The sequence below is a fragment of the Notothenia rossii genome (genome assembly GCF_949606895.1).
Source record: "Notothenia rossii genome assembly, chromosome: 10".
Lineage (NCBI taxonomy): Eukaryota > Metazoa > Chordata > Actinopteri > Perciformes > Nototheniidae > Notothenia > Notothenia rossii.
In genome coordinates, this window is record NC_136908.1 from 56,263,339 (window position 1) to 56,551,696 (window position 288,358).

Here is a 288,358-nt window from a genome sequence, read left to right on the forward strand (position 1 = left end):
CACACAATGGCGACGTCAGAGTTCCCGTTAGCAAGCAAATCTAAATCTCTTCGGTCAAAATAATTTCCCTTTAGCGCAATACCGTTTCAGTTGCGCCACTTATGTGACAGACTATAACAGTATGTGACAGACAAGAGTAGTCAATTCTGTTGTTTAACAGTTAATGTGGAGAAAGAGATGTGCTGTATGGGTTGATTGTGCGTTGATCTGTTGCTAATGCCTCGGGGTTCCGGTGGGCATGTAAACAAATGCATAATGCTGCGCTATACTTTGTGGCCTCACCCAGTTGCATAGCGACACTTATTGTTTAGGTCACGCCGTCTTTTAATAAGCAGGTAGTCATATCATTAGCTAAAACTAGCTGGATCTGATCGATATGGACATAAATGCGAGTGAAGTCTAATCTGACGGGAGAGAGGGATCAGCTGCTGCTGACGAGTCGACACTCAGCTCTGCATGATCACATGCAGCGGTGAACGGAACAAAACACACACTTAAGGTTAGAATATCACTCGTAGCTATTTTAATTACCTCTCAAACTACCTAAACTAGTTATAGATATGTTTAGTTTTACTGTCGGGTCACTCATTCCTGGATCCGCAAGCTGCATGATACTGGCATAATAGATTGCCCGATCGGGCAACCAGCAGGTGAGGCTTCATTGCCCGAGCTAAATACTAGATGGCCCCGGGCCATCGGGCAGTCCTTAATGTCGAGCCCTGAATAGTAAAGTAAATACAAATAAATAAAAGCATTTTACACAAGGAGTGACATCTTTAGCAGAGCAGGGTCGGTTCACAATATTCATGTTTTAATGTTCAACTGATGAGCCTGTTAAAAAAGTAATACACATCCACCAAATCAAAAGAAACATTATTTAACGTAAAGGTCCCATGACATGCTTTTCCGGTTATTACTCATCTCCTTATTATTATTACGCGCTAGTGGAGCCTCGCAGATGGGGGTGCTGCAGCCCCCTCAGCACCCCCCCTTCCAGCGTCCATGCTCAGGCTGAGTTCAGGCTGAGTTTCGCGATGTCTCGCTGTCTCGCAGACCCCACGCAGCATTCAGGAAACGACACCAGTAATATAGCTCACTGTCCCCTCCTCACAGCAGCGAGCCCCGCAACGCTGCTTACTATTGGATAACACGTCTTTCTGGACATCAAGTCTTTACTTGTGGTCTATTGAAATCAATAGCACTTTTGTAGAATTCACATTGACAGAGAAATTGCATCGTCTCTGAACCTGTCTGCCTTTGCAGTTCCAGAATATTGTGACTACGGTGGCACCAATAAGAATGCATTACCTCAGTAAATGCTGCATAATTGCATTGCAAGACATCTTCAAACGGATCTTCTTCTCTTGGTTTAAGTTTGAGGCATTCTGTTTTAGTAAACTGCACACATTCTCTTTCCTCTTTGATTTTTCCACCCACATCAAGGATGTTTCCTACACCCACACGCCTCCACAGCCGCTTCTACTTACTCCTCCAGCCAGCCAACAATTCCCATCACATGTCATGTCAGTTTCGAGCCTTATTGAAGAGCTCCAACATATATCAAGAATGCAGTCCAAGTTTGACAACCACCTGATGTTTTTCCAGCTTATGAAGTGTCCTTCAATGCGCACTAGACAAAGAACATGTGAACACCTGGGGATGTTGTGTATTTCTGGATATCTCAAGAAAGAAACTGGATGCAGGAGCATATTATTTTGGGTGTTTGCTTGCAGGGAAGGCATCATACATCAAATACAATTTGTCTGTATAGTCACAGATGTTTCATAACCTTACATCAATCGCTTATTGAATCTGTTCTTTGGCCAGTTGGGTCTTCATGGTCTGGTGTCACCACGTTCTTGGTAATCCAGCTAACAAACCTTTTTCCAAAGCACTGCCAAGGCCCTAAAGGCGACTTACTCTTGCACTACCTCAGCATGAAAATCAAATTTGGGCTCATACAAGTACCCTTAGACTCTGACAACGTGTTATAATGTGAGATATAATAACCTGATATGGAGCCTGATGTACTGTACTTCTTTTCATTCATTCATCATCCTCTTAGCCTCCTGGCTCCTTTCCTTTCCAATATTTCCCTGCTTCCCATTGTTATCGTATGAGCTTTAATGTAAGAGGCAACTCCCTCCTGATTCATTTTGGCCAATTAAGTAAGCCTGGAGCTACCACTCCTCTCACTTACACATTTATCAATCCAATTAGCTGCACCTGTAGCACACAGTGTCTAGCTTCTTCTGGCGCTTATGCAAACATCCAGTTGTGTCTGGATGCCTACCTCTGCCTTGTCCTCGTCCTCCCTGCGGCACATTGCTGCTGCTGTTAAGTGCTGTTTGCTGTGATCTGTCATCTAGTGTAAAGCGGGTTGGTCAATCTCCAAGGGGAAGAGCTTTCAGCCTCAATGTAAACCTGCTGTGATCTTTTCCAATGCAACACAGTATGTTTATTCTGCTTCATAAAGGTGTGGAAATTAAAATGTTTGCAACAACCATTCCACTCACAGTGGTTTGAATACAAAAAAGTCCCTTTGTACTGTATATACATTGATAGGTGGCAGACCAACATTAAAGGGGCCTTAGTCTTTTTCGGGTTCATATTTGTATTTTGTGCCTCTAGTTTGACATGTTTACATGATTTAATGTTCAAATTCAATTAGTATGAGAACTTTATTGTTCTCATAGTGCCTATTCTGCAGCACTTCCTTTCACCCTCTGTCTCAAACCAGAGCCCACTCTGCTCTGATTGGTTATCTGGCCGGATCTGTTTTGATTGGTCAACCGCTTAGATATGTCCCGCCTCCAAGCCTATCATGTACAATTTGTTTGAGCAGTAGCTAGCTAATAGAAGCATGAGTGCTACATAGTGATGTCACTATGTGTTGAAAACAAAGGATCCAATCAAAGAGGGGAGTTTGTGGGTGAGAAACCCCCTCTGACTGCAGGAAATGACCCCAAAAACGTAATAGGGCCCCTTTAATGTGCTCCTAGCCATCGTTGTAAGAAAAAAAACATTCCAACCCTCACTGATGAAAATAAGGTTTCAAACTGTTTCTGTAAAGTTAAGTTCAATATTAATTTTGAAATAACAAGCTACTGTAGACCCCCATGTTGTAAGAGGACAGATGCCTTATAAACACAAAAGCTGGTGCTTATTTAATGTCTTAAATAAACATTCTAACATGTTTTATTTAACCAAAAATGCATTGGATTGTATCCTTAAAGTTACTCTGAGGAACTCTGAGTCATTTTGTTGGTCCCTATAGAGAAAAGCCGTAGTGTTTCTGAGCACCAGACCCCCTTAGGAAACCTCATATTTTACTGACAGCCTGTCTCGCTCAGTCTTGGCTTTGATTCTCTCGTGCTCCCAGCCCTTCACTCAACGTTGCCAGCTTTACACCTTGGTAATATGTGCCCCTAAAACAACTCCCTCTGTAGGCTGTCAGCCTCCAGACTATCCTTCTTCACACCCAGGAGCTATCCACAGTGTGACAGGCATGCACACAGCAAAACTAACACACAGACATACATAGACACAGGTCTGGTACACAGGTATGGTGTCAGGTATACATCTGCCGATGGGTGCTCACGCACGCACGCACGCACGCACGCACGCAAACACACACACACACACACACACACACACACACACACACACACACACACACACACACACACACACACACACACATAAAACCCATGCAGACACACTCATAACGCCAAGTGAGGTGGAAGAAGAATCTTATCAGATGTCCGCCTACAGATTGAGAAATGCTGCAGTCTCACCGAGGACACAGACACACATTCAGACTTGTCATTTTAACTGTGATAACTAGCTGAAGCTTGCATCTGATGGTGAAATGTGGATGACACTCTTCACCCCAAGTCCTGTGCATCAGTATATAAACAAAAAAGTCAGTTGAAGTAAGTGACAGTGTTACATTATAGTTAACCAAGACAAAATCCTACCTTAAGAATCAGTATTGGATTGCATCAACTACTAAAAAATATACTTATTGTGTGATATACACAACACTCTTGTATTTAAGTGATATTAATCTGATTTTATCTCTGAATTATTCAACAGGAATTCCTCTGTGTTGAAAAAGCTCACTCTCTATTGGCATTTAAAATTAAATATTGAGCGCCACACTTTTATTGATAACAAGACATTTCTAATTCAGCCAAATCGTGCAATGCAACGGGGGTTATTATTGCATTTATGTCCTGCATGCACAGGTTGTGTTTTGAGTAGGCCTATTATCCATCTTGGATCAAATTTCATAAAAAAAAATAATTCTACAATTGAGAAATCCATTCTACATAAGCTTAATGTGGGCTAATAGAATAAAGATTGGACTGATTCACTCTCACATATCTGGATCTGTAATCGTAATGCTAGTTTTGTTTTGACGATTTGATATAAAACGCCTCAGTCAAGGCTGTTTCCTCGAGCTGCTAGCTTAACATGTTAGCTGGTTGCTGTTTGCTAGCTTGTTGTTAGCTGACAATATTATAAACCGATACGATGTATCATTTGTGAAAGTGAGATGGACAAGAACGATTGTTTGGTTTGTGTTGTGGCTAGCTTCCATGCTAGTTAGCTTGAATTTTTTTTGCTAGGTGTTGTTAGCTAACGGTGACAGCTGGTGGTATTCGAGATAGAGGTTCTTTGTAAAGTTGAGCTAGATTAGGAAGATCGTTTTCTGGCTCAATCAGGATGTTAGTAAACTGAACATGTTGATAGTTGGTCGTTACTTGCTAGCATGGTTATGTTAAAGGTTATTATGAAAGGTTATGGGCCATACTTACCTTTTGATCGAGCCAACAAGCTGTTTTAAGTCTTTATGGGAAGCTAGCTAACAGATGTGAAATGTCTTCCTGTTTTACAAACGTCTTTGGTGAAAGATAACATGTAGGCTACAGGAGAGAAATTAATGGCATGATTAATGAGAGAGTGGCAATAAGCAACATTCAGCACAGAGCTTTAGGAGTTTGTTCAGTCCAGTTTAATACGTGACTCAACTCCACACTCAATTTAACCAATTTCGCAGAGACTATTCCCACACTTAAATGTGCCCATTTAAACGCTCCATGTAAACATTGAGCTATTTCAAACTGCATATCCTCCCATCGCCATTCATAAGGTCCTTACAGTTTTGACAGAATTGTAGATGGACACAAAATGATTGTCAATAATCTAGGCATGACAGCGGCACCAAGAAACATCACAGCTCCTGCAAGATCATCTCTCATGCTATGAAGACTCCTGATAGCGGCCATTAATCATTCCAGTAATTACCAGGCAGAAAATAAACAATGGGGGTGTACAGATTCTTTTCACTCGTATTTTTCTTTCTGCCATTAAGCTAATCTCCTGTCAGTCCTTTGAATATCACATGCACAGCTTCTTGCTTCTCTTTGCTTTAACTATAATCCCCACTCCTGTATCACTCGCTTAATATCACCATCTTCCATTGTCACTGTCTTGGCAGTGAATTGTGTTTGTCTTTTGGGAGACATTGGCAGGTAATTTAGGAGAAAACAGTCCTTCAGTTCTATGGACTGATATGCCAACAGCGATGCATGCCACCTTCTTTAATTACTTCACGTCCAGATGTAGAGACTTTGTTGTTTATTTGTGTGTGAGTTATGTGTGTTCATATCTGCCGAATTGTGTTGCAGTTGGTTATTTTTCATAGGAATGGGTCTTTTCTCTCCAGAGCTTGCTGGCCAGCTTTGTGCCCGAGCAGTATAAACCCATTTGGGGGGTATTATGTACTGAGCGAGAAAAAGGTGCTGTGAATGGGTAGAGTAGATTATGGAGCGATTCCCTTGAGCTCTCCTCCACCTCTTCATATTACACAGCTAGTACACACACGGGCTCCATGGCATTGCTTGTCCCTTGGATCAAACCAGATTTTTTTTATTATTCAGTCCTCTTAGAGTCGGCCAATTCATGGGTGCACTAAACGGTTCGTCTCGTGAACTGGTTAGGAACAAAACAAGAACACGATAGGGCTTGTCAAGGTCACAATTGAATGGAGATTAGAAGAACTCTAAAACATCTAATCGTTACCACATAGATGTAAATAAATACCCACCAAACTGCCACTTCCTGCAGACTTTTATCTCCCAAGTTTCCTGTATATTGCTATTCTAGCCGCCTGAGATTTTTAGATAGCGCATCCATATCCGCGGATCTCTTTCGGGTTATTTTGTATTTAGCCTTCTAGTGGCTGGTCTCGCATGGCGGCACAAGCCTCTTGCTCAACGCCCGCGCCAGGAATCCATAAAGCCACCCGAGGATTCAGGCCTGTCAATTTGTGTTTTCTTTTTTTTGTATCCTTTCTCACAAGAATACTGATTCCTGCCCTTCATGCTTCTCCCTTTATTGCTCAGTCATGGGGTTGAGATGAAAAGACAGAAAGTAGAATGTTCAAAAAGACTGGGCCGAGCCAAGGAGAAGTCTGCCGTTTGGGGTAGAGTTTGCCCAAAAGAGAGGTTCTTGGGTTCAGCAGCAAATATGAAAGGGTGCGATGGAGGAGGCCAGGAGGGGGAGGTGCGGGGGGGGGGGTCGAGTAGATACTGAAGTGAGGATATTGAAATGCTGGAGAGGAAAGCTGGAAGCAACAGCATGGCAACAGTCTGAAGGGAAGGGTATGTTTGAGAGGAAAGAGTTGAGATAGACGCGGGGCATCTGGGTTAAAAAATATATATATATTTGGAAAGGGAGCGAAGGAATGGCTGAGCGCAGTGGTTAGGAAAGTTTAGAAAAGTTGTTGACGATTGGAGATGAAGGCAGAGGAAAGGCTAGAGCAGGGTTATGACTGGAGGAGAGATTAGACCGCTGCCTGCCTGTCTGGAATTGATCTAATACACAGCAAGGTGGCTGTTCTTGATCGAATATGGGTGATGAGATAGCAGATTGCCAAACAGCCCCAAAGAATGATGGAAAAAAATTCTTCCCTTACTCCACATGTAAATCTTTAGCATTGTATTCGACTATGATCTAATTAAAAAAGTTCTTAACCCATTTAGAAATCAATCATGTTTTCAAAGAGGGATTGGTTTCACTGAGACATGGTCTTATTACGGCGAAACAATGCACGTCAGTTAAGCTTCTGTATGAGGCGCGGCTCCCCTTCTATAAATGGCCCCTTTTACAGGCTTTACACCGAGCGTGGAGGATTTAAACCAATGGGAAATGTACAAACAATAGCTTTGATTATAGCGCTGCTTCATGCTCACCTCCTATTCCCAGACTTCCATTTCCAAGCATCTCATAGCTTCCAAAAAAAGCCCCATATGGGAATATTTCAGATTCCCACAGAAACATATTCATTACCATGCAAATTAGTTTGAGAGTCGTTGACTTAAAGCATTTGCCATACTTCATTTCAGAGTCTGTAAATGCAATTAATTGGACCTCGTTCACAAGAAAAGAGAACGGCCTGCAGATAATTGTCATTGTCGGGATCCTATTAAAAAGTTTCTCCCCCCAGTAAAAACATAGCTTTGCGAGGGGAACGGTATCCGCTGCGTCGCTGCAACACAGGGCCCCATAATGGGATAATAAAACCCCTTTCATCTGCCGTGAATGAAGCGATACTCACAACAAAGCGACACCAAACGATTTCCGACATGATTTCTGAGAGCACCCCATTCAATTACTGTTCTTGAACAATCTATGCAAATGGTATACCTGCAGCGCCCAGCTGTGACGGAGGGAAATCCTACTTAGCGGGGATTGGGGGAGGAGACATTTCAAAATGAAGAAAGAAACATAAAAAGACAGATGCAATTGGAGGACTACAGAAGGAGGGTCGCTGCAGACACTTTGAAGAGCTTGTTTGAAGGTAAATAAGGAGGCTCCGTGTTTAAATCCTGGCCAACCAGTCTATCGCTATGACGATAATCGATGATACAGCAGGGTCGGGGTAAGATACCGGTGACAGACAAACAGCCTCGAGCAAATCCAGGCCGAGTCATTGGATGATGTTGTGTGTGATCAAGCTCAGCAGATATTTGCCATGGAGAGGAAACAGAAATATTTGCTGTGATTATTTATTTGTTAAAGTACGAGTTGGTAAGTTGATTTATTCAGGACATAACCTGCATTTATCATTATCTTTTAGTTAGTATTGAGTCATACTGACACAGAGAATTATTCCCAAACTATTTATTACCTCGTTATTTTGGTTTTACTGTACATTGTGTCTCTTTGCTCTCAGCGACACTGTTTCCAGCTGCCTTTTTCACCAGAAACGTTCTCACGATTACATTTTTAAGGTTTTTTCTGAGAAGTTGGTTAAAAGCTAAAAGCAAATAAAAGAGAGGTCTTGCCAGGTACACCAGTCCAAGTGAATGCTAATACCACTGGAGGCCAGGTTCAACCTTTTTTGAATATATCTGTTTTCTTGGCAAGAGCTAAATGTAAGCATCAAGCCGCTCTAATGGCTCTCTGTGACATATGAACCAACAAGACTGGAAACTTGGTAGCTGGTGTGGTAAAAACAAAAGCTGCCTATATTACGGATCTTGTACGGATTAAAAAATGTACATGAAATGTTTTTATTGGAAGCTTCAGAGGTGGTGAGTATTGATATGTTTGGACAAAGCCAGGCTAGCCTTAGCCAAGCTAACAGTCCACTTGCTAAAGAAAAATATATCACAGATACTGTACACTAAAACGCGATTATGGTAAAAGTATCTAGATCCTTTACTTAATAAAAAGTGCTTGTACTTGTAAAAATACTCAATTACAAGTAAAAGTACTGCTTTGAGAATGATACATATAGGTAAAAGTGTTAAAGTTTGATCAGTGAAAGGAGTAAAAGTATTGGTGAAAAGAAAATAATAAAAAATATATAATTTTGACAACCCACTCATTTATTTTGGTGGACCAAAATATAATGTTGGACAGTTTAATCGACATCAAAGCATCATATTAAAAAAAATCTTGAAAAGTGTTTATAAATATTAATTTTACTGTAACTCTTTTCACCCTCTGTCTGAAACCAGAGCCCAGTCTGCTCTGTTAGCTGTCCACCTCTATTGTGATTGGTCAACCGTTTAGGGATGTGTCTGTAACGTGCCGCCTATTAGCATATCACGTATAATATGTTGGGGGGGACTGTTTGGGAGAGAAACTTTGGGATTTTAGCCTTTGAAGACCATTTACATGCATACAAAACCTTTGTAACAAAAAGCATTATAGGGCCTCTTTAATGTTGACACATTGCCAAAAGAACACTACAATAGCAGGGCGAAACCCTGCTTTCTTTTTGATATTTGTTGTATGTGACAAAATGGGAATTACAAATCTGACCAAGTGCCATTATTCCCCGTCAGTATTTAATTTGTCTTTTGCCTGGTGCCAAGCGGGAAGGCAAGCAAATGCACCTGTTATCCATTTGTTAAATGACAGCAGAGAGATGGGTGGGGGGAACAGGTGGGTCACTCTGTTCCCACCACTACCCAGGATCAACCGTCACCCCTGCTACTGGAAGGCATATTATCCCTACGCTACGTATCCATTAGTCAAATGGCTCTGCTGAAATGTTAATTCGCACACGGTCACGAGGGGCTCACAAGATGTGGTCAACTCGACGATGGAGCAACGGAGGGTCAGGACATTTATCTGAAGCATGTAATCATCACTGTCAGCATCATCATCTGCAATGTTAACAATTGATTTTCTTTCTCCTACATGTCGGAGAAGATACATGCACATTACTCACGTGCACATGCATTGACAGTGTGGGATCATTCCCTGTGGGAGCTCAGGTAATCAGGAGGTGCTGCGAAGGAATGTACTTTGATTGTAGTCACACATCTCCATTAGTGCAGGGGACAATCACTAGAGTATCATTACACCATCTCATAGCTGGAATATCTGTCAAGGCTTTGTGGGTGACGGGCAGCTGTCAAAAACACTAGAAGGAAGAATGGGGAAATCATTTTCCACTTCCACGTTAATAACCGTCCGATTTTCACGCAGATTAAATAAAAACATTACATTTTTCACCCATTGAATCACAATGTTGATTGAAAAGTAACACTATGGCACCACGGTTATACATTGCACAAAAGTGACTTTGTTTTTCGCACATAAAGTATACAGGAAATTGCATTTGAGAGGAGGATGATGTGTCATACTGTAGAGACACGAGAGGAATCAATGTTTTAATGTGTTCTCATCTCGCACGTCAGCACACAGATAGATTTGTTTTTCTTGCAAATAGGCATGATATTGACATCCACATGGCATGAGAGACTTCAGAAATGATTCATTATTTTGAAAATTGAGATACATATTAACTTCTTCCTTGCACTCTTACTGACCTACAAGTAAAAAGTATTTTCCAACACATATAATAGGCATATAATATCATGCTATATTTCCTATTTGGCCCACTTTGAGTGAATGCAGCATACACATCGACATGCTGGTATTGTCATTGTGAACATGTTAGCGTGCTAATGTTAGCACAGTTTCTAACAACTCATTAGTCTGCTACAGTGGCTATAGGCCCACAGTCTAGTGGAATACACATGCATTGTTAATGGAGTGCAATGCTGGGTATTGTCTTACTTAACTCGCGTATTCTTTACTTCTTATTTTCACTCTCTCCATTTAAACCAGAAGTGGCAGTTAGTTGTCAAAGAAGCCGAAGACATGCAGTATTTATTTCTATTCCAAAGATTTTTATGCCGCATTGATATCATTTTCATTGCAACTCCAAATTAGACAATATTGTCGTCGCTGAAGGCCAAAATGAGAAATGTTACTATTGTGCCGACGCGTATACAGCACAGTAATTAACTCGCTGACTTGGGACGCTGTTCAGCTCCAGCATTAAGTCTGGGATCTCTTTCTTCCTTCCCCTCCGTGGTCTCGCAGATATTCAGAAAGCTGAAAAGGCTTCTCCTCTCTTCCTCTTGATCCATGACAGCCAAAGAGAGCCTGCTATGGCCCAAATAAGAACACTCTGTTCGCTTAAACCACTGAGTGGCAAGATAAGTTCAAAGCCCTCGTCGGTGGCCCAATAAAGAGGAAGTAGCTTGTGTCTGGACGGATCAAAGGGAAGGCGCGCAGAGAGAAGGTCAGGTCTCAGACGCTTCCACACTGAGAAGCTCACTGCTACACAAGCCCCCCACAACGTTTTCTGGTACTGACTCAACGGCTGCTGCTAGGTTGATTCTTATTTTACAAGTTTGGAGTCTGTTTTTGCACAAAAAGAAATACAAATCCAGCAGGGAGTCTGCTCCAAACTGCCTCTATTTTACAGATCAAATGGTAGAGAAAAGCTTCCTGTTCTGACCTATTTAGGTGGAAGAGGTTTTCAGACCAGTAAGTCAAAGTAGAAATAGTTAAAGGTCACCCATTATACAGTTTTTCATCAATATGTTATAGGTCTCAGATATATACAAAACATGTCTCTGAAGTGTTTGGCTCCAAACACCAAACAGATCATTGCAGCATCCCATAATCCCCTCTGTTTCAGCCCTGTTTCAAAAGTGCTGATTCTCTGTCTGTTACTTTAGATGAAAATAAGGAGCCCCTCCCCACGCCTCTCTGAGAGATATTTGGTTACAAAGAACACAATGGTGCTCTAGGAGGAGATTCAGGTGATAAGGGGGGGGGGGGGGGCGGGGGGTTACCTTGGTTGGTGATTGGCTAATTGTAACACAAGCCAAAAAATCGTTATGAAATCATAAAGTGGCCAAAATCTGATCAGCTCATTTTCAGGCAGGTTTTTATATAAATGGATCAGGACAAAAAGTGAGCTAATCTTTTTTCTTGAAGCTTCCAGAATCTCTTTACACAGAGGGGACACATGTTGATGTATAAAAGACATGAACAAGTGGATTTTGCATAATACTGTAGGTGACCTTTAATTGTTAAAGGGGCCCTATTATTCTCATTACTTGTTCATAATTATATGTTGTGCCTCTACTGTGATGACTGCCTGAGTAGATTTCCTTATTACTTTCCACCATTGTTTAGGACCTCATGGATTCACCTTGTTGGAAGAGGCCTGCTGCTGATAGGCATTTCTCTTTTTAATTAGAAGGTCTATGAGACAAATATGTTTTCTAAATCCTGTGATTAAGGCATTTTAAGTGATCAATTACTAGGACCCAGCTTGTTAGGCTCACAGTGGCCGATATATGATATGAACTTCTGAGACTGCGTTCTTATAAGGAGCTACTCAATATAAGAAAACATATGAACTGTGGCTTGCTTATTAAGCTTAACTAAGTGTTGTATCTGCTGAGTTAGCATGTTTCCTGCTTTGGTACCATAACGTTAATTCTTCCACCTCCTCCCTTTTGTCCTATAAAAGTTTAACTGGCTTGTAAACCACGTGCAAAATCAATTAGACATCTTGTTGACTCCTGCCCACAATCACTTACAGAGCAGCAGCAGCGGGCTTTTTAATGGAAGAGACGTGGAAAGGTTGACAGTGGTGATAATTAATTGTTATTAGAAACAGCGTGTAAACACTGAAATATATAACGTTCTAATGCACAAGCCTTTGTTGGCTTCAAACTGAAGTGGTGTTGAATGACACGTGTTTCTTGATAATGGACATACTCAAGTTGCATAAAAGCATTTCAATGGGAAACATTAAGGGAGCAAAAATCCTTAATGACCAAAGCCTGTTTCTTCTTTCTTGATTTGTTCTAAACTTAGATGCAGCGGTAGATTTTCAAACATTAATTGAGCTACTTTGTTCACTGTTTTAGATATGTTGAAGTTGTTATTATTCGAGTTCAACAGGTGGCTTTGGTCTAAATTCCTTTCAAATTGAGCCTCTAGAATTCGCATGAAATCCAGGTCTCGGCTTCAGTTAAAGATTTGACGTCTGGATCACAGCAAGCAGTAGAAGTAAAGTATAGATAAGAGGTTAAGACTTGAATGGATCTGACAAAGTTTGTATTTTTGGTCTGAGTTAAATATTCATGCTATTTCATTTTGATGTTAGGATCTGGAAATTAGTTAAATGTATCCTCTTTAAACGAGGTGGGGTATCTCTTCAAAGGACCAAGTAAAACAAAAGAACATCACCCCTTCATTGCTTGTTTACAGGTATTTTTCCATGCAGTATTTTTGTAGTTCAAGCTAAAGATGATCTAAGCTTGCTGCAAAAACTAAGGCTTGTATCTCTTCCTAAGAACATGTTGATACGTTGTTTTTTTTAGCTGTTGGGCTAGGCAGCGGTGTGTCATTATATAACTTCAAATCCTCATCTACATTTTAAAACATCATTTAAACTGCGGAGATATTTCACAAATCCATCTGAAGCCAGACTTCGGAGCTAAGCAGAAATGATGTTGAGCGTCAATAGAACCGGAGCCACAATGTCTATTCACATTGAAAGAGAATAAGATAATAGTTCACTATGGTTCTGCGCCAAAACAGTCAGCCAATATCCTTTTGTTCAACTTTGAAGCCTGTGAAGAGGGGGGCAACATCCTCCAAAATAGCAATATCCTAGTCAGCCGTGTGTGTTTCATTCTGTTTGTACTTTTAGAAAATGTTACGTAAAAGTGAAGGAGGGGGGGATAACATATGTAGGATGCAGCTTGCGCATTATTTTAGACCTGCTTTCATTAGAGTGAGAGGAACTCTGAAAGGTAATGCAGCCTATGTGTGCGTAATTGCATAATTTGCATTAAATGTGTGTGTAGGTGTTTCTGCTGGTGCCATTGTGCCTGTGCCAAGGAGGCTTTGGCCTGGACAAACAGTCACTGACACAACACCATGCAGGAGGCAGCATGCCAGTGCTCTCCCACCAGGGCTGTAATTGACTGTCTACATTGAGTCCATTGCTTTAAAGATCAGTGTTGCAGCAAGAGACTGTAGAGGAGAGATGGCACAGGCGCAGGGAGTGGAGGCACAGAGGATTTTAGGGAGGAAATGTCCACTTTTTTTACATTTTTACCATTAAAAGACACCGATTAGAGCAGATTTAGAGGTTTACAAGGGCTGCTGGATCCACACGCCGCAATTAACTATTTAACTACACCCAGAGTGGTTAACAGTCCGCTTTACAAGAGCTCCAGTCTAATGCACATTACTGCAGCAAAGCTAAGCAGGGATAACTCACAGTCTCTATAAAGGAAGAACATGACTATCTTCATTAGTTCAACTTTCTCGGGTTTGGAAATTGAATTTTTCTTGCTTATTTATTGCAGGAAGATGACAAGATGTTTAGACGAGAGCTTAAGGTTTAGTATGCAAGGCGGTCGGTTCTCAGGTGGATGCACAGAAGCCTCCAGAGTCTCACCGCCAGCAGACAGCTAGCTCCAGTTTGACAATAGCAGCCAGAGCCCTCTGTGGCGCTGTCTGTGGTGCTGAGGGCCAAGAACTGGTGCTGAGGTTCTGGACCTGGCGCTGTCCATGGTACTAGTTCTGCATGGTGACGTCACTGGCGCTGTCCAAGGTACCAATGCTACGCTGTTCTGTCCACGGAGCTGTGGGTAAAACTGAGGCACTGTGAGGGAACAGTTTATGTTTGTACTTGCACTATTTTAACAGTTTTATTGTGTTGCACTGTTGGAGGAGCCTGTGACCTAAGATGTTCATTGTAATAACTACACTGTATCTATGTACAAATGACTATAAAAGCCTTGAATCTTGAATGTATTAAGGTCCACTGACCTATAAGAATAACAGTAGGATAGTGTTAGAATATCCATTAGAAGATAATATCCTGCACTTCAAATATATCTAACTTAAAGGGGACCTATCATGCTAAATGCACTCTTGTACGTCTTTTATACATGAATATGTGTCCTCGGTGTGTCAGGGAACTCACCAAGTGTCAGAAAACACAACCCTCTCTCTTTTCCTCTATGCCCAAATCTCTAAAAACGGGGCTGCAATGGATCTGATACAGACTGATCCAGATTTGAATTATTTTCTACGTCACAAAAGTGGTGCTCCGCTTAGTGGTCAATTCTCCACCTATCAGGGGAATGAGAGGTTGGGCCACGGCCGACCATTGCCGCTAGAAAGCGCTGGAGACGCTGTAGTACAAATGCCAGGCCTGTAAGTGGCGCTGTAGTTGTGCCACAAAAGCAGCGAAGAAGACTTCCCGCGCATGGTTGCCATGGTTGCCCTTCTGTTTATTCTCCGCTGTGGCTCTTTTTCTCCCTCCCCGAGGCAAGCGTTTGAGCCTCCTGCTTTAAAACAAATCAATAATGACTCTATATAATCAAATGTGCAGCGACTTGGTCATTATGGGAAAAATAACACCTTCATGCCGATCTAGATCCCTCCGCTTCGCGCCGGGCTCCTGATCAGCCTGTCGGTGTTCTTTTCCCCATAATGACCGCGTCGCTGCACATTATCCCGCTTATTACATGGCCACATTCTCAACAAAGTAACGTTATGACTCCCAATATTAATTTAAATGCTTTTATGGATTTAGAAAATGTTTTTATTGATTTAAAAAATAGTTGTATGTATTGATTTAAATTAAGATGCATCCGCTAAGAAAAATAGTCCGTTGTTACCGTTTGAACTAACGTAGCAACGGCAGGAACTGCTTCGATACCGTTTTTGAGGAGCTTTTTTATTACAGATTTGAAAACATTGTTGCTTGCTTTAAAAGCACAATTCATTTTGTCAAACCTTGGAAAGTATACCTGCCCTAATGCCAAAGTAACTGGCAACTGAATATGTGTCACCGTTTGTTGTCTATGTCTGGACCGCTGCGTAAAAAGGAGGGTTTCTGCCCTGTTACTTCTCTTCTTACTTCTATAAGAATAAAACACGGAGGACGGAGATCTCTTTTTCTCCCCCTCTTCTGAGAGCCCAGCAGCTGATCTCAGAGCACGCTCCCCTCTCCTGCAGGGGGGCGTGGTCAGCTGCAGCTCACAGAGTCAGCCCCATGCAAAAACAGCGCTGGAAAGAGCAAATCGAGCTAAATGAGTCATGGCTAAAATGCAGGATCTGTTTGGCATTTTGAAAAAAAAACTATATTTATATACTTTATATAGGTATGGCCCTACAATATATTGTTCAAATATAGCATGACATGTCCCCTTTAAATGGGAAATATTAGGTACAATTTTTGTTTTTTGGGTGTTGTAGCACATACACAAAAGAGTGTCTACTGTACGATACCCCCCCTTCCCCAATGTGAGTATCTCCACCGGCGGTTCAACACTACTTTTGTAATTTTTCTCACAAGCCGATCAGAACAGACTGGACTGGGCGTGGATTGGTGTTAAAAGGAAGCATTTAAGACACAGGGGAAAGACCGACAGACCTTATGAGATATTGTGTTCTTGAATATAAAAGGATGTTAACATGTTTGAGTAGATGCAGAAAACTCAAGTGTGAACCTAAACATTAGCATATAATGTACCCTGAAAACTGTAAAAAATACTTTTTTTTTTTGACAATTTGGGGCTACGATGAATCATATTTTATAACATCACATATTGCATAAGATGTTAAATAGCTGATACTTTTATCAAAAGTACTAAAATTCCATATAGATATTACATGCCAATGGGAGCAATTTGGGGGTTCAGTATCTTCCCAAGGACACTCAACATGTTGACTGCAGGGACTAGGGTTCAAACCCCCTGACACTCTGATTGGTATATGTCTAATATTGCTCCAAAGTAGGTTTCTTTAAAAAAAATCTTAAACAAGGAAAGCAATAAGATAATAAATACATATAATCCCATCGAAAGTATAAAAAAGCATGTCAAAAAAGTTACCTTTTTATATTTTCCTCACTCTTTACAGAGTAGGTTTTAAATATTCCTTCAAATAATGTGCATATATTTTTTTCAAAGCTTGTGCTGTTCATGGCAGCTTTTAACAATTCAGTCACACATGACATATGGAATTGATTTCCTTTTAAATTGTCGATGTGTGTAAAAATAAGTGCACTAGTGATATATTATTGCTACAGGATAAAAAGAAAATCACTTAAACATTATGTGAATGACGTGGCTCTTATTGAAGGCTGAGTGGTTAAATATCACTCAGCCACTCTCAATTCAAAAATCTAACTCCAAAAGAAAAACCACATTAAACCGTGATTCACGCTGTTTTTTTTTAATTATATAACACGTTTTTTTAGACAGGATATATTCCAGCACCTGAAGTTGCTCATTGCTGACGTAATATCGATTATCTGAGTGTTTCACTTTGAAAAAAATTCTCTTGGTCGCACAGTGCGCACTTTTCCTCCCACAGCCTTTCTCTACCCATCCACTCTCCTTCCTCCGTCCCCTCCTGCAAGCATGCTGTGATCCTCAGCTACTTGGTTACCAAAACCGAGAGCTTAAAGGACTTTCCCCCCTCTTTGTTTGTCTACCATCCATCCAGACGTTTACTGAGCGGATTTTACAGGACCACTCGGTTTTCTGGGGGGCTATGCTGCTGGGCTGGTGAGTCTGGAGAGAATCGATGAAACCATACCACAGGTAAAGGAGGTTTTTACGACGATGCGGTACAGCTGATCGAACACTTTGAGCGGTGACTCAACGCTCCGAGCTTCTTTTTTACCGAGTTAAAGGAGATACTGACGCTAACTTTGGGACAACTAACTCGAGTTTCTGCACGAATTGAAATAAAAAACCGCAATTATTTCCGACTCATGAGGAGGATGAGACCTTTTTTCTTTTGCGCAAGGAGCAAATCAGCGCTTTTCTGCCACTTGCTCCGTCTTGACATGTCTTTTTGTGGGATTACACGCGGACCAATGAGCATTGTGAGAGGCCGAACTGGATTGTGAGATTACCACCTTTTGCCTTTTTTTTTAAAATTTATTATCATTATCCGTCTCTTCGAAGAGGAAGTGCACCGTTTATTCAATGGCTTCAGTGTCCAGGTCGGCGAGGCGCAAAGATGCCGGTCACTGGCCGAAAATGTCGTCAACTTTCTGGGCAGTGGTGCTTCTGACCGCGCTGCTGCTCATCTACTGCGGTAAGTCCCGGTGGCGCTCAGTGTTGGACCACACGTATCGGACATTTGGGTGAATGTCGCTGGTGCGCAGCAAGGGAGGGGGTTGGGGCACCACATTAATGGCAATGGTATCGATCTCACTAGTGGTATTGTTTTTCTGTTTCTAGGCAGTTATTATTGGAAACACACACCAACTCATGTATTCCCTTCCCTTCAACCCGCGTGCTCTCACTCATGCAAAAAGACAGGAAAGGAAGGGAAGAGGGGGGGGCGATTAGATAAGAAGGAAATGGGCATTACGGAAACACTTTTTTTTTGGACAAAAGTTGAGCTCTGGTGTCTCAAAGGCTTAATTAAGGCTCCCTTTATTTATCTATGTATCTCTCTCTCTCTCTCTCTCTCTCACAAACACACACACACACACACACACACACACACACACACACACACACACACACACACACACACACACACACACACACACACACACACACACACACGTACACACACACACACACACACACACACACACACACACACACACACACACACACACACACACACACACACACACACACACACACACACACAGACACACACACACACACAGTCCTTAGGGGTGTGTTACTGTCAGACTCACTTACCGAGGTGACACACTCATGCATCTGTCATATTGTCTCTGCACTGAACACTGGTTGCAGGACATAAAGAATCCACACAAATATAAAAAAAAAACAGACTTTAAATAAATCTGACAAAGCTCTTCGACTTCGACAAATCTTATACTTCAGGCGGCAATTGCCTGAGGATAAACACATATATGGAAGCACATACATGGTCACACAATCTTTCTGAGGTCTACTTCTCTGGCTGTGACGATGTCTTTTCATTTTTCCGTTCCCTAGCACCCTCACACCTTCTCGCTTCCTATCTCTGACTCACTTTTGAGGCGATATCCAGCTGGCACACTGTCCACGCTCTCCAGTCTGCTACGTGTGAATAAAACAGGCTATGTACAAATTCCATTTGTATATATATATATAAAAAACCTGAGGTATTTCATTAGTCGCTGAGGTAATGATTAATATATTTTTCGAGTACATTAACTATGCTGGTGATTATAGAAATTAATATATTACTTATGTTTACTCCTACAACGAGGAGGATATTGAGTTTGCTTTGTAATCAAACAGGCGCCAGTGTTAATAGAGTGAACGCTTCTCTATATGGGGGGGCTCTTTCTTCCTTTACGGTGCCTTTGGCCCTGTTGATTGATCTTCTGCTTGTGTCCAATCAATGGAGCTTGGATGTTTGTTTCAGTCAGCAGTCTTTGAGCCCCCCCACCAAGGACCTCCACCACCTCACCCTTTCTGGGAGTTAATGATCTGAGCAGTAGTGATTCTTTGATTTCCTGTTGTTCACTCTTTCATAAACTCTTGAACCCGTACTGCTCACAATTCTTGGATCGCTTTATTTTTGAAATGCTATCTTTGTGAGGCTTTAATCTGAGGTATCACATGTGTAGAAAAATAGTTCAATCCATATCTTTATTTTGTTTCTACAGTATCTGAGGGCCGTTGCTTCTCTGTCTTATAGCTCTCCCCTTTTAAATGTGTCTTGTCTCAGATTGTGGTCTTCCCGCAGACAGTCCTCTGTACTTTCAGCTCTGATGATTTCAATGCTTTATGTTTGAGCTTTCTTCTCACCCATTTCCATTTCTGTTTGGCCTTGGCCCCTCAGATTTTATATATTTATCTCACCCTCTCCTCTACTTGTGTCCTTGGATGTCCCAGCAGGGGGTTCGGTCCACTTACCCTTAGTTGTTATGCTACAAACCTCCCTATTTTACTCTCATTCATGTATTTGTTGTAATCATTTGGTATCTTGATCGTCATTTCATGATCAGGTCCCTCATGCATTCTCCCTTTCTCTTTGTTGCACATGTTCTTTCATTATCTTCCTCTTTATCCCGTTTTTATTAACGCCCTATTATTATTGGGTCTGTTTCCTGGTAAAGAGTTAAGATGACTACTGCACTAGGGCTGCACGATATTGGAAAAAACTGACATTGCGATTATTTTTCCCCCTCATATTGCGATATGAAAACATACAGGAATTGAAGAAAAGACCGTTTTTTTTTCCCGCAAACCATCCTTTCTTAAACTTTAATGCTATACAATTGGTATTTTTGTTAACTATATTCAACCGGATGAAGGATTTGAGTCACTGACGTCTGGATCTTAAGTTATCAGAGCAACAAGCTGAGCTAGCTCGGTCAGATTTTGATATATTCCAGTTCTCTGATCTCTCTGCAGTTCACGTTTTGGTTGTTATCCCACCTCTTCTCGTACCGTTTGTTTTCCAAATCCAAGAAATTATGCAAGATCATCCAATTTTGTATATGTTTTCACACTTTATTGAACTTCCAAATAATATGTTTAGCTTTTAATTAGAATATTTTTGGATATTTACTTACAGTACATGCTTTACTCTCCAAAGTCTCTATATTTTGGGATACTACTGTCTGCTGCTACTGATTTATCTGCCAGTCATGTTGTTTTTTAAATCAATTTGTGATAATCAGTGAAAGCTGCCAATGGATTTCAGTGAAACATCTTCTTCGGCTCATCAAATGTCTTGGTGTTGACAGTCTACACCCCAAAGATGTTCAATACTATAATTGACAAGGAAAAGGAAAGTCAGCCAATTTTCTAATTTTACCAGCTGGAACCTTTAAATGTGTCATCCTTGTTTTTGAATCATTTGAAAACAGGCGCATAATAACTTATTTATAAAGACTTATTGATTTATTTGAAGACAAATCACCATTAATTGACTGTTTTCTCACACAATTTCATTACAGTTTGACATGTTTTCATACATTTTGTTTTATTTTTTGGCCATCAATACATGTTTTGTTCAATATTTATATTTATAATGGAGACAACCCAATTTAAATTGGCTGTAAAATAGCATTCACTTTTGCACCTACAATATTTACACATACATAGGTTGGAACATGCTTCAAACATGTACTACAGTGTTGCTTTTATGCAAAACGTAATTGACATTTTTACCCATGTGGTAATTATATTATGGGATTGTTATATGAGCGTTTTAATAGTCGTGATGTAAAGTGCAGAAAAACAGATACTGTACGATTTGCAACCATCCCCATGCATGGTGTGTACTGTATAACTGTTGTTTGTACCAAGGGCAATTTTTGCTTTGCTGTGCTGCTGTGTTGTGCAGTCAAAAGAGGAGGGGGGCGGGGGGGTCTGTGATTATGGCTATGACTCATATGGTGCCTGTCACCTAGAATCAACATCCAACTTCACACGATCTGCCGTCCTCACTCAGGCCCTTCTCAGAGAGGAGAGATTTAAGAGGCGAGGGAGAGAGAGAGAGGGAGAGGGAGAGGGAGAGGGGGAGGGAGATGTGGTGGAGTGAGGGAGGGATATAAGTGGTGGCATTGAAAGAGGTGAGAGCAGGAGGTGGCTTGATATGCTCGCTAATGCCTTGATAACAAAAGGGAGAGAAGAAAGGAAGGGGAAAAGGCAGGAGGAGGGTGACTAATGAAAAGGAGATTTTGAAGGAGAGGAAAGAAAAGAGAAGAGTGAAGAAGAAAGTGGTAAAAGAAAGCGACTGCTATCATAGAGATGAATTAACCACTCATATTGTGTTGTAATCACAGTATGCCTCAGTAACCTGTGATTACATTATAAAATGAAAATAAAAAGCATTGTGTTCTGTGCACTAGCTCCCTCCTCTGGACGCTCTCAGGCATGCATTTGTTTTCCATTAGGTATTCATGAGGCTGTAGGCCCCGTCATGTGAGCTCGGGGAGGGGGGAGGGGGGGGCAGGGGAAAGCTAAGAGGATAGCTAATCAGTATGCTAATCTAAGCTCGGGATTGCTAAGTAATGTAGCCGTGGCTGTGGTCCTTGTCTGAACTGCAGACGGAGAGAAAGAGGGGGAGATGTTGACGAGCAGTAGAGAGAATAAGGTGGAGAGGTCATGCAAGATTCCTGTGTTAAAGCAACGCTCGGTGCAAAGTGTGGCAATAAATAAGCAATTCATTCCAATCCAATGTGTGCAAAAACACACATAGATGCACAGACAGATAGAAGCACTGGAGGGCAAACACACACATCAGAGATATTAGTGAATATCACATCAAAGCAGGAACATGAGTCACACGCATCGGCTTCAAAGCAGTTATTCAGGGTCATGATGATGCACATACGTGAACGTCGCCCAGATTTTAAGGATGCAAAAAGGTCACACACGTGGATGAGCACACATTCCTCTGCTGTCAGTGAGCAAAGCTCTCTCTTGCTGCTTGAAGCCCCCCCCCCAACTCCCACTCTGTCTCTCAGTGTGGTCTCCTGTGTTTGTTTATGACTCGCTGTTGTTCTGCGGCTCAATCGATGGATTGTTGGCTGTTGACTGAACCGTAGCTCGGGGGCATCCATGGAGAAAAGATGGTGTGGTGGATGACGCGGCCAGGCATCTCACCTACACACATAATCACACTTACAGTAAGGCACAGAAACACAATCAGAGACGTCTGACTCACCAGGCAAGGACTCGGCTGACTCGGAAAAAACACAACACTTGTAGGTACCTTCAAGCCCTTTTAAGAAATGTAATGTACAAATTCCTGTGTCGCCTAGAAGACTGACAATTATTTTATCTCGATTTGAATTAACCCTGTGAAGAGTTCTACTCGGTTCTCTTCCATGATTTGGAGACATTGGCGCAACATATGAAGGTAGATATGGTGCAAAATGCGAGAGCGTGTAAAACCTGATGTGAGCACTTGCAAAAAATAAGTTTGTGTGCATACATTTACACTTGTATAAAATATCCACCTAACTGTGAACCAAATGTACACTTGTATAAAATATCCACGTAACTGTGAACCAAATTTGAAGTCACAGAAGAAAAAAAAAAGTTTTGTAACTTCTAGGAAAAAAATGAATTTAGTGATGAAATGTTCACTTGCAGAAAAATACATATTTTTTAAATATATTTTCCATTACAACTGCAACTTGGTTATTACAACCTCTCTAATCAGTCATTACAACTTGACGAATCTGCTCTGTGGCAGTATAAATCGACGAATCTGTGGTCTTGACTTTTGCTACACTTTTTGCGATAAATGTGTCGCAATTAATTTTCACCTGTAGATCAGCTGTAGATGTGAGGGGAGGGAGGGGGGTTGGAGCGAAGGGGCGGAGCTATCAGAACGAGGAGACTCGGGGGACTGGAGACTGCGGGGCGAACGGTTCGTGTCGCTCGCTACCAGTCCGCTGACATGGCGCGTCAATCAACGGTAAGTTTTGCCTATTACTTGCCCAGTATTACTTTGAATATTATTATTGTGATTGAGTATTAAATCCGCTTTGAAGACCACCGTTTTATATCGTGCAGTTTAGCGGCAAAATAACGTCAGTCAGCCAGCTAACGCTAGCTTTGTTGAGTTTATGCTAGCTAAACAAGTAGTTGTTGTAGTCTACAGCAGTAATTAATATATTACACCTACTGCTTTGGCACTAACGGTTGATAACCGTTTATGAAAATAAACCCAATTGAACTGTACTGAAATAATGACAAGTTTTATAATTGTCTTGGGCTCCTGCTGTGTTTGTAAAGCTTTTGTAAATTATCCATGCTATTGTCTATTTAGCTAACGTCAAAGTAGTGTATGTGAAATCAACCTCACAATAAGATGTGTATATATTACAATTATTAATGTCATATTTCAAGATGATTAGTTAGATATTACAATATGGTTGGTTGAGCTGGAGTTCATTATTGAGCTTACACGTTGTCACAGTCATCTGAAGAACAAACCCAAACCTTGTTTTTTTTATGAATTGCATTACCAAATTGATATCAAATAAACAGTAAGCATTGGTAACACAACTTCCAAAGTTACAGTAAAATAAAAAGGACCCTGACTCGGACAATACACAATCGAACATGTTCAACAGAAGAGAATCAGTTATATTGTTTGTACACATGGTACTTTCCATATATCTGTTTGTTTAAGGTGTCCAGGTGATGCAGACAGGCTGGACCAGAGAGTGAGAGACAGAACTGGACTCCTCACAGCAGTGAACTTAAGCTCAGGTACAGACTCTTTTTTCATACTGTACAAGGAATCAAGCAAGATATTGGTTTAAATAAATGAAGTATTGACTTTAATACACTGATATACATTCCATTAAACAATACTAGATCATCTACACATCAGTTAAGTTGAGGGTTTTTTCCATGCAAAAAGTTACATTTAGATATTTACAAGCAATATGATTTTGTCAGCTTTCTAATTTAATGTATTGAAGGCAAAGCTATTTAACGCATAGTGAGAACTGCTACTATTTATCTCTCAATATTGTCTGTAAAAAACTTGGTAAAAGTTATTCTTTCAGTGAGACAACAGAGCAAGCTTCTACAGTTGCACTACGTTTTGTAACAGTTAAATATTATTTTGATAATAACATATATTTCAATGTTGATGAATTTCTTACTGTTCATTCATTAAATGATTATAATTATATCAACAGCCCCTAAACACACAAACACACCTCTTTCATAAATAACACACTTGTTCTGCAATAATATGTTTTATGTTTCCTGTCATTTTTGTTAGGAAAGGACATGCCTGAAAGAAATGACATTTTCTCCTTCTCTGAGGGTCAAGAAGAACATCGAAGAGGAACATTAAAAGCTGATGTTATGAGATTTTAAGACCAGTACACTAAGAAACTACTTGTATTGTAAAAACAAAGATCTGCACACCGAATATTTTTGTAGTCTATCAGGACCATCATTTGTTTGTGACGCTGCCTGCACCTCAGAGAAGGGGTGGTTATAGTCAGGCTTATAAAGTGTGGCGAAAAACATAGTCAGCTGATGGGATGCAGCTATTTCCACATCTACACTCCATCAGCTGATTATTTCTATTTGCCTCGCTTTATGAGCTTCACATCACTTGTGCCTTGTACCGCTGAGTTTGCAATGTCAGAAATAAATTGGGCCAATCTTCAGTCAGATGTGAATGCGTAATCTAACATTTTCAGTAAGAATAATGGACAAAAGGAGTGCAAATACAAATACAATTTATTGAAATGTGAACCAAAAGTTAATCAAATGTTTTTAATAAAAAGCACATATGGACAGAAGGTGTAAACCTATTAAATGTATAAGTAAACACATTTAGTCAAATAAAGTGACAGACTAGGCCTGTGCAGTTGGTATCAGCTTTGCCCAGCATGGGCTCCTCCATCAGGGCTGGTCCTCCTCGCTGATGAAAGACCCTCAGTCCTCTCCAAACCAACAGACAGGACGTCCATCACACGGAGGTTTCTCCCTGAAGTCTCTGCAGCTCTCTGGACACCACGCTGTCTCAATCCGTCCACACTGAATATGAGAGGGGGAAAATGAAAATAATAAATGCTTTAGACATTAAGAAATATAAAGTTGACTATTGAGTTGCTCAGTTTTTTTAGATTGTCAATACTATTACTCTATAACTAATATCCCAGGTTAAGAGGCACATTCAAATAAAGATTGTTCTTTCAATAAATGTTGTCTGGTACTTAGTTTTAATGATACAGTCTGGTTATTATGCTGTTTGGAGGAGGCCTCACAGGTAAGAGCACTAACTAGCTACCATCACATGTACCTTAGCTTGACTTAAATGTATTAAACGTATAGTTAAGTGATGGCAAAATATAAATAACTAATGTCATGGAAACATTAATATTTGCTTGATTCCAGAGTTGAATTTAGCACAATTGCATACAAACGTCAAGGGATTTTAAGATTCTGAAGTCTTCGTTCAAAATAGACAATAGCATGGATCATTTACAAAGGCTTTAAAAACACAGCAGGAGCCCAAGAGAATTATAAAACTTGTCATTATTTCAGTACAGTTCAATTGGTTTTATTTTCATAAACGGTTATGAACCGTTAGTGCCAAAGCAGTAGGCTATAATATGTTAATTACTGCTGTAGACGACAACCACTACTTGTTTAGCTAGCATAAACTCAACAAAGCTAGCGTTAGCTGGCTAACTGACGTTATTTTTCCCCTAAACTGCACGATATAAAACGGTGGTCTTTAAAGCGAATTTAATCCTCAATCACAATAATAATATTCAAAGTAATACTGGGCAAGTAATAGGCAAAACTTACCGTTGATTGACGCGCCATGTCAGCGGACTGGTAGCGACATGAACCGTTCGCCCCGCAGTCTCCAGTCACCCGAGCCTCGTCGTTCTGATAGCTCCGCCCCTTCGCTCCAACACCCCTCCCTCCCCCACATCTACAGCTGATCTACAGGTGAAAATTACTTTTGCGACAGATTTATCGCAAGAAGTGTAGCAAAAGTCAAGACCACAGATTCGTCGATCTATACTGCCACAGAGCAGATTCGTCAAGTTGTAATGACTGATTAGAGAGGTTGTAATAACCAAGTTGCAGTTGTAATGGAAAATATATTTGAAAAATATGTATTTTTCTGCAAGTGAACATTTCATCACTAAGTTCATTTTTTCCTACAAGCTATAAAACCTTTTTTTCTTCTGTGACTTAAAAGTTGGTTCCCAGTTACGTGGATATTTTATACAAGTGTAAATTTGGTTCACAGTTACGTGGATATTTTATACAAGTGTAAATGTATGCACACAAGCTCAGATTTTTGTTACTGGGTAATGAGCCTGCCACAGATGGAAAGCGTCAAGTTGGGTAACTCAAGGAAGGAATATTAAGACATTTTTTTACTCTTGGTATGAAATATGAAGCAGCAATGGGATCTTTTTCAGAGTGTGCCGGGGCCCTTTGACATTACATTGGAGGTGCGGTTTGGTGTGTTTTTCTACGCATGCTGCACTCATGTGGCGACCCAAAGCTGCTTTGTCTGGAAATGAGTACAATTTGGATTTAAGGGAATGCTTGTTGATGGGGATCTGCAGGCATATGGTTGCCGCTCTTGGCACCTTCTGTGAGGCATTGGGCATCCATCATCCAGTAAGTTTTAAAATGTGTTGATGTTTGCACACTTTGGACCGGGGAAAGGCAATTACATAAAACCTGGGACCCCTTTTCTTTCTTTTACAGTGACATAGTGTTAAAGTAGATTGCTTCCTTTCCGAGCAGCATTCCCCACTTTTTTTGTTTACAGCGAACATCTGTTATGCTGCATAAAGAGTTGGCTGTTTCACCTTGAATTCCAGCAAACTTCATGCAGCAATGTGACTCGGTAGATGCAATGCCTGTCTGTCAGTGTGCTTTGGATCCAGACGGAGATAGCTTAATTATGCATAGGTTTTCCGTAAAGGGTTTTTAGAAGAATTAGACCTGCTCAAAGGTTGACACTTACTGACTTTGGCACCTTTCTTTTAGCATAGTCCCCTGTGTATTATTGTTGATTTGGTTTAGTCCACAACAGGCTTCAATTCCCAGGACCACTGTTATATTGAAGATAAACAGCTACCCTGCATTCCCTAGAAACAATGAGATTTACATCGCAACATAGAAGTCAAACGGAATTATTTCTGAAATGACATTGCAGAAAACAGTTCAATGTTCTCTGCAGCATCTCACTGGATCGATGAATGCTGGCCTTTTAGTTGACAAGCCTAATACACACACACACACACACACACACACACACACACACACACACACACACACACACACACACACACACACACACACACACACACACACACACACACACACACACACACACACACACACACACACACACACACACACACACACACACACTTATGAATGCAGTTATGCAATCAATTACCGCCGTGGCGCTTTTCCTTTCGATATAAAACCACTTTATATATATGTTTGTGTGTGAGCCTGCCTCTCATTGAAGCTATTGATTGTAGGTAGGAAAAACGTCCTTATAAAAAAAATAAAAAATGTATTGCCGTTTAATGTGGCAAAGAACTTGCTTTCCTTCTACAAAGAGATAGAGCGAGTCTAGTAAGCACTTTGCTGTCGCCACTGTAAATCCTACAAGTCAGCATCATGGCTGCGTTTTGCAGTTTTGTTATCACAGCTTCATCTGTATTGGAACGGCACGCAGCCTGCTCCTCCACAGCTGCTCCACTGTCGCAGAGCCGCTAACAGTTGGTGCACTTGTTTACACTGGGATGTAGTAAAAGTTGCATTAGAAGACACTTCTTTGTCTCAATTCATCCTCTCCTCTGTTGTTTTTCTTTCTCTGTTTGTGTTCCTGTGTTGCCAGTTTCCTCTACCTTCACCTTGTTGAAAAAAGAAAAGAAAAAAACATGGCATAATAGCATGCTAATAAGCAGTGGCATTTACCTAATGTGAGAGTTTCGAGTTTGCAGTTAGGCGCTATCGCCGTGTCCGCCTCCATGGCTAATTGCACCTTAAATGCTCCGTGTCCTATCGTGAATTAATTGGGTGTCAATGTGACTTTAATTACCATTAAAACGGCAAGTATAATATTTACATATCATCTTGTTAGTGGTGTATGACTGCAGGGCTCAACAGGTCACCGTCAAAGAAAAACATTGTTTGTGTGAAACGATTCAGGTGTTCCTTATTAAAACGAAAAAGTCCGTATTTAAGATTCAGTAGCCTCATTCGGAGTCTTTGACAAAGAAAAAGTGATTAATGCTACGTCCTTGAGACCGGTGCTGTAAATTATGTGCGACGGCTTAATTGGGTCGCAGTCCGGACAGAGTCCTGCGGTGTGCTCCTGCCTCAAGAGGATTCACGGATGTGCACTTGTGCATGTTTTGCTTGGGGCCAGTAAGTCCATTCAGAGAGAGATGCTAAAACTACTCCCCCTTTATTACTGCAAAAAGCAATTGCTCGGAAGAAAATGCCAGAATGGTGCTTTGAATTCCTGGAGGGGCCCATCACTGAGACGCGGCCCAAGGAGCTGAGACAGCTAGCATCTGGAGCAAAGACACAGCGGTAAAGTGGAGAGAGAGAGAGAGAGAGAGAGGAGGGGAGGAGTTGGATGGAAGAGTAGGAGAAGACAGACAGAGTGCACAAGGGAGGCAGAGGAATGGTGAGCGCGAGACAGAGCTAAGAGTTGACGAGGGAACAGTGGAAAGCTTGGGAGAGGGGGGAGGGGGAGAAGGGGGCAGGCATTGATACAAAAGACAGACGGACGGGAACACTCATACGGTTGGCCAATTGACAGCCGGTCGGGGAATAAAGTCGGTTAACAGAATGAAGCAGTCGGCAGACAGACTCACCGAGAGGCTCTCAGAAGCAGAAACAAATATTACATTAGAAGAGACAGAGGCCATTTGTCACAGTGGGAGGCCTGAGAGGTAGTTAATGCCGAATATAGAGAGCAGTGCCCTTGTTGATACATGTCGCCACAAAGAGGAAATTGTGCTGGAGTCAACTCTGTTCACTCGTCTGGTGTCCTTCAATGACTTAACAAGATAACGCTGGAGTAAAGTTTCCCTTGCACAACTCTGGAGAACTCGTGACGGTTCCTTGAGGGCTTCCCATTCTCTGTTCTGCCTTCTTTTATCCCCTTTTCTCTTCCTTCCTGTCAGCCGCACCACCTCCACATCAAAGCCCGGTGACATGCATGCTGACAGCCACGATTCAATGTTAATGTTTGTGGAAGATAAATCTGCCGGACATTTATGGCTTAAATGACAGCTGAACTCTGCTTGCACCCCTTTGTCAGAACGGTTGAGATTCTGAAATCGTTTCGAGAATGGTCACCTGGTCAGCCAGTCAGTCAGTCAGTCATCTGGTTGGTCAGTCAGTCATTCAGTCAGTCAGTCAGTCAGTCACCTGGTCAGTCAGTCAGTCAGTCAGTCAGTCAGTCAGTCAGTCAGTCAGTCACCTGGTCAGTCAGTCAGTCAGTCAGTCAGTCAGTCAGTCAGTCAGTCAGTCAGTCAGTCAGTCAGTCACCTGGTCAGTCAGTCAGTCAGTCAGTCAGTCAGTCAGTCATTCACCTGGTCAGTCAGTCAGTCACCTGGCCAGTCAGTCAGTCAGTCAGTCAGTCAGTCACCTGGTCAGTCAGTCAGTCAGTCAGTCAGTCAGTCAGTCAGTCAGTCAGTCAGTCACCTGTTCAGTCATTCAGTCAGTCACCTGGTCAGTCAGTCAGTCACCTGGTCAGTCAGTCAGTCAGTCAGTCAGTCAGTCAGTCAGTCAGTCAGTCAGTCAGTCAGTCAGTCAGTCACCTGGCCAGTCATTCAGTCAGTCAGTCACCTGGTCAGTCAGTCAGTCACCTGGTCAGTCAGTCAGTCAGTCAGTCAGTCAGTCAGTCAGTCAGTCACCTGGCCAGTCAGTCAGTCAGTCAGTCACCTGGTCAGTCAGTCAGTCAGTCACCTGGTCAGTCAGTCATTCAGTCAGTCAGTCAGTCAGTCAGTCAGTCAGTCAGTCAGTCAGTCATTCAGTCAGTCAGTCATCTGGTCAGTCAGTCAGTCAGTCAGTCAGTCAGTCACCTGGTCAGTCAGTCAGTCAGTCAGTCACCTGGGGCCTCATTTATAACGCCGTGCGTAGGATTGACGTGGGAAGGTTGCTCACGTAGTAGAAATCCAAAAAATAGGTCCATACATTTTCCCCCACTTTCCGATTCACCAAACATTGCGTACCGGTGAGGAGAGTGCGTATGGCGCTTCCTACGCCGGTTTCCCTTTATAAATCACAACCGACTCAAAATGCGGTGCAGCTTTTGCGGGCGTCACGTAACGCCCATATTTGCCTATAAATAGTCAAAGAAACGCCCTTTCATTCATTCATTTTGACTGACTGCATGGAGAAGATCGCAGGAAATGACGACAGAACAGCTAAAAAAAACATCTCACACCGTGTCAGATTTAGGTTATTTTGGGGAGGTCGAGATAAATCATATTGTTTGGTGGATGCAGTTTGAACCAGAGTAGGAGCATGGAGGTCGGATCGTCACCAAAATAAATAAATAAGTGGTCCGAAAAAGGTTAATGACAAAAAAAATACACATAGCCTTCCCCAGGCAGTAAAAAAAAAAAAAAAAAAGGTAAAATGGACTGTACTTATATAGCGCTTTATCCAGTCTTTAAGACCCCTCAAAACGCTTTACATACTACATGTCATTCCCCCATTCACACCCATTCATACAGAGCAGTGTACCTTACTCTAGGACCTAACATTCACACACATTCACACACCGTTGGCCATGCCATCGGGAGCAACTCAGGGTTAAGTATCTTGCTCAAGGAGACATCGACATGTTGACTGCACGGGCTGGGATCGAACCCACAACCTTCTGGTTGAAAGACAACCACACTCCCTCACAGCCACAGTCGCAGTGTGTTTGTACCGGGGACGGGAGACCCCCCCTTGATGAGAAACTGGAAGAAATGATCGGGGGATCCCTCCGGAGTGGAGTCATGACGACTGGATCTGAATTATGTTTTTGTATTTGGTGGTTTGTGTCCCAGCTGTCGATCAGCTGTTCGCAGCGTCTCCACTGCAGCCTGTGCATCTCAACCCCCCCTCCGCAGTAACTCTATATCCACCAGTTAAAGGAAATACAACTAATCTGTTGTGTTATATTAGCTGTACAATTTACCACATATGGTGCTCTTAGTTTCCATACCTCCTGTGTTTTAAGAGCGACTTATCAAGTCTTGGCCAACGGCATAAAACACGATTAAACATGATAGTATATAAAACCATGCTCGTATCCACAACCTATAGAAATACAAAACGGCGTCAGTTTAGATATAATTATGTCCTCCTACTTACCGCATCATTTATGAGAAAACATTTCATAACATTAACACAACATATTCGAGGTGGTTTTAAATAACATATCCGTATTTATTTATTTCTCCCAGTTATGTTTTTGTGTGCACTGAGGAGTCTCAAACAGGCGTTTGTTAAATCATTTTAAGATTGGCTTTTATCAATGTTTGAAAATGAATTCTTCATATATGATAAATGAGAGGGAACATTTTATTTATGGTATTATTTCCACATATTTCTCTCCATTCTTCCTTCTGGCGAAGGTGTCGCAGTTTCTCGTCTCTCCCATTTTTGACTCGTCGCCTGGTCAGTCAGTCAGTCAGTCAGTCAGTCAGTCAGTCAGTCAGTCAGTCAGTCAGTCAGTCAGTCATTCAGTCACCTGGTCAGTCAGTCAGTCAGTCACCTGGTCAGTCAGTCAGTCAGTCACCTGGTCAGTCAGTCAGTCAGTCAGTCAGTCAGTCAGTCATTCAGTCACCTGGTCAGTCAGTCAGTCAGTCAGTCAGTCAGTCAGTCAGTCAGTCAGTCAGTCATCTGGTCAGTCAGTCAGTCAGTCAGTCAGTCAGTCACCTGGTCAATCAATCAGAGTCACCCGGTCAGTCAGTCAGTCACCTGGTCAGTCAGTCAGTCACCTGGTCAGTCAGTCAGTCAGTCAGTGAGTCAGTCAGTCAGTCAGTCAGTCACCTGGTCAGTCAGTCACCTTGTCAGTTAGTCAGTCACCTGGTCAGTCAGTCAGTCAGTCACCTGGTCAGTCAGTCAGTCAGTCAGTCAGTCACCTGGTTAGTCAGTCACCTGGTTAGTCAGTCACCTGGTCAGTCAGTCACCTGGTCAGTCAGTCAGTCACCTGGTCAGTCAGTCAGTCAGTCAGTCAGTCAATCAGTCAGTCAGTCAGTCAGTCAGTCACCTGGTCAGTCAGTCAGTATGCTTCTGGCTCTGTGCCACCATGTGCATTACCTTGCTCTCGATGTGAAACACTCTTCATTAAATAATAGCTGGAGCCGAATGTTCATAATAACAAAAGCATCTATTTCCCCCTTTCTTTCCTTTCCTTCTTTCCTCCCTGCTGCTGACACTATCTGTGATTGAGATGTAAACGATCATGTGCCCTCGTTCATCTTGCACTGTTGCTGCTCCCTACAACCATTTTGGGATGCAGAAACGATGAACTGATTTGAGGCTGCTGCTGCTGTTGTGGAGAGCAACACGAATATATTGTAAAGATTAGATTTGAGACCATGCACAGCCCAGAGGATGAGGATGAGGAAGGTGTCCACTGTGACTGCAACGACACACAATGGATCCCAGAAGCAACATATGTCAGTCAGTCAAACTTAGCACTGAACACATAAAGCATATTACAATTCAGTTAAATAACTAACATGTCTGATTATAAAACCTCACCATTTACCTAACATTCAGCCGTAACGATGACTTATTACAGTTACAATCTCTTCACTTTCCCAGCTTTGTGAACATAGCTGAGGTTTAATCCTCATAGTATCTTGCCAACACAGCACTTTCCCATCTCTTTGTTGTTGTATATGTTACGACATACAATTCATGTCATCACTGCTTTTAGCTTCAGTGAGTAGTATGTACTCCTACCAGGAAAGACTCTACCTCAAGTTCGACACAGACAAAAGCTCTCAACCTTTCCCGCCCACCCTGGTTTTAAGTATTACTGGATGGAAGCAAACATCGCTGCTTACTAACCCAAGTGCTATGTGAGCAGCTTTAGCTCACTTTCAGCAGTCCAGGCAGCCCCGCTACAAAACTCACACTGTTCTTCTTGACCTGACATAACTCGTCTGCTGGTGATACAAGTTTCTTGTACACACTCGCTGTCCTTGACACTTCCTCGCACATTCCAAACGGCTGCCTGCATGCCAGAGAATGACAAAGAATAGAAAAGATACAGCTTGGGGGATTGGGGGCCTGTCAGACTCTTTCATGTGCCGGCATCCGACAGTAGCTCAGTGCCTGTTGCCCTTTTTCAGGCAGGCGGAGTTGGACGAGACTCCCTGCTTTACATTTGGAGTGTATGTTTGTGTTTATGATTGTATTTTTTATTGCTGCTATCACGACTTAACTCACATCCATTGGTATTGTAATGAAACTAGGGGTTATCCACATATTGCAGTAGCTTGCTGGTTGTTCAGCTACATTGATTCAATAAGTGACATTGCCTTTTATGTGCATTTGTTTTGTGTCGCAACCTTTATGTAAGTTGTATTTAAAAAAGAGGAATAATTTTTTATATTTGACCAATTTTCTTTTTTGTAATCGAATCTCCTTTGAGTAGCCACGCCCTCTTTTTCTTTTAATGTGTCAGTTATTTTATTATTATTATATTTAGTTTTGTTGTGTACCTAAAACCTATTAAAAAGCAGGCATTTTACAAGTCAACTCAATTAAGGGGCATTTTTAGTTGGCATGTTACTTTTTTTTAGGATATTTTGGAAACATTCCGTATCAGATTTGATCAGACATTCACATTTTTTATCTATTTAACTAAATAGTTGTAATTACTTATTCTAATTAGGTAACAACAATAGATAGCTTGGGTGTACCTCAACTTCTTACAGTGTGAGTAAATGTGTAGCTCGCCATGTCATTTATTCAAAGTAGCTGCCCCAACACTTTTTTTAAATAACCCCCCCATCAGTGTACAACAAACACCAAAGATGTTTCAGTAGGACAGTGAATGTAGGTCAATGTTAGCTATATATATTTAAAGGTCTGGTTGGTAGTGAGGCAACATTAAACACACTTCTCATCACAATAACCGGTTTTGGTCTGTGGTCTGTGGTGTTAATGGGGCTGAAGATGATCCCTGTCTTCTCTCTTTCACTTTACCCTTCAGACACAGTCATAGAGAGAGCAGAACAGCATGCAGAAGCAGCGAGAAGAGTGTTAGAAGCACTCAGAAGGTTAGCATAGCTGCGAGAGACACAGTATGAAATGTTGCCTCACAGTCCTCCAGCTTCTCCTCTACATGCACGGAGAACTGGAGATTATTTATATTACTCCCTTGCTATCTGTCTCTCGCTCACCCATTTTCCCCCCGAGCCCCTTGGCAGGGATAAACCCCTCCATTGTGGCAGTGACAGCAGAACATGCGTGTTCCGCCTGCCTCTGCACGGTTGAAGCGCTCATTATGACTCCTCAGCAGGGAGCCTATAAGCAACAATACATATGATGTGCATGTGGCACAATCAGTACAATCCATGCAAATGCAGTCTGTTATGAATGATACTGTTTTGGAATATATAACTGACAATGTAGCTGGCAAACCCCATATGTCATGTGCAGACCTGCAATTACACAACACCCGTGTTAGGAGCGCTACATTACAAAAAAAGGTCTGTCCTCGAGGAAAAAAAATCTTAGTTGACTAACAACTATATGATTTAGTCAACCTATCGATTTCATAACCAACAATCGTGGTAAAGCACCTCTTTGAAGGGGCTCCATGCTCATTTTAGGATCATATTTGTATGTAGGGTCTCTCCTGTGACATGTTTTCATGCTTTAATGTTCAAAAAGCTCTTTTTTTTTTTCTCATACTGCCTGTGCTGCAGCACCTCTTTTCACCCTCTGTCTGAAACCAGAGCCCAGTCTGCTCTGATTGGTTAGCTGGCGGGCTCTGTTGTGATTGGTCAACCGCTTAGAGATGTCCCGCCTCTTAGGCTAGCCAATAGAAGCGAGAGTGTTACATAGTGATGTCAACATGTTACGAAAGTAAACAAAAAGGATTCCAATGGATGCGTTTCAGGTAGTTTGTGGGAGAGAAACATCTGGAGGGATCTTTGGGATTGTAGCCTTTGCAGACCATTTACATGCACAACAACAAATTGTAACACACTACAGGAAAGGGAAAAGCATAATAGGGCCCCTCTAAATGTTGCGCTCACTAAAGATGTGATTATAAGTTTATGCAAAAAGTGATTCAAATCAAAAGTAAAAAAAATAGCTAAAGTGACCAATTAAACATCTAACTGACTATGTGTTTGTGCTTTACAAAGTTTGTCTTTATTATGTTGATTACACATTTAAAATTGTATCCATTGAAATGTTTGGCTGTTGCAAGTAAGTACTATATCAGGAGGCTGTGTTGCACTGGTGAGGCGCTATAGAGTAATATTCATAATTTCTGTGAATTGGTTCTGTCAAGATGGAAGATTTTCTCTCCAGAACAACGCATAAATACTTTTCCAGCACCTATTTTTTTATTAATAACTGTAACATCAATGATGAGGTATTTCAACAGATTTTGCATCCCGTCTCAAACTAATAAACCAACATATTTCTTCTAACCTTCTTCACATTGTGAGTATTCCCAACGCATAGATCCTAACATAAACCAAATTGTGCATCGTGGACGCTGGGCTGTATTGAATTGTGTACGTAATATTGGTGGGGGTGATTTCATTGTGATACAAAATGATCTGTTATCGCGGGAAGATGCATGTGTCACCAGCTCCCCAATTAAATCTGAAGCTCTGGGTAGCGAGCGTTGGCTGATGAATCAATCCTACACACTCTCAAAAATGTAATTACTTCATTTGTCAACGTCTGTGTGGAGGGGGTGGGGTGGGGGGGGGGACCACGTCGAGCTCCTTCTACCCAAAGCTTACGGATGGAGAGAACGCTTCTCCATTTTGCCCTCATCTTTCCTTGTGAGGTCCATCCGGTACATCTTAATCACTGCTATAATCATCAGAAGTTATCATTTCATCAATCCCCTTTGGCCCGTGGAGGACATTACAAGCGAGTTTCACATAGAGGTAGATATTATCCCTGTTCCCACACACACAAATGAGTGTAGCGCTTTACCGTAAGGGCATACATTATTCAACAACATCAATTAAAGGTGTATCACATAAGGAATTCGCAATTGTTTTAATGTATACGTGAGTCGGGGTGGTTGACATATGTTGTTGTTATGGGTGCTGTCGCGTTCAGATGACAGGCTTTTTTTTTTGTTTTTTTTTGTGTATTCTAATTCCATCTTGCACGGAGAGGACAGATGTTAGTGAGCTAATTAACAACTCCTTGGGCGACGTCGAATGTCTTCGCGTGCCGAGGATGCAGGAGGGGAGGGAGATGCTTTGTTGGATCATACACAGTCAGCATCTGAAAACACAAGCACATAGTGTGTGTGTGTGCGTGCATGCGTGCGTGCGTGCGTGTGTGCAAACTGTAGCATTCGATCTCTCCCCACACACCAACACAGTTTAATCCCCAGCTCTTTTTGGAGTGACACATGAGTGCAAGTGAAACCAAAGTGAGAGATACAAGGCGGGGAGGAGGTGGGGTGACTCGTTTTTCCATATCCTGTTGACACACTGTGTCATCACCAGCCATCAGCTGTTGATATTTCATGCCAGACGAGATAGAGGCAACATAAATATTGCTTAGATACATCTGCAAATACTGAATATTTCAATGTTTTTGCAACATAGCAGTGATTTTTATGTATTATGTCTACATTTTACATTTGTTTATCATTTATCTATGTTTTCAAGAAAGAGGCGCTTTCACATCAAGTACTTTTCCCCGAAATTAGTTCCGGAACTATCTAGTAAATCGCGTTCATACCGGAATAAATTCCCTGAGGGAGGATTACACAAATGAAGCTGCTGACGTCACTTCTTCTTCTGCTGCTTTGGGTTTACTGGCAGGCCGCAAACAACTTCACGGCGTATACTGCTACCCGAAGTCCCCGGCCGGAAGTCCCCGGAGTTAGGGACTGGCTTCAGTAGAAGCTGCTGGGACTCAGCTTCTACTGAGGCCTTCCGAGTAAATCGCAAAAACGCCGACACTTCCTCATTTACACCGCTCCCACGTTTTCTTTTGTGTCTAGCAATAAGTTAGTCTCTCTCCGTTGGTGCGCTGGGCTAAAGCTAATGCTAATGCCAGCAAATACAACAAAACGTTTCAGAGTTTTACGGGGCGTGGTTTGCAATTCGCCCAGCCAATCAGAAATTGGAACCTTTTTCCCCCCAGGAAAGTCCCTGCTCACTAGCAGGGACTAAAAAGGGGTGAAAAGGTTCGCAAAAAAAAGTTCTAGTTACAGATATTTTTGGTGTGAACGCAAAATCCCAGAAACTATCGGAACTATTCCTGGGACAAGTACTCCTGTGTGAAAGCGTCTAATGGCTCTCTAAAGAGGCACATTATGCTCAGTTTATCTGTCATTGGGAGTGCTACTCGGATTGTAAAATGGATGTTATGTGTTTTTTGTGGCTTTCAAAAGAGTTTCTGTAGACAGAGAATTGACCCCATCATGATGATATCTCAGCTTGCATCTGAAGATTACTTTTATTTAGTTATGCCAACGCTCCCCTTTCAACCTTTAAGAAATGCAGAGAAGCAGGAAAGGTAACTGCAATTTTGTGATACATTTTTAATATGAAAAATATTGGTTATAGTTGCTTTAAAGACGTGTATTGAGCAGAAAGAACACTTTGCAATTGAGGTGAATATTGGGTTATTTAATTCCAGCTTTTTTTTGAAGATTTACCACTACTGGGAACAAAAAATCATCAACTGTCTTTTTTATTATGTCTACTGCAAGCATTTTTATGGAAAGTCAAGACTACATTGCTGGGCTTCGTCTTATTGCTATATTGTTTCTTTAATAATTGTTTTATTATATCTTTATGAAAGTAATTTAGAAGTCTCTCTACTGTTATTGGCTTAAAGTTGATCTTACATTTCACAAATAACAAGAGCAGTAATGCATTCAACCCAAGCTTGTATGTGTTTCCCCTAGTTTATCCTGTCGCCAAACAAAATGTCTCTGTGTAGTTAATACCGATGGGGTCATACAGTACTACTCATCTGGGCACGCACGTACATCGCCTCTCAAAATGTTAAACCTTTTTCGCCCTCTCTTTCTGTGCTGATGACCTGACTCTCAGCGCCCTGTGGGTGGACTCTGGTTGACTCAGCTGTGAGTGTCTGATCAGAGGGCCGACTGCCCGCTCACCCTCACCGGGAACTGGGGCTGACCGAGACATTTACAAGACTTCCATACGTTCAAGGCAAAACAAGTTGATTTATATAACACTTTTCAACACAAGGCAATTCAAAGTGCTTCACAAAAAAAATGAAAGAGATTAAGAGCATAAAACACATTAGAAGCATTAAAAAGCAAAGATATATGAATAAAAAGTTGCCGTGTAAGATGTGAATAGTTCAATTAAAAGCAGCGGCAAAAAGAAAAGTCTTCAGCCGGGATTTAAAAGTAATCAGAGTTGCAGCGGACCTGCAAGTTTCTGGTAGTTTGTTCCAGATATTTGGCAATACCCCTGACCAAATCCTCACATCCCTCGACCCCTAGTCTTCCTGTGGATTATAGTTCTTTTGACACTTTTCTAAGCTTTTTATATTTCTTTCATCCTTCTCTTTCATCCATGTTGCATCCCCAGACAACACCTTTTCCCCTGTTTTACTGTTATCCGAACAAATCTTTGACCTTTAAACCATTTTTCTTTTCAATTCCCAGAATTAGGATATTTAAACCTGTTTTAAGACTTCCCTCGTGAATCTTTGGCCTTAAAAAACGATCCGGTTGCATTTTAGCCACCCACTTGCGCTCTCTTTTCAGTGCATACACACACATTCTTGTGAGGACATAGCGTCATAATTACATTCATATCCTGAAGGCCCCCTTTAACCTGATCCCAATCCCCTTTTTCAACCCAACTGCAGTTTTAATCTCACAAGAAAAGCTAAAGCTGAAGACACACACACACACACACACACACACACACACACACACACACACACACACACACACACACACACACACACACACACACACACACACACACAAACACACACACACACGCACACGCACACGCACACACGCACACGCACATGCACACGCACACACACACATAGCTCCCCTCCACACACACTCATCTTTACAGTATGCAAATGTATAAGATAGTAGCAGGAGGGTACATAATGAATCCTCTTCATACTAATGCAGGGAGATGAATGGCCAGGAGGGTGGCAATAGAATTTCTCGATTTCATGACCTTCGTTCTTTTGTTGCATTGTCTTTCTCGGTGGCGAGGACACCTCCTCATCCACCGGAAATGAGGGAAAAGGAGTATGTTGAGAGAGGAAAGGAAGTAAATGAAACGTTATATCTGAAATGTGAGGTTCTCTGGCGCCAATCTTAACCGTGTAGATATAGAAGGCGTTGACACCTTTGAAAAATCTGCGATTTAACCCGTGGGCATGAAGCGTGAAAGAAGTGTTGTTAAGGTCTGCTGGCGGAGCATTGAAATGAATTATCAGACGGTACGACACACCTTTTATACACACACGCACAAATGCCTTGGACTCCATCTTTGAATCGTCCCATGTAGACACACACACACACACACTTCCTCCACCCTCCACCTCCAGCCACAGGAAGGGGCTCTAAGTTCCCATCTCCTGGGAACCACCCAGGGAGATTAACGTAAAAGTATTTCTCTCTCCATGGAGGTTCACTTCTGTAGTGCTGCTAATCTAATGCACACATTATTCAGAGGGGCCCTGCATCTATTAATGGAGAGCATGGACAGATTTATCGCCCAGGTTTAACTGTATGGCAAAATAGCGCATTAAGCAGATCATATCACAGCGCATATGAAATGATTATGCAGGCGAGCAGGTAGAAAAAAAGAAAGCGGCTGAGGGGACCCGCTTAATTAAATGCAAGGTCCACTGTTATACATCACTGGTTTTCTTTTGCACAGGCCACTTAATGTAAACTGTGAGGAAGGGAGCTGTTTTTCCTCTTTTTGCTTCTCTTTTAATAGTAAAGAGCTGATCTGCAGTGTGTTATCCCTCCCCCGCCCTCCCCCCTTATTCTTCTTCTCTGCTGTGTCATCTCTAGAAGCTGCTGTGCTTAAATTAAGCCTTACATTTCCTCCAGAAAGAAAGAAAGGGCCAAATGGCTTCCTCTGTGGCTCGTGTGTAATATTCTCCGCGCAACAAGACACTTGAAGTTCATTAAGACACCAGAAATCTGTTCAAACTGACTCAATAGGAGTAGTAAAAAGTGGTGCAGGAATGAGTCCTCAAACCAGGAAATGACTCAGCATTTTATAAATCCAAGACACTGGATGTCTCGTCAATGTTTTTTTGAACGTACTTGTGGTTAAATGGCTGGAATGGGGTATTTGGATAACTCAAGTTTAAAGACGACATTTAATGCTCATTTTCAGGTTCATATTTGTATTTGATGTCTCTACTGTGACAGTATTACATGCTTTAAAGATGCCCTATCATGCGAAATGCACTTTTGACGTTATTTATACATACATATGTGTGCCCGGTGTGTCGGGGAACTCACAAAGTGTCAGAAAATAAAACCATCTCTCTTTTCCTCTGTACCCAAATCTCTAAAAACGGGGGTACAACGAAGCAGATGCGTCCGATATGACGTAATATCGGAAATGTGGGCTGGCTTTACTGTACACCCACGGCCCAATCAGAAATGTCGCTATCAGAAATAATGCCCGACTGTTTTGGACGTAATATGGTCTTTGTTTACATTAGAAAGCATCTAACACTCAGAGCTAACCTGTACTGGAGAGATGTGTAAAAAGGCAGGAAGGAAATAAAAAAAGGAACTCACTTTGTGGTAAACCCGCAAGAGAAAAAGCCTTTGAGCTCCATACTGTTTCAGAAATAATCCTTGAAGTGGTTTGGAACATGATATGGTGTTTCATCACGGCAGCATTTAGCTGCATCTGAGCAGAGCCGACAGCCTGCTCGTCACAGAACTCACAGTGTGCCTGCATGCTCAAAAGGGGGCGGGGCCAGCGGAGAATCAGCCATTCTCTAACAGGCCTGAAATAGAGGGATATGAGGGATGTCTAAAATGCATGATCTGTTTGGTATTGTGAGCATAACACATCATAGACATGTTTGTTATATATTTTTATATATCTGAGATCCATAATATATGCCTAAAAATAGCATGATAGGAGATCTTTAATGTTCAAACTAGGGCTGCTCGATTATGGCAAAAATCATAATCTTGATTATTTGGGTCAATAATTGTAATTGCGATTATTAAATGCGATTATTCATTGACTTTGAAGACATCCATTTATTGGAGAAAAAAAAAATGTGAACAGTATGTTTTTAACAGTTGATTAAATAATAATAATAAAAAAAAAATAAAAAAGTAATAATAATAATAAAAAAATTATCGTTTTATTTCGATTACGTTGTTTTCGTAATCGTTGCCAGCCATAATCGCGATTAAATTACGATTAATTGAGCAGCCATAGTTCAAACAGTGCTTTATTTTGTCCACCGGTCGACCTTTGCATGAGGACACACACTCCGCCCACCCCCTGTTACACTGCATCCCCTCTGCTTGCTAAGCCACAGCAGTTGGTGTCACTAGCGTTGTACCATGCTTCTCTGTGAGGCGTGCTGTAGAAGCCGTCCCCTCCAGGCATGCAAAATGCATCTCCTGTTTTGGGGAAGAAGGATTTGAACATGATGCAGCAGATGCCTTTTAAATAAGCCATAGGTTTCTTCTCAGTTCTTTTATCAGTGTAAGCACACAAACCCTGTGATAATTCAGGCAGAATTGAATGCTCACTCTATTTTCCCGTCCTGCGCCTCTGAGCTCCCGGAGCTTCTTTATCGAATAGCTCTGGATGTTGTTAAGAGGAAAAGTGGAAAGGGACCACCGGTGCTGTGAAAATGGAATGGAGGCTCCGGGGTGAAGCAGTCAACGTATTGGTATCTGATAGTGTGTGTTTACTAAAGGTGATGGAGTATATATATTATTGCTTTGTGTCTGGTTCCTTGAGAGTTCCCGTCTCCCTGTTTAATTTAGAAATGTGATGTGAGGGCCAACTCAATCTTGGTTTGATGAGATCTTAATAATAATAATAAAGCTTTATTTATATAGAACTTTTCACATGCTCAAAGTGCTTTACAAACTGACACATCACAAGTTAAAGGTGGGGTAGGTAATTTTGGAGAAACCAGCTCGAGTGCGCTAGAATTTGAAAATACACAACCGAAAAAAATCTGCCACTTCCTTACAGAGCCCCTCCTCCAACACACACCAACACACACATGACCAATGAGGGCACGAGATAAGTTTGTGCACAGATGGAAGGCTGACAGGCAGGTAGGCCATCCAGTTACTTTAGCCGGGGCGGCTAAAATGATTGGTCGTGCTTTTTACAGCGCCACGGCTTCCACAGATTAATTTGTTTATTGATTTTTTGTTAAAGCACTTAAGATATCCATTGCTATCGGGATGTTAAGAGCATTCCATGGAATTCCATTCCATAACAACAAGTGTATCTCAAGCCGGTTTCTCAAACTTACCTACCCCACCTTTAAACGTAAACAACAAGACATTCCCCTCAGATTATTTGTTAAGAACTTTACAGGTACATGCAGAACAAGGTTAATAGACACAAGGAGGTAAAAGGTATGAAAATAAAAAAATATACAACTAAGTAAATAATGATTTCTCTCCGACAGATAAGACACAAGACAACAGAATCGATGCGACAGATGTCATCAATGAAAGAAGCTTTAATCATTTTTAGGTACAACCCCGAAAATGCCTCATGTTATTTCATTGCTTATAATAAGGCTAAAAAGTCAAGTTTTAGCATTATGTTTATCTCTACTTTTAATTTTAATAATGGCTATTAGTGTCCACTTGAAAACAGTTGGTTGCTTTCACACTGGACTCAAGGACGACGCACCTGACTATTGTAATTTCAAAGTGCTCCCGAAAGCTGTTGTATTTTTTATATTAGTTACATTTGAGCCAAAACATTTTTACTGGTTGCATCATTAAAGAAAATAATGAAAGGGAAACCTGATCTGAAGTAGACTACCCAGCTGTGAGGATCTCTTTGAGCCAGCGGGACACCGTGTGCGTCTGCCGCTGCGCTCGTGCCAGGACACACACACACACACACACACACACACACACACACACACACACACACACACACACACACACACACACACACACACACACACACACACACACACACACACACACACACACACACACACACACACACACACACACACACACACACACACACACACACACACACACACACACATAAACACACACACACAGTTCGGCAGACAGACCGACCTTCTCTTGTAGAAAGAAGCACAAAGGAAAACATTTCAAGGCCTGTTACGCTTTGTTCCCTTTAAAGAACCCACACACTTGTGCACACATAACATACAGTCACATGGAGCACGCCTCATTGTGTTAAATAAGAACACGTAAGGGCCCCCTTGAGAGAGTGTAGGTGGAATATATACAGTATAGGAGCATGTCCAAAGCCCAAGGCACAGTAAGTCACTGCACTCTTAGACAGCATGCATGCAAAATGCTTTTCTTCAACACAGTGGGAGTGAAGGGTTACGAAGAAAAAGCATATTCTTGAATACCGCCCAAGATAGTGTGTTGCCATGGGAATAAACTGCCTGACTATGGGAAATAAAAGCTGTATTTTATAGGTGCTGCCCCCAAGGCCTTTAAGTAAAAGGGAATAATAACAACACTATGGTGGCTATTGGAGATCACTTATATTTACATGTTTTATTGTGATTATTTTTTACTCCCTTATCTCTCCTTCTCATATACATTCCTATCCAAGAGTTTCTTCTTTATTTCCTCTTCCTTTTTCTCCGTGTGCATCTCCCTCCTATTAGCAGCAGCAGAGCTATAGGAGCTTTATGCTACTGCACGGATTATGGCCCCAAACAACTCTTTGGTCAATTGTGTCCAGTCATGCAGTCACAATGGCCGTCCGACACATCAGTTGGTGTCACAGGCAGCAATTTTGATGTGATTTAAATGGAAAGTAAAAGTGTACAGAGGCCAATTACTGCCATGTTTTTTTGTCTGACTTAAGAACTTCGGGTCTATTCCACTTGTCTAGTCTTTCTCTATTTATCCCTTCATGCAGGAAGAAAGGGGAGGGAGGGGGAGTGATGGCGAGAAAGATGAGATAAGTAGAGGAGGGAGGCACATGTGGACAATAGGGAAGGAAAGCAAAGATGGCAGTAGATTAAAGAAAGAGTCCTGAGGAGCAGAGGAAAGAAGAATAAAGTAAACTCATGACAGACCAATACAGTAAAGGGTGGCTTTTTTTGTTTTTATAACAATATACGGAGAATATAAATGCCGATCGGGGCCATTTCAGCCCTGTGTGAGCATCATGAGTCTTTGCACAACAATGTCAGCAGGACACCAAACACAATGGTTGTTTTGCAGCGTTTTCACAAATGCACCATATGTACACACTCTGGTTGACTCAGAATCTCATATGTTATGGTTGTCATGCACAGCTATCTGTATACTATCTTAACTCGGATAATACCAGTACTGGACGTCACAAAAAATTCTGCAATTTATACTCTCTTGCTTCTCAATGGAATTTCGCTTTCAATATTTTCCTTTTTAACAATCAGGATAATACAATACCATGACCTACACTTAAGACAGAACATAATTAAACCCACAGAACAAAAACAGACCAACAAATAAACACTTTACCATTCATTTAAAACGTTTGATGCCATTTGTGATCAGTCCCAGAGAAACCCATCAAGACTTCCTCTTAACACATATAATAGTAACCATAATAAGATTAGAGGGGGCTTCATCCATTCATTTCTGCAATAGTGGGAAGTATTCAGCATACAAAGCAATTCCAAGAACTGAAATAATGTAATGATAAAACATGATTACACCACCTTTAAAGAAACAAGGTTTAAACCTGGTCCAAAAAAAGGCTGTGTGATTGTTAACGGTTCAAGTAGAAAACCATAGAGGAAAAAGAACAGGTAGTTATTGTAGCCATATTGCATTATTGCTGATGTAGACTATAGGGCGGGAGAGGGTGAGGCGGGAAAAGGGCAGGGGAGGACATTAAATAAGAAAAGGATTCATTTTATGGTTTTTGCCTTGAGAGTGTCCTTGTGCTTTGCATATTTATGACTGTGAGGGTACAGGTAGAAAATCAGAGGCAGGATTTAGAATAATTCCCAATTGACTCCGCTGGCTGTAAAATTGCAATAATCCAGAATCATTTGATATTGAAAGGCATATTAAGTCACATGGGGGATGGTAGCCTGCCTTTTTTTCCTCCCGGACGATCTGAAAGACTGGGTCTGCATGATTAATCGAAATGGCATCAACGTCGCAATATGGACTGGTAAAATGTGCAAATCACAATAAGCGCAATAATTGGAAAATTGTATATGACAGAGTTAATACAAAATCATGTGTGGTACAGATCATCTTAAAATAATCACACTATGATCCTTTTAATCTATTTTTCAATGATAATGGGAATACAATAAAAAAATGGTGATATTTTGTAAAGTCAGTCAAAAATATTAATTCTTCCTTGTTTTTACCATAGAACTGTGCACTTTAAAGCATTGTTGAAAAGCGTCAAGGCAGCAGGATGTATAGAAGTCTATGAGCATGATATCAGTTGGTTTTATTGCTTATAGGATCAAATTGAGTCTTGCTTTGGTTTTAAGTGGACACAAGAGAAACTCTGACACTATACTTGATGTGGACGAACGGACAGCTTGTCTAATGTTCAGACTTCTGGGGTAGTGAGATATGGCCTCTGTCAGTTCTGGGCATCTCCTCCTCTGATGCCAGCCAGATTAGTTTTGTGCTGATTTGAATGGCAGTGATTTGAGATGTGGCGGTGCGGGTTAGTGGGATCGATGGACATCACGTCCAGTTCTTTAATCTCTGATCTCAGCTTATTGGAGATGTCCCCAAAATGGGAGCTTGGGGACGAGACGGATGAGACAGACTTTTGGTGACCTTGCTGGCCTTATAAGTCCCATCAGCCCTGACAAAGAAGTAGTCGTGTTGGTTATCAGCAAGTTGGTGTTACAGAACGATCTAAGCTAGGGTGGAAGGATACGACGTGGAAGTGAATTCCGTCGTTAACCAGTGCTTCCATTTAACAGTGCTTTCTGTATACCTCGACATAATCAACATCTCCTTAGTTTTTTTGGCATTGCCATCTTGTTTTTTTGACATGAACAAATGCTTAATATTCTTTATAGCGACCAAATGTTTCCTGACAAGCCTGACAACCACGTGGAAGAGACCTGTCAATCGCAAGGTTGCATTCGGTTTTATTGTTCTATTGTACTCTAAATAGGTCTATCATTAACTAAATTAACATCATGCTGTATGAAAGAAGACTTGAAACAAGCGATTAGGACCATGAACTCACCAGGACCATTTGTATTCAGGTACAAATGTTCTCGTAGACTTCTATACAAATGGATCTCTTTTAGAACTCTTAAGAAATCATCAATCATGTTGGCTTCACTTTTCAGACTAGGGGTTGTTACCTAAAAGAAAATAGGGGGACAAAAGAATGAAAGGAGGAGGAATTAGGAGACGGATCCTTTAAGTGATTGTCAACAACCTCACACCACGAGCTGCTGTTAGTGAGGTTGCATCATCTTGCCGATGGGTGTTGCAGACCAAAACAAAAATGACGCATCACTATTTTTTTCCCTTATGTTTCCCATGATACCTATTTTGCCCTTTTTCAGTTGGCTTGCACTCTACATCCCCCCATGTCCACTCCTCTTATCCGCAGCCATCTCCACTTCTGTCTCGTTGAGATTTATAAATGTTACGAACCTCTGGCTGTAATGTCGGGGTCGACTGTGGTCTTGTGTTTATGTGCACCTTTAGCTTCCTGGGGTCGCAGTTGGCTGAGCTGAATCCATAAATCTGACCCTCTGTGGGAGGCTGCTCTTACACTTCTCTTCAGATTTTTCACTCAGAGGATCCCAGCAAGGAAGGACAGCCATTACTCTCTGGTTTTGTGTTAGTCATTCTTTGGAAAATGTAGAAATAGCTTTCATTTGAATATAGTTATAATGAGCTAACTCAACAGCAGGAGAATGTGTCTTGGATTTCAGAAGACTTTTACAACATGGACATCCTTGTCTCTAAAATAACTCGAAAGAGCAAAGAGGGATAGTCCAGTCCAGGGCTCAATTTTGTCTGGAGTCCACCTTATTACAGTTTAAATCGTGTTAACTGTGTGTGTATAATGAAAGCAGTTCAAAGCAGATAATCTCAAACCCAGAGTTGTCATAAATTATCCGCACAAAGATTAAATTCCCATAGGAAACCTCCTTAAATGGGTTGTAGTTTGACATTACTGGGTCATACCACTAATACAGACCACGGGGGTCTTCATTGCCTCTATTATTGTTTCATAAATGTCACTGTAATTCAAAGAATTCTATTTTACTTTGGTGTCAAAAGCTGTTTGTCGGTGACCAAAATAGATGGTATTAAAATGACGCAAACTTGTCCTGTAGGCTCATGTTTTACTGCTTATTCAAACCCTGGCAAAAAATGAAATGATATATCTATATTTCGTGCTAAAATCAAGTAATAAGACTTGTGTTATTGTGTTCGACTTGAGAGGAAACAAGGCTAAATCACTTGCCAAAAGTCCTTCAATTGGCATTTAAAAGAGAGTAAAAACCACTTGGCTAATTTCTGTCACATCAACATCATTCCCCCGGCCTCATCAAAACCTTCTTCAAACTAAGTCCCTCAGCAGGAACCTGTCAAGCAAATCACTGAGGAGTACAAAGTGCATTGAAGAATCTCTTCCCTAGTACAGATCAATTTCCTTTGTGATCAGCCAAGCTCGGTGGGATAAAAGTGTTTGGAAACGTTTTAAAGTCAAAGCTGCTTCCCTCTCCGTCTCCCCAGTCAGCCACTTTGAAGGCTTAAGGTTTTTTATTTCTCCCTTTTTTCCCTCTCTTTTGTTGACAACACAGAGGGTGTTGGCTTCTCGTTTTGTAAGCACAGCAGGAAGCAGCAAGAGACCACCATTATACAGTCATTGTATCAGACGCTAGAATTGAATATATTTTCATTGTCAAACAGTCAGAAAGAACGAACATTACACATACATAAAACGGTCAGTCTAAGTGGCAGATACAGTGTAAAATCAAATGAATAGGCATGTCGATAAACACAGCTGATACATGGATAACAAAGTACAGAAATCTGAAAGAATATGACGTGGGCTACGACACTTTATAATCTTATTCCCGGTCTTTGGTTTTATTGATCGTTACCAACATTCTTTTTCTAAAACTCCATGAAGCTCCCCCAGATATTTTCAAACACTGCCAGCTTTCCTTTAATAATGTATGTTAGTTTTTCTAAAGCAACACATGTCGACAGATCCTTAATGTATTTATTCATACTTGGTTTGTTCACATTTTTCCATTCTATCGCCCTCTTAGCTTGTAAAAGACACAAGTCGATACTGTAAGTGCACGCTCACTCTTCTTAGAGTCTTTTGGATGAATACAGAAAGAAACCTTTACTAGGATTCATCATTTGTTTACAAGGCTGAGGTCCTAAATCAAAGCGCTGAATCCATCCTCAATCTCAATCTCAATCTTTATTTATTTATATAGCACATTTAACACAACCTCAGTTTACCAAAGTGCTGTACAGGGACTAAATACAATATGAAATAACACAATGGGAGTAAAATAATAAAACAATAATTCAAAACATGATAAAAAGCACAATAACTTGAAACATATAAAAACACATACAAATGTAAAAATGTTATGTTCAGTTCAACTAGTATTAAAAGAGTTTTTAGCTGAGATTTAAAAAGTTCATAGACAGATATGTATCCATCCTGAAATATTATCCTATAGAGTATAGAGGGGAGAAGCTGGATTGTGGCATAACATTGGGGTTTAGGATTTAAACCTGCATGGGTGGTGGCAGTGTGTGAAAGCGCCAGGCTGTGGTGTTAGGCACCGGTCCTGCCAAGCGATGCCCCGCCACATAAACAGGATTTCCCCCTTGGCCGGCGCAGCGAGCCCCGTGGCCCTTTGAAGTGACAGAGTCCCCTGGGAGAGGCTCTGGATCTGATCCCTGCACACACGCACACACCACACACACACACACACACACACACACACACACACACACACACACACACACACACACACACACACACACACACACACACACACACACACACACACACACACACACACACATATTCACATGTTCACATTCACACAGGAACATCCACAAAACAAATCTCGCCCAAGCAAGCTCCCCAATAAATCTGATGTGTCCAGTAATAACACACACATACACACACACACGCACGCACGCACGCACGCACGCACGCACGCACGCACGCACGCACGCACGCAGGCAGGCAGGCAGGCAGGCAGGCAGGCAGGCAGGCAGGCAGGCAGGCACGCACGCACGCACGCACGCACGCACGCACGCACACACACACACACACACACACACACACACACACACACACACACACACACACACACACACACACAAATCTCTTTAGCCAGTGCTGATAAAGGGCGAACAGGAAGCTCCCAGAGTGCACCTGGCTCTGTGTTGATAAAGGAGCAGGTCGCGGCTCCCAGCATGCATTGGGCTAAGGAAATAAGGATGAGGTTGACTGACTGAGGGGGAGGGTGATGATGGTAAACTTTATAAAAACAGCTTATAATTTTGTTCCTTTTTCATAGCACTACTCCTCCATTACATGTAATACTCATGACCCGATAGAAATAGCCGCATCTTTTTACAGTTTAATTGGTATTAGAGATAAAAAAAAACATAATTTCTCAATTTAAGTGGTATAGAGTCAGATAGTTTTGTTATTAAGTTCCCAAGTTTTTTTGGAAATATCATGAAATGCACCACAAGAAAAGAAAACATAGAGGTCTATGACATTTTCTTTTTTGAGTTAACCCAAGTATTGGCACAGGAATAGCATATAGCTTTGCAAATGAACCATGCATGTTCTATGGTAACCTTTTAACATTTATAAACTATCAAAGTGCGACAGCGAAGCGATTGGACTGCATTCCCTTTTTATTTCAAAAATAATAAGTAAAACATTTTAGTGGACATTTGTACAACCCTGTATACACCCTGACCTTTAACCTCTGTGAAGTACGAAGGTTTGATGGATGTCATTTAATGAATACAGAAAGCACTTCAATTCCATTTCAATTACAATTGTAATTAAAATGTTTTGTTGTATGTGATAGTCCTTATTATGGCGAACCGCAGACAAATCTGAAAGTGTTCAAAACTCAAATGAAAGCCCGCATAAACTGTCCTTTCAGCTGCGATGTTACTACTTTAATTAATTGGCCCTCCTAATCAAGTGTTTTCCAAAATGATTTAAATACTTTTCGGCCTGTGAATTTGCAAATTGACAATTATAATTATTGGATTTCGCCCAGACGGGAGAAAGCTAATGATTTGAGCTCATTTTATTGGGATTAATTTAATTTCTATTTTGAAGATTGTGTGTGCTAATTGATTGGCTTTAATCTATCTAAATGTGGGAGTCACTTTGCCCGTGGCAGCTTGGATTATGTCAGGCTGCCGGGGCTTCGAATGGTTTATTAGTCAGCACACTTCCTCCCAATGTGTCGTATCGCTCATCTGCCCACAAATTGATAAGTGTTTGTTGTAGGCGGTAGACTCTGAGATTGATTACACTGGTTGAAAAGATTGAGAGAGAGTGGATGACAGAGACATAAATAAATAACAGTGCTCTGTGGGAAATACAATTGGAAAGTGCAAGTGTTAATCACACAGATAAGGGAAAAGAAAGAAATCATGAGAGAATCAATGAAAAGAAAGAGGCTATCAAAAGCTTTCAACTCCAGATTTGAAAAGGGACTTCATCAAAATTGCTATTCTCAAACTCCCCCCAGTCGCCACCTTTCCTCGTGTTGACTGTAGCGCGCTCCATCAGCCAGGGGCCTTGGGAGTAGCGATGGTAATTGAGTTGCCGATTATCGATTAGCTCGTGGCAGCTCTCCTTCATTCCATCTGTCACCATTAGCTCTGTGAGTGAGGGGACGCGGGGAGTATGAAGGGGATATATGCGGGGGTGGATGTTGAGATCCAGCATGTCAGTCGAATGAAAAGATATCGGAAGATACTGTTATTTATTTTCTATTTGGGGTTGTCAAAAAATGATTGGCTTTGGTTGGAGAGACTGAACCTTAAGTTTTAACTTTCTAAAGAAGGCCCTCCATGGAATTATTAATATGTTTTATCCCTCCCCTTGATTAAAAAAGTAAAGACAAAACACCTTCCCTTGGAGATATATACATCATATAGATATATAACAAGATTTAAAGATTAAATATACAAAAATAATAATAATAGCTTTCTGTTTTGATGCCAACAAAAGGACAGTAGCCTATGCCTCTAATAATAATAACGATACGCACATTTTTATTTTGCTGCAGCCATCTTGCTTCTTGAGAGAGAGGAGCAAAGTTCAACCAAACCCTTAAACCCAAAGTAATTTTTTTCCTGTATGATATTAGAGATAATGCAATTCTAATACATTTGACAGTGGCTTCACACTTAGTGGTTGGTTGCCTGTAGAATATGTCATAATGGTCTTATTAACTTCTAGTTAATTGTGATGAGCTGTCAGGTAAATGAAAGCCATCTTTTTAAATAGCTCTGCCATTTGATCTACTTTATATAAAAGGCATCTCCCAAGGGAATCAAATAAACTTTGCATGTGGGGTTGAAAAAGAATATCAGGCTACCTTTACTTCAAAAATAAATACACTCGTCATTTGTATACAATACAAAAATAAGGCTGCACAATTGGTCCGTTGGCACTGTTTGAATGTTGCCATTTTTGCCCAAAAAACCTACTTTATGAATGTTTTTTATGCTGCTTTTTTCGTTATCTCCGCGACCTGACTTTCCTCTCCTCTCTACTGCCACTCGACAGCCTGCCTCTATCTCCCCCTGCCTTGACAGGTGATTGAGAGGCATGATGCGGAGGGGGGCGGGGGAGCAATAAACCCAAAGATGAATCAGGGACCAGGCAGTGAAACCCACATCTCTGGGTCTCTCTTCTCCTCCAGGAGCAGGGGGGTGTGGTGATGAGGTCGGCAGTGTAGTAGCGAGAACTGCTGAGGACTCACAAATCTTCGCACCTGCTTTTTCTTTTTTTAAGGCTTTCCGCCGTTAAACGCATGTAAATAGTCCTGTTTTGTAAGCAGTCCAGATGACAGGCGGCAGATGTTTACCCCAGGGCATGGTAAATCATAGGTTAGTTACTTACATTACCCCCCCCCGCCTCCCCCCTCTAGTCCCTTGGAGGAATAACCTGACAGTCTTAGAGGCAAGCTTGGAGCACGGCTAATAAATAACATTTGGTTACTGCTCTTCAACGGCCCTGCAAGGAAACTGTAAAGGTGTGTAGTACACTGCTTAAGATATAAATGTGACAGATATCATTTCCTCTTGGCTTCCAACAAATGTCAAATATGTGAATCTAACAGCCCTGTCTTCTATAAAATGTATTTATATAGAGCATTGGTTTTGTAATCACAATGCCTTTGTGTTTTGGAAGATTGCTTAAAATGCAGTATAACAAGTCATAGATGGGTTGTTAAACCCAGTTGCAAAAAGTAAATGAACAAATTTGATAAATTGTATCACATGACAAGATAAATAATATATTAAGAAAACAGTCAAGTATTACCAAAAATGTAAACTCAGCGGATTACATTTAACAGTGTTTTTTTATTTCAGACAAAATTGATGGAGATGCTTTTGTAAAAAAAAAAGAAGCATTTAGCGAAATAGCAGTCTGACATAAAATCAGACGAGAAATGAGAAGGACAAAACTGTTAAAGTAAACTAAAATAACCTCAAATTACCTACATGAAATTCTGAAATTGTGAAAAGAAGGTTAGGTCAAATACAAATAGATGGTCACATACAGTATGAAGACAAAACATTTATTTTACGTAAACAAAGACAAATGACAAAAATACCAAAGTGGACCAAAGTAAATAGAACATGGGTTTGGACTTTGCGGTGTGTTCGAGTGCGTGTATTATGTTTAATGGAATAGTCGATGTTAAGGGCTGAGAGAAAGAAATACATCCATATTTATTGAGTTTAAAAAGTGAATTATTTCACAACGTCTTGCTAAGAATAGCTCTTTATAGTTTGGATGTTTTTCTTGTCATCGTGGATTTTTTAATATTGAACCAAGACCGCAATCTATCCCTAAACAAAAACATAATAACATGATTTTCTTGAGTTGTGACTAGTATAAATTAAAGACACATGCTGATATATGAGTATATAACTGTCAATCTTAGAAGTTGGTGTATAAACACTTTATTATACAACACCTGTGTTTCTTCCTGTTTGACTGGAGACCTTTAAAGCAGTCCATGTTTCTCTTCTCATGTAAGAGCTTTCCGCTCAATAGGTGGTAGCACATGACGCCAACACAGACCGGCCGTGTGTGTGTGTGTGTGTGTGTGTGTGTGTGTGTGTGTGTGTGTGTGTGTGTGTGTGTGTGTGTGTGTGTGTGTGTGTGTGTGTGTGTGTGTGTGTGTGTGTGTGTGTGTGTGTGTGTGTGTGGCAGCCAAGCAGGCAGTCAGGCATCATGCTGCCACTGTATCAAACAACAGCAGTGGATGCCAGCCACACTTCCGCCCCTCACATGAAAGGAGGCAGGATGGAAATGGTTGTGGTTGGGGGGGGGGGAGGAAATGGGAGGTTAGGGGGTTTGTTTGGGGAGGGATGGATGGGGCGGATGGATGGTCGAGCGGCCCCGTGGAGACAGCCAGGCCCCCAACTTCCCTCCACAGATGGAGCCCAACGCTATCCAGCACCAGCCAAGTAGTCCACCATGTGTGTGTGTGGCAAACAGGCATGTGTCGAGATTTCTAAGCTGTTTGGGCTAATACGTGTTTATGAGAATATGAATATTGGATTTTCATCACCTCAAAACGCTTATGTGTGTGTGTGTGTGTGTGTGTGTGTGTGTGTGTGTGTGTGTGTGTGTGTGTGTGTGTGTGTGTGTGTGTGTGTGTGTGTGTGTGTGTGTGTGTGTGTGTGTGTGTGTGTGTGTGTGTGTGTGTGTGTGTGTGTGTGTGTGTGTGTGTGCGTGTGTAAGTGCATGCAGAGATACAGGGAGGGGTTGTTTGTACAGTACAGCAGGAAATGGTTGGTTAGAATGCAAATGCTCTTTCTACAGAGAAAACCCAGGCCTCAGCTCATTTTTATGCATTTCTTTTACGCCTACTGCGCTCAAATCAATCAATAAATAAAGCAAACGTTGGGGGGAAAGAGGGTGAAAAAAAGGAAGAAAGCACACTTTTTTGGGCATAAAATTGTCGGTGGATAAATATGTAAATGTTGCCTTGATGCTGCGAAACATCGCCATTGCCCTCCAAGCATTCTGAGCCACTTTAGATGCAAACAGTGATCAGAGTCAGAGGCTTGCTTGATAGCATTCCTTTGGAGGAAGCTTTCATGACATGAACTCTCTTTTTACTTCTCTCCCTTTTAGTTAATCAACCTCTTCCTCTCTCGTAGTCTTCCTCTCTTTCTCAATCTGTTCCTTTCATGCATACACCCCAGCACGTGCACTCCGCTCTGCATCAGCCAAACGGCTCGCTGCACCCGCACTGCGAGGGGGACCCAAGTTCCCATCAGCAAAAACACATCCGTTTGCTATCCTGGATCCAAAATGGTGGAACGAGCTCCCCGTTGACATCAGGACAGCAGAAAGCTCACACATCTTCCGGCGCAGACTGAAATCTCATCTCTTTCGACTGCACTTCGCGCAATAAAAGAAAAAAACTTAATAAAAAAACAAAAAACACAAAATAATAACATACTAACAAAGCACCTACATTCTAACAAAGCACCTACATACTCCCCCCACCCCCCCCCCCCCCGCCCACACACACACACGCTCCCCCCTGCCTGAAACGCCTCCATTGGACCCCTTTGTTTTCTTCTGTAACAGAGTGACATAACTATGTAACTATCACGCTCCTATTTAGCGCTCCAGCACATTGTACGTGAAAGACTAAGGAGTGGGACATCTCCAACTGGTTGACCAATCACAACAGAGCCGGCAAGTTAACCAATCAGAGCAGACTGGGCTCTGGTTTCAGACAGAGGGTGAAAAGAGGTGCTGCAGCACAGGCAGTATGAGAAAAATAAATAGCTTTTTGAACATTAAAGCGTGTAAACATTTCAGGTAAAGGCACAACATACAATTATTAAACCTTAAATGATCAAAAATGTGTCCCCTTTCATGGATTGCCCCCCGTAGTCAAAGTAAGACTAGACATTTGTGCCCTTGGCGGCTACAAAAGGAGATGATTATCAGGGATTGAGGTGATGAGTTTGCGTGTGTGTGTCCATAAATACCCTATATGTGTGTGTGTGTGTGTGTGTGTGTGTGTGTGTGTGTGTGTGTGTGTGTGTGTGTGTGTGTGTGTGTGTGTGTGTGTGTGGGTGTGGGTGTGTGTGTGTGTGTGTAGGAGAGATGTGATGATGAATATGTTAGCTGCCTTTGACTCATGCAAGATGCAACCTTGTGTGTCGCTGCGCCTGTACATCTGGGCGGGATCTACAAATTCTCCTGTGTGATAATTCTCTCCTTTTTTTTCTCTATCTCTCTCTCACACACACACACACACACACACACACACACACACACACACACACACACACACACACACACACACACACACACACACACACACACACACACACACACACACACACAGACATACAGGTTGCAGGGGGAGGCAGGCCAGCAAGCAAACATGTGGCACTTGCCAGCACCCCGCGAAAACTAATCTCATATCTACTTTTGCTGCCGGGAGATTGTTTGCGCGACGGCCCTAAGGAGAGCCGAGGAGGCAGAGAGGGGATAAAATCAAATCTAGCTCTTGTCACTGACTCAATTCTATAAGTGATCTGTGTGTGTGTGCACGCGTTAAAGCGGGTTGGGAATAAACATGCATATGTGTGCCATCATTCCAACATTACTCCAGAGAAAATTAGGTTTACGGTTTTGTTGCCAAAGTTGCGGGAGATTGTGAATGCGGCTGCCGCTCCAAATGAGTGTCATCCATTCTCCACTCTAGCTCTATTTGCCCTTCCCCTATAAAGAGCCTCTGGAGCCTAGAATATGTGAGCCCCTCAATATATATACAGTGCAGGTGGTGCCATACCCTCTGTGCCGAGGAATAAGAGATGAAGATGGAGCCCTCGCATCTCTATAGCCGGGGATAATGGGATTCCAGGCCATATTTTCATGGTGTAAAGAGACAAAGCCTGGTTGGAGTCAGGGTTGATCCTCTGTCTCTCTACTGCTGTCAGAGGCAGTTTCAGCCCTCGAGAGGCCAGAGCACGGTACTCGATCTCACAGTGTTTGTCTGGATTCTCATACCCCTTCACTCTTTTTTGTCTCTTGTCCATCTGTTTTTAGAGCCTCTCGGTCATAGCTTTCTCTAAAGTCGGGTCACTCCGGTTCCCTCAATGTGCTCGCTATATGCTTCCACTCTTACATAGCATATAAACATCTCTATTTATTTTAGAAACAACATACAAATATGGTTGAATTGGTAAAAAGCCCAAATATTAGTCTTCTAGTCAAAAGGCCATCTATTCAATTATTGATTATGAACACGTCACAAGCAAGTTTCAAGAACGTTTTTTGTATATTTGAGCTGAAGAATTGAAATGAAGAAGTCAATAAGATTTTTTTATTTTTTTTTTGCATTTTGGGAAAATATTTGGTAACAAGGAATAAATAACAAGAGTTAGAGATACAACTAAAATACATAAAATAAACGTATACAAATCAGAGAAATAGAGACAAAAATGAAAAATAATTAACAATAACTTACAGGATATAGTTTACAAATGACAGATACAATATTAATACTGATAAAAACATTACCGCAGGGTCATTTGTGATGTTCTGTGTTCTATATCTCGCCCATTTTTCAATGTTCCCGCTACATTTCAATGCTGTCAGGCAATTAATAGAAACCAAAAGGTCCCTGGGTCAGTAAAAATATATATTTTCAAGGATCCAAAGCACGGTGGCATTGCTCACAGAAAAGAGATTTACAGTAAATGGGCACTCTGTAAACAGGTTAACAGAAAATTGAACTGGGGAAAAGAGGACCAGGGGAACATAGATATGTTCCCCTGTAGGACGGAATAAGAACCATAAACACGTATTGGTGCTCTTCTTGCCGTCTGATATTGAGCTCAATGTGTGTGCCTTCATCCCCGAACACTCCCAGACTGCTAAACTGAAGGCTGAGCGTCTACAGGGAAGGCTGCAGAGCGGTGGTATGGATCCAGTAGTGTGTGTGGATCCAGTAATGTGTGTGGATCCAATAGTGTGTGTCCATCAGCCTCCTGTGTTGACAGACACACCGCGTTAGTGTCTGACTCAAGCTTTGCTGCAAAATTGTGAATCATGTCACCCTTCATGTCACTCCATTCGCTTGGTCCTCATGCTTCAAAACACCAAAATCAGTTCTTCCACTGACCCCTTTGCTCTGGTTCCATTTTGCATTTCTTTTTTCTCTACATGCCCTCATATAATAATCACATTTCTTTTCAATTGCCTTTTTTCTCTCCTGGATTTTTGCAGGCATGCCAGGGTGACTCAAGGTTACAGTAAATCGAGAAAGGAGACTGCTCTCATCTTCAGTTTTTTTCTTTCTAGCTTGCCAGACAATGCTCCTACCAAATATTATCATTATCTACTCTATTTTCCCAATTGAATTTTGTTTTGGCCAGAGAGGCCGCAGCCTCGTCTGCGTTAAAGCTATTGCTGCTTTTCAATTTCCGTCGTATTGCTTTTCATCCCGGAGCAGGTATACACGGAGGCCATTGTGCATCATTTATTCAGAAAGGGCTTAAAGCTATATAGTAATATATACGAAGCGTGCCGTAAATGACCCACCAGGCATAAAATATACAATGCATGTCTGACATATTTCCGTTAATGTCAGATTCCACCTGTCGTAATTCAAAATCCCCATTATGCATGTACTTTGAAGCAGGTGTCAACTAAATCAGTTTGCAGGTAAAGTCCTGCCTATATGGGCCTATACACAATAAGGATTGGCTATTTAAAGGAATAGTTTGAGAGATTTAGAAATATGCTTGTAGAAATAAAGAGTAAGACAACAACTTAAGGTACGTTTAGCACGACGACTGAAACAATACCAGCTAGCCTGGCAATGTCTAAAAGAAACAAAATATGCCTACCTGCACGTTTAAAGCTTAACAGTGAACAGGTTAACACAGCAAGAGCACTAACCACTGAAGACTAGGCTTAAGAGTTCCCTTTTTGATGAAGCTTATAGTTAGGGCTGGCCCAGGTTTACCTTGAACCCTCCCCTAGTTCTGCTGCTATAGGCTTAGACTGTCAGATAACTCTCACCTCCCCTCTTTTAGTTCTCTTTCTCTGTTTTCACTCATGTTCCTTAAATGCAGTTCTACCCGGGGCATTATTTCTGTAGTTTTTGAGGTTGCATCTGGAGTCGCTGCTTCGCCTGTGGTCCTGCCTGAGATTTTTTACCTTTTTTAATCTGTAAACACAGCATGTATGTATGTCCATCACTCCTTGAAGAGGAATCCCTGCTCTCTTGCTCTTTCTCAGATGTCCTTCATTTTTTCTCCCGTTAAAGGTGGGGTCGGTAATTTTGGAGAAACCAGCTCGAGTGCGCTAGAATTTGAAAATACACAACCGGAAAAGATATGCCACTTCCTTACAGAGCCCCTCCTCCAACACACATAAACTTGGACATGACCAATGAGGGCACGAGATAAGTTTGTGCACAGATGGAAGGCTGACAGGCAGGTAGGCCATCCAGTTACTTTAGCCAGGCCGGCTAAAATGTTTGTTCGTGCTTTTTACAGCGCCACGGCTTCCACAGATGAAATTTTTTATGTATTTATTGTCAAAGCATTTCATATATTCGTTGCTATCGGAATGTTAAGAGCATTCCATGGAATATAACAAAAAGTGTTTCTGAAATAAATGACATACCCCACCTTTAAGTGTGGCTTTTTTGGGAGTCTTTCCTTCCCCAATATAGCCCCCTAAAAAAAGTGTGTGATATGTGGGCTGTATAAATACAATTGAATGGATCATCAGGCCACTGGTAGAGACAACAGGAAGTCACTGCACCCTGCCAAAAAGTAGTAAAAACGATACATTTTTGTACAAGATTTTTAAAAACTATACACCGTACAAGTTCATTAGTGAGCTTCAGTGGAGCTGGCAGATGGATCGTGCAATGTTTGGACAATGCACATGGCCAAATTGAATTATTGTTTCATGTCCTGAACCTTTTGTATTGCTTTCATCTGGGCCAAAAGCCCTGATGTCACCTGGATCAGTGTCTCACCTCCTCTCCTGCTTTCTCTCTGCCTCATTTCCATATATATATTTTCCTTCCTGCCTTGTGGGCACGATCTTTGCTGTGTTCACCTGTTTGCTCTCCGAGGAGCTCTTCTGTAAACTATGAGCTCAAACAGAAGGGCAAACATTCTTCGTGAAAGCTTTTCCTTTTGTATTCCACCTCCCAAAGCTCTGTGATCTGTTCCCATGTGTGCCGGTACAAGATACTGACCATGTCTAACACCAGGCATGAGTTTCCATACAGAGAACTTTGGCATGGAAATGTAGACTCGGGTCAATGGGTGCCTTTTCTATCAATTCAGAACAGAATAGAAACTGTGGTTCATTTTTCTGTTGATAGCATATTGATTTTTAATTACTCCGGAACAGATTGACTACGACATCCTTATTACAAAAGTTGATCAATATTTAAATGATGGAGTCAGCTTTCTTCCTGAATTGCTGAAATTGAGCGGGAGCTGAAGCCATATTTAGTGAGGTGTTTGACATTGATGTAAGAAAAAAGTTTTTAAAAAACGTAATAAGATGGTTATGTAAAGCAATTTAGGGTGACACTGATGAGAAAACAGTGTCATCTAAAGTGATACAAATGGCGTAATTACTGATTCCTCAACCAACACTTTAAGAGAGCGTTCTATCTTTTTTCAACGAGTTCAGGATGTAATTCATTAAAACTGATTTGAATAATAATCATAATAATATGAATAATATGAATAATACATTTGATATGCAAAGCACCTTTCATTACTAAAAGGGCATACAATAAAAACAAAAGTTTAATAAAAGGCTTTTATGTATTATTTTATCTCAAGTTATTTGAGTACATTTTTTGTCCTTTGGTATTATTACCCACAATGCTCCCTGGAGACAATGGAAACATTAGGTAGACTTGTGTTTTGATGTTGATGAAGCTTTCTTGTTAAATATTTAAATTTCATTTTTGTTGCTTTTTATTTTCCTTGAGCCCACGAATATTGCAAATAAGGGCAGTGGGAATGTGCTGCACAGCAGGAGGTAACTTCCTTATTAGCTATCAGTTTAGAGCCTTATTAAATCAGTGTGGGAATGTAATGATTATCTGTAAAAAGTTTGCTTATTTGCAAAACAGTATGCAAAATACTTGCATTACCTAAACGCAGCAATAGCATTTAGAGAAAGACAATTTAACTTAATGTATGGTAAGCTCACAGACATGAAGCACACATTTTTAGATTCAGATATCCACTTTCAGGGGATTCGTCATCTCCTCTTTCCATTGCTAATAATCGTCCATTAATCCGCTTAGGAAACATAGAAAAAAAGACAGTGTTAAAGTAATACGTTAAAGTCAGACGTTGTTGTTTTACAGTGAGTAATTTGTTTTCTTTTTATATTCTTTACTTGATGTATCAATATTCTTGACACCAATGCCATGGATTGACAAAGCAGTTGCTTCAACACTTTATTGAATTCTTGCGCTGGTGGAAACTGATGAAAAGCAAATGACAAATGTACATGTAAGTACACCTATTACAGCCTATAATGCCAATTATCCTCTGCGTTAGTGTATTGGAGTCAGGGATGATGGAGGAATGAAGATCACGTAAACGGGGAGGAAGCTCCTGGGTGGGTGTTTGTTTTTCTGTGACCACAGGAAATGTAAGAAGCTTAGCGAGAGACTCGGGAGAATGAGTCTATCTAGCCTATGCCAGCTCAATATATTGCATTTCCTATAATAACACCTAATTAAATGCGTGCCCTGTGTGAGTGCAGATAATAATGAATAGTGTAATACGTTTGTTGCTTAAGTCGGTGTGAGTGATACGGCTTCCAATTAAAAGGAGGAGACCGTTTGAGCGTTTACAATGTTTAGATTGAAATGTGTGGGCATGTCATCTGGATTAAATTACTATAAGGACATTCTCCATTTGAGACATATCGTATTAGAAAAAAAATCCTCCATGGTTAAACAAAAAGAATGAAACTATACCATGTGGCGCATGGGTTGTCCGTTGATGTTCGGATCAGGGTTCAAACCCCACTGCAGTCAGCATGTCGTTGTGTCCCTGGGCAAGACACTTCACCCCAAATTGCTCCTGTGGGGATTGCCCACAGTATTTAGTCTGTAAGTCGCTTTAGATAAAAGCATCTAACAAGTAACATGTAATGTAATGTGTTCTGTTTTTCTTTAAAGGTCACCTATTATGCAAAATCCACTTTTCCACATCTTTTCTACATAAACACGTGTCCCCTTCTGTGTAAAGAGATTCTGAAAGTGCTCACTTTTTGTCCTGATCCATTTATATAAAAACCTGTCTGAAAATGAGCTGATCAGATTTTGGCCACTTTATGATGTCATAACGATTTTTTGGCATCCCCCCTTACCCCCTGAATCTCCTCCTAGAGCACCATTGTGTTCTTTTTAACCAAATATCTCTCAGAGGGGCGTGGCTCCTTATTTTCATCTAAAGTAACAGACAGAGAATCAACACTTTTGAAACAGGGCTGAAACAGAGGGGATTATGGGATGCTACAATGCATGATCTGTTTGGTATATCAAGCCAAACACTGCAGAGACATGTTTGTATATACGTATATCTGAGACCGATAATATATTGATGAAAAACAGTATAATAGGGGACCTTTAAGCATAGGTGTCATTTACACTGGCGAGGCTGGGGATATGTCCAAACCGACCCCTACACACTCTCCCTATTACATTCCGTTCCAAACCAACAAGTACACTTGCATATTTGTCTATAGGTATACCATACCTGTAATTCTATTTTTAGATTTCTGTCTGCACTCTGTGTGATACTAGACATGTTCACTGAAAAAACAGACATATTTACAATGCGGAAAATAACCTGACATCCCAGTTAACAAATATTTCCTTGAATGTCATGACAGATGTCTGCGTTGACGGGTTTTTGATGGCTTACTTCCTGGCAGTGACTTTGTTTCTTTCTTGTGTGTCAGGAGATTGACAGTTAGCAAAAAGAAAAATTATGCTATTTGAATAAAATACTGATTAAGCAGAATGTCTTACAAAGCCTAATTGGTGCTATAGTGATGGATTACTTCACTCCGTGGTTTTTTACTGCTGTGTTGTTTGATAGTGAGTTGTGCGAAATGCCTTTCCAGAAGTATTGATCCATGTTTTTCTCTGAGTATTCATTGTAGCTGTGTGCTGATTCTTCTGGAGATGATTTAAAGGTGAACGGAACAATTACATTGTTTGTGTCATTTAAATATAATGTAAGCAATCTTTTAAAGATTTTATTTTTTATTTATTTTTTATTTTATGGAAACCAAATAGGCTACAAAAAGTTCCACAGCAATGTTTGTTTTGATTTCATCAATCGTAAATACATTTCAAAATAAAGGCCAATGCATCAAAGAAACACACATATTGGCTATATAGTAACCATGTATAAAGATTATAACTTGTTTCCACTGCCCCCTAGTGGCCAAAAAAAAGCAGTTGTATGTTTCAGTACTGTGATTGTCCATTCAACTAAATATGTGATACATATATTTCTTTTTCAGTATTATTAGGTTTATACACTGAACAAAAATATAAACGCAACACTTTTGTTTTTGCTCCCATTTTTCATGAGATGAACTCAAAGATCTAAAAAAAAATCGACATACACAAAATAACAATTTCTCTCATATTGTTCACAAATCTGAAAAAATCTGTGATAGTGAGCACTTCTCCTTTGCCGAGATAATCCATCCCACCTCACAGGTTTGGCATATCAAGATGCTGATTAGACAGCATGATTATTGCACAGGTGTGCCTTAGGCTGGCCACAATAAAAGGCCACTCTGAAACGTGCAGTTTTGCTTTATTGTGGGGGTTCTGGGGGGGTCCGAAAACCAGTCAGTATCTGGTGTGAGGGTTAGGATTAGGGTTAGGGTTAGGTTTGGGTTAGGTTTGGGTTAGGTTAGGTAAAAGCCACCAGATCTCCCCATGTCGTCCGACGACTTCATGGTTATACAGAGATCCAAGGAGAGGCACTCACACTAGATGACGTGTCGGCACATGCCCTAGCTCCGGCATCATGACTGAGTCATAAATATGAAAGGTGTGAAGTGGATAAAGGAATTAAGCTTGAAGAACAGAGACGAGGAGGCTAGCTGTGGTTACGGCGGACACCCCCCCCCCCACCAAAATGTCCACCTCCGTTTTAACCCGTTAACGGCTCGTCAGACCCCGAAGGACTTGAGCGGAGGAAGGTTCAGGAGTGGAGAGAAAAGAATGAAAGAGTGATCATAGAGGGTATGTGGCTAGTTAAATACATTTTTAAAAAAAGGGGAAAATTAAATGAAAGGTAAACTAATGGTTAAGCTGTATGGTTTGAAATTGAGAGTCCAATAGCCCTCTTTGGAGATGTATTAAAGGGAAACTAAATGAAAGGACTCCTAGTACCAGTAACCTATCCCCACAGTTCAAATAGGATCTCATTAAACTGGGGGAATCGGGTCTAAAAGGCATCAGTCGTGCCAGAACACCGCTCAATCCGGGTGCAATTAAATACTAGAAAGAATGAGAAGTATGGACATGGCACTTATGTTTAGGCATTTGACTCCAACTGGTTAAGTTTAGGGGTCAGATTAAAAGGTAAGGCAATAGGCCTGCTGATGCATACTAAAAGGATGAGAAGCATGGACATTGCACTTATGTTTAGGCATCAGACCCCAATTGGTTAAGTTTAGGGGTCAGATTAAAAGCTAAGGCAATAGGCCTGCTGATGCTTATTGAAAGGAATGAGAAGCATGGACATAGTATTTGTGTTTAGGCACCTAACCCCAACTGGTTAAGTTTAGGGATTATATTAAAGGTCAGGTAATAAGCCTATTAATGTCCCTAGGGTTAGGGTTAGGGTTAGGGTAATGTTGTGAATGGAGTGACCCATGGTGGTGGTGGGGTTATGGTATGGGCAGGCGTATGTTATGGACGATGAACACAGGCCACTCGATTCACAACATTACCCTAACCCTAATCCTAACCCTCACACCAGATACTGACTGGTTTCGGACCCCCCCCAGACCCCCCCAATAAAGCAAAACTGCATGTTTCAGAGTGGCCTTTTATTGTGGCCAGCCTAAGGCACACCTGTGCAATAATCATGCTGTCTAATCAGCATCTTGATATGCCACACCTGTGAGGTGGGATGGATTATCTCGGCAAAGGAGAAGTGCTCACTATCACAGATTTTTCCCGATTTGTGAACAATATTTGAGAGAAATGGTTATTTTGTGTATATAGAAAATGTTTTAGATCTTTGAGTTCATCTCATGAAAAATGGGAGCAAAAACAAAAGTGTTGCATTTATATTTTTGTTCAGTGTAAGTTGAGTTAGAAAATAATGAAGACCATATCGAGGAAGTTATCGAAACTCATAAGATGTTTGAGTTTTAGTGGGGTAAAATAAAAAAAAAGGGGAGGCTGAGCTAATGCCTGATCAGAATTCTACCAGAGATAAAGTTAAATTATGCTGTGATAAAACACCATCCTGTTCTAAACCACATGAAGGATTATTTCTGAAACAGTATGGAGCTCAAATGCTTTTTCTCTTGCGGGTTTATCACAAGGTGAGCTCCTTTTTTTATTTCCTGCTTTTTAAACACATGTGTTCTCCAGTACAGGTTAGCTCTGAGTGTTAGCGAGGCTTGCTAATGTAAACAAAGACGAGATTACCTCCAAAACACGTCAGGCATTGATTCTGATAGCAACTTTCTGAGTGTCCGCCGCCAATTTGACGTCATATCGGCAGCAAATCTGTATCCGCTCGTTGTACCCCCGTTTTTAAAAGATTTGGGTACGGAGGAAAAGAGAAAGGGTTTTATTTTCTGACGCTGTGTGAGTTCTCCAATGCACCGGGGACACATATTTATGTATAAAAGACATCAAAAAGTGCATTTTGCATGGTCCCCTTTAAAGAAAGTGCAAATATAAATGTGTCATTGTGTAATACCCGTCTTTTAGAATCCTGTTGGATTGTTGCGAACTGACTTTTCCAGAGCTGCTGTTAAACTTTGATTCTTCCCTGAGTAATTCATGGATGATGAAATGTTTATTCAATTATATTGTTATTAGCTTCTCAAAGGACTTTATTTAGAGGCGACCTCATCCAGGAGGCAGCCATTGTTTTATGACAGACAGCAGCAGTGCGTGCATCTGCCCAAACAATAATGGCTCCACCTGTCAGAAGCCATGAGAGAAACCAAACCGGTGGCTGCCACCTCAACTTCTATCTCTGATTAAAGTCGAGGAACCTTTGAGTCTGACACCCTGCTGGACATTAGCCGTATGTTCCAGCTTTTCCTTCTGATTAAGGCCTCCTTCAGATTTATCGGCCATGGGAAATAATGGGAAACACAGCGAATGTAGAAGTTTTAGGCCCATTACTCATGGCTTTTATTGGCATGGGCTCTGTCTGGCATACAGCCAGTGACCTGCACAGAGGACAAAGCAAGTAACGCCTCTCCTGGCTCCTGGCAAGGAAAAAGCAGTGGTGAGGGGGTGGCAGTACGGAGGGGGAGAAAGTGAGAGAAGAGACATGGCAGCAGTGTAGGTGGGTGGTGTGAGGATAGAGGACGAGGAAATGGTTTAATAATTTACGAAATAAAAAAAATCCACAGTGGCTCAAAACGCATCACAAATTTTTTTTGCTATCCCTTGTAATATAGAAAGAGGGGTATAAAGAAATGCAAGCAAACATCTAACAGGGATTTATAACGGTGTCTAGACAGAGTAGTGGGTCCCCAAGGAAGCATTGCAAAAAATGAGCCCCTGTGTACTTTGTGATAAAACTAAAGTTCAGAGAGAAAACTCTGAACACTAAAAGACAAATATTTATAATTGAAACGGCCACACTATTGTACATGCTTAATTGTTCTGGGTCTTGGAGACATAATGGCTCTTTAATATCTGCGAAAAACGCATTTAACAATGTTTATTTTCCATAGCTTAGTACCTCTTGACTTATACAATTTGGAACTGAACCAAATTGTCACAATCTAGCACAGTATACTGTACATGTATTGGTTTGTTGAAGACTTTTTGGCAATCAAAAAGACTATACAATTCCTTTTACGTATAATAACTTCTTACAGTTATTTCTACGTTTTTTTATAACATTCAGCAAGTGTCCAAGCTTGGTTTGCAGCAGAAAAAATAGTTTTGAGTACTGTTCTTCATTTTCTTCTTTTAATAAAGTTAAAAAAATAAAGATAAATAAGAACGTTGCATATGAAATTCCATTTTATCATGACTACAAAGTGTGTAAACACATATTCATCTTCTGTTGCTTTGAAGAAAACTTTCCATAGTTGAAAAAATTCTCCTAAATTATGCCATCAATATTAATGGAAGATGCAATTGATTTGGAAAATCTGAAAAGTAGAATCATTTATTTTTGGAGCTTTACCAATTAAGACTATTGTTGGTTTTCTGTCTCTTTTAAGTCCCTTGTATTGCTGTGATTTTCTTTACAAAAGGAAACAATTGCATGATTTTCAATGATTTATATTTATATGCATGCACTCAACAACTATGTCGAATGGTTGAGGGCTTATAGGCTGATTTAAATAATTGAAATAAATCCTTATGCATAACATCTGGAAACATATGCCTGCCTTTTAGCATTTATTTTACTCTCAAGCACAACAAATGGAATGGAATAAGTATGTAATTGCGTGCTTAATCGTTGCTGAACATGCATAGATATTTGACCCGTTAAAACAAAAGAACAACTCCAGCAACATTCCTTGTGTTTCTTCTCCATGATTCAAAGGTTTATTGTCTTATTATATACGCAATTATATACCAAGCCGGGGGTGCACTGCTATGTGCACGTTGTTCCGTGCCAAGTGAAAACACACTACAGCTGACATGAGAGTGAACCAAATGTTTATCCACACAATTCTGATTTATAAATAACTTCACAGAAAAGCATAATCACCTTCGGGTGTTGAAGCTGCAAAGGCGTTATCTTCGCTTGTTCTAAATATTTCCCTCACAGTTACACAAATGACTTTTGCCATGTTAAATGGTGTTAAAAAGTGATGTATTGCTTGGTCTCCCCATACACTGTCACTTAAAGGGGCCCTATTTTGCTAATGTTAATGCTTTAATGTTCAAAAAGGTCTTTATTTTTGCTCATACTGCCTGTTCTGCAGCACCTCTTTTCACCCTCTGTCTGGAACCATAGCGCAGTCCGCTCTGATTGGTTAGATGAACAGCAGTGTTTTCATTGGTCAACCGCTTACAGCTGTCCCACCCCTTAGCCTATCACGTACAATGTGTGGAGCGCTAGCCAATAGAAGCAAGATGTGATGTCACTATATCACAGAAGTTGACAAAGGAGTCAAAGGGGGAGTTTTCAGACCATTTAAAGGCACACCAAATATTTAACACACTACAGGAAAGGGAAAACCCCAAAAAGCATAAGGGCCCTTTTTAAATAAAGGCACTTGAAAAAAAAGTAACTCCCAAAAACTGTATATTTGGTCTGTGTGATTTGAAACTTTCTGAGAGGATCCAATTGCATTAGGTGATATGTCAGAAGTGCACAAACATGGCAACCTTGTGAGTAGTTGTAATTGGTTCCACTGGCATAACAGCAAAGTGTAACAATCCTGTCACAGTGTTTTCAACTGTTTGCTCATTAGGCTTAATGCGAGTTATATTTAGTTCGCTCTTCTTGTAACTATAAAAGTATCACACACACCACACAGTCACAAGCACACATACAGTCTGCCCACCTTAAATCTCGCAGAGGGCAAGTCTCTGTTAATTGCTTTCCTTGCAATTGATGGATGGATCACAGTGTCGGAGAGAAGAGGGTGGGAGGTGTCAGGAAGAGAAAAAAAAACATGAATGCAAACATGATAGAAACACACATCCAAAACACAACACACACACAGTCTGGCATGCGTGTCAGCCAGCAGAGACGGTTATCAGCTAATTAGCGCGAGTAGCTGCAGGGGCCCAACCTTATTGACACTGCAATGACAGTTTTCTGGTTTGAGTGGCACCCTCAGCAAGTCCAGCCATATCATTCTGATTTAATTACAAACACACAGGGATAAAAACCTAACCCAAGGAGGAAAACGCTGAGCCGCCATACAGTATGTGTGGAAACGGACCTTCCAAATGACTCGCTTGACTTGCTGCATGAATGGATATCTCACATCATAGCGTGAAAATATACAAAACAATGGCTGTGTTGGCGCTCAGCGGGAGGGGGGGGGGGATTACACAAGCTATTGTTTTGCCGCTCAAAATTGGTCTTCCTCCAGTGCTTCTGCTTTCAGGATCAAGCTCTCCTTTTTTTTTTATATCACACCGAGAACAGAGCAGAAGAGGCTTTTAGAGAAATTGCAATCCGTATCAATTCTTTATGCTTCTAATATGATGAAATGTTGGGCTACATCTGTAATGCGTTTCAGGGGGCTGTTGAATATTCTTAAAAATTAGCCTGCAGGCTGGGCTACCCAAAGAGTTTTTTTGCGTGTTTCAATAACCAGGGGACTATGCTAATATGGGATGAGATGCTGGGTAATCCATGTAAAATCAACACTTTTTTAAGGATTTCTAGAAGGTGCATTCCCGGAAATCAATCTTTTTGATCCACTTTTATGGTGGCTGACAGGGTCAAACGCGTAACAACGGCCCAAAACACTTCTGATGTCATTGCAGACTGCTATAAGCTAGCTCGCTAATGTATAGTTTACCTAGTCATTTTTTAAATATACTGACAAACACTTAAAATTATGAAACAAACCAATCTGCGAGGGTGACAGTTGGCCCACTTTGAAAACCCTGATTGTCAACAAACTCATGTCCCAGCATTGTGTATCACTTTTGAATGTCCCTGTTTCCGTTGTGTTTTGAGCTTCTTGCAGTATTTTTGTATTTCAGCATTATGCTGCACTTTTAGTAAACCCTGCACATGTTTCATGAAGTTGGTGAATATGTTTTTACATTTTCATTGTTTTTCAAGGTGCAGTGCATTTCCCTTAATGTAAGTGTTTTCTGGCCGTTGTAGCACGTTTGCACGGTTCGGCTACCGTACACTTTTGATATAACAGGGGCTACATTTGAACATTAAACACTCAAACATGACTTGATGATCACCTGCAGCCCACAGTGTGCCATTTGTTTTATCAGTGGAAACATCATTTCATAGCAGCAGCACTATCTGTAGCTGGAGGAGATTATTTGGGGGAGTTGTGACGTAACCTGGAGCTAAGCAGAGATAAAAATAAAAAAACAGCCGATCTCTCTATAGCACACAGGGAAATGTAGGAAAGAGAAGTGTGCCGGCATTCCTGCAACTGTTTTGATCTTCAAAATCTGATGGGAAAAGGTTGGGGGGTGGGGGGCAGGTAGTAAAGATCATGCGCAGATCAGTTTGATTTAATTTGCCTTCAAAGAAAAGTCAGGGGGGAATTGCCATCCACAGTGATTTGGAAGCAAAAAATGTTGAAGACGCACATGAAGAAGAGCAGGGATTATCCAGGGGAGGCATGACACAGGCAGCTCTCGTGCGTAAAGAGCAAGGGGTTGCATTGGAGTTATTCAAGAGAGAAAGAGAGAGGAGGGGGGCGACAGAGAGAGAGAGAGAGAGAGAGAGGGAGAGAGAGAGAGAGAGAGAGAGAGAGAGAGAGAGAGAGAGAGAGGGAAAGTGACGGAACAACGGAGCAATATAGTGGAGAACCGGGAGAGAGAGAGAGGGAGGGAAAACGAGAGAGAGGGAGAGAGAGGCTGCAAGGCGACTCGGCTGCCAGTATTTGCCTCTGCCTCCCCATCAGTGGGAGAGATGTGCGTAACATGCAGCGGAGAGCGGTGATTATCATCTGCGCGCCGCATCGCCGTGGACCGCCGTGCGCACTCGAAGACGGAGACGCACCGAGGGGCGCAGCCCGCTCTCCCCAACCTGCCGCGCGCTAAACGCCCGCAGAGAGCCGACGGGAGACTGCTACTTGAAGGAAAGAGAAGTGGTGTGAGGGAACATGTCAGCCCTTCAGACGCTGATTGGGGGTTAATCGCTCTCCTGTTTTGGAGCCACTCTGACGCACCGAGAGCGCGTACTTGTCTTTCTATACGGAATCTCATATCTTTATCACATCCAAACTGGACTATCAAGTGAGGATTTTGCATTAAGGGAAGGAATTTCTGAATTCCATGGCCAACAGAATATGAGTCAGCGCATGTCTGTGAGCTGAGGTGGAGTGTGTCTCTTTCCGCTGCTCGGCTGTGTCGCTCCGCCACAAACCTTCCTACGCCAGGATGCAGCTGCTCCGAGTTGCGTGGGCACTGACCGGAGCAGCGATCTGCTGCTTTCTCCTTCTCCTTCTCCACTCCCGCCTGCTCAAAGAAGGTAATCACTCAAAACTCCGCTAAATCACATGTTACTTTTGCACTATTTGAATGCGCCATCGCCTTCCCTTATAGTTCTTTTTAAGTTTTTCGCTACAATAATTCCAATGCGGAGTTTCCGTGGCTTCGGCTCAATCGTAGGAAAATGTCGACTTTTTCTTGTATAATAAACATCCAATCCAGACAACACTAATTTACATAAGCCACATATGCAATTGTGATTTCCCTTATCAACAAGTAATTTGCCACAAGCTGATCGATTGAGCAAACATTGACGAATCGATCACCCTCAGCAAGACATCAATTCAAGCTGTGCAGAAAATAAAAATCAGTAGATTGTTCAGTGTTTGTATAGAATACTGATGTGCTGTAAACGTTTTCAATAGATGGCACTAGAGTCTAGCTTTAGGGTAACATTGAGGTCAAGTGCTTCTAAGGTTCAATGTATTGTGTTTTCTTGCACCATATACGCACGTTTTAATCGCGATCATGCTTCATAAATTACAGTGATGCTCATGCTTCAGTACACTGTGTGTCGCAATCGAGGCTTTGCTCTATGGTTTGCGGACATGGCTGCGTTGTGGCAGGTGGTTCAGCTGTTATTTGGGAGGTTATTCATTGAGTTGCATTTGCTGACATTCTATAAACCCAATCTGCTCTGTTGTTTCAGTGTGTACATCACTAATTCCAGATGCAATTTAGCATAATCAATATACATCATACCTGTCCACTGGGAGATTTTCCCACAGAGGATGAGCACACTTATTCTCAAACTCCTTATGAAAGTCAAACGGTGTAACCCAGGGAATTTCTGTACTGTGTGAATCTCGCATAAAAAACAGCACTTAATATTCCCTTTGTACATGTATACCCCAGGGCGAGCAGAGTCTGCTTGGCACTTAGGAACTGTCATGGTTTCTCTTTGTGCCGGTTTGTCGAGAAGCGTGGCTTGGAATGGCCTGCCATCCCCTCTCCCTGCCTCCGGCTCTGGGCAAATATTCAGGTCAAGCAGTGGCAAACACTTTCTCCTCACCGGGGTGAGTCCATGACTACTGCAGGGTAGGAGAATGTCCAGCAATACTGAAAAGGGGAGAAGAAAAACAACTTGTCCGTCAGCCAGAATGAGAGACAAAGGGGAGTTCAGGATTTTGCACTGGCACATGTCCCAAAGCCTTCCTTTGGTGTTTTAATTTACTGTGGCATGCTAGCCTCTTCCACAGAGGTCAAAGAGAGGATTGTGCGGCCACCTCACAATACGAAAATAAGTGCTGCTCATGGCTGTGTTAATGCGAGGGACTCATTAGATTCAGGCCATCAGCATTGTCAACTGGCAAGGCAATATTTTTGACCTTCACTCGCCGCGTTGTTTGTCTGTATCATGTTGTGCTTTTACACCAAAGTGTTTTTTTTCCCCCTAAGCCTGCATTTTCTTTGGTTTCAAACTGGAAACCGAATAGCTGTTACCTTTTGTGGGGGGTGGGGCTGCGATTAAAGTTCATTATGGTTCAAATTGAGATGGAGTCAAAGAGAGAGAGAAAGCCCACAAAGCAGGGTTGAAGAATAAGCTCACTTTAGGCTACAAGAGCGACCAAGGTCAAAGCCAGCTGTGAGTGCTAATAACACAAACTGATAAAATGAATTCAAAGGACCGCATTAGTGACAATCTTTTGGGGGATGAGAATAATGAAAGGCATGCACGAGGGGCCTTAAAAAAGAACAGAAACCCTTTGAATCTTTGCTCACATATGCTTTCATTAAAACATCAGGGTTGTGCTACACAAGCCTCTCCAATGGGAGTCACATACAGAACAAAAGGCAAATAAATCATGTATTTTTAGATTATGCTCTCATCTGCATGTGTGTTTACATGCATGCGTTATTCCTGGTGGTGTTATCTGAAAGTAGCTTGATATTCTTTTATCCTTATATCATTATCATACTAGCTAGTAGCACTTCCAGGATGGTGATTTTGGCTCCCAAAGAAACAAACAGTCACCCCTATGCCACTAGCCCAACACAGCGGCGAGTGTATTTTTGGGTGTTGTGCACCTCATTGTGTCAGGCATCCTTGCATAATGTGACTTGCGCAATGAGAAATGAGGATGCCGAGAGGGCGGATTGGGATTGGAAACGTATTAAAACATTATGCATAGGGAATGTGGATGAATTTTGTGCCATCAATTTCTCATACTGTCCACTTCAATAATTCAGGCAATGGAGCAAATCCCATTTTGCTCTTCATTGGCCGAGATATTTGTCACATGGCAATAAAGAGTCTTGACAGGTTCATGGAATAGTCTTTTGGTTTCTGGTGGATCCAGATGGCACAGGATGATGTGAAATAATGAGTGTTGTTCGGCGAAATGAGGTAAGGTTGTCACAATGTTATTGTAACATAATTTCTAGCATTATCTTGAGGCACCCTGTAGGTAACAATTAAAGTTATGGAGAGCAGCTTAAAAAAAAACAACCTGAAGAACATTCAGCTAAGAGAAAATCAGTATCAGCCGAGATTAGTTTAAATTGTCCAAATATGAATACCTTTCAATGAATGCCATGATTTGTTTATACCTGCCTCTGTATGTTGGTCATACAATAGAATGATCTTGGCTTTAACCATTGAACATACCAGGTTCTGAAAAAAGCATACTTTAAAAGACAGAAGATACAATTGAATTCAAAGTACATTACGAGTAAGTCACTTTTTAGACATGTGCTGTAATGAAGATGCTCACTGATAAATCCCTCTGCTAAACTACCTTTTAACTGTGGCCATTTAGCTTGTAGACACCATCGCTGTTTCATACTTCAACGAGAAACATATTGCCTCACACGTCTCTGTGGCAATGACAAGTGGAATTGCAGTGCCGTCCTATCATGTTTCTTCTTTATTCATTCACAAAGCCTTGTGTCTGCACACCCCAATGGCCTCTTAATGTCTTCTACCTCCCCACCGCCAGTCTGCCTGACAACTGCCGTTATTGATCCTCAGGTAAAACCGCAGGGTGAGCCGTAATGGGCCGAAGTGACAGAGATATGTGTATTCATACACGGCACTTGACATCAAGCGACCCAAAATCAGTTTTCATTCACCACAGAGAGAAGGGCTAGCCAGGGAATCCTCTTTTTATTCATATTTATTTGTTAAGAATATGGGTTAGAATGGCATTCTGTGGCGTGACAGCTCTGCTCATGGCAGCCTCGGGCAGATTTGGGTCAACAAGTGGCAATCATAGGTGTTGAAAGGGAAGCCTTGTACATTCTTAAGAGTTTAGGAAGCAATGCACGACTGAGGAGCTTCTGTCTGTCAATATTGCTTGGGTAGCCTTAACTGCTTTCCTTAAAGATGCCCTACTAACATTTCTGGGGTTTCCCCTTTCTTGTAGTGTATTATATAGGTTTTTGTTGATGTAAATTGTTTGTAAAGGCTAAAATCCCAAAGTTCCCTGCCTGAAACGCCTCCATTGGACTTCTTGTTAACTTCAATATGAAACACTTGCGCTTCTATTGGCTTGCACTCCAACGTCATAGGCTATGGGGCGGGACATCTCTAAGCCGTTGACCAACCACAACAGAGCCAGCCATCTAACCAATCAGAGCAGACTGGGCTCTGGTTTCAGACAGAGGGCGAAAAGAGGTGCTGCAGCACAGGCAGTATGAGAAAAAGAAAGACCATTTTGAACATTACAGCTGGTAAACATGTCACAGTTGAGACACAACATGTACATTTGAACCTGAAATGAGCATCATAGGACCCTTAAGAAAAATGGTTGGACAAACTAAAAAAAGGAACTTCTATAATCAATAGAATGTTGTCAGGTGGCCTCTCCCTCACATGTAGATGTATCAAGCCTTTCTACAGGAATGGAAAGAGTTGGACAACATATACTGTTTGCTTTCTCTGAATCGCCAAGCTGTGAACAGACGCAAGCACTGCGACACAACTGTTGTTTACCCTGACAGTTCTTTAATATTTTTCTCTTTATGCTACACTATTTTGTTTTCAGTGTTTTTTTTCTTATTGCACAGATTTCAGCCTTTGCTATCCAATTTCCTTGTGCCATCTGTGAGTGTTTCAATTTTTTTTCTCGTCGGAATATTGTGTTTGTTCTAAAGGAGCAGAATGCTGAGTACACTTCAGGCGCAGTCGTTAAAAGGCGTAGTAGCATCACCTGCATCTTAAAGATGTAGATTGGTTTAATTACAGTCAAGGCCAGAGTGAGCTGCAGCATAGGCTCAGTCTTAATAGGACTCAGAGAGGCATAGTCTTCAAGTATACCTTCCTTTTTCATGCATATTAATGTAGAGAAAGTAGGTGTTTTAGGGAATTTAGCCCCAAAGATTGTGAGCATGTTTTTAATGCTGCAGTAATACTCTTTTGGCATACAGAAGTGTCACGATCACCTTGCTTAACTTTACAAATCCTCAGCGAAGTGAAATCTCTCTCAGCAATAGCACCAGGTAGGGGTTCATCCGCGTGTAATCTGCTGTAAACTGATTTCTATTGGGCACAATTTATCTTTAATGGTCAGTATCAACCGTAATCCATGAGGGCAATACTCATTAATCAATTGTGTAATTGATTCATTACTTAAAGGGTTTGTTAATTAATTCACTTCGATTAATCAATCACAGTTGCAGCAGAAACCTGTGGTGGTTTTACAAGGTAATCCAACTCCAAACGACCCCCTCGAGTCCTTCGTCTGGGGGCACTTTTCATCTGTGTGTGTGTGTGTGTTATTCCCAATACTCACTCATTGCACTGTTTTCACAGTTCCTATTGATTATGGGACAGTAAAAAAGTGTGCACTCTTGCACCCAGTTTTCCTAAAGTCCTATTGATTGCTTTTTGGCAGTGTTGTGGGACAATAAAAAAAGGCAGTGCTTAGATTTAGACCCTAATGAAAAGCTGGCTGTGAGGACCCTCTCTAGGTTCTAGCTTTTTACTGGAGAGACCGTTGGAAATAGGGATGTCAGAAAGACATCGACCTAGCACACTTCATTCCTGCCCTTTCACCCATGAAGTGCCGCCTAAAACTCTCCCGAGGCCCTACCATGCTCCAAGACACAGAATTGAAGCTGCTCTGTTAAACCTTGAATCAGCAGGGACATGCGATTGCTTCGTCTCCCATCCTCAGGGCGCATTAATGTAATACAGATGCTGCGGATAAAATGTGAAACACACGCAGTACATTTGTGGCACAGATCAGCAAGCCTGTGCAGATTGCTAGATTTCCTTGATGTGTGGGGAACGCATTAAGGATTGAGGGATTTTAAAAACTGCAGCTGTATCTTTAATTAAACGAGGTAGCCAGGGAATGTGTTCTGGTCACTGCGATAGAGCTTTATAAATGAGTCATTTGAGTGTATGTACACGCACGGGATTGGATGGAGGAGGAGGAGTCTTTGGCACATGCACAGGACAAGAAAAAGGAGGTGGTTTGAGAGGTTAGAGACTAGTGAGGCCATTTGTCTATGGGATGTCAGCTGGTGGGAGAAAGATCCTCTCAGATCAGCGTTTTCCTCCTCCGAGGAGGGCAGATTCCTCAAGGCTTATTCTTGCAACACCGGCAACATGTCCATCATGACCATCCCTCAAAGAGATCGTTCCTCCCCTTCGGATGATCTAACCAAAGCTTGCAGCGTATTCATCAAGATATACAAGCTCAAATAGTGCTGATTTAAGGGATCTGAGCCTCTGTCCGTTCTTTTCATAAACTAACCCTCTAGGCTATTGATTCCGTGTCCCACCGGGGGGCTCGAGTGTGATACATCTACACGTTCTTGAGGAAATGATGGGTGAGAAGTGTGCTTACCCTTCCGCAGTTTCAATTTGCGATTTCCCTGCAGTGTCAAAGGTGGCGATGAGGTCATCCCTCAGATCAATGACAGTCTCTGTTCATCTGGCTAATCAATAGCTACTTAAGAAGTGTGATCTTCTTTGTGCGTGAGATCACAGTCATTCAAACTGATCCAGAATGTTTTTTTCAGTCTTCACAAAAGCTCAGCGCTGGCAGCCATTGTGACACAAACGTGGTGACTATGATAACTGGCTCGGTCATGCTTTATGGATCCGATGCGTTCGGAGCGTTTTCCATTTCCATTTGATAGAAATGAAGGTATAATCTCACATTAGGGTTGGCCAAAGTGCATTAACTTTTGGTGTCAAAGTGGCGGCATATTACCGATGCCATGCTGCTCCACTGAAACAAACTGCATGTTACTCTTTAGAAAACTAATGGAGGCTTTATCGATTCGAACAAGGCCAGCCACTTGCTTTGTCTCGGCTGTCAGATTGTGTCTAAAGCAATTTCATAAAGATCATTATTTTCTTTCTCTGGATGTCTCGCAGCTAAACCAAGATCCTCTTTCGCTCGTTGCCGGCCTTTTTTTTGCACTGCTTACGGCGGTGACTCTTATGGCCCAATTGAAAATGAATTAGAATAGAATGACACATAATGAAAATCACTAAAAAACATTGGCACGTCACATCCCCTTAGCTTGTTGCACCCTTGAATAGATTGCTTGTGGGTTTCCAATTCATTGTTCTCCATCTCCCGCTGCGAGAGAAAAATGGGTTTAGCTCACTGTAAAGGACACGCCATAACATTATGGGTCATAACGAGCGGTGCCACTCATTTATCTTCTAATGCCATTATGGCGTGCGCAGGGAAGAGGTGCTGACATGGATGTTAGTCATGCAACACAGCGAGGTAACTCGACCCGTTCCTGCACTTATGGCGATCTTCGTCAACATAATTGACACGTCACGGTGTCGAATTGTAATCCAACAGGTTTTCTCGAATAACATTATTCAAATGATTGCATGTTTTATCTCCTGTTTCATGAAGTTGTGGAGTAGTTTGAATGAAGAGTATGTGATGGGTGGAATTTAAAACACAGAGGTGGAACGTCTTGGATTGATCGATGGGTCATGTAGTTCACGTGCTAAGACAAACTGAGTTTACATTATTAAAGTTTCATGCTAAGAAAATCACTTTTGAGTTATGTTCCATCAAGAAAAACTAAGTCTTCATTTTTGCAGTGGTTATACCTCATAAATGCATCTGTTTTAGAATATCTCCTTCGGTTAATATCCCTTAGTTTTTACAGTTACTTTGTTGCTACACATAGTTTTTATGCTTTTGTTTACAGCCCTGTCGATACATGGGGGGGGGGGTAGAGAAACAGCCGGCGAATCTGCTTCATCATAATCATTACGCTCCATTCCACATGGGGGAGAGGGACTTCATTATTATACCTGCAGGGACTGTTAAAACCAAACTCATGAATACAGAAAGCTTTCTTCTTCCGTGATGTGTTGTTTCTTTACAGTGCTAACGCTAGGGGATTTTTAAAGCTACAGTCTACACTTAAAAGTAATGCATATGGTAAACAAACAGTGTACTCAATAATTGACAAGTTATGCAAAATTCAGTGCTACGGGTGCTAAAGGACCCGTCTGTTAAAGCTCATATATATAAGGGGGCAGGTGGGTCACTGCTTTTTCAACATAGTGTTTCATCATGAGGTAATGCACTATTTGGTATGCATTGATGTGATGTGACACATCATTTCCCTTTCATAACATTGACTCAGCTAGCCTCTTTGGCTCTCACGTCGGACCCCCTACTCCATATTTCAGAGGTTATTATCACCAAGAAATTCACAGTTCGGGCATGAATCAGACGTACCCTAGATAGCATTCCAGAGCACAGTGTGAAACACACACAAAAAAAAAAGGTGGAGGAAAATCACATTTTAATAATGATATGTATTCAGCAAATGAAATATGCCAGGCTTGCACATTTGCCTTGCTGAACAGACAATAAATTATAGCTTGTGCACCGCCACATAAGCCCAAGGATAATACCACATCCAATGAGTTGAACGGAAATGGGGCTTGTGGGACGCAGGAAACAGAATGCCCTTTGCTTAAATCAAACAGCAGTGGAAGGATACATTGACATGTAGGTCCTGTTGGTGAATGGGCCTCGGAGCTCATCTGGACGACAACATTGGCATGTAAACACGCAGCCTCACTCTTTGTGCAGATAAACACAACGGACGCTAAATCCTGCAAGTTAACATGCAGAGTGACAAACGCAAATGCAGACTTATGCTCACATACACATTGTCGAATATACAACGGAGCTTGACAGACTGTCCCGTGTTTGCTTTAGTACATTGCTAACGCAAATTCCTGTAGCTCCAAGTCTAATTTATCAAACACATTGCGTGAGTGTGTGGCGTCGTGTGTGTGTGTGTGTGTGTGTGTGTGTGTGTGTGTGTGTGTGTGTGTGTGTGTGTGTGTGTGTGTGTGTGTGTGTGTGTGTGTGTGTGTGTGTGTGTGTGTGTGTGTGTGTGCGTGTGTGTGTGCGTGTGTGTGTGTGTGTGTGTGTGTGTGTGTGTGTGTGTGTGTGTGTGTGTGTGTGTGTGTGTGTGTGTTTGAAGTTTCATCATACATTCAGAACACAGTCTTTCTCAGAGATAGTGAATAAAAGCTACGAGCAAGAGTAGACAGGCACATTGGCAGACTTGTGGACATTTGCATACACTGCCACAATGGGACACACACACAACACACACACACACAGAGTGTGACAGGTTCTTATGGGAACCAAGAGATGATGAAATATTGCTGCAGAGGCCGCACACATGCAGTCCACACTTACACTTAAACAACATACACACACATTGACGGATCACTCAAGCAATCTTGTCAAAGATGGAGATATGTGTGGTCGGGAAAAATTGTCTTCTACATGTCAGCAGCTTGATAACCTGACACATAACAAGCATACACACACCAAAACGTTAGCGTCATCTGTCATTTGGTTGGCACACATTGACAGATACAGTACACTCGAGTTATCATATCAGGACTTGACATAATTGTCGTATACACACAGATGCACAGCCCCATTGGACCCTCAGGCAGACAAAAAGGCATTACTGACACAGTGCTGGCCAGTGACATTTCACCCTTAATAGTGTCTGATAGGTAAACAGAGCATAGCCACCCACCTGCCTTTTGGCCCAGGTGAAACCACTTGAGCAAATTGCCTCCTTAATTGATGGACTTGAACTGGTTGCTGTGTGCTAGCTCGTGTGTGTGTGTGTGTGTGTGTGTGTGTGTGTGTGTGTGTGTGTGTGTGTGTGTGTGTGTGTGTGTGTGTGTGTGTGTGTGTGTGTGTGTGTGTGTGTGTGTGTGTGTGTGTGTGTGTGTGTGTGTGTGTGTGTGTGTGTGCGCGCTGAGGTTTCTGCCGGGGCCTGTGGCTGAGGGAGCAGTAATGGTGGAAAGAGAAATCCGTCAGCTGGTAATGAAATAATTGGCACACAGGGTTATACATGCGGGCTCCCGTGCACACCATCGCACTATTGCACATAAATACACACACATAGGTAGACTTCTCGTCGCTTGTGCGCACTCATGAGAACACAAATGCATGCAGCACCATCTCCTCTGGTTGGAGCTAAAAATAAACAGTGGTATTTTCAACAGGGGTCGGAGAAAATCAAATATTTAAAGAGGACATACAGTATTATGCTCATTTTCAGGTTCATATGTGTATTTTATCCCTAATTGTTACATGTTTACATGCTTTAATATTTGAAAAGTTCTTTATTTTTCTCATAGTGCCTTTGCTGAACCCCTTTTTTTCCCCCTCTGTCTGAAACCAGAGCCCAGTCTGCTCTGATTGGTTAGCTGACTGGTTCTGTCTTCAATGGGGTACCGCTTAGAGATTTCCCGCCCCTTAGCCTATCACGTGCAATGTGTTGGAGCACTAGCCAATAGAAGCGTGAGTGTTGCAAAGTGATGTCACTTTGTTACGGAAGTGAACAAAGGAGTCCAATGGAGGCCGTTCATGCAGGGAGGCGGGGGGGGGGGGGGAAAAGACAGCAAGCCAATTCTAAGACCATATCTAGTATATATATTTCCGTACGCCTCATATCATATACGGTGTATTTATATACTGAGAGGAATACAAATTGCATGAAAGAAAGAGTAAAAGTAGAATGATGACAGAGAAACAAGGCGAGAGAGAATGAGACAGAGAGAGAGAACGAAAGTCACAGTTTGTTGCCGATGGGTTGATTCTTGAAATACATTCTTTTTTAGAGAAGGGTTACCATGGTAACCCAGGTAATGTCAGACACAGATTGGTTTTGCTAGTAACCAGCACAAAGAGACAGAGAAAATCATCAGTTTTTCTCCATGTTACTTTTTAATTCAACCCTATTTGGAGTACTTCATTGGAGGGATAAGAACTCAGATAATTACTGCTAAAGAAGTCAATGTACTGGCTGTTGCTGAGAGTTAATTGGTACTTTAGATGCTTATCGCTGTCATTACTTTGAGAATGACATTGAGGAGGTCATAGGGTGTGTCTATTTGCAATGTTAATGTGCTCGGTGTCAACATTTCTGCCAACCAAGAGTCAAACTCGGTGCCCCCCAAATGTCACGATGAGACGTCTGACTCTAGGCTGGCTGTGGTTACTGAAAATAGATTTGATATTCAAACACTGGTGGTGGCCACACTGCGATATAAAGAAACATTACAATTAATATCCAGCATTATTGGAATAACGTCAACATCTAAATTCATAAATATGCAACAAACTAACATTCGGAAAACAAGCTAATTATTGAAAAATAAATAGTATTTTAGTGCACAGTGCATACATTAACAGATTGCAGCATCTCCTTGTTTCTAAAATTATACGAAAATGTGTAAACTTACATAAATACAACATTTAAATAAAGAATGTTTGTGTAGTTTGTGTCCTGCTGTGTTGGCTTGGTGAATACTAAAATAATCAGCTTTGTGAGCAAAGGCTTTGGCCAACCTATTAATTTAAAAATAATTATATATTATAGTTCTGGATCATGACTGCTAATGCATTCATGTAGAATTTACATTTTAATGATTTTGTTGATTGCGGTTAATTACACAATCATCATTTGTCGTTAAATTGTTGTTGAATCCCTCCAATAGGTAGAAAAAAGCAATATAATTATATTATTGGAGTATAACATTCATACATTTTCACCTTCAATGCTTTTATTGTTGTCCATTCTTTGCCTTTTTCTTTTAAATAACAACCTCTTAGAAATAAACATAATGTAATTGGCATTCCACATCAATTATTTTTTACGCAATAAATCCCTGTTAAACATAACATCCATTGTTATCCGGACTGTTGAATGTGCTTAGCTCCAATTAGGAGTAGGAACATTTCCACCGGGGTCAAAGGTGAAATGTGTTAATGATGCATGATGGTGAATGTCTGGTTCCTGCATTTCCATCAGTCTCTGCCTCATTTATTGAAAACATTATTAGAGAAAAGTCAAGCAAAGTAACATGCAAATTAAAATGTAGAGGTTTTACCTGGAATTGTCCATTTTTAGAACCATATGAAGCGTTATTTTTGATGCATTTGGGATGTTTTAAGTTGTATTTTTCATTAATCTCTGTTCCTTAACACTGATTAAGTTTTTTATTGTTCAATAACCTACCCTTTTTCTTCAATTCCAATATATACACAGTGTCTTTAATGAATTCTCATTCAAGCTGATGTCACATGTTGCTGTGCGTGTGGATGCTGCGGTCTGGACTCGAGAGCTGGTCGCATTTACTCAACATCCCCAAAATAGCTCCATAATGGTGCTTGCGCGAGTACATGTGTCTTGTAGTGTAGCCCTCTGGAATTGAGAGGAGATAGAGGAGTGTGTGTTTGTGTGTGTGTGTAATAAGTGTAGTAGATGCAGATGTCGGGATGCTGCGCCAGTGAAAGCCTCCGTAGGGGGCTTCATACGGTTGTGTAATGTCTGTGCAAGTGTGTGTGTGTCTGTGCAGGCAGGTGTTCCTCCATGATTCCTTGTGCGCCTATATTATGCAGTTGTGAACACACTCCAGTAAATGCGTGCCATCCTGTTGTGTGTGTGTGTGTGTGTGTGTGTGTGTGTGTGTGTGTGTGTGTGTGTGTGTGTGTGTGTGTGTGTGTGTGTGTGTGTGTGTGTGTGTGTGTGTGTGTGTGTGTGTGTGTGTGTGTGTGTGTGTGTGTGTGTGCATGCAACCAGCCAATAATTAGCACATACAGCAGAGGGAGGAAGAAGAGAGAGAAAAACAAAGAAAAAGGAACGAAAACAAAAAAATAATAAGAGCAGCAAGTGTAGCTTAGTCGTTGTCTCCCCCCCCACGCACGCGCGCACACACACACACACACACACACACACACACACACACACACACACACACACACACACACACACACACACACACACACACACACACACACACACACACACACACACACACACACACACACACACACCCTCTGGTTACCAGGCAAATCCAGATAAGGATGTTTCCACTCTTATTCTGCTAACAGGGCTCTGCATTGGCTCTGACAGAGCCTGAATACCAATTACACTGCCCTGGCACCTCCTCTGCTGGAGATAGAGACAGACATAGGGGTTGTGGGAGCAAGGGTGGGGGCGGGGGGTGGGGGGGGGGGCAGAGAGGGACAGCGGGTGAGATAAATTCAAGGAAAGAGAGGGACAGAGAGGATTTAGCTGACTGTATAGAATGACGACAAGTGGGAGTGGGTAAAAATAGGAGAAAGGACAAAAACGTCGCAGAATAAGAGACTGTGTTTATCTTTTGACAGAATGTGTGAAAAACAGGGAGCGTGAGGAGCAGTAAACAACTGGCACTTAACTCCCTCAGCACTCCCTCTGTCCACAACATTTCATTCTCGAAAGTGAGCCCAACAAGGTGCCCCCCCCCCCCTCCTCTACTCTCCTTTACTGTCCAGGAGCCTTTTTCCAATGAGGTTGAGGTACACCAACAGCTGGAAGTAATAGCGAAGGCCTGCCTCTGGTGTTGGAGCTGATGAATAATGTATCCTTCATGCCGCGCCGCAGTGAGCGCATCGTCTCCTTTAAAGCACGTCGACAGTCTGCGCTCCAGCTCTTGCCCCTGGCTTTATTACTAATGCACACACATGTGGACATAGACACGTTTGAATCCACACGTCAAGGGAGAACTTCCTCTCCATACTCGCTCACGTCTTCTTATTCCCACTTTCCTTCTCTTTTGTTATGCGGAATGATGTCGCCATAGTGCTGTTTCCCGTGTAGGAGCCGAGTGTTTCACAGAAAGCTTGGCACAATTGCGCTTGTAATGAACTCGCAAAAAAAAGAACTGGACCTTGATATGCTCTAGTCCTCCTAACTCCCTGGTGCTCTAACATTGTGTCGCTACTTGCTGTGATGTACAATGCCTTCCTCTATCTCCTTTTACCTCTCCAACCTCCTCCTCTCGCGCCGGCATTTCTTTTATTGCAGGAGTCAATTTAAGCTTTGTGACTGGCACAAAGACTTTTGAAAAGCAGCCTCTGTGCCGAGCCATCAGCTCCCGCTCATCCAGTTATTGTGGGATGAAGTGTTTACGGTGCACATCGTTCTCTGCTGCATTGGAAGTGATTGTCCTCCTCCCATGTTCTCAACTGTGCATTTTAAACGTAGCTGTTTTCTTCAATTGAATTGCTGTATTTTTCTGCACTTGTGCTTTATGTCGACATGTGGGATTAAGTCGAGCTCTTCTCTGTTCAGTTAAATGCTTTCACCATCATACTGTACTCTTTGTACTTCTTATAGAGCCCTATGGAGTTCCACTATCATATGGGGCTGTAGAGAATTGCATGATGGGTAATTTATTGTGTTTGATCAATTGCACAAACCTAACTATATTATAACATGTCATTGATGTGTGTAGTGAATAATAGCCTTTATTATTGCAGGTTCGCCTTATTATTTAGGATGACTTTATTTAAGATTATTTGATTGTTATTTTTTTACTAAGAAGGTGTAATGTCTAATTTTGGTGACAAATGTAACTTTAGAAGCCATTAGGATTGAATAAATCAGATCATTTGTCACAAACACAACTGACATTTCTTAACCTTTATTCCCATGTCAGTGTCATTTACATTTATACGATTTAAATCAGTTGCTTAGCACAATGCTGGCACATGTTCTTGGGAACAAATTGACCAGTGTGCTTTGGAAGCAATGTTAGCGGCTAATGTTAGCATTATTGTGTGACTTTGGATGAACATATAGAGACAACTTTACTTGGTTTAAGGGTCCTTTTTATTCTTTGTTGGGTTTTCCCCTTCCTGTGTTATATACACGCCTCCATTGGACTTCTTTGATTACTTCCGTCAAATATATCACTATAGAGGTTTCTCAATACTCTAATTTCCCCTCCTCAGTCCTCCGCTCGCATCTCCTGAGGGCGGCACTAAATCTCGAGGATAGGAGTCGAGGATAGGAGTCGAGGAGGGAAAATTAGAGTATTGAGAAACCTCTTATGTAACACTTACGCTTCTTTTGGCTAGAGCTCCAACACATTGTAAGTGACAGGCTAATTGGCGGGACATCTCTAAGCGGTTGAAAAATCACTACAGAGCCGGCCAGCTAAGTAGACTTTATAAAATCCCAGTTTAAAGTCTAACTAATTCCTTACAAAGTAGCAGACTGGGCTCTGGTTTCAGACATAGGGTGAAAAGAGGCGCTGCAGCACAGGCAGTATGATACAAATAAAGAGCTTTTTGAACATTAAAGCATGTAAACATGGACGCACAAAATACAAATATGAACCTGAACATTAGAATAATAGTGCCTCTTTAAGACAAGTATTTTTACTCTTGCTTGCACTTCTTCTAGCAGAAGTCATTTGCATTGCTGCCATGTTTGATCAGCAGTCCTCAAACATATAGGGGATTTTTGAAAGTCAAATTTGAGTTCCTCTGAAGTTTGTTAGAGGTGGGTCACATCAGCTGCCTCTAATACATTTGCATAAACTAAATAAAATAATTTCACAGTGACTCACATGCATGTGAAATGAAATTGAGCATTTTTCCACATACCTGCAAGAGTAGAATTAGCTCAACCATAGATGTTGCAGTGATTTGTATTGGTTGCCTCAGTATATCTAGATGCATTACACTAACATCAAGCATGGTGGAAGTGCCATATGTTTTACCAATACTCAAGCTTGTAAAACAACATTGTATGTTTGTGACCCAACCAGCTCAGTTAGGGGATATTTACCAGTAACTGCATCACTTTTGCTCCCCAGAAAATCACTTCTGTACGCAACAAAAACTTCTCTTTAGAAGGAAATTATATCCCGGAGGTTTCAGCGTGGTGTCCCTGCCAATCTGCACCTCTTTCCTGCAGGGAATATTCCAAACTATTTCCGTATTTTTCTGTACGTCTCTTCTTCTTTCTCCTGGCTTTCCTGAACCTGAGGCGCGAGATTGCGATATCTCTGCTACCACAGGGTGGGCAGTAAGGTGTGTTATCGCTGTTGACACACTTTAAGGGGCACCACACATGCACAAGTGAAACACATACACAGGTACTGCATTGCACTGATAAAACAGATTGTGACACTTTCCTCCTCTATGTACCTCATGGGCACGGAGAAACAAACAACACGCCCTGAAAATGACAGAAATGCCATTTTATGTTATGTCCCACAGCTCTTTCTCTTTTTGCTCAAATATACGGTTTCCTATGCCATTGCACATTTTGTTTCTGTTTTGCTGTGTGCATTATTTGTATCATACCAGTTGCCAAGTTATCTCCTCCTTTATCATTAACTCCCAAACTAGCTAATAAATCTCTGTGCCTATCGCGCTTGCTCCAGCGTCCTAATGCATATTCATAACACCGGTGCCTAAATATTCATGAGAAAATGTCTGGCCAAACAGCTTTCCGAGCCAGAATAGTGAAATATAAGACACACTTTGCCTTTTTATGTGCTTGTTCGCTGCAGTTTGAGGAGATTGGTGGTAAAGTTTTGGAGGAGATGATGTATTTGCGTGTCTGAAGGAGCATTATGGGTGTGAATTTTCCCTCCGACCATGCAGACGACCTCACGGTAGTTCCTACTTATTTTTTTGGAAAGGAGCTGGAAGTTTATTGTGAAAAATGAGCTGAGTAACAACTTTTGATAGGGCTTATTTTGCAGAGATGGCGCGCATACATCATGGTTTCGACAATAAATGACATGCAAAAAAAGAGATGCATCTATATTGCTTTTCCACAACCAAAAACAAAACCTAATATATATTATCAGTTGAAATCAAGTGGCCCTTATTTTGTATTGAATAGTGTTGCTTTCAGTTACATCTACTTTGGAGATGATGTGTTCTGTTAAAACCCTTGTTTATCTGCAAACTAAAAAAGGACATCTTTATTTTTACCAATCAAAATGAATGCAACGTCTTAGAGATGTCATCAGATAAACAAAAGACAATGAAAGAACTTCATTTTTATTTTAAACACCTTATGTATTCTCTGGATGTATACCACGTTAGCAGATAGATGGCAGACATGTTTAGGTTTGCATACACAGGAAGACGTTGTGTAATCAGATTATTGGCAGGGTACAATACATGAGTTCACTGGGTGCAAAATGTGCCATCTACTTTATGTTGTTAACAAAAACGGAGCATTTTCTGTTTTATTAGATCATATTTTTGCATTTTTTAAACTGTTGTTTACGGTCATGTGTTTCATTTTCCGTCTGTAGACTACTGCATGAATAAGCTTAATCAAAGGCAGGTTCATCTTCTTTTTTTTTTAATACTGAAGGACACATTTTTAAATTAAATAACTTTTTCTTTTCTTTTCTACGGTTACATTGTTCAATTGTCTTACATAAACTTACACATACGTCTTATTAGGGCCCCTAGCAACAAGCCTATTACATTGCCTAAAGTAAAAGTTTCTCTTGTATTTATTTGCATTGCATTTGATATTGATCTTGCCCAAATAATCACATTACATTATATATACGTTATAATGCTCAGATCACGTTACTGATTCCATTGTTTTACAGGGCATAAGTAATTGCAAAGGAACACGTTTTTTAAATAATAATCCTCCCAGTCCTGATCACAGCACACAGACATTTAAATGTAATATCCACAATGACATTTAGACCTTACTTAAAGCAATACCCCACTTCCTGACCTTTATCTTCCCATCTTTAACATTACGAGTAATAATCGGGACAGGAGTTAGAGAGCACTTCCTGTGTTGTCAAGGGAGCCAATTACAGTACCAGCAATTCAGATTGGCCGCGGAGCGCTGTAGTCCTGAAAACATCAAAGAGCACATTACTAATGGTCCTCTAAACTTATACTTCAACTCTTCCTCTTGGTAACAAGGAAGAGGACATCCTGGATATTGATATATATATATATATATACATATTGCAAACCGGATGATTTAAGTTTAGCTGAACACAGTGACAGTGCTTATAAGATTGGGGTAACTGCTAAGTAACCAATTATATGTCATGCAAAATAAATAAATGCCTTTAGGGAATTTATTGTATTTATAGCGTCTTCACTACCATGATTAATAGGCTGTGTACTTTGTGTATTTCTTGCACTTGTGTTATACTTCAGCATCCAACAAAAGGTTTATTAATATAATACACAATCATTTATATTTGTTAATGATTTATTGAGTGTAATTAAAGGAACAATTTCAATAAGTTAACAGGTCAGGGTGGACTTTTAAAGCCCCAAGCGTACGTTGGTTCAGAATGGACTTTTAATGGCATGTCTTTCAGTTATAATACTGATTATAACAGATGCATAATCATAGATCTTATAGAAGCAGACGAAGTAGATGTACTTAGTTGTACATAAGAACAATTTTGTCGGAAAAAACAACATTCAAAACAAATGATTATCCAAAGCAAAATATTCTTTGGTGGTGATCTTTAAAAGTTGATTTGGATCTACTGTAAAATGTATCGTCACCTGACTAAAAGTGATCTAAACTCGTATTTCCAAGAACGTATAGTTTTCAAGCAAAAACTACATTATCATTTTTTATAAAACACGAATGCATCCAAACTCTGAGCTAATTATTTTCTTCCATTATAATTAATGTCAAATAAAAAATGTATACGGAATTTTATTTTATAGTCCATCTCAGCACAAATGGAGCTTTCTCCAAAATTAAGTAAAATAATAATGTTGGATGACTATGAGAAATGACAGCTTGTCCATGTGTCTGCTCATCGTTCCTCACTCCATCCAACCCACCATAGCGGGCATCGTATGGACACCAAATGTTCTTTTGTGGAACATTTAAAAAATGTGGAAACGCTGAGTAACAAATATATTTTTTCCTCTCTTTGGCATCTCTGGCAATCGTGACTATGGGTTATCCAACAAGCCACAATCCGTTGCAGTCACTGACAAGTAGCTCTGAGGGATGGTAGCATGCACAAGTGTGTGTGAGTGAGTGTGTGAACTGGAATGAAGACCCACCTTAACAATGGTCCCACTTGAGATGTGTGCTTCATGATCTGCATTGTTGTCTCATTGTCAATCAGTCAGCTGTCAGCCCCATTGTTGCGATGATTAGGAAAAAAAATGCAAAGTCTCATCTCTATTCAGCTCGTTTGGAGGGTCACAGGGAGGTAGAGGATTAAGGGCTGATGAATATGACTGAGTAGCTTTTGTCATCGCAAAGACACACACAGTCATATTTGACAGCTTTTCTGTCATTTCCTTCTCTTTCTCTTACTCACTTTATCACACTTTCCCCTCTTTCTCTTGATTGCCTTGCCTCTTGGTATTTATCCTGCGTGACCGCCCAGACACAATTTGCAATCTTCAACTGAAGTATGACTGACAGCTGCACGATTTCTCACCGTTATGCCGCCTTTGATTGGCGCCCCGACTCTGGTAACAGTATAGGGTGAACGGTTGAGATGCTGATTCATCTTCTTTTTTTTTGTTAGAAGTTTTTGCGTGAATCAGCTAGAGGCATCTGGTAATGTCTGATAAACTCCGCCCCCTTTAGTTTGCATTTATAAACCTGCTCACTTTACCATTCTCACTTGCAACGTGTGCAGTTTAAAAATGATAACAGTGGCAGATGTAACACTCTAAATTCTCAGTAACTTTCTTAACAATGTGTTAGATAAAGGTTAAAACAAGTAGCCTTCTCATTTCTAGCCAAAAGATGAGATGAGATGAGTAAATGAATCCAGAAAACTACTGTTTCTATCTAGGCTATAGCTAGCTAGCTAATTTAGCTCAAATTAGCTTCACAAGTTGGTTAAATGTGCTTTCTTTGCCTTTTTGTTTCCCACATCATTTTTAACGCTATAATCTTTTTAAATATGTACTTGAATGAGACTGCTAAAGATGGTTTGTCTCTGGAAGTAAAATCTTCACGACTTCATGTATGAACATTAACCGGTGTTTGGCAAACAAAGCTAACTCTGTCTTTGCTAACGTTAGCTGGTGTTGCTGCAGTTTGGACATCTCCAAATGTACTAAATAGCTTGAAGGTTGCTAATGTTATCCTAGTGCTGGGACCAGCCAGGATGATGTGCTATTCATGAAAATGTTTTTTAGTGTAACTTAATAACTAGTGTTTCTATATTAAGATGTGCTCCTTGGCTTTGGAAGTAACGTTAGCTTACACTCTAGGCAGTCTCTCTAACCATTTCCATTTATTTTACTACGCACAGATGTTACACAGTCTATTCAAAAACATTTCAAAATAGCAGACCCTTCTAATTTTGTTATGCTTCAACCTCCGTTTCATTGCTTATGCCCACTGCTGGAAATATTCAGCTGAAAAGCAGCCAAAAGCTGAGAGCCATCAGCGAGAGTGGAGGTTCTGATGGGTCCTGTCTCTCTGTTTTCATCTCCTGTATCCCAAACTATGCTTACAGACTATTTTTCCGCTGGGACACAAAAAAGTCACTTTCAGCCTGGTCTGGCTGCCAAATTTCCTGCAACTCACGGCACATTCTGTCCATTACAGAGACTGCTTTAGACGTGGGTTCTGGCAGCATTGCCTCGTCTGTTTTTTGGTGACCAGTGACCTGCTAGACTATTTTTATCGTGTTACTTTGAGCCAGTAGTTATTTTCTTTAAAAAATGGCTGGCCACTCTTTTATTCATTGTGTTGTTGCGTTATACTGTAGACCTCCACTACCTCTGTCCCTAAGACTGCAATATAGCAGTACATTAGAAATGCCCCTTGCATCAACATTTCCCGCTAGAGCTGTTTTCTCCTTTGTGGCCAAGAAGTAGGGGGTTGCCTCTTCATATATTGACTCCCAGCCTCTAAAATATGTAACGCTTAAGAACCGTTATCATCTCCCTCTGTCTGCTTGGGTCACCATCCTCAGCAAACTCGATGTTCACATACAGCCTTGTGCATTGAAAAGACATTAAAGGGGGAACACTTCTTAGATCTATTGACGCAAAGATGAACTTTGAGCATTTGTGAAAGCTTTCAAGACTTGTTGCCTTTGTTGGTTGGGAACTGAGATTGCTTTGTGAGAGGCAGAATAAGGTTGGAAATTCATGCCATAGTTGTAATTTTGAATAACAGTCCCCTATGTGCATAGGTTTTTGCTGGGAGGGTGTGTATTTTTGGAGCAACGAACATATGTTTTCGGAAAACAGACTTTCGTAAAAAATTGCATTTCGGTCCAATTGGACATTTTAAGGACTATTGGGCTTAGTCATCTCTAGCTATATGCAAAACTAACTGAATAATACTGCTGCAGTTTTTCCGCATTCACCATGCCACAATAATGATTTGGTTTCAACAGTAAATTGGTTGAATACAAAAACATGCTTTTGTACTCGCTCACAAAGGCAGCAAGAACATACAAACAAGGCTTTGTTGGTTGCTGTTTGGTTGATATGAACTCCCTTTTTAGGATCCGAGTGTTTTCTCACAACATCAATAATAGCAGGAAGAGATTGATTGGTACAATTGTAGCACATTTCTCTAACCTCTCTGATATCACAGCGAGAGTGTAAAGCAGGAGCTGCCAGCAGGGAGACACTCGTTCCGGGATGAAGAGTTCATTTTGAAATGATGGGATTTGAGGATTGGCAATAAGACGATCTCTAAATCCTATAAAAGAGTGCTTTATTGCTAAAGATAACTGTAACTACATCCCAACCCAAACCATGCTCAGTGATCTTATTATATGCAGTGTGCAATGTTCTCCTTTTGGCTTATAAAACAAAATGGATCATGCCCTGAAATAGGCATTGACACGTATTTAAGCTGCGTGTTACCTTGAAGGAGTAACCCGTCATTTCACTGAGGGGCATGACAGTTTGGTACCTGTGCTTTTCCATTTTATACAAGTTGGTAATGCATGGTGTTCATTTATTTAGATTTTTTCACTTTGGAGATAACATTAAAGGTCCCCTATTATACCGTTTTTCATCAATATATTATAGTTCTCAGATATCTACAAAACATGTCTCTGAAGTGTTTGGCTCGAAATAGAGCCAAACACAGATCGTGCATTGTAGCATGAAGAAAAAGAACACAATCGTGCTCTAGGAGGAGATTCAGGTGATAAGGGGGGGTGGGGTTACCTTGGTTGCTGATTGGCTAATGGTTACACAAGCCAAAACATTGTTATGACATCATAAAGTGGCCAAAATGTGATCAGCTCATTTTCAGATAGGTTTTTATATAAATGGATCAGGACAAAAAGTGAGCGAATATTTTTTCCCGGTACTTTCAAAATCTCTTTACACAGAGGAGACACATGTTGATGTATAAAAGACATGAAAAAGTGGATTTTGAAGAATAGGTGCCCTTTAAGAACAATATGTAGAGCAGAAAGACAGACATATCTGAAGACGTAGGATCGGGAGAGGCAGACAGACGGCGGTGTGTGTGTGTGTGTGTGTGTGTGTGTGTGTGTGTGTGTGTGTGTGTGTGTGTGTGTGTGTGTGTGTGTGTGTGTGTGTGTGTGTGTGTGTGTGTGTGTGTGTGTGTGTGTGTGTGTGCGTGCGCGCGCGTGTGTGTGTGTGTGTGAGTGTGTGTCTTCATGCCTCAGCTGAGTCTCGGCAGAGCAGCAGCACAGAGGCCAAGTTAAATGGGATGGGGAGATTAAAGGCAGTGCCGGGGCCCGCAGCCTCTGTATTCAATCACCGCTCTCACACACACCTCCGCCTGCATGCTGATGGAGCTGCAGTGAAAGGAGCCATGCACCCTGCCACTCCCATACTCAAGTGCACAGAGTACACACTTGTAGCGGGCGTGATATCACATTTGTACCGGACGATTATCAAAAAGTATCAGATTATACTCAGCGTCATGTAAATAGTATTCAATACACATCTTTAACCTTGTTTAAAGGTGTTCCTGTTGCAGATGCGTGTGGTGTAACAACACACTTTCATTATTATTCAGTGTTGAATATCACCTGTTGATTATTAGACTAGATACGTTAGGCATATAGGATTCAAGGTTTTATTTGATTTTAAATTGGTTGATTATATCTACTAAGTAATCATTTTTCGCCAAGAATTTCTTGCAAAAGATGAATTTTTAACGAAACGGCAGATTGGTAATCATGAAAAGACCTTTAATCGCATTTTCTGATGTTTTTATTCCAGCATTAATTTCTCTTAAAAGTGGGTTTATTGCTACTTAAATATGGAATGGAGCCACTTTGGCTTGATATTTCAGTGGTATATGGAACTGGAGCTTGCTCATTGATATTTCATTGTAACATCAAGGCAATTTTCTGCACTCAATACTGCTTTGATAGCGTCCCTACTTTTCTAATTAGGGTTCCTTGTAGAGTTACCGTATACAGATTTTGCACAGACATTTTTTTTCAACAAAAGAATAATTTGCCTCATAGCTAAACTGTAAATTAGATTTATAACTTGAAAGGTGATTTGCATAATCCGCTACAGTATGTCCAGGTTTATTACTGCAATTATGGTAAAGCGGGTCTGCATATGAATAAATAAATAAAAGATGTGATCAGTAAACTGTTTTGAGTATCACAATAATAATGTAACCTGATTACTTTCTGTTCTTTTTGGTTACCCCATTAACCCCCCAATTTCATAATTTATGAATTTTCAAATGTTTGTGTCAAGTGCATTTGAGTACCTTTCGAAAGAGCTCTATAAATAAAATGTTACATTATTTATTCACTTATTTCTATTTTGGGATTGATGAAAAAACTTCCAACAGAAGTCAACCAACGATAGAATAAATCGTAAAACTTTTAACTTAAAACTTTTTTAAATTAAATAAGAAAATAGGTTAAAAAAAAACCTGAATAAATACATTTCTATTAAAAGCCAAATTAAAAAGGTCTTAAGTTGGCCCTTAAAAGTATTTACAGTTATTTTGATAATCCACATAATGTTTGTTTTAATTGTGTAACCTAAATGTACTTTATTCCATTTTATACTTACTCTGACACAAAAGTTCCCCACATACTCTCAGGGTGTTTCTCAATGTCGAGTAAAGCTGCTCCAGAGCCACTATTTCAAGCATACTACGTCATCGAGTGCCGCCGTTACTACTGTTCCAATGTCCAGCATACTTGGAATTCCACCGAGGCCGGCGTACTTCGTAGCGAGAAATTTCGAGGCTGCACATGTGTAGACTCCACGGTCTTAAAATCCCCACAATGCTTTGCGCACAGACCAATTTCAAAATCTTTGGCGGAAATCGGGCTCCATTTAAGGCGGGGCCTCGCATATGACGCACACCTGTTAGCCTGTTCCACAATTCTTCACAATTCTTCGTTTTCCGAGGCTAGGAAGGATTCTTGCCTCGCTTCTGAAGCAAGTGACTCGGAGGACATGTGCTACCAAGCAAGCGTCCTCGACATTGAGAAACACCCTCAGTCTTATTCAAAAACATCAACCCCAATTGTCAATGGAGCAGTTAATAGACAGGCAAGATAATTGACTAATATATTTGATTTTATATATTTATTTTGTCTTCGACCCTAAGATTAACATCTACATAGAACCAGCGAGCCCTGATCAGGATCCTCACACTGTCTGACACACATTCCCTTTTTCCCTCCGGGTTCAAAAAGAGAAAGATTGTTGGCGTTCACACATTCATCCAGGGGCTCTTTGTCTGGGAAATCATAGAAACATTTAAAGGACTTCATTGCCCTGTTTTGATGCATCCTCTGGGGAGAACATTGTGCATAATTGCAGCAAATTAAGCAGCACTGGTGTATGCACAAAAGCTTTCCTGCGTTACCAAGGGTTACATGGGTCATTTGTTTTCCCTTTGCTCCTGCCGTTTTAATTGATGATCATTCATTCTTTTCAAACCAACACCCTGTTATTAAGCCGAGTTCATTATTCTAAAACACTAACGCTGGAGGAAAGAGGGCGTCTCATGGGAAAACACCATTCTTTACAAGGTCACAGTTGGAAAAAAGGCCCTAGGTTTATTATAAAAACCCTATTAAGTTACATGGGGACTTGGTTAAATGTATTTGATTCATGAGTCAATGCAATAGAAACAAAACATGCATTAGGTTGATGAAAATGTGTCTAAAAGCCTCTGAATGTATTCTGAATGCACTTGAACAAAAGTATGGGCTTATAATTGGCCCTCAGTAAGATGGCGAGGTTGCCAGGTTTTTGTTTTCAAGACATTGCTAAAAATCTCAGAAAGCATTAAAGAAAGGACCATTGCATATTTTAAAGTCCAAAGAACTCACATGTCTTGTTTTTTTCCCAAAAGTCTAGAAAATGTCAAAAAAAACAAAGATTTTAAAAAGGTTATGAAACAGAAAAACATTGTATTTGAAAAACGTAACTAATTGTTCATTTTTAACAATCACTGTGTCTTTTTTTATCCATTTGTACATCATTGCTTTGAGCTAAAAGCTAACATCAGCTTGCTAATGTTTAGCAAGTAAAACATTACAAGATGTTTAATTGATATGGAAACTAATGCATTTCCATACCAATTAAAATGAAAGCTCTGTATCATTTACTTACAGTATGGTCTTTTGCTTTAAATGGCCTGTTGAGAACATGTTAGGATCCCAGTATGTATTTTTATAAATCATGTAGGAGTTAGAAGAAGTTTTGGTTGCATGGCAACATTCACTAATGTGCATATTTATTATGCTGTCAGTGTACTTTCATTTCTTTTATAAGTGCGAGGGTTTATTCCGTAGTGTGTGTATGTGCTTCTGTGTGGTTGCTGCTTGCCCAAGCATTTTTACGAAAAAAAGGGGCAGAAAAGAAAAATCAAATCACTTTTTTTTTCAGTGGCTCCACAAAGCAAGCGAAGAACTCTTGCTTTACCCAAAATAGACCAGTCAGACCACAGTTCTCTCTTTGCCTTCCTAGTCATGAGACAGCGCTCCCAATGAGAATCCAGAACTTTTCTCTCTGACTCATGGCTGCATAGGCAGGGTATTAATAATTTCCAGGCTGGCTTTATGATGAATTTTTGGTCACTCAATCAGTGTTGGACGGGGGAAATGGAGGTATAGTGTAAAGGAGGATAATTCAAAGGCATTTGAATCTGGTTCAACACCATCTCAAGGTTCAAGGCTTTTATTTGTCCTACGTACATAGCTACAGTGTAGTTATGTCGATGAAAATCTTTGGTCTGCTCAATGCAAGATAATGGAAGATTCTTATTTATATTTATCCATTGTATGGGCCTTAATTAAACTGTAAAATTACAATCACAGACTCATATATATGCAGTCAATATGAAGCTAGAACCACTTGCTGGGAAAACCACTAACCTTGCTTTTGAAGTAGCCTGTTTCGTGTTCCTGGACCCCGGTTTCCTCGTGCTCGAGTGCGGATTGTTTTTCCGATTCTGTTCAGGCATTACATCATCCCACTCCTCTTCCACCTGAAGCAGTCATTTAGTCTGCTCCGCTCTCGTTCCTCTTACACCACATACTGTTCAGCCGGCTCTTCCAGCCACTGATTAGGCTTGTTAAAAGGATTCATTTAAAAACCAGCCCGCCAGCCCTCAGGGTAAAAGGATGACATCTAGGTTCTACTAATGCAACGTTTGGATCCAAAATAGGATTTCAGGATTGCAGTCTTGGCGCCGGACTCTCTTTATGAACAGCTGTAGCAGGCTGGAGTAATATAGCACTTTAGCGGGGCAATTTCTGACATGTACCCAAACAAATGTCGTCTTTAGCAGAACAGATGTGAATTTGGTTCACATCAAGCTGCCATGCAGTGTTTCTGTGTAAAATGGAGAATCTGTGAAAAGAAAATATTTGTTTGCTCAATCCATTACATGAATCTTTCTGATATTTAGACGAGAGCAGTTTGTGCATTTGTCATCCTTATAGTTCATATTTTCTCTCAGCAAAACACACACACACACACACACACACACACACACACACACACACACACACACACACACACACACACACACACACACACACACACACACACACACACACACACACACACACACACACACACACACACACACACACACACACACACACACACACACACACACACACACACACACTAACTCACACACCACCAAAGTCATTCCGCTCCTCAGAGACACCATTGTTTGCTTAATACACAAATCAATATGTTATATTTCAGCATGTAATGGTCCTCACCTTACACTGCACATTTTTAGCCCTGGCAGCAAGATCACAGTGTTTCTGTTAGGGTGTGGGTGTGTGTTTGGTTGATGGCTTAAACCACTTTAGGTCTGTCTGGAAGAGGAACATGGCCCCTGTGGGCTGCCAGAATGCTGTGCATTGTCCCCCGTCAGTCATCTATCAAATATTTGGAAATTAGGATGTGATAAGTAATTTCTAAGAAAACCCTTATTGTGTTGTGGTTAAAGCGGCCCCACTATGCATTTTGGGGTTTTCCCTTCCCTGTAGAGTGTTATATAGGTTTGAATGCATGTAAATGGTCTGCAAAGACTAAATTGGATTTGTTGCCTCAAAAGGGAGTTTCCCTCCCACAGACTCCCAAGCCACCCTCGCCTTTTATGTGAATTTGACTTGTTTCTTTTCTTCAGTGACATAGTGACATCAGTCGTAACTGTTTCTATTGGCTAACACATTGTACGCCGGCCAGCTAACCAATCAGAGCAGACTGGGCTCTGGTTTCAGACAGAGGGTGAAAAGAGGTGCTGCAGCACAGGCAGTATGAGAAAAATAAAGAGATTTTTGAACATTAAAGCGTGCAGACATGTCACAGAAGAGGCACAAAATATGCATAATATAGGGCCCCTTTAACTTAGCTAGGTTACCTCTGGCACTAAACTTTTTCGTTAAGGCAAAAATGTTAGCCAACTGTTTGTTTTGGAAGGCAGAAAGTAACAATTTTTGGATCAAAACCATATCATCTTTATGTAGATTCAACAAGAAGTGAGAATCTAACAGCCAAGACAAACTAGGAAAACATGCAGGCCAGAATGCCAACGTGTTTTAATGTATGCTGCTAAAAATGTTACTGTAAAAATTAGGATTGATTGAAAAAAACATTATACGGTTATTTAGTACATTTCATGGCAGAATGTTTTTTGTATCAGATTTATAACACATTGAGAGATACTTTAAACTGGCCTGTTTGCTGTGCAGCACAGCATGCAGGCCCAGCATGACTCAGGCACACTGAACATTTTGAAAGGACAAAATATACTTCCCCTTCCTACCAAGCCTAAACCACCCATTTTATAAATATTTAAACATATGATTCAGCAGATTGAGCCTGTAAGAAGCAACCTTGAGCAACACAGAGAAATAGTAGTTCCAAGAAAGAACCTTTAAAAAAAAGAATGATACATGGGAAAGAATAGCATGTGTTGGCTGGACATTTGTCAATATATGGCCGTATATGGCAGAGCAATGGTAAGGTGCTGAGGAACAGGGGTAAAATAATAAAGCATAGGAGCATGTCAATAACATTACGTAGTATTAAGCCGTACGCTCGCCTCATGAATCCATCTTCTGCAACAGTCGGAGCTTTCATTTCACTCTAGGGTGGCCACACATACATTTTAATCAGCCATTTGGCCGGCCATGCTGACAACTGCTCCACAACAGAGGCTGATAAGGGTGATGATAAATCATAGCGCTACTGGTACAAGCTTTGGGTTTGTTTCTGAGAACACCTGCCAGTTTTAAAATGTTCCCACTATTCATGAGGCTATTCCAGAAAACAGGATTACTGTTTCCTCTCTTCACAGTCCAATTTGTATGCGGAATGATGTGAAGAGATTGAACAACCTGTTTTTTTTATGTTAGCTACTATGCTATTTTAATTCCGAGCAAAAATGGGAGTTATTTTTTGAACAAATGCAAAGTCATGCTATCTGGAAACTGCCTTGGAAGAACTGTGTATAGTGTAACATTTTCTCCGCTTCTTTTTGCAAAACCCCTCGATTCAAACAAAGAGCAATACTTTCCTGGGTTGAAGAGGTTTACTTCAGTTCATTTTTCGTTTAGTTTTGCTTTGTATAATAGTTGCATATACGCGGTATCCCTGGCACTGTGCCTTGGCGTATCAGCCATGGGGAAGCTTGGGGCAATTTGTTTTATACAAATAAAAATGGATTCGGCTCCTGCTTTACTGGGGGGCTGAGACCAGCTTTTCCTCAAGTTCTTACATCATATTTAGAAAGACTGCACAACACCTAGTATGCTTGCAGCAGAAACCAACTTGTTTAAAATTGAAATTCTCTCTCGCAGGTCTCTACGGACTTTCATCCCAAATATCTGACGTCATTCGGCCCAAAAATGCACATGTAAATCAGAGGGTAACTGAATCAACTCCAGTATGGAAACTTTGATGGGCCTTATTTAAAGTGGACCTATCATGCTATATTTGAATCTGACTGAACCAAGATTGCCCTTGGCTTCGGATTGGAGGCGGGGCTTAAGAAATGTGCATGCTATGGGTCTAGATATGGGTATTTTTGTACACCGCCAATCAGGCCACTTTGGCTTCATGCGCCACCGGGAAACTTTCATAGGAATGAACGGGGTCCTGCCTCCAACACCTTATCTACTGTACTTGTCTTACATCCATGGTAGATCGCCATTAAATGTAGTAAATACATTCACAGACAATGACTCCTATTGATGTTGGTCACCCATGACCAGTGTTGGGCAAGTTACTTTTAAAAAGTAACTAGTAATAGTTATAGTTACTGCTCTCAAAAAGTAACTAGTTACTTTATTAGTAACTTGTAACAAGTTACTTTACTGTACTTTAAAAATAATAACAATAAAAATACAAGTTTTTGTGTTGCTTTTTGCTGACTAGTTCTCTGAAGGCATGCAGCAGACTCGACCGTTGCGATGGGCAGCATGTCCTCAACAACATACCTGGCCATCAATCTATTTAGTTGACTCTGGGTGACATGTGGCGATTTAAAAAAAATGTTTTTTGGCTGTTTAGATGGTGTTGCTCCATCTGGGTCACTGCCGGTGGTTGAGACGGTGGGGTCTTTGGCGACGAGTTTTATAGCCTCATGTACATTACTTAGGTGCTTCAGGAGATTGGCATTGCTGTTTTTCGATGTGGACAATGCTTTCTGTCCTGCACACAGTTTACATTTTACCGTAATATGTTTTGCGTCCTTTATCCCCACAAATTGAAAATAGTGCTATTCCAAGTTGCAAATGCGCTGCTGCTCTCACTGATACTTGCATCTGCCATCGTGTGTGTGTGTGTGTGTGTGTGTGTGTGTGTGTGTGTGTGTGTGTGCGTGCGTGCGTGCGTGCGTGCGTGTGTGTGTGTGTGTGTGTGCGTGTGTGTGTGTGCTGGTGGTGAGCGTAGACGTGTGTGTTAGCATTAGCAAGTGTTCGTGTGTGTGTATTTTCCATAGGTATTTTCTCCATAAGGCAAGACCCGCCCAACTCTGTCTCTGATTGGCTTACCCTGAAATGTTACCCTGCGTTAACCAATCATCACTCCTCTCTGGTTACTTTCACTTTTCCATGGTGCTGTGAGAGGACATCGCTGTGTTCGCCTGTAAATTACATCTGCAGGGAGATTCGGTTCAGTTCCATCACATAATGTAACACAGTAACGCACCCATTTAAATCACAGCAACTATAACGGCGTTACTTAATGGGAATAGGTAACTAGTAACGCTATTAGTTACCGCAAAAGTAGCTGCGTTACAGTAACGGGTTACTGTAACGCATTAGTCCCAACACTGCCCATGACTGTCCTCTAGCACAAACAGCAAGTAAGACTTTCCCTTTATCCAACAAAATATCCCAACATCAACTGGATGATTAAGCACCAACATTTTATACCAATATGCATGGGTCCCTTACAATATAATAATTAATTTGGGATATCCTCTGATATTTGTGGCTTTGAGTGAAATCTCAGACTTGAGTTTGAACGAATTACAATGAAATGTTGCCCATTAGAATGAATCACAATAACTTTATTAACCCTAACTTTCTGAACAAGCATGGCTGTGGATTTTAGTCTTGATTAATTATCATGACTTTGATTATGAATCATGCTAGCTTAAAAACAAGTGGAAATATGGATTGCAATTTGCCTTACTAAGTAGTTAATCAAATACAACAACAATTTGACTTTTGATTAAGGATTGTGCTTCAACATTTGGAAAATACAGTGATTAACAATAGAAGTGGTATCATCAACACACTAACTGTGAAGAACACCTGCTCAAGCACAATGCCATTAGAGAGAATGCAACTACACATATGTATGGGGCAGAACACAATTATTATATTCCTTTATTGTGTTCAAATGAAAAGTTTCATTATCAGTCATTGCAGTTTTATATAATACATTACAAGACAACAACATCAAAATTAAATCAATTCAGTTTCTCTGGAGCTACAGCTGTGACAGTATAAGCAGGGCCCTTGTTTGTCGTTGTTCTTTCTTGACTCGATGGAGCTCATTAATTGCCTACATTTCATCAGAGAATCGCGCAACGTCAAATCTGCCAGTCTTTGAGCATGTTGACTTCACACATGGTACCTCGGCGCCACAGCGATCTGCGCGGTTACATAAGACATCCAGAAAGTCTTTTCAGCTTCTTGCAATGGAAGAGTTCCAAAGGAGAAGCTACTGACAAAGACAGGAAGCAGGAAGAAGGCATCCAAGAAGATGATCTGCAGAGATGGTGGGTGGGGGAGGATGCAGGAAGTGAACGCACACACATACACACATGGACAGATTTACATACGCACACAAGGGCTTACATGACAAGTCATTATCTGGCATCACCCGGAGAAGACAGAAGAGTTGCAAGAGGGATTTAAGTGAGGAAACATGAAGGAGAAAAGAGCCAGCATTGTGAAGGAAGAGGAAGAGAGCAGTGGAAAGGGTGGTGGTGCTTGGGGGGGTGGAGATCTAGATCTCCCAAGTGCACAATACATGACAGATTGGGTTTGTTGGCATGAATTTCCAAGTAAAGACATCTAGTGTTAAGATCTTTGGCACATTTGTAATCTCTTCCCCTTCTTACTATTGGAAGAGCTGCATTTGGCTCTAATGTGTGGCTTCTAGCCTGAGACTGCAGTACAGATAGACATGGCTAGAGGTTCATGGGGTCGGACATAACACATCTGTGCTCAAATGAATTGACCACTTTGAGTCAGTGTGTTGACATTTAAATAGACAACCTCTCATTAACTTATCATTGAAAGAGGTCCTATTATGCTCTTCCCACACACTACCCCCCTGCCTGGAACGCCTCAAATGGACTCCTTCTATATCTTCCTGTAGTGTGTTATAAAGATTTTTCGTATTTAAATTGTCTGCAAAGGCTAAAACACCCAAGAGGTCGATAGTGCTCCAACACATTGTACATGATTTGCTAAGGTTTGCTAAAAATCTATTTCTTATGATAAATATGAAATGTTCAGCTCAACCTGTTAAGCCCACAGGTCCCCGCCGGCAGGGACCCTGGTTTTTTTTTTCACGACACTGTGTCTCAGGGGATCTTAATATTTAAGAACCTATTAATGTGTTATACCAGATTAACGGAAATAATCTCAGCTAACTGACGATATAAACAATTTTTACCAAAAGAAAACACAAGTCTCATAAGAAGCATCTAAATGACCCCTTAGCGAAAAATGCTAACGGACATTGGCACAGAACTCAAGATAAAAGTACCCTTATTACTTATCGTAGCTGCACATACAAGATATCCGATTAAAGCTGAGGTTCCACAGATTATTTAGGTATATATTATCATCACTGAGTGATCCGAACTGGCGACAGGGGAAGCAAAGACAGACATCACAACACGTACCTTTACGGAGCTTCTAGGTAGATCGTCTCACGGTAGCTGTTAATCTGATCAAAAGACTTGTTTAATGGCATTAAAACGAGAAAAAACACGCCTGAATCGGTTAATCCATAGGTTGATAAAGTTTCCGGGCAATAATTTGTCTTATTTATAATCCATAATTCAATTTTTATGTAAAAATCGGAGTGCAAAAGTTAGCTGCTAATGGTAGCCACCAGAGTGGCTGCTGCTTCCGGTCTAGGCTATGCGGCAGTCTAAAACACACACATGACCAAATAAGGACTATGTGGGAGTTCCCCTCGATTCCATTGGCTCTGACGGTTAGAAAGAGATGTCACATGTCAAAATCCAGCTGGGGGAGCCAGAGATATGAAAAAGCCACCCAAATGGCCCCAGAAGAGGGTTTCTTTTGCTAAATCTGTCTAAGAAGGTCAAATATCACTTGTTTTGCATCAATCTTAATACAGGGTACTTATTATATGTTGTACTTTGGATTGCTAAAGCTTTAAGTCTACTAACCCATCATCCAAGGTTAGTTTTCACTATAAGTACAAAATATATTTTGGTCGGACACTATGATTTACAGTTTTTTACCATGTTCAATCTGAACTTTCTTTAAAATAAAAAACATCTATATTGAATCTGACTTTTCTACATCCAACTCACAGGTTTATCATTACTTTGAGAAAAAAGATTATTAATTTAACCCTTTTAGAAGGGAAGATATGGTCATTTGTTCTGGGAATGTCATTTTCGAGCCTGAAACCTGAAAAACAGGCTCGGGGTTTAACAGGTTAAAAGTTGAAATTGCGTATGGTTATCAACGTTTCAATGTAGAATTGTTGTATGCATGTTCAAATTATATTCATATACAGCATTATTGGTTTAGTGTATCTCAGTACTAGCATATAAGACATACTGTAGGAGCATCACACAAAGTATTGGTGTATAGTATGATTTTGTACTAAATATTTCTCCATTTACATAGATAAAAACGGTTAACAAAAAAGTTCATTTTCTAATTGCATGACTTTTGTAACATTTCTGGTGTTTGGCCTTTTTCCCCCTTCATATGCAGACCCACCTTTTTATTTATATTAACTCAGACATGTCCTCTAGCTGTGGCCAGGGCCACCACAGTGCGGATGCATCCTGATAGATCCCCCATTACCCCGGGTGTGACCCCTCACAGCTCAGTTCATTAAGCCAGCCACCCAAGTGGTCGGGACTGAAGTCCAGATTTAATCACAACTTCCATCCTCTTGCCAATCACAATTAGATCCTGATAAGCCTCTGCAGGACGGCACCCGAGGGCCTCCACACACGGACAAAGGTTAATTTGCGAGCAGCAAGGGCCCGGCTACGAGAACGAAGGTCACCTGATTGAATACATCGAGCATGTGTGTGTAAGATGGGGGGGGCCTTGGCGGCGATTACAAAGTTCATCAGTATTCATGTGTTTCATTCATGGCTAATGGGCACTTTACCTTCAAAGAGGGGTGCTGATAGGATGTGGCCCTTAATTAGAAATAGCTTTTGGTAAGTCTTTAGGTAGGTGAGAAAAGTAATTTCCCATTGTCTTTTAAAGTCCCTTCACCCAGTCTCATCTGTAAGCTTCTCATTACCCCAGCAGTGGCCCCTCTGTTCTGGGGTCTGTTCGACCCTTAAGAACGTACCTCTATTCTGACATTGATGTGAACATATCAAGACAGTATCTTCAAAACCTCTCCATTGTGATTAAGGTCGGATAAAGTATTTCTTTAAAGAGGCCCTATTATGCTTTTTGGGCTTTTCCCTTTCCCATAGTGTGTTATATCGGTTTATTTGCATTTAAATGGTCTGCAAAGGCTAAACACCAAAGTTCTCTCAGGATGAAGTTTCTCTCTGACATATCCCCCCCCCCCCCCCCCTCTCCTGCCTGAAATACCTCGCTTGTAGTGCTTTGTTTTTTCTTACATAGTTACTATGTAACATATATATATATATATATATATATATATATATAACTATATAACTATAACTATATATATAGTTACATTACTATGTAACACTTGCACTTCTATTGGATAGCGCTCCAACACATACTACGTGATAGGGTACGGTGCGGGACATCTCTAAGTGGTTGACCAATCAGAACAGAGGCGGCCAACTCTGCTTGAATGTGGTCACAGCTATTGTTAATTTGAGCTTATTTTTTTGTTTGGGATCACATTTTGTACCTTCCTTGTATACTATCAGTTAATTAAAGTGAGAACATTTTACTTGTGAAAAAGGAAATATCATAAATCTACCCCTGGAAAAGAAAAAGTTGAATTAATTAGAAGTGAAACACACCCTTTCTCAATTCAACACACCACACATTTTCTCTAACTTGATCAGTATCTTATGGTGGCTAATGCTAGCAAATTAGCTTGTTCTAAATGTTAACTAGCTAGCCCAAGTAATTAAACCACTTACTCAAGGGAAGCTTGGGAATTTAAATGAAAGTAGGAATATCATTATTCTGTTAATGTGGCAAAAATGGCCGTTGTACAGCAAAACGTGCAAGCCCTCACTTTAAACGGACCAGAGTCAATTCCCTAGCCTGTGTTAACATCTTGTACAGTATTTAAATACAGTGACAGTGTCCCCAGTGAACCCCACTCATTTGAATGTGGTAACTTTTGTCTCGTGCCAATGTAAGCATTCATAGGATTCCCAAAAACAGAGAGCACTGAACCTGTGACAGAACACGCATTTAACAGGAGAAACAGACTAGTTTTATGTTCCCCTGTTTATGATTTCATCCCTCTGACCTCACATACTATGGTGCAATGTGTTTTCCAGGCCAGCTGGCAGCGGGGACGTGTGAGATTGTGACGCTGGACCGGGACAGCAGCCAACCACGGCGGACCATCGCCAGGCAGACGGCCCGCTGTGCCTGTAAGAAGGGCCAGATCGCCGGGACTACAAGAGCCAGACCCGCCTGTGTGGACGGTAAGAGGAGGAGGGGAAGGGAGCCCAGCTTAGCTTAGCTTAGCTTAGTTAGTGGCCACTTCAGTGAATTATACTCAAACATGAGTAGGTTTTTTCAGGAGGTGTGTTCATCCTTTATGTTGGATCATGTCCGTGTTGAAGTACATGAAGAGAATTAAGTGTAAAATTCAGCCACAGCAATGCGTTGAATCACAGCGTCAGGGCAGCTAAGGGGTTGATGTTCTTAAGAAGAAGCTTAAGGTGGATAAACCTACGATACAGAGCAAAGAAGATCACAGGCGAAGGATGTGTTTATGATGTTAGTAAAGCCTGCAGCTAATCTATTTAAAGTTGAATCATTTTCAAAAAGCGTGGCTGCAGGGGGGTTTCTGAATCTGCCGCCAACAGATGGGATCATGTCACAAATACCTGAATTTATTTCTTTACTCCCATTCATATTCTTTTGGTGTTTTTTGTATTCTTATTCTTTCTTCTTCTTATTTCACGATCCAAGAAAAACAACCTTGTTTTCAACAGTGATAACGTTATTTTCTGATAAGGTAACAGGTGGCTTTAAGTAAGTAAAGTAACACTTAATTAAAATCACCAAATTTAGATATGAATACTTTTCACAGGTCAGCGAAGACGAGAGGCTTCACAGATAATAATAATAATAACAAGATTGAGCTTTATGTATAGATGAAAGATAGCCTCATTAGTTGTTGCCATGGCTTCCTAAGATATTTATCTAATGTTGAAAGAGATTTTTCTTTCCTTCAAAACATTTCTGTAGGGGGGGGTGGGGGTTGATGTGCACAGGTGACGGCAGAAAAAACAGCTCTGTTAGTTTGGAATAACCTGCAGCGAACTATACCTTTGGATGTCTTGTTTTCCTCGCGATTCAACTGCGCCTTCACAGTTTTGTCTCCGATTGGACGATTTGACTGACTCTACCTGCTGACCGCATGAGGAATGGCTTTGTGTAAGTGGAACGAGGCTTAATACAAGTACACATACGGCAGGCACAGCTGAATGTGACATTGGAGACTGTCTTCAAATTCAATTTCTTTCTTTAGCCAAACCGCTTCCCGCTGAGATTTGTGCACTCTGGCTGAGCCCGAACAAAGAACAATCTGATCTGGAAGACATGACCACATGCTCTCTGCACTGCAGAGTCAATCTGCTGTCCTTAAGTGTGCCTTTCCCGCCAGTAAATAAGTTGAATGCTGCATAAACCCTACGGTATCCAGATGATATCAGGAGTTATTTTTCACAACGTAGCCTCCGTGGAGTACCGTGGCATTTTGTGTGGGCTTGATACTCTTTCTGTGAAGAGAGCTTTCGCTTATCTTCTGACTTTTCAGAGACCTGCGCCGGTGGATGCCAGTTGTGCAAAGCGAAAAAGAAAAAGAACCTGAAAATTAAACTCGTAAAGGTGATTTTTCCAAAACAAATATGTATAAATGGAGAGTTTAGTCGATAAAATGTGCTTTCATGAACTTAGGGCAGGGCAGGTTTATTTGTGCACATTTCATACACAAAAGCAATTCCAGATGCTTGACATAATGCATTATAAATAAGGAAATGAAGCATAAAACATTAAGATGCAAATTAAACCATCTCAAAGAAATTGAAGAGATAAAACAGAGGACTAGATAATAAACGGGTCATAATCATAATGTTAATTTGGACTCTGGGAAGAGTTAGCATGCTGCTACCAGATGACCTCAGAGGCCCAGGAGGGCTTTATGCTAATACACAGATATGTGTTTTGGTCCTATCATTTAAACTCTGTTTAATTTATTCCTTATCCAAAAAAAATGATGATAATAAAATTCACGAGCTATAAATCTCATATGCATGTTTATTTTATTTTATTTTATAATTCTCATTAATTATAAAATGGTGGTCATTTGCTCTGCAGCCTTCATCAGGGAGGCAGTGGGATTGAATGTCGACCTGTGTGAGTCTGCTGTGCCTCTTATTACTCCCAAAGCTCCAATACAAACACGTCGATTGAAGGCTTTACAGTAGGTCACTCAAAGGTGGGAATTTAATAAGGGTCGTTAATTGTCATGGTGTGCAGTGTATAGCCTGTTCTGGGCAGTAGGATTCACAGAATACTGGACAAAAAGTACCATTTTAAAAAGGAATATGCACCCAATCACGTCACAATCGGTGCTGACATTCATGCCGCTGGGGGACATGTGTTCCCTGACTCGAACTTCCTTCCAGGCAGTGTACCACCCCGGGAGAGGAGAAGATCTGTCTTCTGGGAACAAAAGTCTCTTCTCTCGCTGTTCTTCCATACCCAGCATGCTTTGTGAGGGGTGTGAAATGGATGCATAGAGAGTAAAAGGTAGCTAGCTTAAGATGTGAGTGTCTACTTCAGTACAACTCTGACATACTTGTAATTTCATATTTAGATGTTCTGCTACTTTAACTTTCGTGCTTACCTTTATTAAAAAATGTTTGGGGCTTTTTAAAAAATGCAATCAAATATTAAATTACCATTTAATTGCTTCTCTATCATTTATATAAACACATGTGTATACTACATTATACATACACGTATAATGCATTATAACCTGCCTATAGGAGTTTAAAACTATAGTTACAAGCTTTATAACTAAAATCACACAAAATAAATAAAACATTTTTTAATCTTTATTTGAATTGTTTTACCTAAAATAAAGCAAACAAAGATCATTTATAGTAACTTATAACCAGGTATCATAATTGCAGGAGAAAACACAATTCACAACAACGATGTTTATTGTAATATGGTTCTTGCAATACAAGATGGCACTTGCTTCTTGGCCTTAAGAATCATGATCAATTTTGTGAAGCATTATGAATCGTTAAGAGTGATTATAACTATTATGAGACCGTGTTATAAGCAGATTCTGATGCATTATGCTTTGAATGGGCGTCATATCAAGTGTTACAAAACAAACCATAACCATGCCTGCAGCTTTACTGCTGTTCATATTACACTGCCCACAGCTTGATATTATTGCCATGCAAATGTGAGATGCTTGTCTCCGCAAATGCAATCTTATTTGTTTATTCAGACTCTTGACTCGGCTCACTTAAGGGACACGGAAATCGAGCGAGAGCAGGAGAGAAAGCTGACATTAAAGACCCCAAACGCCACAAATGGGATTTCAATCTGTTTTAATCTACCCGAGTCCTTGAGGTCTGCTCTCAGTTGTAATGTGCCTTTGCCTCGGCCGCCTCAACGCGTGTCCTTCATGCTTCAGACTCTGCATCTGTGCATGTGGGATAATCCATAGCTCAATCAGCGCGCTCACCTGGCGTCCGGGACAGCGTGTGGTAATGAAAACAGAGGGCTCCTGAAGTCTTCCTCTTTGTTGTTGTGCATTTCCCCATCTTGCTCGACGTGTGTTTATTGCTTTGAGGAGGTGAAAAGATGAGATGGGAGATAAGCCGTTGACATGATAAGCTTTTTGTAGCTGCGCCTTTTGATGTCCATAAGGAGAGTAGCTTGACAACCAAAGCTTCACAAATCTCTGCAGCATGAAATGTGTTTCTCTCTTTGGCCCTTTCCCTTTTTCCATTTCTATTCTTTCCGGCACCATTATAGCTTTGTTTCTGCCTCTCTACTGTATGTCTTCAATGGCTCTCCCCATTTGAAGCCTATATCGCAGCCTAGTGTTGCTGAAGTACAGCCTCTCTCATCTGCAATTTCATGCTCTTGAGCCTTTTTACCTCTGTGCGTGATGACTTTTAAGAGAGCCGATATTGATTCTTATTAGGAGGGTGAGAGACCGAAAGAGGCCATTAGCGAGAGACGGAAAGTAACACACTCGTGCCGGCTGCTGGAAAGAGTGACAGAGCTGCAGAAAGGGGCCGCATTCACATCCAGAGAGGTGGAGGAGCCTGCTGAGGGTCACTGGTCAAATCTCAGCGGGAGTCAGCACCTTAGGGTTAATGTTTGTGTTTATGTTTATTAAGGATCCCCAGTAGCTTTTGCTCTTGACAAAAGCTACTCTTCCTGGGGTCCGACACTTAAAACAATACAACAACATTCAACATTAGGTGAAGGCTGGGTTTGGTCTTCTATTGTTGGGATGCTTACATGATGAAAGCCTCAAGGGGACCAGTTGTGCGAGGCTTAAGTCTGCTGGTAAGAGTAATACCGAAAAAAATGTGTACAAGAAAGGATGCACTCAGAGATCGGTTGAACAGCTGATATTTTTTTCCCCCTCCATTTTAAAGCAAAATATTGTACGTTTTAATACACATAGACAAATGAGACAAATGTAACATTTGTGATATTGGGCTATATAAATAAACATTGATTGACATACATTTTTTTGTAGTTTCTGTCCACTTTGAGAATGTAAGCGAGACATTCACTTATTTTATTGATCTCCCACTAACTCCCGAGGGAAAGTCTTGAGCTGCTAAATGCTTCGTTTTGTTCATTAGCTTGTTGCTAACGGTGTATTTCTGCTGTTTTGTCGGCCTTGGTCACCCATTTTTTTATGAAAATGTTGCTATTGGGAGGTGGTAGTGAACGAAAACAGGAAATCTGTGTGCTGAAAAACCAAAACAAGTAGCTGGAAGATCCTAAAACGAATCGATTTAACCATCATCCCTCTCTCATTGATTTCCCATTGTCATTAGATTAGACACATGAAAAAAGTATCAATTAAAGTATTTGTAATGCCTTTTCCTTTACATTTAATTTGATGCCTTAGGTACATCTTTCTGACTATACTTTCGTAACCTTTTGAACGCAGGACTTTGGCTTATAGTGGAGTATTGCTATCTAAGTCAATTATCATATCTGTGAAGCTACATTCCAAGCAGATCAAAATGACTCTTGTCCTGCTGGATGCTCATCCCTGGGTAGCCTGCACATGAGGAATTGCGTGTCAAGCATTGAAAGAGACAACAGCACGCGTCAGGCTCAGTCTCTGGGCTATTAGACGGTACCAGAGCTCAAATCATACTGCATCAGCCCACTGGTTCGCTTTGATCTGGGGAGGAGAGGAGAAGGCCGCACGGTCTGTTGGGGAAACATGTCATGTCAGCTCCGGCAGCCAGTTAGCAACCAGAGGGACCGGGCTGAAGAAGATGGTCCTGTGGTGAATCTGTAATGTCGCTCCTTCTCTCTATTTTCTGTTTCATACATATGCGACACAGACTGAAGACTGGTGACCCTGAGCCTTGTCAACGGGAGAGAGGCAGGACAGGGCAGGCAGATGGGGACCGCAGCCTGGGGGGGAAGAGGGGTTGCTTAGCCTTGGGAGTGTGGGATTGGAGACTGGAGCGCTTTTTATACACAAATCACACCCAGGAAACGACCGTGTCTATTTTGCATGCTGTCTTTTCTTATTGGACTTGGCGCTGTTGACAGAATACCATTTTTTCCACTCCAGAAATTTCCAATTGAGAATTCACTATCGCTTAAATATCCACCATGGCATAATAATAGACCTTTCAGCTGCAGTTGGATTTATTTCCTTTGGTTTAAAGATATTATCCCTTCCCTCTAATCTTACATGCATGTGTTTGGCTATTTGACATTTTGAGTTGTTTGTTTTCTGTCCGAGTGTCTAAATATTATATTTTTGATTTATTGGCATCAGTCTGTATTAAATTGAACACATATTTGTGATTTTTCATGAGTTGGAAATCATAATAACAGCATCTTGTGATCTTGGGAGAAATGTGTACCCAGATAGCAGAGTTTTGTAAGAAAACAATTAGCTTCTTTTAAATACATAAATACATTTCTGTCTGTTGTATTGATTAAATCAAAATATCCGGTCGAAATATCGGTGCTGTATTAAAAACTCGAAGAACTCGTGAGCAACATTTCTTTACACCTTTAAAGCCCTCAGAAACTCTTGGATGTTGAGTATGAGTTTCTGTTTTTCCCAACTTTCTTTTCTTCCACCTTACACTCCCTTTTCATTATCGAGGCAGATTGAACTGTCAAGCGAGTTTCAATCCAGTGTTTGTGTTTTTTATTCTTTCCTCCTATTTCCCCCCTCAGAAACATTAATGCAGAGCTCTCTCTCCAGAGTGACTGATATCAAAACAGCTTCTTTGTGGGTTTGCATGCACAGGAATACTGAGCTGGTTGGTGTTTTGCAGCATGACAAGCAGAAACACAACACAAAGAAAGCCTGTGTTTTCTCCGCGGGGTGAAATAGTGAGTGGTTCGAATTAGCATACAAATAATGCTAAGTGTCTGCTCTGGCTTTCCTTCTCTGGCAGTTACAGTAAGTTATCTATCCATTTAACTTGCATTATGTTCCTTTAAAACCCTCTGAATTCCTGAATAATGAAAATCAATTTCACGGTTCCTTAAAAAAGGGACCTGTTTTTGAACTGAGATGACTAATGTATAAATAGCTTTTTTTGTTATCAAACTCCTTGATCAAAGAGACTATGGTTACTTTTATTTTTGAAATTCCGTTTCATTCCAAAAAACACCCATAACATTGAGGCTTAAAACATCCTTTAAAATGTTTTTGCTTTGATAATGCAAAAACAGATAGCTTTTTCGCAACAAGTGATGGACGTTAACACGGCCAAATATGAATAAGTAATTGCTCGGTGTGTGTGTGTGGGTGTGTGTGTGTGTGTGTGTGTGTGTGTGTGTGTGTGTGTGTGTGTGTGTGTGTGTGTGTGTGTGTGTGTGTGTGTGTGTGTGTGTGTGTGTGTGCAGGAGTTATTCTTTATGCATACATTGACTGTAAATATGTAATACCCCCCGATGATATAGCTCGCACAGATGCTGTTATGCATTCAGGCAGGCAGTTATGCTCTTTCTTAATGAAGCTGCATTATCCCTCATATCCCTTCTGCCGGAACCCATTGCACTTTGCGTTCATAAATCCTCCGGCGCGAGGTGATGAAGTGGACCCAGGTGTTCAAGGTTCTGAGTTGATGATAACGTCAGAGGTTATTGATGCCCCATTGTTGTGTTGTTGCGCGCTGGTTTTTTTTGTATAATTAATACGGGTCAAATGAGAAAGAGGGCCAGTAAAGTTCTCTTGGAAAGTGCTTCCATAAGCAAATGTGAATATAACAAAAAGCTTTCAGTCACTTTGGGCGTTTTCTACCATGGTTTTTTCCCGATACCGAAGCCTTTTTTTTCCTGGAGAGCAGGAGAAAAATTATTTATGTATAATTCTTGCTACCTTTCTGTGCTGATTTAAGGCTAAAGCGTTTAGCTGAAGATCAACTCTGCACTAAGTGTTCATGAAGAGGGATGTTGGCTCGCTAGATTGACTTTGGGCTCCGCGTCAGGCTTTCAAATGAGCCATCAGGCCCTTGTGCTGAAGTATTACGGAGCTCTTCATAGAGTGGGATTCTTAGCAAGGCCAGTGCACCAATCACTTGGTAAGCCCATCAGAGTCATCCTCACATCTCGGCCACATAAATCCTCCAGAGCTCATGTGTCTAAACTCAACTGTCATTCAATCCCGCCTCGCCTGTTACATCCTCTACAAACACACAAAGACATATGCACTTACAGTATACATCAAGCACGCATGATATAAGTGTGGGCATACCACTTTGCCGGTTTTCAGATCTCGTTTAAAGACCTACTTGTTCTCCCGTGCTTTTGCAGACCACGTATAAGACATATCAGTCTGTGTTTTCTAAATTGGGGTTTTCTGTTTTGTTTTGTTTTTAAATGTTTTTACATCGTGTATGAGAGTTTTTCAGTCTGGTTTTATCATCTCCTGCTTTTACATTTATTTTGTCTGAATGTATTTATGCTGCTTTTTATATATGTATTGATGTACAGCTCTTTGGTCAACTCTGTTGTTTTTAAATGTGCTATATATATCAAGTTGGATTGGATACATTAAGAAGGCTGCTTTTTTCTCAAAGTCCGTTTTTCTTTCTTTCTTTAATAAAGGTCCCATGTCATGGCCATTTCTACTGATCATAATTCCATTGTTGAGGTCTACTAAAATAGATTTATACTTTGCAATTTTCCAAACTCACATTGGTTTCTCATACAGCATCTCTGTATAGTATGTGTATTCACTCTCTGTCCTAAACGGCTTGTTGGAGCTCCTGCCCCCCCCCCCCCCCCCCTCCCTGTGAGCCCAGTGCACTCTGATTGGTCGAGACGTTGAGAGGCTCGTTGCTGCGAGGAGCAGACAGGCTTTCCGTCTCGGCAATGCAGGAGAACAAGCGAAACTCATCCTGAGCACACAAACACTCACAGCCGAAGTAAAAACAATAAGTGTGGCTTGATATTGAGTAAGAAAAAGGTTTATAACGCTGTGCGAATTGGTCTGCTGAGAGCATTTCTCCGAGATCCCAACGTAGCAGCCCGAAAAACGTTTGCCCATTTAAACAGTCGTGGTAGATACCTTGTTTGTTTTAAACATCATAAATACACAAATAACAATGAATACTTACAGGTTGTGTATCGAATCTCCCGCTGGTCCAAACAAAGTAGGAACAGCATCGTTCTTCAGTGCCCTACGATGTACATATCCGGCATGAATCGCTGAAAGGTTTGGGAAGCTTTGTTTCGTGAAAGGCTGGCAGAGGGTGTGGCCTCTGGGTATCCACACGTCAGAGTACCCAGGAAGTAAACAATGGAAAATTTGAAATCTCCAACGAGGCGTTTTGGGGAGGACTGTATTAGAGTTTTAGTCGCTACAGGGTGTACTTTGAGGGTTTGTGACTCTGCACACCGTTTACATGCATACAAACCTTCATAACACACAAGGGGACGGGTAATAACCGGAAAAGGATGACATGGGACCTTTAAATCATCAACGCACCTACCCCTCCTAAACCATGTTTCCCACAAGTCCGCTCTCCGGCACTGTCGTGGTTGATGGTCCGTGATCGCTCCCTCTTCACCTCGCTGGTCTAATTGGAAGAGAAAAGTTCCTCCGTTGTAGAAACGCATGTCCAAAGAGCTATGTCTGTTCGCTAGGCTACGGGCTATGAACAATTTATTAATAATTACTGCTTTTACGGACCCCCTCAGGGCAGAGGCTGCAATTTAGAGCAGGAGGAGGGCGTCACGTGTCTTAATAGATGAAACATTGTGATTGGATAACAGATACATCGTCTCTCTGTACGATATCCTTCTCTTTGCTAATCTTGGTGGCTATTGCTTGGACTGTCATCAATCCAACAGTGGAAATATTCATTGAGTTTGGGCTTTTTTTGGTGTCACCAGAAACTTTATATATTGAATAAACAGAAAAACAATTCATACTGTGTATATTATGTGGTATTGACTTTGAAATAAATAAATGTAACTTAGAGAAATATAAAACTATATAATTGACATTATTCCAGTCTCCTTCTTTTAATTTATTATCTACAATTTAAATCTGTTATTTTTTCTTCAGCACGACACACTGAGTGATACTGATAAAACTGAAAGCTTAAATGCAAATATTCATTAAACAGTTTGATCACAAACAACCCGATAATATTTAGAGATGATTTGCAGTTATTATAATCCGCGCCATTACTTCTGAAATGTTTTAGAAATCAACAATAAACAAATTATTCCTACTCAATTAGTCCTTGTACTAAATGATTATCAATGTTTTGCCTCTTAGTTTCTTCTATAAATGTGATTGAAAATGTCAATGAATTATTTAGAGCACAAACTAACAATATGCTGGGTAAAACAATGTTGACATTTCAGTTTTCCAATCATTTCCTTCCAAAAAAAAACTGTTTTCCATCCACACGTTATCCAGACATCATCACAGACCCCTGAAAATGCTACAATCTCACAGCACCATACATGTTAATATTTCCCCTTCTGGCAAACATTGAGATGTGATATATAAAAAGACAGCTTGTCTCCCAGTAATTCCTCGTATTTGTCTAAATGTTGGTCTGTGATAGCGTTGATGAGACACGTCGTCTCTGGATTGCCAAGCGGCTTTCATCGCCAGTTCTTGATGGAAGCTCGGACGAAGTGCGGACCAATCATCGTCCTCTTGCCATTTTATTTCTGACAGTCGACAGAGCGGGGCTTCATTCACTCACGCTTTCACAGCCCCGATCCAACCCACACGAGCCCATCGAGCACAGAGAAAGAAAGTGCTTTCCCTTTTTAACCCCCATTACTCACGATGTACTGTTTCCATATGATGGTTGTCGGAGCCCTGCAGTGTGCATCCCCTCCATTCTCCTGCACCCACTTACCCTCCTTTCATCTCGTCCTTTTTATTACACACAGTCACTTGTTTTCCGCCTCTTTTTTAAGCTCCCATGGGAATCAGATGCTAGGTGCGTTAGTCTTTTAGGCTGGAAGTATGAATGGATGGATACAGAGGTCGCAACGTGACTGACCGCCACCGTGATATAACAGATCAGCGGGGATTCAAAGATATGTGCTACCTTTGACTGCCAGGGACAGAAGGGGAAATATGATAGGAGAGAGGAAAGGGGTCTGCATTGGCCTGATTCAACCAACAATACCATGTTGTCTTGGGTTTTACAAAATGTAGCTTTGCTTTTACACACACATGTAGTCAGAAAAAACAAAGGTAACATTGTAACTCTACTCACGGTTCCGTTGGAAGCTTCAACGGAGACGCTTCCCATTCACTTTGAATGGGGTGACGTCACGCTTTGCTGAACTGAATTGTGGTTCCGTTGCTTCGCTTTGTCTGCTTTGCTCGTGCTGAAAGTTGAGAAAAGTTCAACTTTTCAAGCATCCACGGAAGCGCCAGCCAATCAAATGATATGCCAGTACAAGCGCTAGCCAATCAAACCGTGTGCTTTGTGTGTCTGAGGCGGGAGATTAATGTGATTGGTTGTTGGTCGTTAACCCCAAGCGCCAGACACGCCCACCGGCAAGCGTCAACGCGACGGAACCGTATGTAGGTTGCGTAACAAGTTAAACGAAATGAATCATAACATTTCAAAAGAAGCAGAACAACTTCTTTAGGCAACAAAAGTATATTTTTCATTGTTGACCCTAACCTAACCCTAACCCTTTACTTAACTACTACCGCTATGTAGCTCAGTCGGCTCGGACCCTGTGTGCTTCCTGGGTTTGAATCCAACCTGGGACCATGTAAAACCTGGGAAGTACAAATAAAACAAAATGTTTGCAGTTTGGCCTGCTTGACGAATTGAAATCATAGCAATAACCAGAGCTCTTTTAATCGTCTGGTAAGATTTTAAATGGCTGCCTTATATCTACAGTGTCAAAACACCAGCTACAACTTAGTGAAAGCAATTACCCGTTGCCTTGCATCGAGCTATTAAGCTCATGTTGGCTAATTTTCAGCACAATTGGATGTGTCTGTTAATGACGGACAAATAAGCTTGACTGCATTGTTTTTACATAAGTCCTTGCTTATGTGACTGTGAGGCGTTCACATGATTAGGAGGTTGCGCGTGATGCCGCAGTGGGAAGTAATTTGGTGGTCGGTGGATGTAAATATAACACGCTTGTGATTATTCTTTATCTTCCTCATTAAAGCAGTGGAGGAACAGCTGCACGAATACACTGGGCAACTAAAGAAGGGAGGCACTCTATTGTGACTGAAATGATAAAATGCATAATTAGGTAGTCAATGTTGTGTTCCATCTCTCTCTCTTCCCCCCGCTCTGTCTTGCCGCTGATAGGTGCGTCTCGGTGTTTCCTCTCCATTTTCAGAAATGATGTTGTTCATTAATGCAATGCAATTCTGGGGCAGGGCCCTCTCTCTTTCTTGCCGCCGCATTTTGTCTTTGGTAATTTACCTTTATTGGCTGGCTTAGCAATTTCATCTGAACATGGGATCATTTAATAATGTATGCCTCTTGTTGTTTTGTACTGTTCCACCTGTAATTGCCGTGCAGCTGGGTGCACTCGGCCGGATGAATGCGCCAGCTGAATGTGAGGAGTACTCAATGTGGAGGAAAAGAGGCAGTAAAAGTAGGAGATGGAAATGTTCTGTATGCATTGTCTTGATCTGAATACCTTCAAAGTGGATAATATATCAAATTCATCTGATCAAACGGGCCTTTTGTGCCGATTTTCAGATTCATATTTGCATTTTGTGCTTCTACTGTGACATGCTTTATTTTTCTCATACTGTCTGTGCTGCAGCGCCTCTTTTCACCCTCGGTCTGAGACCAGAGCCCAGTCTGCTCTGATTGGTTAGCTGGCCAGCTCTGTTGTGATTGGTTATCCGCTTAGAGATGTCCTAAAATGTGTTGGAGCGTTAGCCAATATAAGCGTGAGTGAAAGTGAAGTCATTATATCACGGAAGGAAACAAAGAAGACCACTCAGAGGGGAGTGTGTGTGAGCGGGGAGGTTTGGGATGTTATTCTTTGCAGATCATTTAGATGGGCACAAACCTACACACACTTAAGGAAAGAGAAGTCGCCAAAAAGTAGATTAAGGCCTCTTTCATTTAATAGTCTTGATTTTGAAAGATGTGTGAAATGCCTAATCCAAGAGCTCACAAAGTTTATTTTCAGCCCAAAACAGGAAGGAACAACCAATCTCTACGTCCAGAAGTAATATAGTCCCCCTGTTTGCACATGTTAAGCTTACTGATTAATACATTTGTTTGTGTTCAGCATTTTATCTTCCAATCTAACTCTGGGCATTATGAGATTCACCATATTTCCCAAAATGCCGAACAATCCCTTTTTAAAATGCGCTCATGCTACGGTTTACACAGGCCCAGTGTCCTTATCTGTGCTGTGCTGTGTGTGTGTGTGTGTGTGTGTGTGTGTGTGTGTGTGTGTGTGTGTGTGTGTGTGTGTGTGTGTGTGTGTGTGTGTGTGTGTGTGTGTGTGTGTGTGTGTGTGTGTGTGTGTGTGTGTGTGTGTGTGTGTGTGTGTGTGTGTGTGTGTGTGTGTGTTGTCGTCCTGAATCTGCAGTCACCCTCCCCTCTCATCTAATTGTTCTGCAAAGCCCCGCGAGGAGGATCGTGGTCACAGTTGTCTTTGTCCTTGGATTGGAGCACCACTGGCTCACCTTGCCAGTAATAAAAAAAAGAAGCCAGACCTTCTGTTAAGTACACGCGCACATAAAACTGTGTATGTTAGTGTGTCCCTCAGTAGGAGGACAGACATCATTATCCCCATCCTTCACACCCTCCTGTCCAGGGGAGCCTTTTAATCTCCCTGTAAAAAATAAATAAAAATATAATTAAATCAGATGAATGAAGTCAAATATAGCCCCTCCCCCTTCTCCCTGTGCAACATCCTCTCCTGTCGCACTGGGGCAATTTTTATAAGAGCCAGTTATAGGACATAATAATATTAGCATGGTGGTGACAGGCATGTGAAGCCAAGATGAATCTGGGATAAAAATAAAGGCAAATGAATACAAATGGTGTCTCCTTCACCTAGAGGGGTGAATAAATCATATGTGGACTAATGTGGTGTGTTCTCTCTCCAGCTCTCCTGCACCATCACACACACCCTCTCTTTCTCTTCCTCTCTTTTCTGTGGCCTTTCATTCTCCTGCTCACTCCATCTGATTAAGTTACAAAATGTCCTTCCGTATTAACAATAATCCGGCCAGAGAGGTGAGATTGAAAGCCTCTGCTTGCGGTACGTAGGTGTCAGAATGTAACAAATGCAGCAGACCTTGCTATCTGACTTATGTAAGTGGGCTGCCTGTAAGTGATGCTTTACTTTTGTTTGTTTGCCTCTCGTTTACTTATGTGGTCGATGGGAAACTAAAACGCACACTCGCACAAATAAAACTCTCAAATGTCTGCTGAAGTGCTCTCCTGCTGTGTTATTTGTGAAAGTAGGATAGTGTGAGTAATTGAGTGGCTATTCAAATGCTTGAAACATAAGTTTCCATTTTAGCAACAGAAGTGCAATCTTAACCCGAGCATCTGCTGTAAACTCTGTTTTCACTTATAGTTTGAAAATGTGTTTTATCATTTGCAGTGCAAGTCAGATATAAGAACAAATATTTGTGTAATATGCATATTGTTCAAATTTCCCATGGAAAGAAATCGACAGAAGTAAAATCTGGTGTAAGCCACGGCTAGCCCCCGCCTAAAGCTAAAGCTCTCTTGATTTTGTTTAGCTTTTCCTCGGTCTGTGGTTAGGAAATATCCACCTTGACAAAACAACAGCTTTGTATACGAGAAAACTAAATCAAATCATGATGGAGATACATTGAGCTAGCATGGAAGGGTAGCTTTTAAGGTCAAATAATGTGGTTTGGTTAAGGTTTAAATCATACATTTAAATAAATAATAAAATCAATTTTCACTTAAATATATTGTTAGTAATGATAGAAAACAAGTTAATCAAATATTTACCCATTTGAATTACAAGTAAGAAGGATTTTATGGTGGATTCTGTTTTCCTCTTAGGTCAGAGTGCAGGATAGTATAATGTATGTCATATTAGCCTATGCAGTTGTAAAATGAAGGCTATCCATTTCCTATATGTTAAACCATTTTTCTCACTTTATTCCTCGATTAGTCACAGCTATTTGCGTAGTGCTTGTCAATTTGATGGTTCCTTTTCATGCATGTCATCCACATCATTCAGCATGTCCATTTGCTTATGTTTGGTTCATTTCAGCAACAACATTCAGTTGTCAATCTTGATGTTAGTGTGGAATACAAGTCTCCTGACCAGGCACGTGCACACATAGACATCAAAGTGGGCTTGAGCCCCTGCCCTTTTTCTTTCTCAAGGGAAAGTGCCTTTTTTATGGGGTGCTTTTTTTCTTCTTCAATAAATGAATATCTACTGCTGTTTGCGCACAGTTTCCCTTTCCAAAAAAGTATTGATAGAATACAAATTAAAAATATCAGGTCGGGAGATTAGTTGATGCGAAGTTCCGATGCTCTCTACCCCTCCCTCCCTCCCTCCTTCCCTCCACGTCTTGCGCACAGCGGTGCGGACAGTCATCGGCAGTCACTTCAAACAGACAGGTAGCAGCACCTCCTATCTTTCAGTCCCACGCTATGCCGGCTTGTCTTGGCTTGTTTGAAGGTGAGTGGTGATGAACAAATGACTAAGCTGCCAGTGCCTCGAGTTTACAGCTAATTAGCCAGAAGACAAAAACAAATATTGTTAGGCTAACTAACGTAGGCAGCTAATGGATAAGTTAGCTCAAGGTTTAGCTAAGGCAACGTATCATGGGCATATACTAAGGGGAGACACTACAGTTGAATGCAGTAAAATGTGTATATCTAATAACGTCATCACAATCGCCACATTAATATGCAAATTAGGCGTTAACTAGACCTAATTAAAATGCTCAAATGTGCATGCAGTTAAGGCATTGCAGGTGAAAAAACATAGCACCTCACAACTTCCCCAGATAGTTACTTACGTCAAGTCAGTATTTCCCCCTGAAATGTTGTTTAAATATGCAGATTAGCTTTATATCTATAGATGAATTCAGACAGGGTAGTAAAACGAACACCATTTATATGTGTTTTTTGGAAGTTTTCTTTCCATTAGAGTGAAAGAAAACACGGAAGCAAAATAGACCAAAATAACACAATTACTAAATAAGACCATTGTCTCTGTGTTAACAGATTATTTTTTAGAATTCTGTTGAGTATTAAAAAATTGGGTGAAAGTGAGGGTATTAAAATAAATTGGTCAGTAAGTCAGAGATGTGCAACTATATTTCACTTTTTGTTTTAAATTCTTTTTTTATAAATGATTATGGAAAGTGCCCTTTTTCTCACTTGAGCTCCTGCCCCCCAAAATGTCTGTGCACGTCCCTGCTCCTGACAACACTTTGAATGTGCAGAAAAGAGAGAAAACAGCTGCGTGGCTACAGAAAGACAGATTTTGTCTACTGAGAAAGGCTGCTTCACAGGAAGGCTGAATGAGCACGTGAGGATGGGTCATGGTAAAAGACTGTATTGCCACAAGGTTGTTGTTTGTAAGGACTGGGACAATGTGGGCTCCCGTATGACCGGAGTCTAAGTAAGCACTAATGCTCAGGCCCCATTCGTGCGCCTATGCTGTGTCCATTTACAAATGTAGGCTAATGGCCCTAAGTTAAGTTACCTTATGGGCAAGTCTTGGCATAGTTTGCTTTTGATAAAATCAAAACCAGTTTGCTACAGTGTTGAGCTCATATTCTGCGCCATTTCTTGGCATTTAAAAAATCCTGACAAAGGTAAATGATTATTTGTCAAACAGCATTCAAAGCAAGTCTGGATACTTGATTGACACTTGGCCTCTTTTTGGATGCACACATATTAACCATTTTAGGCACAGCCCCATGTAGTGCCCACATGTAACCAAAGTAACCAATGTTGGCTGAGTGACACAACTGTCCCCAGAGAAGTTAGTGTACAGATTTCCAACTGTAATGGATTAAACCAAATCTACATTACCAGTTGGCAGACACGTTCAAACTGTCATGACCCGGAAATAAAGATCACATCCAAGGTTATATAAGGTTATATATTTCCAACAACATTTCTTCTCTGAACCCATGAAATTGCTGCTCCCTTTATTCCTCTCTGAAAAATGGATAAACTGTGGTGAAATGGGACCAGGCTAGACTGATTTGAGGGAGCAGAGGGCACGTCCCGATTGATGGATGGAAGAGGAAGAGGTAAAGCCTCACAAAAGGTGATTGTGTGTTGCATGCACAGCCGCGGGCGAGCAAACCTTGCTTCCCGCAAATCTCTCTGAGTCTTAACTGAGGCCAGAGGTTTGGTCCCAAAGGGAACAACACTTTGTATGAGCACTTATCGTGGATATAGCACTTTAAAGGCTAGGGCTGTTGAAATGGGTTTTGTACCAAAAATGGGTTTTGGCCAAATGCTGATTTTGATATTCTCTGGTTTTGTAAGAGTCCACTGTTGTGAGACTAATTACAATGTTAAGTTGCAAAATGAAAGGGTAGAGTGTTGCTTTAAGAGCTGAATTAGGCCTTAATAGAAACATGCTTTTATTGCATTATAAAACAGCAAAGATTCATTGGCCATGGATTCAAGATACTTGATTATGATTATACTAAACACTGTGTTTTATTTTTACAGTACTCAGGTCGACAAACTATTGAAAATTACCTTTCTTACTTCCCTGCAGCTGTTGTGAACATTTCAAAGCCTTTGAATGAGCTTAATGGGAACCACACTCTGTATTGAGGTAGAATAACTATCTTCAGAAGAGATGTCATTTTAAATTGCAGTCCTGCTGGTAGTTTTTTAACTTTCCTGTCAAGGACTGTTTTATACCTGGGATGCCAGGTGAATGCAGTTAATACCATGAGCCAGACAAATCCTCAGCATGCTGTGTCTTCTATCCATGATTTAAAGCTATTATTGTAATATAATAATTAGCAGTCTCCTTAAAATGTTTATTTAAAATAACTTATCGACTGAACCACCAAGGAGACTGGTAGATGGAAAAACTTACTAGACAAAGCAAAACAAAGATTGCCTTATTGTTTTACATATACATATATATTCAGAAAACAAAAGTTAAAGCATTTAAACATTTATATTGATCCATAGTTTATCAATTGAAGACCAAATACAACTCAAAATGTTGGGATCTGAAACTTCTACTGGGATATCTAAATTACTCAATTGAGGGCTTAAGCATATAAACACATATTCTTGTAATTATATCCTTATGGTGACCATTGATCGACAATATTAATCGTATATCTCCTTGCCCTATCCGTTAATCAAGTGAGAACCATCCAAAAAGAAATACAAGGCATATATTCAGTGTTAATGTCTTGAATTAATAAATGTACTCACAGTAATAGTAGTGCAGGAATAAACTCGCACACAAAGGCTGTATATGTTATTATATGGAGTCCAGCTGTGTAGGATGGAGCTAATGAGTCAGCCAATGGCCCTACCCTCTCATCATTGGCACTAATTACACTCATTAATATTAACGAGCTCATTTGCATGCTGACAGACAGACTGTATGGTATTTATGAGCTGTGTGTGCATGTTGGAGGCGGCGGAGAGGAGAGGAAGGTCACCTAAACCCACAATATCAGTTTATTTAGTGTTTGGTATCATAAGCTTATTGAATAATGTGTATTCATTATTCATTTGAACACTGTACTGATGACACAGGATTCACTCGAAGAGATCAAATCAACCTGCTCAGACGTTACGTGTTGATTGTAAGCAAGCCACCTTCACTGTGCTGACCTGTGTGGGGTCGACCAGTCAGAGCTTCCAAAATAGAGGAAGCCATGGTAGCTTATTAGCTATGTTGCACCATTAGCATTTATTTAACCTGGTGCTTATACCATGTTTCAATGAACTGTGTGTCTGTTTAATGTCCAGCTTAATATAAGACATTTCAAAATCTTCATCACAAAAAGCTAACTGCTGTTATTTTTTACACTTACACTCAACAATTGTTGGATACCTTAATGTCACCAAGGTGCAGCCAATACTATTGGTCATAAAACACATTTATCTGGCTCTTATCATTTATTAAATATATCCCAATGTAGATTACCCCTTATTTATAGTCACTTAAAAAAAGTTTAAAACATAACATTTCCGTTATACTTCTATAATGTAGGGTGGTGTTATGTTGAATCCACCAGGAATATACAGTACATTGTCCTTTGTGTGTGTGTGTGTGTGTGTGTGTGTGTGTGTGTGTGTGTGTGTGTGTGTGTGTGTGTGTGTGTGTGTGTGTGTGTGTGTGTGTGTGTGTGTGTGTGTGTGTGTGTGTGTGTGTGTGTGTGTGTGTGTGTGTGTGTGTGTGTGTGTGTGTGTGTGTGTGTGTGTGTGTGTGTTTTGGGGTGCGTGTGGACGTGCATATAAAGTTGGATTCCTGTGGGAGACGAATCCTCTCTAGAGACGGGACAAAGTCAATATGGAGAGCAACACAGAGCCTGCAGGGAGCGGGCCACCAGAGGCCGGACTTATACCAACAGATGAAAATAATAAGGGAAGGAGAAGAGATTTTACCGTGTGTGTGTGGGGGGGGGGGGGGGGGGAGTGCAAGGACAAGCGGGACACAAATGCTTTTGTTTACCGTATATCCGGTGCACACAGCTGCTGTTTTGCCCAGCACATGCAACGGGATGGGAGTGATGAATTCTCTGTCTTTAATCAGGCATTGACGTCAAAATCATTTGTGAACTTCAGGAAACATATCTGTGCAGTATGCTGCATGTGCCAATGTGCATATTGATATTTACTAGCAGCTTAAAATGTGCAGCCAGAGCCTCTCGTAGTTCAGTTTGTACTTCAAGAATTAAGACACATATATTTAAAGAGGACATTACATGGTCCTTTTCAGGTTCATATTTAAATGTTTGTTTTTCTCATACTGCCTGTGCTGCGACGTATGTTTACGTATTCAGCTCAAGATGTACATTCACTTCAATTTGCTAAAAGTTGTACAGAAACTTCTAGTTAATTGAAGAGAATGGGAACAGTATTGTAAACTATTTTCTGTGAGACTTTAATTCCACAGCTTATATGCATTGATTACATTCATTAATGTCATTTTATTCCTATTCCTTTTTTTTTTTTTATAAATATTTCTAAGAGATCAATAACATAACATGTTTAATATGTGATTAAATATGCACTTGTGCACAATTAATCAATATTTAGCTATGGTAAAATGTTAACAATAACTACAACACTAACATTTAAAATGCTTTTATATTAACCTGCATACATTTCAACAAATAACTGTGTGTGTGTGTGTGTGTGTGTGTGTGTGTGTGTGTGTGTGTGTGTGTGTGTGTGTGTGTGTGTGTGTTTGCGTGCGTGCGTGCTTGCAACAGATTTACAGTTCTAAGTAATTCTTCTTTGCTATAATCACTGGGCGCTGTGGCTCTTAAAATCCTCTTGTTTAGGCGATTCGCTCTGAGTGCTCCATTATCACTGCCTCCCTATGATTCATGCTCGATGCTAAAATAAACTGCTCTCGTCCTTCTTCTGTACCTGTCATAGGTCATTGTTTTAATGGGACTTTACATATTTCAGAAATAGTGGTGAATGTATCCCAGTAATTATAGCTTAAAGTAAACATTTTGTTATTTTCTTTTTTGGCATTAATGTTTTCATTCCAACTATGTTATGCTCCTGGGCTGAAAATAAAAAATATTCTCAGCAAAATGTTGGATATCACATTCCTAAATGAATGGCTAAACTTTAGTAATATTTAAAGTTTGTGCCTTTTTAAGTTGTATCTTTGAGATGAATTGTTTTGGGATTGTGCAACTGGGGAGCAACTAGTATACATTTTTAGCGCAACTAACCAAACTCACATTGTTTTGATAAAGAAATCATTGATTAATAATTGCAAAAGTAAACAGCAAGGCCAATTTGAAAGTAGTTGTCGTGTCTGAAGGGGCACTTGAAGTATTTCAGCTTATCTTTTCACGTCACTATCATGTTCACAAGCTGCTACTTGACCACAGTCCGCACACACTCTTATGTAGATATTCGAATGGATGCTCGGAATAGTAGAATAGGGAGGATATTTATCAGAAATAAACCAGAAATGTTGAACGAGGAAAGAAGCAGGAAGTGAAAGTGTGGGTGGTTGCAAGTAAAAAAAAAAAAAAGTTAGGAAAAGGGAAAAAGAGAAGAGAAGCCCAGAGCGAGCCTCTCTTGTACCGATATTCTCCCAGGGTGCCGAGCTGTTGGGCTGCCTTTAAATTTGTCCAGGGACAAAACCGTACAAGGTATAATCCACCTGCCAGTCCCGTTCAGCATCAGCAGCACTCTGGCAGGAACATTCTGCCCCCCACTTAAACACCAAATACCATCAGTGCGGAACAGTAGAACCCATTCTCCTATCCACTCTTTCTCCTCCTCCCTGGATTACAAATGCACCGCAGGAAAAACAAACGCAGGGCGGGGTGTTGCAGAGAACACCTCAGAAAAACAGACAGAGCCAATATTTGTGACACCGTAAAAGAGATGAGCAAGTAAAGGAGATAAGACGTAGGGAAAGGGATGATCGAGAAAAAGGAAGACGGTGGCGGGGTTTTTTTTTATGCCGCTTCCCCACTTCTGCTCGCCGGCGGGAAGGCCCCAGGAGAGAGGTGAGATTGATCGGTTCATTTGGATTGGAAAAGTGGATCTCTCCCCCCCCAAAAAACTTGTTTCCTTCCAAACCAAATGACAAATGAGCCTATCGATTTGTTGTTTACAATCCGGGGGTACGCAATGCCCCCTCAGCGCGCATGATGGACCTCATAATAGCCGGGTCTCTGAGGTATACCATCGCCGCTAGCCGCTCACTGGCAGCTCTCCGGGCCACAGAACGCCCACTACAGTACTCCATGTGAAGCCCTGTTGTTATGGCAAGCACTCTGCTCAATATAAAATAACAAACAAAGGTGATTCAGGTAGGAACTTCACTTGTGCTTTGACGCAAATAGGTCGACAAAGAAGTGTGGCTAGTATAAGTAAAACCCCTTCTTTTCTTCGCTACCCAGAAACCAATTTGCTATTTTGAGTGAATTCAAAGAAAATGTCAGGATCACAACATCCTCAATGTCCAAATCTCTGTTGTGTCCAAAGTAGTTTATTGACTCGCATGAGGGACACACTGTCGCCAGGCCAGGCATCGAAAATGCACAGACTTCCTTTACCGGCCTCACAACAAGTCTGAGGTTATTGTTTCCCTGACCTTTGCTATTGATCCTTGCTGATCCTTAGACATGTCAGGGTTACAAGCTCTAAACCTCCGCCACACTTACTAAAGACAGCTCCCGCACACACTTGCATTCAACACAGAACACGTACATACCGTAGAAGACTGAACATGAGAGGGTTTTTTTTTCTTCAAATCTAATTTCATTGTGAAATGTAATTATAAGACAACATTATTGTGTGTCGAGTATGTATAATTACAACAGTTAGTGCTGTATTGCACGATGTCTGCGGGTATGAAATGATTCATAAGCCTTGTAATCATCGGTCTATTCTTCCGTGTCCTCGTAACACTGTTCATTACCATCAATGGGCTTCTACAAAGGAGATTACTTTATTGGCCGTTTTACACAAGACTGTGTGAAATAGTCTTGTTTTGTGTTAACATACACACACTTACAGTACATCATTGGCTTTTTTCCATTCCATTCTCTTAATAGGGTGATATATGGAGGTCAAGGCACTGTCTCGATTAATACTCAGATTTTAAGGGATCCTTTTATACTAGCTTTGGTTTTCCCTTTCCTGGAGTGTGTTTTATAGGTGTGTGTGTGTGTGCATGTAAATGGTCTGCAAAGGCTAAAATCCCAAAGTTCCCTCCAGATGGAGTTTCTTCTTTTGGCTGGCGTACCAACACATTGTACGTGATAATCAAAGGTCAAATGCCAGAACTCATATGCTAATTATGATAACATGTTGCACCTTTGTCTAAAATTATGAAACAATGGGATTTTTTTTATATCTAAAAGGTCAACGTCACAATTTTCTGCAGAAACTATTTTCTTGAAATGTTCCATCAGCATACCTCAAGAATAGTTTGAAACAGTGTTGATTGTTCAGATCTTACGGGCTGCCAGGTAGAAGATGTGTGGGAAGCATCCAAGTTTTAAAATGTGATGCTTCTTTGCAGCAACATCAATGTTCGAAGCGTCATGTCCTGTTATATGTACACATTGATATTCAGAATTTGCTTTATGTGCTAAGCATGTGAAGACGTTCAAGGAAACTGACTGGTTTTGTTTCTCTGTATGAACTTACACAATAAGACATACAGCAGAAGACAAACAACGTTAACAAAGTCAAATCCTTTTTCTTCCTATATCCCTTCATCGCAAATCAGGAATGTGCCTCAAGGGGCTTCATAATCAGGAAATAAAACATCGTCCTCTATCCTTGGATGAGAAGCAACTCCCAGGGTCTGATGTTATCCTTCATCCTTCTGTCTGCGACAAGCTGCCAATCTGCCACAGCTCCCTTTGATGAGAAGGTGAAAAGGGTTACCCAAGATGGCTTTGAGATTGTCCTCGCCCCCCCCCCCCCCCACTCCGCCTCCAACACTGTCCAGATCCTTCCTGATCACTAAACGGCTTGTTACGACTGCTGACCTCCAAAAACAAAGCACTGGTTACAACACACCATCGACTCTTAGTTTTCTCAAGGAACAACTGTTTCTTGCTGAAGAGCGCTTCAGTGTTGCGAGTATTGCCCAGTTTTTTTTTATTGATTTTCACCCCAGGGTACTTGGTATGAGTCCACCCTCTTCACTTCCTCTCCCTGGATGATAACCAGGACCTTCTGTAGTCCACCTCAACATTATTGGTTTTGCTGATATTGACCTTAAGGGGTTGTTTTTGGTGATAAATCCTCTGTTTAGCTCTGTACAAATAAAAAATACAGACACATTTCTCATTGGAATCCTACATGTTAGGGCTGCTCAATTAATCGTATTTTAATCGCGATTACGATTATGGCTTGCAACGATTACGAAAATAACGTAATCTAAATAAAACGATTTAAAAAAAAATATTATTACTACTTTTTTTTTTTTTTCAATTGGATTATACTTAAGGTTCAGGGTAATCAACTGTTAAAAACATACTGTTCACATTTTTTTTCTCCAATAAATTGATGTTTTCAAAGTCCATGAACAATCGCATTTAATAATCGCAATTACAATTACTGACCCAAATAATCGAGATTAGGATTTTTGCCTTAATCGAGCAGCCAATATACATGTCAATATATTGATAACTTCCATTTCCTGGCCTTGTTGGCCTGATTCTGATTGTTCAAGATAGGATCATTTTACATCTTTGGACATCCAGATATGTAAAATAGACGCATGAATTTCCCTAAGGGGATTATTAAAGCTCCATTTTATCTTATATTTTCCAACAATTCTGAAATCCAAAGGTACCAGTGAATCTAGCTGGAATATAAAAGTTAAAGTTAAAAGTATCTTATTATGCTCATTTTCAGGTTTATATTTTTGCTTCTACTGTGACATGTTGACATGCTTTAGAGATAAAGGTGACCTATCATGCAAAATGCACTTTTTTACGTCTTTTATACATGAATATGTTTCCCCGGTGTTCCAGGGAACTCACCAAGTGTCAGAAAACACAACCCTCTCTATTTTCCTCCATACCCAAATCTCTTAAAAAGGGGCTGCAACGGATCTGATACAGACTGATCCAGATTTGAACACTTCTATGACGTCACAGAAGTGGCGCTACGGCTATTGGGCCAACTCTACCAATCAGGAGGAGACAGCCAGGGACATTGCCGTTCGAAAGCGCTGGAGACGCTGTAGTACATATGCCAGGCCTGTAAATGGTGCTGTTCTCACAGAATCACACCATGCAAAGACTGTTAAATTGAGCGAAATGAGGAATGGCTAAAATGCATGATCTGTTTGGTATTTTGAAAAATAAAAAGTATAATTATGCCTTATATAGGTATGGCCCTACACTATATTATTCAAATATAGCATGATAGGTCCACTTTAATGTAGCTTTACACATATGAGACGAACCAAGAAACCCTTTCTACTCGGGGCTACCTGCAGGAAAAAGACAATGAAAGGCGCTATATGAGGTACAAATCCATCAGAATTAGTAGTGGGGAAAGTTTCAGCGTTATTAAAAACTTGGCAGTTTGATATAGGGAAGAGAAAAAAGATAGAATCAAGGGTAAAGTCAGATGTTGATCGGTAACTCAGCACTTTTCTGGCAAGGAGCGAGTGGGAGGGTGCAGCGGTGTAGGAATTGTGTACGAGTGAGAAGTAGATTACTTCCTGATGCGGCTGCCATGCCAGGTTTGCAGGAAATGACATCAGACATCAGTTGAGAGGAAAGGATGGAAAGGAAAGGGACCAGAGGAGGAAGGATGGAGAGGAAAGGGACCAGAGGAGGGAGGATGGAGAGGAAAGGGACCAGAGGAGGAGGATGGAGAGGAAAGGGACCAGAGGAGGAGGATGGAGAGGAAAGGGACCGGAGGAGGGAGGGGAAAGGGACCAGAGGAGGGAGGATGGACAGGAAAGGGACCAGAGGAGGAAGGATGGAGAGGAAAGGGACCAGAGGAGGAAGGATGGAGTGGAAAGGGACCAGAGGAGGAAGGATGGAGAGGAAAGGGACCAGAGGAGGAAGGATGGAGAGGAAAGGGACCAGAGGAGGGAGGATGGAGTGGAAAGGGACCAGAGGAGGAAGGATGGAGAGGAAAGGGACCAGAGGAGGAAGGATGGAGAGGAAAGGGACCAGAGGAGGGAGGATGGAGGATGGAGAGGAAAGGGACCAGAGGAGGGAGGATGGAGTGGAAAGGGACCAGAGGAGGAAGGATGAAGAGGAAAGGGACCAGAGGAGGGAGGATGGAGGATGGAGAGGAAAGGGACCAGAGGAGGGAGGATGGAGTGGAAAGGGACCAGAGGAGGAAGGATGAAGAGGAAAGGGACCAGAGGAGGAAGGATGGAGAGGAAAGGGACCAGAGGAGGGAGGATGGAGGATGGAGAGGAAAGGGACCAGAGGAGGGAGGATGGAGTGGAAAGGGACCAGAGGAGGAAGGATGAAGAGGAAAGGGACCAGAGGAGGAAGGATGGAAAGGAAAGGGACCAGAGGAAGAAGGATGTAGAGGAAAGGGACCAGAGGAGTGAGGATGGAGAAGCAAGGGACCAGAGGAAGAAGGATGTAGAGGAAAGGGACCAGAGGAGTGAGGATGGAGAAGAAAGGGACCAGAGGAGGGAGGATGGAGAGGAAAGGGACCAGAGGAAGAAGGATGTAGAGGAAAGGGACCAGAGGAGTGAGGATGGAGAAGAAAGGGACCAGAGGAGGGAGGATGGAGAGGAAAGGGACCAGAGGAGGGAGGATGGAGAGGAAAGGGACCAGAGGAAGAAGGATGGAGAGGAAAGGGGCCAGAGGAGGAAGGATGTAGAGGAAAGGGACCAGAGGAGGGAGGATGGAGAAGAAAGGGACCAGAGGAGGAAGGATGGAGTGGAAAGGGACCAGAGGAGGAAGGATGGAGTGGAAAGGGACCAGAGGAGGGAGGATGGAGAAGAAAGGGACTAGACGAGGAAGGATGGAGTGGAAAGGGACTAGAGGAGGAAGGATGGAGACGGAGCTCAGCCATGCTGTACTCTAAATACATAACTAATGTTCCTTGCGGTGCAACTAGAGTCCCGGCTCATTTATTGTCTCAATAAAGCTTGTCTGAAGGCCTCTGCATCGGTTATCAGTCACAGAACCGTCTTAACTGGGTCAAGACCGCTGGGGAGGGGGAGGGGGGGTAGAGGGAAGAGGGGGGGATCAGTTCAATCTCTCTCTCCTTTTCTTTCTCTCTGTGTTCGGAGGTGGCTGAAGGCACAGCTGGGGCCCTGGTATCACTCACACTTAATGGAGAGAGGTCTTTGAAATTCAGAGTACCAGGACAGATATATTTGGAGCGTTTATCCTTTTGAAATGCACTCATGCGGCCGAGTGAAGGACAGCTGGTGCATGCTGGATGTTCTTCAGTCAATACCCTCTCTTTGAGTCAGTTGTGTGGTGTGAACTTCTTAAATTGCAGTTAAATATTTATTTAAATGCTTGGCGCGATATTTTTTTATGTTACGTTGAAAGTGACATGTTAAAAATTCCCTCACATCTAAACTTGTTAATACGTTCATACAGCGTTTTATATGTATATATATATATTTTTTTTTAGCTCAATTTCTGTAGAGATAAGGAAAAAGGATTTATAAAAAAGACTCAATCTTAATATATATTCTTTCTCTTTCTATGTTTCTTTAATATTTAATTCATTAATTATTATTAGATTTCTTGTATTTCTTTTTTTTCCTTTATGTACTTCAACCCGTTTTTTTAATAGATTTTTTCACTTTAAATGGCAAAACCATGTTACATTAATCGTTTCACATACTAACAAAATAATCTGAAGGCGGCCATTATAGTCAGTTAGATAATAATAAAAGTTGGTGTTCTCACTAGTCATATGCTTATGCTTCTTATTTTTTTTCTTCTGAAGAACGCATTTCTTCCCTGACCTTTTCCATATGTCAAAGGAAATATGAATAGCAATAGTAATAATAGGGAAAAGCGAGAAGAGAAAAAAAGGTGCAATCGTGAAAGAACCTGGGATGCTGGAGCCTGATAAGTCATTGTTATTAGAGAAAGAAAGGTGCCTTGGAAGAAATAGAAATCAATCATCAGGAAAAAGGTACACTAAGAGGCGGCACTCGAAAATACAAGCAGCTAGACTTTGGTGAAAAAGTACTTTTCTGATATATAATTAGAGATAATGGAAGATCATGTTATGTTCTTTTGAAAATCAAGTCTTTAAGTACCACATACTAAAAAGTCATGCATTCCTTAACAGTGTTCAAAATGTTAGCAAAATAAAAAAGACCATAGTGCCAATTCTGTCTCTACAATAAATTCACTGGTTGCCCAGAAAAAAGTATTTTTAAAAAACAAAACAAAAAAACGACCTGTTGAACTTTCCGAGTTCAAAAGGTGAACAAACTAATTACAGTTTAGCAACAACTTTTTAATATTACATGATGAGCGGCCATTTCTTTGATACCATTTGTATTCATGGCTGCTCCTGTAATATTTCTAAATGAAAGCTTAAGATTATTATGTGCCCGACACATTATGAGCGTCTTCTTTTTTTCACCAAGGTAATTATCTGACGCGGGGAAATGTTTTGACTGTGAACATCACATATTCCATTACTTTTTCATTTTGTTTTCTTGCTGTAATTATGAAATTGGCATACAGTGTACTAGCGGAATGAGTTTTTAGCTTGTGGCAAATAGAAAGAAAAAAGTTAAGAAATGAGCACTCTGAAGCTCTTCCCTGTTCAAACCGCCCAGCCTGCAGTCAGAATAAAAATGACTCGCTTCAGGCAAAGTGAGAAGCTTTAAAAAAAATGTGTGGATTATGTTTAATAAATACCGTGTTTTATAAATATTTTACAGGCCTTCTTTTGTCATTTAGCCCACTTTTAATGAGAACAATTTGCAATGAGTGAACAGTTTTAGTCACAGGAAGATTGTAATTCTTAAAGTTACATTGCTGAAGGGGATTGTGCAAAAACTGTTAGGGGGAATGGGAAGGTAGTGTGACATTATTGGGAGCGAGAGAAGGGTCTTTAAACTTTTCCTCACCCCTAATTAATATTTCAGCCTCCTCTCGCGGGATAGTTTAAAAAAGAAAGTGTGTTCCAAAAATGGCCACACAGTTGGTCCCTTGCCATATGCAACGGCTCTGTCTCAGGGATTCATTGTTCCCATGACACTCATTAGCTAAATCTACTAAATATTTCAGTCTTTGACTCTTTATTATTTACCCAAAGTAGAAATGTTGGAATATTAATCTTTTTATTATATCTTCTGTATATGGAAGTCCATTTCCAAAGCGTGTGTGTGTGTGTGTGTGTTTGTGTGAATGTTAGCTTCCCTAGAGCAAGTGTTGCTGCTCGGCATGAATGAGTTGCGAATGGGTGAATGACTCGTAGTATGTGAAGCGCTTTGAGGGGTGAAAAAGACCTGATATACTTCATTCACACCAACGCAACTCCGGTTCAAGCTCCGTGCTACTTTTCCGGTTCAGATCCGGATCTTCGGTTTAGCTCCGGCTCTTTTCACACCGCCCATGGTCCGACTGGTGCTGCGTCATTGCGTCATCGTTTGTGTCATGACGGAACCGTTTGCTTCATGACGGAACCGTTTGCGTGCCTGCTTCATAAAGCCAAACCGCGCGGAAACCCCTCACAGCTCACACCGACAACAATGGCCGATTGTGTTGAAGCGCTACTCGTTTTGGTTTTGCTCTGTCGAAACGAAATGAAAGAAATGGGACGACTTTGCTACCAACTTTACAGTCGTTACATGCTACATTCAAAACTGCTTTACAATCGTAATCATCAACTTCAATTCCAATTACCCCTGCCCCCGCCTCGACGTAAGCGTGACTTTTGCTCTAGCCGGACAAGTTGTTGGTGCTTGAAACGAACCGGATTCCAGAGCTAAGAGGCTGCTCCGCTGCGGTGTGAACAGGAAAACCCGGTGCTTTTCAAGCTCCAGCTCCGAACCGGCCCTGAAACACCGTTGGTGTGAATGAGGTAATGAAGCACTATATAAGTACAGTCCATTTAACATTTACATACTTAGCAAAAACTTCAGAAAGAGAAGGCAACAGTTTCCAAGCATTTTTCTTAGAGTTGGCTGAACCTCCGCATTTTGCACCCACTTTTAATGTTTTTGCATTGCCTCTTTTAGTGAGTAATAATGCTATAATTTACGATATTGGCAGGATGTGTTTGGGAAGGGTTTAAATAGAGTTGAGTAGTCCAAAAGTCCCAAAGATTTTGATTGAATTCAACTATAATTTTTATTTATCATTCTCTTTTTTTGTGAATTTCCATATGCACGCATCATACTAATGGACGTGGATACATAAACAGGGACACACACATTCACTGCTGCGTATTCACAAAGGCCAAATGACCTGATATGAATGAGCAGCATCCAGATTGGACTGAAACTGCTGCCTTACACATAACAGCAATGATTACGCTCTTATCTGCTGTGGGGACTGTAGTTGAATTATCATTCATGCTGTTCTGCTGTTTTGCTTAATGGAATTTGTTTAGCAGGCTTTGTAAGTGAGCAAACAGGGAATAAACAGATTTATAGGGAGCTCTGCCAAGTAAAAGGTTATGCATAATTTAAGGCGGATTAGTTTGGATGTAGAGGTCAATAAGGCTAAATAGACAAGAATCATCAACATCCAGAAAGAAGACGCCGTGTCTTAGGGGGTCCGGGGCCTCCACCAGCTGTACACACTCTTTATTAAAGGAGCACACACACCTTTCTCATACAGTGGTACACACATGAGCAGAAGGCATAGGAGCTAATTATATCAGTGTGTTTATTTCTGTTTTGCAGCCTGAAGGCATTGTTCTACTTTAATCTAAGTATGTCACTGTGTCATCTATCATCAACTTCAACGTAGTCACCTTCATTACCGCCGGCCACATCACGACAACCCATCATTACAGCACCATGCCATCCAGCTGCCGTGCACGTCCATTCGTCCATTTTTTTCCGTGCTCCTCGCCTTGTTCTCCACTTGTTCACTCAGCCGCTGATAATGGCAGTATAAGCAAACATTATTTTCATTTGTTTAAGTTGCCTCTGTCATAAAGCAGTCACATCACGCAAGGCAGCGAGTCCCCGAGAGGTTGAGATACAAATGCTATTGTGACGGTCGGAAGTGTTCACTTACGAGTATTGTTAGAGGGTACAATTGCTGCATTTTCTCTGGAGAAAGGAAAATAACTTCTGTTGTAATGAGCGCAGAAAAGGGTCTCATCAATAGGGTACATATCATTTACCCACTCAAAGGATTTAGTGGTAAGATACTCGTTTGATTTTGTCACTGTCGCTGATGTATGATTGTGTGTGGAAGCAGCTTTAATAGTAAGTCAGTGGTGAAGGTGTGTATGGCTTGGCTCAGAATACAAGATAAGATAAGACTTACTTTATTTATCCCAAATTGAGACATGTTTGTGTTGCAGCAGCATAAAAACAACAAAACGAAAAAAAGGCAAGAGTAGAAATAAACAATACTAGAATTGAAACATCTCAAAATAGAATTAAAGCAGCATCAACAAGTAGAAAATATACAGTAGACCGTGAAGATAACACATCTATAAACTCTGGCAATAAAACACTATTTAAGGGCTTTAGACCCAATATTTGTTTTTCTGCTCCAGACTAGTTTCCTCACAGCCTTCCTGTGAATGAATGGGCCTCTGTTGTTTCATATGTGGCTTTTTAACAATTACCAATTATGCAGAAAAAGGTCATTTTGGACCCTGTTTGGATTCTTTATGCATACAGAGCTTACCAGCTGCTTCCAGGTGTCAGGGGCTTACCATTCACTGCTGATGTACTGGTGTCTCTGCAGACTCTGGTGTGAAATGATCTCTTCCCCACAGACTCCTGTTCGCACCGACATTTACTCCTCTGGCGCACGGTGCCTTTGGGCTCTCCTTATGTGTGTGTGTGTGTGGGTGTGGGTGTGTGTGTGTGTGTGTGTGTGTGTACACATGGTGGATGCATGTCATGGGTGTGTGTACGACGTCCACAAATCAGTGGTTGCTGCTGGCGTTCAGCTGTGGGGAAATGTCAGAGCACATCTGCGAATGAACGATATCAGCAGTACCTGGTGGCCTGTACACACACACACACACACACACACACACACACACACACACACACACACACACACACACACACACACACACACACACACACACACACACACACACACACACACACACACACACACACACACACACACACACACACACACACACACACACACACACACACACACACACACACACACACACACACACACACACACACACACACACACACACACACACACACACTGGAGGAAAACAGCCCCCCCGAGCAATGGTGTGCCACAAAAGCTGCCAGCTATGCACCACAATGGCACCTGACATAAATAGTATGCAGAAGGAAGACAGCAAAGTGAGAACCAGACTTTAGTGTCGAGTTTTGGACATGAGTGTCAGATTTACATTATATAAAATGTGCAAAAATGTTGGATTTAAAGGAAAAGGAAAACCTGAAAAGCACAATAGGGCCCCTTTGATAAAAAAGAACAGGATCAAACCTTAAAGGAAAGAATGGTAAAAAATCTCATTCTTATTCAGTGCATACTGTACATCAGGAATGGGGCCAACTGAAACCTTTATTTTGTAAAAATAAAACGGGCTAATGTGCCTTTCTAGGATGAAGGAATGACGTAAGGAAAAAGTGAAATGAGTAGAGGCCGATTTCTCTTTAATTTGAAAACTAGGAACTTTCATTTCAGTCTTATCTATTAAAGTGAACCAAGTTGTAAGCATTGCTGTCTTTTTCCATTGAAGATGTTCATTAAGCACATGAAACGCTTCAGTGAGAGCATTTATCTCTGTTTTGAAACATCTGAGCAATGAATATCACATTAAAGCCTCTGTTTCCTTTTCCTTTAACTTTACAAAATGTTTGAAATATCGGAATTCCATTAATTAAAGAGGCATAAAGCATATACTCTCTTTGTTCATTAGCATATATTCATGTTGGTTAAAGATTATCAGTTGACTCTATACTATAGTATACATCATGCCTGCACCGAGGCACAGGGCTGAGGTCTGGAAACGTCAGTCATCTTGCTATCTCATTATTTCTGCCTCTTGAAGTTCCATGAGTGCAGAAGAGCTATTTGGGACAAAATCCCTTCACAAGAAAAACCTCAGGCTTTTTTTTTTTTTTTTTTTAAAGGGGCTTGACAGCTTTTAGTGTGCGGATACTCATCAGGGCCTCCAAACGGGTGGAATAATCTTATGATAATCAGGCGGAGCAATAGAGTGGAAAAGGAAAAAGCATGGGATGGAAAAGGAAGAGATGGAGAAAGAGAAACAGAGATGAGATCTAGAGGGGAAAGAGAGTGGAAATAGAGGGCAGACATAAAAGTGGAGAAGGAGGACATATTAGCGGTGAGGGAGGAGGGTGAAAACAAGACAAGGGGAAATTAGCTGAGAGGAGATGAGCTGGGAGGAAAAGGGATCCAGAGCTGGTGGCTAATTACAAAGCGCTTCGGATTTATTTATTTGCATTGGCTTTTCCTCCGGCGTTCCTCTGGGCCTCCTCCTAATTCCTGCCAGGCTCCATTCAGGTTTAGGGAACGTCTGCCTTCCACGGCAGGTCAGATAGTACAGTTAATTATCCAGATAGTAGATCCACTGTAAAAGGAGACAGGGGAGGGGGGTTTCCACGATGAAAGCACATCTTGGAGTCTTAATGGCACTCGGTTGAGCTTTTCCAAGCTGTCTTTTGTTTGACTTTGTTGCCTGACATGTCAGCAAAGAGATTATCCCACCGTCTCTGTGGGTGTGTTTGCATATGTACAGCGCAAGAGCTGGCTGTGCATTAGTGTGTGGTGTTTGTGTGTGTGTGTGTTGTAGCTTATTCTCTGCAGCTGACGCCCTTATTCCCACCAATTGAAGTGAAGTGCCGCGCAGAATAAAAGCAGCCATAATAAAGAGCAAGAATGCTGTTTGTGCATGCCTAGGTGCACATACTACAGGGAAATGTGCACACGTTTGGTTTGAAGCACATCCTGATGGATTCATCAAACATTTGCGAAATGAAGACATAGTGGATTTGCTTAAAAGGCTTTTCGACTTTACTGGGCACGGGGAGGCCTGAGCAGCATGCATTAGAGAGGTGAAGGTAGGCGGAAGAGTGTGTGTGTGTGTGTGTGTGTGTGTGTGTGTGTGTGTGTGTGTGTGTGTGTGTGTGTGTGTGTGTGTGTGTGTGTGTGTGTGTGTGTGTGTGTGTGTGTGTGTGTGTGTGTGTGTGTGTGTGTGTGTGTGTGTGTGTGTGTGTGTGTGTGTGTGTGTGTGTGTGGCTCATTGCGGGGAATCAGGAGTGATGTTGATTTGCTTCTGTCAGACAGCAGTTCAGTCCTCTTACAGGCACACAGTGTTCATGCACATGACTGAAATAGAAAACACAAGCAGTGGAGGAACGTCATGTTTACTTATGTACAATTTCAAAGTCAACTTTATTTTCAATCTTTCAGTTTGTGTGTACAGACAGAGAGATCGAAATACCGTTTCCCACACTACAAAAATACAAATATATATTAAAATATGCATATCCTATATATACACAATCAACAGACACATTTATACATATGCACAAATTAAGATAAAAACACAACAATCAATATATTCAAAATAACAGTCACTTCAATATCTTTGCAAGTACATTAGTGCAACCATAGCAGCTTAAAAAGTGTCTGGTGCGATTTTACTACAGGTAAATCTTGTTATAGGAGCCTAATGCAAGGTCTCTGAGTTTTCTTATTTTATTACCTGGTATTTATCACTTAAACGGGTCATATTATGCTTTTTGATGTTTTCCTTTCCTGTAGTGTGTTGGAAAGGTTTGTGTGCATGTAAATGGTCTGCAAAGGCTAAAATCCCAAAGTTGAAATGGTATTGTCTTGTATCTGGTGGCCTACATCATCAGCCCTTTACACACTGCTGATTCTGCTACCTGCCCAGGTCATATCAGATTTGTACAATTATCTTATCTTAAGCTCTATCTCTAAGCGATTGCTGCACTGCATTTATTACACCAGATCTGATCTTCCTTTTAGGGTCAAATGTATGTCTTTCTGCTCTGCTATCCTACTATCTTCCTGCCTGTACACACACTTACACACACACTCTTTTCTCCTGCCATCTCAGGCTTGGCATGGCATTAGACAGAATTTATTTGGCCAAGATGCTGGCTGTTGACATGAGTGTGATATACCATTTGGTGGGAAGATAAGTGTCCCATGGAGGGTGTAATGATGTTCTCTCCCCTTCTACTCCGTATCTCCTGCTGATGAAACCACAGCTGATACCTTCACTTACACATAGCATCAGACCTGTGTGTGTGTGTGTGTTTCTGTCAATGCCTGCCTGTGCTCACTGGCGGGTTTGTGCCTGGCTGCCAGCATGTGTGGTTATATTGCATATAACCGTTGAATCTTATACGTTTCAACTCGAGCCCCTGCACTCACACCAGCAGTGATGCGGTCGACTGGTAACGGATCGTGTCGCTACGCGCCAAGATGTGGCTGGGAGATGGGTTTAGTTAGTGAAGCGTATCCAAATGTGACAGATAAGAGCTGTGTCTCAACTTGTCTTTACGCTTTACGATTGCAGATAGGATAAATAGCAGCGATTGGACGAGTCGCCTGATAGCAAAAGAAGTTTGTGCGGTGGTTTTAAAATTGGGGGATTCAACATAGCGGCTGCTCCATTTGTTTACAACACTATCAAGTCCAAAGCAATATGAACAAACATTGATATAAAAAGACATGGTGAGATTCAAGAAGTTAGACGGGTAGAGGCTTACTGATAGTTGCTTTACAATCTGTTGAAGCCAATCATTTGTTCGGGTATGTTGTACAAAATCAGCTTCATCCAAGAACCCTGAGTGCTGAGTAGTAAACCAGTACTACGCCAAATATATATAACTACACATCTTCACGAGAACCGTTAGCTGTAACCAGGATATAATTAAGCAATAATCTGGTTGAAATCTATGCATTTTGGAACCACTGGTTATACACATGGATAGGGCTGCTCGATTATGGCAAAAATCATAATCTTGATTATTTGGGTCAATAATTGTAATTGCGATTATTAAATGCGATTATTCATTGACTTTGAAAACATCCATTTATTGGAGATTTTTTTTTTTTAACAGTATGTTTTTAACAGTTTATTACCCTGAACTTTAAGTGTAATTTAACTGAAAAACCCACAAAAAAAAATGTATTTAAAAAAAAAAAAAAAAAGTAATAATAATACAAAAATAATAATCGTTTTATTTCGATTATGTTGTTTTCGTAATCGTTGCCAGACATAATCGTAATCGCGATTAAAATACGATTAATTGAGCAGCCCTACACCTGGATCCCTATGAGGTAGATTATGCTGCCAAAGTGGTTTGAGCTGACTTCATTCATAGATTACAGAACCGGCATTATTTTATTTATTTATTTGGAAGCTTTTGAGCAGCAAAACAAGATGTCAATGACTAATAACCTTATGAAGTTGTTATGGCTGACATGTTAGCAAACATTTGCCCATCAACAAGCAATTATTTAAATATTGATAAGGAACAGCCGACAGACTGCTTTAAATGCTGAGAACTGAGTAATCCCAGATAGCAGTTTTATATTTATTTCAAACATACCAGTGTAGAGGAACTCTTGAACACACACATAACAGCCTTCATTCCCCTCATTACTATCATTGACCTGACGGAGCTATACATCTTCATCAGCTGAGGGTCACCCCACTGCATGGTAATTTAGAAGCGAAACAAAAGCGCTTAGTGAATGTATAAGTGACCTTGCTGACAATGTGATGAATTCCCACAGTAATGGATTAAATAAGAAAAAAGCAACCAAAAAGAAAATCTTGAGAACGCTGCCAAACCCCGAGCTGTTATAACTGACCATTTGTTTTTCTTTCACCTTAGCAAATGGTGTGCTTTTAATATGTCCTCTAATTTTCTCCTCTGCTCTTTTGCTTCCCTTTTCCATTTAAAAAGCGTGATTTACATCCTTTTCCCTACACTTCTCTCACTGCTGTCGAAAAAGCCGGTTGTAGGTTCAAACTCAGAACGCTTTCTTGTCCTTTAGATTTACATAAAATGGAAATGTGTCTTGTGGCTATGGCATACTTCACAGAAAAACACCAGGACAAACCGCACAAAACACAAAGTTCAAATGATAAATAAAGATGTGATGAAATGTTTAAAAGATAAAATAATACTTTAAAGAGAAAACGACGAGGGCTAGAAGATTCATAGTCGCGGAGAAGTGCTTAAAAGGCACCTGTTATAAATATTCACAGGGAGTGGAATAAAGGATGTCTTGAACGTGAGACTTTGAGTGTGTCACTTTATGGCAGCATTCGGTACTCTGTGAAACTGGATGCTTTTTGTTGGACTGTACATTTGTACTGCAGTTGGATTTCATCATTCCATATAATAAGATAATTATATGAAAACACGCTTAAACGAAGATATATGGTCAACTCAGAACATGTTATCAGCATCAACCCATAATGTTGATTTAGTTGTATTTGCTGTTGCCTCTTATCAGCTCCTTCCTTCATAATAATAATAATACTAATACTTTTAATTTATATAGCGCTTCTCATCTGCCAAGACAAATCTCGAAGCGCTTCACAGCAAAGGACACTGATACAATTTGAAAGATTAAAAAATAAATAAATAAAGATAAAAAATAAAATAAAAGTCGGAGATAGCGATAAAAAATGGCACTACTCCAGGTGTACCATGCTCAAAGTTTATTGGAATGCCTGCCGAAAGAAGAGGGTCTTAAGGCCGGTGTTGAAGACCTCGGTGGAAGGGGGAGATCTCAGCTGATCTGGGAGGGAGTTTCAGAGGCGCGGGTCGAATGAGCAGAAGGCTCGGTCTCCCATTGTTCGGAGACGTGTGCGGGGGATGTAAAGAAGAGGGGCGTGGCTGGAGCGTAGAGAGCGGGTAGATGTCTGGGTACGGATGAGGTCACAGAGGTATTTTGGGCTTTGTCCATTCAGGGCTTTGTAAGTGAGGAGCAGAACCTTAAACTGGATCCTGTTGTGGACTTGGAGCCAGTGTAGTTGTGCAAGTATTGGGGTGCAGACATTTTTGAATGATGACCGGTGAGAACTCTGGCTGTACTGTTCTGGACAAGTTGCAAGCGGTTGATGGATTTGGCTGGGAGACCGGATAGGAGTGCATTGCAGTAATCTAGTCTTGAGAAGACGACTGCATGAAGCAGTTTTTTGGTGTCATCAGTTGAGAGTGAGGGCTTCAGTCGGGAAATGTTTTTCAGGTGAAAGAAGGAGGTTTTGGTGATGTGTTTGATATGGGCTTGGAAAGACAGAGTGGGGTCAAACCTTACACCGAGGTTGGTGACAACGGAGGAGAGAGAAATGAGCTGACCATCAAGGGATGGTTGATTGGCTTGTACTGAAGGTAGGACATATTCTGTATCCTCTATTATATTGCTTTCATTCTTGAAATACTAATTGTGACGTTTGGGGTCTAAAAAACGCTCAAATGTCAAAGGTTCTTATTTTGAAAACAAGTATAAGATCATCAACATACATAATAAGATCATTGCTTTTACAACGCATGTCGATTATGTTTACATAGAACAGCAAGGGGGACAAAACGCATCCCTGAGGAACACCTGTAGGGACGAGCTAGTCAGAGAAAGACCAGGTTATGCTTGACCATGCGCACACTAACAGAAAATCTCTCTTCAAGAGCATTACTTTGTTTCCATTGGTCGTTCACAATAAAGACGGGAGAAGTAGTGTGAAAAAAGGATTGACGGGTTGACATTCAAGACAAAACAAATTATTAGCATTATACATAGCAAGAAATAAACTGGAGGAATGTGGTTGTGTATGTAGTCGAGGTAATCTAATGAAATATTACAACACTTGATAATTTTCCCATTTTCCTTCGCTTTTTATAATTGCTTTGTTTCCCATGTGCAACTTTGTCCCCGAAGTGAAGACATTTGAGTCACAGGTTTTAGATTGTTTTTGTGGAGCTAGCCTTGAGGCAAACCACAGTAGCGGCAGGTAATTCAACATCGAGTAGCATGTCAGCAAAAAGCACTCAACAATAATAATGCATTACATTGGTGTCAATTTCAAGCTCACTCTTAACTGTGCTGACACAACGTTCATGGTTCTTTCATTATTTAGCCATGTAGTGCTTGAGAAGCTATACATATTTCATGAGTTGATTGATATATAAATATTGTTTATGGGGAACAGGTATTAGCATTAGGTATGGTGCTCACATATGATCTACATGTGAGTTTACGACAGCTACTCAAGGTGCCCTTAGAGCAAATTTATAGATATGGAAGCGAGCACAATCCCCACATGCTTTGTAAGAGAGCATGCCTTGAGCTCCATGGTAAAGATAGTATCTATGCCCTATAACTCATTTGTTTTACTGCTAACCATCAACGAATGATATGTTTCATCCATAAATGCACATGAACGTCTGTCTTCATGTATCTGGCCCTTATTCTCTAATGGTCAAAAGTGTTATCTAGTTTTTTATCAATTTTTTTAATGTCTTTTTGATTTACATAGTGATTGTACGCCGAATAGAACTTCAATACACCACATACATAATAATGTACCCTTACATTTACTTTTTTCGTACCCAGCAGCCATTATATTTCACAAACTCTGTTGGGCCCAAACATATTTATTTAAAGAAAACGTTTTTTACAATTAAATATCTTGCACCTTTTTCCAAGCTGTAATTATGAAGTGTAGCAATGTGTGTAAGCGATATTAAAGTTTGAATGTATATGAATGATCCCTTAAAACCTCTTCCTATTAATGCTGAGGGATGATTTATTGAGCCTAACAGCCTCTAGCAGAAACAGCATATATTATGTCTGATTTGTTTTTCGGTAAATGCCTGCTGTTGCTGTATAGAGGATACACTTTCCTTTATTTATTTTTATAAAGATAGTGACAATGGAGCAGTCACTTCCAATTATGTCATCCTGACCCACCCCGCATAATCAGATGAGCCCAAGTGCCGTTAATTGATATCACCTGTCTTCTTTCAAAGTGTAACTGAAAGTGGATACTGTAGATAAGCTACTGTATTTTTTTAATGCAGGAAATAGTGATGTGTAGTCTATTTTTCTGTCCATCTGGTCATGTCTGCATTGGAGTAATACCCTTTGTAATGGCAGGAGTTAGAGGTTTCAAACACTCATTCCTTCATTTTGGCTTTTTTGTATGTAACTTGGCTGCTATATAACTCCTATCTTAATAGTGATGTTTATTTGAGCAAAGTAAACAGATTCACACACAGAACACAACAAATCATTTAACCAGCGTTCTGAGAAAGTGGCAGTGAGAGGTGTTGTCATTGTCCTTGCACTGTAAGAGCTCCTGCTGCTCTGTTAGAATGCTTTCAGTGACACTTTGCTTCAAGGATCCACGAGAAAAGAGCATGAACTCCTTGCTGTTCGAAGAAATAAAGGAAATGTGGGTATACAAATGCTAAAAACCTAAAAGAGATTATTCAATATTAGAATCCAAAATAAATGCGTTGAATTGAAATATTGCATAGCACCTGCAACAAAAAAAACCCTCCTGAAGCCTTCAGTACAAATGAGCTGCAGCCCGGGGCTTTTCTGAAAAATGGAGACAACCGAAATACAGCAGAGCAGACAGTATTAAAAAATACAAATTGGGACATGTCATGGCAACGTCTCGGCGAGTGTATTAAATGTCACACATTTGAACAGCTGTATATGCCTCTTGCGGTGAAGCTACCAAATATTGTATCCTGTGTAAAATGTCGCAGAGTGCAAGAAAGGCTGTAAACCAAATATAATTTGTGATGTTTGATTTTATTTACCTGACTGATCACAGCTGTCTGATTCCTCCATCTTCCCCTCATCGCTCCCTGTCATCCCCTGCTCCCATATCTCTCAATTGTCTCCTTACTTCATTGCTCTTCATCCACCTGCATTTCTCATCTCTCCTCCAATCCCCTCCTCCATCTTTTTTCGCTCCATTTAAATGTATTTCTACATTTTTCTCAAATCTCCCCATCTCCATCAATTTCCATCCTGTGAAATCTATGCCCATCTCTGTCCTTCTCCATCTGTCATCCCACAACCCACCCCCTCTATTTAAACCGTTACATCTCTGCATCCGACTCTCTTCCTTATTTTTCTTCGTCTGATTATTCCTGGAATTCTTTCTCACCTTTCTAATCGTTCTTTCCCTCCTTTCCCTGTTTCTCTGCAGCTGGTATTGTTCGGAAAAAGCAGTGGTGTGAGATGGTGCCATGTTTGGAGGACGAGGGCTGTGACCTGTTAGTCAATAAATCTGGCTGGACTTGTACACAGCCCGGAGGCCGAGTCAAAACCACCACGGTGAGTTCAGGTTCCCAATTTCCCCCCCCCCCCCAGGGTTACACAAACAAGTGGGTGTTTGCAAAATGTGTGGACCTACTGCCTCAGTGGCGCCGAGAACAACAAAGCTGTGAGAGCTGTAGACTGAAGTTTTTGGAATTAAAATCCATTATTGTGGAAATACAATTTGAAAAACTTAGACACATTTGTATTAATGATTGAACAGGCTGTACAACCATCATGGCCCCTGGTGGCCCCCCACACATATAACAACAATGACTATGTTGCACCCTGTTGCTATACTACCTATGTGCCATATATGCTCTATATATACCGTAAATAGCTGTACAATACATACTTCCACCTTTAATACTTTCACTTGGCTGCTACGTCAAAACTGTTACTGGTACTGGATGTGCATTTTATAAATTGTGGAATATCTACTTTTATTTTTTATATTTTATGCATGCTTCTTAATTAATATTACGCTATCTCTGTCTCTTTACTTGCTGTAACAATGTACATTTGCCCTCTGTGGGACGAATGCAGGTATTCTGATTCTGAAAACATTGCTTTTTTGAAACAATGTACATGATAATAAAAAAACTGAAAAAAACGGTTACAACAGGCACCGTTACTTAAATAAATGCACCTCTGCTGCTACAGCCTACTTTTTCAGGTATGACCAATACCTTAAGATGGCTACTTTGTGGCTAACAGGCTAGCGCTTGACTATTTGCACATTATGAGCAAACACAGAGGAACATTAGCATTCATTTGGATGCAAGTTTCACTTCGTGTTTAGCTCTGTTTTGCTCTCCACCTGAACCCAGGGAACATTGTGACTCTTTAGCTGCCAAATGTTTTTCTATGATCACCAGCTCGATGCCAACTTTTATTGTCTGCCGTTTGGTGCTGGGCAGGTAAAATACTTTTGGTTTATTTGAACTTTTTCAAGGAGAAGATGGTCAACTTTAAACCGAAACAATGAGCTGAAAGACGATACAATACTCTATTGAATTGAAGGGAACTACAGAATACCATTTTGACATTACAGATAGTCAGATGGTTAGTGTAAAAGTATTGCAGCTTTGAACGACATACTCGTGGGATTCTTGAGTGATTTAAGAACATTCAGAGTGTTCATTAAATTTGATTGCAGATTACGAGCCCTATCTTCAACTGTCAGCCACAAGTAGGGCTTATTGATAACAGCAAGAAAACCAGTTGAGCACTCCCTTCACAATGCCTTGAGAACGTTTCCCTCCCCCTTCTCCTCATCTTCAGCTCGTCTACACAAACTGTATTCGGTCTGTTTACTTCCTCGTCACCAGCAATTAGCTTGAATTAGGAACGTTCTTAATGTTAATGATGGCAGCAGATGGGGAGCTGCCACTTGTACTCGCTGAGAAGCCTCCCATTCAAATCCTATCTCCAGCTCTCCAAGCATCCTCCTCTCCACTTCACCCCAAATCCAACATGCACACACACGCACGCACCCACCCACCCACCCACACACACACACACACACACACACACACACACACACACACACACACACACACACACACACACACACACACACACACACACACACACACACACACACACACACACACACACACACACACACACACACACACACACACACACACACACACACACACACACACACACACACACCAAAGCTGCCCTATCTTTGAATGTCATAGGGTGAACACTAAGGGCCGGTGGGGCATCATTAATGCATCTGTCAGGATTTAGTCATCAGCTGACTAACTTGTTTATGCCTTCCTTCTAAAAGACAAACACATACATACACACAAACACGTAGAAGTTACACACACTGCGATAATAAGGTATATCAGTCAGCCTCTGTGCCCCTTAATGTGTTGTGAGTCTCTCAGCTGCATGACACCAAGCTTCATATACCTGTTTGTGGAGACTGAGCTGACAGTCGTGACATGTTCCACCTACAAAGTCATTTGTTATCTGGGCTGGCAGATAGGCCACACACGCACTTATAGGCAACATATAGCTGGATCCATTTATTATATTTGACAGATATAAGAGCGTGTGTGTGTGTCAGACTAATAGATGCGATGCACGCGCATGTTAAAGTGTTCTTACTGATGTTTTTTAGCTGCTTGCATATTCAGAGTTATGAATGTGTCCCTGCTTTCCTGCCAAGGGTGGCCTTGTACGCTTTGGCCTACATGCACATTTCATATCCTGCTTAGGACGTCAGTCAATGTCATCGGCTCACGCTGACAATATGTGAGACGTGACAGGTATTTCATGCTTGCTTCATTGGCTACTTTAAGCCCGGTGACAGCTAGTCAAATGGCTGGACGGCTCTGTGCACTCATCTGTGCCTGTCCGTGTGTGTGTGTGTGTGTGTTTGTCCGTGTGTGTATGTGTGTGTCTGTGTTTAAGCAGCTTTCACTGTCAAGGACTCTAATAACTTTCAACAAGCAGACTCGGGGTCATTGTTTAAAATTCTTCTGAAAATATTCATTTATGTGATGGATGTACTGGCCTAATGTGCTGCTCTGTTTAATCGTGGGCAAATTGAGCAAAAAGCCTAAAAGATTTGACTTGATTTTACTCAACCATGCACATAACTTCGCCTGAAATGCATTAAAGGTTAAGGCTGATTCTCCAAAGGAAAAATTACATAAACCTCTTATTATCTTCTGAACCAAGGGAGAATGACGGGCAAAAACAAAACAAACAATTTACTTCTCAGAATCCCTCTGGGTAACTTTGAACACATTGGCCTTTCCCCTCAGGCTTTTCAAGGTTAGACCCAAACTGATGCCCCGATATCGCCGAAGGATGACTGCTTGCTGAGCACGGTCCAGGGAGCATGTCCGACCTGTCCGTCAGGTGTTTGTGCAAAAACATCAACGCAGACAAACAGACATATCCCTCGGGGCATTTGACTAAGCCAAGTCAATCTGACTCAACCCCATAAAGGTCTATTTTGGACAAATGTCAGGAGGCGGTTTGTGTGTATTGGACAAATGTTTGAGAGTGTGTGTTTTCTCTGTCAAACGAGATGGAGACAGTTGTCCGGGATGACACCGCTGACCTCTTGTCTACCTCAAGTCAGCAAGACAGCTCGGTTTAAATTGCATGGCAGATTTGATGTGTGCCGTGTGCTTCCCTTCAATCTCTGAGCCGCTGATTGCCTCAGATTAAAAGTAATTTCCTTGCATACTTTCTCTTCGCTTGACTCCTTTTTCACTTTCACTCGCCCCCCTCCCTGTCTCTCTGTCCCCCTCTCTCTCCCCCACGCTGTGCATTCGTCTTAGTCTGACCCTGTTTGCAGAGTACACGCTGTACCTGTCAATAAAAACACAATATGGATTTTTTTTTCTAGGGCCAGCTCCAGAAGAAGCATATGAAGATTGATATGTACATTGCTTTCCGTTGACAGTGACGTTTTGAGTGAGGTTACTTTTATTAGCAGCACAACTGAAAAGGACACATATCAGCAGAGGTGCACTTGTGAAGCCAGAGCACATCATTTATTTCAGTATCAAGAGTCTCGCCAGCACAGTGACAAGTTTCTGCTCCAAAGAATTGACCTAACAGAAAATTGAATCCCTTAAATGAACCATATCAGACTCTATGACTATAAATGAGCTCCTCAGGTTCCCTTAACTGCCTTAATGAAACAATAAAATGCACACGGACACTCAACTGCACGGCCATCAGTAACCACTTAATTGTATTTTCTTGTTTCACCTGAGTACATAAAGGGGACGCCTGCCAAAAAGAATGCTTTATGGCAACCACAAATGGGCATAAAAAGGATAAATAATCACTTGCAGAAGCACTGGCTGGAGATATCTGTCAAAAGACAACAAATGTTCAAGTGTTCGGGCAATTGTCCGTTCACTAAACCTCAACCCTGAATGACACTTGTCCAATCATAACTTAGCAACTGTAGCTAAGCACGTTCTCTCCATAAAACGTAATGGCATCATTGTATAAGAAATGCAAAATGATGATTCAATTATGTTTTTTTTCTTGGTAATACTTTACAGTTATAGACTAAAAGGGTACTTATGGCCATTTTTGGAAAATAAAAAAGGTATAGCTCATGTCTAATAAGTACTTTGGGACTTGGCCTGAGCCTGAGCGAATTCCCTGCCTTGGTGAATTAAGTTTAGTCATTCTTCTGTCTTCCCCAATCCAAGTGGATAAGTGACCCAACACATGGCTTATTTTGACATTTTTTAAAGTGACTGAGTAAATAATGGGTCAAATGGATGAGATTATTTGTTGGCTCAATGTACAATTTGTTTAAAATCGGGTGTGCATATCCTTTTAAACAGTTCAATTACATCTACCTTAAGGTTCCTATTCTGACAGAGCTACTAAATAACGTGTGTCTGTTTTTACTTATAGTATGCAACACTACCATAACAATATTCCCATGGATAAGCATGTTGGTGTAATAGTCCTGTTGTCCTGACGACACAATTTGAAACGTCCCCCAATAAAGCTTAAAAGCAGCTAATCACCAGATTACTCTATTGAATTGAGTAACACTTTTAGGCACTAACAAGGGGTTAACTCCCCACTCCAAATATACATTCCTCCCTCAATGACACTAAAGGATTCAAATGTACATTTTATCACACAGTTACCACAGTCAAATACTGCCTCTCCAAAGCACTCTCTTTTTGGAAAGTGATGTATAGTCTGTGCAGTCATCTCCTATACCTCCTTCTCCCTGTAAAAGGCTTACCGCCGCCTCTCTCCGGAGAGGAGGGTGCTCTGCATTGTGCCCTCCACCATTTTAGACTGGCAGATGAAAGGACAAAAGGAGCTATCTCTCTCTGCATGTGCCGACGCAGGGTGCTCGGTGAGAAAGAGGCAAGAGTGAGAGCGCCATTAGAGGAGAAAACAAAATCACCTTGGGTTATCTGGCAGCTTTTGTGACAGATTGATTAGACGAACATTTTTAATTTCATTTTTTACAAAACAGAAAAGCAGTGTGAAGGAGAAAAATAGCAATGTGAGTGAAATACAGGGAATTTGGGCCAGTCAGACGTACAACATTGAAAACATTATTAAAGTCAGTCCGTGCGCTTCAAGCAGTGGCTTTTGTTTTTAAGCCTTTCAGTGCTTAAGACTATTTGAAAAGTATTTGTTCCTTTCAAATTGTAATTCCATGACTGTATAACTGCAGGAAGAATCTGTGACTTTTTTTCATTAAGACCATTTTGTTTCCATAGCATTCAATACACATGCTGTGGGTTGGGATGGTTACTTTAAGGAGGCCCTATTATGCTTTTTAGAGTTTACCCTTTCCTGTAGTGTTATATAGGTTTTTGTGTATGGTCTGCAAAGCCTAAAATCACAAGCTTCTCTCCCACACACTCACCTGCCTGAAACACCCTATTGGATTCCTTTGTTTACTTCCGTAACTACGTGGCTGGACATTTTTAAACAGTTAAACTACAGAGGCGGCCAGCTAACTAATCAGAGCAGACTGGGCTCTGGTTTGAGACAGAGGGTGAAAAGAAAATACAGGCAGTATGAGAAACATAATATAAACATGTCACAGTAGAGGCACAAAAAAAAATATGAACCTAAAGATCAGCATAATAGGGCCCCCTTTAAAATGTAATCTGTAACAATTACTAGTTCCCTGTAAAAAGAACTGTAAAATCTTAGAGAAAAGAAATAACAAACTTAACTCGTAGAAAAAAGTGACTCAAAATGTAGGGACTGGAACAGTCGAAATGGCTGCAGGTCCTTAAACGTGTAACTAGGTCTTAATCATACGTTTCATTAGCTCTGTCCTGATTGGGGTATTTAGACTGCGAGCAGAGTGCTCTGAACAGAAGTGGCAGCTCCTGAGAAAAAGACTGTGATTACTGTAATCAAGACATATCGGGAGAGGAGAAAGGAGTCGGGATAAAGGAAACATGTTGGAGCATGGTGATAATGCTTGATACTATGAATATTGATACACTGTGGAGAGGGGGTAAAACTCATCATACAGACTTGTTATATGTGTGTGGACATAAAGCCTGTTTTCCTCCCCACACAAACAGGTCACATGACAAACCCCGGGGCCGTCTGTGTCTCCCAGACTATTTACGCATTTATACATTTACCAGTCCCCCACTCCCTTCACTTCCTTTCTGTTCCTTCCTGTCAGTGTCTCTGTGGATATAGTTCATGCTGGGCCTGATGGGATCTCCCTGAGCCCCCCACCAAAGCCCCTGCGGTTCTGGGTCGGTACCGGCCTTGGTAATTGATCCCTTTGGGCCCCTCTAGGCACATCCAACAGTGGGTTGAACAGAATCACCGCTAAGAAGGCAGCTGCTTGGCCACCTCAGACAGGCCGAGGGAGAGAGGGGCTGTTGCTGCTCCCCATGAGCTGTGTCTCCGGGAAGTCGGCACATCCTGTCTCGTTTCGGAAAATACTAAATCCGCCATTTTTGGAAGCCGGGGAAAATATTTTGGGACTGTTAGCATGTCTGTTTGCATCCGATTAGCAGCTAGGAGCTTGTGGGATTGATCTGCTAAGTGAGCCTCTGCTCGCCAATGAAAGCCCACCCATGTGTGACACACTGCCCAGTTTCATAATTTCCTTTCCATGTGGCCAAAAATGGGAAATTGATTTCATAAAATGGGATGATAGCTGGCTTGTGCTTGTACTGCTAACAGCGCCCAGTATATAGCGCAGGTGTATTTCAACTAGCATATTAGCATGGAGAACGTACTAGAGAAAATCACATATCTCCAAATGAAAACTTTTTGAAAAAGTGTGTTTTTAGCTTTGATATCTGATAATCTACTGGTTTTGAAATGGTTGATTTAGCTAATGAAGTTGTGGAATACACTCAGCTATTTTTTTTATTTGAAGAATTAAAGGCCACTATTTTGTAAACATAAATGTAAGTAATGCAGCAATGCTTTTATGTTGTACTTGTGTACATCAGTGCTTTGAGCTAAATGTGACGATTAGCATTCTACCATGCTTACAGCGTCATGATGACTCCTAATTATGCTATGCTTAGCTGGAGCAATGTTTATTCTGTCGGCCATGTTAGTATAGTTTGTTTGAATGTTAATATTAACTCATAAGCCATAAACACAAAGCAGGCGGATGGTAATGTCATTCTGCTAGTATTAGACTAATACACCTTTGAATCTCTGCATACTAAATCTCATGGCAATCAAATCCGATATGTGTAGAGATATTGAAGACAGAATTGGAGGATTCTTTTGGCATGGCTAAATAACATTGCGGATGTTAAGGGGAGCATGATGCTTAAAATGATTTACTTACACAGGGTTAAATAATTAGTAGAATTAGAAATGTACATTTTACTTTTAAACGGAAATCTGCCTATTTGTAATTTGCATTAATGTGAGCTATGCTGTCAAACCGAATCCGACCCTGTTTACACACTTCTATATTCAAATGCACAGAGCAGTCTTTTTGGGACACACAAGCACAGAACAGCTCATCAGGTTTTCAAGACACTTTACTTCACTTAGATTTATAAAGGTGGTGGTGATGGTGCTGTCACTGTGTGTAAATTTGGAGGGAAAATGATAACCCTTTACCCCTCTTCCTCTCCCACAGGCTCTATGACGCGACAAGAGTCCCCTTCGACACTCCTGCACTATGGAGAGCATTGATGACCCCTTGACAGACAGCCAAAAACCATCTGCCAACACCACCTTACCACCATTACCACCAACATCAACAACATCACAACAACTCCACCCAAACCCTGGTCCCGCAAAGACAGGAAGCAACACAAGCAGCTACAGAGCGCCAAGAGCCCCCTGGAGGAAACAAGGTACAACACAAAACACCTTCCCCTGTTATTATTATTATTATTAATATATCCATCTTAAAATATCAAATTCTATTAAAAAAAACTGTAGAAATGACCAAATGTATCTAAAAACATATGTGTTATTTTAAAACAGTTAAAATAACCATATGTGAGTAATTGTTATCAAAAAATATTTTTATTTTATTTTTAAAAAACAGTTAAAATTGTGAAATATGCATTTTTTTTATTATCTAATAATATGTAATTTTTTTTAATTTATTTACTTTAAAAATGACCAAATGTTAAAATATATTTATTTCCTAAAATTAAACTGTAATATATGAATATGAAACATTTCTATTTCAACATTTTTGGATTTTATTTAAAATCATCTGTGTGGTCATCTTATTACCTTCTGCACTTATAAAATGTGTCCAAAAATGTATTGTTCTCATGTACGGGAAACGATAAAGTGGGTAATTGAGTTTTGTCCTTTGTTTATGTATTTTCTACAGAATCAGATTAATTTCCTTACACAACAGGAAGCGCAAACACACACACAAACAAGCACGCACATAAATCCAGATACAATTTAAACAACCGTCTGCTTGTTTAATGCCTTTATTTGGTCTACTCATTTTTCCATAAGCTCGACGGGTCCCCAGTGCGTGTTTAAACACAGAAAATCCATGTGTGCAGCGATACCACTAAAACCCATCGGTTTATTTTTCAGCTTTCTTTTTGCCGTGCTTTATTGGTATGCCTTGTCTTTAAAGTATTGTGTCAGATGGCGTCTGTGTGCTGGAATAAAACAAGGCGCCAGACAGATATTAATGCATGTGATTGGAAAACAGAGAGTAGCCATGTAGTAAATTCAGTGTACAAAGCCATAAAACAGATGAGGCCAAAGTCATAAAAATGCCCGCTCTCATAGAGTTTCTAAAGAACAGGCTCTTCCTGTCGGTCAATATCGTCAGCATTTATGGCCCGAGCTATGATTCGCTTTCGAGGAAAGAAATCTGATCCAGCTGCTTTTCAGGCCAGACAGCAAGTCTTCAAGAGATTTGACACAATAAATAGACCAGATCCTCTCCCAGTGCATCATATCAAAGATTATTGTCTATTTACTAACGGAGCAGGCTATCTAAGATTGGATTTAAACATCTGATCCCATAATGTACAGTATAAAAGAACGCCATATTGCCTGCTACCATCTGATGTCATGCTATATAGTAGCTTACAATGCATTAGAATCATCTTTGCGTTAAAGTGTATCGAGGGAATAGGGGGGGGGAACATATTTTAGCTATGAACCAAATCAGTGACATTTTGTAATTCCTACGCAGTAAATCTGCTCGAATGTTTCCTCTTGAGTATTACATTTCTGATCACATTGTAGAAAGCAGATAGTGAACTGTGTTTGCTTTGATGTTCTGAAGAGATGCGTTATGAAAGGGTTGATAATGACATAACACCCCCGATGGCTTTGAACTCTCTCTTAATGTGGAATGGGGCCTAGCGTCTGGAGGCCTGCGCATACATGTTCATGTATTTTGATCTAAGCGTCTGCTTCAGGCATTATCCGACTTTCATGGCGTGTAATGAGAGATTTCCCTTTCCTCATTAACCTGTGGATCATTCCTAACCTGCGAGTTCACTTATGAATATTCATCTAGCTATTGTGCATCCAAGAGAGAGCGGGCTCAGTTACACGAGGCTTTCCAATAAACAGCGAGGGCACGAGGACCAGAAACAAGATGCACAACACGTGAGCACTTTAGAATGACGGATGAGAAGAAAAAGCCTTTTTCCCATTAGCTGATGTTTTCGGCAGTAGAGTGGCGACGCTTTCAGCCAGTGTACGAACTCATCCGATCAATCATTCATTAATTAATCAGCCGCAACACTCCTGAGATTCTGCATCATTCACATCTATCAGAGTCTCGATAAAGAGTTTGGAGAGGCAACGCAGATCAATTTCCCCCCTGTGCGTGCTCACACAAATGTTCACCATGGGTCACAGCGCCGTGACATTTTGGAGCGAGTCAGCGCGAGTTCACACGGGGAAGAAATGTCAAGCTGGGGCCATGTGTTCGGTGCTTTGTTTTAACTCCCAGCTGGAGAGCGCCTCCATATGTATTGTGTATAATTCCCTTTTAGTTCTAACAGATGTGGCTGCATGCACCTTCACTTGAGTGCCCATGCAAAATGCATAAGAAATTATTTAGACATCAAAGCATCTCAGCTTGGCCCGGGGATAGGAAGTTCTAAGTAACGCCCCTGAAATCAAATGTTTTTCCTTGTCCTCCATCGAATGCTGCTGGGTACATATCAATATGTATTGAGTGGAGTGGCTGCTAGCTCCATAACAAGAGACGCCTGCACAAATTGGACATTAACACAGATGGATTATGTCCCCTCCTGTTACAAAGACACCTGCAGTCTCACTCCAAAAGTCTCTTTTCAGTCTTGTTTGGGTAACAAGACCCCGCCGTTCTCACTGTTTGCCCACGTGTCCTACAGCCATACGGGCTCTGCATCACATTTGCCTCAGCGCTGCATTCTTCTGTCGCGAGAATGTCGAATATTCTGCCGCTGTTATGAGGTATAAAATAGAGTAATATGCTCGATTCCTGATAAACCCCAGGTAATAATCACCTAGGGCCTGTGAATTTTATTCATAGGGCCAAATTCATCTCATTCTCATCTGACATTCGTTCCTTTTTTTTTTTAATAGAACGCTTGCATTTCCCTGAGATGAGATTTGTGTGGGAGATTTATGGGGAACCGTTTGCAACAGCGTGGCTGTCAGGAAAAAAGGGAGAGAACCTTACAGAGAATATAAGAAAATTACCATCGGAAAAACAGCAGTGTCTTTTCCATTTCCTTGAGATTTCTATAACAATCTTTCTATTTTATGATTCTGTCCGTGGCACTTGGACCATTTGGTGCCACTGTAATCACAGCTTGCCCACTAGAAGGGATTGAGAGGGAAGAGTACTGGGATTGAATTTCATATTTTTTTTTGCAGCATTTAAAGCCGAGCAGTCTATTTCATGCCTAGCATCAACACAACCGTGACATTATTTATTTGTATCCCCAAGCTTATTGAGATGTTTATTATTGCTAGAGCATAACACATTGTCATCAGTGAAACATGCTAAAGCTCCCTCCAACACCTGCCCCTTTCATGGCAATTAGCCCCCGCGTAAAATCATCAAGAGTTTATTATGAAGAAATAAACTTCAACAGTCTTGAAAAGCACCGGCGCCTCCATCAAGTTGGCTTTGTGACTGGCGGGGGCCAGATGGTGGGGAGGCTTCCAGATCTGTCTTTCTGGTGGGAGATTTATTGTTTCTCAGTGTCTGCTCTGCCAGACTGGCTTTGTTGTTGGGTTATACCCGCTGAAGAATCCTAAATATGTGACCGGCAAAACACTTCAGTTTGACAGAGAGTAAGCTGTTCAATTGTTGTTTCCATTCTACCAGAATACTGTACTGGTATTAACACCTTCAATTGGTGAGGAGCAATGGGTGTACACAAGCATTATAGTAACACACAATGTGCAATGATTCCCCCTAAAAACAAGTATTTCTTTCTTTAAAATGTGTTCTTCTTGCTGGGAGTTACAAAAGAAGTTTGACACAATTATAATATCTGCCTGTTATATTGCGTGAAAGCCAAGAGAAATGTAAATGAAAATAGAGCTTAATAGATCAAATGTATCTAGAAGGGTGTCGATAATATTTTATGAAGGGATTGTAATGTTACGATCAATTATATATACTTGCTTCTTGTCTTCGATGTATTTCTATGATATTGTTGCGAATGGAGCTGCTATGATGCACGAAACAGTTTAATCTCGACCTGACAATAACGTTTGGACATCATTTGCATCGAAAAGCTGCTAGTTAGCTTAGCTTAGCATAAAGACTGGAAGCAGGAGGAAATAACAATAGGCTGCCGGTTGTTGTAAGGAATGGGTCGGGTCGGCAACCCCTGGCACGCGTGCCAGCATTGGCACGCGGCACCGTAACCAGTGGCACACTAGGAATAAGTGGAATAAGTGTGCACAAATATTTAAATTGTATTTTCGGACCCTGAACGAGACCGCCGCCAGAGCGCGTCTCCCCGTTACCTTCCATGCACGCAACGCAGCCCCGTTCTCTTTATCTCCAGGTGACTTTCTGCCGCTTTCCTCCGTGGTGCAGTGCTGATCGTTTCACCACGGAGGAAAGCACTTCACTAATTGCAGTACCCATAAGGAGCTGTACAAATGCCGCAGTTTTTGCGTGGCTGTGTATTTAGTTGAAAGCCCAGTGGCGATCTGCTCATCTCTCATCGAAATAATATGCTACAAAGGGGCGGTCTGGCCATCTGTGTGTTGAACTTTCCTGTCGGCTCCCAGACCGTAGTCGAGGAGGGAAGAAGCAACAAGCTTCAGGTTCAATAACCCACTTTAGCTTAAATGACTCGAGAGAGGCGAGCTCTTCTTAGGAGGCCGTTGCATTTATTTAGCTGTTCTTCTGTTTCACAAAATACATCACAGACCTCTGTTTTTCTGCTGCCTCGTTTCACTTTCAGAAACAAACACACTGTCGCTCTACCATCCACAAACACACATGCACAAGCCACACCCCTCTTTCTCTCTCTCTTAAAGGGACAGCGATCTCATCTCACTCTGCATGACCCTAATATCATAGCATGTGTGTTCTGGAGAATCACAGAACGGACGATCGTCCTTATTATTAGGGGTACACCGAATGGGAAATTCTTGGCCGAAACCGATACCGAAAATAGGAAACAGTTGGCCGAAAACCGAATGCCGAAAGGCCGAAAATGATTAATAGAAATATATATATATATATATATATATATATATATATATATATATATATATATATATATATATACCAATGTTGTTCAGCTGCCTGATTATGGAAAAAGACATGATTATGGCTAAACTTAACTTAAATAATAATCACTATTATGGGTCCATAAAACATTTATTCAGCACTTTTGAATGTATACAGTAAATTAATTCCAAGTCAAGTGCATTTTCTTTTCTCTGTAGGATAACTACAACAAAGTGCATTCAGAACAAAGCCAAGGTGCTTTAAAACTGCTTAAACATCTAGGCCAGTAGGCCTACAACAAAATAGTGTAAATAAAGACTGTAACAGCCAGGCCTTCAACAACAACAAATGCACCTATAAGTGCATGCATACAAATGTGCAAACTGGATAAATCCACATGAATGTAACTATTTACAAATGAAATTACAATTCAATTTCAAGAATATGTAAATAAGGCTGTCTGTCCTCATAAGCAAAGTAGTAAACATTGTATAAAGATACATAAAGTGAAAACTGGATACAAAATCCACAATCCGTAATGGGGGTATCAATCTTGTCTTATAACTCTTGTCTCTATAAATATTTTCTAAAAATATCAAACTATTCTTTGAAGGTTATATGACAAAGAGGTGAGGCACTTACAGTCTACTGCAAAGAAAAACTTTTATTTCCAAAAAACGAATGAATATTTCAACATGTTGTGAAATATTCTTTCCAGAACTTAGTTGCAAAGATGAATAACACTTTTTTGCATGAATAATAAATGTAAGGCTACAGCTAGTTAGTTTAGCTTAGCAAAAAAAGCCTAGAGAAGTGGGGAAAGCAACTAGCACTAAACCCCTCAAGTTTACTCATAAAATGCTATATTTTGTGCAATTTTTTTTAGAACAAGCTATGAGGTCAGCTTAGAGGTTAGTGTACTGTACGCACAGGTTTTATAACTTAGATTTCAACTGTTTAACAAAAGATGAACGTACCTGCTGACTTCAAGATTAAAAGCACATTATTGCCATTAATATTTTTAAAACACACAGTGGTCAATATACACCTTTTGCAACTTATATTTTTGCACTATTTCTATTATATTCTATTTGATTTGATTTACTTGCACTGTTTTATTGTGTTGCACTGTTGGAGGAGCCTGTGACCTAAGATTTTCATTGTCATAACTACACAAAGTAGTTGTACAAATTACAATACAAGCCTTGAATCTTGAAGCAGTAGAAATAATATATTGCATTAATAGTGATGTACCTTCTGTCAGGAGCTGCAAAGACTGTGACTGTCCGTGTCCCTGATGCTCTGTTCTCGTTGATTCACAGGTCTCATAACACAGCCAGATTTGGGCAAACCCGGCGTTGACTGTTTGAGGGAGCGCGCTCGCCCCCGGACTCTGGACAAACGACTCGCTGTAAACCACTTCCCCCCCCCTCCCGGGCTCGTCACTGCTCTCTCCTGCTCTCTGTCGTTGGGTCAAAGCGTCGACCTCCTCTCCACTCTATCTGCCTGCTCTGTGAAATAAGCAGCGCCTGCTCGTGCCACGGAGCATCGGACACCTTCAAAGATCCCACGAATGGTTTTTTGCCTCATTGGAAGGAATGTGTTTGGAAGTGCTCGAACAAGGGATCTCTCACATATCTCTCCAGAGCAGGAGTTCCAGAGCGAAGACATACCGGACCCTGTTGCTTCTCGGACCACCTCGCGAGGCCGTTACAAAAAAAAAACTGAGCGCTCTCTGCTGTGAATAGGCCTTCTGCTGGAGTAAAGCTCCCATATTTTTATAGACCAAAGAACAAAAGAACAATTGTGATCATTATGACAAAGACACACGGAGACTTTGTGAACTTGCCGTTTGTGTCGCCATGGCGCCCGGTGGCACAATCACGGGAGTACTTTTAAAACTTTCCAGACGTTTTTTTTCTCAGACTAAGCCCACCACTGTATTTTGAAACTGGAGATATAGGTACTACATACGTATAACTGTGTATCAAAAAAAAAAAATCTGATTTGCATTTTTCAGTAGCTACGGTTGGGACACTTTGCAGGAAGCGACGTTGAGTTGGATCAGGAGCGCAAATCATATCAAAGAGGTGATGACATCTACAGAGAGTATAAATGCTATGGAGTCTGAAAAGAAGGAGTGAAGAAATGTCATTAAATGTATTTTGAAAGGCCCTAAAAAGTTATATATTTAACAGTTTTATATGTTGTACCTTTGTAGAGAAGCTTATCGGACTTAAAATGTGGTCACAATGGCAGTTTAGTAGGATGTGAACAAATGCTGTTGTTCTCATGACTGCTGGCTCTTAGTCCCAGGTTTTCTGTTCACACCTCAGTAGCTGCTTTCTTTTCATGGTCATCTACAAATCACTGTCTATCAGAACCATTAATGAAAAAAAAGGAAAGTGACACAATTTATCGAGGACTGATCTGCAGCCAACTGAACATTGTAAATCTATGGTGGTGGAAGTCATTGAAATCTGCTAATTTGCTATGATATTGTATTGTACACGGTGTGGAATACTGACTCATTTCCTCTCTATGGGTTTTGATCTCTTAATTTATTTTTGTGCTTGTGTTTGTTCTCGCACAAATCTGGCCTCTCTGCGACAGAGATGAATACAAACGGGAGAGACAGAGAGAAAGCAGAGGAAGCATTGCAGAAATATTAGAGTCATTTACATACATTTTTTTATCATGGAATATTTTAAGAATAAATTAAATACATGAAAAAGAAACGTCCCCTGCAAGTTTAGATGGTCATGGTCATCAAGGGAACATTCACATGATCTTACTCTGAATGTGTTCGATCACAAAGAAAGTGACTAAAGGCGGGAAAGATTTATTTTTCAGGTGATCAGGTATGGCCAGATGATATCGGACATGAAATCCTGCTCAGAGGAAAATATATAAAGGTGGGAAAGACACTGGGAAGTAATATGTTTTTTAGCAGGTAAAATAATAAGATAATATAAAGGGGAATCAGAACCTGACTGGTGTTATTAATAATACATTTCCCATTAATGGACAATGGAGAGAGCTTGTTTCAGAAAAAGTAATACATACATAATTCTGTTTATCTTTCTCCTTCTAAAACAAAAAATACAAGCGCCATCTTAAACATTTCAAGTGGGTTTTTTCTAGTGTGTATCCTCCTCGAAGTAAGCCACGTAAAAGTCTGAATCTGTTTCTGGCCAATCAGTCAACACTGTGGTAGAAATGGCTCAGTTTTGAATTATGTTTTTTCAACAGGTATCAGAAAAACTAAAACCTGCTTTACCAAACAGCAGAGGAGAACCTCAGAAGGATGAACGGCCAATCCTGTTGTGGTTCACGGAGGATTCAACCAATCCCAGCTCAGACGACACACGGACAAAATATATAAACATCAACCTTTCATATTTACAGTAAGAATGAAATTAAGGTTTGAAAAATTCACAACATTTCTGTACAAGGTACCAAGAAAATATGTCATCTCTAAGGTAAGTCAATGCCACAAAAACGTCTCAATGAGCTTTACCGGTCAGAGATCACATTTTTGGTGAGTGGAGAAATATAATTGAGAAATGCTCATTTAAAAACGAGACAAAGGTGTTACATTTTATATTGCATGGAAATAGAAATATGCTGCATTTGTACAGCCTCTTTTTAACCTTACTGGATGAAGTGCCTCTAATTCAACCATTCACACACCAATGGTGGCGGAGATGAGGTGCAATTGAGGTTTGTGTGTTGCTCAATGACGCTGATATTCAAACAGGAGGAGGCAGGAATCAAACCACCAACAGTGTGATTAGAGGACGACCCCTTCCCCCCCAGCCACAGCAGAGTTCACACAATAACAGGTCATCATATTGTCATCAAACAGCTCAGTAAAATATTTATTATGTCAGAGTAGGTTCATACGAAAAAAAGGAACATTTGTGTAAAATTTTAATTTAAAAAAAAATAACATAGTAACATTGCATTTGTCTAAAACACGAAAAAAAGTCTCAGAATAGATGTTGAAGAATCTAAAAGACATTTACAGCATAGTCTGTCTACATTTTTTTTTATCTAAATCCTAGTTTGAACCTGTATGCACCTAACTGTCACTCTGAGATTTAACAAGGATCTTGCTGTCCTTCCACATAACTCTGCAAATAGAAACATATCTGGACCTGGAATTGAGACTTTAAAGTACAGAGGGGCTTTCTTCTCTTAGTAAGAGACTGACTGTGGGGGGAAGAAACGGGGGAGAAGATTTGAATTGCATCGGATTGAATTTGTCTGGTTTTCCTTAAGGTTTTGTACCTTCAGCCTCTACATGTGTTATATTTGATTAGTACATTTAGGACAGGATAATGTGGGGTTTCCTAAAGTCAAGACTATAAGCAGGAGCAATAAGGAGACCTGTAGAGTTTAAATTAGGGAGTCATATCTACTCTAATACAATGCAGTTAGTATATTATATTATATATAGTATATTTCAGGTTCTTTTTTTGTCCATTTGTTTCTCTTTTCTGGGGGAAATATGTGAAAGCACCGCAATGTGTTTGCACTCCTGCAGGTCTCAATTTATTGGTCGGCCCGTGTGTCCGTCAGAGAGCAGCTCCAGCAGAGACTACCCAGTAAACCTGATAGAAGAAGATTCTGCCTCCGTTTACAGCGCTGATAAATCTCCCAAATACTAATACTGCATCCCACTGCACAACATATTATTATTTGCTTTGATGGATAGCATTTATCTGCTAATTCAAATTTCATACTGTGAGTCTTTGTTTACAATATAAATCCAATTAAGTGCAGCCATCACATCGCAAGGCGGATCGATACGCAATATGGCAAGCACAGCTGCTTACCTCGCGAGGATGCCTTCCCCTGCCAATATTTCTCAAGCTATAAAATGGTTCGGGTTCTCTCAGCGCGGCCAATAATCTGTCAAGGTTAGGGCAATGAGAGACACAACATTACCTCAGAGGGTGACAGCGGCTACATAAGAACTAATGCCGAGTCATGTGGTTGTAAAACAGGTTCTTCCATCATTTCTATCATTTTAATAGCAGATAATAGGTCAAGTTATCTTAGCTTAGCTTGTAATGTTGTTTTTACACAGTGAATGCTAATTAACAGCAACATCTAATGCTTTGAAGCTGCGATAATCAATATTTTTTTATGACCAAATAGCTGTGAGTAATGTGGAAGGGGTCACTCGCAGAAGCAATCAGAGGATAATTATCACAGTCTGCAGTTCTTCTAAGCTCTAGTAAGGGTTCCAGCCTTTAGAGTTTATTTGTTATTGTTCAATTTTGCTTGTTCTCACCATTCTCATAAAACATTGAGAGTTTTTTAAACCCTTAATTAAAGCTTTGATAGATCCACTATAGAATACCTGCACAACGTCAAAAAGGACACAGAAAATATAAGAGGCATTTTTAATGCAGATGCAAATATTAAATCTAAATGTATTTAGCGTGTATTTAACAGTTGTACAGTTTTTAAGAGAATCAAACCCTTTTGTTCAAACTAAAGACCAATTAGAATCCACAGTGTGCAAACTGTTAATAACTTGACCAAGAAGAGTGTTAGAATAACAACATACCTTAAAGTTAAGCAAGAACATCACAAATGCAGCAAATGCTTTCACCTAACTTGTTATAATCAAACATGGATATTTCCACACTTTACTTGGTAGTTTACTAACAGGAACACATGAAGCAGTCACACTGAGATCAGAAGCTAATGAGTGTAGATCTCCAGCAGGGCAGTCCTCACCCAGTGGCCCATTGAGCGCCTCGCTGCAGTGTGTGCAGTGTGTGCAGTGTGTGCAGTGTGTGTGTGTGTGTGTGTGTGTGTGTGTGTGTGTGTGTGTGTGTGTGTGTGTGTGTGTGTGTGTGTGTCTCAGGTTAAGCTCCAGAGCTCCGGGCCTCTGCCTTTCCTCCCCCTGATCAACCTCTCTGTGGTAGATGGTTCATTGTCAGCTGGGTGTTCAGGCTCCATTTAACTCTAACTAACTGCCTCTAGTCATTATGGCTGCTCATTAATGCTGCACTGGTACTGCTGAGAGCTTCCTGGTGAGGCGACTGTACCGGGGATACCTGGTAAGATCATGCGGGGGGTTGCTTTTCATCATTATATCTGAAGCATTTAATGGTAGAAACATAATCCTTATACCAACCAATCAGTCACGTTTTATTTATGCAGCCCAACATCACAAATTACACATTTTTCTCAGGGGGCTTTACAGCATATGACACACTCTCCTAAATATAAGCTTTACTGAGCTTTTTTTAACATAAACCTTTATAAAAATGGAGAGCTAATATTTATTTTCCTCTAAATGGACAGATACAAATCTGTAAAGCCCTATATGTGAGTCATTCTGAGGTGCTTCATTTGTAGTTGCCATGGACATGGATTCAAATTACGCATTATACTTAAAATAGAAATTGTGAGATATTAAACGAAGACAGAATTGATAGCTACCCATTCATCGTATTGAACTGTAGCACATAGGAGTTAACATTGAACGTGTGTAATGGCTGTAAGTTTGCCAAATGAGGATGAAAGTAACCTATACAAAAAAGCAAAAGTTTGGAAATAGCAAATTCCTAAAACATAGTGCATGTTACGTACATGTGTGTCTTCACAATTTGAGAGACCAAACTACGATAATGTTATCACATGTTTTATGGCATTTTACGGCATACTTAATTATAACATTTTTAATGGTAGGCTATACTATTAATGTATTGGCTTTTTTATGGCATATAATCAAATGACTTTTGTTATGACATTTTATGGCACGCTGTCTAATCAAAATGTCTTATGGCATCACATCTTTATAGACTACTATGAGCTACTAATACTTTTAAGACACTTTTTACGAGACACTGTTCAAACATTATTTTTATACTGAAATACTATATTATGCTTTAACTGCTACTTGAAAAACTGGAAAACTGAACTTTGACTTTAATTGATTGTATTAAGTCAACCAATTCAACGTTTCAGTTTTTTCAGTGCAGGTAGAGTGTGTGAGGCATCTTCCACCTATGTGGCATTAGTAATCATGGTTTGCTACTGTACGCTGAACGCCCCCCCCCCTGGTGTCTTCGGAAAAGGCAGGGCCTCGGGTGACAGCTGGGGACCGGGCCAACACACTGGACCACTAAATGAGAAAAATGACCAGCTTTCACCAGCTCTTTTAAAAACTCATTTACATCCTGTCAGATTCCATTATGGCCGGGTTCTGCTCCGAGCTGCAGGACAGGACTGATCTGAGCGCAGCCAGGCTCCTCTCAGCCTGACCGCTCCAGCACACAGCTGATTCTCCTGTGTCAAGGTTTTCTGGCTTCTCTCCGTCTTTCCACCCCCCCCCCCCCTCCCCCACTTCTTTCCTTTTCTCTCCACACTACCTTTGGAGTGCCTGAAACCTCACTTTGGTCTTTTATACAATTACTGTACAGTATGCACACCTAAAAGCATCAGCAGAGAGGATTAGGCCTGCTAAATGCTGAGCCTTGAATAAATTATCTGCTCAGGGGTTAGCATTAAAAAGAAAGAAGGAAAGAGAGGGGGGAAAGTGAAAAGCAAGTGGACTTCTCAAACAAATGTTAAAATGACACCTAAATTATTTCCATTATCATACGATTTATTTCAAACATTTGCCTCAAATCAACTTTGCTCTTTAAGTTTCCTTTCACTGCAGCATTGTCCTCGTTGGCATCCATGTGTCTTGTGTAAACTATACATACAGTACATTCACAGCATGCTAAGACAGCACCTCATAAGTCATTCATGGCTATTCAAAAATCCTACAAGTGCACTTTGGCAGTAAAAGCTCTAACAGTTGAACCGTCAGAGGTCATAGTCTATTGGCATTCAAGGACGCCTCTTCAAACGGCCAACATGTCTGCAACACGGTGATCTGAAGCACATATGGAATCAGGGGAGAGTACTTCAGAAAACACTAGGAGCTGCAGACCCACTCCGGCATGTGGAAGTTGCCTTTTTCCTCCACAGTCGGCCATCAAGGGTGACATCCTTGAGGAGGCGATACAAACAGCGTCTAATGAATTTTTAACGGTGAGCGCCAAAGACAAGCAAGGCGGAAAACAGAGAGCGGCGAGAGAGACCCCCGCTGAATGCATTACAGTGATTTGTGGGCTCACCTTTGAGCGGGGAGCGAGAGGCCACCCGCCTCAGATCATCGGGGTGTTAAGTGTGCTCGGCGGGGGGGACTCTCGACAACGCATTGCGGGCCAAATGATGTTTGAAATGTTTTAATCAAATCCTGTCTGTTCATTAGACTAACAATAGGCTCCATGGGGGGAGCACTCAGTGGTTCAGCCCCTTACCGCCCCCGGGGGAACCTTCCTGATAGACTCACTTCCCCTAACCTCCAGGCAACACATTTCAACATGGCGCCCCTATATATACATTTAAATGGGCTTTCACCAGTGGTGGCAGCTTGTGTAATTTACACCGCCAAAAAAACATCAGATTCCAGTCTCAATCTGTCTTCTTGAGCGGCACTCACATCTACGTGAGATTATGTGTCAACGCAATGTCGCCTGGAATGTATACGTTGGATTGATCAAGTAGATGACAGACTGCTTGTTGCTAATGGTGGCAGACTACCTCTGCAGATAATCTCTTTGGCTTTCTGACACATAGGAAAAGCTCTGTCAAATGCGACACTCAAGAATATTGTTTGTGGGATTAAGCTAGAACATCAGTGTAAAGCCTTTTGACTTTGCTGTAGTGCTATTGCTCGAATCCCATGTGCTTCAAGGAGGTTTAAGTCAGAACCTTTTTGACAGGTTGTAGGATGTCCTTCCTATTGGCTTGTTCACACTTCTTTTGACCTAAAGTGCTTTACAATAAATACAAAATATAAATAATAGTATGTCGAAATTATACAAGAAACAATATAGTACATTATGTTGAAAATATGCAAATAAAACGACATGATATATTATGTAAAAATATATGAAAAAATATAACATAATATAGTATGGATTTTTAATAGCAGAAGAAGCATTCATTTCTTTAGGAAGAACACTACTAAATGATTTTAAAAAGCTGGTTGGGCATGGTGGATCATGTCAAATTAAACAGACTTATTACAGCAAAAGCCATTTTTCTTAAAGCTAAAGGACTTTTGCCATTATCTTTAACAACACTGATCACAGCAGTGGATCTTTTGGTGCCAAACTGGCCTTTTTTGGAATATATCTGATCCCAAAGTGACATCTCAATGCTTTAGCCGCCCAAATCACTAATGCCAAATAGTTTCCTCTTTGATCCAACCAAGTGCCACTCTAGTGTGACCTTTGGATAAAAATCATTTATTGCACATCCAAAAACAATTCTCAACTTCTTGAGAGATTCCTTCCAAATGCATCCCAGATAAATTCCTAACTAAATGGGAATGTGCTGTTATTCACCAGCTTAAGTATGCAATTACAAATTATACAAAAGAGATCTTAGACAGCTTTATTCATTAGTGCTGTCCCAATAATAATGTCCTTCTGAAAACACATTTATAATGCAAATGCAGCATGAAGTAAGACGTTGATGTAACATCTGTTCTGTATATATAATTAGAGTCGTCTGCGCAGGACAAATAGGGGAAATATTATAGAAAAAATCAGGTTGTTTGGGAGCCCATTATCTCATCTTAGCTGTGTCAAATATTGACTAACAATTCCTTCAAGGTATAAAGCTGACTTATAGCTCAATAAATGCAGTATAATACAACCATAACCTTTTCTTTAAATGTATACATGCTCTTCTTTATCTTCATTAATGGTTTTCTATTGTTCATTTTGTTAAACAACATCCTGTGTCATATTTCTCCGAGGATGCGCGTCTCGAAATGTTCTGATCCGGTGTGTTCTCGTCGCAGTGACAGTGTTTTACGTCTTCTTTCAGAACACAATGCACCAGCCCTTAATCTGAAGTATGAAATGTCCCCACATTGCTACACTACTAAATCTACTTTATTGTGTTATTTCAACCTGTCAGCCCTATCGATCAGTGGATTAAGACAAAGATGATGTTTTAAAGCTTTGACTGAGGGTTTCATGGCTGTCCTGAAATCCAATACCAATAAGGGTTCATAGATCCCGGCCAGGATTTAGTGCTAAAAGCAGGATTGATGACATGGAGCCCGGAGTGTAATAGTGGAGGTGTATGAGCCCGGTCCTTCAACATAACTCAAGATAACAGCCTGCTTTTTATTTGGTTATTAGAGTCATTCAGTTGTCCGGTTATTTAAAAGATTTCGCATGGCACTCTGTGTGGTGTCCGTGTTGTAAATAATGTCACGGTGTCTGCGTTTCTCGTAGGGAGGAATGGATTTTCAAACACTTCTGTATTACTGATCACTGCAAAACTGCAGCCAGTATAAGCCATATTACTCAAAGTCAGTGATGTAATCAAATTCGATTATTTTACAGGATCAAGACAACGTGTGTCAGCGGCAGCAGCGCAGGATTTATCACCCCCGTAAACTCTGTAAGAACCACCTACAGCTTTTCAATATACACATATTACATTTTTAAATGAGCGTGGCTTCTTCATTTGGTCTTTCATTTGTAATCCATTGCATCTGTGTTTATAAATCGCTGGAAGATAGAAATACAACATTTAATATTGGATAAAAGTAGCAGGAATAAGACCTATAACTGGACTGCCTTTATAACTTTCATCCAAACACAAGAGAGTATTGGGAAAACTAAACAATACGAAATGATTGAATAAACACAGTAAGCCAAAAGTTGCAATGTAATATACATATTGTCACTTATATACATCTCAGTGTCACTTATTTCTTCAGTAATGGCCTTTGTGTTTGCACTGAAGCCTCAGAGACTCACCGTTATTTTCTGTGTCTGACTGTGAGTGCAAGAGGACAAATAAAGATTTGAGTCTTAAATGACCTCTGAGGAGAACATAAGGGGAACCAGTAGTGTAAATTGTCACAAGCCAATAGAAACAATTTGAATCCATTGGCAGTGACAATGTAGCTTTATGCTAGGGAGATGACAGTGTAGGAAGAAGTACTTAGATCCTTTACTTTAGTAAAAGTACCAAACTATGGTCTTAAAAACTCCATCACAAGTAAAAGTCCTGGACTCAAAATTAACTTTAGTTTAAGTACAGAAGTATAAGCATGAAAATGTACTGAAAGTAGACAAAGTACTCATTCTGCTCAATGGCCCTTTTCAGAAGCTTATCAGCTAAATGTACTTAAAGTATCAGAAGTAAAATAAATACTTATGCAGAATGGCTTATTTAACAGTATTATATTAAAAAAGAATACAAAATGATAGTATAATATCATCTTAACTTCGCATCAAGGTCCAAGAAAACGACAATGTCTCACATATTATTATGGCCCAAATAGTACATCACTGAAAATTCACATAAATGTCCTTAATCACCACCTGACAAGCATCTTATGGCACATGTATAACATAAGTGCATTTACTCTTTTGTACAGTCAGTGAGACGAATGGCACTGCATGGAGTCCACCAGAGTGTACCCACTTAGGTTCACTCTAATAGAGTCATTTCAATGTTCATCAGTCAGTCTTGTTCTGTATTTAGATTTCATGTCAGAAAAAGCTGCTTTATATTTGTAGAGCAAAATAAAGCAGACATTCTCAGTGCTCCTTGGTGAATGTTCTAATAGTTTTCTGCGTCTACGGCTCCAGAAATGTTCTGACTTTTGCTGAGACTTAAGTTGAACATGATTTTGGAGATGCATAACCTCCATCTCCACAGGATTGACACTGAACAGTTCAGCCATCTTTTTCTTCGTTTTCTTCATCTTGACATGAAATTATAAACCATAATACATCAATTGTAAAGGTCTAGCCTCCTATATCTATCTGTGTGTGAAATTGTTCCATCCTCAAAAACATAAAACTAATACTTCTGCAGTCTAGGTGCAGCTTCTAGCTACGGTCTTCTGTTTAAAAAAAAGGACACTGAATGTCCTGAATGTGGCATTACACACATGACTTGAGTCTGAACACAGCAGGCAACAGGAGTATTTACAGCAGCATTATAAAAACTAAAGTAGTGCATGTGGGTACACACTTAAATTCTCTGTCTGTTACATAAATCCCATGAACGTATGAGATTAAGTTAGCTTCATCATATCTCAATCAGTGATTAAGTGAATAATAAAGTTTCTATCAGGTTACTATTAGCCTGTCACTCATTATTTGCAGGGAGGGGGCGGGGTTTGGAGGAACAGAGGAGACGGTGTTTGCGGAAGCTTTCCTCCTGCCTTCACAAACTTTACACACATATTTATCTTTATATATACAATCTATGGTATTTATCAACTGAAAATAGCAATCTAAGACTTGATTAAATCCACCAAAAACCTGACATGACGATAACAAGTGTTTTTAAAAAAAAACTCAAATCCCTGTGTGTCTCTGAGCCGCAGTGACACGGAATGATTCAGAACGGGTCATTCTGCTGTTGGTTCTGGACTGGTGTTTCTGTATTAGTGGATACTGCCGACTGCTCCGTGTGTGGTGGTGTCGCTGTGCCGCTGTCACGTCTGTTCCTTGATCTCTGCGTCACTTACCAATCTGATATTTTTGTCACAGAAAACATTCAAAAACAAAAAAACTTTATTGTCTAGCCACGGCCGAAAAATGAAGTAGCAACGTTACTACGCTATAATCGACAATCGAGCGGTTGGAGGACGTGTTGGATACCCCTGATCTAAAGTAACAGACAGAGAATCAGAACTTTTGAAACAGGGCTGAAACAGAGAGGATTATGGGATGCTGCAATGCATGATCTACTGTATACTTCAGAGACAGGTTTTGTATATACAGTATCTGAGACCTATAATATATTGATGAAAAATAGTATAATAGGTCCCCTTTAAAGTACAATTGTGTGGAAAAAAACACTGCAGAACACTACTTGAGTAAATGTAAATGAACTGGGAGATGGTATGCGATATTGCTTCTAAAAACAATGTTGGTCAGAAAAAACTCTAAGAGGGCAGAAATGGTTATGGTCAATAATATGACCTCGCGATTATTTGCTATTATATTGTTTTCATTCATTTAGGCTTAGTAATAGGTGCTGTTCCAGTTTTCCAAGTGTTCCAGTGTTCCAAGTGTTCCAAGTGTTCCAGTGTTCCAAGTGTTCCAAGTGTTCCAGTGTTCCAAGTGTTCCAGTGTTCCAGTGTTCCAGTGTTCCAAGTGTTCCAAGTGTTCCAAGTGTTCCGGAACATAACAGAGAGCAGTTCTAGGTTCCGGTGGTCAAGAACACTGGAAGGATATCCAACTGAAGTGCAGTCATTCAACCTGAGATTTTATACCAGAGACATAGCAAGAGAGAGAGAAAATACTTTACAAACCTATATTTATCTGATATATACCAGACAAAGATACCAGAAGTGACATCACAGTAAGTTGTATTCATTTGGTTGATTTTTCGTAAATGAAATAAAGATGCAAAGTCTCCTTTTTTGTAGTTTGTATACGTTTTTAATCTTATACGTCCTTATTTATATTACTGTGCTGAGAAAAGACAATGTACAACAGCATTTGAACAAGCAGTTTAAAATGTCTGTGTCACAGTTTCTAAGTTTACTAAGTGGATTTTTGAGTTTTTGTTTGATATTTACTTCGGTTAGATTTACTTATCTACATATTAAGTTATAATTTAATATTAAAGTGATAATGTATATGATTATACATTGCAAATACTTCATTACTTTTCTTTGTTTGTTTAGTTCTTTAAGGTTAAAGGACCTAATATATAACATTAAATGATATGGACGAGTTGACGGCTGCCATGGCTAGACTGCCAATAAAAAGTGACCAATTATCTTGTGATGTTATGGACAACTTAACAGCTGACTTTGCTTGTCTGACAATAACAAGTCACCAAGTAGCAAACATGGATGTGGATGAAAAGACAGCTGCCTCTGGAGGACTCTCCCACAATGCACAGCAGCTTCCACCTGTCAGTGCCTGCATCGAAAATCCTCAAATCCTGAGACAAGTCACCGAGTCCACGCTCCCTGAGACCATTGAGTCCACTGATGCCCAGGTGATTCATAATTACTTTTGTTTTGTTTCCTTATACTTACTTATCTAGTGATCATATACTATGACGGTGATAACTTCTATGTTAAAGGTCACCTATTACACAAAATCCACTTTTTCATGTCTTGTATACATCAACATGTGTCCCCTCTGTGTAAAGAGATTCTGAAAGTTTCAGGGAAAAAAGATTCTCTCACTTTTTCTCCTGATCCATTTATATAAAAATAAATTTGAGCTGATCAGATTTTGGCCACTTTATGATGTCATAACGATTTGTTGGCTTGTGTAACCATTAGCCAATCACCAACCAAAGTACCCCCCCCCCCACCTTATCACCTGAATCTCCTCCTAGAGCACCATTGTGTTCTTTTTAACCAAATATCTCTCAGAGGGACGTGGGGAGGGGCTCCTTATTTTCATCTAAAGTAACAGACAGAGAATCAGCACTTTGGAAACAGGGCTAAAACAGAGGGGATTATGGGATGCTGCAATGATCTGTATATATCTGAGACTTATAATATATAGTATAATAGGGGACATCTAATTCATGCTGTATTATAATTTGTTGGGCTTGTTTAGGTTGAATGACCTAATATATATGTTTGTCACCAGGTAACAAGTGATCATATGGAAAAATGTATCACTGCCTCTGAAAAAACTCAAAGTGATACGAAGTTGGAGGCCGTTAAGACAAAGCCAAGACGCGGTGGAGTGCTGTGCAGGTATGTTCTCTAACGCTGTATTAAAGATGTCTTTATTGAGTTTATACAGCTTAAGTTTACCCCACAGGCAACAATGCTGTTAAACTCCTGAGCGCTGTGAAGTCTTTCAATTATCTATTGTTTTATGTCTGAAGTATATTGCAGGAGCTTGGGACTTAGGGTTAGGGTTTTCATTGTTTAAATAACGTTGTAGTTATTGTGCATATGACAATAAAGCTTTGAATGTTGAATTGAAACTTGGGTTGTTTACATGTTTTTCAACAGTACAAATAATAACTGCTGCCCAGTCCTTCCATCACTGCTCGCCCTGCCATGGAGCGTCACAGCGCAGGAGAGTTTGGACAACCTGAGCCTGTGATACCCTCCGTCCTTCAGGGGGGAAATGGTCACCAACAGCGCACAATAAATGAGCAAAAGTCTATATCACTCATGTGGCATTGAATGTCTTAACTGCTAAAATAATGGCCTATGTATAATTAACTAAGAGTGTGTTATGAAATATTTAATTATCTTTCTTGTACGATGTCTAAATACATTGTGTGTATTCATATTGAACTAGTTGAAGTAGAGCTATTTATAAATATATGTTCTATCTGTCATATATGTTTATCTTACAGATGCTTTATGAATTCATTTTCTAATCATAGACATTTGTATGTATAACATAAATTATAATTACTTAGAATAATTGATTGTTACCTAATTGTCACAGTAAAATGTACTTAAGTTTAATTAACTATTAATATTGTATATAAAGTAGTACCAACTAAAGATGTCATTGAGGTTATTAAAAGCCAGCATTAATCCCTGAACTGAGACCCTTCATCATATCCGTTATTATTCATGCAGTCATCTGATAACAAACACTTCTTATTGGTGACCTGATTAGGCATTGTTCTAATTGGATGTCATTAAGGTGACGACTGTTGATGAATAGTTAAAATGTCTCACTGCTAAATCTCTGTGGCTGATTGTATTGTTTCTTTTCATCGACTGCAACAATGCTGCGTATATGTTTGCTCCCTTGGAATGGAGCAGCTTCACATGGTGGCCTGATGATATATTTAATTATTTGAAAGGGACAGATACAACGCATTTAAAGAGTTTTATGACCTAATGTTACTTTACTCAAGAGGGCGACACCAATGTGAAAATGGAAGGAGTAGCTCAATAAAAGCAGACCTGGAGCTCTTTATTTCAATACAAAGTCTGTAAATTCAAGCTTTAACCATACCGCTGTAGAAAGTCCCCGAGGGCAGAGCGCTTTCGATCACATTCAGATCGCATTGTCATTCTTCAGTGTTTCAAAAGGATTGAAGTTGGTTAGGAAATGTCAAGCCATAATGGGGTCAGGAGCTTGACAACTCTATTTCAGCATTGTCAAGCCACCGTAATTACTTCAAAAGCACATCCTCGCATCAAATCGCCATTTCCACGGCATCATCAGAGACGTCTCGTGTCACAACAGTGAAGTGAATCTCTTGTCTTTGTAATGGCTTTTTGTAAAAGAACGACTTTAATGGCTGTATTCTATCTTCGACGAGAGCGACAGGCAGTCCGTGTTCCTCTTTGCCTCGGTAATCTCAGTAATTCCATATAAGTTCCTCAGTCTTGGTTTTTTTCCATGCAGGGAATTTATATCAGACTATAATTCACTCTGTGGTCGTGACAGTTTGTGTGAAGCGGCGAGACACTCCGCCCTGTGGACGTTTAGTAGTTAACTGCTCATATGCAGTATGTTTTTCAGCTTCATTTGATAAGAGAAGGCCACCGGGTTTAGAGCAGTAATTTGGCAAAATTACAGAGCAGAGAGATGTAATATCATTATTATTATTATCATCATATCCCTCTCTGCTGGAGACTTGCAGCAATGTCGGCCTGTATGTAAAACTAGTCTAACGTTATGAAGTATACTTTTCAATCACTTTCACTTTGAATTGCTTTCTGCTTTAATGGATATACGACTGTAATTCCATTTGGTAAAATGATAAAGCAGAGATGAGTGTTCTTTACATTTCCTATATGGTATTTTCATATACGATCTGAGGAAGGGAGAGTGGGATTTTTAATCTGGAGTGTTTGAATGAGAGTTCATGGTAATTGTTCTTGCTTTTTGGAATAATATTTCCTGAAATGAAATATGGAACAAGTAGGGGAAAATAGAGAGTACTAGTAAGTAGGCTATACAGTAGGTACTTGCACATACATCCATATGTACGGTAGATTGTGCACCTTCACACGCCATATTGAGCTACGATGTAGGGATTGTTACACAAAGAAGGAATAGCTTATATACCACAAATTATAAACATTAAAGCGCTTACTGAGGCTAATGTTTGAAAAACTGCAAGAATAGACTGAACAATACAATTCAAGTTACACAATTAACTTAATACATGTGCAACAATAATGCAAACTAGAGTACAGTATAATGCAATAAAGCTATGTAACTTAAAGGTGACCTATCATGCAAAATGCACTTTTGTAAGTCTTTTATACATGTGTCCCCGATGTTCCAGGGAACTCACCAAGTGTCAGAAAACACAACCCTCTCTATTTTCCTCCATACCCAAATCTCTTAAAAAGGGGCTGCAACGGATCTGATACAGACTGATCCAGATTTGAACACTTCTATGACGTCACAGAAGTGGCGCTACGGCTATTGGGCCAACTCCACCAATCAGGAGGAGACAGCCACGGACATTGCTGTTCGAAAGCGCTGGAGACGCTGTAGTACATATGCCAGGCCTGTAGATGGTGCTGTTCTCACTGAATCAGCCCACGCAAAGACAGTGTTAAATTGAGCGAAATGAGGAATGGCCAAAATGCATGATCTGTTTGGTATTTTGAAAAATAAAAAGTATAAAAATGCCTTATATAGGTATGGTCCTACACTGTATTATTCAAATACAGCATGATGGGTCCACTTTAAATAAACCAAGTAACATAACCATTCAATCCTAGCAGCATAAGTAAAAGCCTATGCTAAGAATTAGCCTATCAGCTAGTTAGCTTAGCAGGTTGTTAGCTTATCTTAAAACATAGAAAAAAACACAATCATTTTAACCGCATTTTGAAACATATAACTAAAGCACACAGGTAGGTATGTATACTTAAAGACAGATCTAATCCAAGGATAAAAGAAAACACTCTCAGACGTAGCACTGACTGCTGACATGGCTGTGCTGTGTGTGTAGTGTCAGAAGCGCGCTTTTAACCAACCTTTTTTTTTTTTAAATCAAGAAACTATAATAGACCCAGAAAGAAGCTACCATTACATCCAGATCACATGGAGGATCCAAACATTTTCTTTCTCTTTCATTAAAAAGGATTTGCCAACTTGGAACATTCATGTGAACACCCCTCAAGTCAGAACAGAAACTCTGAACCAGCTTTCAGCTATTAACAGTTGATTAAGTGGTCTGAGCAATAACACAATGTTTGTTCATCACAACAACAAGCTCAGCTTATGCCTCTCCGAGTGCCATTCAAGTTTGGCAGTTATTGAGTTGTTAACTGAGAGCAGGGAAATGTTTTATTGATGTGAAATGCTCGATCAGGAAGGTTTTGATCATGAAAGTATCTGCATTTAATCTTAATGAAGCACATACATATTTAGAATATCTAAAAAAATTCTAGGAAAAAATCCGGTAATAGAGTCATCTCTCCTACAACAACCCATGTACATTTTACATTTATATATTCAGTTTAATATTTCATATTCCATCTGTCACATACTTATGTATATATAATACATTGCTTTATATCTTGTTATTGTATATTTTTGACTTTCTTGTTTATGTCTTGTCTTTTAATGTATTGTACAATGCCATGTATTTTTATGCTGCTGCAACAAAAACATTTCCCAAATTGGGATCAATAAAGTACTCTCATGTCTTATCTTATCTCTTATGAACGCCTCAATTTAGCGATAGAAGAAATTCAAGGGGAAAACCAAAGCCAATAGGATTCATCTTTTCATAACCATCCATGTAATCCACATAATAGATCCAGTTTGGACCAAGTCACTGCATCATTTAACGTGATGTAAAAGCAAACTGCTGCTAAACAGATTATTCTTTATAAAATGATTAGCAGGCTGCTACAGCATGGATGACTCAGTAAACTGTTTAATGTCAGTCACAACTCTTTAATACTTTCCTGTTGCCATCATCAACGTATTCAAAGTAGGACTCAGATGAGGATGTTGCACTTTTCTTTGTACATGTGATGTTTTCCTGTTGTTTCTTTTTTTCTTTCCGTTAACTGTCAGGTGGGAACTAAGTATTTGTTTTGTACGTTTTTCTGTTTCTCTTATTTTCCTACGATACTGTTATACTGCTGTGAATAAGAAAATATGAAGGACAGAGCATCTATTTCTATTTATTATATTTTTTTGAGAAAGGGGCAGGTAATATAAGATTATTTTCTTCTCCATGCTCCTTTTCGGGTATGGTGTGTTTATAGAGACATGTTTTGTAAATAATTGTTATACATTAAGTTGTGCATACCATGAACGGAACACAGAGAAATGAAAGTGTTCCCAAAAGAGCAGGTGAGGCACACTGCACCTAGTTCATGGAGCGGGGCTGAGGGGATTAGCACACGAACAGCTTCGCAAGAGTATTGGGGGGGGGGGGGGGATGTTACATTGACACAATTCACAGCATGATCTGCTGGTGGCACCCTGACACCTTACGAAGGTTTTTGTGCCCTCGAACAAAAGGTAAAAGTTTGAATTTGTTTTTGTAAGGCTAGCAGTCTCTATTTTAGTCTTAAAAACCCAAGCAGATTCAAGTAGCTATTATCTACACAGCATCCATTCACACGATGGGCAGGTCAAGTGGAATAGGAATACGTGTGTTTGATCAATTTGTCACATTAGTTATGTCTTGCTGTTCTGTAGCAGCAATGTCAGTCACAGTGAAACATGACTATAATGACATGACCCTGAAAATGAATAGAAAAACAACATAGCAAATGACCTGTCACTGAGGCAAATATTAATATCATAAATTAAGTTGAGGTGCTTTGTTTTCCATTTGTGTCATTTCATTTTGCAGATAGGGTCTTTGTTTTTGAATAAAACAAGGACAATACAAGTCTTCAGGAGGACATACAGTATGCTCATGACATCTTCAGATTCATATTTGTATGTTGTGACTCTACTGTGACATGTTTACATGCTTTAATGTTCAGCTGTATAAAAAGGTCTTCCTACAGCCCCAGCAGACATTGCGAATAAGAGTCCTACATTCATGCAACATTATGCATTACTGGTATGAAAGGGACTATTTTCAAAGCCATGAAAATACCGCCCACATGTTAAATGCAGTGTTTTTGCTTACCTGGTAGTTGCCAACGTGATTCTTGGAAAGAAACAGTCGGGGGTAGCTTTTGATTAGCTACTGTACTGAAGCTCAACGCGAGCTTGCCTTGGAAACGCTGCTCTAAGCCGCTGTTAGCTAACTGTTCAGGATGGATACATAGCCATTGAATAAAAAGCCATATTGACATGAGGGCAAGTGGACTTTCAAAGTCTTCCAAACACCCATGAAAGACAGGATGAGTTTCAGATGTGAGTCCATAGTTTTTACCTGATTGTGATCAACAACCATTTATGAAAGGCACTGAAAACATTTGTCTTGATTAAGACACAAAAGAGATGGCTTTTTGATCCTTTCCCCTACTGCAGGAGAGATGTGTTTACAATGTATTCATTTGTGCTGAGGAAATGCATATCTGGAGGCTATACATACAGTACGACAAATGTTCCCAGTGGGAGGGAAACGAGGTTCAGCACATCTGTACAATAATGATAGATGCGATGAGGGGCTGTCACACCGACTTTTCCTCTAGCTCAACAATGAAGTCGACATTTAGATTCGATTATATAATATTAAACTTGTTTATCCCAACATTTGGAAACTGTTCTGTTGCAGCATCATGTTAACAAGAAATTGCACGAGTTCAAAATGTAATCTAATATAAATCACTATAAAAATCAAATATAATAAATATAGAATACACTAAGCTAGAATGCAGTGTAATAGCTACTAAACCTAATACTAAAATATATATAAACTGAGGACATAATATACATACATTATGTGTATTTTTATCAGTAATTGCACTAGTAATTTGCAGAAAATAGGATACTACTATAGGATGGTTTGCGACTTATCAAATTTGTCAGAAATTCGTGTCCCAATCAGGGTGAATTGTTCTCAGTTTGGTGAAACTCCCGGCTTTTCATCTAACACAGGGGTGGGGAACCTTTTTCCTCTCAAGGGCCATTTCAATTTTTTAAACATCCTCCGAGGGCCTTACAAATTATTGACCTCTGCTTAAAAATACTAAAATCACAGCCCATTCATTTCGCCTTTCTTTCATGCCGTGCAAAGAAAAAGCAAACTCTTAATCCAGATATTTTACCATGACTCGTGCATGCATTCACGTGCACGGTTGTGGCATGACCACCAAAACAGAAAGTATATTGGACACAAGATATGTGCAAATGTATTTCGTTTCCTATCCATGTTGACGTGATTTAAGTGGGGGGGGGGGGACCTAACCTCCTCTAGGGGGGTCCTCACCTCCCCGGGAAGATTTTTTTTTAAATGTTGAAGTTAAAAGCATCAATCTGGTGCACTTTGAGAGCAACATTAGGAGATCTATGGATACATCTCTCAACATCCATACAGTATGAAACAGAACTGGAAGCAGATGTATTTTTCTTTATGGATATTTTACAAATCACTCCCCTTTCAAACTGTATTCTTGTTTATTAACAACAACTTTTATTTACTGTCATATAGTATTTTATACCTGTTTACTTTATTCTCTTGTTTTTTAGAGCTATAATGATCATATAAAGATGTACCTTTACCTCACTGGTTGGAGAAAAAGTTTCTTATATTCGTTAGCATAGCTAGCTAACCAGATGCTAATAACAACAAATGTATTGACTGTATGATCAGTATGACAGATGAACAGATCGCCACTGGGCTTACAACTAAAGACACAGCCACGCAGAAACTGCGGCATGTGTACGGCTCCTTATGGGTACTGCAATTTTTGGAAGTGCCGAAGCGACGTTCTGGTGCTCCCCTGCCATGCTCCCTTGTCAGACGAGACATATACCACGTGATGACACGTTAGGCTCGTGTTGTGTTCAAGGACAAGGATGGATGGATGCTAATTCACTAAAATGGTGAACACGGTAGACATTATACATTAGCACGTTAGCATCAGCATTGTGAACATGCTATGTCTCACATAGCTGCTAGCAGGGCTGCAGACTTAAACAATATTTGATGTATTATTTCAAAAATGTTCTTGGTCTGCACTCTCTTAATGCCATTTCAGATTTGTAAAAATGACGGTCTCTTTAGCTGCTAAATGCTCCACTTAGTTGTGAGTAAAGCTCTGGTCTAAAAAACAAACCAAGGAGCTTAACAATGCTAAAGATAACAAGGAGTTGGATGGTAATATATATTTTTTTTACATAATATCATTTAGCATATTCAATTGGCTGCATTTGAGATAATTACTCATAAGTTATTTCCCTGGAACAGCTGACCCTTTATACAGGTCTTCAGAATAAGCATTTTAATTGTATCACTCAACATGTTGATCAGATTAAAAGCTTAAAATAATGACACGCATGGGTTGCTAATATGAGCAAACTAAGAGCCCCTTTTGTTAGTCATTCGGACCTTTTCCAATTTTCCCCACATTCCCATAGTCTCTGCCTCCATCTCAAACTCACGCTGCTCCTGTCAACCATGAATAATTGATAATCCAATGCGATCTCAGAGTTTGAGTGCTCTGTATCTGTCTCATAATGATTAGTGAAAGGGTCACACTGCTCAAACCCCTCGGTCGCCAGCATCCGCCCTTAATCCTCCCTAATCCCCAAAACAATGGGCTCCTCCATGCAGGGGACTGTGACAGATTTGTATCATCCTGCTCAAAAGGATCAGTGTGCCTTCACACTGCCAACACAACAAGGGATAGTAGTTCAGAACTGACTTGCCCTTATGTGCCCACGTACACATGACACAAAGCAGTCAGGAAAGTGCAAGAAGACTCTGAGGTCCTTCTGTACAGCTCCTTCCTCGTCTGATTTGTGTTTCAGGGTTAAAATGTTTACCCCGTCCAACCCCTCTTTTGCAGGCCACCTCTCATCGTGTTTCATATGGCAGGATCAAGGCTGGCTTGCTGTCTGTATAGCCAGAAGGGCTGGCTTTGGTGTTGGCTTTGGGATTATGAGCCAAGAGCTGAGGTGGTTCAGACAGAGGGAGAAACCCAGAAATAAAACCCAGGAACGGAAAATATGATCACAGGCTCGGCTGAGGCTCTGACTAACAATTACTCTCATTCTAAGTAGTTACTTTTCAGGGCTGGAACAATGTGAGTTTATTAATTGGTTTTCTGTTCACAGTTTTTTTGTCAGCGTCAAAACATTGGAATAAACATATGATATATTCATCTATCATTACTCTGAAAAATGTATTTATAATTTATTAATGAATTTAATTTATTGACCCCCAAGTTCATTTTTGCACAATATGTACTTATGACCTGCACCATAATAAACTTACTTTTGACTCATACTGTACTTCCATTTGACATGCATATTCAACATAACCCATACCTCGCACCTTAAATATTATATATAAATGTATACTGTTGTGACATTTTTAGATTTCTTGGATTTTTTCTTTTTTTAAATAATTATCCTTGTGCAAACCCCTATCCTGTGTTTCAAACTTATTACTGCTGCTAGGTGTATCTTATATGTTCTTATATTAATTTAATGTACTTTATAGTTATGTTATATTCAAGTATTAGATATTCAGTAATAGCAGTACATAGTGGTGTAGTAGTAGTAGTAGTAGTAGTAGTAGTAGAAGTAGTAGCAGTAGTAGTAGTAGTAGCAGTAGTAGCAGTAGTAGTAGTAGTAGTAGTAGCAGTAGTAGTAGTAGTAGCAGTAGTAGTAGTAGTAGCAGTAGCAGTAGTAGTAGTAGTAGCAGTAGTAGTAGTAGCAGTAGTAGTAGTAGCAGTAGTAGTAGTAGTAGCAGTAGTAGCAGTAGTAGTAGTAGTAGTAGTAGTAGTAGCAGTATAAGTAGTAGTAGTAGTAGTAGTCAGTGTTGAAAGTGTGCCGGTCCTACCCGGTCCTTAGTACCGGTAAGAGATTTCCAGGCGGTCCGGAGGACCGGGAAGAATTGATAGCTCCACCCGTGGAATTTATACTACGAAGGGCAGATATTTTGGTTTGGATTACTGGTCTGGTCGTGTGTGTGTGTGTGTGTGTGTGTGTGTGTGTGTGTGTGTGTGTGTGTGTGTGTGTGTGTGTGTGTGTGTGTGTGTGTGTGTGTGTGTGTGTGTGTGTGTGTGTGTGTGTGTGTGTGTGTGTGTGTGTGTGTGTGTGTGTGTGTGTGTGTGTGTGTGTGTGTGTGTGTGTGTGTGTGTGTGTGTGTGTGTGTGTGTGTGTGTGTGTGTGTGTGTGTATTTTTGCGTTTGTGCGTATTGTGTTTGTGTCCCGGGGAAAACACTAACGAGAAACACCGGCTGCTGTTATGCCTGCTGTGACCTCAAGTTACTCCGTTCTTCGCTTGTAATTATGCCGTTACAAGCTTCTAAGTTGTATTTATCATCTGAATTTGCCGAAACAAGTTTCATATTCTGAAAGCCAAGACTTTGTTTATTAAACAAAACACCCGAACCCCGAAAAACAATTTTTTTACGCAAATCCACGTTTATTTTGAAATGAGCCGTTGCGACTTCCGACTGATTTCGATAGAGCGGGTCACATATTAGCTTTTTCCCACTTGATCAGAATAGCGGGAGGAGAAAAGAATGGAGTGACTGAATGACAGCTAGAAAATTAGGCTACGTGGTAATTAAAGCAAAAATGCAAACGACGACTCTTTAGATGTTTAAGAGAAAGGAGAGAGATGAAGAAACTCAGAATGTGCTTAAAATTTGAAAAACAACGCCCACAGATGACACAGGTGATGATGCTTATTTAGCCCAGAGAATGGACATGAACATGGCCATGATGAATATAATAAGTTAGCTAACTAGCAAACTGTATCTCTATATGGGGTGCCCAACCAGTCGATCCCCAGTCGATCTCGAGATGTCTAAAAGTAGAACAACAATATTCAGTTAATGTCCTACAACAGGGGTGGCCAAACTTTTTGGTTCAGGGGCCACAATGATGTATCAATGTGACAGCCGGGCCGGGGGGCATTGTTTGGTTCCGTCTTGATTCATGTCGGGCTGAGGGTTGTTTTAATCTCATTCTCCCGCGCGCGGGGTGACGTCCACGCGCAGCTGCGACGACCAGGGAGGAAGGGACTTTTCGCGGCGCGCGCGGCGTGTGGACAGTGGGGGATAACATAAATAAAAATTGGATCGTTGTATTTTAGACTTTAAGGCTTTTTAAGATCAGCGCGGGAACCCTGGCTCATTTATACCAATATTGGACGGGCCACATTAAACACATCAACGGGGCGCATGTGGCCCGCGGGCCGTAGTTTGGCCACCTCCAGGCCCGGTTCTACGGGGGTGCATAAGGGTCCCAGTTGAATGTTAAGCACCCTCACTTGAAAAAGAGAAGGGAGTGAAAAATATTACATATACAATAACAATAATAATAATAATAGTAGTAGTAGTAATATGAAGAAGAAGAAGAAGAATATAGTTGAAAATAAAATAAACTGTAATTGTGTTCAAATATTGTGGTCAAATAACTATAGTTAATAACCCCCCCCCGTCAACGATCGCCGCCGTCTTGGTTAAAAAAAGGTTGGGCACCCCTGCTCTATATAGTCAATGGCTATTTTACTCAGAACACAACATGTACACAGCATACTATTTTAACATTAAATATTTTGCTTTGATATCTTCTATTTTAATCTGCACACTGTGGCATACATTTTATTTTATTAGTATTTTAATTTATGTAACCAATATTCTGAAAATTCAAAGAAAGACAGAGACTTGTACATTTTTGACTGTCTGCTGAATTTAGTTATACATCTTTATTCTAATTTATAACAGTTGAGGCCCAGAGGGAGGAAGAGGAGACTCAGCCAGAAGAAGTGGCAGCAGGTCCCTCAGAAGCCACCATAGGTGATGCTAGCCCTACTGCATACCCTTCTATATGGAAAGAAGAACAATATGAACAGTTCAAACAGAAAAATGAATGGATGTATGCTCACAATAGAAGGCTAGGCTGTACCCCATGCCATGATGTGAAGGATCTGGGTGTCATGGCCTCCCGTGGTGTTAATATTGCTATTCAGTGGGCTGATGGAAAGATAATCCCAGCTGGTCCATCAAGGGATGTCCAGCTTTCATCACTGCGCAAAAAAATCCGTGAACACAAGAACTCTGCAGCACATAATGAAGCAGTCAAGATTATTCAGACAGCAAATAAAGATATTCTTCTGAACATGAACGCGAGTAGTCAGGAGTCTGTGTTTGAGTCTACTGCCAAGGTATTCATGACAACCTATTATGTGGCCAAGAACAACAAGCCTTTCACAGACTTTGAGATTCTGATTGACCTGCAGCATGCAAATTCTGCTGATTTGGGGCGTGTTTTGCATAGCAAAACTGTCTGTTGACATAATTGAGCATGTGTCATCACAGATGAAAAAGGAACTTCTAAAAAAGATAATAGAGACCAAAAGCAAAATCACAGTATTGGCTGATGAGTCAACCAGTGTTGGGCACAAATCAACACTAATTGTGTTCCTGAAGGCTAGTGTTGATGGAGACATGGAGCCCATTGCCTTTCCGTTGTACCTGGTTGAGCTGGATAGTATGTCTGCTCCTCATATCAAGGAACAGATTATGGGTTGCTTGCTTAAAAATGGCTTTACTGTTGAGTTGCTGAGAGAAATCCTCATTGGATTTTGCAGTGATGGGGCCAGTGTCATGCTGGGAGTGAAGTCAGGTGTTGGGAAGTTGCTCCAGGATGACTTCCCAGGCATCATACTATGGCACTGCCTTAATCACAGACTGGAGCTTGCTGTTGACCAGGCACTGGATGTGACAGGGGGAACAAAGGACTTCCAGGCATTCATGGACAGCCTATATTCATTATATAGCCAGTCACCAAAAAACATGCGGCAGCTGAGTGAATTTGCTCACAACCTGGACATCGCCCTCAGGAGGATTGGAAAAGTGTTCAGTGTTCGCTGGGTAGCTTCTTCATGGAGGGCAGTCTCTGCAGTTTGGTAGTCTTATCCAGTCTTGGCACAACATTTCCGTGAGGCATCAGAGGATGATACAAGGGACAGCAGAGAGAGGGCCAAATTCAAAGGTCTGCTTTCTAAGTTGTGCTGCATCAACTTCCTGAAAAGTCTTGCACTGATGGCAGATGTTCTGACTGAACTTAAGAACTTGTCAGAAATTCTTCAGAACAGGAAGACCACACTCCCAAAGGCCCATGACATCATGACGACGTATGTCAAACGCATAGAAAGTTTCAATCGCTACCCAGGACAACATGCAGTTGATGCCAGTCAGGCAGAGGAAGTGATGGAATTCAAGGGAGAGGATTTAAGAGTTGGCAGGTCTCCCATCATTGACTCTGCTCAGTTCATCCAAGCAGTGGCAGACAATATGAAAGAAAGACTCTTCACAACCACAGCAAACAGAGCACAGGCCAGTGTTGCAGCCAACCGAAAAGAGGCTTATAACAGCCTTATCAATCAAATGGCAGTCCTCAACCCTGACAACTGGGACCATGACAATCCTCGATTTGGAGATAATGAGGTGAGGGCTTTGTGTGATGTCCTACATGTGAACCAACAATAGGCCCATCTTGGATTCACAGAATACAAGGCCAGTGGAGGAAGAAACATTCCCAACAAAATGAAGAAGTTGCTCATGGCAGTGGCACTGTCTCCAAGCAATGCTGACTGTGAACGGGGGTTCAGCACAATGAATAACATCATAACTGAGTATAGGAGCAAACTTACAACAACAAATGCAGCAAATCTCCTCTTCATCAGCTCTGTGGGACCACCATGCAGACAGTGGGATCCACTGCCTTATGTGAAGACCTGGCTGGGCAAAGGAAGAAGAGCAGCCCACTCAACAAGCTGCATTGCTCGCCGGTACACAGAAGAGGAGAGCTACTTCAGCCCTCTGTGGAAAATGTGGAAAAGTGTGTAGTTTACCTCCCTCAACATGCCTTGCTAATGGTCTGTTAAGTTTTGACACAAGTTGTATGCACAATTGAAAATAAATAATTGACTATACATATTGTCAAGTGTTTCTAATTTCTACCCCATAAAGACATTACAAATTTGAAGTTTGTGTTCAGGGATGCATGAAGCTGGGGGCGGGAGGAGAACAATATGAACCAATGAAGGTCGGGGTAGCATTATAGTACCTGCAAGAAATTCAAACCACTTTCACCCCTGGTAGTAGTAGTAGTAGTAGTAGTAGTAGTAGCAGTAGTAGTAGTAGTAGTAGTAGTAGTAGTAGTAGTAGTAGTAGAAGTAGTAGCAGTATAAGTAGTAGTAGTAGTAGTAGCAGTAGTAGTAGTAGCAGTAGTAGTAGCAGCATTTTTCCAACAAATAATACAAGTTAACTGTAAAAACATATTTTTTTGTGAACTGCAGAGTTTTTGGGTCACTTTACCCACCAATCATACAATTCGCCCAATAGTAAAAAAAAACTAGGGTAGGCGAGACATAAAGAAGCATTAAATCAGTGTAGATGACCTTAATCAACTGCCTTCATATATTCCCGGCAATTATGATGCTTCATAAAACAATTCTCCAAACGTGGAGTTACTCAGACAAGGGGGGGGGGGCATTCATGCAGGGTTTATAAAGTCATTACGAATACTTCCCACATGCCTAAATTATACCGCACCTTGTGCCAGGACTTTTGACCCACCTGCAGACAAACTGTGAATACTGTAACACTGCATTTCATATTCAGAGCAGCTCCCTCCCTTGAGCATTATCATAATGCTTCCAACCAGCCATATATCTGAAAATGCTCTATCCCACACACACAAAAATCCGCCATTATGTCGGTATCTGAAAGCGCACATACTGTACATGCATCCATAAGGGAAGAGCAGCACAATAACAGAGGGTGCTACTTGGCGTTCTGCGGTGACATCAATCAAGAGGCGGCCATTCTAAGCACCGTGATGGTACAGTACATAACTGCTCCGCCACAGCGCTGATTTAATAGAGCATGGTCTGATAAAGTCCCAGCAGAGATCACTTCATGGCCAATAGGTTGTTCAGGCAGCTAATTGGTCAAAACAAATGAAACCTCCTCTCTTAGGAATCCCATCCAATGTTATCACGGGGAGTCTGGTACACTGTTAATGAGTTGCATTGGCTCCCTTTTAGCCCCTTAACTATATGTCTCCTCTGTTCTGTGCATGGGGACTTCTTCTTGGGTGTAATTATGGTGATGATGACCAAATGTTTACCTTGTAAGTAGAGTCCGTTCACAGGAGGATTGGGTTTCTATTAACAGGGAGAGTGATGATGCAGCCGCCTAGTTAGTTTCATAGCAGGCTATCCAACATTAAAGATATTTAGAGAAAAACTATAGGACAGAATCCTCCCAGTGGATTTTGGTTCAGAGGGGCAATCGATATTTAAGGTTTGTTCGAATTCACTACAGGGAATCGAAGCTTAACCCTGTCATGTCGCTTTAGATATCGAGTGTGAAGAATATTACTTATAAATGCAGGTGCAAGAAGAATAGAGCGGCACAATTAATCGTATTAAGATAGCATCTTCATTGAAGTGTGATGTGGTCTCAGCTTCACTGCGCTGTGTTGGCTAATATGGAAGTGGCCAGATTAATATGGCTGTAGCGGGAAGGACCTTTCAAATTTCAATACACTGAGGAATTTAAAAGCAGTGAAATGAATCCTTCCAGCAAGGATGCCTTTTACTGCTTATTAATTCTTGTTTTGTTTGTAGGAGGACTATTTAGTTTTTCTCCTGTCAGAGGTTACAGTCTTTCTTTAGTTGCCAAGAAGCAGTCGAGGCAGAAGTGCAAATATCGAGGCCAAGCCGATGTATGGTTAAACTGAACTGTTGAATCCTATGTGAGCCTGAAAGCTTGTATCAATTAGGATTTTATCATAAAAAGCCAGAGTCTAAAGACTATAGCTGAAGTTCAGAGTTTTTAAAGTTATGCATCTGAGGAAACATGTAAAGGTACACATATACAGTAGATGTGTTTGTTATGTGTGAGGACAAAAGGATTAAATATTCATTCAATAAAATAGCTAAATATCCTTTTTTCATTGTTCTTTTTGTCCCTTTCTTTTCCCTCCTCCTATTGGTCTCTTTTACCTTTATTCTGTGTAAGTATTATTCATGCTTTTTGTAAAGTAAACACTATTTCTGTTAATACGTTTGCTATCCACTGTAGTAAATGATAACTAAACTGAATGTATATAGGGATCCATATATATTTTCCACCCAAACTGTATCTGTAACACAAAAGTATATTTTCAAAGATATTTCAGAGCATGCTATATCTGCTAATGTCTGACATGTCTACAGAATATGCTCTATTAGTTGCTATCACTATTGAATTCATATATTTTGTATATATTTGTGTTCTCCATAGCATTTTGAATGTTATCATTATTTAAGTGGACGCTTCCAACAAGCCTAGTGTGTTTCGTGCCTCTTCCTGCACTCTACATTATTTGTTATGTTTGTGTATTGTGCAAAAAAAAAATCAATAAACACATAAAATAATAAATTTCACCAACAGCACCGTCCTCTTCTGTCTCTCCCCTCTCCATCCTCAGCTCCTCCCCCTCTCCTGTCTACCCCTCTCCTCGTGCCCGCTCTGGCGTGACAGGTGACTGGCGTCGCTAACAATAGTGGGTCCCCCCCCCCCAACCCCCCTGCTCAGCAAAGCGCGAGCCGCATGATAAATTACTCTCATCAGTTTGTTTTGCCAGCAGCCCACACAGGTCACCACCAAGGCCGGTCGTGACATTTTGTCGCGTACTGTATATGCAAATACCTGCCAATCAATTAGCGCGCCACTCCCCGCTCTGCCCATTGTGATTAAAATGAATTGATTGGGCTAAAATCAACAACAGCCAGCCTGCCAAAAAAAAGCACAGGGGTCATCGGGACGCGACAGAACTGCAATGTAATGTTGTTTCTTTCTTCCACATCCTTTCACTTTATTCTTTATCACCACCTCATAACTGTGGGCATAAAACACAGCGAAATGTGCTGAAAATGAGAAAAGCCGCAATGTAAACAGACTGACTCATACATTTGAGGGGAGGCTGTCAGAGGTTTTTGGAAGATCGGGTTGATATGTGATGGGAAAACGATGGTGGCAGCAATATTTCAGAGCGGCCCGGAGCCTTTGAGGTTATCTAATGTAAGCATGTGCGTTCTGTATGCATGCCAGAGAGGGATAGTACGTGCTCAGGGTAACGCTAGCTGTGACAAGACCGACAGGTAAAGAGCTTTCGCAAGAGTCACAACGAGAAGATACAACCAGATTTTTGATTTAGTATCAAGGGATGAAAAGGCGGGGTAAACAACCCGCTGATGGTTTACGGAGAGACTGATTAAAGGAAGCACTTATCATTCAAAACCATGCCTGCTTATATAAACAGTGTTTGCACAGGAAGAATCAAGAGCGAGGTAATTCGAGGGTGCAATTCGAAATGAAAGTGTCGTTTAAAAACACTTTTTTTCTTTACAAATGTCCTATTTTTTTCCCTTTTTACCATACAGGGGTGATTATAGCGAAGGTCTTCATTCTTTAATCATGCTTTAACGAGTTGTAAACACACTTTTGCGTTTGCTTGAATTCAGATCTTTACCAGTAATTAATCAGAACCTTTTTATGGTTTTACAGCGGCAAGAAAGAGTAAGTGAACCTGTATTTATGTATAAATGTGTACTAGGATATGGTCTGATCTTGAACTGAGGGACAATAATCAACAAACACAATCGATTTTAACTAGAAGAATACTAATGATGGTTCTTGTCCATATTGAATACACCATTCACACATTTCCAGTGTAGGGTGGGAACAGCTCAACAAAGGCCATTTGTGTTCGGAGTTGGAACATCTGGTTTTAATGAGTGAAACAACATTGGAGATGTTGTTTGAGATACTTTAATTTCACAAAAAAAGAGATATCAGAAGACCTACGCTCAAGAATTGTTGATTTGGAAAGTAATCTCTGTAAGTTACATTTTTCATCAGTCCATATTTAGACACATTTTCCCTAAAAGGAAAAGCTCAGAATGATCTATGAGGTAAAAATGAACCCTAGAGTAACAGCTGAATACTTATAAGGTATCATTGGATCTGCTCTACAGCCATGTTTCTGCGTTATTAGCTTAATTAGCTTAAGCTCATAATTGTGACTTAGAAGATAAGATAACATTTTATGAGCAGTTCATGCATAAAACCAGGAAGTAAAAGGGTTCACATGCTTTGTCTTGCCACAGTATTTAGCCATGACTGTTTCCATACATGCTAAATGTAAAAGCTCATAATCCTCTCTCTCTATTCACCTGAAAGGTTCATTCAGGTATTTAAGCATCTTTTGGATTACGTGTTAAATCTCGCAGTGGTGGATTATCATATGTGGGGCATGTCTGATGATAAGAGGTCAGACATTTATTAATAGAACTTCATCCTCTTTCTCAAATATGGGGACAAACACGATGTGTTTTTTGGTCATGTGTCCGAGTTATGGCAGTCTTTGTTTTCGTTCATATCGTTGGTTCTGTTAAGTCTGCCATCTGCTCAGGAGATCTAAATGCCATTAGAAAGACAGACCTGCAGCCATTTGCTCACAGCGCTGTATTCATCAGCAGGTGGACAACCTTTGAAATCACACTCCTTTGCCAAAAAAAAGTTTGAAATAGGCCTGGAGTTTAGGATACAGGTTTTAGTCACAGTTAAATGTGCGAGGAATAAAACCTGAGATGGGAATCAAAACAGAAAGTTAATCATCCTTCTCTTGTTAATCCGACGCCCTCCACGTAATCCTCGAAGAACATTCTTTTTACAAACTTAAATTCAACTTTATTTCCAAACATTCTGAGCCGGAAGGCGAGAGCCTGAAGCTAAACTCCAGAGTGTGGAGAGACAGTGTGACCTGAGGGGATAATCCCTGTGTTGCAACCAAGGTTTTTCTTGCATCCATGTTAGCAACATTGATTTTACACCAACACTAGTGGAGGTGTAAATAGTTTATATTGTTGTTGTTGTTGTTGATGTTGTTTTATGCATCAAATATGCCAGCCAACTGCGGTCCAAGTGATACTCACCTCTGTGGGTTCTTCTACCACGAGCACGGACTGAGTGAGAGTTTGCAGTATCGCTGAGAATATCTGACAGGAAGTTCCTCGGCGACTGCTCTTCCCAGGCCAAAACACGTCTTCAACAACACGTCATTTCCCTTCATGTGCGTGTTTGTGGGAATGATTCCGTGTGTGGCGTGGAGCAATATTCTGTGGGTGTGTCCCTCATGTTAGGATGAACAGGGAAATGGAGGGAAAAGCTTCACGCCCGTACCACAGTGCATAGACCATGCATAATTCATAGCTCTGCATTGAGCCATAATCTTTGTGCACTAATGAAAGCTGCAGCGCTGCATTTTTTTTACTGCATGTTAATCAGGCGGACTAGATAACGTGGCAAGAAAGAGAACATCGCATCATGAGTGGGTACACTGACTTCCCACTTTTTCCCGCTGTTGCTATTTTTTCCCTCCAGACACTTTTAGCTGCTGCAATCCAACAGTCCATCACAGGAAGCTGACTGGACACCAGACTTTTATGCTTTTCAAAGCTACAAGAGGGTGCCTTGAGAAGAGAGAGGTGTGTGGTCGGAGCTGTTGTTATAATGAACAGATTCTAGCCGGTGGAAAGAAGCCGACAGGCAGGAGAAGTGCTGTCTCTTAGCTCGACAGCTACAGGATTAAAAGCCAAATCTCTCACCCCACTCTATTTCAAGGAATCCTGATGTTTATGCGTTGGAATAATGTGCATTAGCGTGTGCAGCACATCATTCGCTCCCTGTTCCCTCCTTTCTTCTGTTTCCCTCCCTTTGCCCATCAATTCCATGGGTTTGGCTCATTGGGTGCAGTGGAGTGAGACCGATGTGCATGGTCGCGCTCAATAGCACCACGCTGCTCAGCATGGGGATATTAGTGTACTCTGCCAGACGGTTTGGATACAGTCCTCTGACCTCACTTGTAAAGAATCAGTTTCCTTTCTGTCATCCTCTGCGCATGTTTTTGTGTCCCGGCGTCCAGAGGTGTCCAGGCTGGGCACATCGAGGGGACTGTAAGTGGCTGATAAACACTGACAGCGGAGCATTATTGCGTTGAGGGTAAACATGACAGTGAGGGATAGTTTCTTCAAGACGGCTCAGGCTGTACACGTAAGATAGAGAAAACACATCACACTTGCATCACTTTGTTTTATTTTTCTATTTACAGGAAAAGCAAAGGCTCTTCGTTGTGTTTAACAAATTCACAGATGAATTTGAGTGAAAAAGCAATTCTTCCCCTCAGCATGCTGAATTGGAATCAGTAGGAATAGCTGAGGGCGCGAGGCGACGGTGGGTCCCGTAGGCGTGCTGGTGCTTCCACATTAGTCTCACTGCAGGCTGCATATGGCTGGTGTGATGTCTTCGAATAAAAGGCACGCATGTTTTAGGTGTCACCCAGAAATAGGAGAGCATTATTGATTTTCACCAGAGCTAACAAACAGTTTAAGCTTTCATTTGAATTGTCAGGCTTAAAACGACTATTTTTCTCAGAGTCTGTGACTACACTTGCGGGAGATAGCCTCATTATTACAGGCAGAAGCTTTATAGGCTCACTAACACTCCGCCACCTGAGGTCCCCTCTTGGGTGGCCCGTGTCAATCGCCTTGCAGTCTATGAGGTAGAGAGACTTCTGAGGCAGGAGCCTCCTGTCCGTCGCCCACAATGAGCTCATGCATTTTTTCTCAGGCCAATTCATTTGGAGAGAAGGGAGGAGGCCTTGAAGCATGAAGAACACACTTTGTGAATCGTCTGGTGGACTTGAAATGAAGTGAAAGATGACAAGCTATTGGATTTCCACTTCTTTCCGAGTTATTTTTCTTTATTTCATCGTTCCTCCCAGTGAGTATTTTTGTTTCTCACTCACAGCTTGATTTATGCCACGCTGTTTGAATAACAGCGCACTCCGTTTTTAGCTTATCGTGTGTTCATCTTAACTTATGTCCTGCCATGCAGCATTGAAATCAGCAATCAGACAAAAAGAAGGTTTAAAAAAAAAAGGAGGTTTTAGAAGCTGTCGAAATTCTCACGCTTGGCTTGGAATTCAGCAACTCTATTTTGCTCTTTCAGGAATATCTCCTCAGAGCAGAGAAGAATAAAGATTGGAGAACATGCTGCGGAGTAATAGCCTTAAAGGAAAGTGTGTTTTTATCTCTCTTTTTGTGTAAATTCCTTTGAAAAGTAGCTGAAAGGTTTAAAAACCACATCTGTCTCTGTGTAAGAAGAACATCCCTGCGAGCCAAATTACTTCCCATATATTATTGCTAATCACCTTAGTCAAAAAACTGTAGCCTGAGAAATTACAATATTCAGCTCTTATGACATAATGTACATCTTGGGAAATGTGCTTTTGCCCTTACTCACCAAGAGCTACATAAGAGAATTCATACAATTCATGTCTGTACGTTAAAGATAAGGCTCCAACCAAAAGGCAGTTAGCTTAGCTTAGCACAAAGATTGGAAACGGGGTCCCGCCAAAAAATACTTATGGCGGGAATGGAGGGCTAGCAGCTAAATGCTAACCTGATTGATATTTAGCAAGAAAGTACCAAAATATGTCCTAAATTGTCAAACTATTCTTAATGATTAGTTTTAAAAAGGAGCCATTGATAACGTTCAAAACATTCACACGCTATATATCGCCACTGCCCTCCTTTGACTGCGATCACATCAAAACACAATCTCCTAACAAGGAAACCCTAGCATTAGCCCACCATTAAAGTAGAAACACTACGGCCCTATTGTGACCCTTTCAACTTCTTCAGCTGACCAACAGCAGAACAATGTGTGCCATTACCCGTTTCTTTCTCTAACTGGCAATTACCAGTACTCTTGATCTCTGACGACAAATACATACCACGTGATACCAATGTTTTTGAACCATTTGCTCACAAGCCTTGTTAGGGACGACACTAGCAACAACAATACGTGAGATATTTTACACGAAGATTAAAAAAAACTAAAGTGTTCACAAGACAAAATATTTTAAATAATAAATTCACAATCATATGTATTCAGTAAAGTCAAAAATGTTAATATGTACCTTTTAAAAAGCTTTGGGGGGATATTATTGTTATTTTGAGTATAGAGACTACTATTCATCTTGAATCATCTAACATTAAGTTTGAGTTGATGGGTTGATGCCGACCAACATTAACTGTGGGTTTCTTTGTTCTTTTAGCGTTCCCCTTCCTGATGCTTCCACCAGCCATTTTAGGCCAAGTATTTTGAGCTGCACACAGAGAGAGCACCTGACCTGATCACGGTGACCCACTGGTTCCTCTGCTCCTGCAGTGCTTCATGGGATACTTGGTCCCAGCAGCAGCTGTGTTCCAATTAGAGAGCCCTGACTTATGCGGCCTGTATTAGCATTTCATTTAGGCTCCCCTGCTCCTCACCTGGCTCCCGCGATGTGGTGGTCCACCAAACTGTCACCGGCTCGGACGGCTCGGCGGAGACTGCCCACCAATCCCACTAATTGACTCCTGATCTTCCCATGGCGCGCAGGTGAGCCCACACCGCATTAGCTTGGATTTAACGCACAATATCGAGTGGGATTTCACCTTAACTTTTCAGGTTTTCCCCTCCATTAGGCCGAATAAAATGGACTATGTAAATTGAAAAGAGGCAAAGGCAAGCATGGATTCAGACTTGCTCTTTATTCCTATTTCTGCCAAGACAAAACGGCTAAGAGTTGCTCCAAATCCTATTTTAAATCAGGATACAATCATCAACTACATGTCCTTTGTACTTAACAAAAGGTTAAAAGACACAAAAGCACATGTCTGTTCAGGTACTTTAAAATGAGTCTTTAAACATTGACCCTATTCAACCATGTTTTTGTGTCTAGTGATCTGTGTTTGAGAGCTGTGGATGACTCAGCAGGAATATAAATAACAGTAAAAAATATGCTAATGTAGCAGGCTAGGTTCCACTAACAGAGTGGGAGGTACTTAGCTTTCTGATTGTAAATAGGTATCAGCTAATCTACTTCCTGACTTGAAGCTAGTTAGCCTAGCCTGATAGCTTCCACTTTTTAGGTGAAATACAGCACTGTGTAACAACATGGGTAGGTCACATGACTTTGAAGCCTTCCAGCCAGTAGGCCAATGAATAGTAACCGAACATCTCCGAGCAATCCAAGCCAAACATTAGTTAAAGACTGCCATTTAAAAGACAACGAAGAACTTTAGCATCATTTATTTGTATATGTCCTTACGTAAATGTTGTGGAATCCAAACTTCAAGATTAATTTAAAAGTGATAGGGTTTGTAAAAAAAAATATTATTAGAGTAATTTATCTCATAATATAGTTTATTTAATAGAATGCAGCTGCATGTCTTCTCACTGGCCATAAAAAGCGTGACCACATCACCCCAATTCTGGCCTCACTGCACTGGCTTCCAATTCGGTTCAGAAATGAGTTTAAACTCCTTTTATTTGTTTTCAAAGCACTAAATGGGCTGGCTCCGGCCTATGTAGCCGAACTCCACCATCGCTACACCCCAGCCAGAGCTTTAAGGTCGGCTGACCAGCTGTTGCTGATAGTGCCCAAGACCAGGCTCAAAACCCGGGGGCACCGAGCCTTCGCAGCAGCTGGCCCCAGGCTCTGGAACAGTCTGCCCCTCCATGTGAGGACGGCCCAGACCCTAGGGGTTTTTAAATCGACACTTAAAACTCACTTCTTCTCTCTGGCCTTCTAGTCTGAGCGGAGCACAACTCCTGACATTTCCCCTGTGTGTGATTTTGTATTTGTGCTGTTGTATTTGTTGTAAAGTGTTTTTATTGTAAAGTGTTTTTATTGTATGTACAGCACTTTGGCTCGACCAAAAATCTTTTAAAAAATGTGCTATATAAATAAAACTTGATTTGATCCGTAACATCTCTCCAGACTGACACAGCACATCTGACTGAAGAGGTAAAAGAGAGCTTGGATGGAGGATGACTCTTTATTCCTATCTCTGCACAGACTTGAGGTATATTGATGGCAAAAGGATGTCCATATTATGCTAAGAAATTGCTCACAATCTTATTCTAAAATGAAGATAAAATCATTATCCACAGGTCCTTTGTACCTGGGTGTGAACATTAAGGGTGTCACGCTGCAGGCTGTGACTGCAGAGGCATGCCCTGCAGAGAATAAGAGATTCCTCTAATCACTGTTTGCCTGGGGTGAGAGCGCTGCAGTGTTATCTCTAGGAAACATGCCACAGTGAGTCACATGAGCACGAGCCCGGGTACATGCATGCACATGTGAATCCTCCAGGATGAACATAGAAAATGTTGATTGTAGTCCCACAGAAGCAGAGATATTCAAAGGAAGGAAACACTCAGGCTGTGTACTGAATCATCTTCAAGAATTCAAATGTGTATACGCCACCTTTTGATGTAAAGTGGATCCCTGGGCTGCCATTGTTGAGAAGATATTGAATGAATTGGTTCTTACATGTGTTTCCTAGGCTGCTGCAGGATATCACAACATTTGAAAATATCTCAATACATACTTGTATAAACTGGCATGACTCAGTTTCTTTCTGGTTAAGGTGAAAATATGTTAATAAAAGATGGGACGTTCATAGCATTGAGCCCCTGGGTTTTCTGAGAGGGAATTGTAAAACATTTTAATAAAAAAAACAAAAAAAAGTTTAGACATAGATACCAATAAAAGATCTTCTAGACTAAGTGATGACTCATTGAAGTAGGGCTGAACTTGTTTTTTAAATGAAAAGTGTCTATAAAAGGATAAAAAAATAAAATAAAAAATAAGACTGGCTTCTTCATTAAAATGCACAAATAAAAAAATAGTCGTTTTTTAATAATAAGAGTCTATAGCTTAAAAAAAAAAAAAAGCAACGCAGTTTTCTGCATTACATTTTACAAATATTCTCAAATTGTTAAATTGCATAGGTTTAATGTTTTACCTTGTTTAACGAAAATATAGACTAGACTTATTTAATAGGGGGATGTAGGTACAGTACGTCAAATCACATACAAGGAGCTGCAGAGATAAAACGTTGAGAAAAGGAGGGGGCACATCAGCCTATCTTTCACATTATCTCCCTTAATTAATTCAAGTTAATCAAGCTAAATGAAATGACCAGCTTTCCTCTTGAACACTCACTGAAATGTATCTGACTTATAGCACACTCCTGACGGAAGGTTAATCAAAATGATGTTAGCGGTGACGTTGCAATCTTGAGTGTTGCTCCCGAGCCTCGAAGCTCCCCAAACCACAGTACATATTTATCACCGCCTCCGCCTAACAACGCTCCCCAAAGCTGAGGCTGTCCAAGTTTTCGTTGCATCCGCGAGACACCCCGACAAGAAATGGATTGCGGTGCCAGTAAACAGGCTTCCTGCTTGTGAAGGTATAGATGGGTTTGATATAGGATGCTGTTTAACCCAGAAACGACGCCATGGCCCCCGGGACGGCCCATTCCTCACACTGCACATCCATCATGTGGGGCAATCGAATGAACGGGATCCAGGGCTTCCCCCAGGGAGGCCGGGGGGGGGGGGGAGAAGCGGAGAGGAGATGTAGAGGGAGTGAGAGGAGAAGAAGATGGTGTCAGATTTAAACCATGCATGTGGAGGGAGGTAACAACAGGCTCGCCTACCACATTTTCCCACTTACGGTGTTCAATTTTTAACGGCCTCTTTTGTCAGCTTCCATCATGTTCTGCCTGCTAAACAGTCGAGAGGAGATCCGTGGGGAAGCCAGGTGGAGCGCTGGGGAAATCTTCTGTTTAGGATTGAGACTCAGGATCTAGATTGGTGTAGTCGGGCTGGATTGGCTGTGGCTGTGAGGAATCTTCTGTGTTTACCAGCTCATTTTGATGTGCCAGACCTTGTAACAGCTTTTAGGTGCCACAACCCCCCCCCCCCCACACCCCTCCCAGGAACTTTATTAAAAAGCACACAACAGCGATTTGCCCGTCACGGCACGCCAGCCACAAACATAACAAGTCTGCGTACATTGAGAAGAGCATGAGAATCATTTAAAGTCTATTTCTATTATTTTTTCGGATTTTTTTTTTTTTTAAGGATTTAGCACATACATCCTTTGTGTTTGTTTTGGTTTGTTTTTTATACTTTTTGGTCAACAATGACATTATGAATTGCTTTTAACTTGTGAATATGTGTGTGTGTGTGTCATCATGGCAAACAGTGGTCCTGCCGACTCCCTCTGTAGTTACTAGAGAAGGGATTTTGAGTACTTTTCCACAAAGGCAAGGGATTTCTCGCCCACACAGGTTGAAAAGAGGTGCTGCAGCACAGGCAGTATGAGAACAATAAAGAGCTTTTTGAACATTAAAGCATGGAGACATGTCACAGTAGAGGCACTAAATACAAATATGAACATGAAGAGGGGCATTAAATACTGTCATTCTGAATGTTTAATTTTGTAATCACAACCAATGATATTTGGGCTTGTTGAAAAGGGGGATAGTTGTCTTGTACCAGCATTGTTAGGTTAAAGATATTTTATGTGTTGTGTTCTTCAGCCAGTAGTGCCAAGCGAAAAGTGACAGCGCGTCTCCTAGCAACACCAGCCCTAGTGTCAGTCAAACACTGCCTTTTGACAACAGATAGACATTCACTCAATACATGCAGTATCATTTTTGTAGAGACTTCTTCACACAAATAGAGCAGAAATCCAAATCTCAAGGTGACCTTTAAAAGGTTTAAAGGAATTGAATATCATTTCATTTCATTTCGGAATACTTCTATCTCATAAAAATGTTTACTTTAGAGAAAAAGGTTATAAACCCACCCATTTCATTGGACAGGTGACATTTCTCTCAGAGGGGAGTGACTGTAATAGCATATCTGATTGGCCGAGACATTAATTATGCACTTGGCTTCCCTTGACCGTCTCCGTGTCCCCCTCGGTCCCGACTCTCCGCTGAGTGCTCATTAGTGAAATGGATTACTAATGGATTATTAATCTAAGAGGAGGGAGTCTGTGGCGACCCAGCTCTGAACACCTGGAAAGCAAACAGTAAATAGCAGTTTACACACACACACACACACACACACACACACACACACACACACACACACACACACACACACACACACACACACACACACACACACACACACACACACACACACACACACACACACACACACACACACACACACACACACACACACACACACACACACACACACACACACACACACACACACACACACCATCAGCATATTCACACACGCCTGCTGGGCGTTAGTTACCAGTCTTTTAGGACAAAAATAGCTTGACCGTTTGATTTATTGTTGGCCCAGTAAATATAACGGGTATATCTAATTAGCCGTAATTAATTGTTGCTCCGTGTTTGTTTCTGTAGGTTTTGGCCTCCAAATATACGGCCTCTGCTACGTCCTCTCCTTCTATCCTTACCGCCGGCAAACAAATTGCTCCGCACGCTGAACCACACACAAGACATAGCATACATCTTTTTCTGGAGCCGAGGAGGCACCATTACGTTTGCTTTTTGTCACCTAATTATTCCTCAGGAGAGGCAATTAGCCACCACACAGCAGCTCAGGCAGCGCGGTCGCAAACATACAACACACATGGAAATGCAGGTGCACAAATGCTTCAGTAAGGCATGCTAATAAACACATACAGCACACACATGTTGCAAAGCATACACACACGAGGCATTATCACTGAGGCACGTAGGTCCAGGGAGAGCACAGTGCACTTCACAGATAAAAGAAACTGCGAAACAAACCAAGCGTATATATTTAGACGATTAATTTAATCAGATAAACGCCTTTATTTCATATGCAAAGAGAACCATAAATATATGTGCGTATTCTCCATATCAAAGAAAGACTTCAAAAGGAAAGACAGCCTTAGCATGTCCATTTGGGGGTTTGTTCTTTTCAAAATAAATCACTGGCCTAAGCAAAAGTATCATAAAGAGAAAGTAAAGAAATAGACATAAGAAAGTGCTTTATTGCGTTAAAAAACTGCCGACTTCTTTTGTGAAGTTTGTGTTGCCAAATAATTGTCAAAAGGACAAGAGATCAACGACACCTTATTTGTGTTTTGCCCCGAATGTTTCATGTACTGTAGTTGTCAGTCGACTCGGAAGTGGCCGGGGCCTCGAGTAAACACTCAGCACTTATCAAATCTCCCGGCTGCATGATGGGATGCCACTTCTAATCAGAGGCCAATTACAAGTTCCAAATGGGACCAAAACAGATCCAGCAAACACTGACATGCCAGAGTCTAAGTTTAACTGTGTTCTTCATTAATAATGAAACACACGGAGTACGAGCGCTGATTGCTCATTGGTGAGTCTTAAAAGCACCTCTGAGGATTTCAGATGCATTGTTTGTCCCATTTAAGAGAGGTTTTAAATATTTGATTATGAATTTTGTACGCATGACTTACATGACTTTTATTTCCTGAATGATCTTATTACTGAGAAATGGCTCTTCCGACTGTTACCGTCTTGGGAGCTGATTAATTCAGTCGGCCTCTCCATGTCTAGCAGAGATACAAGTTTAGAAAGATACGAGGGAGGTCTACAGCTCTCCATTTTCTCTGATTGCTTACAAAGGTCTCCCTCTCGCCGCCGCTATCCTGGCCAAGATGCTCGGCCAAGATAATTTGGCAACTGCGCACGAGCACGTGGCCGTACACACCGACAGCCTCCCAGTACACTTCATTTGGCTTAGCACAAACGAGCAAATTCACAAACACGCAAGCGTTTCCACCCCCATACTCCGAACACGACGCCGGGTTATTAGAGCCTGGGGTTTTTAGGGATGCAGGGGAGAGCAGATGAAGAATTTGAATTCCTGGCAGGACTATCAGTAAAGGTTATTAAGCTGTTGTTGATGCATCCATTTGTCGTGGCTGTATCCAGCAGTGTGACATTTATCAAGTATGTCCAGCTAAATGTCACAGAGAGAAGTAGCTCGCTGTCCTGTTCCTAATTAGGACCCTGAAAGTCACACTGAAAGTCCCTCTCATCCACTCCTCTACTTCGGGACAACATTGATCTCTTTCTCTTGCACACTACCCCCCTTTTTTTCTTTCTAAGGCATGCCAAGGAGTGCATGTTAAGCAAACTTTGGGGTTTAACAATTGATTCGGAGATAGGGATAAAACGCAGACAAATGGGGAGGGATGTAGGCCATCCGTCACGGACACAGGACTCATTGTTTGCAGATTTTAACCTATGGGAGAGCTCGCTTCTTTCCCAGTGGGCTCCACAAATCATAGGCAGGAAGGGAGTGCAGCAGTAGGCATGCCTGGCCTGGGAATAGCCTGAAAGCAGGACGGAGACTCAGCTGTAGAGAACAAAATGCAGAGCTTGTACTACTCGCTCCCTCCCCCTGCTTACCAGCCCCCAGTTTCACAGATTAGACTTACAAATGTATTTTATAAAGATACGAAGACATGTACAAGAGTCTGGATTCAACCGTTTTAATGTGCATCATGTCTTGCCTTTCAGAATGTATCTAAATGTGAATCACAAATGTATTAACGTCTATATTTTTTGTATTTTGTTGTTAACTGTAGATGTGATCATATTTAAAATTATTCCTATAATGTTTGACATTCTTCTACATTTTTGATGATTTAGTAACTTCAGTGTATGTTTAACTCCTCTCCAATCAAATATAACCTTCAAGCATCCATGTCAGTTTGTTAAACGGATATAGAATAATAAGTAAAGCTGTAATCATAATAAATTATTTGCAATGGCATACGAGTTAAATTATTTTTATGACCTTTCTAAAGATGAAGGCGTTGAGGTTGAAGGTTTTCCTTAAACTTGGAAATAATAGTTTAACAAAATAGCTCAAGGTGCGCTTTCAGCTACTTCTCATGGCCTTCAACTGCTAAATAGATGTAATGTTGGGTGTTAAAATAAGTTGCTAGAATTGATATTTTTTCAGATTAAATTAAGATTTTTCTTACATGCTTCACATTGAAATACAAATAGGAGTTTTGAGAAAAATAAATTGTAAAAAGTTACTAATGAATAGACCACCAGCATACTAGTGATGGTACTCAATTTAAATATCAATACATCTATTTGCTTTGAGAACATTTGGCTCATTTTCTCTTCATGACGACATTAATTCTTAATTGTAACTACTTGGTCGTGACCTAATTAAATCAGTTTTAATGCCACATTACCCTATAGATAAGGTACTGAAAAGTTAGGGGGAAAGAAAAGTTTCTTTTGGCCGTTAGTCGGACAGGAAAGTGCAGCGGAGAGCTGATCTGGGAATAGTCTGAAAGCAGGACAAAACCTCAGCTGTGGAGAACAAAGTGCCAAGCTTGTACTACAGCCTTTACTATTCAGCGGCCCCATTTCCCTGGGTCCTTGTCTTTACTCTAAAGGTGAGGTAAAAGAAGAAACTGCAGCCGTGCGGTGAGCGGGAGAGAAGCCTTGAATCGAGTGTTCTGGGGTTCGGGTTGTAAAAACACCTGCCCTGCTTTACTGTTTACCTCTCACACGACCTTCTGTGGAGGCTGGGTGGAGAGGTAACGCATGCACTTAAGTGTGATCAAAACATGAAGGTAGCTTAATTCCTTTCTGACACATTGAGTAATTAATCAAATTTCAAATAAATCCAGAGCTTCCAGCTGTATCTAATGCCCTTCTAATGATCTTAAAAGATTTAATGCTATATAATAAGAGTGTTCAAATAAGATGCTGCACGTTTTTATGCATTATTCCAGATAATATTAGGATTTTGCTTACATGTTACATATTGACAAGTCCAACAGGGAAGTATACAATATATATAAGTTAAATTACGGGATTATTCATCACAGATCTCATTGGGGAAAAGAAAACATGTTTCTTTGTTTAAGTTACAAATAAGAGATAGGAACAGGAATAAGTAAATAAGTGTATAAATTACCGTGGCATAATGTGCTTTCCTAAATGGCCCCATGTCTGGAACAGGTGTGCTGAATTTACCGGCACACTTTATTCAACGTGCAACTCTTAAAGTTAAAAATAGAGATACGAGGTGTGCTTCCACATTTGCATTACAAACAAATATAAATAAGACCACCTGCTGAACAGAAACTGTGCCATTTTTAGTTTGAAGCCGTTACCATTGCACAAGTCATTTTGAACAATTTGGTAATAATAATATTATATTATTTCACAACCTAACATGCTCAAGGATATACAACTAAAACTACAGGAATACATATTTCTGGGAAAAGGTTCTTGCACAAAAGGAGCTTTAAGCTGTCGTAATACATCATATCTTTGGAGTTCACAATTGGTGTTGTAATGTCGTTAGGAACTATAGCTGTTCAACAAATAAAAAGTATAAAGCAATATATCACCATCTTACAAACAACTTGTATCTTAATCTTAACATGTTAGTGTTTTCACTTTTTTACCTTATTATGATAGTGACTATAATTATTTGAATGTATTTTTGTTTGTGTGTATGTGTGTATTCATGTTTATGCAAATGAATGTATTTTGGTTTTACTTTAATTGAATTGATATTTTTTTATTATTTTTGTATTACTGCTACTTAATATAGTTTTATTAATTTATATATCTTGTTTCTAGATATTTATTTTTCTTTCTTTTTTTCTTTCATTAACATATTTAATGTATTTGTATGAATTGTTTACTTATACCTCCTGTAAAGAAATAAGTTTTTATGGAGGAACCAAGTCAATAAATGTTAGGCCAAATCAAGTGAATCAAAAATAAAAATAAGAAAAGTATTTTAAAGGAAAAAGTACAATTACCTAAAATCTAACTCTGGTTCAGTAAAGTTCCATTACGGTATACTGTACTGCCCACCTGGCTCATTGGCATGCCTGCTTGCTGTATCCATCTGTGTTTCTGTTACAACATGTCGTGGACAGACTCTATGTAAGTAATCAGAGGGTGTTGAAATGTCGCTCATTTAGCTGCCTAATAAACTTGGCACTGAGTCAGTTTTTTCCTTTAATTGCTTAGAATTAATCCGGCCCAATATACCATTCAGTGTGTATCTCTAACACACATTTGGACGCTGCTTTCATGCCCTAATTCCTCTACAAGCTAACAACACGGGTCACCTTGTTTTTGAGAGTAGCTTTTTGGTAGAAACCCAAATAGGTTATCGCATGTTTCTCCTCTGTTTTGCTTTGATAGGAAATGTTTGCAACCCCCGTCCAGAATTCTTGATATTTGTTTTGGCTGGGAGAGCTTTGAAGATAGGCCAGCTGTGTAAAACCCCTGCACAGAGAGAGAAAGAAACCCCTTGAAAGAATCCCACAGGGATACCGAGCGTGGTCATTGAAGACGGAATATGTTTCCACTGGCCGCATTTGGATGAAAAAACAGTCCGAAAATGTCTTATTCAAAAGATAGGCAGACTTGAACCGTGATCCACCATCAGTCTTTACTTAGAGGGATCGTATTCAGTTGTATAGGCGACTCTGAGGTGCTGAGGAAGAGGAGCAGAGGCACATATGGGGTTCTTAAAAGTATGTTGCATTCCTGTGTAGTGCGCTAACCCAGTGGTGAGTATCAGGAGACCTCCTACCTGCATGGAGACGGAGCCAAAAACAGAGCCATGGACTCAAGGGGGGAGCGCCTCTGAAGCCTGAAGATTGATGATAGTCGGGGTGTGTGTGTGTTTGAGTGTGTGTGGAAATCCAGCAATTTATAACATGTATTCTTAGATATCTGTGTTTTAGGTGTTTACACCATATGATTTTGCAAATGTGTATTCCTATGTGAGTTTATGAACAAACACACACATTTGTATTTTGATGTGCTCTACATTCCCCTAAAACTCCTTTTTGTCATTTAATTTCCCTTCGCTCGTTACCCAGGGGTCCGGACTGATTCCCCAGCCCTCGGTTCCTAAGATGGCCCCTGGCCTCAAAGTTCCCTCAGTGTTGTTCAGTCTCTGCAGCGTCGAGGGGCCCACCTGGTGTAACGTAAATAATTCATTGAATTCCTTTGCTTTGGCAGAAAGGTGATAATGTCTCTCTAGGTCTCTGTCATCCTCCCAGGAACGCTGCAGCCGGAGTCTCAAGCAACGGCGGCGTGAGAGGCGAGTTTGCATAACCCCCTGATGAGCGTGATCAACCGGAAACACACATGAAGTCTGAAGCCCACGCTTTCTCTATAATGATGTTTTGATTATGGCATATGGATCATATAAACAACTGCCTACATAATGCACAGAAGTACATGATATAACTGAACTAGGGAAAAGCAAATAAGTAAATGTACTTATTAGTGAAAGGCCATTGTGCAAAAAGTAACAACTGCCCAAAAGCCAAAAATAAATATAGGTGCTCATCCACAGTACTGTATATACATTGCTATTAGGCTTTTACCAAACATTTAAAGATGACATAACTTTTTTTACTTCGATTCTTGGATCATTGGTGCAAAATCTGCCACCAACAGTAAAAATGTCACCTGGCAAAAAGTTGCTGGCAAGAAATTTGAAGATTCTGTCTTCATCTCTCAGAAATGTGTACACATTGTGTCAACATTTTTATTTAATAGACCCATTAACTGCTTGTAAGTTTAGCAAGGCTACGTAATAACATTCAAGACAGTGTGTTACTAGAACTACAAAAGCACAACAATTAAAAAGGTCCTCCCAAAATGTAAACAAATGTAAAACTTGTTATGTTTCTGCCAAGGGAAGGATAGTCAGATCTACACATGAGAACAAGTTTCCTCTATTCTTGTCATGGCTTACATGAAAGATGTCCTGCATGTAAACCAACTACACACGGACTGTACACACTTTGTGGTTACAGGGAAATAAGTGTGCACATGCTAACATGGCTACACACACACAAAGAGACAGTTCATCAGTAACCACGGATGAATGAAGCACAGCATCAAAGATGACAGAAGGTAGAGGTTTTTTTCATATTTTTAACCTAATCAATGTTTTCCAAATGTTTGATCCTGAAAGCTTTATGTGTGGTTTCCTTTCTTTTCCATTCAGATGTATAACTCAGCAGGGAGCCAAAGATTGGTGTTGATATGAAAGGAACGAGATACAACCCAAATAGCACAGATCAATCAGCTCGTAGAGTGATGCATGCTGGGAACATGGCGGTGTGCTTCCTTGTGCCACGTCCTTGCTCCACTAAGGTTCAATAGGCGCAGGAATGCTCAGTCACAATTCTTTTTTTTTTCTCCTTCCAGTACACTAGAAGCTCCTTAATCCTCTCTTTGCAAATTCACCCTCCGGTATTTTCATTAGTTATTAAAAGCTGTCAGGCCGAGGCTGGCCTTCACTCCATCATCCCCAGGAGTTCCCACATTTGGTGCAGTGCTGAGGAGAGTACGCATAACACACGCCATCTATTAAGTGCAAAGTATATGGGGGAATTCTGCAGAATATTCACTCAGTCTCACTCGGTGCCTTTTATAAATGATCATATTACTAAATAGGCACATTTGCTATGTATGGTTTGTTGCCTGGGAGCTCTTCTAATAGCCCCCTATAAAGCAGGAGGGGGGGCTTTGGACTCTGATGTATGCTGGCCAGAGCCCACTGTCAGCGGTAAGCCCGACCATCATTTATCAGGTTTTTTAAGAGATCTCCAGATGGGGAATATTATACCCGGCAGTGCTAACGTATATAAGAATGTTAGCGCTGGACTTTGCTGACATCAGATCACGGGGGCGTTGGGGGGAACTCAACAGTTCGAAACCCGCTCCCGCTGCGTCAGGCCGTTGTGTCCTTGGGCAAGACACTTCACCTGAATTTGCTCCTATTGTCCACAGTACATGTATGATATTAATGTGTACTTGTAAAAGCGCCTCGATGACTTCGAGGTGTGAAGATGGGCGGTGTGGCGCAGTGGGCTGTGCAATGATTATCAGATCAAGGGGGTGAAACCCGCTGCATCTGTAAAGCCGTTCACCTGAAATTGCTCCTGTGGGTATTGACCACAGTAGACCATTACATGTATGTATCTGTATTTGTAAAGTGCTTTGAGTCATTGATAAAGCGATATAATAAATATAAGGATTATTATTATTATTATTATTGGAGAAAATATCCACACAATAGGCCTGAGTCAATTAGCGTGTGCCATGTTGCCACGCTGCATTCATACATCTGAATCCAAATACTGACGTTAGCCAAAGTCATGACATTTTCAAGCAGCTGAAAATGCATTCCTGCTTACAATGTTGCCCGGAATAAATCCTCTGCATTGTCAAGATATAAAGCAGCAGCAGTCATGTTTTATACTAACGGATGCATGTGTTCGTGTTTTGCTTTTCATGAAAGCTACAGTAAAGATCATAATCTCACAATATGGTTAAATACTGTTTGTCGTAAGGTGGAAGAAGAATTTAAAGGGGCCCTATTATGCTCTTTGGGGTGTTCCCTTTCCTGTAGTGTGTTCTATAGCAGTGGTTCTCAACTGGTCAGGCCTCGGGACCCACTTTTTACTTGGTCAATAAATCGCGACCCAACATTTTGAAGCACTCAAATCTATTCAACATAAAATCGTGCTGTAATATATACGCTTTTCAGCATACAATTAATAAAAGTGAAGTACAGTGCATATATAACCCTTATATCCCTTCACAGAACTAAAGCATGCTTTTAAAAAAGGTTTAATGAGATGATGGAATCAAAGCTGAACTATATAAAAAGGCACACATGCTGAAAACCCAACCCCAGCAGGGGGGGTCTGGGGGGATTCTCCCCAAGGAGATTTTTAGAAATACTAACATAAACTATGCATTCTGGTACACTCTGAGAAGAAAATAAATAAATCTATTACTACCCGACCTATTAATAATATTTTATGCCATTGTTTGCTTTTCACTTTGTTCTGACAGCTTGCTGCGAGAAGAGTAAAGAGGAGATAGTCTGTGTGATTTACTTTAAATTGTGGGTAAGGGTAGCTCCCATTGTTCTGTGACCTGTCAATCATCAAACCGGGGGTCATATTTCATTATGTGTTCATTTTTATCTGAAGTTGTACCCATGGATGTATAAAGAAGAGTTCTACCGCAAAGTTATTCTCCGTTGGGACTTCCGGCAACAATCTTGATTCTGATTGGCCAGAAGACTCGGAAAAACATCAACAAAGATATTTTATTGAGAAGATGATCACTATGTGACAGAAGTTTTCAAAACCATTTATGGTCTCCGGTACTTCCAGTCCAATGCCGACTGCATGCACAGCGTTAGAAAATCGGGCCTTCAAAATAAAAGTGTGACTTCCCCCCCACCCCCCAAAAGAAAAAAAATTCCTTTTTTTTTTTTTTCAATTGCGCGACCAACCAGTTGAGAACCACTTTTCTATAGGTTTGTGTGCACGTTCATGGTCTGCAAAGGCTGAAATCCCAAATTTCACCCCAGAGGGAGTTTGTCTCCCACAACCCCCGGGACTGGAATCATAACCAACCGAGAAAAAAAAAAGGGCCATCCTTTCCAATAAAAAGAGATTGACAGCTTGAGTTGCGGAAGACTTTACAACCAGTGGCGTCAGCTAGTAATGACGAGATCTTTTTATAGGGCGTACTTAACTTTGAGACGCACTCGATCATAAATTAAAAGGAACATAAAATTAGATGTTGATGCTACTGTGATTCTCTTGATAAGCCAGTTTCAGTTTTGGTCTTTAAGTGAGGCTCATACGTAGTGATTTGAATAATAATTGGACAAGTAAGAAACAAATATAAGAGGAAACATCAAATATGGATTATGATCATTAAGAAATTGCAGGAAAACAAGCATTTGGTGGTTCTTTCCAAAGGGAGAATACGATGTCAATTTAAATTGCTGTGCTAGGTCTTTCTTAGGCAAGTTGCCAAGTGTCATTGAAGATGTTTGACAAGCTGGAGCCACTCGGAGAACAAAAGGCTGGGCTCACATTAAAAGAGAACACTGGTGAGGCCACATGTTACGGCTTCGGTGGCTACCACAACTGCAAGAATCTGTTCTGGATTTATTAGTTTCAATTTCACACCTCTTCTCGTTTAATGCCCGCTGTTTCGCTCCGCTCCTCCTCTCGGCTTCTTCCTCTCCTGTCCAACCTGCTGCTGAGCTCCACTCATTTAAAAAAATTCTCCTCTCAATCCTGCTGCTTTTTGCCTAGTTTCCTCCTCCTTGGCAAGTCTGCAGTTCAAAGTTTCCCTCTCCTTTGAGCAGATTTGTCCTGAAATGTTGAGTACTGTGCTTGATTTTTGTTAAGCTGGAAGGCCACTGCACTACAATAATTTAAGTGTTCAAAATGAGGGGAAGTTTTAAATAATTTATTTTTGATGAAGGGAAGATATCTGACTTGTGTCTTCTTCTCATCCTTGATCTATGTTTACTCATGCATTCCCTTGAGATATATATTATACAGAAATACAAATAGTTACAGCCCTATAACTATCAGGGATTTAATTGTCTTTTTAAAGATATTTCTGGGAATGTAAGTGTGTTTTGAGGAGGACAAAGCCTAATAGTTCCCCTGAAATGGAAAGAAAATCTCAGGTAAACAGAATAGCCTTGGGTTTTATTTAGTAAGGGTTGAACGGTTTGATATTTTAGCCAATATATCCAAATATTGTTTTAAGCATAAGGTCAGGGTTGAAAAAAAAGGTGTTATTTGCAAATTAAAATGTCCAATTCCAAACTTTCTCATAAATTAGCAAACGGAATCTGGGTCATCCAAATGAATACAAATGCATCCATTCCACTTTGATATTTCAATGTCAAACTACCACCTGTTTCAGCCATGTGACTCCACCTTCTGTTTCATTTATAAAAAAAAAAAAAAAAAAACTATAATCAGGAATTTTAGGCTACGTTTTGCAATTGCACATCTTTTTTCTCCTCCCCGTCTCCTCTCTTGCCGGGCTTCTACTCGCCCGTCCTCTGCGGAGAGTCGTCCCACCGCAGAGGCGCAGTGACCCCGCAGGCAGTGAATTTAAACGAGGCTGAGCACCGGGTAGGCCTGAGTCGCACCCGGCCATATGGCTGCGTCTCTGATAGAGGTATGAGGGGGGGTATGAAGGAGACACGGAGGAAGAGGGCAAGGATGAAGGGGTAGGACAGAGCAAGGGAGAAGAGGCGGAAAGCTTACGTGGCAGAATTAACAAGAACAAAAAGGGGGGGGGGGTAATAACTGAGCACAGAGGCTGGAAAGAAAAAAACTAGTGATCCTCACCTGGAAGAGGGGGGAGGAGGAACACAGAGGAGCAAATTACCTGGCATTAATCTGGAGGTAACAGCATGGAGGATGGAGGATGGAGGAGGGGAGGGAAATTGGTCACAGGTGCGGAAAAGCTCACCTGGCAGACGAGTGGAGCGCAAAAGGAGAACGGAAAGAAGAAAGGAACGAGAGGAGAAAGAGTAGAGGGGGATAGATGAATGCTCAAGCAGCAAAACAAATTGGAACATACTAAAAGTCATGTTTTCAGCGTCTGTACGAGCTCAAAAAAAGGTCAAGATCAGATTTTAGCCTTGGCGGACCATTTACATGCACACAAACCTGTACAGTACAACACACTACAGGAGAGGGACACCCCCCCCTCCCACAATACGCATGATAAAGCAAATCACCTCATTATTTAAGTGAATTCACGAAAAAGACATTTGACAATTATCAATTCTCATATTTTAACAACACATAGGAGTTCTCAGTATTTGCGCTCCACCGCCAACCAAATTGAATCCAAATAATGAATAGCGCAATATTTTAAGTTTTCTTTCATAATGTTGGAATATATTAGAGAGGAGAGGACACTCACAGAGTGTATAGAGGGCCAGATGGGAGGAGAGAGAAGGGGGAGGGGCAGGGAAGAAGAGACTGGAGGAAATAGAGGGAGGACAGGAAGGAGGGCAAGAGACAAGACATACTGGCCTGTTGCAGAGCCGGCTGCGGGGGCTGGGCGTCGGGCTGGTCTCTGCGGGCCCCAGGGTGCAGACGGACTGAGGGGGGGGGGGGGGGGGGGGGGGGGCGGGGAAATAGAGATCAATTCTGTCAGAACTGGGTTCATACCCCCGGGGCCCACAGAACTGGGCTGGCCCTGGGAGAGAGTCAGGGAGAGGACGATGGGAGAAATGTGCTGCTATTTATATCATTTCTAGACGTAAATGTTACACAGAAAGAGAAAAGGAGATACAAGAGAGGACAAGATATCTGGGCATGTGTGCGCTGCATATTTGCACCCATAAATCAGTCAATAAAGGGGTTGTTGTCTCGAGAAGGACGAACGCGGAAAGCTTAGATTCCTTTTTGTCATTGCAAGGTGGGACAGTCATACATCCGAGAGAGCAGAGGAGGCAAGACCGAGACAAAGACGGAGAGAAAGAGCGAGGTAACCCTGCCTTGTCCCCCAGCACCGGGGGAAATCTCCCACTCCAAGGTTAATTAAGCACTGGAAATGAGATCAAGAAGCTTTCCCTTTCCGACTCATTAACCAATCACAACGCTTCTTCAAAACAGTTCAGCACTCATCTCAGAGTGCAGAATAATTGTCTGTCAATGCAGATCAGAAATCAAATCACGCAGTAGACGGGGACTAGCTTCAGCAACAGCCAGAGGCGTGTGAGTGGATGTCCAAACAACACGCACAATTTGATGTCGAAAATGCGAAAAATTGGATTGTAAAAGTACTTTTTTTTTTTTTTAACAATGCTCAAAAGCACAAGATGTTCCACAAAGTTGTTTTAATGAGAAGACTCAACACCCGTCAAAAGTTTTGAAACCAGTGAAAGAGATTGCAGATTATTTTATCGAAAAATAATTGAGTCTTCGTTCTGTGGTTCTAGAAGAATCCAGCACACTGCGTCACTACTGTAGTGTCAGCATCGTTTGACCCAAGATCACTAGTTCTATTACCGCCACACAGCAATAGGGCTTTTTACCATCATGCACTGTGCCACTGACAAGGTCACTGCACAACGTTATTTTATAGAGCCGCAGAGATCAAGGCCTTACAGTATGAATATCACTGCAGTGAACCAGCACGGTGCACATGCTGAACATGGCTGCCACCATGAGACGAGAAAGAAGATAAGGAGATCGCTTTAGCATTAAATCTGTGCTCAGCCATGATGGATGTAATGTGAAAATTAAGTGTTGCTTTGGGATATTAAAGTGAAAATGCTAAGATTTACTCACTTAAATATAGATTGGCCAAAGCCTTATTTAGTCGGGAGAAAGATAGAGATAGTTTTACCCCAACATACAAAACAGATTTGTGCAATAGGGCACCAAATGAATGTTAAAGCCCTCTCTTTGAAAGAAATGGAAATGCTTCTTATGGAGGCTTATTGGGGTAGAACTAAGGAAACGGCTTATTTCTATTTATTGGTGAAGAGCAGGAGGGATCTGTCTTCTCTGGGTAGAAGGTACAATTTCTTCAACATCAGAACTTCTGCTTCCCTCCACCTCACCGCACCGCCCTTCCGTTTAACCCCCATGGGGTCTAGAGCCTTCAGCTGCTCTGCACCCCGCCTCTGGAACTCCCTCCCACCTGACATCCGCAACACTGACTCTCTCCCCATTTTCAAATCACGCCTCAAAACACATCTCTTCACACTCGCATGTCCACCCTGATCATTATCCATCACACATCCTCTGTTTTTATTTATTTGGTTATTAGAGTGATTAATATACTGCATTGTTATTGTCTTGTTTATGTTTCTTATGCTGGTGTTATCTATTGTGTATCTTGTTTTGTATGTGTTTGTACGGTGACCTTGAGAGCCTTGAAAGGCGCCTATATAAAATAAATGAATTATTATAATTAACATAGTGAGGCAGGGGTTGCCTAGTTACCAAGAAATGTATAATCTAATCATTACAGAAAGTCTGAGCACCACGTACTAGATGCTTGCAGCACAAGTGTTCATCAAGTTCAGTCGGCGGAGAGCGACAGAAGAGACTCTGAGAGGTTCTGTAATACATCGTACACAGTGGAAAGCAAAAATGTAGACGTATTGTAGCACCAAAAGGCTGACGCATTACTTGAACAGTAACATTAAGTGTGCTTGGATAAAAGGTCAATCAAAAAAAAGGTGTCAATGTGTTTCATATGGATGAAGAGACATTTCCAACAGTGTAAGAGTATTAAGAGTTTAGGTGGTATGATGCAGCACTCATAAGGAGCACATCCATGGTTTGAGGCAGCAGGTAGCATTAAGAGTCGTCAGGCCTTCCAGGCACTGACAGTATATGTTGTACCTATTTCAAAAAGGCAAAGAAGCTGCAGAGAATTATGAGCTCCAACATTAGAAAGTGGCTGGGTGCCCCGTGTTGCCTCGGCAGTGTGGCCCTGTATAGAAAAGGGATTTCAGAGGTCCCCAGTTTAACAGAAGTTCAAATGCAAGGTTGGAGATAACATTGTCACAGTCTCTAGGGGTGTAGCAGAGCGGAGCACAGAGCCAACAGTCTCAGCAGGAAGTGAGTGGAACCCCGAGGGAGGCAGCTTTACAGGCTCAGGAAGCCCTTAGACTGGGGGTGTTTCTCAATGTCGAGGAAGGCTGCTCCAGAGCCACTATTTCAAGGATACTACGTCATCAAGTCCCGCCGAAGGACTGTTCCAATGTCCAGGATATTTGGAATTCTACCGAGGATGTCGTACTTCGTTGCGGGAAATTTCAAGCCTCCTCGACATTGAGAAACACCCTGGGAGTATTTCAACAGCCAGTATGCTGGGTTAGCTTAGCACGTTTTTTAGCATGCTAGTTATCTTAGCTGGGTGATGACTTTAGCAGGTTGTCTTGCTAATTTAGTGGCCCAATAGGCATGCTAGTTAGCCTGACATATTGACCCAGGGTATATGCAGGAATCCCGAAGTCAAATTTAATACCTTTTAAGACCTTTTTTAAGACCCTTTCCATACATTTTAAGACCTTATCGCAACTTTGAGTTCTAACCGGTTACATTGGCAACACACTTTACTATATTGATTGTAAGATAGCAAAACTAAACAGAGTGCAGACAGACTACTGAAGCCTCCTTTCCACATGAACTTCAACCTCTCTGTGAAGGTCAGGTTTAATGCAGTATGCTGCTTTTTTGCTTCTGTAGACTCTGTGCTCTTTCATTCCAGTAAAACTCCTCAGAAACCATTAGAAACCAGTATTTGACCAATAAACAAAACAATTGACAAAACTTTGAACTATGAAATATGTTAAACTTTGGTGAGCTTCAGCAGGGTAATGCCATATAGGAGCTCCCTCACAAATACCCAGGGGTTAAATTGGGCTGGGGCTGTCCGGGGCTAAGCCCTGGCACATAGGACGATGCTCTGACGTCATCACCCTCACACATTTGTCATATGTTTACAAAAAAGGATATATATGTTAAGACTTTTCTCGTTCTTAATATAGACTATATATTTAGGGTCTATATGTGTTGACAAATAATTAAAATAGCAGATCTCTGTGACCGGATATAGTTTGGCTTAGACTCCGGCCCCACAAGGACGCACACGGTAAAACGCATACGCAAGCGCAAAAAAGGCTTCCGTTCACACGCATTCGATTCATTAACGTGTCCGTTCACACTAGACCGCTGGAAACGATGTAGTACATATGTCAGGCCTGTAAGTGGCGCTGCTGCCGCCCGAAATACACCAAAAGCAGCGAAGAAGACCCCGAAGCATGGTTGCCATGGTTGCCCTTCTGTTTATTCTCCGCGGTGGACGGCGTGTTCTCCTGCTGTATCTCTCAGGTAGTCCACCAGCAGATGAAAAAGACCCACCTCTCCGCCTCTTCCAAGGAACGAGGGGACCGTGCGGCAGTTTCCGTAAAAAAAAAATGTTCCGCCGGTCAACACGTCCGTTAAAGTTTAAATCTTCCGTACACAATTAGAAAAGTGCCGGTCAGATGTCTTCTTTGTTATTTATTGAGCTTTAAAACAAATTGATAACGACTCTGTTCTCTGTATAATAATATAATAATATTTAATAAACGGTGACTGCCTCTCTTTTCCTCCCCCTCTTCTGACAGCCCAGCAGCAGCAGGAGACGTGGGGAGAGGGAGGCGGGCTATTTCATCGTTATCAGAAAATGATCATATTGGGCACACACTGAGCCGTTGGACCCCCAGAGCGTTGCGTATGCCGGTCTACCCACCTTGGGACCCGTTACCGTAGTCGTTCATTCTTCTTCTACAACTTCTTTTACTTCTTCTTCTTCTTACATATAATTGCCCGCAACATTTTGAATGAAGAACTCGTTTCAGTGTGAACTCATTCCACAGTATGACCACAAAAGTGTTTTAAACCAGGTAGGCCTACGTTTTTATTATTTATGTTCTATATCGCTAAGTGTGTGATTACACATGTTACGTATTACTATATATAATATGTATTATAGGCTACTGTCTGTATTGGTGCCGGTGCGTTAAGACCACCTCTAGTGTCGGATTTTGGAAAATTGATTTTTAGTTTTCTCATGGCACGGACTTTACTCCCTCTTGACACCGTCGGTTATTTACAAAAGAACACCTACATATACTTGTTATTGTGCTTCTGTCTTTCTGTGTCTTTTCATCTGCTCCGTAAACACTATTAAACATCCATGGTAAACTCCCTCAACGCGCCGCTCGCTCTCTTTTCTTGATCGCCCTCTCACAGGAGAACACTTCACTGTCCCGCTTCATTGTAGGATTTCTGCCATGTCTCTACTTTAATTTGACCATCTCTGCTCATTAAGTTATGGAATACTAAATAAATAAGTAATTAGATACCTTACCGTTACTGCGCTCATAAAGAATGATAAGAATAAGAATAATGCGTATTGTACTGGTTTCATTAATTACTGAGTTTATTTAAGGTAATTATAGAAGCCCTATTTTATCAGTATGTCTGCACAGTAGTTACAATGGTCAAACTACATTGAACTGTCCCCATTTTTTCTTTAATAGTTACTAACATTAAATATTTTAATGAGATGTGGACCGCAAAACAAAAAATGTCCCTGGTTTTCATTTTAAAAATCAAGTCACCGAAAGCAAGTAGTTGCCTAAGCTTGTTTTGTTATGAGATGATGATGTGAATTACTGTTCAAATGAGTTAATGTAATAATCGTTTTGGTCTTATATTTTTTTTCGGGGGGAGGCCCTTTTTCCAGTTTAGAGCAATAGCCCCTCCAAATGTCTGTGCACATCCCTGCATCAATGAGCAGCAAGCAAATAGTTGGCTAACTTGACATTGTGTTAGCATGCTGTAAGCTAGTGATACTGTGGACAAAGTAGTTATCTGGTCTTACTGTAGTTTGGGTGACGGAAGTTTTTAAAAGGCAGCTTTAATCCATTACCTCTAGCTAAAGTAACCTTTCCAACATCCATCTCCTATGGGGCTAATTCTGCTTAAGATAAGGATTTAATATACCTTCCCTATATGCAGATTTAGTATAGTCTTCATTCTCTTGTAGATGGTGAAAAACTCATATTGAAGAAAAACTGTGCTTGCTGGGCTACTGCACCTTTTTGTCTCCATCCACACGTAACAAGGGTCAGTGTTTAGAAAAAACATATTTTTCTTAAACTTAAACACGCTGTCAGTCTTTACAAGGAATGGCTTTGTAACTTCTTGGTTAAGACACTGAGTTTTGTGGTAGAATAAACTCATTTTGTTGGCACTATATAAATCTTAGGAAAGAACTCCCTGTAGTATCAGTGTGTGACATGCAGAATAAATGGAAGAAGCGAGAATTTCACAATGACTTCTATTGTATAACCTCATTTAACAATGAGGTTTGCCATACATGATTTATAGATTCTAAATGTATGAGAATGGGGAGATGGGATACACTGCACTCTATATTGTTATTCAGACTAAAAAAGCCATGCATGACTAAAACAGGATGCGGATTTGAATAAAAAGAGACACAAAAACTGTGAGGTAAAAGGGCAAAAGATGGACAAGATAAATGGATTGCTGTTGTTCATTTGTCACAATTAGTGCACATCCATTCAGGTTGTACAGTGTGTAAATTCATCTCACACAGCGATCTATTTGCCTGTACCTTTTCCATTTTTTCCTCTTTCTTTATTTAGATCTGGTTTTCAAGTTGAGTAGCATTAATGCCTAAACACAATTACTGAGATATTAGGCTAATAATACAATTACTGAATGAAGGTCAACATGTCTAATGAATATGTTGATGGAGGATAGAACGTGTAGAGGGGAACTTTGAGATATCACAGGGCTGTTGCTTAATGAATTCACTTTAGTAATGGCAGTCTGCCACATTCTGCAGCTAAAATAAGAATCACCTCAATCCTCAAGTACAATAACCGCTGGACTTGAACTTTGTGACATTGATGCAGGGACATATTGACACAGTTCACTAGGACACAATATTTAACTGATATGTGTTAGTCATTGTGAATTATAACTGTAAAAGGTAATGGATGATTTCAGCAGAATGACTACAGCTTGGTAATTCAATAAACAACTTACTTTCCTGAATAAGCAGCAAATCTTTTTTTGGTTTTTATTTACCAAAAAGATATATCATGAAATGGTTGGTTTTAAATGAGTGTCTGAGGAATCCTTGAAAATGTTCTGCTTCCTGATCTCTCTCTCTCTTGCAATTTTTTCTCTGTAATGAAAAACAGAAGCAGCAGCAGCTGGGTGGTCAACTGTTGTCCTTCACATCCCAGTGACCAGCTCACTCTGATCGCCGTGCATTACTTTATCATGGCTTGACGCAGGCACACACATATGCGAGCAAACTGTAACCTTGCATATACAGAACAGAATGTGCCAAAAACACCTGGGATAAGAACAATACTGAGAATGAATGGATAGGGACGCCGTATAGCTCAGTTGGCGGATCTTGTGGCACATTTGATTCTAGTGCGGAGGACGTGGTTTCGAAATCCGGCCTGGGGCCTGTCTCCAACCATCTACACTGTCAATTAAAATTATAGTCACCGGTAGCCAAGAAAATATTTTTAAAAGAATTACCAACGTTAGTATTTGTTGCATTCCTTCATATTCATTTTGATGTTTTATTGGTTCTGACCTCTACGCATAACAATGGTTAAGGTATGGTAGTCACTTGGGGTAGGGTAAGCTGGGGTAGGCAATCTATTTTAAAAAACATTGGTGGGAAATGTAATCATAATCCTGTAGCATATTGTAATTCAAGTGGTACCCCAGGGTGGGTTGTTTTCTGGAAAAGGCAAAAACAAGCCTGAATAATTGTATTGTATTAAAATACAGCCCTCATCCTGCAGCCTGAAACAGAGCCAAGAGGAGTTGTACAAGTTTAATTTTCTCTAAGTCCCCTGAATTACAACATGCTGAAAGGTTATTATGGATTTTCTGTTGAATGACGTCGAAAGTAAACTGCCTACTGGAGTTTTAAGGTTAGGATATGGTAAGATGATCAATTTTCCACTTGTGGCCTAATTCTTATGGATACCATGTTCCAAACAGACAGAAAGACACATTGTGCCGTGAACTCAGGAAACATCTTTTCTGATTTATTTTCTGTGTAGAAGAGCAACCATCTCTAAGTTGATATGCCCTATTCACCTATACAAAACTTTGGTGTCAGCCACTGTACTTTTCCACCTACAACAACCAATAAATCAAAACACAAACATATCAGATTAAAATACAAAATGTCTCATTAAAAGCAGTGGATGCTAATATGAATGCTAACGATGGTAGACCTTTTTTGTCCCCTCTTGTGTAAGAACCACAGGCTAGTCCACTGGCGCCGCATGATATTGGGATATAAATATGCAAATATTTGCAGTAAAATCGCAATGCTATTCAGAATGATCAATGTGTGACTTTGCACCGTGAAAGCGATTTCAACAGGTGTCACCGCATTTCATTTTTCTTGCCCTGATATCATTGTAAATGAGATAAACATAATTGTACCCTCCAGGCCCACAGGGAAGTTAAATGTCTCTATTAATGTCCTATGGGGAAAGGACTGTGTTTATGTAAAGGGGGGTGTTTCCCCCCTGCGGATTTTTCCTATTCTTCCCACCGCTTTTCTCCCTTTCGACACACCGTTGTAGTCTCCCCCAGCAGGGACCGTTTTATTGTTTGTGTGTGATATTGGTCATTAATATTTCATGCTCTGTCTGGGTGGTTACCTACATATACACTGTGTGTGTGTGTGTGTGTGTGTGTGTGTGTGTGTGTGTGTGTGTGTGTGTGTGTGTGTGTGTGTGTGTGTGTGTGTGTGTGTGTGTGTGTGTGTGTGTGTGTGCGCGCGCCTGCGCCTGTGTGCGTGCGTGCGTGTTAATACATAAGTGGAGGGACTGAGGTGTGAAGCTCATGTCTTGCTTGGTTGTCACAACTTAAATTCCAACCTGACCTTTCACGTTCCCATTGGACCAAGCTCTCCAGGGATTAACCAATCACATAACCCCGCTGGGCAGTAATTAAATCAGCCTCCCTGAGCAGCCAAGTGATCAGACACAATCCATATCTCACACTCATAAACACTGTGTTCCTGGGCTTTAAGAGAAATTGCTATAAAATGCTTTTTCTTGGTTGTAAAATCCAAATCACAGCTCACAACGTTTGTTTGGATGTCATTAGATATTTCAAGCATTAAGTGAAATACAGTAATCGACAGAAGCTTTTACATTACATTACATTTAGCTGACGCTTTTATCCAAAGCGACTTACAATAAGTGCGTTCGACCAACAAAGTACAACCTTGAAGAAAACAGAGTCATATAAGTACATCAGGTTTCATAGAGCCAAACATTTCAAGTGCTACTCAACTGGCTTTAGATAAGCCAGTCCTTTATTAGTATATAAGTGCTTTGTTAGTAATTCTATCGCTCGAAGTGGAGTCGAAAGAGATGAGTTTTCAGTCTGCGCCGGAAGATGTGCAACTTATCTGCTGTCCTGATGTCAATGGGGAGCTCATTCCACCATTTTGGAGCCAGGATAGCAAACCCACGTGTTTTTGCTGATGGGAACTTGGGTCCACCTCGCAGTGCGGGTGCAGCGAGCTGTTTGGCTGATGCAGAGCGGAGTGCACGTGCTGGGGTGTACGGTTTAACCATGTCCTGGATGTAGGAAGGGCCAGATCCATTCACAGCATGCTACGTAAGTAACAGTGTTTCGAAGTGGATTCTAGCAATTACTGGAAGCCAGTGAAGGGAGCGGAGGAGCGGGGTGGTGTGGGAGAATTTAGGAAGGTTGAAGACCAAACGAGCTTCATTACATTCCTTACATCGCAACATATTGACAGTTATCAACAGGAAATGGTTTGTTTTAGTTTTTTTCCTTTCAATATTCAAGTGCGTTGCAGTGAGGCTTAACTTCCTAATGTTGTTCAAATAAGCATAATGAATGGGATCTGTAGTTCTGGCACCACACGCTAAACTAATATGAAGTGGTTATATTCTAAATTCTTAGCATGTATCTAAACATGGAATCTTAGCAAGTCCCTCTGACTTTTGAACACTAAAATTGAGCCAACACTATTGTAAAATGAAATGAATGTAAAAAAGGCAAGCATTTAAAAAAAAAAAAAAATTTTATTCTGGCATCACTTTACAAATTGATACCAAGCTCAAAAGAACGTGTCAAGGTTTGGCTTTAATAAGAATGTGCTCAAATATTTACAAAGAAGCCAGGTTGTGTTAATGATAAATAAATCATGCAGCAGCATACTGTAGGTTCAGGAAATAACACTTAATGTACACATCGCAATTGTACACTTGTATTGCATGTGTAGATATAAAGCTAAAAGACACAAAATCGAGATTTAAACTGCCACTCTGGCTAATTTAGTTGCTTTCTCTCTTTTCTCTTCCTCTCCTGCCTCCCTCGTTCTAATCCCTGTTATCTATTTGATTGACCAAACCCTTTAATCACATAGCTATCTCAAGGATGGAAATGGCAGTGGCTAGATAATTAGCCGCTAGATAATGGATGCATTTTTCTCCAACAGCCATTCTCTCCTCCCTCGTTCACTGGTCATTCCTGGAACAAGTTTGTAGTTAATTGACTATTCATCACGAGCCATCTGATGCTTGCCGAGAGTTGCTTTCACCAGCGTTCTCCACTTTTACCTCCCTGCATACAGATACACAAAGCTGGGAATGAGCAAGCACACTCGCAGTGAGGATTACACCCACACACACACACACACACACACACACACACACACACACACACACACACACACACACACACACACACACACACACACACACACACACACACACACACACACACACACACACACACACACACACACACACACACACACACACACACACACACACACACACACACACGATTGTGCAAATACAGAAACTGACATTCATATGCATTAGCATAAGCATGTCCCTATGGGCCAGCTCATCTACATTCATACTGAAGGTAGCTACTCGTTTAGTCACTTTGGAGCTTGATTTTGTGGTAAACAATGTGAAAAAGAAATCAAAACAAGTCGCTGCTAAATGGCAGGTGCCTGGTTGTGTGACCTTTGACAACTACACAAAGCAAAGATTAAGTGACCTTTTTAAAAGACAGAAAGTAAGCACGTAATAAATAACTTATAATGTATAGTTTTGTGCACATTATCAAGCACTGGTGGTTTTGTGCTGGTTTGATTGGTCTGAAGTTGAATTGGACTTGGTTTTGTAGTGGTATGTATGTCTGATTAAGTGAACTTGTATTGTTGTGGTGGGTTCTAAGTTAGTAGTATTGTTGGTTTTAAGTTGGTTTTGTTTGAGTTGTAAAGTGTTTTGGTGTTTTTCTTGGTTTTGGCTTGATATTGTTGTAGAATGGTTGATATAGTTGTGTTGTCTTTTGGGTTGTATGGTGGTTTTGTACTGGTTTTGTTGGTATTAAGTTGGTTTGGGCTTGGCTTCATGGAGTTAGGGTTGATTGAGTAAGTGTTTTGTATTGTTATGGGGGTTTCTATGTTTAGTTTAATTAACTGTTTAATAAACACAAAAACCTGCGGCAGATTTAGAAAGGTAGGACATTCATTTGTAGGTTTTTGGCTTTTAAGTGTCGAGCGTTCATTGCACTTTCCTGCCGACGAGTCATTCAGCTGCAGTTCACCATGTAGCAGAGTTTTGGTGTATTAATGCACACTAAAAATGTAAAATGAGTACTCAGCGTTTTCATACATGAAGGGGAAAAAAAGGTCACATGTTTTTGCTGCATGGCCGGAACCATTGGGCCCTAGCACATGCACTTATCACATTTATGGAGGGATTCTGAAGTTTGTATCATGGTCTTGAATTATGAATAAGTCAGAAAAGGGAAAAATGAATTATTTAGGGACATACCATACATTACATAGTAAGGTAAAGTAACCTAAACTTAGTCTGGCGGTGCTACAGGGTCATTGGAAGTTGTTTTCTCTTCAGCCTATGGCCCAAGTGATTCCCTGAGATGCTTCATCAAGAACCTACAGTTTCTGCCATCAGGCATACAGAATGACATACACATGTTTTCCCTCAATTAGGTCCGAGACTCTGTGGAAAGCTTTGGGATAAATTGCCTTTTAATCAGGCAGGTGGGATGCGAGAACTCTGGAAGTCAGAAGGCGTTAGATCATCCCATTTATTACCAAGTTGATTTAATCAGTACTGCCCGCTGATTTGATGGATTGCTTTAATAATCCGCTAGGTGAATTGTTCATCTTTGAGGGAGAAACACAGCATTTGAAAGTACTTTACATACAGCTAACACACAAAAGTAATTGTTGGCATTAAATGTGAAAACAACATATGGAAATATAAAACAGGGAACCAAGTGTGACTATGAAATAGAGAAGAGATGCTATTATGCTTAGGAGTGAAACTAAAATGGGGGGAGGTGAGAAACGTGAAATCTGCTGTTTCTTTTGCAGAAAAAGTGGCAACTCGAGTTAAAAGGGACACTATTATTCAAATGTTCTGGTTCATATTTGAATTTAGTGCCTCTACTGGGACATGTCTCCATGCTTTAATGTTTAAAAAAGGTATGTTCTCATACTGCCTGTGCTGCAGCACCTCTTTTCACCCTCTGTCTGAAACCAGAGCCCAGTCTGCTCCAATTGGATAGCTGGAGGCTCTGTTGTGATTGGTCAACCGCTTAGGTGGGAGATGCAAGTGAAAAATACACCTGTGAAGATACACATAATATGTTTTAGTGTGAACAGGATTCCCTTCAATTATCTCGAGAAACACAGCATTTAAAACAACAGAGATGCATCTTAGCCTCTGTAAAAAACAAACACATAATCTACATGAAATGCCGTGGTGTCGTTTAAACCGCAGTGAGGTTGCTTTGATCAAAAACAAAGCTGTGCAGCAGCTCGTTAACTTCACTCCATCATCCAATTTACAACCACAGACCACAGCAGAGGACAGTATGTCCAAGGCTTTATGCTCCATATACTCTTTTTTCATGCCTAATTTACACATACAGATGATTAATGAAACGGTGGGAGTTGTCACATGAGCTCCCTCGTGTGTGTGTGTGTGTGTGTGTGTGTGTGTGTGTGTGTGTGTGTGTGTGTGTGTGTGTGTGTGTGTGTGTGTGTGTGTGTGTGTGTGTGTGTGTGTGTGTGTGTGTGTGTGTGTGTGTGTGTGTGTCCTAGCATTACTATACTTGTGGGGACCTAAATCTGTTTACGCAGTCACGTGTGGGGACTCGGTTAGGTTTAGGGTAAGGGTAAGGGTAAGGGTTAGGGTTAGGCATGTGTTGGTTATGGTTAAGGTTAGGATAAGTCTCCAGGAAATGCATGTAAGTCAATGTAATGTCCCCTGAAGTGATGTATACATGGTGTGTGTGTGTCTGTGTGTGTGTGTGTGTGTGTGTGTGTGTGTGTGTGTGTGTTGAGAACTCATGCAGAGCGAAAGTAGTGTGTGGGGTGGTGGAGGTCTGTCCCATCTGTCTCCTTCGAGCGAGCGAGCACACACACACACACACACACACACACACACACACACACACACACACACACACACACACACACACACACACACACACACACACACACACACACACACACACACACACACACACACACACACACACACACACACACACACACACACACACACACACACACACACACACACACACACACACACACACACACACACACACACACACACACACACACACACACACACACACACACACACACACACACACACACACACACACACACAATAATAAACAAGTAATTCATTTGATGGGAAGATTTGTTTTGGAGTTAACACCCATCTATTATCCAATCTTTCTTTCAAGCCAAAACGGTGACAGGTTGACAAAATATTTTTTTTATTTGATCTATTTTTTTTGCGCGCAAACATAATTGAAGTCGCAGCCTTTATTTACAGTAATTAATTATGCATGTGCCTTTTCTCTTTGAAACAATGCATTCTGTCCGTGTTTGTTCACATGGGAACTGTTAAAATGTGCTGTTTGTTCACGTCAATCAGGCTGATGCGAGTCTTTGCGGGATTATTGTCACTTTGAACCAAACCGACATTGTGTTTGCGTTTGTGCCAGCTTTCAAACGGGCTCATTTCATTTGTGGTGTGAAACGGAAAGAATTTGACAACTTAAAAGTTTGACATTTGGGAGATGCAGAGTGGCTGTCATCCTTACGTGTCATTCTAAATCTTGATAACATCTCTTATTGGACATTTCAATGTTTGGCTGGCCTTCTACATCAAAGTTCCTTCATGCTAGTTATTGCTGAAGGGTTTCTTTGCATCTGAAAACTTTGCAATTTTACCACAGTAGAAATAAATGTATCATGTCGAAACTGACTTAAAATACCATGTAAAGGCGACTGATGCAAGCAGCATGGTATATGTATCTTCCTCTCTAGTGAGACGATAAGAGACAAGAAAGAACTGAACAGTGATAATGACTTTGTTAACTGGGTGAATGCACAAGATGTACCAACACGCAGTGAAGATAAAATGCGCCATGTAACAGATTCTGCCTTTGTTCTTCAATGGAGGCGGCGCAATCAAGAAAAAACTACACCCACTATCATTGAGTCTCATTATTAATGAACATCATGCTGCTTTAAACGGGGGAATGGGTTTGGATGCCATCTCACATGCTGTCTTGATCCAATCTTCACACAGCAGAAAGTATCAAGGCGTTTTTTTTTTTTTTTAAAGAGAGCAGTGTTTAAGCTAAGATTGGTTGCTGGGGAGTAAAAATGTACCTTTCCAGGGGGGGTTACATGCTGCTTCATCCAAGGGGGATAATTAAGATACTGTAAAAAAAACTTCAAAATAACAATGTGTTATTAAGAGCAGTTGGTTAACTCACACTGTACATTTTACATCTATATTTAATTTAATATTCCATTCCTCACACACTTAAAGTGGACCTATCATGCTATATTTGAATAATATAGTGTAGGACCATACCTATATAAGGCATATCTATTTATTTTTATTTTTCAAAATACCAAACAGATCATGCATTTTAGCCATTCCTCATTTCGCTCAATTTAACACTGTCTTTTCATGGGCTGATTCTGTGAGAACAGCACCATCTACAGGCCTGGCATATGTACTACAGCGTCTCTAGCGCTTTCGAATGGCAATCTCCGTGGCTGTCTCCTCCTGATTGGTGGAGTTGGCCCAATAGCCGTAGCGCCACTTCTGTGACGTCATAGAAGTGTTCAAATCTGGATCAGTCTGTATCAGATCCGTTGCAGCCCCTTTTTAAGAGATTTGGGTATGGAGGAAAATAGAGAGGGTTGTGTTTTCTGACACCTGAGTTCCCTGGAACACCAGGGACACATATTCATGTATAAAAGACGTACAAAAGTGCATTTTGCAAGATAGGTCAAAATAAAATCCTGCATTATATTGTGTTAACTGTAAATTGGCCCTTCAGTAGTGTTTTATTTGTTGATAGTTTATAGATTTTTTTATCGTCAACTTTATATTTTCTACTTTTACTTTTCTATTTTAAGATGTTTGAACTTTAGAATATATTTTTTTTACTATTTTAATTTCTACTTATGTGCAATGCCTTGTTTTTTATTGGGTGCTGTGTTTTGTCGCGTCAGCCGGAAAACACTTTAAAATAGTATGTGAGCTTTGCCTGTTCATTGAGGTCATTTTCTTGGTTGGGATTGGGAAACACAAAGTGTGGGATCATGAAAAAGAACTTTCACAAAAACAATATTTTCGGGACAAAAAAATATATATTAATAATGTCATCAGTCAAGACCATCTTTAACTTTGTTTATTGTACATGTTGTGCAAATGGGGGAAGGTCCTCCCATAAGAGCCACCCTCAAATCAAGTTAAGAAAAAATAAGATTGAACAGATAATCCAATCTTCTTATTGAGAAGCCAAACCGTTTTAAATAATCAGGTTAACTCTACAGTTAACATAAGATTGTTTATTGACCGGCATATAAACAGCACAGAGTTGTTTTTGTCCTCCTTTGTTGGTTGCAGGGACATTTTAAAAATCGCCTGCATGAGGAGCACAATGAAGTCAAAAGTCTGTCAAATGTCTATGACATTGCGACCCTGTGGAATAAATAAACATCCTGTGAACGTGCGACCTTGTCTGCTAGACACAAGGAGATGTCAACTTCCTGTTTTGAGTGCAATGCACTCGAGTGATAATGTCACAGATTTTGCTGACCTTTCTTGCCTACCCCAGCATCCCACTCTCCAATGTCCAAGGGCGCATGTGCAAGCACGTCACATGTAAACTAATTCACATGCAGACTGGTATCTTGCTGTTTCACTGTCTATCTCTTTCTCCGCGCAGTACACTACAAAGGCTAAATCCCCCATAGCCTCTGAGTGACACTGCACACGGTCAGATGCACACCTTCAGGTACATGAACACACTCCCACGGTGTGAAGTGACCTAAGTCACACAGAGAAGGCGGCATGGACATCAGAGCGTTGTGATGGGGGTTCTTGTCAGAGAGCCTGTTCTCACATCTGTCTCGGCTTTGACCTCTCCCTATGCTCTGAACTCTTTGTTGGCCACACACACACACACAGCTAGCTGGCAACTGAACCTAATAGGAACAAATGGACACCTCAGGACGACCAAGGCCATGTGGAAATACGACACACTCATTCTCTCTTCGTCTTCTTTGGACAATTTCAAGAGCAATTAGTCCGTCTATGCCGCCAGCGTTGGGCAGCAAATCCGAGCGATGCTAGGAACCAGAGGCGAAACACTGCTAGCTAATGATGTGCAGCTGGTTGAAGGGTCGCCTATGACTTTGGTCAAGACTCGCTTAACATGTTTCTCTCTAATTGTATTCAAATGCAGGCTGAAGGTTTGTATTCACGCCTAATTGACTCGACTCTTCCCGCTGGCTGCCTTCTGTCCACCGTCATATTATCTGGTAATGTACCCTACGAAAAGACAAGCCTTTTGTTTTAACGGCTGCTTGCCACCGGGAATCGCTCATTATATTGAGCTGTTGTGAGACTCTCTAAAACATATGTTGACAAATGAGCTTTGTTCAGATACATATTCTATTAACTTGTGATTAAAAGAACAAACAGAAAGTGTTCCTTCAGAGAATCCTCTTCCTTTATAGCGCTAACTGGTTTGAAGCAGCTAGTTCTGCTTATTAACGTTAATGGCTGGTGTTCACTGTCGACATCACTTATAACAGGAACAGGTCAAGTCGTGGTACATCATTATAAAATCAAAGACACGTGACAGCATACCTGGAAATGAGATTCCGTGGGAGGAAAATATATTTTGAAAGAAATTGGTTAAAAACGTAGCAAGGAATAAAAGGTTATCTTGGTTTTAATCAAGAAGACACATACTAAGAGTTTGAGATAAGGGATGTCGATGTGATAGACCAATCTACCTGCTCAGCCAGATACATGTCAAGGAAGTCATTGCGACTAGTGATGCGTAGCGATGATAAATTCGGCAGACAAGGCTCTGATCTTTTAACGGACTCTCCAAGAATCTGAGCTTCAAGAGCATTCACTGAAAGGAACCTGGATAAACCAATGTGGAGCTTTTCGTTCAATCAAAAACCAAATTATTGGCGTTTGAGTTTAGGGTGATGGAAGATCACTTTTTTGAGATTGGACCTTCATTTTCAGGCGGTAGCGGACAATTTGTCAATGATTGTAAAATGCATGAATAAGCCAGCTGATATCATTCAGACAATGCAGGCACTACTTTCTGGTGCTTCCTGAATTAACACTAAGCTCCCTATACAAAAGTCTTTATAGACTCTTTGACAAAGGCTTTTTGCCCAAATGGGTCAAAGTTCAGAATTGTTTCGAGTAGTAGGAGGTAGTCCTGGGATCAAATGGAGTTTGTTCAAGGTGTTCTTTGGATAATTTGAAAGCTAATTCGGACCATTTTCAGCATCAAGCCTTCTTAACTAGTGTTACCGTTTGTTTTAGGGTCTAATATGACTTTGGCAATAAATTATATTCGTTTAAAAAGAGAGTTCCTTGGACTTTTCTTCTGATTTAGTTTTTTGACATTCTGACAGTAGGGGGATGGATGGATGGATGGATGGATGGATGGATGGATGGATGGATGGTTATCCAAAGAGCACCTCAAACTAACTACTTTTGATTCCAGTAACTCCTCCTAAGTTTGATACTAGTTAATGTTCCTGGGAGGAAGAGCTTGGTAAGCCCCCCCAGCAACCCCCCCCCCTTTCTGCCCCAGTGCACACCACATAAAAAATAAATGTTTTGAAAATAATTCATAATCTTTACTTAATAATGTGATAAGTGTCTAAATTGTCTAAAATATTAAACAAACCATCAATTATGCATCTAATGGGGTTATAGCCAATATATAATTATGTTCTAATATGATTGATGCTCCGGAGGTATGAAGGAGTTCACACGAGGGACCGAGAATCTTACCATTACTTTATTTACAGTCTGGCAAAAGAAACCGTTGCTTTGTTGAGAAATCCCAACAAGCTGAAAACGTTTTATTAAAAATTAACATACTAATTGAAGCTCCATAAAAACAGGGGTTGACAGACACCTCAGTGCTTAATTAACGGAGATTAAGACCTTGGCGACTCGTGGAAAAGTCTGCTTCCCTTCTTCATGATGTGTGCGCGGCATCCTTCAAGATGAATGGCGACTACTTGTTGTGTCCCACGACTAAAGTGACACAAACCAGCTGAGGCGGACAGAAGGTGTACGAAAAAAAAGGCTTGTGGCTGTTCACGGGACGAACCGAGAACAGAACGAGTGAGTGTCACAACAGCGTGAACCCGGAGGAAGTTAAGGCAGCGGCAGACAGATCAGTGGCTTTTCTCCCCCGTGGCAGATTACACAGAATACACACAATGAGAGACAGGAATATGGCAGAGGCTCACTTTTTTCTCCCCTAATTATCAGACGCCATATTGCCTACCTTCACGAACAGAGGAGGTAATTTTGTTTCGGAGTCCTTTTGGGAAATTAATTCATTTTACTAAAGTGACTTGGTAATTACAGTGACATCAAGGTTAATTGCCAAATCTGTATTGCTTTGGTGCCGTCAACGTCAAAGAAATCTGTTCTCTAAACACACCAGCAGACAACAGACCACACACACACACACAGATCACCACACACACACAGACACACACACACACACAGACAGATCACCACACACACACACAGACAGATCACCACACACACACACACACACACACACACACACACAGATCACCACACATACCCTATTTGGGTTTTTACTGAACAAAAGCCTTAAGATCTGCGTACGTGCAAGGACACACACACGATTTTGTGAAGGCTTTAAAGATGCTAGTGCTTTATAACAACAAAGCAAAAGCTCAAAAGACTGAATACAACAGAGTTAGAAAGCAAGAAACTAATTTTTAGACTTAAAGAAGCCCTATTATGCTTTTTGTGGTCTTCCATTTCCTGCAGTGTGTTACACAGGGTTTTTCTCTCACACATCTCTGACATCACTATGTAACACTCGGTTTCTATTGGCACTCCAAAAACATTCTGCCTGATAAGATAAGGGACGGGACATCCCTAAGCGGTTGACCAATCACAACAGAGCCGGCCAGCTAGCCAATCAGAGCAGACTGGCCTCTGGTTTCAGACAGAGGGTGAAAAGTATGAGAAAAATAAAGAGCTTTTTGAACATTAAAGCATGGAGACATGTCACATTAGAAGCACAAAATACTAATATGAAGCAAAACATTTGAGTAATACGGCCCCTTTAAATATACAAATGGTGGGCCACATGACAAAAAACAATCATTCCAGTAATGAACCTCTTTTATCAGACGATGACAATCCGTTCTTTCTCTGTAGATGAGCCTCGTCCACAGCTCACCGAGGTTTGCCATGAATTCACCCAGAAAAGTTTATTAACAAAAACAAGGCAAAGTCATAAGGGTGAAACCTTGGTAATCAGTATAGCGAAATAGAACTCATTTGTTCTCCGGGGAGCAAATGAAACAATAAAAGACATCGCCCTCATTAACGCATCAGAGTAAGATGCCAACTGCATTTGTTATGAAATATGTTTATTGAAAGTTGTGTTAAAAAAAAAAACCCAACTACATCATGCTCCACAAATAATAACTGCTGATTTGCAATCTCGCTTCGTACCCTTTTATCCTTGAATAATTTGAATTGAATTATTTTGCCTAATGTTGGTGCCCCTGTGCTGCTGCACCCTAATCAACGTACACTTTGATGTCTTCTTTAATGTGCGTAAGGTTTTTGAAAGTGTGTCTTTTTTTCTGTAGAGCTAATAGGGCAGTTTCCTCTAGGCAATACTGCCAGTTCTGACATCGGCGAATAAATAAAGGCAGCAACAAAAGCACAAACAAACTTGAAGAAGGAACCTTCACCAGCCAGTCAAGTTAAATCCGTGTTCGTACAAAATGTCATCACTTTATCATTTAATTATATTTGACATTTGTGTAAAATAGTCATAATTAGAGGGTATATGAACATGCAGTGGCTGCTAGCTCTCGTCAACTTTTCTCCAATTTTGGTATTGATTGTTGTTTTTCGTCTTATTTTCTTACAGGAGAACGTATGGCATATGATAAATACTATCTTTTTTTGAAGGTCAAAGCTGATGGATAACGTTTGCTTATAGTAAGTGTTCAACTTTCCTGTAGAGTGTTATATAGGTTTTTGTGCAGGTAAATTATTACTTTCGTAACATAATGCCATCACTCTGTAACACTTGCACTTCTATTGGCTAGCGCTCCAACACATTGTACGTGATAGAGATGTCCCGCCCCATAGCCTAAGGGGTTGACCAATCACAACAGAGCCAGCCAGCTAACCAATCAGAGCAGACTGGGCTCTGGTTTCAGACAGAGGGTGAAAAGAGGTGCTGCAGCACAGGCAGTATGAGACAAATAAAGAGCTTTTTGAAAATTAAAGCCTAATAATCTGCCCAGAGAATTAATAATTGTTCCTGCTTCAAACTCAAATAATTAACTTAATCAATACTAGTACGGTTTTTTCTATGTAGCATTATTTCATTTCATTTCATTTGTATTTGTCCCGCTCATGGTACGCAAAACCAAATGTACAATAATTGCCAACAAAACATGACTCTACCAAAACACCATTGAGCGAAAAGGAGAAGGGAGAAGAATAAAATCTTATGTGCCCCTTTCTAAAAAAACAAAAATAAATACAAATAGATGATCTACCCTTCATAATCATTTGTTTTCACAGCCAAACATAACAGTATCTTAGGATAATAATAGAAACACAACAAAAAAACTTATTTCCCACTTGACGGTTAACGGAAAGAAACAAAACAACAAAAGACAACACCAAAACATCACATGTATAAGGAAAAGAAAAGTGCAACACCCTCATCTGAGTCCATTATGGTCTTAACAACAACTTAAATCTGTGACAATAAAAAAGTCAATTTCTTTCTCCGGTGCATCACAAGCACTTTTTTATGTCTGGCCAGACTTGTATATATTAGAACTTTTCTAAAGCATCAAATATAATTAAAGGTAATTTAGCAATCCTTGACAACTTCACATTGTGTACTGCTCATGTCACAACCTTTGAGAGTTGTTTAGGACTCTAGCAGAGTACAGGAAGAGTGCAAATCAATAACTGATTTTGCATTGCATAACTGCATTTAATAGAGGCGCAGTGAATCCAAAAATAAAGAGAATGTCATCGGTCCCATGCTACTGCGGATCATGTTTGTGCATACTCCTTTCTTCTGAACAACAGGTGCTGCATCAGCCAGACAGGATGTTCCTGGATGTTGAGGAAATCCCTTAGGCCTTAAGCTTCCGTGGCGCAGCTGCCAACAAGCAGACATACAAAAGCATCTATTGACCAGACAATGATACACTACATTCCACTGTCAACTTGCAAAAAAGAAAAGAAAAAAGTCAGCAGTGCTGTCAAATATAGACGAAACCATTAAAGAGAGTAGGTACCGCTTACTATTATTTTGATGCACAAAATGATTGAGCTTTTAGGCTTTATGTCCAACACTGAAGATTGCACCAAATGCATTTAAGAATAGAGATATAGTCATTGACAGACCTGCCATAGACATACTGTATCAATCATAGAGGTTTATATGTGATGATATTGGTGTATACTCTGAAAAGGTCTGAATCTAACGGTATATGTGTCTTGTCTCGTTTTGAATTGACTGAGTTGTGACTTCCAAGGAAAAAAAGCTCTTTGTAGCTCTCATAGCAGCTAATATGAAATCTCTGTTTTTGACAAAAATGGAAGGATGGATTATCAGTAATCGTTTCAAAGTGACACAGACACATTGGATTAACCTTCAGCAGCGTTTTTATCGTTTTAATGCCATTGAACACAACTTTTGATCAGAAAAACAGCAAAGGTAAGACATATTTGCCGTTTTGGCTCCGTAAAGCTACGTTGTGTCTTGTCTGGGTTTGCCTTCGCTGCCCTGAGTTTTGGTCGCACAGTCATGTATACCTCTAGAATCTGTGGAATCTCAGCTTTGATGTGATATCTTGTTTGTGCAGATCCGATAAGTAATAAAGTATTTCTACCGTGGGTTCTGTGCTAAGTGCGTTAATTTTTTTTCGCTCAGGGCTAATTCAGAGGCTTGTTATTACCCTTGTGTTTCGTTTAGCTAAAAATGGTTTGTATCGTCAGTTACTGAGTTTCTTCCCGTTAAGTGGGTATGACACATTAATAGGTTGTTAAATGTTAAGAAGCCCTGAGACACAGTTTTGCTTAACAGGTTAAAAGAACAAACTACTTTTCTACGAGAAAGTATCTTGAACACGTCTTTAAGAAGAAAACAATGGCTTCTTTACATTTCTCGTGATCAAGAAGTTCAACATTGGTGATTGGTAGCACTATCAAAAAATAACTCAAATGTAAGACCTTTTATTTGTGAACATGTTCATTTTTCTTCTATCCTTGGTTTAATCATGTCTGACACTTTTGTTCCTTGTATTAAGATACTTTATTAAATAACAAATATTGGTAATGGCAATGCGTCATCGGGGTACAGCAGAATTAATTTGGTGATCATTTATCAAACTGAATTGCCTCTATGTATTGTTTAGCACTTAACACATTTATATTTTATACAAGCAAAGCGTGCATATTAAAATATGGATACATAGCCAGAATTATTCCGGCAGTAAAGATGATGTATTGTTGTTGTGTGGATTTTTTTTCCCACCTCACAGATCCATATTGTATCCAGTTATCATGTCTCCTAAATAAATAATCACGGTGCGTAAAAGGCTTAACCTGGGAGTTCACAGCACTTGTGGAGCTCTTAACCAATCAGAGAGCAGTTGCTCCTTGATCAATGATGGCTTTGGATTTGCTCGTTAGGCCCAGATGTGAAGCCTAATTTGGCTCACCAGTCTCAATTGCTGTTGTATGAAAACACACAAGCACACGTGCACACAACCCCTCCCTCCAGACAACCTGAGCTTCCTGAGTGATCAATGTCTCTGTCATCCAGGCCTGTGTCCGGGGCACCAGGCGGGGGGGGGGGATGGGGGGGGGGCGCGGAGCCTCTGCGGCCAGTCTCGGGGTGACATTAGCGGACACAGGGTGAGTGATGTCAGCCCACAACTCCCCGGGGGGGGCGGCAGAGGCAAAGGATCGGGCTCGGCCAAAAGCAGCGGGCTCGGAGAAAGGTCACTGCTCAGGCTGGTGTGATTAATAAGACAAGAAGCTGAGTGTCCCCGATGCCATTATCAATATCCGTGGCCACAAGTTCCCCTAGATGCATATGCAGTAGGAGTCGTACACAAGGGTAAAAAACTATTATTTGCGAAGTTAAGTCTTATTATCGTGCGTCGGTTTGGTCACATTTGCTCGGTGATGCGAGAGGTCAGCTATCAATTAGATCATATTTATTCACAACAGCAGCTCTGACTCAACCTGATTCTGGTAATGACTCACGGAGAACGGATCCGAGAGGTGAAAGTCTGGGACTCAAATGTCAGCACAGCCTCGGCGACAAACATGACATTTAAACAGACATCTGTTTCGCTGTTCTGTTTCCCCGCCAACCAAAAATATTTATCCAAACCGCAGTTGTGCCATGTAAATAAGGGTAAGAGAAAAAACTAAAATCCCCACTTGTATTAGAGACGACTGCAAGCCATTGAAATAGTTCTGAATTCTTATTTTCTTGCACTTTGCTGCAACTCCCCTAGCTCGGGCAAAGTTGAAACTAATTTTCGAATTAAAGCAAAAATAAATCCACAAGAAAGTTTACTAAGACAGCAGCAAGTTCACTCCTATCCATCCTTTCCTGCTCTCCAGTTAGCGTTCAGTTAAACCCATGAGCACCAAACAAGCACATCTTGCTTCCTTAAATCAATTAGCCTCTGCATGTTGAGTGTAACTAATAGCCCTGCTGAATCCCAGATTAAATATGCTCGATACAAGCCGAGTATGAAGCGAGATGGTTAAGATAATTAAGAGTGATAAATCCTTCAGAAGAGGAAGGGGGAGACAATTTGAAAGCGTGAGCGAGAAGTCAGCTGGAGAGCGACACGGGATTAGAGGCCAAAAGAAGTAAAAATAATGTGTGAATGTGAGCCGGAGAGCCAGTGATGGAGCTGGAGTTGTTTTCAGCCTCGCCTCGAGCGGCCCAGATGGCGAGGGCTCGTCTTCGTCTAGCCCTCGGTGCATTTGGCAGAAGCTACTCCTCACTTCTGGCTACTGTACATCTCTCTCTGTCTCTTCTGCTCTCGTCGGAGGGACGCATTAGCGCAGGGAGTGAAACATTACCCCACATTTTCACATTCCACAAAGTCTTCTCTTTTGACACTGTGACCTCACACATATGTCTTTACATTCAGATGTACAGTGAGTACTCTGCGTTCTACTGTTATGCAAATCCACCTTTGTATTCATAAATATGTGCATAGACTTTACTGCAGCACTGAAATACATTTATTTTTTCAATCTCTGTCTTTGTGTCCCTGGGTTAAATGTTTTTGCTATTTCTTATGATATGCTCGAGGAGAAAAGTATTTTCAGTATTTATGTTAAAAATTATATTTTTTTTCTTTCAACGACTCATAAGATTGCATGATCTGGAAAAAACAACTAATTGTGTTTTTTTTAACTGATATTTCTATTGGTGGTGATTTGTGATATTTAGTTTTTGATCAAACTTCAATGAATTGTGCAGCCCTAACTAATTCTGACGGCACACAAAGAAATGTATCTATTCATTCTAATCATAAATCTATCGATCATAAATCTATCGATTAGATTTACGATTTGAAAATTGTAAAAGTAGGGTAGACATGTGGATATTATCCGGCTGAACAAACGTTTTCTGTCTCTTCAATTTGTGTCAACCACAGACCTTATTTCGAGCTATTTTCAAAAATCCTATGGAGAAATTGCATTGTTTTTTGTCGAAGGAACCGGAAGTGGTCAAATGCTAACTTACTTCCGGGTTTTAGGACGCATCACTGTGGCACTCTATTGGCAGTGGCACTGATTATAGTTCAATAGAAACATCCCCAAACAAAAAGTTCAAAATAAATGGGACAGCATTTATTATACATACAGTATAAAACACTACAGAAAAGGGAACATCCCAAAAAGGCATAATAAGGCCTCTTTAAAACACTGTCTCTCTAATAAATACTAATTGCGTATGTGAACTTTCGAGGAATCTTTTTAGGACAAATTTGAGGAAATTCGGGTGAAATATTTTCCGTGTTTATTGAGATTAGAACAACTTGACACATCTATTTTATTAAACAATGAATTGTCATTTTCAAACTTCCATATCAGTAAATGAAATCCTCATTCATCTGAATGTTAATCAGTGTTAATTAACGACCGTCTCAAGTATTTAATTGTCCCACCAGTAAAGAGTGGCAGGAGCAGATTTTACAGTTTCATGCACAGTTGCACTCGTTCACCAGATCCTTATGAGGGCTGTCTTTTCCACCGAGATAATAAAAACCTCTCCAGCACTCCATCACGGTGAGAGATGTCTCATATTTCCCCCTGTCAGCCCACGACAGAAGCAGGCCTCTGATTTAGAGTGGTCTGCTCGACAATGACTTTTATTAGGGAGGTAAATATTAGTGTTGGGTGGGTAAGATTCACAGCTGGGGCTCAGCGTGAGGAGACAGTATCGAGATCGTCCGGGGAATTGTAGAATTTCAGTCTCCTGTCCCCTCCCGGAGTCTGATCAATTGTTCTCATCGATAGCTTTGTTCCATTGGATTCTCGTTTTAATGAGATAACAGGAAATAAAGGATCTGACTTTTAAAACTTTCAAAAAAGAAACGGCCACAAGATTTATCCGTGAAAATGCTAAGCGATGCATAACGTTGCTGTGCTGAGGTGGACAGGCACATGTTGATTGCTCATTATTCCCATTATGGCATTATAATGGAGCCACAATGTAAACGTATGCAAGTCTCTTCTGATTTCACAGAGGGGTTTTGAGCAATAAGCACTTGAAAAAAGCTCCATGGTGCTTTTGAAGCGGCGCGGCGGGATGCCAGAGTGTCTCCCTGGCTAAGCGGCACATTATATTTGATAAGACGTCTCCTCTGCTCCCGTGGGACTCCCCCGGCTCATGCCTTAGCCATCAGTTGTCAGCCAGACCAAAACAAGACTAGAAAGCAAAGTTACTGTGAACCGGAAAGGATAGAAATCGCTGGAGGCCTTCTCAAGCGCAATCCAACATGACGTGTAAGCAAAATGCTTTAGCTCCTAACAGCAGTGGAAAATGATTAACATTAATATCTAGCACCCACACCCATATTCATCACACCTTGGCTGCCACCCAATTCTACGCCTCGATGCGTCACAGTCGTGAAGGTGAGGGGGTTCTCCAAATGACATCCTTAGGAGTGAACCGCCCACTCGTTCTCCTGTCCCCTCCTCAGCAAATAAAGCACCGTTTCCCTCCATAACGGCTGCCATGACGGCTCGGAGATAAGCCGAGATAAATATGAAGACCGGCGGTTTTTACTACATGGCTCATTGGCGTGGCAGATGACAGTTATTACATGCTGCGGGTTAAGAGGAGATATCCGTAGAAGAGAGCGGGGGAGATTTGGAAAAGGCAGATGGATGGTAATGTCGGAGCAGATGTTTTTCTTCCCTTTCTTTTTGAAGGGGATGAATAAAAAACATTTGCTTAATGATTTCCTGAGTACAACAAACACCAGTGATTACCACAGGAAACTATGAAAAGGGGGAAGGTGAGGGGAATTGACCATTTCTGTCATCGCGCTTGTTAAGAAGTTAAAGATTTCGAGCAGCCATGATGATGATGATGGTGTTGCTATTTTTACAATATAAATCTGCAGAATAATAATAATAATAATAAAGCTTTATTTATATGGCACATTTTATAAAGCATATGTAGCTCTAAGTGCTTTACAAAATGACACATCACAAGTTAAAATTAAACAACAAGAAATTCCCCTCAGATTATTTGTTAAGAACTTTAAAAGATACAGGCAGCCAAATATAACATTTTATCAGGTTAATAGACACAAGGAGGTCAAAGGTATGATAACAAAACAAAACAAAAATAAATAATGGTTTCTCTCTGACAGATAAGACACAAGACAACTGAGTCGATCCAACAATATAAGTGAACATATAGGTACAACAGAAAAAAAGGTTAAGACCTATAAAATAAATAAAACAATATAAAAGTAGGTAAATAATAAAGACTAAAAGAACATTTAAAGTGGGGGGTCCACTGAGTTGGCCTCTCTGATAGGGTCTTCCACATTTTGGGAGCGTAGTGGATAAAAGCGGCACCACCCATTTTATTTTGGGGGACTTTAGGGATATTTTAAAAGCCTCAGAATGTGTCGCGATATTACAGAAGGGAAAGAGCAGTGCATCTTTGAATACAAAAATGACATGAGAATGAGTTTTAGGTGCATTCTTTTCTTTTACGTAATCTAAAATGGAAATGACACAGCCTGGGGGGGGGTCTGTTAAATTACTGCAGTTGGATAAATCAATGAATACTACTGAGTTAAGAGTGTTTAACCAGACTGAGGGCTGAGGAGGGTAAGAGGGATTGATTGGCAGCTGTGTTGAAATAAAATGACGAGCTCACTGAACATGTAATATCCACACAATGCTTAAACGGTAAAAGCATGTTGTCAAATGTTGTTCTCTCGTAGACAATTTGGCAAAGAACAACTATAATCTTGGCATTCTGGGTAATTATTCTTAATTGGCTGCAGCTGTGGAGCCCCAATCAGGCTGCAGTGGTGTCAAATGTCACTGCTTTGACTACGATATGTGCTGAATTTAAAAAGGAATGTACGTTTATGAAAGACAATGAAAAAGTATGCGTAATGAAAATATAATTGCTATTTCTTTCGGTCTCTAATCATATAACAATCTATCTTCAGCTTGAATGTATTTTGACATTGATGAATTCCTGCAATTTAAAGACAAAAATAAGCATTTTGGAATGCACTTATTTGCTTTCATGCTAAACGTTTGATAAGAACATTGCCAACACCCTTGTGATTGTTAGCTACAATCAAAGCAGAGCCAAGAGTCAATTAGCTAAGTTTAGCTAGCAGAGATGAAAAAGCCAGTAGAAACCGTTAAACTGGCTCTGTCTAAAAGTATATATAAATACACAAAGTTTTTGTTAATGAGCTTCAGAGGTGGAAGTAAGCTACATTGTTCTACTTTTAGACAGAGCCAGACTGGCTTCTTCTCTCGTTTCTAGTCTTAGACATAGAAATAGCTAGCCAGGCCAGTAATAAGGATTTTCAAATATTCAACTATTTAAAAGCACCTTCAAATTATTCAATTAAAATGAATACTGGAATGTAAATATTGTCTATGGAGGAAAAATGTCACAGCTCTGCCAATATAAGAGACATGTTAGGACAGAGACATAAAGCAAACTATCCTGAATGTTATTGATATTGATAGGGAAAGTTGAGGCTTATTTCCACTGTGTGAAACTTATCCACTTTCTTGTTAGAGATGGAAAACACATCGTGTGTTTTTGTGCTCATTCTGGTTGTTATTAGTGAGGTTCATAGTCTGTTTGAATACATCCTGAAAGCACAAGGTTTTGGCTGGCACATTTTTCTAGCAATTTGGGCAAGACATAAAAAGTGCTCCTGGTGGAAGCTGCTTGGTTTCTAAACCACTCAGACATCCCTTCATTGCAAATGATCTTTTTGACAGCCAAACAAAGAACAAGCTATATGTTTAGGTTCGCCAAAAACACTCCGATGTTCCATCTTGAGAGTTCTGCTTTTCTATCTGTGCACTTTCAGCTTGTTTGTGTCCAACCTAACAATATCAGTGCCAGTCTCCTTTCTCTGTGGATGTTTTGTGGATTAGAGGTAGCTGAACATGTGTTGATGGTGTACTGAAATTCATCTTCAAATGTTGTAAAAACGAATTACATTTACATGACTGCACATAGCCCCTTAGCAACGGTCTGTTCTCTTTAACAGCAGTCTGTTAGCTAGAATAACAACCTCTGAAATGTCCAAATTGACCAATCCGAATGGAGTATTAAACTAAGCCATGTAATAATCAGTAATTTATCAGCTTCTGTTTTCCATTTCATACATTCTAAAGTTTATTTACAAAGCAATTACATTTTTTACCGTAACCTTGAAATATGAACAGCTTTCTATAAAGAAAAACCCTCTCAAGTGTATTAATTAAGAAAGAAATAATGAATCTTTTTATAGTCCTTTACAGCTCCTGGAAGCAGTTTTTAACAAACCACCTTGTTAGGTTTCTCCCTATTTCCTGGCTTATTCTGGAAAGTAATTGGGGATAATGAGCTGTAATCCATTTAAATCCTGAGCACGCTTGTTCAAAAACATGTTCTTCACTTCCAGCACAGTCCCCTGACAGGTATTAAAGAGGCCTGTACCTTTCAGGTCTCTGTGACGGAGAGAACTCCATGCCAAAAAATACAGTTTGACTTGCCAAAAAACGCAAGGATTATCATCCTCGGAGGATACAGGGATTGGAAGTGACTATAGTGTCTTTAGATGTAAGTACATAAAGCTTCTACAACGTATTCAGCTTCTCAACATTTCAGCACTTTACTCCAGCTTCAAATCGCTCTTACAGAATGTATTGATACATTCGCCTGGCGTATTTCCCATCACCCCCTGCAGAGCGTTGCAAAGCTGCAAGTCTTTTCACTCAATGCAACAATCAGAAATGACCTTAATGTTGACAACAAGGACACCAGCAATGGATTACTTGTCAATTTGACTGCATAACAGAATCATGGAGTTGGAAGATGAATTACCCTGCAAACCAGCCAAGACAAGTGGTGTGTGTGTTCATTTAAACCCGATTTGTGTATTTAACGGCTTACGGCGGGGCGTACGTGACAGAGTGCCACCAGGCGCTTAATTCAGATGTATTACAGCTAACGCAGAGCACTTGTGACTGACAGGCAAAACATAACGCGTGGAAACAATTATTCATGAGCCCTTGCAGAATTCTGTATGAGGTGACCGCTCGATTTGATGAGAAATGCTGCGTTTTTAGCCGCAGAAATTAATTTCCCCCATCAGCATCCATGAGCATCTATTTGTGATTGTGTGCAGCGTTGGTACGTAGCGCTGATCCTTCCCTTTGATAAGTGTCCTCAGTGCTGCCATCATTGTCACCAACAATGCTGCCACGGTTGCTGATTTAATCATAGCCTGTCAATGTGTCTGCGCAATGCTTGAAGCTTTGTGTTCCAGGTTGATCATCAAGTGTTGCAGGCACAAAAGGACGGCTAGTCCCGATCGATACGTCAACAACGATGACAGGCTTGTCCCTGAGAAATGTCCGCAGTGTTTGACCACATTTATGCTTGTGAGACATTCTCCTTTACAAGTTATCTTGCCATGCCTGGATTTGCGTGATGGGCATGGCTAATCGGGTGACCAGCAAGCGGTGGCACGGGCAGCTTTTGAAATCTGATAATCTTCTCATGGTGCTCGCCCTGCTAGAGTCAGAAAGAGTTTGGAAGGTGTTTTTATAGTGTTATGGATGGACAGGCCAACTGGGCCGAGTAGCCCGGATCAGAAGCTCGATATGAAGTTACTTGTTGGAAAGACAATCCAATGACCACAAGCGTACAGCTGCAAATAGGGGCGCAAGTAGAGGATCAAAACTGGCGAGAAGACGCACTTCAGAGATTTAAAGAAAGGCACAAAACAACCGATGTGCGATAGAACAACTAGAGATGCAAAACGACCAAGATAAAGCCCAAAATGAACACAAGAAGACGACCAGAGGGTCAGAATTTGACGAGGAAGAGAAGACAGAAAACCAAGTAGAGGAGAAAAACAACAACGAAGAGATAAAATACACAATAAGAGGTTCAAAGAAACCAATAAGGGGTGCAAACTGTACACAAAGTAATAGATGAAAGGACCAGGAGAAGGTGCCAAACGACCACAAAGACACTAACGAGTAAGCATAACGACAAATGACAGATGCCTATCTTCTCATAATCTGTCCATGACTGTGGGCTTTTTTTTTGTTACAAATAGCAGCTATTAATATTAGAGATGTCCCGATCCGATCACGTGATCGGGGATCGGAGCCGATCACGTGATTTTCAAAAGATCAGAATTGGGAGAAAAAAATCGGAGATCGGGATTTTTTTAATTAATTTTTTTAATTCAATGTTACAAAACAAAATTGACCATGTTCAAGTCTTAAAGTCATCCTGAGGCCTTAGTTTTGGTTTCAAATTACACAACATCATGTATGTGTTGCTTCTTTGGGGCTTGTTTTCATAGACCTGGTTGCTTATTTCTCTCAAATCTGGCAACAGAGTGGGCAGGGCGCAGTGTCTAATTGTAGCAGTAAGCTAACGAGCACTGATAAGCTTTATTTTGTGTTGATCCAATGCTGCACAACTGAACTGATCCAATGCTGCTGTGAAAAAAAGAAGCTATATCCATGTTGGATAGAATATCCAATTTAAATAAAAAAATAATCTTAAGGGACAACTTGAATGCTTTTTTTCTTTTTTTTCTCTTAATGCATTGCATAAAGATCGGATCGGGAAAAATCAGTATCGGAAAATTGTCAAAATCTAATGATCGGAATTGGATCGGGAGCAAAAAAAGGTGATCGGGACATCCCTAATTAATATCTATCATTTTAAATTCGAAAATATTTCATTTAGTGTTATGTTAGTAGTAGATGTGTTTCTTAGCCGCTGATTCTTTTCCAGTACTGTGTGTTTATGTGTTTTTTGATATCAAAGTGTCTTTTAAAAATAAGCTCCAGTCTAGTCTTCTCCATACAAACGTTTCAGAACCAGTCCTTGATCACATGTATGCAAATGTGCCTCAACATGTGCACACACATCTGGATTGTGTCATGTTTGTGTGCGTTTTCGCTATTTTCTGCATGGTTTAGAAAATGCTCCACTCACCTCTTGATTCTGTCCCGGTGCTCTTCCTGTCACTGGTTCACGGTGGTTACGTGACGCCACGTGCCTCCACGCCTCCTTGTTATCTGATATCTTTCTTCCTCTTCAGGCCTGATCTTCTGGAACCTTCGTCAAGCAGAGGGAAAGAAATGCACAAACAAAAACAACATCATTAAACTCCAAAATTCTCTCCTATTCATTTGAGCATTCAGGCTTCACATCTACTTAGGGGAGGCAAATTGATTCAATTTGCCGTGTTTGCATCACACTTAATTCGGCGGATTTTTCGGTGAGCTGTAAAACATGCGTCGTCAAGGAGATGGTTTATTATTTTTGTTGCACTTTAACCGCAAATGTGTCTTCCTATGAAATCTCATTTATTAATGTTACTGAGCAGATGAAAGCGGCAACAAATAAAGCCTCATGATGAAAAGCTGTAGATTAGGTTGTCAAAGGCACTGATTTATCTAATATGATTGCTTAAGCTTTACACTAGATTCATATCTAAGAACATTAACAAAAGTCATAGTAAAATGCTGTTAAATAAGTATGATAAGGATACAACATCCAAAGCCATTCAGCAAAAGAGACAAAGCTGTCAACCTTAAAAACCTTGCATTAGATTACATTATTGCTGTTGGAGCTAGTTCACTAAGGGTTAGGGGTCACTGTATTCTTCCATATGTGGCCAGAACAGTTGCAATGTAGGATTTTAGCACATTTTGAAACTTTAAAACTGTGAAATACAGCTGAAACATTTAGTCATTTTATAAGCTGGTCGAAAAACATCAATCATACATTTCAGTTTTGATCAAACAGATTAATAGTTTTTTAAGTGCAGAATATTCCCATTGGCTTATGTGCTATTACATTGAAAACTATTGGGTTTTGTTTGTAAGAAAAAACAGTTTTAATCATCTTTGACATATTTATTATTCTCTAATATTTTATAGGCCGCAAATATTCAACGATTAATTGAGAAAGTTTAGACACAGTTATCAAACTTTAAGGTCTGTTCTACCAGGGCTGCCAACATTTGAGTTCAGCTTGGAGTGAGATTTTTTTTTTGGTGATCCGAAAAAAGAAACGTTCATAATGTGTACAGTGTTACAAATGTATTGAACATGTACAAACTAGGGTTTCCCATTAATGTAAAGTGGAATACACGCATACAGTGTACCCGCGACTCTTACAATGAAGGCTCGATAATCAGCTCACAGCATATAAAATGGCATATAGGTGTAAGCAGCGGTAAACTTAAGTGCTATTTTACAAGCGTGTGTGTGGGGGGGGGGGGGTGGTCCTCACATCCGGGGAGTCCGGGGGCATGCTCCCCCAGGAAGATTTTTTTTTTAAATATTGAAGTTAAATGCATCAACCTGGTGCACTTTGAGAGCAAAGTGAATTTAAGGATACAGCTCTCAACACCCATATGAAACAGAACTGTATGGATATTTTACAAATCACTCATTTAAACTTTATTCTTGTTTTACTGTCATAGTATTTCATAATCGACCAAAACATTTGAGAACCACTGAGATAACTAGACTAAAGTTAACTATCAAAACAGAGTCCCTTACCTCACTGAGCTGTATCTCTCTCAGTCTGACTCAGCAGAGAGCTCTCCCTTTCATTGTTTGAGAAACAGCTTCTAATATCCGTTAGCGCAGCTAGCTAACCAGATGCTAACAATAACAATGCAAATAGTGAGTTTGGTAGAAATATATTGTATAATAGTAAAGTTATTTAAGATGATGCCATATTTATTGAAGATTTACATTATATATATTCCCCACAATTATTCAAAAGCATATTCTTCAAAACTATCTGCTGTAGTATAACCAACACAGAAGACTATTGATGTGTGTTGTGAGTTTGGTAGTAATAAGCTGTATAATAGTGATTGAATATTATTGTATTCTCTTTTTTCGGAGTCGCACTTTGCAGACGGTCCCTGAGCACTCGTTTCTTCTCTGGCTGCAGATAGAGACCAATGTAATGTGTCCAGCTCGGAGGGCGGCGCGTATTGGCTTTTTTTTTGGTCAAAATGTGATTGTAGTTTGTTGTCAACCTTACCACGGTACTTAGGAGACGTCATTTGTGTCTGAATAACGTTTTGTTCATGAGTTATTGATCCGTGAAATCTGAATCTCCCAATATCGTTTGTCTTTACTGAACTAAGCCAGAAGACCGTCTCATTTCGTAGACCGCTCGGTTTGCTGTTCCTTCTCTTTATTTTTATATTTATATACATTTATTTTGGACGAAAACTTAGCGTGAGAAAAGGGAAGTGTGGCGTGAGTGCGTGAGATATGGGTTAATTGCGTGACTCTCACGCTCAATGCGTGAGTGTTGGCAGCCCTGGTTCTACTCGCACTACATAGCTCATCACTAATATGCTAGCTTGGTCGAAACATACTAGCACGAGCAGCGAGTAAGTCACAAAAGCTCTCTCTCTCTCTCTCTGTTTTTTGGAATATTGGCCTATATCAAGCTATCTTGATATAGGCCAGCTAACAAGCTATCAAGCTGATTAGCTCAGGTATTGTTAGCTTGATGTTTGTCGGTTAGCACACTTGTTAGCTTAGTCACATAACTGATTCTACACTATATTTCAAGTTTATTCAAAAGAAGATATTTGTAGTATTGACTCCTGGCTGCAAACCAAACTTTTTCTCCCGGAGACAATACATTTGTGGCAACACAGCTAATAGGCTAGGAAGCTATTGCCATGTTTGTCTTTCTATTCCATAGCAATGTCTAGACTGCTTGGTATTGGTCAACAGCACAACATTTTTCAGTCTAGATTGGGCCTAATGCCAAAAATGTGTGCTGATTTGACTCTCCACTCCAGAAATATCACCTTTAATCCTAATAAACTTTAAATTTAACAATGAATGTAGGAGGCAGGGTCTTAATATATCAATCAATACTCAGTTATTCTACTACTAGAGGCCGTTCTGAGCCCCAGTAAACACTCTTAAGTTTGATTTCCTAGAATATCGGAACCTCTAATCGCCCCAGACGTTCACTATCCCCAGAAGAATCCACCAAAGCACCTAAAGCAAGGCTAAATCAATAGCATGTACAGGTTAATAGCAGTCTTGTTTTTGTAAGCCGGCACATCAACTATTAATTAGCTGGTGATTAGAGTCAGCTGGAAAGAATGATTCACAGCCTGCGGAGGCTATCGTCCTTGTGCTCCACGAGGATAAATCAGCCAGTTTTAAAGACGAGGATAGAGGTTCAACATTAATATGTATCTGCCTGTCCTTTCTAGAAGTACAATGGCAAAAATATGAAACAAAGAGCAACGAATTACCATTTACAGCCAAACATAGGCCCTTTGTTTCTGACATGTGCAACATCAAGCATACTTTAAACTGCAAGGACTTTCTGTGCTCACATCTTGGCAAAGTTTGCTCTCTTAGAAAACTTAGAATGAAATGTTTTACACCAGGACACAAACATGGGCCTGGCATTGATTTAGACATCATCCAAAGAGACTAAAGCAGAAATAAATATGGAAGAATGAGGAAAAACAGAGGGTAGAGTGAAAGTTGGTGGCCCAGCTTTGATAAATGGATTTAAAGAAGCTTGGACACTAACAGATGAGAAAAATAAATGCTTTGCTAAATTTCCGATTCTTGTGCGGATACCAATGAGATAGCCATTATACACCCACCACAAGACAGTCACCACGTTTGATTGGTCCCTTTCCGTCCTCTCTCCTCTCCAATTCTTCCCTCCGATATAGTGGAAATGAAACCCCTGCAGCTAAGAAACACATTTTTTTTAGGATGTTGTTTTCGAATTCTTTGGCATTCATGTTTCAACCAGGGATAATTGGAATGCACAGCCCCATATTCAAGGTCTGGAGAGGAGAAAAAAGCGAGAGGATATTGGATTTGCAAATCAAGTGTTTATAGTGTCTGGTTCTTGTGTTTTTCTGTGGTTCAGTGTTTGGTGTGATAACAAAGGGTTTGTGTACACTGCAAAGAAATGGTGTTGTAACTCCAATGGAAGAAATAAACGGTTTTCATACAGTTACTTTAAGATGAATTTTGTTTTTTGGAATCAATCTTTGTTTCATAAATCTGTTAAATAATGTGTATTGTAAAAACATATGTCTTTAAGAGTGTCGATCCAGCATAAAATCAGCAGACAACAAATAAAATAATAATGCTGTCTTTTGGATCAAACCCACCCTTTCCCCAAGGGTCTCAAACTCAAAAGCAATGTCTACCCCAAATAAGCACCACCCCAAAGACTGCTCTGACATAAAAGAAGATGAAAAGAAGACATGTGTCAAATACAAACCATGTTTCCGGCTTTGAAAAAGCAGAGTGCAGTGTAAATGGATAAGGGACCTCTCAAAAGCAATTACTACTTTGATTCCCATGGTGAAAAACAAGCGTCAAAAGAGGTCAGATTTTATTTTCTATCTGTTGTTTCAGTCAACAAATAACACTAAAAGTGACGTGAAATCTAAATAATTTGACTTGGAGTCAAATATGTTGTCTGGTGCTGGTGTGACATGACATTGAACCAAAAATGAACACACAAAGCAACAATATGCAACTTTACATGAGTTTTCACCCCACATTTAAAACACAAAGCTCTTTTTTTATTTTGCAAAACTTGATGTTTTTGGTATTCCAACATTGTAACGGCCTGTCCACACAGCAGCGTTAAAAAAAAATCTTCCAATGCTTCTCTGCCCATTGACTTGGAATGGGGTGACGTTTTGCCTCGCTTTTCGCCAAACTGCATTGTGGGGAAGCAAAGCGAAGATTTCCAGGATTTCCAGGATTGTCAGGATTCAAAAGTTGAGCAATGTTCAACCTTTAAAGCTGAGGTGGAAGCGTCAGCCAATCAAATCCCGTTTATGCAAATCTGACAGTACAAGCGCTAGCCAATCAAAACGAGTGCAAGCTGGGAGAGCCAGTTCATTTTCTATATTCCTGGAAATGGAGGAGAAATTAGTTATTGCGGTAGCAAATCACCCGGTTCTTTATGACCAGTCGCTAATAACTTACCGGGATACAAACCGGAGGAACCAGGCATGGAGGGAGGTGGCAGAGACAGTGGGTGAAACTGGTAGGTTTTCGCCTGTTTGGGGATTTTATATCCAGTTTACTTCGTTTAAACATTGCTAGCAAGCATAGACAGTATCTTTAGCCAGCATGGAATGTAGCATAAAATAGCACCATAGACATTAATCTCATGAATGTTCATCATAGCCCTTCCCGCTGACACTTTACCTCTGCCACATCATAGACTATATGCATTACATTAATGCACACAATGTCATACTCCTTTCTGCACATATTCTGAGTGGAGAAGAACCGGGGTTTTTTGCTTTCTATGTCGGGGGCGGGAGATTCATGTGATTGGTTGTTGGTCGCGTTACTCGAAAAAAATCCCCAAGCTTTCAGACACGCTCCAGCTCCAAGATTTTCAAGATTTTTTTAAAGCTGCTGTGTGGACGGGCCGTAAGAGTGCCAGTTGGTCTGCAGCTAAAGCAATAAAGTTGCCGTAAGCTTTGTATCTGATACCTAAAGGGAAAAGGGGATCAAAAGGCTCCATAGCTAATGAGTGCCCCTGGCCATAGTCTTTAGAAGGTCTTTTACCTCACTTTCCGGTTAGAAGTTAGATAGTGCTTTGAGTATGCACCCTTAAGCAAATCCATTTGAAGGTATATAACATGCAACTGATGTATCAATAAAGATCTAATGCACAATATGACAGTTTTTCCATTAGAAAGATGAGATGGTTTTACACCTCTGATCGATGGGAGATCTGGTTGTATTGCAGCCATAATGACCAGCATTGAGCGTGCACTGTTCCAGGCCACAGCTTTTGATTCCTCGTCCAATCCCGCGGCGACATTACAGTTCCCTGTGTGCAGAAGTTGTATCAAGGTCGTTTCAAATCACCCCCGTCCCCATTAAAGCGACAAGTTCAAAAACCCATGCGACCAAGAAGATGATATAAATAAGCTTTGGTTGACGAGTGAATATAAAAATTCTGAGTGGGTGGGAGGGAAAAGAAAATGTTTTTTTTTACCCTTTAATGGAGCCGTCAACAATCACTTTTCGGGAGGGGGAGATGGGAGTCACAAGGCGGACGGCGGTTGTGTGGTCGAAGGGGAAGCATCATTACCATAGAAAACATTACAGCGGACGATGGACATCCAGGCCATCAAAGATGATCATCTCATAAATTCCATGCAGCACATAATAGGCCTGTCACTCTTGAAGGCTGAACGGAGAATAATGCCCACGGCTGTTTTTTATCTTCCACAGGGCTTCTGCTGATTACTGCTTAATAGGCTTCAGCTTGTTTAGCTAATACACACCGTGGATGCGGAAAAAAAAAAAAGAATGTGGTAGGCAGTTTTTTGATGGCCACTGTCCGAATCCATATGTCCTTTTCAATCTCCCATGGCTCATCATTAAGCCAATAATTTGATGAACAATTAAAGCGAGCCGTCGTAAACAGCCGGCTTGATGTGTGGCAAGCCCAAGAGGGAGAGACCTGCCGCCCTACCACCGCCGCTTAAATGCCAGCGGTGGGTAATCACTCATCAGCAGGGACCCTCGATGGGTAATACTGACAGCAGACGCAGTGTAGGTGTTTATGGCTTTACAAATCCAGCCAAGTAAGCGTGCACACAAACAAGCACACAGGCCGAATAACAATAACACGTTAATTTTAGAGTAAAATGCCGTAGGTAGGCAACTCTCTCCTTGATTTAAAGGTCACTAACGATGTGTTTGTCTCTGAAAACATGACGATGTTTTTCGGAGGAATATTTCTAGCGGGAGGAGAACATTAGACAGGCAGTTTCCCCCCCCTCTCGTTAATTACATGATTAAGCTCTGCTAAGGTTAAAGACCCATTCAAAGCCTTGAATCGCTAATTGGGACACAAGCGATGCTGCTGTCCAGACTCTATCTCTTATTAGTCACACACACACACACACACACACACACACACACACACACACACACACACACACACACACACACACACACACACACACACACACACACACACACACACACACACACACACACACACACACACACACACACACACACACACACACACACACACACACACACACACACACACACACACACACACACACACACACACACACACACACACACACACACACACACACACACACACACACACTTAATAGGTGTTATCATGTGAAGGCAGTAGTCATTTTCATTTTGTGTGCGGGGAAAAACCCTGTTGTTGCACTGCATTTAACACAAATGAGAATTTGGCTAATGCCCTTACCCAACAGTGAGTCCAGCAGTTCAATTATTTTTGACAGCTAACTTCCAATTTTAAGCATTCAACACCAAAGAAAATGTGCCTTTTATCACTTGTGTAAAGGATCGTGGTTTTTGAAGTGAAGCATTTACATGTTCATGTGCAAAATAAATCGTATATGGTGTATATGCTTTCCATGAAAGGGTTATGTTTGAAATGTTATGTAAATCTAACTGATTCCTAATGATGGATAATGAAGGCGTATTAGCATATTTACAAAAAATAACACCTTAGATTTCTTACATCAAACATCCATTTTTTAAATGCCGATACCAAATATTGACCTACCCTCTTCTCCTATCTCGATTTGAGGGAATAAGAGACTAATTGTTTGTGTAAATGTGCCTTCTGATATACTTGCTGTTTTGAGTGCATAGAAACTCAAATAAGTATGGCAACACACAATGCTATATGAGTATCCAGAGTTTGTACTGATCACAAATGTGTTGAACACGGGACACATCCAACCAACAAATTACATTTGCAGAAAGAGACAACAAACTTTTAAAGAAGTATTTGACAGATTTTTCAAATGTCTTAAAGAGCTTTAAGTGACTTTGTTTGGCTTAAATAATTGATTTTTCGAAAATCTGATACCGTGAGAGCCCTAAGATGTAATCGATTTTTTTCCCACTGTAGGAAAAGTTGTCAGTATGCGTATCAGGTTACTTTAGCAGTCTGTAATGATTCTGCCGGCAACCACCACAGTCAAATGTTGGCTTCAAAGTCTCCATAGCTCTTCAAGGCAAAGCTCTGAATTACTTTAAGTTACGGAAGATCGACCTCAGTGTTTCAATCTGTCAAAGAGACGGACGGCGTTGAAAAAAATCAGTCAATGACAGAAAATATTCAGTTGGACTTACCTCTGCAGCATATGAGTGAACTGCCATGCTGAAACAGGCCTTATAATAGAAAAACAGTGTAACTTGAATATGTAGAGCACTGCTACATTATTTGAACATCTCTCACGACACTTTTTTTGTATCAGGATATCTTCACTAGCACTGCAGAGGAGGGAATCGGGAAAATTCAAACAGAGATGAATGTCTTGTGGGAGTGGGCGTACAACTGAGGGCTAGCCAGCTCTGCAAGCCCTCCTAGGACTGAACTGTAATGAGCACCATGAAAGACCCATGTGGCTAGAGCTAGCAGCAACTTCTTTATTGTAACAGAATAATAAAAGAAAATTATAAGACTAGTCCTACACCCCCCCTTCTCTGCTTCGTCCTAGACAGAGACAAATAAACGTAGCTTGTGTAAATGGAGCAGAAAGCATTCGGAGGATGGGAAGAGGAAGAGGACGCACACTCGCACAGTTTGGGAATCCACTTTTATCCCTTACCGTATAGAAATAGCCCACCCCTTTCTCTTGCTTTCCCTCCTCTCTCAGGCGAAACTGAGAGATGGTGATCTTTTCAAAGGTCATTTCAACCATTTGTCTAATCTCGGAGGTTCTTCACTGCGATGGCGAGCACAACAGAGAAACTTCGCCTCGGGGCTTTGGCTTTGTAGATTTCATAACCAGCCAGCAAACATCACAGTTTGTCTCCTCCATTATGAAATTACACTGCAATAATCATAGCGTCATTGATTTTTTTGTCCTTCCTTTAACAAGCAATCAGCAAAAGGCAGGTTGTAAACAATACTATAAAATACTTAATGAATAAGCAGACCCCTGATGGTTTGGCCAGAGTTTGAATCTCACCAAGCTGCCACGACTTGCCCTTTTCATTTCTGCAGCCGAGTCTGTAAACACTAACAAGCCCAAGAGAACCAACCCGGTATGTCTGTTCACTTAATAAAGAAGAAGTGAAAAATTATTGTGGACTGCCGCTGCTGCGTGCGCCCTACTGCGAGCACTACTTGAGCATTTACCTGCTATTATGAAAAATGGCTGCTGATTATTACCCAGGGTGCACTGGGGACAGCAGTCATTACGGTAACTTCCTGTTTCTGCCGCAGTTAGCCGGTTGTGTTAGTCACTAAACACCTGTGAACACCCCCGGCTTTGGCAAAGAAATATGAGAAAAATGTATATTTATAAAGGAGGAACAGCATCGCGGTTATCACAAGAACAGAATGAGCTGCATTAAAAACGGAATGCAGTTGAAACACATTTATGATTATGTGTTTGAGTTATCGTCCACATTTAAAGTATTCAAAATGGGTTTTTTTTAAAAAGAAAACTCCAATACATTTTTTTTTCAGCAAAAAGAGATATTCTGCTATTGGAAACAACACAAGTGTAATTAAGAATGGCATTTATGTAGATTAGTATGGATTTGGTCCGCAACTAGCGATTATTTTCAGTATAGATTAATCTATTGATTAACTAAGTGTTTAGTCTATTTCTTTAAAATGTCCCAGATCCAAAGGTGAGGACTTGAAATTGATTTGTTGTTCATTTAACAGTCAAAAAACCTAAACATTTCTAATCAAAAAGATGTTTAATAGAGATAAAAACCTCACGATTTGTATTTTGAAGCCTGTATTGAGACCATGTTTTTGTTAAATTATTAAAACTAACATTTGAGACGAGCAAATATAAACTTCCCTATAAGCGGATTTTCAAACTCAAGGTACATTCTGCATGAGAAGGTCAAACCTAGTGAAAAAAATATTATTTTTTCCACTTAAAATAATGACTATCTGTATTCAGATGTTGCAGCCCACCAATATAATGATAATAATGAATGCACATGCCCTGGTTATTATTGAGCAACGCAGCAGGAAGGTGAGAATAGATGCAGAATGTGCGAATGTGTCAAGCGGCGGGGGCGCTGGCCCGGCCAATCGGATTCCAGGACCCAGAACTGCTGGTCCATGACGACAAGAAGCCTTCAATTAACCTGCCGCCCTCTGGACGTCGACATTTTGGCTTAAGCGCGACCTGAATCACAAGCCAGCCTCGCCTCTTGTCCTCTGAAGTGTTTCACTTCTAATTGCCACCTCGCCAGTGACGAGAGCCTGAGAGCGAAAGGAGCGCTGGCACACAGAGGGCTTTTCAACATATGCAAAGAATCAGAAATACTTTATTTATCCCGAGGGGGAAATGAGGTTTTGCGACAGTCGTTACATTTTAGAATAAAATAAAAAAGATGAATTATGAGATTTTTTTTATAGAAACATAGTATGTAAGGATAGGCAATTAATACAAAAGAATAATAAAAAAATGATTTAAAAAATAATAATTATTACTTTAAAATGTAATTATATATATCGTATCCATATAAGAATGTTTAGTTAAAATGTAAATATAAAATAAAAAGAATATAAGAAGGCATTCACTGAATGTGCTTCCTCTCCCCCCTCACTACCCACAATGCTCCTGGCAGACCTTACTGCTCTCCCAGCAGCCCCAAAACTATAAGATTCATCTTTAACAAGATGCTTACAGCACATGATTTATTTTGATAGCCCTATGCCTGCTGTTGAGAATATTCATTGTTGATGCCATGGTTATGGTTACACAATATTCACACAGCCCTGTTGTATCCCCCGTTCTGTTTCCTCTCAATGATTTTGGCTGCTAGTGCCACCAAGTGGATAACACGGCACTCTCCTTCTCATCTCCACCGGCTCTGTCAATGTGATTTGCCATAAAGGGAACCAATATGCCTTTTTTTTTTTTTTTTAAACCTTCAAGGCAGCTCAGTGACTGTCATCTGCAATTAATATATATCTCAGGATGGCCGAGGATGTGTGTCAGCCTGGTTTTAAAATGGCTTTTTAGCGCTGGTGATAGATGTGTAGCTGACTGTGGAGTAGCTACTAGATTGAAGAGCAGTCCACCCACATGGCCCGTACTCCTTCCTCTCACTCTCTCCATCTCCCAGGATGGAGAAGGTGGGCATGAGCTGCGAGTGATATACGAGCCCACCGGAGAGAGATGAGAAGAACCTGCCATTCCTTGTCAAGAGGCGAAGTTACCAGGCGAAAGGTTACGCACATTGAAATGCCATTTTCTGCAGTTCACTACCACACTCTTGCCGCTTCCTCCGGGACAGCTGGGATTTATGAAAAATGGGCCCCATTACAGGATTGACCCCTGCTGATCTTTGCCGTTGACCCCCAGATCTTATAAGTGACCCCTTGCAACGTTCTAACCTTTCCACACACACATGCAGAATCCCCTGCTTCCCCCCCCCGTGGGTGCCTTTAGATTAGTAATGACCATCTAGCTATCTGCCAATAAGACCGTGGTGGGTATCTACTGCTAGACCTTTTCTAAATGAGTGTAAATGGCTTCACACCAGGGGACAAGAAATTAATCTAGCTCTAATCACTAGCATGGATGACTACGGGTACGCTACATCGGCTGGAACTAGATCTATGCGGATGGATTAATGACTTTCTACCACTGCTACTGCATGTTTAACAGTGTTGGGGAAGGGTACTGTAAAAAGTAATTAGTCAAAGTAAATCACTTTACTGATTTACTTGCCGAAGTTAAGGTAGAGATGTACTGTGGCTGTATGGCTTGTACTAGTAAGTGTGCTTTTATTGTTGAATTAAACCCATTCAAGGCTATTGCTGTTTTGCACACAAGTAGCCACAAATATTCAAGTTAAACACATATGAGCTTACATTAAACATTAAAGCTTGTAAATATGAACCTGAAAATTAATACAATATGTCCTCTTTAAACTCTGTTTGTCTTTGCTTTATATATATTTTTTTTTTGTATTGGTCTTAGTTGTGGGATAGCAGCACATGTTATGTTATTCTTCTGCTGCCAACATAACCTTGAAAGATGAGCATGTAAATAGCTAAATCTAACATCACTATACGACAAATTGAACACTTTTTTTTAATTATACCTGTAATTGTTTAGAACTTTGACGGTTTACTTGCTTTAGATATTTCTGACAAGAAGACATTTAGAGTGTCAGGATGTGAAAGGACCAGGCTCAAACAAATACAGAAGTTAAATCATCCTTTATAAAGTCGGATCTACTTTAAATGGAGCTTATGTGTTAACCCTAACCGTTTTTTAGCCAGGGAGATGAGCTTAATATGTGTTTATGTTATACCCATCAACACAGCATTTCAAAGCTCCATATGAATTAGTTTCATAGTTTTAGGTGGACAAAGATCTCAACATAATTACCAATGACATGTTCCCAGTTAGCCCTGAACTCATGGTAGATGTGCTGTTCATAAGAGCCTGTATCCCACTGCCTGCCCGCCTGCATGTTGCAGCATAGGCTACATGGTGCGTGGGGCTTTTAACTTCCAACACTGAGGCCAGTCCAGCTTTGAGAGGACTGGCAAAAGCTCCATCATCCACCTACTGAAAGAATAATTGCCCTGCTTTTTACATTACATAAATTACATAATGACTGTACTGTACCGTTCAAAGACCCACATCATCTAAACTGGCTAAATATAATGGCCATATCCCTATGTTAGCACAGGCATATTAGCTCAGTTAGCATCCTATCCAGTTGATAATAGGAACATATTGATTTAAAGGTAGGGTAGGTAAGAATGGAGAAACCAGCTCGATGAGAGATAGAATTTAATAGAAAAGTACACAACCGAAAAAAATCTGCCCCTTCCTTCAGACTTCCTTACAGAGCCCCTCCTCCAACACACACGAACCCGCCGACCAATGAGGGCACGAGATAAGTTTGTGCACGAGATGGAAGGCTGACAGGCAGGTAGGCCATCCAGTTATCTGCCGCTGGCCGAGGCAGATAATCGGACTTGCTTTTTACAGCGCCGCAGTTTCCATAGATGAAATATTTGTATATATTTATTGTCAAAGCATTTAAGCCCACCTTTAAGTATTGTTAGAGCAGAGATAGTTGGTCCAAGTGTATGAGGAGTGTTTATCAAATGGAACAATATCTTGAGTTGGAATTTCCAAAATCCAAAAAAGAGCATCAAAGAGCAGCTAACATTAGCCTCAACACTTACAGCATACAAGACCGCCTTCCAAACAAACACCCAGGAAATGCACGTAAACCTGTGAGGCTGATCTTCCTAGTGGCCAAATGGCGGAACTACTTCTTCTCTGTCAGTCATGTAATGCCATTGGGTTGAAAAATCCTGTTATCCCATCGATTTACAGGAAAGAGACATCTGTAAATCAGCGTATACACTTTTTTGAGGTAAAGTCTATTCAATGCATTTGTCTGAGTCGCAAACTGCCGTGACGCAGCAGATTGGAGGCAGTGTGGAAGTGTGCATGCTCTTGAGAACCATGTGAGTGAAAGATTACTGGAAGATCAAAACATCCTAGTATTTTTATACTCTAGAGTCAGGCCTTTTTGACTTTATACGCCACTTTCATGGGAATAAATGCATCTGAAATTGTTTGTGTACATTTTAACAGTCTCAATTGTATTTAGAAAAACAAAAGATAGTCAAATACAGTACATGAACAAATATAAGCTAATTGACTATATAATCATAAGTTTATTAGTTCCATTTAGCACATTATTATCACACTTGAAGTGGAATGGAGACATGCTCTGCAGAGACAGTCGATAATAGGAGAGGAAATGCTTTACATATTTAACATAAGACTCACACTGAGAAAATCAGGGATGCAGCAACGTTGTTAACCATTTATGCAAAACAAATCTGATCAGAAGTAACCTCGAGGCTATGATACACAAGAAAAGGCGTTGTGGGAGGAAGCTGAGCAAATATTGGATCAAAGCGATCAGAAGAATGATGTGTTGTCCTTTTGATATACATTTGACTTTGCACCCTGGCAACAACATGCACCCAATATATTCAATATGTTCTTAATGTACTGCTGCACATAGTGTTCTGCCAGGGAAGATAGATGTCAACACAGTGAAAGAGTGCAACACTGCTGAGGAGGCAGAGAACATCATTTAACAATTTGATTACAGATACTGATGACCACTTTGGTGCTCATAAAAAACAGAATTTGTTTCCTCAACATTTTATTAGCAAATAGTGAAACGTATTAAACAGGGTAGCTGTTCAAAGGGGTTTTAGCTGAAGGGTTGCAGCCAGGACACTGGTACAAGGGCCAGTGCAGAGCTATGTATAAACATACTAGAATGAGCCATCATCTTAAAGAGGCCCTATTGTGCTTTTTTGGGGCTGTCCCATTCGTGTAATATTTTATAAACGTTTTTGTGCATGTAAACGGTCTGCAAAGCCTAAAAAAGTTCACATAGGAATACGTTTCAAAGGGGCTAAGGGGTGGGACATTTCTAAGAAGTTGACAAATCACAACAGAGCCGTCCAGCTAACCATCAGAGCAGACAGGGCCCTGGTTTTAGACAGAGGATGAAAAGAGGTGCTGCTGCAGAACAAATAAAGACCTTTTTGAACATTAAAGCATGGAGACCTATCACAAAAATGTACCTGAAAATGAGCATAATAGAGCCCTTTTGAATTGAACTAACTGTTTTAGAACACGTTTTGCGACCACAAAAGCCTTTTATTCAGCATTATACATTTTTATTTTGAGAGAGAACAGCCGCTTCACCCATACTAATTTGAATCTCTGATAGATTTTCCAATGCAATAGTTATTAAAATTACCTTTTGCAATTTAAATCCACAATCCAGAACCCTAGAGAGGTAATTTTGTTATTTCCATATTCATCCGCAGCAGCAGTGTCAACAACACTGTGTCCCCCCCATGGATGTTATTAAAACACATTTGTTTCCCATGTCAATCCAAACACAGAACCTACAACTCAAAGACAACAAGGGTATCATCAGTGGAGGCTGCAATACGTTTATTTTCCACTTTGCTTTTGTATTTTTTTTTTGTGACTGCTTAGCAATATCACTAGAGATTGTTAGACTAAACAGATCTTTTAATTAATTAACCGTTTGACCACCATTTTTGAGAGGAGTCGGACATTGCATTATGCATTAATGTCCCTTCCATATTCCATTAAATTAGTTAAAGGACTGAATTGGTATTAATTTGATCAGTTAAGGTATATTTTGCAAGGGCAAAGATCAATTTTATAAAGCTTGTTGGCAGAAATGATAGATTTAATTGCTGGTGAATTAGTTTTAAAGAAAAATAGCAATGCAAGAGTGGTCTTTTAGAAAGTAAAACATTCAAAGTTAAAAGAAGGATCAGAATTATCTTTTTTCTTATGACTTCTGTTGGTTGAGTAATTGTTGAACAATGATCTTATTGAGTATCATTTGTTTTGGTAAATTATAATTACAGCCTATATAAACAACGGTTCTCACAACTCTAAAATACCACCTAGAGAAAAACTCTTCCCACGGTTGACCACCAGTGTGGTCCCGTTTATCACTGGTGATAGACTGGCCCTTGTTAGCTTGGCACAGGGACAGCAAGTGTTTGTATGCGATAACTCCAAAGATGTCTGATTTATATGTGTTTTCTGTTGGCTAGCTTGATAAAGTTAGCTATACTTGTATGACTATATTCAATCATTTCCTGGATTTATTTTTTCTTTGTCAACCCCATAGCTTTGGATTGGACTACTGCTGCTAAGCTAACATTAGCTCTTTGTTATTGATTGCAACCATTGTGGCTAGCTAGCAAATGGATTGGGTGCTTTTTAAACAACAATGTCTTGTTTTTTCTAAACCTACGTGTTAACAACAGAATATGTGACGTGTGGAGGATTTTGGGCCGCTGATTTGACTGTGCTGGTCATTTCTGAATCAACACTCCTATCATCTTTCACACAGCAGTTTGAACACACAACCTGATTCAAATGCCCCCTCTTTAATCCTCGGTCTCCAGGATACTTGACCTGCCACTAACACCCCTCATGCCTCTCGCTGTTCTCTCGTTATCACAGCCAGCTCGCCCGTCCCACATGCCCTTCCTCCATTTCATGTGGATTTTAATACACCACCTGCCTTCAGATGCCCACCTTGCATCCCATTGCAACTTCAGAAAACACTTCACCAGCTGCAGCCTCCTCCAACATGCTTTACCCTTATGTTTTGGGGATTTAGCTGCTTCTCTTCAAATCAGTAACACCTCTGTGGGTTGGGATCACATTTTGGTCATGTGAGAGCGGTGCATTAGGGAAATGAGACAAGATGAGTACACGATTAAAAAACACATTTGAAACGTGATTAGAGTCAGAAGAAGAGACCCTTAACCTTTCTGGTAGAGAATATTAGAAAAATACTTCAAATGTGGCTGTGTTTCTATTATCTGTTAAACTAGAACAAAGTTATGTTGGTGGTTTAGCAAAACTGAAAATAGCAAGGAGCAAAACGTGTATTTTTAAAATAATGAGGAAGATAGCCCTTTATTAGTCACAGAGGGGAAATTCAGTTGCTCACTTAAAAAGTTTGTGACTTAAAAAAAGTTTTAGGGAGGGTTGAGGGGAGTTTGATGTGCCTGATAGATCCAGTTGTGGTCAAACGTTTGCATACACTTGTAAAGAACATGTAATCAGCAGCGAACGGCTTCAACACGTGTATTTCGGTTTATTCACGACATTCATTTTGTTATTCTAAAGTATTGTTGTTTTATAGTTATTTGTTAATGTAACCCAATTTGTGTTCTTTGAAATTGAAAAGGATATCGCATTGTGTTTGTTACTTTCGTTGCAGTTGTATATGTCTTAAGTGTAATTTGACTTGGCTTCCTATTTATGGACATGCTTTTATTTTGAAGGAGAGGTAGCGCTGTTGACAGGAAGTTGTTGTTGCTTTGGAAACAACGTGATGGAGATTAACGGAGAAAAGTAATATCTACATATAAAGACGGAGAAAGTAAACAATAACGTTTATGGTTAAGTGTTAGCACTCCCCGAAGAGGCAAAAGCTCTTACGTTGATATTGGAGTTTTCAATTAATTCAATTTGAAAAAGAAACGGGGAAAAAACAAACAAAATATATATCCAAATAACGATATTGAAACCCGAATGGTACTCCAACGAACGAATATTCAGATATTTGGGTACAGCCGCAGTATGTATAAATAAATACTAGTGACAGTGACGTGAGCAGTTATGTGGAGATGTGACATGCAACGCGGATGTAAAGAGAATGTTTTGTTCACTCTCAGAATAAATGCCAGAAAACACCCCAGATGCTTTGCTGCCGTTTCCTGAATGATAACAGGTCGCTTACGGTTGTGACCCGTTATCCCCCGTTATACCCTAGTCAGCGCCCCTAGTTACACCAATCAGCGTGCGATTACCGTACAGCCAATCACAATGCGTGGCGTCATTGGTAAGCGACGGACCCCGAACCCATATGGTAGGCCGAACACATATGGTACTGACACCGGTTCTCGATACCCATCCCTAGTCTTGACTTTTCAATAACCCAGCAGATTTGATCACATTTTCAGAAACTTCTAAATTCATTAAAAAAAAAAACTTCATGATTATGGCGAAGTCCATAGGGACTTGGCTTGGCAACTGGAAGGTCACCAGTTCAAGTCCCGGCAAGACCAAGTGCTACCGAGGTGTCCCTGAGCAAGGCAGCGTTCCCTACACTGCTCCCCGGGCGCCGTTCAAAATGGCAGCACACTGCTTCTAACACTAGGATGGGTCAAATGCAGAGAAACAATTTCCCCACGAGGGATTCATAAAAGTCCATCTTTTTTCTTTTTTTTTTGTGACAAAGTAGTATGGGCTCCAATCACTCTATCACAGAAAGATAAGAGTTGTAGAAATTATTGAGAAGTCAAGACTGTCAGGAAATACATGTTCTTTACAAGTGTATGTAAACTTATGACCACAACTGTATCTTAAAAATAATTTGAGTGCTATCATTCTGTCTTTTCCTTATGAGAAACATAAGTTCTATATGAAACACGTCAAAGCCATTTCTGCATTGAGAGGAGAAAACTGTTTTACCTTATCGTAGGGACCATTTTAAGTCCATTCTCAAAAGGTGGTCAAGAGAGAAATAAAAAGCCTTCTCCTCCTACATCATCCATCCGCTGGCCCTGAGGTTCATCTTTTTCCTACACTGCCAAACATTTCTCTTCATCTGGCGTTCACCCGTCCGCAGTGCAACACGCTGTCCGTGGCAGTGTTCACACTTGGCAACTTTTTTCATTTAGTCTTATTTAGGGTTGAAATTAAATGAGAAACGCTTTCCCTATTTCATTTGTTTCCGAGTTCAGTTTACAGCACTTCCCCTCTGCGTGATCTGATTATAAACACAAACAAACACAAACTAGAATTGTTTGCAAGTTGGCTTTTTGTATATTTTATCCAGCTGACCTCCCATTGACTGAGTGGGAATAGACTCATGAGATCAAACTGTTTCTTACGACTTCATCCAGTATTTGAGTGGGAAGGGGCTGTAAATCTTCAATTTGGAAATACTTCAGGCTCGTTCTTCAAGTAGCTTTGTTTTCAAGAATCTTTCGACTCCTTCCTAATAATCTTTTTTTTCTGTCTCGCGGCGTTCATTACCGATTCTCCCACAAACAAACGTCTCCTCTCTGGCAGATTCGTGACTCTGATCCAGGGGCGTAATCTGTGAAGGGCTTTGTCAACATCGCCGGCTGCCTATTCATGTTTATCGCTACATTCCAGGAAGACAGGGAGCGCAGAAGTGAAGAAGTGGCAACAGAGGGAAGGAAAGACAGCACGGTGAATGAGAATGAAGGAGAAGAAGTGGGGTAGAGCGACGAGAAGGGGGGGGGGGAGGGAATCACTGACTCGTTTCTGTGGAGTGGAAGAGGTATGAATATTCCAATTTTACCCTGCTCATTAGAGACGGCAGCCTCTTCCTTTGGGGGAAAGCACTGCTTGTGTTTGTTTCCAGCCTGATTATTTGCATGATGTATTCTGCAGCTTTATATTCAGGGATGGGGGGGGGGGGGGGAGATGGCGTTCTGGCAGGCTGACGATGAGGCCTAAGGGGCGCGGAGGCAGGCACAGTCAGCTTTAGTCAATGCGAAGTTCAAAGGCCACGCTTCTCTACCCCAAATTAGTCACCATTACACAGTCGCTGAAGCCCCTCTCCTAACAACTCTACTGTCTCGCACGGCTTCCAAACAACGCTGTTCTCTGAAGGGTTGGGCACACTGGGGGAGGATTGTTATTTAGGGAAAACAGTCTATAACTAATCATGAGGCCATGCTGACAACAACCTGAGAAGCTGGTCTCTACAATGCTATTTGGAGGACCCAAGAAAAAATGAATTTCCTGGTCTTTTGGTATAAAGCAGATGGCCACGTCTGAATCCTTTAGGCACCTATCAGCAGCCAATCATGCCTTTGGATTTGCAATACTTCCTGATGATGCATACTCTTAAGTGCTGCAAATGGGTTTAAACTAGGCAAGCATACAGATTAGGGCTGAACGATATATTGTGTCATGGCGATAACCGCGATATGCGCATGCATATCGAAATTCACATCGCAGGGACGTGCGATTTTATTAATTTCTTTCCTCTTTTTTTTGTTTTAGGACGTGCGATATTAAGTAGGTAAATTAACTCAAACACGTCATGATGCAATTATTTTTGCTGCTTGCTACAAAAGGAAAACTTGCGCGGCTCTCATGTCAGGGGTACTTGAGTGAGTGACATGCAGGCTCTACATGCACAGCAAGCCACCAATCACAATCATTCTTGATCAGATCACACCAGGTCCCGCCCCGCTAGTTTACAGACCACCGGTATAAAATGAGCGAGGAACAGGAGGACAATACCGGCGAGAATGAAGATTTACTTCCAAAAAGAAAAGCAACATCTGCCATCTGGAACTATTTTGGATACGAAAAGGTTCTTCTCTTCTTCATTCACAGATGAACCCCCTTATTTGAGGGTAAGCAACATGCATTATCATGACATGTTAGATCATGACTTAAGGTATGATGAGTCAACCAGTTAAGATCCAGACGTCCGTGACTAAAATCCTTCATCCGGTTAAATATAATATATAAAAACGCAATATATATCAAGGGGGAAAAAAATATCGCAATGTCAGTTTTTTTCAATATCGTGCAGCCCTAATACAGATTGGGACACAATCAGGCTTTTTTTCTACTAATATGACTGTAGCATTAGAGTAGAAAAGTAGGAAACAAGGCAAGCCTGAGCCAGCCATAGCTTTATAAGCTTTATCAATGCAAATGTTAATAACTGCATTTGAGATTAAACTGATCATTATCTTCCTGACATTATACAAACCAAACAATTCATTGATTCACAAAGGAAATCACCTTTACAATAATCATTTGTTTGGGCCCGGAATCACATTAAATTGGTCAAAAATGGCCTCTTCCATCAAACAACTTGTGTTTGTTGCATTGATTTTTTTCTCAAGAACCCACACTTTATCTCAGGAGGATATTGTTTACTACATTATAAAAGGTTTGCAATCTTCCTTTTTGTTCTGTTGAAGTCTCTGTTCTCTCTTGCGGCCGGGTTTACATTTCTTTGCGTCAGGTGCTTTGCTGACAACATGCTAAATTATTTAAAAAGCCTGCCACCTACAATGTGTGAGCTTTCAAAGCGGGGTCCACATAAAAGACGAGGGAAGGCTAACGTCTCTGCAACAGTTGTTCCTGCTGTTTTTGCTCACAATCAAAGAACACGTGATTCAAACCTCGACACCTCCCAGCTCCTTTTCATCAACTCCACTGGATACCGCGTAATGTACTGCGTAATGAAATGCAGCAACGAGCGTGCAACCGCTCTAATTCCAAATGAATACCAAACACAGTCGCACCGCACATTGCATCATGGTGAATCAGATTGTGCCTGATTAGGCTTCTCATATGAGTGTGATGCCTTCTCAGCAGGACATAGGCTTCCATCGCCTGCTCCACTCGCCTCTTTTTTCGTCTTTTCTCGGTTTCTCCCACTCCGCACTTACATTGCAGGAGAGCCTGCAGTCACATTGGCTCCGAGCAGTAACTTTGCAACCGAGACATCCCCCTGTGGTGCATGAGCTATCTATAGATATGTGATCAGATACACAAATCTGTTTCTCTGTTGCTGAGAGGTGGATATATATTTCCGTACATATCCCCCTTGCTAAATACACATTTGACGTGTGCAACTAACAGCAACTCGAGATATAGTGGTGTGGTTTCATTTGGTGGCTTGATGGCAGTTTACAAGTGACAGGTTATGAATCAGGGGAGAGGAAGAAGAGACATAAAGGGGAGGAAGAGGTTGAGAGGGAGATGTGAAGGTGAGGATGGGGAGTCAAGGAGGAGATGAGGCAAGACTGAGAGGTGAAAGAGAAAACTGAGTTCAGAGGAGAAGGGGAAGAACAGACGGAGGGAAGGGTTTATGATACGAGAACGATACTGTGGACATGGAACACATCTGTGTCGTAATGTTATTAAGGATGTGTTCTGCTAAACATGGATGATACTTCATCAAAAAAGGTATAAAATGTGTGTACAGACCACTTTAAATTAAGCTGGTACCTCATACGATACGATAACACTTTAATGGTCAGATCAGCTGGTTGATGGGCTATGTGGTAGCCAATAAAAGCCTTAGCTTAGCCTCTCCAAAGAACGGTAACTGTAAAATCCTATGTTCGGCTCCAGACAGCCGGTCGAGCTTACATTGCTGTTTGCATACACAAAAATGCAATACTTTTTGTAGTTATTCACGTCTACTTTTCAGATCTATAACTCTTCTACAATTTCCTTTTGAGTCAGTGATTAACAAAGAAATTACAAAATTAAAGAACAACAACATGAGAAGACCACTACTCATTGCCCAAACATACTTATAAAGTACAGTACGTGAACAATTAACGATGAGATTTTCCCCCTGGGTACTTGATGTCGAATATAGGAACAAGTAGGTAAAATGGTTGTAGTGAAATTACTTTAAACCACTTTCAGAGGCAGATGTGAAAGCAGAGCCCCCCGGAAGTTAGCTGAGCGTAAAGCAAATGTTTGTAGTGGCCAAACAGTGGTATTACAACTTTGTGTCAGTCATTGGGCCCGAAAATACATTTTTCCATTGACTTGCATTGGGAAAGAGTGGTCTGTAAATTAGCTTTTTTTTTTTCCTAAATCAACTACCAAGTTGAATATCTCCTATTTAAATCATTAAGACCTAAAAGATTTAGCTTTCCTTCAAAGTGATGTTCAGTTCTTTCATGGTGCAATGCAAGAATGCTACTGCTGACTGCCTTCAACTGTCACATGACAATCATTTTGCGGGTTGTGTTACTCACAGCAAAAAGTTGTGAACATGACCTCATTTCTCAGGTGTTCATGAGAGTGTGCGGTTAGGTTAAAGCTACTCAAGGTAATGATGTACACAAAGTGTATCTGACTTGCAGCTGTCAGCCCTGACACACACACACACACACACACACACACACACACACACACACACACACACACACACACACACACACACACACACACACACACACACACACACACACACACACACACACACACACACACACACACACACACACACACACACACACACACACACACACACACACACACACACACACACACACACACACACACACACACACACACACACACACACACACACACACACACACACACACACACACACACACACACACACAGGTTTGGTGAACTCACCTGATCAAAGTCACTCATTCATGTCTGTCCCTTCCTCTCTCTCTCTCTCTCTCTCCTACCCTCTGTCACTTACACTGCTGGGGATCAGAAGGGGACACTCACCTGCGGCAGTAGATGGCCTCGCTAAACAGGCTATTAGGATGCATTCAGGGGCGACTGGGACGGCTTGTAATGCCTCTATAATCACAAAGGCAGCGCATGGATCGACAGATTGTTCGGGATGACTGCCTCTGCACCGCATTCAAAGGCGAACTTAAAATGACTGCTCCATAATGTAAAAAATTGGAGGAATATTTGTTGATTTGACCGATAAACGCTTGATTCGTATAACTATCTAAGGAAGGGCAATACACTTTTTATCCAAAGTTTCTAAAGCCTACTTCTAAATGTTTTATTAGATTTGAATGTGGTCCTGCGTCCAGCTGGTAAGACAGTGGTTGATGTGTGAAATAATCACTTTAAGGCCTCGATCGTAAGTAATCGAGATGCACCTTCATTACAACTGAGCATACATATTTGGCATCTCATTGTCAGGGTGAAAAAAAAGTTCACTATCTGAAAAATGACATGTACAAGACAGCCACGTCTCGAGCGGGCTTCTGTGGAGTTTAACTGAGCACGGCGGACAGCATGCCTAAACACTCTGAAGAGTTACAGCCATGAAACCACATAACCCTCACAGTATCAAATCCAAAATTGAATTTTCTGCTCTGTCGCGTGTTGCTCGTTGAGACGGAGACGGGGCGGGCGAGGGGAATGGAAAGTAAAGAAGGGAAGGGGGGGAGCGTTCTTTGAATCTCTTAACCTTTACTGCTTGTTGCGGTATCAAGCCCCGCGGACAAGATCGGACGCTGACACGTTTGTCGAGGGATGACAAATTAGCTGTCCTTCCACATGCCTGATTGCCTGACCTTTATTCACTAAGTGCTGGTGGTGCTGAAGAGGGGGGTGACAGCGCTAAATGGTGCCCGTGTCAATGAGAGGCCTGCACAGGAAATGCACATTTCAACCCTGTCAATTAGTATTCACATTGATGAAAATACAATCCAGAGCTGAGGGTCTTATTTGACCACACATTAGATAGTATTTGTTTGTACTCAACTGTAAAATGACTTCTATACTGAGCCGTACTGCTTAATAGGCTTAACCCTCCTATTGTCTTCGTTTTCCCCCCCTTACTTTGGTGTTCGCGGTCAAATTTGATCGGTCCTGTTTTAACTGCTATTACATTAACACAAAAACCATTAATAATCACCAAATTTCATTTAACACCCTTTTCAAACTGTAAATATTGTATCAGACTACTGGTATACATGAAGAACTGCAGTAAATATACAAAGAACAGACACTGAACATGTATTGCGTTTGCCAGGTGAGATTCACATGGGGGGATTGGGCACATAAGAGGGGGGGGGAAATACATCCTGTCTGTCTGTCTGTCTGTCTGTCTGTCTGTCTGTCTGTCTGTCTGTCTGTCTGTCTGTCTGTCTGTCTGTCTGTCTGTCTGTCTGTCTGTCTGTCTGTCTGTCTGTCTGTCTGTCATATCTGATCCGGACGGTTGGATGTGTTACTAATTCCTTTTCTTTTTTGAGCGGGAACACCATGGGTGTTACAAAGTTGACAAATCATCCAAAATTCAATGAAAGTGGTTATCAGCAATTGTATATGTTCAAATGTCTACTGTGAAGGATATCATAAAGCCTTAATGCAATCGAATGTAAAACAGAAAAGTTATGATCGATGAAATTAGTAAACCGGTTAGATTTGACCCGAAGACAACAGGAGGGTTAACAGATTGTGCTTGAAAACCAAAAATTGAAGAAATTGAACATATGTGTGGTAAGCAAACTTCTTCATTTTGTTGTTAAGAGTTAAAAATACAAGTGTAAACCGTTACATAGTCAAGAGCTCATAAGTTTTGAGTTATATTTTTCCAGAGTTAAGATTTTAATTTTTTTACACTCAATCTTACTTGAAATATGTAAGAAATTGAAGCGTGTACTGCATTTTTCTAATTCACACCTTTTTAGGTGTCCTTGATGTTTTAAGGGATCAAAAAACAAAGATTTACAGAATGTTCTAAATCAAGATTACTAAAACTAAATACTGCCATGAAAAACAACATTTTGCTGAATTTTTACTGATGTTAAAATGCAGAAAATGACGAAATGAATGTCATTCCTAGTCAAGTGTTAAAATTATGATATTGGTGTGACATTTAATTAAAATACAGTAAAAAATTACTTGAAAAATGTGTATGGCTCAGCAAAGCCAAAACGTATTACCATTACTTGAGTGCGGGATCGCTAAAAGACTATTGTATACATCTTATTTTCACACACACACACACACACACACACACACACACACACACACACACACACACACACACACACACACACACACACACACACACACACACACACACACACACACACACACACACACACACACACACACACACACACACACACACACACACACACACACACACACACACACACACACACGATCTTGGTCACGCTGAGCATGCTCACTCATCCAACATGATGATGTAATGTGATGGCTGTCATGAACGCTCTGCAGGTGTATGTGAGCGTAACAAGAGTTACCAAAACATCTGCTCTCAGACACAGACACACACACACACACACACACACACACACACACACACACACACACACACACACACACACACACACACACACACACACACACACACACACACACACACACACACACACACACACACACACACACACACACACACACACACACACACACACACACACACACACACACACACACACACACACACACACACGATCTTGGTCACGCTGAGCATGCTCACTCATCCAACATGATGATGTAATGTGATGGCTGTCATGAACGCTCTGCAGGTGTATGTGAGCGTAACAAGAGTTACCAAAACATCTGCTCTCAGACATAGACACACACACACACACACACACACACACAAACACACACACACACACACACACACACACACACACACACAAACACACACACACACACACACACACACACACACATATTTATTTTTAAAGACGGGGAATCTAAGCGTTAGACTTATTTCCTGTTGACCAGGATCCAACAGGTCCTGAGATGATTGGCTCCGTTAGTTTGCATTTCTTTATCTATTCAAACGACAGTGTGATATTAAAGAATCTGTTGCTGCTTGATAAAAAATGTACAGCTGCAGCGGAGGTTTTAGATCACACAATTATTCATTTTTTTTATCAAAATGCTTTGACACAATAAAATAATTTATCAAAAATATGCAACACTTGTGTTAATTAGAAAACATCATCAAACTATTTTTGAAGACATTTTGGCAACCACCTCTCTCCTAAGAAAATATGAAGTTTAAATGTAGCTTTTGATGGATTACACTGATATAAAAAGAAAAACAATATTGGAAGTGAAGTGTTTAATGGAGGTCTGAGGTTATGTTTGCCTAAAGTACAAGCACGTGATGTAGCCTATCCTTAACCTTGACTTTTCTCCGTCCTTCTCTGGTTTCCCTGTCTGCTCCTACGCTGCATGTTAAGCAGCTCCATCCAGAGTAAACTTTACCCAAGTGCATCTTCTCCTACCTAATTGAGTTTTAGGATCGCCATCTCCTCTGAGAACAGGACATTAAGCTTCCCCTCTCAGGGAACGTAAATCGCTTTTAATTAGAATAAACCTTAAGATTAGATCTGGCCTTTCCTTCCCCGTCATTTGCATAGCTCCTCTCCATGCCTTGCAGGAGCCTTGCTGGCTGATAAGTGGGATTTGAAGAAGAGAGGTGATTTAGCACAGCAACAGGTGAGTTTATAACACCTCCGGGTAATCCCATTTGTTTTTAATATGGATTTAATTACGTTTGAATATCAAATAAATAAAAAAATGGAGATATCTTAGTTAGCAAAATAAAGATGTCTGAATGAGTTGTAAAGGGATTTCCTTTTTGTCATAATTCTTGAAAAAGGCTTCAAATAATTATCATTTTGATTATTGATGATTGTGTTTTACATTAATCGATCAATTTTTTTTAACATAACAAACACAATTTATACGACCCGAAGTGATGTCATTAAATTATTTATCATGGGCAATGGTGCAAAACCCAAACATATTAAACATAAATAATACAAATAGAGGAAATCCGAACACTTGTGATGCTGGAAACCTCAAATATTCAGCATAAAGGATCAATTAGTGAAAATAAATGTAATTATCCTTCATTTGATTTATTTTTTAACTCTGATGTCTTTATTTATACATGTATAGACTCAGGTAAAAATACTCTACTTGTGTGTATATGATTAAAAAAAAAATGGTGTGTATTGGTATTGCTTCATCTTCGCTGTGGTACAATAAACTGCATTGTGCACTGAACTACTCCCACACACACCTTTAGGTCAGTGACTCTCCAGAACTGGGAGAAAGTGCATTATAAAGACCATCCTCATGAACTACCTCACACTCTTTATCACTCCAGCTGCTCTCCAGTGACAGAGAGAGGACTCAACTTAACCCCGCCCCCGTCCTTTCCTTAATTAAATGAAGAAAGACAGAAAATGTTCCCTCTGTGGCTTTATGTATTTGAACCTCTCAAATAGGCTTAGAGGTTCGCTGTCTGTAAATAATACACTGCTTTAGGACAGATTTTCAAAGTGTGTGGTGAGGAAAGAGCAAGCAGGGCCATTTAGACACAAAGGACGGACGGATGAGCAGGACAGAGCGGAGGGAGTGTCTGCACCCCCCCCCACTGAGGGAGATGTGAGGGGACGTGTCCCAATCTCCTCTCATTCAGAGGTGACAGTCCATCTGTTACCCACATAGAAGTCCGCAGGGGGATCAATGTCTGCTGAGGTGGCCAAAGCAAAAGCTATCTGCATCCGCATTAGTATTCCTGTGTGGTGGGGCGAAGGAGCCGCCTCCTGCATCGGCTCCTCGCGCAGGTGCCACGTCGATAGATTGATAAGACAAGCCAGACACGGCCCTGGAAAGCCCGCCACTGGACAAGTGATTTAACCCCCTCTGGGATGAACTTTTAGGATCTCACACACGCAGCAAGTGACTTCCATACATACATAACACATGCAAACGCAGGTACACAGGAGTAGACGCACGGCGAACGCGCCACACTGAGAGCAGATACGGACATCTTACAAGGATGAATGGCTTGCCTGCGAAGGACGGCAGGACAGCGTAATAAAAGCCAGATGAGGCATTAATCCTCCTTGTGGGGTTCGCTGATGTTTGCAGCATTATGGCAGGCCACTAACATTTGTCATGTCTCCGCTGTGTGAGGAGAGGGGGGGTGGGATGTACTGTATAGGGGCCACCGGTTACTGTAATGCTACACCAGCACACCTATGTGCTTGGCATGTTGTGTCATCATTATACTTCAGCAGCTCTGAGAGGGTGGGCGTTGGTGTTAGTAGAACACAAGAGGAGCTTTTAAAGCCACACACAGCCTATATGTTTACAGGAGTATATAGAATGCTTCAGCCAGTCATTATCTTAGCATAACGACTAGAAAGAAGGGCTAAAAGAGAGCTAGGTTATGTGTACCGACTATGCCTAAGCTAACTGGAGGCGGTTAAACATATTTTAAAATGTTTTTCATGGATTAAACAAGCAAGACATGTTACTTAGGGTGCTTTTCAGTTGTCAGACAGATGTTGTGACTCTTGGACAGAGCCAGGCTAGCCGTTTCCCCGTGCTTCTGGCCTTTATGCTAAGCTAAGCTAACCATCTCCTTGCTGTGTCTTTACATTTAGTGTGTACAGACCACTGAAAAGTATCAATATTCTCTTTTTAAAGAAGCTTATACTCACAGCTTATATTTCGCATATTAATTCCTATAAATGTTTTATTTCTGACCCGAAAGGCAGTAGCCTACAAACCGTTTTTTTTTTTACATTTGAACATATACAAAGATAATGTAACAAGCAACTAAAAGCTAACCTTTGTGACTTCAACAGGCCTATAGGCAACAACACTTACAGTAGGTGTAATTTCTCATTTGATTTTCTGCGTCAGCCCTGTTAATAAAAAAAACAAGTGAGCACTCAATTTTATGAGTTGAGTTGACCTTTATAGAGCTGAGGCTCCACTGACGGGATTTCAAGCCACCAATTAGCACTGTGCTTTCTGCTCGAGTGCGATCTCAGGTCTCAGGGAGAGACACGCACATCCCATCAACAACATCAGCATATAAAGCAGGACACATAGGACCCCGCTCAACGACAAATAGGTACAAAAAGGGGCTCTACTGTATGTGTAGAGGTCACATCGTGTTAAACTAAGTGGCAATTTGGTGGTTTTCCAATGGGTTTGTTTTGAACCATATCTTAACAAGAATGTATTTGACTATGTATTTAGCAAGTGAAAAGGCAATATGACATTGTTCTAAGAAGTGCACAAAGCAGGACAGAATTAGGTCTTAAAGTCTGATTCCCTTCATTTATGAAAAATGACAACATCAATGAATATACACGAGCACTATAAGGATTATGCCCCAGTAAGCACACTAACAATGTGGTCAAGGGCAAGCATAATAATGAATTGATTGTCCTCTGAGAGTGTCATAATGAATGTGAATCAGACTATGCAGTGTGCTTTTAACAATCAATACGGCTGTGAATTGCCACCGCCTTCCCAGTGATTGATTATATTCATTTATATTTAAGCATAATGCAGGCTTAGATCAATTATGAATATCTTCTGTCGTCTCATAAATAACAGCAACATCAAAGGGAAAACAAAGGTTTAAAGAAACAGCGACTTCTTGTTTTGGAAATTAAGGGAGGTAAAAGGGAAAAAAAGAAATAACAATTTTCAAATTAATTTCCAAAGAGTTGACAATATTCCTGAAGTGTGGCACATGCAGCGCGTAGCTATGGTGCTGCATTAAGCTTTCATGAAAGGGGAAAGTTAATTAGATATGATGACTGAACTCCCGGGATCGTAATTAGCCGAACTGCGTGACTGCTCTCCTGTAATTAAATGTCATTTTCCCTCAGTTCACTGAGCCTGAAATAAAAAAAGGAGAAGAGGAAGACAAGGAATACGAAGAGGAATATTGCTGCAGAAAATGTCAGTTATATGAATTCACCTTTGCCTTGTGGTGGACTTTATTGAAACATGGGCAAGCCAGAATTAAAAAAAATGGCTTTAAAGTAGCTAAAAAATGTGCCTTGCTTGGCGGTTTACTTTCTCTGACATTTGGATGGTGTTTGGACTGTAGGCACGGAGGGAACTGAGCGTAAACACTCCAGGTGAAAGTGTAAAGGTGAGAAAAGAGAGGGGGTCGTATCTGCAGGTGAGAATGAAATGTCAGATCCCTTCTACAGTGCCGCCCTGGCAGGTGTCATATGTGGATAACCCCCATATGAGAGACAAGAGAGAGGGGGGAGATGGGAGAGAGGGGGAGGGAGCCAGTCCAACAGAGTACACAACGGGTCTCTTGTCAAGCGTTAGAGGAGAAAAGTCAAACCTGCAGGAACCAAACTATTGACTGACACCAGAGGACACACTGTAAGGACGACCGATAGCAACCACTGCGCAAAGTTTTCCACTATCGTACAGATTCAATAAATAGACATTAAATCAAAAACAACTTTTTCGCAGGCTCATTTTATTTTGCCCTACAAGTCTGTTTAAGAAGCTACAAATCATGTATATTACAGTATGACCAAGAGAACAGGCATAGGAGAAATGATGTAATGTCATTTAAGATATACATACTGTATACTATATGTATAACAAATGTTTGGGAATTTAGTTGTTTTAGCTGCATCATCTTTGACCTTGTTTATTGGGTATTTCTAGACATGATAGTCGGAGTTTCACGTGTTTGCTCGTATATATTGATTTAGCTTTCTTTGAAGCAAGAAAATGTATTGCTATAGATGTTTGATGGCCAACATTTATACACTTGACATTGTATTTTAGAACATTTTTAGGTTCGATTGCGGTTTAGGTAACAGCATACTGACCTTCACATTTATTTGTATTTCAATTAACATTTCAGCTGTGTGGCCTTTCCTTTTTTATTAAATCATTAGTAAATCATTTCAAAAGGAAATAATGGAAATCCCGATACTTAGAAATGTGCCAGGCCTTGTACCTTGTACTCCAAGTTATGTGTGCTTTTGTATGGATGGTAATTCTCTGATAAAGTCGAAAATGGGCAAGCTAGATGTGACCAACTTCCCACCCACTTCCATTTCAAAATGAATGGAGGCAGTGCAGGTCAAGTGTTTCGCGATCCAATCAATGTGCTACCTTAACTGACTTTTAGCTGCGACTAAGTTGTTATAAATTTGAAAAATAATGTAATTCTCTTTTATGTCTATTTCTGAGAGCGTCTCTGAGGAGGCATTCGTGAACACATACATGAAAGCATAGACAGTGGATGTCATTGATAGGAACACCCACAGGCTATGTTCTCTCTAATAACGCTCTCTCCGATGAGATATCATTGACACTGGAAAGACAATGTGAGCGGGGAACCTAATTAGCTTTGCCCGATGGACGGAAAATGATTACTGCGAATGTAATAAGGCGTTCACGTGTTTGCCTGAGAAAACGACTCAGGGCCTCCCCGCCGTGTTTTGAATTAGAAAAACGACAGGTTAAAAACCCACCTGGGTCTCAGACTCAATCAGTAATGTGGAGTCGCTCCACCCCTCAGCTCTGCTCTGTTCCTACCTGTAAAACGATATGCATCCATCGTGGGCCGTGTTTGAAAAAGCTTTTCAAGTCAAAGACCCCCAGACATCTTACGATAAGCACACTTACTTCGTTTTGATGAGGTTTTGTCCCCAAATAAAAACGTATTTTTACCGTATTTTTGTTCTATCAAGGAATCTAACCATAAGAAGGGGGAGATTTTTCAATCGGAAAGTATTTGAGATACGTTTGAATAAAAATAGCAAAGGAATGTTAAAATACTTCTCTACTAATAAACCGTGTCCTAATACAAGTCGGTATAGTCAAGGTCAGACATTTTAGAAGACATAAATATGAGAACTGTTTTAAGTTTAAGGGGTTTTTAGGTTTTTGGCGGCAATCTTTTTTAACGAGAGCCATTTGCTGTTTTTACAGTACATTCTTTAATTAAACATCTGAAAACAGTCTTCATTGTAAGTCCCTGCCAATCCTGATATAAATGATCTACTAATGCACAAGGGATTCATAGAAGATGATGCATGTCTTTACGTTAATGTTCCTTTTGTACTATTATATAGTTGATACATTTGTTCTTTTCATTTAAAAAAGGGTGATCTTGCAAGAATAGAAGAAGACGAGATCCCCAAACCCCAGCCAAAGGAACGAGCCAGTGAGCTATAAGGGAAGTATTAAGGATCTATCATCTGAATATTATTCCAGGGGGAGTCTTTTTATGGGTGCTTTAAATTGGGTGATTTTATGACTGCAGCAGTCTATGTAATATAATCACATTAAACTCCCTAAAAGAGCCTCCTAAATTCCCCTTATGTTCACCTGATCACTTATCACCACAGACCCGATGCGGAAAACAAACCGCTGTAATTTTTCCAACTAAATCATCGCCCTGTCACCATACCAACTCTATATATACACACGACTTCCTGCTGAACAACAGTTGTCCGTGTTGACCTTTCCTCTTCGCCACAGCTTTCTACGGCAGCATCTGTCCCCTAGCTATACTGTAGCTTTACTTCCTGCCTGCCTATCTGACTGCCCTCGAGGGCACTTAAGGTGTCTGCTGCTAATTCCACCTGAGCCTTTAATTAGCTCATTAATTTAGGCTGACAGGGTAGGTTAAAACCCCTGTGTGATCCCCAGGCTCTGCACACGGACATTAGCCACTGAAAGAGAGGCCGTAACCTGGCCCGCCTTTTTGAGACCCTTAAGTGTTCAACAAGGTTCATACCTAATCCACAACTGTATCTTTATGGATCTTAGCCAGAGATTTCAAAAGCAGCTTAATTGTGTGTTGGCTTATAGTAGAACCAACATCATGTTGGTGAGTTTTAGGGGGCCAAAAGCAACAGCTAAGCTAGGATAGCCTCCCTTGAGCAACCATCAGTTGAGGATTTCCGTTGTGGCTTTAGCTAAGCCATCTCCTATCCGGATCAATTCTTTAAAGACGGTCACTGAAGGACGAAGAGCGAGAAATACAATGGCTTGAAGCCTCCTGGAGATCCTATCTGGAGGAGGAGTAATAAGGAGAGGGCTGAGAGGAGGGTTATATTGGTCTGGTTGCTTGGTATCGAGGAAGGAGGGCCATCGCAACATGTCCAGCTTTGACTGAAGATGGGATTAGAGAGGCAAGGGGGGGGGGAGAGACAGGAGGACAGAGATGGAGATTGGACAAAGAGGAAGCGATAGTGAAGGAGAGAAGGAGAGGGTGAGCGAAGGAACGGCGTCGAGTAAGATTGATGGCTGACTTGTCCTCGCTAGGTGATTTTTCGCCGTCTCTCAGGACGAAAGCGGCATCCAAGAGCCTCTGAAGCAAAGAGGAGGCAGATGGCGACGGAGAGAAAGAGTGATAAAATCCAAGAGCTGCTGAGCAGATCGGAAGAAATATAGGGAGATGGCTTGCGATAATGGTGAAGAGCATGCAAGAGGGAGGGAACTGTTGAATATGGAGTTTAGTGGGGTATTATTTGTATTTGTTTAAGTCCTTACACTGTATTTATTTGTGTGTGCATGTAAATGGTTTCAGAGGGGTCAAAAGAGATGCAGGCATTATGAGAAAAATGAAGACCTTTTTAAACATTAAGCAGTTTAAAAAGGTAGAGGTACAAAATACACATATAAACCTGAAACCAGAATATCTTCCTTTTAAAGGACAATGGTCACTAACTGATCCTCTCTTTACACAGAAAAGCACTGAAACGTGGTACAACTGAAACTCATTCAGCAACAGCTGGGGCTCTGGGCCACATGTGCAGAGCAGCAAACTAGGCTAAATGGCATAATTCCATTTAATATGTACAGCGGTTATTTGTGTGTAACCCCATATTTATGGAATTATGGGGTTAATTGATTATTCAATTAGACAACATTAGGTAGACAATGAATTTAAAAGCTTTATTGGTGAAACTGCCATATTCAGTCAGAGTATTAATGAGTGCAACAGCCAGTTTATCTATTGATTGATTCATTTTGTCATAGCTATGTAAACTGCTGTAAGCTGTCTTGATTTAATGTTTCAAGTTGCCTTGAAAGCGTCACATTGACATTAAGATTTTAATGAAAGTAAAACCTAATTTTGATCCAATACATTGTCCACATTTTTACTCAAATAACATTCTTTAATACAGTTTATGCACACTAACACACTTCTTCCCTATATACAACGTTATTATCTCTGCACTGAATGCCACATTAAGAGCGGAACATTTCTAACATGGATGCGCTGTAAGGAGTGACTATACTGTCTACACAGCTGAATTGCTTTTGTTAGCTACTGAAGCGCTGTTTGTTATCTCATGTTACCATGACCCCGGGCTATAAGGGCTGCAACATGGAGCAGAAAAGTCAACGTACCATAAAACATGTATGATGCAAGTCTGTTGTTCAGCTCCTGTGTGCAATTGTACAATTTGTTTATTCCTTGCACAGATCAGGATTTCATTCTCTCAGATCATGTCAGATTGTTCGACTTTGGTGCACAATTCAACGGTTTGAAAGAACAGCGATTTGCCACGTCAGTGCATAATTCAAAATTGATCAATCAACAAGATACAAAGCTTTCATGTTCATCTATAAGATGGCTTTGGACATTTATGAAATGATGTTACTGTGTTGTCATATTGCCGTAAATGCTCCTTTGTCAAATTGAACAAATTGTAGACACAAGACAGCTATTCAAAGCATCACCAACTTGTTACTCCACACTGCGTTTGCTATCATTTCACAATAACTTGTTTAAATATGACCCTAAAACTCTGTCTCAGAAACACTAACCACAAAACACCTAGAGGCGACAGGAAAAGCAATAAATGGAAAAAGATGATAAGCGATATGAAAACTTTTCCCACACCAACTTTTGCTGAACTGGGCCAAAACTAACACCAAGCAATAAATCATACCAATTTCCAACAAATAACTTGATAATAGTCAAGGCGAGCGTATGAAAGTAGAGATGAAGCCCTGTATGTCATTCTAATACCCGCAGGCTCACTTCCAATCTAAAAAAAAAAGTGGAATAAAATAGACTTGCTGTTTACAGGTCCATTAAATCAACTGGGATAGTGGCGGGGAGTAGAGGGGATAGGTATTACATTTGTGTTATTGGTCAAATATCGCTGGCCTGTAAAGAAAAAAAAGGCGATTTCCAGCACAGTCCGGGCAAATGGAGAAAACGACTGAGGTGGGGGGGAGATGGGCGACACAGCTATGTCCTTTCTGATAAGTGAGTTTTCACTTGCCTTCAACCCCCTCCCCACTGTAATAAGAGTTGACACCTATTTGTGACATATGACTGTATCTCTGATTGCCTCGGGCGTGATAGCATCCCGACGCCCCGCTCAGCTGCCGATGGAGGGATAGCGAGAGTGAGCAATGGAGAAATGGAGGGGTTTGTGGCTCAAATGCACCGGTCACCGGGATACTTTATCTTCAGGGGAGATATGGTGGCAGAAAAATTGGAATGTGTGCAGCTCATGTGTGGCTTGCTTTTAGATAATTGCATGGATGGATGGATGGATGGCAAATGATTGTGTACCCCAAGGAATGGATATATAAACATCTCTGTTTGCTCGCAGCTATAGTGTAGCTGCATTGTTGCCGGGCAGAGCCGACATGCTTCTGCAGGCCAACTTACACCAACTGTGGGATCTCCAGGTGTTTCACGGACCAGCTGTGAGGTATATTCCCTTCCAGCACGTCCTTGGTTAACCCTGGGGTTCCTTCACAGGTGGCCATGCCCATTACATCTCCAGTGGGAGGCACACTTACTACAAGATGCCTGATGAGTTCTCTAAAGATGGAAGAGGAGAGGCACAGTTCTACAGTCCTCCTGGGGTGTAGACCGCTTTACCATATTTGAGCTAATAGGCTCACGGTCCCGCTTGGCCCATAGACTTTGCGATGTGATGGCGAAATGAAGATTAAAAAATGCTTTAGGCCACGGGAAAGTCCTCTGGAAAAATAAACGTTACGGTTTAAAAATGGATAAAATAGTTTTTTTATATTAGTGGTTTATGGTGTAAAAGCTTTTTGGGCAAACTCGCAGAAAAGTGAATGGGCTGCACCAATCTTCAGTTCATCATTACTGCTCTTGTCTCCTTCTGAAATGATGCCAGCATTGTCAGTTCTACATTCGGGATTGTGAGAAACGGTGAGTTCAATCACTCTGTCTGTACACACAAATTGGAAGATTGACCAAAAAGTTGACTTGACTTGACTTACTTGTAGACCGAACATGGCCTTACAAGATGTTCAAGAAACAGATTTGTATCGATAGAAAATGCATGGGGATGTATCTGTGTGGGTGTGCTGCATCAGGTTCAGGCAAGAAAAATAAACATAAAGAAAGTATTTTTGAGTTCCTTGAGTTTCAATTTCCCATCACATTGCGAGATTTTCCCGAAATGGTCTCGGTGGATTTTTCTCATCTAGTCTTTCAGCATGTTTGAACAAGGCCAAACGCGAGAGACGGCTGAATGACCGCAGTGCAGAATCGCTGTATAGTTTGAACAAGGCCAAACGCGAGAGACGGCTGAATGACCGCAGTGCAGAATCGCTGTATAGTTTGAACAAGGCCGAACGCGAGAGACGGCTGAATGACCGCAGTGCAGAATCGCTGTATAGTTTGAATCTCCTTAGTTACAATGTTGTCCATTATACCCACAGGCTTATTATATTTACAGCCCTTAATAACATTCATTTTCTGGGCTCAATGTGTGTCTTGGCTGTTTTCGTTGTGATCGCTAAATTCACCTTATAATATTATCACTATAACACTGACCCAGATCGCTGGATCGCTAGAAACACCGCTGTCATCAGACTGGCAAGGGCTGTTCCATGCTCTGCTCAACCTCCCGCCTTCCCAATGGACTCAGTAGCGCCCCCTGCTGCCGTGGAGCATGTGTGAGTGAGCATGTGTGAGTGTGTGAGCACAACCACGGCGGAATATTACTGCCTAAAGTCACATGAGTGAGTCACGTGACTTTTGGCAGTAATATTCCGCCATGGTAAAAAAAAGTTGTGTACTTGTAAAACCTATGCTGAATTTCTCTGTGAAACATGATTTATTCGAAAAATGTTATGCGTTTGTTTGATAGATACGTTTTTTCTTTGCAAAGCTAAATGCATTACTTTGTAGACGGTGTTTTGTATTTGCAAACCACATTGTGTTTGTTAGTGAATCATGAGGCATTTGTAAAACCTGTTTAGTTTGTTTGTGGAGTTATGGCAGGAAATTAGCTCCATATTTCTCGTCAACCTCAGCGCAACTTCCCTACTGTTTTGAGGATGGAGCCAGCCAACGTCAAATAGAAGAAACACAGCCTTAAGTTTGGGGCCACAAACCCATGAGATATCAAGAATCAGATAGAAGACGCAACCATGTCAACACACTGACCTTGAACCATTTGACAAATGCCAAGTACGCAGAGCAACAGACCTGAACACCCCCACACATCATCTCACATCAAGATCAAATTACCCTTTACCTATAGCTATGGGATGAGTATTGTGACTGGCGGATGACAATACTTCAAGTCAACAACTTTTTGCATACTTTTGTAGGAAGGAAGTGCAAACAACCTTTTTTAAATGCAGCATTAAAACCACTGGGATCCAAAAGTTTGAGTTAACGTGCAACCTTGCAGTCAACACTCTGTTCACAGAGCAGAGGTTTGACACTGTGCTTTCACAGATCAATGGCCTGCTCCTCTGCGGCGTCTCTGGCATGATAAAACACTCCTCACTCTGTATGCTCACCGAGTCGTACCGAGAGCTACATCTAATGTGCTGAGAAGGTCACCCAGGTAAGATAGAAATGGATTTTAAAAAAGAATGTTTATTTTTCATTTTTTGATCAATAACTTCAGAGGTACTGACGGTTATAAATGGTAAATATGTTATATAAAAGATATGCATTGGTTTTAGGAATGTGTCGTGGAAGATCTGTATGTGTGGCCAAGCAAAACAGCAATCTTTGAGAATGCTATTCAAATTATTCAATGACAATGAAGTACAACGGACCTCTGTCGCCTGTCAGCGCAACTGAAATGATGTTGTTTAAAAACATAAAAAATAAGGGCGGTGCCGGCTGTCAGCGAATCGAGCCGACCGTCAACAGCCCGCTGACGACCGGCCGTTCTCTGATTCTCCAGAACACACGGATGGCCAGTCCGCCCCTGGGTGGAGGTGAAGGGAATGAGCACTTTTACAGCCTTTTTGGCGAGGTGGGGGAACTCGGTCTCCACAGACAGCCAAAAGGTGTGCAAGCGACACTTTACTCGTCTTTTTCTCGTTATTTTTTCTCACGCCCCCACTGAAGCTCTCTGGGCCTCACACTTTGAAAACCGCTGCTCTAGTCCAATGAGTCCAACAGTTATTGTCAAAGGTATCCTCACAGCACTGTCAGTTGAACTCAAGCGCCCTCTCATCAACACCAGTCATCATGTTCCAATGTGCATCCATTTCCCTCCATCTATTTGACCATTTCCATCCTTTATCCAGACGGTTTTGCAAACTTTTTCAAGCATATACTCCCCACTCGAGCCAACAATTTCATCCATTTAACAAAAAGCTTTCATCTATTTGAACCATTTAGCTAATACCTTTGGTTTTCTCACATTATATGCAAAGTGTAAGCTAATTTCTTAAACTGTGTATCCATTAGTTTAGCTGTTTCAACCACCAAGGTATATTTTCAACAAATAATCCTACCCTTAGCTCAAATTCAAACATTTTTTCCATAGCTAACTATTTCAAACATTCACCACAAGTTATCTAAGTAAGTTATTACCCATTGCTATTATCAATTTGAACCTTTGGTCCAATATCTTGAGCTATAAATTAAACTATTGGTCCATTACCTTAGCTATTTCAACCATTTATCCAATACCGATCTTCCCTTTTATAGGATATTTTTGGCTAATTACTTGAACTGTCTTTCCATTACCTAAGGTATTTCAACTATTGCTTGCTTGCTCACTACTTAATACACACTCCCAATTGCAACATGACGATTCCAGGCTTTCCAGGGGATTTAATTTGTGGATAAATATTTGAATCAGCTCAAAATAAAAAAAAAAATGTATTTGATCTATTCCAAAAAGTTTCCACGTCGCCCCTGGCAACTGTAGTGTGCCCCCTGGTTGGAAAACGACTGCTTTAGTATTAAGTTATTGCTTGTTTAAAAACCACATTTCCAATTGTCTATTTAACTTATAGGGTTTATAAGAATAAATGAGGTGGACAAGTTAACAGAACATGAACCTGCTACTAAGACTGGAACATACAGAGCCATTTGTCAGTCGGTTAAACCTTTTGTGTTTCTATAACACCTTTAAGGATTCTTCCTAGGATATATTGAGCCACAGATCCAGCAAAGAACCCATTTCAAGCGATAACTTTATGTCATTCCTTTTCATTAACCTCCAACTCTGGTAAAGCTCTTAAACTTTGAGCTAATAACCTTTGCGGCTAATGGCGTAAGACTGAATAATGTGAAGTCATCAAGACTAAGAAGTCGATGCTTCCTCCTGAACTTACAACCTGTAATGAAATGCATCCTTCGGCCTAATGTAATAAGGATTGCCACGATTAAATATGACTCTTTTATTTTTCTCTGAAGTAAAAAAAAGGCAGTATATCTTTTTTTCATAGCAGGAAGGTAGGAAAATAAGTCCTGATCCTGTTAGGAACCAGGTGGTGTTGGGAGTTTATAGACGCGAACAATGCTTGACCACATTTAGGACTCTTTTAACAGTGCTGACCTTTATCAACATGAGGCTTTGTGTTTTTGTTGTTGTTCGTGCCCCCGAGGGTCTAGAAAGTCTTTCTGCCGAAGAATTTCTAGTCTCACTAAAAGAGAAACTCCCCTCTTCGCCAAGCTGTGTTGGAGTTTCCAATCCGCATCTTAATTTATGTTCGGAAAGTGTGCTTCAGTTCACCTTGAGTCGACATTAATAGCGAGTTAATGACTGTTTGTGGAGCAAAATGAAACCTCTTACGGGTTACTAAAATACGTCTCGAGACTGTTGAAATTGTCACGTTCCTGATCGGGATTCATCAAAGGCTTCTCAATTAGGAGACATCTCCGTTGACACCGGAGAGCTTTTCCATCTAATGAAGTACCTCACATTATTGCCCCGCTAGTAAATTATTCAACTAAACTCCTGACAGCAAGTGGGATGGGAAGACAGACTGAGAAGGGGAAAAAAAAAAAAAAAATGAAAGAAGTCTCCTCATCATTTTCAATTCATCACCCTTCTTCCATATTGCCCTCCAGATCACAGAGAATATTCGCCTAATCAGATTTATGATTTATCCCATTTAAATTCAGTCGACTTTCTCAAACGCTGAGAGGTGGTGGGTGGAGAAGGAGAGACGGAGAGACACACAGAAGCAATTTATAATCTATAGAAGAAAGACACCTACTGTGGGTGACCTCTATTTGAATGAATAAAGATAGGCACTTTATATGTCCCACTACTGTGCCATTTCTAATGAGCATACATTATGAATAGTTAGTGTCTGTAACTCAACAATCAAAAGGGAGGTTTACCCTAATATGTCTATTTATAGCCAACATATGGGGGTTTTACAACCAGTAATTGTGATACAAATATAGAGATATGCTAATATAATGCTATATTTGAACAACGTATGAGCATTTTACCATTGGGTATGGATATGTTATCTTGAGTTGTAAAGACTGAACCGGCTGATATACATGCTCATCTAAGTCAAATGTCTTTTAATCTAATAATAACATGTATAATTATAAGCCAAGGAAGTAAAAATATATCTGTGTATGTTTTATTCATTTCACATGAATTTATCTCATTCAATTTGTTATTGAATTCATAATTACCCAGTAATTAAATGAATCAACATGTGCATTCAATACAAAAAAAAGGGGTGCAATCTTTTTTTAAACGATCCGATCATAATTAGTTCAACATGTCAGAATTGATTTATCTTGCTTAATAACCTTAATATTTTTGTTTAATGAAACTACATTTACTACAGGTATTTGAAGATTTAACAATTTGTTATGAACAGATGAGTGATGAGTTAATCATGTTTAACCATAGCAACAACAAAAAAAGACTTATGAAGTGCTGCTTCTTAAAAAGTGTGAAGAAAATAGTCTGCTGTTTCTTTTGGGTAAACTTTGTTTTTGTCCTCATACTGTTAATTAAAACATTGCGCCATTGGCAATCCACCAATTCCACACACTATTCTACATGCAAAGTACTAACCTACTTATAGTAGCTACGAAAAAAAGTGAAATATTTATCGGGATCTGGAGGTCGCTTTGTTCAAACAAAAAAAGTTGCGAGCCTTTTTCTCTTACAAAGTCCTCCATCATTATGCATTGTAGTCAAATCAATGCTACAAAGGAAAACCTTTTTTCAGTCTGGTTTATGCTGTTATCTATATAAATATGCTGAGATGACAGACTAGTGTGTGGATCCTAAACACAAAAGAGGCTAGATGTGATGAGTGATGAGATTTCTTCAGCTAATGTGAGAGGGTTTAGACGTTTATGTTGAGCAAAGCATCCCTTAGCCTTTGAAAACGACAGTACATATTGATCTCAGTAGGGGGAAGTCACTGGCTATGTTGTGTAAAATGAAATGGATCAGTCTAAGGAGTTACCCAGGGACAAAGCATATCATTTCAAATTGCATAACTGGCAGAAGGTCAAGTGAAAGAGGAGACATACGATGGAGCAGCAACAGGTACAAAAGTGACAGGTGAAGTGTGGGTGTGATTTAAAGGGTCTAACTGTATGATTCAAGGCTAACAAGAGTTACAAAAGGCATGTTGGTGCACATAATACACATGGCTGGTACCAAAGGTGTCTTATAAGAGAATGTGTGGAAGGTGACCTGTGTGTGTTAACGTGTTAGATTGCCAGCCATGTTTAATAATACTTTTACAGACTTTGTAAGAAAGCAGCGTTTCATTTTATATATTTTCTTTTTTAGTAGAGGTTAAACGTCATTGAGTTACCTGTTAATAACAAACACATTCTAAAATCTGCAATTAGCTGTCGCAAATGTAGTTTTATTCAACAAACATCAAGGTAATTAACCAAGATTAATAAATACTAATTACTAATTGTGACCGGTATGTGATATATGGAAAAAATGATTGGACACCTGATTTTTTATGACTTCATACACATGTTGATTCATTTAATTACTGGGAAATGATCATTGAAATAATAAATTGAATGAGAAATAAACCAAGTGCAATTAAAAGTGTGCAATACATTAATGAATTTACATGTGTTTTTATTTCTTTGGCTTATGACAATTATTTATATATTTTAAAGGTTATGCTCAATTTCCAGTTTCATAATTGTACTTGGTGCCTCTACTGTGATATCTTTACGTGCTTTAATGTTCAAAAACATCTTTAGTTTCTCAGTGTTTACTGTGGAGACACAAATAGCGGGAATAACAACAAACTGGACTGACGCCACGGTGTATATTTCTGCAGCATATCACAGAGGACATGCCAGAAAAACACTCCCCAAGTACAATACTTATAGCATGGTGGAGCTATAAAGCCATCTTTTATGTTCGGTGGAAGCAAACCAATATGATTAGATCATGTTTTCCATTCTGCCAACAGCCAATCTGTGACACACTACTTTATTTAACTGATAAGACGTACATGAGAGGTGATGTAGCGCAGACACACACGCTGTGGGTGATTGTGGAGCTATGGATCCACTGGCCTCTCGAATGAAATGGACAGGTGGTTAACAGGATGTCTCCATGTAACCATGACATTTACCCTCGACTTATCTGTTGGCTTGACATAAACAGGAGACTTTAAAGATCTTCACAGCACAACGAGCCCCTAAGTGTTGGTGGTTTGACCCCTTTGGGTTATTTGTAAAAGACACTCAATGATTCAAAATGCCCTTCGACCCCCGGTTCCCTTTTACCAAATTGCTTGGTCTCTCTGTTAATCTGTAGTCTGTATCATTGGGTTAACCATTTGTATCATGCTTGTTTTAGACTTAAATTAATCTTACTAGATAAATTAGATATAAACATATTGATTTGATGAAATTGAAAGTATTATAAGTGGATCTCACCAACATTTGTAGGTGGTGTTCAAATAACACAATCAATATATTTGGATTCAACATGATGTCTTCTTACAAAATAACTGCCCCCTCCCATTAGTGATGGTCTAGAACCACCATTGTTTTTTTTAGATTAGTATAGGTGCACAGAAGAGAGAAGAAATGTATTTTCCAAGTTCTAAATTGGATTAGCCAAACGTTCTCCCACTGAGTGTGGAATAGAGGAAACTTCTGAGGCGACACAAATCGCACTGAGAGGCGTAGCTGCCTTTATCGCTGGCCGCCGTGCCAGGGTAACAAGCCTGAACACAGACAGACACACACACACGGACATAATGTGCTGTCTATGCAGAGAAATGGGAGAAAGAAATGAAATGAAATGGGAGCGAGCATTCAATTTAGCACCAACAACCAAATATCAAACTCAAATGTACACACTGCTGGGCTCCCTCCAAATGAA

General features: G+C 40.7%; 1 protein-coding gene and 1 long non-coding RNA gene across 3 annotated transcripts; both read left to right on the forward strand.

Moving 5' to 3' along the window:
* The first annotated feature begins 17,217 nt into the window (after positions 1-17,217).
* Positions 17,218-161,791, forward strand: LOC307021864 (chemokine-like protein TAFA-5). Of its 2 annotated transcripts, none has more exons than XM_079654368.1 (5): positions 17,218-17,976; positions 106,467-106,616; positions 146,949-147,076; positions 154,677-154,896; positions 161,054-161,791. In XM_079654368.1, exons 1-4 carry the CDS (start codon positions 17,865-17,867, stop codon positions 154,683-154,685), a joined length of 399 nt encoding a protein of 132 aa, XP_079510494.1. In that variant the 5' UTR covers positions 17,218-17,864; the 3' UTR covers positions 154,686-154,896; positions 161,054-161,791. The 2 variants fall into 2 exon arrangements, with proteins under 2 accessions (XP_079510494.1, XP_079510495.1); XM_079654369.1 differs by lacking the exon at positions 17,218-17,976 and adding an exon at positions 70,560-71,478.
* LOC307022857 lies at positions 23,196-24,732 on the forward strand. Its single transcript, XR_013803493.1, has 3 exons — positions 23,196-23,292; positions 24,013-24,092; positions 24,616-24,732. It is a non-coding gene; the product is annotated as an uncharacterized lncRNA (long non-coding RNA).
* Positions 161,792-288,358: the final 126,567 nt, after the last annotated feature.

Coding starts and splice junctions, on each gene's coding strand:
- LOC307021864 (XM_079654368.1), top strand. CDS start 17,865: ATGGCTTCAGTGTCCAGGTCGGCGAGGCGCAAAGATGCCGGTCACTGG. Junction 17,977..106,466: donor GCTGCTGCTCATCTACTGCG/GTAAGTCCCGGT, acceptor TGTGTTTTCCAG/GCCAGCTGGCAGCGGGGACG. Junction 106,617..146,948: donor CAGACCCGCCTGTGTGGACG/GTAAGAGGAGGA, acceptor GTTTCTCTGCAG/CTGGTATTGTTCGGAAAAAG.